Source organism: Tubulanus polymorphus, chromosome 3 (assembly GCF_964204645.1).
Source record: "Tubulanus polymorphus chromosome 3, tnTubPoly1.2, whole genome shotgun sequence".
In the NCBI taxonomy this organism is placed as follows: domain Eukaryota; kingdom Metazoa; phylum Nemertea; class Palaeonemertea; order Tubulaniformes; family Tubulanidae; genus Tubulanus; species Tubulanus polymorphus.
This window is the reverse complement of record NC_134027.1, coordinates 16,532,419-16,820,776: the sequence shown is the minus strand read 5'-3', so window position 1 is coordinate 16,820,776 and position 288,358 is coordinate 16,532,419. Positions and strand designations below refer to the sequence as shown.

General features: G+C 36.9%; 4 protein-coding genes across 8 annotated transcripts; 3 read left to right on the top strand and 1 right to left on the bottom strand.

The window, feature by feature from the left end:
- The first annotated feature begins 60,893 nt into the window (after positions 1–60,893).
- On the top strand, positions 60,894–216,684 carry LOC141901467 (heat shock 70 kDa protein 14-like). 5 transcript variants are annotated; one of them, XM_074788713.1, is made up of 13 exons: positions 60,894–61,037; positions 86,032–86,112; positions 113,838–113,969; positions 128,310–128,415; positions 130,993–131,083; positions 144,359–144,463; positions 154,741–154,902; positions 179,111–179,266; positions 186,897–186,999; positions 201,147–201,365; positions 209,250–209,411; positions 213,769–213,827; positions 216,504–216,684. In XM_074788713.1, the coding sequence occupies exons 1-13, from the start codon at positions 60,978–60,980 to the stop codon at positions 216,595–216,597; spliced, it is 1,530 nt and encodes a 509-aa protein (XP_074644814.1). In that variant the 5' UTR covers positions 60,894–60,977; the 3' UTR covers positions 216,598–216,684. The 5 variants fall into 5 exon arrangements, with proteins under 5 accessions (XP_074644814.1, XP_074644815.1, XP_074644816.1 ...); XM_074788714.1 differs by lacking the exon at positions 86,032–86,112; XM_074788715.1 differs by lacking the exon at positions 201,147–201,365.
- On the top strand, positions 91,322–92,260 carry LOC141901085 (uncharacterized). Its single transcript, XM_074788164.1, has one exon. It carries the CDS (start codon positions 91,322–91,324, stop codon positions 92,258–92,260), a length of 939 nt encoding a protein of 312 aa, XP_074644265.1.
- Positions 216,685–248,496: 31,812 nt separating the features above from the next.
- LOC141902131 (uncharacterized) lies at positions 248,497–249,936 on the top strand. Its single transcript, XM_074789770.1, has one exon. It carries the CDS (start codon positions 248,497–248,499, stop codon positions 249,934–249,936), a length of 1,440 nt encoding a protein of 479 aa, XP_074645871.1.
- Positions 249,937–267,833: 17,897 nt separating this feature from the next.
- LOC141902130 (uncharacterized) lies at positions 267,834–273,269 on the bottom strand. The gene has a single exon (XM_074789769.1). It carries the CDS (start codon positions 273,267–273,269, stop codon positions 267,834–267,836), a length of 5,436 nt encoding a protein of 1,811 aa, XP_074645870.1.
- Between the last annotated feature and the right edge of the window lie 15,089 nt (positions 273,270–288,358).

Sequence of the window (288,358 nt, the reverse complement as noted above, 5' to 3'; positions counted from 1 at the left end):
CGTAAAAGCGCTCAAATCGTCAGGAAAAGCACTTTTCGACCCGAAAACGTCGTTCAGCGCGAGAAAAGACGTTTTCCGTATCAAATATTCCCCCTATCGGAAAAACGACAATGTCGATGCGTAAAAGCGCTCAAATCGTCAGGAAAAGCACTTTTCGACCCGAAAACGTCGTTCAGCGCGAGAAAAGACGTTTTCGTATCAAATATTCCCCCTATCGGAAAAACGACAATGTCGATGCGTAAAAGCGCTCAAATCGTCAGGAAAAGCACTTTTCGCTCCGAAAACGTCGTTCAGCGCGAGAAAAGACGTTTTCGTATCAAATATTTCCCCTATCGGAAAAACGACAATGTCGATGCGTAAAAGCGCTCAAATCGTCAGGAAAAGCACTTTTCGACCCGAAAACGTCGTTCAGCGCGAGAAAAGACGTTTACGTATCAAATATTCCCCCTATCAGAAAAACGACAATGTAGATGCGTAAAAGCGCTCAAATCGTCAGGAAAAGCACTTTTCGACCCGAAAACGTCGTTCAGCGCGAGAAAAGACGTTTTCGTATCGAATATTCCCTCTATCGGAAAAACGACAATGTCGATGCGTAAAAGCGCTCAAATCGTCAGGAAAAGCACTTTTCGACCCGAAAACGTCGTTCAGCGCGAGAAAAGACGTTTTCGTATCAAATATTCCCCCTATCGGAAAAACGACAATGTCGATGCGTAAAAGCGCTCAAATCGTCAGGAAAAGCACTTTTCGACCCGAAAACGTCGTTCAGCGCGAGAAAAGACGTTTTCGTATCAAATATTCCCCCTATCGGAAAAACGACAATGTCGATGCGTAAAAGCGCTCAAATCGTCAGGAAAAGCACTTTTCGTCGCGAAAACGTCGTTCAGCGCGAGAAAAGACGTTTTCGTATCAAATATTCCCCGTATCGGAAAAACGACAATGTCGATGCGTAAAAGCGCTCAAATCGTCAGGAAAAGCACTTTTCGACCCGAAAACGTCGTTCAGCGCGAGAAAAGGCGTTTTCTCATCACATTTTCCCCCTATCGGAAAAACGACAATGTCGATGCGTAAAAGCGCTCAAATCGTCAGGAAAAGCACTTTTCGACCCGAAAACGTCGTTCAGCGCGAGAAAAGACGTTTTCGTATCAAATATTCCCCCTATCGGAAAAACGACAATGTCGATGCGTAAAAGCGCTCAAATCGTCAGGAAAAGCACTTTTCGCTCCGAAAACGTCGTACAGCGCGAGAAAAGACGTTTCGTATCAAATATTCCCCCTATCGGAAAAACGACAATGTCGATGCGTAAAAGCGCTCAAATCGTCAGGAAAAGCACTTTTCGACCCGAAAACGTCGTTCAGCGCGAGAAAAGACGTTTTCGTATCAAATATTCCCCCTATCGGAAAAACGACAATGTCGATGCGTAAAAGCGCTCAAATCGTCAGGAAAAGCACATTTCGACCCGAAAACGTCGTTCAGCGCGAGAAAAGACGTTTTCGTATCAAATATTCCCCGTATCGGAAAAACGACAATGTCGATGCGTAAAAGCGCTCAAATCGTCAGGAAAAGCACTTTTCGACCCGATAACTTCGTTCAGCGCGAGAAAAGACGTTTTCGTATCAAATATTCCCCCTATCGGAAAAACGACAATGTCGATGCGTAAAAGCGCTCAAATCGTCAGGAAAAGCACTTTTCGATCCGAAAACGTCGTTCAGCGCGAGAAAAGACGTTTTCTCATCACATTTTCCCCGTATCGTAAAAACGACAATGTCGATGCGTAAAAGCGGTCAAATCGTCAGGAAAAGCACATTTCGACCCGAAAACGTCGTTCAGCGCGAGAAAAGACGTTTTCTCATCACATTTTCCCCCTATCGAAAAAACGACAATGTCGATGCGTAAAAGCGCTCAAATCGTCAGGAAAAGCACTTTTCGACCCGAAAACGTCGTTCAGCGCGAGAAAAGACGTTTTCGTATCAAATATTCCCCCTATCGGAAAAACGACAATGTCGATGCGTAAAAGCGCTCAAATCGTCAGGAAAAGCACTTTTCGTCGCGAAAACGTCGTTCAGCGCGAGAAAAGACGTTTTCGTATCAAATATTCCCCCTATCGGAAAAACGACAATGTCGATGCGTAAAAGCGCTCAAATCGTCAGGAAATGCACTTTTCGCTCCGAAAACGTCGTTCAGCGCGAGAAAAGACGTTTTCGTATCAAATATTCCCCCTATCGGAAAAACGACAATGTCGATGCGTAAAAGCGCTCAAATCGTCAGGAAAAGCACTTTTCGACCCGAAAACGTCGTTCAGCGCGAGAAAAGACGTTTTCGTATCAAATATTCCCCCTATCGGAAAAACGACAATGTCGATGCGTAAAAGCGCTCAAATCGTCAGGAAAAGCACATTTCGACCCGAAAACGTCGTTCAGCGCGAGAAAAGACGTTTTCGTATCAAATATTCCCCGTATCGGAAAAACGACAATGTCGATGCGTAAAAGCGCTCAAATCGTCAGGAAAAGCACTTTTCGACCCGAAAACTTCGTTCAGCGCGAGAAAAGACGTTTTCGTATCAAATATTCCCCCTATCGGAAAAACGACAATGTCGATGCGTAAAAGCGCTCAAATCGTCAGGAAAAGCACTTTTCGATCCGAAAACGTCGTTCAGCGCGAGAAAAGACGTTTTCTCATCACATTTTCCCCGTATCGGAAAAACGACAATGTCGATGCGTAAAAAGCGGTCAAATCGTCAGGAAAAGCACATTTCGACCCGAAAACGTCGTTCAGCGCGAGAAAAGACGTTTTCTCATCACATTTTCCCCCTATCGGAAAAACGACAATGTCGATGCGTAAAAGCGCTCAAATCGTCAGGAAAAGCACTTTTCGACCCGAAAACGTCGTTCAGCGCGAGAAAAGACGTTTTCGTATCAAATATTCCCCCTATCGGAAAAACGACAATGTCGATGCGTAAAAGCGCTCAAATCGTCAGGAAAAGCACTTTTCGTCGCGAAAACGTCGTTCAGCGCGAGAAAAGACGTTTTCTCATCACATTCTCCCCGTATCGGATAAACGACAATGTCGATGCGTAAAAGCGCTCAAATCGTCAGGAAAAGCACTTTTCGACCCGAAAACGTCGTTCAGCGCGAGAAAAGACGTTTTCGTATCAAATATTCCCCCTATCGGAAAAACGACAATGTCGATGCGTAAAAGCGCTCAAATCGTCAGGAAAAGCACTTTTCGACCCGAAAACGTCGTTCAGCGCGAGAAAAGAAGTTTTCGTATCAAATATTCCCCCTATCGGAAAAACGACAATGTCGATGCGTAAAAGCGCTCAAATCGTCAGGAAAAGCACTTTTCGACCCGAAAACGTCGTTCAGCGCGAGAAAAGACGTTTTCGTATCAAATATTCCCCCTATCGGAAAAACGACAATGTCGATGCTTAAAAGCGCTCAAATCGTATGGAAAAGCACTTTTCGACCCGAAAACGTCGTTCAGCGCGAGAAAAGACGTTTTCTCATCACATTTTCCCCCTATCGGAAAAACGACAATGTCGATGCGTAAAAGCGCTCAAATCGTCAGGAAAAGCACTTTTCGACCCGAAAACGTCGTTCAGCGCGAGAAAAGACGTTTTCGTATCAAATATTCCCCCTATCGGAAAAACGACAATGTCGATGCGTAAAAGCGCTCAAATCGTCAGGAAAAGCACTTTTCGACCCGAAAACGTCGTTCAGCGCGAGAAAAGACGTTTTCTCATCACATTTTCCCCATATCGGAAAAACGACAATGTCGATGCGTAAAAGCGCTCAAATCGTCAGGAAAAGCACATTTCGACCCGAAAACGTCGTTCAGCGCGAGAAAAGACGTTTTCTCATCACATTTTCCCCGTATCGGAAAAACGACAATGTCGATGCGTAAAAGCGCTCAAATCGTCAGGAAAAGCACTTTTCGACCAGAAAACGTCGTTCAGCGCGAGAAAAGACGTTTTCGTATCAAATATTCCCCGTATCGGAAAAACGACAATGTCGATGCGTAAAAGCGCTCAAATCGTCAGGAAAAGCACTTTTCGACCCGAAAACGTCGTTCAGCGCGAGAAAAGACGTTTTCGTATCAAATATTCCCCCTATCGGAAAAACGACAATGTCGATGCGTAAAAGCGCTCAAATCGTCAGGAAAAGCACTTTTCGACCCGAAAACGTCGTTCAGCGCGAGAAAAGACGTTTTCTCATCACATTTTCCCCGTATCGGAAAAACGACAATGTCGATGCGTAAAAGCGCTCAAATCGCCAGGAAAAGCACATTTCGACCCGAAAACGTCGTTCAGCGCGAGAAAAGACGTTTTCTCATCACATTTTCCCCCTATCGGAAAAACGACAATGTCGATGCGTAAAAGCGCTCAAATCGTCAGGAAAAGCACTTTTCGACCCGAAAACGTCGTTCAGCGCGAGAAAAGACGTTTTCGTATCGAATATTCCCTCTATCGGAAAAACGACAATGTCGATGCGTAAAAGCGCTCAAATCGTCAGGAAAAGCACTTTTCGACCCGAAAACGTCGTTCAGCGCGAGAAATGACGTTTTCGTATGAAATATTCCCCCTATCTGAAAAACGACAATGTCGATGCGTAAAAACTCTCAAATCGTCAGGAAAAGCACTTTTCGGCGCGAAAACGTCGTTCAGCGCGAGAAAAGACGTTTTCGTATCGAATATCCCCCCTATCGGAAAAACGACAATGTCGATGCGTAAAAACTCTCAAATCGTCAGGAAAAGCACTTTTCGACGCGAAAACGTCGTTCAGCGCGAGAAAAGACGTTTTCGTATCAAATATTCCCCCAATCGGAAAAACAACAATGTCGATGCGTAAAAGCGCTCAAATCGTCAGGAAAAGCACTTTTCGACGCGAAAACGTCGTTCAGCGCGAGAAAAGACGTTTTCGTATCGAATATTCCCCCTATCGGAAAAACGACAATGTCGATGTGTAAAAGCGCTCAAATCGTCAGGAAAAACACTTTTCGACGCGAAAACGTCGTTCAGCGCGAGAAAAGACGTTTTCGTATGAAATATAACTCCTATCGGAAAAACGACAATGTCGATGCGTAAAAGCGCTCAAATCGTCAGGAAAAGCACTTTTCGACCCGAAAACGTCGTTCAGCGCGAGAAAAGACGTTTCGTATCAAATATTCCCCCTATCGGAAAAACGACAATGTCGATGCGTAAAAGCGCTCAAATCGTCAGGAAAAGCACTTTTCGTCGCGAAAACGTCGTTCAGCGCGAGAAAAGACGTTTTCTCATCACATTCTCCCCGTATCGGATAAACGACAATGTCGATGCGTAAAAGCGCTCAAATCGTCAGGAAAAGCACTTTTCGACCCGAAAACGTCGTTCAGCGCGAGAAAAGACGTTTTCGTATCAAATATTCCCCCTATCGGAAAAACGACAATGTCGATGCGTAAAAGCGCTCAAATCGTCAGGAAAAGCACTTTTCGACCCGAAAACGTCGTTCAGCGCGAGAAAAGAAGTTTTCGTATCAAATATTCCCCCTATCGGAAAAACGACAATGTCGATGCGTAAAAGCGCTCAAATCGTCAGGAAAAGCACTTTTCGACCCGAAAACGTCGTTCAGCGCGAGAAAAGACGTTTTCGTATCAAATATTCCCCGTATCGGAAAAACGACAATGTCGATGCTTAAAAGCGCTCAAATCGTATGGAAAAGCACTTTTCGACCCGAAAACGTCGTTCAGCGCGAGAAAAGACGTTTTCTCATCACATTTTCCCCCTATCGGAAAAACGACAATGTCGATGCGTAAAAGCGCTCAAATCGTCAGGAAAAGCACTTTTCGACCCGAAAACGTCGTTCAGCGCGAGAAAAGACGTTTTCGTATCAAATATTCCCCCTATCGGAAAAACGACAATGTCGATGCGTAAAAGCGCTCAAATCGTCAGGAAAAGCACTTTTCGACCCGAAAACGTCGTTCAGCGCGAGAAAAGACGTTTTCTCATGACATTTTCCCCCTATCGGAAAAACGACAATGTCGATGCGTAAAAGCGCTCAAATCGTCAGGAAAAGCACTTTTCGACCCGAAAACGTCGTTCAGCGCGAGTAAAGACGTTTTCGTATCAAATATTCCCCCTATCGGAAAAACGACAATGTCGATGCGTAAAAGCGCTCAAATCGTCAGGAAAAGCACTTTTCGCTCCGAAAACGTCGTTCAGCGCGAGAAAAGACGTTTTCGTATCAAATATTCCCCCTATCGGATAAACGACAATGTCGATGCGTAAAAGCGCTCAAATCGTCAGGAAAAGCACTTTTCGCTCCGAAAACGTCGTTCAGCGCGAGAAAAGACGGTTTCGTATGAAATATTCCCCCTATCGGAAAAACGACAATGTCGATGCGTAAAAGCGCTCAAATCGTCAGGAAAAGCTCTTTTCGACCCGAAAACGTCGTTCAGCGCGTGAAAAGACGTTTTCGTATCAAATATTCCCCCTATCGGAAAAACGACAATGTCGATGCGTAAAAGCGCTCAAATCGTCAGGAAAAGCACTTTTCGACCCGAAAACGTCGTTCAGCGCGAGAAAAGACGTTTTCTCATCACATTTTCCCCGTATCGGAAAAACGACAATGTCGATGCGTAAAAGCGCTCAAATCGTCAGGAAAAGCACTTTTCGACCCGAAAACGTCGTTCAGCGCGAGAAAAGACGGTTTCGTATGAAATATTCCCCCTATCGGAAAAACGACAATGTCGATGCGTAAAAGCGCAAGCACTTTTCGACCCGAAAACGTCGTTCAGCGCGAGAAAAGACGTTTTCGTATCAAATATTCCCCCTATCGGAAAAACGACAATGTAGATGCGTAAAAGCGCTCAAATCGTCAGGAAAAGCACTTTTCGACCCGAAAACGTCGTTCAGCGCGAGAAAAGACGTTTTCCGTATCAAATATTCCCCCTATCGGAAAAACGACAATGTCGATGCGTAAAAGCGCTCAAATCGTCAGGAAAAGCACTTTTCGACCCGAAAACGTCGTTCAGCGCGAGAAAAGACGTTTTCGTATCAAATATTCCCCCTATCGGAAAAACGACAATGTCGATGCGTAAAAGCGCTCAAATCGTCAGGAAAAGCACTTTTCGCTCCGAAAACGTCGTTCAGCGCGAGAAAAGACGTTTTCGTATCAAATATTTCCCCTATCGGAAAAACGACAATGTCGATGCGTAAAAGCGCTCAAATCGTCAGGAAAAGCACTTTTCGACCCGAAAACGTCGTTCAGCGCGAGAAAAGACGTTTACGTATCAAATATTCCCCCTATCAGAAAAACGACAATGTAGATGCGTAAAAGCGCTCAAATCGTCAGGAAAAGCACTTTTCGACCCGAAAACGTCGTTCAGCGCGAGAAAAGACGTTTTCGTATCGAATATTCCCTCTATCGGAAAAACGACAATGTCGATGCGTAAAAGCGCTCAAATCGTCAGGAAAAGCACTTTTCGACCCGAAAACGTCGTTCAGCGCGAGAAAAGACGTTTTCGTATCAAATATTCCCCCTATCGGAAAAACGACAATGTCGATGCGTAAAAGCGCTCAAATCGTCAGGAAAAGCACTTTTCGACCCGAAAACGTCGTTCAGCGCGAGAAAAGACGTTTTCGTATCAAATATTCCCCCTATCGGAAAAACGACAATGTCGATGCGTAAAAGCGCTCAAATCGTCAGGAAAAGCACTTTTCGTCGCGAAAACGTCGTTCAGCGCGAGAAAAGACGTTTTCGTATCAAATATTCCCCGTATCGGAAAAACGACAATGTCGATGCGTAAAAGCGCTCAAATCGTCAGGAAAAGCACTTTTCGACCCGAAAACGTCGTTCAGCGCGAGAAAAGGCGTTTTCTCATCACATTTTCCCCCTATCGGAAAAACGACAATGTCGATGCGTAAAAGCGCTCAAATCGTCAGGAAAAGCACTTTTCGACCCGAAAACGTCGTTCAGCGCGAGAAAAGACGTTTTCGTATCAAATATTCCCCCTATCGGAAAAACGACAATGTCGATGCGTAAAAGCGCTCAAATCGTCAGGAAAAGCACTTTTCGCTCCGAAAACGTCGTACAGCGCGAGAAAAGACGTTTTCGTATCAAATATTCCCCCTATCGGAAAAACGACAATGTCGATGCGTAAAAGCGCTCAAATCGTCAGGAAAAGCACTTTTCGACCCGAAAACGTCGTTCAGCGCGAGAAAAGACGTTTTCGTATCAAATATTCCCCCTATCGGAAAAACGACAATGTCGATGCGTAAAAGCGCTCAAATCGTCAGGAAAAGCACATTTCGACCCGAAAACGTCGTTCAGCGCGAGAAAAGACGTTTTCGTATCAAATATTCCCCGTATCGGAAAAACGACAATGTCGATGCGTAAAAGCGCTCAAATCGTCAGGAAAAGCACTTTTCGACCCGATAACTTCGTTCAGCGCGAGAAAAGACGTTTTCGTATCAAATATTCCCCCTATCGGAAAAACGACAATGTCGATGCGTAAAAGCGCTCAAATCGTCAGGAAAAGCACTTTTCGATCCGAAAACGTCGTTCAGCGCGAGAAAAGACGTTTTCTCATCACATTTTCCCCGTATCGTAAAAACGACAATGTCGATGCGTAAAAGCGGTCAAATCGTCAGGAAAAGCACATTTCGACCCGAAAACGTCGTTCAGCGCGAGAAAAGACGTTTTCTCATCACATTTTCCCCCTATCGAAAAAACGACAATGTCGATGCGTAAAAGCGCTCAAATCGTCAGGAAAAGCACTTTTCGACCCGAAAACGTCGTTCAGCGCGAGAAAAGACGTTTTCGTATCAAATATTCCCCCTATCGGAAAAACGACAATGTCGATGCGTAAAAGCGCTCAAATCGTCAGGAAAAGCACTTTTCGTCGCGAAAACGTCGTTCAGCGCGAGAAAAGACGTTTTCGTATCAAATATTCCCCCTATCGGAAAAACGACAATGTCGATGCGTAAAAGCGCTCAAATCGTCAGGAAATGCACTTTTCGCTCCGAAAACGTCGTTCAGCGCGAGAAAAGACGTTTTCGTATCAAATATTCCCCCTATCGGAAAAACGACAATGTCGATGCGTAAAAGCGCTCAAATCGTCAGGAAAAGCACTTTTCGACCCGAAAACGTCGTTCAGCGCGAGAAAAGACGTTTTCGTATCAAATATTCCCCCTATCGGAAAAACGACAATGTCGATGCGTAAAAGCGCTCAAATCGTCAGGAAAAGCACATTTCGACCCGAAAACGTCGTTCAGCGCGAGAAAAGACGTTTTCGTATCAAATATTCCCCGTATCGGAAAAACGACAATGTCGATGCGTAAAAGCGCTCAAATCGTCAGGAAAAGCACTTTTCGACCCGAAAACTTCGTTCAGCGCGAGAAAAGACGTTTTCGTATCAAATATTCCCCCTATCGGAAAAACGACAATGTCGATGCGTAAAAGCGCTCAAATCGTCAGGAAAAGCACTTTTCGATCCGAAAACGTCGTTCAGCGCGAGAAAAGACGTTTTCTCATCACATTTTCCCCGTATCGGAAAAACGACAATGTCGATGCGTAAAAGCGGTCAAATCGTCAGGAAAAGCACATTTCGACCCGAAAACGTCGTTCAGCGCGAGAAAAGACGTTTTCTCATCACATTTTCCCCCTATCGGAAAAACGACAATGTCGATGCGTAAAAGCGCTCAAATCGTCAGGAAAAGCACTTTTCGACCCGAAAACGTCGTTCAGCGCGAGAAAAGACGTTTTCGTATCAAATATTCCCCCTATCGGAAAAACGACAATGTCGATGCGTAAAAGCGCTCAAATCGTCAGGAAAAGCACTTTTCGTCGCGAAAACGTCGTTCAGCGCGAGAAAAGACGTTTTCTCATCACATTCTCCCCGTATCGGATAAACGACAATGTCGATGCGTAAAAGCGCTCAAATCGTCAGGAAAAGCACTTTTCGACCCGAAAACGTCGTTCAGCGCGAGAAAAGACGTTTTCGTATCAAATATTCCCCCTATCGGAAAAACGACAATGTCGATGCGTAAAAGCGCTCAAATCGTCAGGAAAAGCACTTTTCGACCCGAAAACGTCGTTCAGCGCGAGAAAAGAAGTTTTCGTATCAAATATTCCCCCTATCGGAAAAACGACAATGTCGATGCGTAAAAGCGCTCAAATCGTCAGGAAAAGCACTTTTCGACCCGAAAACGTCGTTCAGCGCGAGAAAAGACGTTTTCGTATCAAATATTCCCCCTATCGGAAAAACGACAATGTCGATGCTTAAAAGCGCTCAAATCGTATGGAAAAGCACTTTTCGACCCGAAAACGTCGTTCAGCGCGAGAAAAGACGTTTTCTCATCACATTTTCCCCCTATCGGAAAAACGACAATGTCGATGCGTAAAAGCGCTCAAATCGTCAGGAAAAGCACTTTTCGACCCGAAAACGTCGTTCAGCGCGAGAAAAGACGTTTTCGTATCAAATATTCCCCCTATCGGAAAAACGACAATGTCGATGCGTAAAAGCGCTCAAATCGTCAGGAAAAGCACTTTTCGACCCGAAAACGTCGTTCAGCGCGAGAAAAGACGTTTTCTCATCACATTTTCCCCATATCGGAAAAACGACAATGTCGATGCGTAAAAGCGCTCAAATCGTCAGGAAAAGCACATTTCGACCCGAAAACGTCGTTCAGCGCGAGAAAAGACGTTTTCTCATCACATTTTCCCCGTATCGGAAAAACGACAATGTCGATGCGTAAAAGCGCTCAAATCGTCAGGAAAAGCACTTTTCGACCAGAAAACGTCGTTCAGCGCGAGAAAAGACGTTTTCGTATCAAATATTCCCCGTATCGGAAAAACGACAATGTCGATGCGTAAAAGCGCTCAAATCGTCAGGAAAAGCACTTTTCGACCCGAAAACGTCGTTCAGCGCGAGAAAAGACGTTTTCGTATCAAATATTCCCCCTATCGGAAAAACGACAATGTCGATGCGTAAAAGCGCTCAAATCGTCAGGAAAAGCACTTTTCGACCCGAAAACGTCGTTCAGCGCGAGAAAAGACGTTTTCTCATCACATTTTCCCCGTATCGGAAAAACGACAATGTCGATGCGTAAAAGCGCTCAAATCGCCAGGAAAAGCACATTTCGACCCGAAAACGTCGTTCAGCGCGAGAAAAGACGTTTTCTCATCACATTTTCCCCCTATCGGAAAAACGACAATGTCGATGCGTAAAAGCGCTCAAATCGTCAGGAAAAGCACTTTTCGACCCGAAAACGTCGTTCAGCGCGAGAAAAGACGTTTTCGTATCGAATATTCCCTCTATCGGAAAAACGACAATGTCGATGCGTAAAAGCGCTCAAATCGTCAGGAAAAGCACTTTTCGACCCGAAAACGTCGTTCAGCGCGAGAAATGACGTTTTCGTATGAAATATTCCCCCTATCTGAAAAACGACAATGTCGATGCGTAAAAACTCTCAAATCGTCAGGAAAAGCACTTTTCGGCGCGAAAACGTCGTTCAGCGCGAGAAAAGACGTTTTCGTATCGAATATCCCCCCTATCGGAAAAACGACAATGTCGATGCGTAAAAACTCTCAAATCGTCAGGAAAAGCACTTTTCGACGCGAAAACGTCGTTCAGCGCGAGAAAAGACGTTTTCGTATCAAATATTCCCCCAATCGGAAAAACAACAATGTCGATGCGTAAAAGCGCTCAAATCGTCAGGAAAAGCACTTTTCGACGCGAAAACGTCGTTCAGCGCGAGAAAAGACGTTTTCGTATCGAATATTCCCCCTATCGGAAAAACGACAATGTCGATGTGTAAAAGCGCTCAAATCGTCAGGAAAAACACTTTTCGACGCGAAAACGTCGTTCAGCGCGAGAAAAGACGTTTTCGTATGAAATATAACTCCTATCGGAAAAACGACAATGTCGATGCGTAAAAGCGCTCAAATCGTCAGGAAAAGCACTTTTCGACCCGAAAACGTCGTTCAGCGCGAGAAAAGACGTTTTCGTATCAAATATTCCCCCTATCGGAAAAACGACAATGTCGATGCGTAAAAGCGCTCAAATCGTCAGGAAAAGCACTTTTCGTCGCGAAAACGTCGTTCAGCGCGAGAAAAGACGTTTTCTCATCACATTCTCCCCGTATCGGATAAACGACAATGTCGATGCGTAAAAGCGCTCAAATCGTCAGGAAAAGCACTTTTCGACCCGAAAACGTCGTTCAGCGCGAGAAAAGACGTTTTCGTATCAAATATTCCCCCTATCGGAAAAACGACAATGTCGATGCGTAAAAGCGCTCAAATCGTCAGGAAAAGCACTTTTCGACCCGAAAACGTCGTTCAGCGCGAGAAAAGAAGTTTTCGTATCAAATATTCCCCCTATCGGAAAAACGACAATGTCGATGCGTAAAAGCGCTCAAATCGTCAGGAAAAGCACTTTTCGACCCGAAAACGTCGTTCAGCGCGAGAAAAGACGTTTTCGTATCAAATATTCCCCCTATCGGAAAAACGACAATGTCGATGCTTAAAAGCGCTCAAATCGTATGGAAAAGCACTTTTCGACCCGAAAACGTCGTTCAGCGCGAGAAAAGACGTTTTCTCATCACATTTTCCCCCTATCGGAAAAACGACAATGTCGATGCGTAAAAGCGCTCAAATCGTCAGGAAAAGCACTTTTCGACCCGAAAACGTCGTTCAGCGCGAGAAAAGACGTTTTCGTATCAAATATTCCCCCTATCGGAAAAACGACAATGTCGATGCGTAAAAGCGCTCAAATCGTCAGGAAAAGCACTTTTCGACCCGAAAACGTCGTTCAGCGCGAGAAAAGACGTTTTCTCATCACATTTTCCCCATATCGGAAAAACGACAATGTCGATGCGTAAAAGCGCTCAAATCGTCAGGAAAAGCACATTTCGACCCGAAAACGTCGTTCAGCGCGAGAAAAGACGTTTTCTCATCACATTTTCCCCGTATCGGAAAAACGACAATGTCGATGCGTAAAAGCGCTCAAATCGTCAGGAAAAGCACTTTTCGACCCGAAAACGTCGTTCAGCGCGAGAAAAGACGTTTTCGTATCAAATATTCCCCGTATCGGAAAAACGACAATGTCGATGCGTAAAAGCGCTCAAATCGTCAGGAAAAGCACTTTTCGACCCGAAAACGTCGTTCAGCGCGAGGAAAGACGTTTTCGTATCAAATATTCCCCCTATCGGAAAAACGACAATGTCGATGCGTAAAAGCGCTCAAATCGTCAGGAAAAGCACTTTTCGACCCGAAAACGTCGTTCAGCGCGAGAAAAGACGTTTTCTCATCACATTTTCCCCGTATCGGAAAAACGACAATGTCGATGCGTAAAAGCGCTCAAATCGCCAGGAAAAGCACATTTCGACCCGAAAACGTCGTTCAGCGCGAGAAAAGACGTTTTCTCATCACATTTTCCCCCTATCGGAAAAACGACAATGTCGATGCGTAAAAGCGCTCAAATCGTCAGGAAAAGCACTTTTCGACCCGAAAACGTCGTTCAGCGCGAGAAAAGACGTTTTCGTATCGAATATTCCCTCTATCGGAAAAACGACAATGTCGATGCGTAAAAGCGCTCAAATCGTCAGGAAAAGCACTTTTCGACCCGAAAACGTCGTTCAGCGCGAGAAATGACGTTTTCGTATGAAATATTCCCCCTATCTGAAAAACGACAATGTCGATGCGTAAAAACTCTCAAATCGTCAGGAAAAGCACTTTTCGGCGCGAAAACGTCGTTCAGCGCGAGAAAAGACGTTTTCGTATCGAATATCCCCCCTATCGGAAAAACGACAATGTCGATGCGTAAAAACTCTCAAATCGTCAGGAAAAGCACTTTTCGACGCGAAAACGTCGTTCAGCGCGAGAAAAGACGTTTTCGTATCAAATATTCCCCCAATCGGAAAAACAACAATGTCGATGCGTAAAAGCGCTCAAATCGTCAGGAAAAGCACTTTTCGACGCGAAAACGTCGTTCAGCGCGAGAAAAGACGTTTTCGTATCGAATATTCCCCCTATCGGAAAAACGACAATGTCGATGTGTAAAAGCGCTCAAATCGTCAGGAAAAACACTTTTCGACGCGAAAACGTCGTTCAGCGCGAGAAAAGACGTTTTCGTATGAAATATAACTCCTATCGGAAAAACGACAATGTCGATGCGTAAAAGCGCTCAAATCGTCAGGAAAAGCACTTTTCGACCCGAAAACGTCGTTCAGCGCGAGAAAAGACGTTTTCGTATCAAATATTCCCCCTATCGGAAAAACGACGATGTCGATGCGTAAAAGCGCTCAAATCGTCAGGAAAAGCTCTTTTCGACCCGAAAACGTCGTTCAGCGCGAGAAAAGACGTTTTCGTATCAAATATTCCCCCTATCGGAAAAACGACAATGTCGATGCGTAAAAGCGCTCAAATCGTCAGGAAAAGCACTTTTCGACCCGAAAACGTCGTTCAGCGCGAGAAAAGACGTTTTCTCATCACATTTTCCCCGTATCGGAAAAACGACAATGTCGATGCGTAAAAGCGCTCAAATCGTCAGGAAAAGCACATTTCGACCCGAAAACGTCGTTCAGCGCGAGAAAAGACGTTTTCTCATCACATTTTCCCGTATCGGAAAAACGACAATGTCGATGCGTAAAAAGCGCTCAAATCGTCAGGAAAAGCACTTTTCGACCCGAAAACGTCGTTCAGCGCGAGAAAAGACGTTTTCGTATCAAATATTCCCCGTATCGGAAAAACGACAATGTCGATGCGTAAAAGCGCTCAAATCGTCAGGAAAAGCACTTTTCGACCCGAAATCGTCGTTCAGCGCGAGAAAAGACGTTTTCGTATCAAATATTCCCCCTATCGGAAAAACGACAATGTCGATGCGTAAAAGCGCTCAAATCGTCAGGAAAAGCACATTTCGACCCGAAAACGTCGTTCAGCGCGAGAAAAGACGTTTTCTCATCACATTTTCCCCCTATCGGAAAAACGACAATGTCGATGCGTAAAAGCGCTCAAATCGTCAGGAAAAGCACTTTTCGACCCGAAAACGTCGTTCAGCGCGAGAAAAGACGTTTTCGTTATCAAATATTCCCCCTATCGGAAAAACGACAATGTCGATGCTTAAAAGCGCTCAAATCGTCAGGAAAAGCACTTTTCGACCCGAAAACGTCGTTCAGCGCGAGAAAAGACGTTTTCTCATCACATTTTCCCCGTATCGGAAAAACGACAATGTCGATGCGTAAAAACTCTCAAATCGTCAGGAAAAGCACTTTTCGGCGCGAAAACGTCGTTCAGCGCGAGAAGAGACGTTTTCGTATCGAATATCCCCCCTATCGGAAAAACGACAATGTCGATGCGTAAAAGCGCTCAAATCGTCAGGAAAAACACTTTTCGACGCGAAAACGTCGTTCAGCGCGAGAAAAGACGTTTTCGTATGAAATATTCCCCCTATCTGAAAAACGACAATGTCGATGCGTAAAAACTCTCAAATCGTCAGGAAAAGCACTTTTCGACGCGAAAACGTCGTTCAGCGCGAGAAAAGACGTTTTCGTATCAAATATTCCCCCAATCGGAAAAACAACAATGTCGATGCGTAAAAGCGCTCAAATCGTCAGGAAAAGCACTTTTCGACGCGAAAACGTCGTTCAGCGCGAGAAAAGACGTTTTCGTATCGAATATTCCCCCTATCGGAAAAACGACAATGTCGATGTGTAAAAGCGCTCAAATCGTCAGGAAAAACACTTTTCGACGCGAAAACGTCGTTCAGCGCGAGAAAAGACGTTTTCGTATGAAATATAACTCCTATCGGAAAAACGACAATGTCGATGCGTAAAAGCGCTCAAATCGTCAGGAAAAGCACTTTTCGACCCGAAAACGTCGTTCAGCGCGAGAAAAGACGTTTTCGTAACAAATATTCCCCCTATCGGAAAAACGACAATGTCGATGCGTAAAAGCGCTCAAATCGTCAGGAAAAACACTTTTCGACGCGAAAACGTCGTTCAGCGCGAGAAAAGACGTTTTCGTATGAAATATTCCCCCTATCTGAAAAACGACAATGTCGATGCGTAAAAACTCTCAAATCGTCAGGAAAAGCACTTTTCGACGCGAAAACGTCGTTCAGCGCGAGAAAAGACGTTTTCGTATGAAATATTCCCCCAATCGGAAAAACAACAATGTCGATGCGTAAAAGCGCTCAAATCGTCAGGAAAAGCACTTTTCGACGCGAAAACGTCGTTCAGCGCGAGAAAAGACGTTTTCGTATCAAATATTCCCCCTATCGGAAAAACGACAATGTCGATGCGTAAAAGCGCTCAAATCGTCAGGAAAAGCACTTTACGACCCGAAAACGTCGTTCAGCGCGAGAAAAGACGTTTTCGTATCAAATATTCCCCCTATCGGAAAAACGACAATGTCGATGCGTAAAAGCGCTCAAATCGTCAGGAAAAGCACATTTCGACCCGAAAACGTCGTTCAGCGCGAGAAAAGACGTTTTCGTATCAAATATTCCCCGTATCGGAAAAACGACAATGTCGATGCGTAAAAGCGCTCAAATCGTCAGGAAAAGCACTTTTCGACCCGAAAACTTCGTTCAGCGCGAGAAAAGACGTTTTCGTATCAAATATTCCCCCTATCGGAAAAACGACAATGTCGATGCGTAAAAGCGCTCAAATTGTCGGGAAAAGCACTTTTCGATCCGAAAACGTCGTTCAGCGCGAGAAAAGACGTTTTCTCATCACATTTTCCCCGTATCGGAAAAACGACAATGTCGATGCGTAAAAGCGGTCAAATCGTCAGGAAAAGCACATTTCGACCCGAAAACGTCGTTCAGCGCGAGAAAAGACGTTTTCTCATCACATTTTCCCCCTATCGGAAAAACGACAATGTCGATGCGTAAAAGCGCTCAAATCGTCAGGAAAAGCACTTTTCGACCCGAAAACGTCGTTCAGCGCGAGAAAAGACGTTTTCGTATCAAATATTCCCCCTATCGGAAAAACGACAATGTCGATGCGTAAAAGCGCTCAAATCGTCAGGAAAAGCACTTTTCGTCGCGAAAACGTCGTTCAGCGCGAGAAAAGACGTTTTCTCATCACATTCTCCCCGTATCGGATAAACGACAATGTCGATGCGTAAAAGCGCTCAAATCGTCAGGAAAAGCACTTTTCGACCCGAAAACGTCGTTCAGCGCGAGAAAAGACGTTTTCGTATCAAATATTCCCCCTATCGGAAAAACGACAATGTCGATGCGTAAAAGCGCTCAAATCGTCAGGAAAAGCACTTTTCGACCCGAAAACGTCGTTCAGCGCGAGAAAAGAAGTTTTCGTATCAAATATTCCCCCTATCGGAAAAACGACAATGTCGATGCGTAAAAGCGCTCAAATCGTCAGGAAAAGCACTTTTCGACCCGAAAACGTCGTTCAGCGCGAGAAAAGACGTTTTCGTATCAAATATTCCCCCTATCGGAAAAACGACAATGTCGATGCTTAAAAGCGCTCAAATCGTCAGGAAAAGCACTTTTCGACCCGAAAACGTCGTTCAGCGCGAGAAAAGACGTTTTCTCATCACATTTTCCCCCTATCGGAAAAACGACAATGTCGATGCGTAAAAGCGCTCAAATCGTCAGGAAAAGCACTTTTCGACCCGAAAACGTCGTTCAGCGCGAGAAAAGACGTTTTCGTATCAAATATTCCCCCTATCGGAAAAACGACAATGTCGATGCGTAAAAGCGCTCAAATCGTCAGGAAAAGCACTTTTCGACCCGAAAACGTCGTTCAGCGCGAGAAAAGACGTTTTCTCATCACATTTTCCCCCTATCGGAAAAACGACAATGTCGATGCGTAAAAGCGCTCAAATCGTCAGGAAAAGCACTTTTCGACCCGAAAACGTCGTTCAGCGCGAGAAAAGACGTTTTCGTATCGAATATTCCCTCTATCGGAAAAACGACAATGTCGATGCGTAAAAGCGCTCAAATCGTCAGGAAAAGCACTTTTCGACCCGAAAACGTCGTTCAGCGCGAGAAATGACGTTTTCGTATGAAATATTCCCCCTATCTGAAAAACGACAATGTCGATGCGTAAAAACTCTCAAATCGTCAGGAAAAGCACTTTTCGGCGCGAAAACGTCGTTCAGCGCGAGAAAAGACGTTTTCGTATCGAATATCCCCCCTATCGGAAAAACGACAATGTCGATGCGTAAAAGCGCTCAAATCGTCAGGAAAAACACTTTTCGACGCGAAAACGTCGTTCAGCGCGAGAAAAGACGTTTTCGTATGAAATATTCCCCCTATCTGAAAAACGACAATGTCGATGCGTAAAAACTCTCAAATCGTCAGGAAAAGCACTTTTCGACGCGAAAACGTCGTTCAGCGCGAGAAAAGACGTTTTCGTATCAAATATTCCCCCAATCGGAAAAACAACAATGTCGATGCGTAAAAGCGCTCAAATCGTCAGGAAAAACACTTTTCGATGCGAAAACGTCGTTCAGCGCGAGAAAAGACGTTTTCGTATGAAATATTCCCCCTATCTGAAAAACGACAATGTCGATGCGTAAAAACTCTCAAATCGTCAGGAAAAGCACTTTTCGACGCGAAAACGTCGTTCAGCGCGAGAAAAGACGTTTTCGTATGAAATATTCCCCCAATCGGAAAAACAACAATGTCGATGCGTAAAAGCGCTCAAATCGTCAGGAAAAGCACTTTTCGACGCGAAAACGTCGTTCAGCGCGAGAAAAGACGTTTTCGTATCGAATATTCCCCCTATCGGAAAAACGACAATGTCGATGTGTAAAAGCGCTCAAATCGTCAGGAAAAACACTTTTCGACGCGAAAACGTCGTTCAGCGCGAGAAAAGACGTTTTCGTATGAAATATAACTCCTATCGGAAAAACGACAATGTCGATGCGTAAAAGGGCTCAAATCGTCAGGAAAAGCACTTTTCGACCCGAAAACGTCGTTCAGCGCGAGAAAAGACGTTTTCGTATCAAATATTCCCCCTATCGGAAAAACGACAATGTCGATGCGTAAAAGCGCTCAAATCGTCAGGAAAAACACTTTTCGACGCGAAAACGTCGTTCAGCGCGAGAAAAGACGTTTTCGTATGAAATATTCCCCCTATCTGAAAAACGACAATGTCGATGCGTAAAAACTCTCAAATCGTCAGGAAAAGCACTTTTCGACGCGAAAACGTCGTTCAGCGCGAGAAAAGACGTTTTCGTATGAAATATTCCCCCTATCTGAAAAACGACAATGTCGATGCGTAAAAGCGCTCAAATCGTCAGGAAAAGCACTTTTCGACGCGAAAACGTCGTTCAGCGCGAGAAAAGACGTTTTCGTATCGAATATTCCCCCTATCGGAAAAACGACAATGTCGATGTGTAAAAGCGCTCAAATCGTCAGGAAAAACACTTTTCGACGCGAAAACGTCGTTCAGCGCGAGAAAAGACGTTTTCGTATGAAATATAACCCCTATCGGAAAAACGACAATGTCGATGCGTAAAAGCGCTCAAATCGTCAGGAAAAGCACTTTTCGACCCGAAAACGTCGTTCAGCGCGAGAAAAGACGTTTTCGTATCAAATATTCCCCCTATCGGAAAAACGACAATGTCGATGCGTAAAAGCGCTCAAATCGTCAGGAAAAGCTCTTTTCGGCCCGAAAACGTCGTTCAGCGCGAGAAAAGACGTTTTCGTATCGAATATTCCCCCTATCGGAAAAACGACAATGTCGATGCGTAAAAGCGCTCAAATCGTCAGGAAAAGCACTTTTCGACCCGAAAACGTCGTTGAGCCCGAGAAAAGACGTTTTCTCATCACATTCTCCCCGTATCGGAAAAACGACAATGTCGATGCGTAAAAGCGCTCAAATCGTCAGGAAAAGCACTTTTCGTCGCGAAAACGTCGTTCAGCGCGAGAAAAGACGTTTTCGTATCAAATATTCCCCTATCGGAAAAACGACAATGTCGATGCGTAAAAATGCTCAAATCGTCAGGAAAAGCACTTTTCGGCGCGAAAACGTCTGATCCGTAGCAAGATTTCGTAGTAGCTAAAAAATGTTTGTAATGTTGATTTCCTGAATGCGTTGGTGGTTATTAATGGTTTCAGACAACAAACGTAGTAAGATGTAGTAAGCAGGTTGTTGTTTGATGCTTTGATCTATCAGCGCTGACCATAAATCAGCCTGGTGTAAAAATAATTCTTTCTCGGTTCTTCTGCTGCGTTATCTGGCAAACATTCAGAAATCTTTTTATAAACTTAAGAATAGACGGAACCGTATTTGGTCGGAACAATGGGTTGCATTTATTATGCGGCTGGTGAAAGAATCACGCTGTTACTTTATGATACTCCCGACTACTTTCTATAAAAAGAAAAACGGAAGTATGGGGAGATATTGTTGTTTTGCTTTATCCCGCATTGTAATCAAATTTATTTAGTATAACAGTTATAGAATGATCTTTAGGGAGATAGGGGATCATAATGAAGTTCCGAATCAAAAGTATTTATAATAATTCAAAAAGAAATAATCAGTGGTACCGTAATCTGAGACAAATACTATAGTTTCAAAAATATATTTAATTTGAATATCCTAGATGTTAAATGAGAACAAAGTCTCTATAATCGCTAAAGTTTTAAGAAAATTAATTTGTGTTAAATGATAATACTAGCTCTCTAAAGTTTCTCTTGTTGTATACGTCTGTTGGTAACTCGCTGAGAGTAGCTGTTTTCTCAACGATGATAAGCAAGGAGTGAGTAAATCATTCCGCGTCATGACAGGAGGGTTGGAAGGAAAAAGTTAGTTTAGCAAATCACTTTCTCAAATAATTTTAGATCAGCGAATCATTAAGGCCAAATGCTATATGACCAAAACAGTCATGACAGTAAGGTTGCTGCTCCTTGCCAAAAGTCGAGTGGGAGAGTCGGTATTTTAAGAATGCCGATTCTTTCTATAAAAGGGATCCGCGTCTTGAGAGAGCAGTCACTCGGGAGACACTCGTAGATACTTGTTAAAAGCTGGTCTGGGACTTGATTCAGGACGGGTTACCAACAGGAGAGTGCAATAGGAATTTAGAGCTAGGATTTGGATTGTGTAGAACTGGAGAACTGTGTTGAATATCAAGGTAAATAAATTCATCTTGTATTGTTATATCCATTCAAAATTTCCGGTATTCTAGTTTTACTTGGGTTTGTGTGCGGACACGTTCTCTCGCCAGGGACCGATTATTGCTTTTATTAATTAACGACTAAGGAGAGGATTGTGACCGGCGTATCACTGGTGCCGAAACCCGGGATATTGGCGTATCACTGGTGCCGAAACCCATACTGTTTAGTTCAGTTGTGCCGGAAACTTTTGCATTAGTAATTAATTGTTGTTCAAATGGTACACATTTTTATATGCTCACATTGTGGTGCGAAGAACGCATTTTCTAAGAAGCGCCGCGCTACAACCAGCCCGACATTCGAAAAGCTATTGTGGGAGTCCACCTCAAACGAAACCATTTGAAATTCCGGTGGAGTTTCGGGAACCATTGCGGGATTCGAACCCGCGAAGTGCACGACGATTTGAGATTCCGGAGGAACTTCGAGAGCCGTCGTGGGATTCGAACCCACCACTGCACGCTCATGTGTAATACCGGAGGAGTGTCGGGGACCTCTGTGGGATTCTAACCAACTCGCCATGCAGGTCGACACCGATGGGGCTGCACTACAGCCATTGAGGGGTTCGAACCCTCCACCTTGTGAATTGCCAAAACCGTCCAGCCAGGATGGGGAATCGAACCTACATCTGTTTTTTTGGGTTGGAAATTTTTTAAAATGTTATTTTAGATTAGTATTCGTTTAAAGATATACAATGTCGACTGGAGGGGAGACGACGTACGGTGCGGGTGGCTCACGGGAACGATCCGCTGTAGGCAACGACACTGTTCTGCAGGCCCTCTCTGGCCTTCGCGAACAGGTGGACACAGCCACGGCGTTCATGAATTTCTCTTTGCTCCCTAAATTTACGGGACGAGACGACCATCATCATCATCATCATCATCATCATCATCATCATCATCATCATCATCATCATCATCATCATCATCATCATCATCATCATCATCATCATCATCATCATCATCATCATCATCATCATCATCAAATTCACGGACGGAAGGAGGCCTGGTGGCGGCCTATTGGTGTCCGGCTCGTTTGTTGATTAGTATTGGTTAGGTGACAGGGTTTCCATAAAAAGCTCTCTCACTTAGTAATCTTTCATTAAAAATAATTGGTATATTTATTCATTACTAAAAGATTAAATTATTTATAGAGTTGATTGGTTGAATTTTATTAAAAAAATCTGATCAGTCATGATTTTGGCGTAGTTCATTTGATAAGCCATACACGCTTGATTTCTAGCCATTTTGTAGAATTTGCTACAAGGAGAAGGTTTTATTCGGTCCATAAATACGAGTGTTGTTAGTGTTATTCTGAAAAAGGTAAAGGAAGTGCGTGTGGCCCAAGGTGAACGTATCGGCAACCTCTATGGAGGTACCAGGATGATTCCCGCCGACATTGTAACACCAGGAGCTCCATTCCGCAGATTTACCAAAGAACAATCAATATGATGTTAGTTCAGTTAGTTGTTAAGTTAGTTTTAAAGATTAGATTAAGATTAACAAAAATTAAAATACAGGTAAATTTTAATAATAAACAATTGATTATTATAATTTGTGACATATCATTTGAATTGACAAAAATTTATTTTACGAGGTAAGATATTTCTGGTCTTCCCAGAATTTATCGAGTCTACTTTTAAAGCAGTTTATTGATGGAGCAGTGACTATGTTTTCGGTCAGGCTGTTCCATTTATTTACAACTCGGTTTGAGAAAAAGTTGCTGTAAAGCTCCTTCTTACACCTTTGTTTTAAAAGTTTCTGACTGTGACCTCTCAACTGACGTGTCCGCTTGTCTGCCTCAAGTATGGTGTTTCCATCAATATTATAGTTTTCGTGCATAATGTTGAAAACCATAATCATGTCTCCCCTGGTCCTCCGGTAATACAGGGTAGGTAAATTAAGCTTCTTTAGTCTATCCTTGTATTCTAGATCTCGATATTTTTGGACCATCTTTGTGGCGCGTCGCTGGACTCTTTCAAGTGCATCGATATGTTTTCTAAGGTACGGATTCCAAATTGTTGCAGCATATTCAAGTATAGGGCGGACAAGACCTTTGTAAAGTAGGCAAAAAGTCTTGGCATCTAAGTTCTTGAAAGTTCTTTTGATGATCCCAAGCATGGTGTTGGCCTTTTTAATTGAGGTGTGTATATGGTCCTCAAAAGTTAGCTTATTATCAGTCAGCACCCCAAGATCTTTTTCAACTTGTTTTACGAAGAGCTGGAATCTCTGACCGCCTTTGTCAGGCATCCAGAATTCAGAAGGAAATTGCTCATTTCCCAGATGGAGAACTATACACTTTTCGGGATGAAACTCCATCTGCCACGTTTTTGACCATTTATCAAGAAGTAATAAGTCATTTTGTAATAATTTAACATCTTCGTTTGACTCAATTTTACGGTAAATCTTTGCGTCATCGGCGTACATCTTGATATTGCTGTTTACAACCGGGGGAAGATCATTTATGAATATTACAAATAATATCGGCCCCAGGATACTTCCTTGTGGCACACCGCTGGAGACACTTTTCCATGCAGAGGTAACACCGTCAACCAGGACTGACTGTTTGCGGTTAGATAGAAAATCTCGTATCCAGAGAAGCAGATTACTGGTGATACCACAGCCATGTACTTTTGCTATTAATCTCTCATGGGCTACTTTGTCGAAGGCTTTCTTGAAGTCCAAGAATATGACATCAGTTGAAACACCCTCATCACGGTGAGACATCCATTCTTTTAGTGATTGGAGCAATTGAGTGCTAGTCGACCGCCCTGGAATAAAACCATGCTGTTCATTGGACAGGATGTTGTTGTAGATAAGATGTTCCATTACTTTATCACGAATGATTGACTCTGTTGTGGGGTTGCTTTCGGTTCTCCAACAATGTTGTGGGGGCCACGTTGCGTTCTCCCCTCGTGTTGTCGTTGTTGGTTCCGATTAATCCGATAAGTGATATCCCTCTGACTCCGGAATAATAACTCTTCTCGTGGGTCTACGTTCTTTCTTTATTTTCCCGCACAATTCTTATTCCTTCCTACAGCTCGTATTTTTAGGCTTCTCCGCCACTCTAGCATCTCTCTCTCCCTTACTGTGCTGACCCTCCCTTTTTATCTTATTTCATGTTACTCGTGACGTATACTTCTACATATGTTATACGTCACGAGTTTATTACTTGTTTACTTCCTAGCCATACCAGAGCTCAAGGCTGCCGCTATAACCAGCAACCCTACGCAGATACTCACGTCACTTTCACCTATCTTCTATTCAGTGTCTTATGTGCGACGTAAGCATCTACGTAGGTTATTTACTAACTTCAGCCACTGCCCTGAACTCTGGCTTCCCTCCCTCTATGCAAACTACTAATTTATCACCCCAATACTATCCTCCTCCCCAGACGATTGGTCCCCAATCGCCAAAAATCCACAAGACCCTATTGTAGTTTCCCAAAAAATCTTTTCAAAAGTGTACAGGCTTCAGAACATCATTTATAAGCAACATCTCTTACAACTTAAAGCCAGCCGCAGGGTAATGAAAATTACATAAAACCTTCAGAACATCAAGACTAATGAAACACAACCACCATTCCGTACATCAATTTACAACACCTGTAAAGTAGACATAAATCACAATTTCTGACCCTTTCCCCTATTATCCAATCCTACATCAAACTTCTACCTAAACTAAGCAACACACCCCACTCATCATCAGTTCACTTATTCATCAACGAGACCTACATGGACCCCATAGAATTTTACGGTAAGCCAAAAAAATTTCTAAATACTTATAAACTTAACACACGAACTTTATCTAAGGGAAAGCAATCATCTACAAATATCAAATATGAGACTCTTTTCATCAGTAATATATAACAATTATGAGGCATGTACATCTGTATATTGATCTTACATTTAATGAGAACAAGCCTATACAATTGTAGTCATGCAAAAAAAAACATATCAAACACAACTTCCCAAATAGCTTTCATAGACAATCACCCATTTCTCTATATCCACATTTATGTAGTCTAATAATTTAACAATATATGACCAACCACTTCAACTTTCTGACTCTTCTCGTTCTCGTTATCTTTACCAAAAAAAAATAATCAGTGTGTGCAGCCTAATTTGTCTTTAAAATTACCATTGCAAACATGTCAATTTCCCACTGTCCAAACTATCAGCCGTTACCTTAACCGATATCAGATGATTTGTCAAACCTGTCCCGACCCCAATCAACGACGTAAATTAATACAGATGCCAGATACATCATTTAGTTGATTATTATGTGCCCAGCACACGTTGGCAAAAGACATGCTCAACAATGAATTCACAAACAATTTCATAATAATTTTTCTATGTGTACGTAACATAAAGGTAAGCCAAAACATAGCAAAAATGAATATACCGCATGCGTACATTCGCATTATTGAGATGTCAGCTGCTAGTCCCCACCCATTGCCTCAGAAAGCACATTTATCCGTAGTCTAGGCAGGGATAACATGAACTGCTATTTGCGGCTTGGAACCGTTGAAATAGACAGGCAGGCCGCCATATATTTATGGAAGGATGTCATAAAGTGACCACAAAACTCATTAAGATGCATCACCCAAAAGTTAGGGAAAATTCCTCTGGACACTACTCATTCAGTGCCATTCAAACAGCCGATTCTCAAAAATTAACTTTAACTCCTGGGCCTATGGTCTTCCAAACCACCCACATCTGATATTCGAATTGTTCTAATTCCTTCCCGCAAATCAGGGGATATAACCCCACATGTAAAACGGCCGACGCCTCATCCTGTATATAAACCGGTCAAGACGGACTGAAAGTTCGGAAAAAAAACATAGCGCTCACACATCCCTGCAATCTACGACCATTCAGTTAAGATACCCAATCTACCGAATAATACTTATCATACTTATTGTATTACGCAATGAGCAACCCTTTACTTCTAAAAAACCAATCCCCTGAATGGCCATTTCAGCATACCTAACAAATAGCTGTATCGTGACATTTCTCATTTCCGTATCATCCCCCATGTCACGCCTTACCGGAGTAAAATAAAATCAATGGATAAATAGGGAACCGGCCGACGAATCACCCATTTGGTATTTCTTGATATTCGACCCTAATAATGTCCAACATATATATCCAATCTTTCCCAGAGGCTAGCCACTAAACATTATACTGTTTCAAAGGATCTTCAGAATTAATCCTTCGGGCTATAATCCCCCGTTTTATTCCGGACCATCCCTAGAGCTTCCCTTACTCTTCATCCAGGTCCCTGGTCCACCTTAATTCATCTCATATAAACTACTCTATTCAAACCCCCTCCGGTAAGATTCACCACTGAGCGCCCAATCTAACCTTTGCACAATAAACATATTCTATACTAACTCGCGATACTCATTATATTTCTTAAAACCACATAAACACCACAGTTATTTGTTAGGTATATACAGGCAGTGAGCGCTTTCAACTATCGTTACACTGATAACCGAGTGGCTCACCTAGACTAATAAATCATTCTTTCGCGAAATACCATCCAGCAAATTTAGCAAACTATAAAAGATTTACGTAGTGCATATTTATATCTACGTAGATACAATAACCCAGCACACAAGCAACTTAAAAACGCTGAGTATCATTCTACAAAAGCAATCAAAACATGCAGAAATACATATCATATTATTTACAATTACTATAAGCCGCAATCGTAGTCCGTTGAACGTCTCCAAGGTCGATTTCCCGTAGCAGATCTATGAACTGTCCGATGATGAAATGCGTTTGTATAATGCCTCTAATACTCTACTGTTTTTCATTTATCGCGCTATGATCGCAGAATCACTTCGTTTCCGAACGCCATTATGTCCGTTAATTCACACGAATCTAAATTCGGAGTCGTAAATTCAATTTGCTGCCATGTAAAACGTAGTGTCCAAAATACGATCTTACGAAAACGCCACACCAAATCGGATAATTCAATTAATTTAAATATGGAAAGAAACAACTACTTTCCGCACTGGAAGCTCTATAATTCATTTCAACTGAATCTGACGATATGAAGATTACATATTTCTCGAATAAGACAAACAAACAGGTATTAAATCCAGACGGCAATGATTTTTATACACAGATCGAGTTATCCGCAATATTTCAACTTAACCCGCGGTAGCGGTCCGTATTTCATGTAATTATAACGGTTACGGAATGTAACGTTCATCTTACACTTTTACTTCACCCCTGCTCACTCACCAAATATACACGATCGCTTGGCAGCGAGAGGTGCAGGATACACCACTGTTCTCCACCAATGTTGTGGGGTTGAGTTTCTCAACCAATTGTTGTGGGGGCCACGTTGCGTTCTCCCCTCGTGTTGTCGTTGTTGGTTCCGATTAATCCGATAAGTGATATCCCTCTGACTCCGGAATAATAACTCTTCTCGTGGGTCTACGTTCTTTCTTTATTTTCCCGCACAATTCTTATTCCTTCCTACAGCTCGTATTTTTAGGCTTCTCCGCCACTCTAGCATCTCTCTCTCCCTTACTGTGCTGACCCTCCCTTTTTATCTTATTTCATGTTACTCGTGACGTATACTTCTACATATGTTATACGTCACGAGTTTATTACTTGTTTACTTCCTAGCCATACCAGAGCTCAAGGCTGCCGCTATAACCAGCAACCCTACGCAGATACTCACGTCACTTTCACCTATCTTCTATTCAGTGTCTTATGTGCGACGTAAGCATCTACGTAGGTTATTTACTAACTTCAGCCACTGCCCTGAACTCTGGCTTCCCTCCCTCTATGCAAACTACTAATTTATCACCCCAATAACTCCATCAGTTTGCATATGCAGCTTGTAAGGCTGATTGGTCTGTAATTTTCTGCCATCATTTTTGAGCCACTTTTATGTATTGGTTTTATATGTGCTGTTTTCCAGATTACAGGCAATCGAGATTCTTGCATGGATTTTCGAAATAGAATTGTCAGTGGTTCAGCAATAACATCAGCTGATTCTATGAGTAACCTTGGATGGATATTATCTGGGCCTTTGGTCTTGTTCGGGTTTAGGTTCTTAGGCCTTTTTTTATATCTGCTGGATCAAAGATCATGGTTTCGAGCAGGGGAACTTCATGGGTTTCCGCTGCAGGTAAAAATGCTGTGTCCTCTTGTGTGAAGGTGCTGGCAAAAAACTCATTAAATACTTTGGCCTTTTCTTCTCCTGAATCTGCCGACTTGGTAGTTCCATTGATATCTTGGTACCTGAGGTCCGGAATTTCGCTTGACATTTTGGTTTTTGATTTGGTATATTTCCAGAAAGCTTTGGGGTTGGACTGAGTCTCTTTGGCCAGGTTTTTCTCAAACTTTTTTTGGGCAGTTCGGGTGGCTTGTCTCGCAATATTATTCAACCTCTGATAATTCTGGTAGTCTGATGTGTCTTTTGTATGTAGATATTGTTTCCAGGCTTTACGCTTTTCTCTGACCATTTTTAGGGTTTCTCTATTCATCCACATAGGAGATCTTGCCTTCCATCGTTGTTTGATACTGTTGGGTACATATTTTTTCTCAGTTTCTAACAGTTTCGAGTGGATGACTCTCCAACAGTTTTCTACATCTAGGTTACTAAGGCAATCTACATCGAGGTCCTCAGCCAATTGCAATCTCACTTGTTCATAATCGCCTTTGTTGTAATTCTTGAATGCTTGTCTAATCTGGTGCTTAGGACGGACGTTGCAATTTAGGACGAATTCTAGGATGACATGGTCACTATTTCCTAGAGGAGCTTTGTATTCTATCTGCTGAATATCGTTTCCATCACTGGTGAATATGAGATCCAACGTATTACTTCTCTCATTGTTTCGGTGCCTAGTTGGACTGGTGATGTGTTCATATAAATAAGAGTCGAGGCATGATTCCAGGAAGTCAGAGGATTGCCGTGATGTACTTTTCATTTTTTTCCAGATAATATCTGGATAATTAAAATCTCCCAGGAAACTGTTGACGTAAGCGAGGTTCTGTACAAGGTTATTGAGTAATCGGTTATTATTCGGAGTACTGTTTGGACTTCTGTACAGACATCCCAGTAGTATAGGCCTCAGGGGTTTAGTCTGAGAGATTTCGATCCATTTCATTTCGGAAAATTCCGAGTTTACCAGCTGTGGGAGACATGCTTCATTGCTTCTGAGGGTTTTTTTAGTATAGATTGCAATGCCCCTACCTTCAGATTCTATGTTGCTATATATGTCATATTTCTCGGCTCCGTGAAATAATAAATTTTCCTGGCTTAGTGGAAATCTGGGGTTTTTTGGTTTAACCTCTGTGAGACAGATGATGTCTGGGTCTTTGTCATATATGATTGTCTCAAACTCAGTTATCTTATTCATCAGGGAGTCTACATTAGCATACATACACCTCAACTGTTCCTTATTCCGTGTGCGAGTCTGGTTATTATTTGTGTTTAATTCAGGATCGTTGTAGCGGATTTTACTATTTTTATCAGGATGATTTTCGTCGTTTCCGACGTTTTTACTTACGAAAGGGCTGACGGGCTTGAATTATTTTCTTCCCTCTTATGGTCAAGCCCTTTTCTCCTTTTGCTCGTCTCTCTTCCATTTCTTGTCGCAACTTGCTGTACTCCTTACGCTGACTGATTGTTCTGTCACTGGCCATACTGATGTTTAACAGAATTTCCGGGTTTTCCCTCTTCAAATCCGTATACTTGTTGACAATCTCTTCTTTATCGTATTCTGTCCCTAAGATCACTCGGAGGGGTCTAGTCTTATCTTTGTCGAAGGTGCCTATCCTGTTAATAAGTCTTGGGGCCCCAACAGAATGCATACTTAGGGTCTGCAGTAAAAATTGTTTGACTGCGTGCCTGTCATTTGCGCTACGTTTATTGCCTTCGGCCTCTGTTGACTCGGGTATATTATACAATATAATATTTCTTTTTCTAGATTCAGTCTCCCAGATCTCTTCTCTTAATTTACCTAGACCATCATTTAACACTTCCGATATTCTTGTATCAATCTCAGAATTTTGACTGGCTTGTTGTAGTTCGGAGTGGGCTTTCTGTAATTCAGCTTCTGAGATTTTTAGAACCTCCATTTGGTTTTCAATATTTTTCATTCTCTCATCTACTGTCGTAAACTTCTCATCTACATATACTTTGTCGGCTTTTTTGGCCATCTCAATTAACAGAGTATCTTGTTTGGCCACAATCTGCTCGAGTTTGGCTAGCATTTGATTATTGAAGGAGCTATTGTTATCAGTTTTACAATTTTCACAGGCTATGATTAAGCAGGAATCTGTGTCGCTGTCTCGTTGTAGATTCAGTTCCGTTGGGACTTTAGCGCACCTCTTACATATGGCCTTTTTGCAATAGTGACAGTAATGAGTCCCCTCACTAGCCGGTATATTCAGTGTACATTTGGAACATGCAAGGGCAAAATTGTTGTTAACGGGGTTATCTTCCCCTCTTTTGTGCCTTGAGTTTCTAGGCATGACACTCTCTTCCATTGGGTGTTCAGGCTGCTTACGTTTTCTATTTTCAGGACCGCACTGTATAAGTGGGTCTTTAGAGACAATTGATTGTGACCAGTACGTCACTGATTGGTTCAAAGGATTTGACCGTTTGGCCGATCTAAGGGGTTGGAACGATGACGCTAAAAAGAAACAGTTGTATTGGTTTTTGGCTGGCCCGGCCCTAATCTTATTTAATGATCTTCGAATTGATCAGGGTATCGATGCGACCGGTAGAAATATTGCCACTCCCTGGGAGCATATTGTTCATGCATTTTGTTTACAATTTACCCCCACCTCGTGGGCCTTGGTCAAGGAGTCAGCCTTGACGACAATGCGACAGGGGGAAACGCAATCGGTCGATTGGTTTGCGGAGGAGATTGATCGTGTGGCCTCAAGTCTGAAATTTTCTGACCATCTGAAGAAGATGTTATTAATTAATAACTCCCGCCCTGATATTTCTGTCTATTTGTTGTCACAGCGTCCTACGACGTTTAGGGATGCTTGGGAGGCAGCCAGAATTGGCGGAACATATCGAACAACGTAAGGCTCTGTCGTCTCCCAAGGTATCGCAAATTGGGACCGAACCAAATAAGGCGATAGGAGATGTCATGGCTGAGCTACGGGACATGTTTCGCCAGATCATGGACACTCAAAAATCTACCCGTACTCAGCAAAATGATAGAGGTACCTACTATAGTGAGAACCGTCCATCACAAAGGTCGCAAGATGGACAGGTGGTGTGCTATCAATGTCACGCCCCTGGTCATTACGCCAAGAATTGTCCGTCTTGGCGTTACGACCAACAAAGGTCACGGGTCTCGCCAAACCGGGACGCATTTCAGCGTGATAATCGCCGTCCCCAAAATTCTGGTAGGGGTCAGTTTCGGTCACAGAATCTTGGGCGTGATTCCCAACGGGTTAATCGAACATTTGGTCAGGGAAACGACCGGAGACCTCATCCTATGGGTGGGGTCGCGCAATGATTGGTCAACAGAGCCCTCGCCCGTTTCGGCGATAATGAGTGATTTTTGGTGGGATGACAAATATTCGGGGTATCATAGATATGACAACGACTGTCCGGAAATTGACAATTATATTTTTGATTATGATGATTATTTTGAGGACGATGGGGATGGTATATTTGACGTGTCATTTAATCAGGGCGACATGCTAGCAGATTCAGTTGACAGTTATTTTGAGACTGAGGACAATTATAATTCGTATTACTTTGATGACGATGAGTCATTGGATTTAGATAGGTTTATCGGCTATCACACTCCTTCATGGGGGGCCGATGACGATTATGGCATTCAGGATCGTAACTTAGGGGACAGCTGGAGGGACAATTCCCAATTGTCATTAGGTGAATATTTTTATATGGATCAGGGATCCAATTTTGAGGACATCTGGAGGGACAATTCCCAGTTGTCGACTACTTACGAGCATATAAAAAGACACAGGAGGGTTACGTTTATCGATCCGGTTAAATTGCAGGAAGTACGTGCTGATATGGCGTGCTCGGGTGACAATATTAGTATTGATAGGTCACACCCTAGAGGGGTTAATGGTCCGACGGATTCGGCAGAAGATGACCTTTTTAGAGATAGGAAGTCTCATTTAGATTGTCACGAAGGCGCTTTTGATCAGTGTAGGTACCCAGCAACCTCCGAATCAGCAATACAATGTGATCTTGTGTCATCAGATTCAAGTAGTAGTAATAATTCACGATCGGAATGTCTTAATGATGAGTAATATGGAAACTATTTTGTCAAAGATATCTAGTCAGGAGTCAATGTCGGAGAATTTGTGTCACTCGTTTGAAAGAGGACAGAACTTTCCTGTCACCTCAAATGCCAGCAGTTTCCACCATCCAGTTGGGGATGGAATGTCCCATGAACAGGACAGAGGTCAAGTTGTCCTCACGTCTAAACCGAATATGCCAATCAACGAAAAGGTTGCGATAGGAGATTCGAACTCCGATTGTCAACCAACTGTTCACTGTCAGGAACAACTTCCACCTGTTACGATGACTTTAGGTAACACGTCAACCAACGACATAGGGTCCCTTTCCAGTCAGAACAACACTATTGGACAGGAGGCTTATTCCCCGTCAATCATGGCAACTGCCGCCAACCGAGTGACTGGTAGTCATTCAGGGACACCGTTAAACATTTTGATTGATACGGGTGCCGATATTTCTGTACTCTCAAACAATTACTTCATCAATCATCCTCAGATATCGAATGGCCCTTTGCAGGAGGGACAATTTCAGTCCGCCCGTGGGGTAGATGGTACTAAGTTTGATTTGAAAGGTGTTATTTCCGTAGATTTTGTATTAGGAAATTTGGACGTGTCACATTCTATGTACGTGGTGGATGGAGTCACCTCGGACTTCATTCTCGGAGTTGATTTCCTGGAACGAAACCAGGCAGTTATCGATTATGCTAAAAAGGCTCTCTTGTTTCCAGGCGCCGACATAATTTACTTTAGTAATGATGTCATCTTGGGGAAGTCTTCGTCGGTTAAAGTCACGCGTAGGACTGTTATTCCCCCTTCATGCGATGTCACCGTAGACCGTAAGTGGCTAATTGACAAGTCTCAGTCATCGATTGCAGCCTTTGAGCCTGTACATTATTTGAGAATGCGTGATCTCATGAGCGCAAGGTCAGTTGTTAGCGTCATGCCATCAAGGCATAGGCTTCGGGTCACGAACCCTACGTCACGACACGTCACCCTCTCTGAAGATACGTGTCGTAGTGATTCGTGGACAGATGGGTGGTCACTTGACCGATCACTCAAAACAGAGGGGAAGTCAGGACAGCTTCCTCGGCCACCGGAGGTGTCTATCACACATGTGGAAGACCCTCAGACGTCAGACGAAATTTGTAAGTATAATCGAATTATTTGGAGTTTGGATCAAGATGCATACGTCCTATTGAAAATTATGAATTGTATACGGTAAGCGCCTCTTCAGTAAGTTATCGAAATATAATTACATAAGTGTTGCGAAACTGAAGTATATATAACGCATTGTTGCCAATGAGTTAACTCCTGATCTGGGTTTAATCTAATACAGGAGATAAAGACAACCATAAATAAAAGTGAATAATAGCTTGATTGTCGTGATATTTGTTTTTTTTTTTGCTCAAATATAGTCACTAGTCTCTAGGGTTTATTATCTGTAGTCTGAATGGATGTCATTAATTGTCAGTTAGAAAAGAAAGAGTTATGGAATTTTTATATAATCTCTGTGTTTTATTTGATTGTAAGGTACCCTTATCGGATGTGTGAAGATGAGACCGTCGAGATATGACAGCACTACGATGGAAGAATGCCTTCTTCTGTCAACCGCAATAGATGTTGACGGGTACCCCCTGATAGTGACCATATGGAGATGGGGACTTGTTGGGAGGTATCCTGAAACTCTATTTGACGCAACTGATAGTATGATAAACCAGCAACTGGTATGCTCTGGTCGAGATGAGTGATATTGATTTGCCGATTCGTCAAATAACGAGGGAACGGAGCGAATATACGACAAACAACAGCGAACTTTGGGCGTTGGTTTTAACGGGATAGATTCATGCTCGATGTTAGTCATGCGATTATGGCCATGGTTAGCGGTGCTTGTCACTCTCGAAGACTTGCTATATACTCACAAACTTAAGTGATGAAGGGTGGACAAAGACACCTGGCCAACGCGATACGAAAGAAGCAGAAAAAAGAGAAATTCCGTAGACATTTTAGCGGGATGAAGTCGAGTGTGTTCAAGATGGCTCCCGTGTATTCTCATTTACGTTCAATGGAATGTTGTTCGCGCAAGCAGTATATGATGCAGTTACATTACTGTTCCGTTTCTATATTAACTGTGGAGAAATGACTCCGATATAGTAACCGTAGTACTATAGCGTCTATGAATAGCGAGCAAATATCAGCGGAACATGAATGCGTTTTGCCGTACTATCGACGTAGCAGTTCGCGCTGCGAGGAACTGCGGTGGATGACGTCATTCGTCCGTCCATGACGTACCTTGTTGTGGCTGGTAGCTATTGCGTCACTTCGCGGTGAATTTCAAACTCAAACTGTGTACTGTTTTGTGCTTGACTTTTTCATTGTTTAGTGTGCGGAGACAGCGGTCTCAATGTACTTTTTTCCGATTGGGTATCGTGAACTTTAATACGCGTTGTTGTTATGAACTTTAAACATTTACTCGTATAGCATGAATTGTGTTTTTATTGAGGTTCTTTTTCAGGATCTGTCTAGGGAGGTTTCAGCGTGATTTACATGGGTTAGTCTAAATTCAAAATTTCTGGACGAAAATTAAGCTGGATGGGGAGTGATGATCCGCAGCAAGATTTCGTAGTAGCTAAAAAATGTTTGTAATGTTGATTTCCTGAATGCGTTGGTGGTTATTAATGGTTTCAGACAACAAACGTAGTAAGATGTAGTAAGCAGGTTGTTGTTTGATGCTTTGATCTATCAGCGCTGACCATAAATCAGCCTGGTGTAAAAATAATTCTTTCTCGGTTCTTCTGCTGCGTTATCTGGCAAACATTCAGAAATCTTTTTATAAACTTAAGAATAGACGGAACCGTATTTGGTCGGAACAATGGGTTGCATTTATTATGCGGCTGGTGAAAGAATCACGCTGTTACTTCATGATACTCCCGACTACTTTCTATAAAAAGAAAAACGGAAGTATGGGGAGATATTGTTGTTTTGCTTTATCTCGCATTGTAATCAAATTTATATAGTATAACAGTTATAGAATGATCTTAAGGGAGATAGGGGATCATAATGAAGTTCCGAATCAAAAGTATTTATAATAATTCAAAAAGAAATAATCAGTGGTACCGTAATCTGAGACAAATATTATAGTTTCAAAAATATATTTAATTTGAATATCCTAGATGTTAAATGAGAACAAAGTCTCTATAATCGCTAAAGTTTTAAGAAAATTAATTTGTGTTAAATGATAATACTAGCTCTCTAAAGTTTCTCTTGTTGTATACGTCTGTTGGTAACTCGCTGAGAGTAGCTGTTTTCTCAACGATGATAAGCAAGGAGTGAGTAAATCATTCCGCGTCATGACAGGAGGGTTGGAAGGAAAAAGTTAGCTTAGCAAATCAGTTTCTCAAATAATTTTAGATCAGCGAATCATTAAGGCCAAATTCTATATGACCAAAACAGTCATGACAGTAAGGTTGCTGCTCCTTGCCAAAAGTCGAGTGGGAGAGTCGGTATTTTAAGAATGCCGATTCTTTCTATAAAAGGGATCCGCATCTTGAGAGAGCAGTCACTCGGGAGACACTCGTAGATACTTGTTAAAAGCTGGTCTGGGACTTGATTCAGGACGGGTTACCAACAGGAGAGTGCAATAGGAATTTAGAGCTAGGATTTGGATTGTGTAGAACTGGAGAACTGTGTTGAATATCGAGGTAAATAAATTCATCTTGTATTGTTATATCCATTCAAACTTTCCGGTATTCTAGTTTTACTTGGGTTTGTGCGCGGACACGTTCTCTCGCCAGGGACCGATTATTGCTTTTATTAATTAACGACTAAGGAGAGGATTGTGACCGGCGTATCACGTCGTTCAGCGCGAGAAAAGACGTTTTCGTATGAAATATTCCCCCTATCGGAAAAAACGACAATGTCGATGCGTAAAAGCGCTCAAATCGTCAGGAAAAACACTTTTCGACCCGAAAACGTCGTTCAGCGCGAGAAAAGACGTTTTCGTATGAAATATTCCCCCTATCGGAAAAACGACAATGTCGATGGGTAAAAGCGCTCAAATCGTCAGGAAAAGCACTTTTCGACGCGAAAACGTCGTTCAGCGCGAGAAAAGACGTTTTCGTATGAAATATTCCCCCTATCGGAAACACGACAATGTCGATGCGTAAAAGCACTCAAATCGTCAGGAAAAGCACTTTTCGACCCGAAAACGTCGTTTAGCGCGAGAAAAGACGTTTTCGTATGAAATATTCCCCCTATCGGAAAAACGACAATGGCGATGCGTAAAAGCGTTCAAATCGTCAGGAAAAACACTTTTCGACGCGAAAACGTCGTTCAGCGCGAGAAAAGACGTTTTCGTATGAAATATTCCCCCTATCGGAAAAACGACAATGGCGATGCGTAAAAGCGTTCAAATCGTCAGGAAAAACACTTTTCGACCCGAAAACGTCGTTCAGCGCGAGAAAAGACGTTTTCGTATGAAATATTCCCCCTATCGGAAAAACGACAATGTCGATGGGTAAAAGCGCTCAAATCGTCAGGAAAAGCACTTTTCGACGCGAAAACGTCGTTCAGCGCGAGAAAAGACGTTTTCGTATGAAATATTCCCCCTATCGGAAACACGACAATGTCGATGCGTAAAAGCACTCAAATCGTCAGGAAAAGCACTTTTCGACCCGAAAACGTCGTTCAGCGCGAGAAAAGACGTTTTCGTATGAAATATTCCCCCTATCGGAAAAACGACAATGGCGATGCGTAAAAGCGTTCAAATCGTCAGGAAAAACACTTTTCGACGCGAAAACGTCGTTCAGCGCGAGAAAAGACGTTTTCGTATGAAATATAACTCCTATCGGAAAAACGACAATGTCGATGCGTAAAAGCGCTCAAATCGTCAGGAAAAGCTCTTTTCGACGCGAAAACGTCGTTCAGCGCGAGAAAAGACGTTTTCGTATGAAATATTCCCCCTATCGGAAAAACGACAATTTCGATGCTTAAAAGCACTCAAATCGTCAAGAAAAGCACTTTTCGACGCGAAAACGTCGTTCAGCGCGAGAAAAGACGTTTTCGTATCAAATATTCCCCCTATCGGAAAAACGACAATGTCGATGCGTAAAAGCACTCAAATCGTCAGGAAAAACACTTTTCGACCCGAAAACGTCGTTCAGCGCGAGAAAAGACGTTTTCGTATGAAATATTCCCCCTATCGGAAAAACGACAATGTCGATGCGTAAAAGCGCTCAAATCGTCAGGAAAAGCACTTTTTGACCCGAAAACGTCGTTCAGCGCGAGAAAAGACGTTTTCGTATGAAATATTCCCCCTATCGGAAAAACGACAATTTCGATGCGTAAAAACTCTCAAATCGTCAGGAAAAGCACTTTTCGACGCGAAAACGTAGTTCAGCGCGAGAAAAGACGTTTTCGTATGAAATATTCCCCCTATCGGAAACACGACAATGTCGATGCGTAAAAGCGCTCGAATCGTCAGGAAAAGCACTTTTCGACGCGAAAACGTCGTTCAGCGCGAGAAAAGACGTTTTCGTATGAAATATAACCCCTATCGGAAAAACGACAATGTCGATGCGTAAAAGCGCTCAAATCGTCAGGAAAAGCACTTTTCGACCCGAAAACGTCGTTCAGCGCGAGCAAAGACGTTTTCGTATCAAATATTCCCCCTATCGGAAAAAACCACAATGTAAGTGCGTAAAAGCGCTCAAATCGTCAGGAAAAACACTTTTCGACCGCAAAACGTCGTTCAGCGCGAGAAAAGACCTTTTCGTATCAAATATTCCCCCTATCGGAAAAACGAAAATATCGATGCTTAAAAGAACAATTTAACATTTCAACTGTCAAACAATTTAACATTTCAACTGTCAAACAATTTATCATTTCAACTGTCAAACAATTTATCATTTCAACTGTCAAACAATTTATCATTTCAACTGTCAAACAATTTATCATTTCAGCTGTCTTATCATTTCAACTGTCAAACAATTTATCATTTCAACTGTCAAACAATTTATCATTTCAACTGTCAAACAATTTATCATTTCTACTGTCAAACAATTTATCATTTCAACTGTCAAACAATTTATCATTTCAGCTGTCAAACAATTTATCATTTCAACTGTCAAACAATTTATCATTTCAACTGTCAAACAATTTATCGTTTCAGCTGTCTTATCATTTCAACTGCCACACAATTTATCATTTCAACTGTCAAACAATTTATCATTTCAACTGTCAAACAATTTATCATTTCAACTGTCAAACAATTTAACATTTCAACTGTTAAACAATTTATCATTTCAACTGTCAAACAATTTATCATTTCAACTCTTAAACAATTTAACATTTCAACTGTCAAACAATTTATCATTTCAACTGTCTTATCATTTCAACAGTCGAACAATTTATCATTTCAACTGTCAAACAATTTATCATTTCAACTGCCAAACAGTTTATCATTTCAACTTTCAAACAATTTAACATTTCAACTGCCAAACAGTTTATCATTTCAACTGTCAAACAATTTAACATTTCAACTGTCAAACAGTTTAACATTTCAACTGTCAAACAATTTATCATTTCAACTGTCAAACAATTTATCATTTCAACTGTCAAACAATTTATCATTTCAACTGTCTTATCATTTCAACAGTCGAACAATTTATCATTTGCACTGTCAAACAATTTATCATTTTAACTGTCAAACAATTTATCATTTCAACTGTCAAACAATTTATCATTTTAACTGTCAAACAATTTATCATTTTAACAGTCTATTAGATATTTAAATCATTTAACTCAATTCAATAATTATAATGTAGAATTGTTACTCTTTACGCCATTTTTTATGTTTAATTGTTTCATAATGCTTTGATTTATGTGCTTTTAAGTATTTACCTCCGCAATAACAATGCACTTTTTCATTAGGATTGAATTTTCTAAATTCATCATCTAAATTACATTGAACTGCAATATCTTTAAATGATTTTTCATTATCTAATTCACATTGAATTCCAATATTTGATGAATTTTCATTATAGATAATTTGTTTATTATCAAAATTGAAATAATATAATTGTCTTTTTTCAATTCTTAAGTTAATCAAATCATTGTAATCTTTTGAAAGTATTATATCATCATTTCTTTCATTGAAAGGAGTTTTAAGAATATTAATTATGTTTTCATCTACAGTTCCTTTAAAATTTAAAACTGTATTGAACAATTTAGGATTTTTAACACCATTATCAAAAGTATCAATTAGTTTAGTAATTAAATATGTTTCATTTGATAATATTTGATTAATTACAGTAATATTTTCAATTTTATAATGTCTTGCGGACACTAAATTTGTTGCTGAAATATAATTTTTAATGTTAAACTGTGAAAATGATTTATTGGTTTCATTGATTTCGATTTTAAAGTTGGGTTCTTCTTCTTCTTTCTTCATTTTTATAACAAAATTTTTATTAAAACTCATTCAAATATAAATATTCAATGTTTTAAATATGAGTTATTTCACTCAAACTTTTATATTGAATAATCTATCAATTTATATGTTATTCATATATATTTTATTCATGTATATGAATATTTTAAGAGTAATAGGGGTAATGGGCTTTCAGGTTAAAGGTTGAATGGTCGAGTTCATTGAAAAATGAAAAATATGAAAATAATAACAATTTCTACTTGAATTAGGAGTGAAACTCATAAAAAATGAAAAATAATTCTCACACGCTCGAATTTATTTCACTCACACTTTACTCACACTTTTTTCTAGCGAGTAAAAATGAAAAATAAATTCGAGTGTGTGAGAATTATTTTTCATTTTTTATGAGTTTCGCGACTAATTCAAGTAGAAATTGTTATTATTTTCGTATTTTTCATTTTTTATGAGCTCGACCGTTCGACCTTTGGCTTGAAAGCCCATTACCCCTATTACTGCTATCGAGTTTAAATTTCATAAAGGAATAACATTAGAAGAAAATAAAAAACATTTAGAAAATATGAAAGAAATAGTAAAAATAATAACTGATGTTGAATACCCTAAAATTAGTATATCAGTTAGAGTAAAGTTTGTAAAATCTGAAGATAAACCAATATATAATATAAATTCTCATTCACAACATATTATATATAAACAACATATAGATGATAAATTAGATAAATGTTATAATGAAGTAAAAACTAAAATAGAAGAGAAATATTTTGAAGGATCTGGTTTAATATTTGACGAAACATATTTATGACTTTACATGTGTATAACACAAAATATAATAAGTTAACTAAATCAAAAGCAATTGATGAAAATAATGTATCATATTATAAAGAACCAGATATTGAAGCATCGAGTTATATCAAATTACCATTTAAAACTAATGCTGTAATAAATGTACAAAATAAAGATGATAAATGTTTTCTATGGGCTATAATTAGTTGCTTACATCCTGCAACTGATAATATTTGTAGATTAACTCATTATAAACCATTTGAAAATAATTATAAGATAGATAAGTATCCTGTTATAATTAAAAACATCCCAAAAATAGAAAGATATAATAATATAAAGATAAATGTATTTGATTTAATCAAATTGCCAAATACAAAAGGTAACAATATAAAACATTATACATTAGAACCTTTATATCTATCAAAAGATTATGATTCAAACGATGTTATAGATATATTATATTATGAGAATCATTATATGTGGATTAAACAAATAGATTTATTCTTTAGAACAGAGTGATCACCATAATAAAATATATCTATGTAGAAAATGTTTACATAAATTCAGTAATGAAAGTACATTATTAAATCATAAACAATTATGTGAAAATCATGATTATTGTAAATTAGTTTTACCAAATGAAAAGGATAAAATATTAGAATTCAAAAAATATGATTACAAAAATAAAGTTCCATTTGTTATATATGGAGATTTTGAATCATTAAATAAAGAATTAACCGATCAAGATAGAAAAGAAATATATTATAAAAGAAAGAAATTAAATTCTAATGAAAATGATTTTTCAGATGAACCACCAATAACAAATACAATTAAAAAGATTCATCAATCAGCTGCTGCTTTCGGGTTATATATTAAATCTGATTATCCAGAACTAATTAAAAGTGAATATTATCAAAATAGAAATGAAAATGTTATCAATCATTTTTGTGACTTATTAATTGAATATGAAATAAGATGCAGTAAATTATTGAATACAAATATAGAAATTATAATGACAGAAGAAGATAAAGAAGCATTTGAGTTTGCAGATAAATATTTTTATTGTGAAAAGATATTCAATTTTAGAGATAAAAAAGTAAGAGACCATGATCATTTGAATGGAAAGTTTAGAGGCGCTGCACATGAGAATTGTAACTTACAAGCTAAGAAAATTAACTTTGTACCAGTTATATTTCATAATCTATCAGGATATGATGCACATTTATTCATCAAACAGTTATGTCATAAAATAGAAGAAATTAATAATGAAATAGAAAGATTAAATTCAAATAGATCAAAAGATAAAATACCAACTTATAAATTTTGAATGTTAGCTAAAACATCTGAGAATTATATATCATTCCAATTTGGTTGCCTAAGATTTATAGATTCATATAGATTTTTGAATAGTTCATTAGATAACTTATCAAAATCATTAGTTGATGATGAATTAAAAATATTAAAGCAACATTACCCAAATAATGATGATTTCCAATTAATGAGATATAAAGGCGCAATTCCATATTCTTTCTATAAAAATCATAATGATTTCAATATAACTGAATTATTAAAAGAACAATTCTATGATGAATTAAAAAATGAATATGTTAAAGATGAAGTCTATAATAGAACATTGAATATTTGGAATCATTTTAAAATAACAAATCATGGACAATTAGTAGATTTATATCTAAAATCAGATTGATTATTATTAACCGATATATTCGAAAGGTTTAGAGATGTAAACCTAAAATATTTTAATATTGATCCTTGTCATTGTTATTCTAGCCCAGGTTTAACATGGGATTGTGGATTAAAATTTACAGATATAAAAATGGATTTGTTAACAAATATAGATCAATTACTATTATTTGAAAAATCTATAAGAGGAGGTGTTTCAGGTGTATTAGGGGATAGATATTTCAATGTAAATAATAACCCTGGATATAAGTTATTATATATAACTGCAAATAATTTGTATGGTTGGGCAATGATGGAACCACAACCTTATGGAGTATTTGAAATAAGTGAAGTTTTAGAACGTTAAAATAATGATAAATTTGATTGGAAGAAAAGAATTCTAGATATTGCAGATGATTCAGATACCGGTTACTTCTTTGTTGTAGATTATGAATATCCTGAACATATTAAATTTAAATCTAGAAATCTAGCTTACTGTCCCGAACATAAAACTGTAACTCATGAAGAATTATCAAATTACCAAAAAAGAATTAAACCCGAAAATCATATTCATACAGAAAAGTTAATGGTAACTCAGGAAGATAAATCTAATTATGTAGTACATTATAGAATGTTGAAGTTTTATTTGAATCAGGGAATGATTCTAAAAAAGTACATAGATATATTTCATTTAGTCAATCTAAGTGGTTAGAATAATATATAGATTTTAACACCAAACAGAGAACTGAAGCTAAAACTGATTTCGAGAAAGATTTCTTCAAGTTAATGAATAATGCATTCTATGGAAAAACTTGTGAAAATATTAGAAATAGAAGTGATATTGAGTTAGTTAGTAATGGTAAAAGGATAAGGCATTTACAAACATATCCTAAGTTTTTAGGTAACAGAATATTTGATGAAAATTTAGCCGCAGTTAAAATGAGAACTTCTATGAAATTTCATAAACCAATCTATGTTGGTGCTTCAGTTTTAGAATTATCAAAATTACTAATGTATGAATTCTATTATAATGTATTACAACCACTTTTTGGAGAAAAACATATAGAAATACTATATTTTGATACAGATTCTTACATATTAAAGATAAAAACTAATAACATAACTGATGATTTAAAAACATTAAAACATCATTTTGATTTCAGTAACTATCCTAAAAATCATGAATTGTTTAGCAATGATAATAAAAAAGTTCCTGGTAAATTCAAAGATGAATTAGGTGGTGAAGAAATGATTGAATTCATTGGTATTATATCTAAAATGTATTCATATAAAACTAAAGAACATGAAGCTAAAAAGTTAAAAGGAATAACAAAAAGTGTAGTAGAAAAGAATATTCATTTCAAAGATAACATCAATTGTATATTCAATGAAGAAGTTAGAAAACATAAGATGAAATGTTTAAGATCTGAAGATCATGAAATGTTTATTGAAGAAATTGAAAAGATAAGTCTAAACCCATTTGATGATAAAAGATATATTTTAGATGATGGAATTCATACAGTTGCTTATGGTTGTAATTTAGATGAATACTTAAAATTTAAAAGAGAAGAAACAAAAGAGAACGAGATAATGAAAAGAATTCTAACGTGTTAATCAAATTTTAATAAACATATGTATTATAAATGGAGAGTAAACAAGCGCACAGTGAGAACAACAAATCATTTCTAGATAGAATAAAAGTTACTTCAAATGTCAAATCAGTAGATTATAAATTTAAGTTAAAAGAATTAACAATCCATAAGAAATATCTAATTACAGATATTGTTACAGATACTAACAAATATGGAGATAAATTAGTTATACACTTAGAATATGAAGGATTAAAAGGAAATACATATAAATTCAGAACATATTTACCAGATAGATTTCATAGATTATCAAGTGAAGATCTAGAAGAATTATGTTCTGGTGATTTCTATTTCGTATACAAAGGTTAGAATGAAAAAGGGCATCATGAAATAGATTTCGAATAAGAAAATATGTAAAATAAACGGCGGAATTAAAAGAATACAGAATATTTGTTGATTCTAGAAGGCTTAAAAATTATAAATCTCATAATTTACTAGTACAATTAGATAGAGAATTTAAGAATTGTGTTGATTTAAAATTAGTTAATATAAGTTTATGTTATTCTTTTTACAATGTATCGGATAAAACTATTGAACATAGAGTCTTTTTAATTCATGATAGAAATAAAAGTAAATGGTTTCATCTTTATCTTAAACCAGGATTATATAATTTAGATACATTAGTGCAGGAAATTAATAGAAGAGCTCGGTTGAAAATGGGTGCATCTGCTGGATTTGGATTAAGACTGATTAAAAGTGATAGCTCCGATAAAATAAGAATAAAATTAGGTAATGAAGATCAACATCAATTTCTAGTTAAAAAACCTTTAGCTAAAATTTTAGGAATAACCCCAGATGTAAGGATACGCAATGCTGATGCTACACCAAACTTAATACCTTTTACACACTTTTATATTTATTGCAATTTAATCGATCCTACAAAAACATTCAAAGCAACTAAAGATATAACTTGTAATTCTGGTTTACTAAACATTTTACCATTGAAGAATGTTAAAGAATTTGGAACGCAAATAAATTATAATTTAACAGAATGTGATTTCAAACCATGCATTCCTCGTTTTAATAATTTTAGATTAGAAATTAGAAATCACATTGGATACTTAATTGATTTGAATAATTTCCCTGTAATTTATGAATTAGTTATAAGATGTAGAGAGTAATTTTTTTCACTATATAAATGAATATAACTGTTGGCCCGAGTATATGTTTTGGGTTTGATTTTAAACATGGTATAGAAATGAGAATTAAACTAAATGATGTAATTACTGATATAAAAAGTAAATCATTTAACAATGCATCAATGATTAATAAAGAAAATTATAATATAGAAAAAGTAATTGATTTAATTAAATCACCTTTAGAATATTATGAATTAAATGAAGATGGAATTATTGATGATATTAAAAACATATTCACCAAAATATATGATAATCATAAAAGTAGTAATGAAATAAATGTTGAAATAATCATAAATAAGTTAACAAAATATTTTGATGATAGTAATTTTTTTGATAAATAAATGAGTGATAATAAGTAGATAATAACTGGATTATATAATGGAGCATCACTATCAGTTGGAACTGTTGGTTATTCAATGGTATTAAAAAAAGTATTCAAAATGGGAAGTGTTAATGTTGATAGATTTGATATAAATGATATTTTGAAATTAACATTAGCAGTTACTTTATCTAATTTAACTATTGATTATTTGGAAAAACAAAAATATATTCCTCCCATATAAATGCATAATTTTTTTGCTAAATAAATGGCTTCTGCAATTATAACTATTATAGGATCGGCAATTGTTAACGCTTTAGCATTTACTGGTGGTGGTTATTTATTCAAGCACATTGATAAAAATAGTTCATTAGGAGAACAAAGAAGACATAACTTAGCATTAGAGAAATACAATAAAGCAGCAGAAGAATATAGAGAAAAGAGGCAAAACTATATGGATTATATTAACAAAGAATTATATGATCAGAAGATTTCACATAGAGATTTTCAATCAGTTGATGATGCAATGAGTTTATATAACGCGGTAAGCAATAAAAAAAAATTACATCTATACAAACCTAAATTATCAGATTATTATACCCCAAGTAAAGAACAACAGAAATATGAAATAATTTGGATTTTAGGTGGAACAGTTATTGTTATATTTGTTGCTTATAAGTTAACTAATTAGTATTTTTTTTTCTAAATAAATGGAAGATAAAGTTGATAATATTGATATTATTCCTCATGATATAAATAAAACTAAATTAAAAATATATTTAGAAAAACAAATATTAGAATTTGAAAGTGACTTAAAGATATAAAAGAAAAAATATTTAAAATCTAAAATTATATATTATCTTATTATTAGTGGTTCGGTTACAATTAGTTCTGTAATAACATTTTTAGCAATATTCAGTCCATCAACACCTTTAGCTATATCAATTGGTGTATTAGGATTAAGTTCAAGTGTTTTAACTGGTATAAGTTCAAAATTAAATATAAAAAGTAATAAAGACAAAATTAAAACTAATATAAAAGAAATTAATAAATTAAAGAATACACTAGATTATATAATAAGTTTAAATGGTCATATAACAGTTGAAGAACAAGATAGATTATTAAAAGTATTAATAAATTATTAATTTTTTAATTATATAAATGGTAGATAGTTTTCCAAAAGCTTTCCAATATAATAAATCAATTAAATATAATAATAAATCATTAACTAATTTAGAAATTTATGTTACTGAAACTAATAATTTTAATGCAAAGATGGAAAATATATTTCATGTATATTTAATTAACTTTAAAAAATTGAAAGATGAAATGATAATTATTAAAAGAATTAATAAATTATTAATTTTTTAATTATATAAATGGTAGATAGTTTTCCAAAAGCTTTCCAATATAATAAATCAATTAAATATAATATTCCAGCAATAGATTTTAATAAAGATATTACATATAGAAATGAAGTTTTAGATTGATTAACTAATTTAGAAATTTATGTTACTAAAACTAATAATTTTAATGCAAAGATGGAAAATATATTTCATGTATATTTAATTAATTTTAAAGAATTGAAAGATGAAAAACAATGGTTATTAAAATCTAATATGAAGTATTGGCAGAACCAATTAAATTTTTGCTGTTTATTGTGCAACAACAGGTTGTGGAATTAGTTGGAATGATCATTTGAATAATTCTAAATATAAATTAATTCAAAGTTTATTTAGATTTCATACATACTTTCAAATCAGAACAATATTAAATGAATTAGAGTGCGCTTTACCAGGATCTAGATATTTTAAAGAATTAGATAATAATATTAATTTATCAAAGATTTATAAAATTTGTAATGAATTTAATATAGATATAAATAATTCTGATTTTAGAACAAAAATTGGAACAATAAGATCACTTCCTTCCCTAAAAAGATTGCAGAATATTGTGCACTTCCCATACCATCTAATAGTTTTTATAATATCTATAATAATAAATTAGGTTATGGTAAAATAGAAATTAAGGATTTAGAAACATTAGATTTCAATAAATTACCGAAATTTTATGATCATTTAAAACAAGAAAACAATAATGGTTGGGTTTATTTTATTTTAGAAAATAGTGAAGGTTTTACTAAATCAGGTATAGAAAGAATAAATCAATCTATTAGAACTTATTTGATATGTATTTTAGGTGCACAAGTTGAAACAAGATCCAATAATTGGAAATTTAAATACATCATTTGATACACAGAAACAATTCAAAGTATTATTTGAAGATTCAATTCATAATGATAAAAATAGATCGATTCCAGAAAACATTGTAAAATATCAAAATTATTTAGATAAATCACATATTACATTAAATTATTGTATAGGCCCTAATCTATTCATTATTTCTAATGATTTAGTATTAAAGCTGGGAAACATAATTGGTTACAATAATCTAATTAAAACTGCAACAATAAATAATTCATTTGGATTAAATGATATAAATAAAAAGATTATTACTGCTCCAAAATTAATGGAAGGTGAAAAAAATAAAAAACATATTCAATCAACAGAAACTAAAACTAAGAATATTAAATTAAATAATGATTCTAAAATAAAAGATTACAATACATCAGAAAATATTAGAACTGATAATATTCAACATGAAATAATTATCACTAAATGATGATAATAAATCCCATGAAAATACTAAATTAGCTATAACTTGTATAGGAATTGTAATCGGAGGAATATTATATTTCAAATTTTAATTTTTTATTATGTAAATGGATGTAGAAGGTGGAGAAGATTATGAAATGGGAGAAATGGGAAATAATAATGAGGGATATATTGATGATGATTATAATGATGCAGAAACTAATATTGATAATGATGATGAATCAGCATATAATTCTAATTTAGCAGATAGTGGTTCTAAAGGTCCATCAACAGATGAATTTGATAGAAGAACTAGATCGAGAATAAATCCTGAAAATGAAAATCAAGGTTTATCAAGACAAGATTTAGAATATAAAGAATCTATGTTTAAATTCCAACCTGTATTTAAAGATTCTGGATATAATATAAATGCCAGAGGCGCTAGACTTTTAATACAAGAATTAAAGTTTTTAGATGGTGAATATTATTATCGTTTGAAAGATGATTATTATATTGATATCTCTTATAAAAAAAAAGACAAAATATTAGCAGAATCAACTTTGCTTAAGTTAGACCTATCTAGAATTAAAAGAATAAGAAATAGTAATGAACCAGAAGATGTAACACAAGAAGAAATTATCAAAAATGAAAGAGTATTTAAACAAAGAATTAATAAATTATTTGAAACAATCGATAATAATTTAGAACCAGAAAGAAACTCTGAACAGAATATAAATTCCAAAACTAGTAAACTTAAATCAAATAAAGTTCCAATTGAAGAACTTTTACCGAATGGATTAATTGATGCAACGGATCAACAATTAGAAGATTTAAATAATATATTTTCTGATGAAGCAATTAGAGAAATTAAAAGTATAAGACTTGCATCTGATAAAATTGCGCATGATAAAGTATAAGAGATTTTAAAATTAGAACTTTAGAAAAAGAATTAACTGGTAAAAATAAAGAAATAGAACAATTAAAGTCTGATTTAGACCATCAAGTAATTGATAAAATAGAATATTGGCAAAAAGAATTACGTTTAGAAAAAGAAAAAGATGATTTAGAATATAACATAGAATTACAAAAAGAAGAAATTAAATTATTATTAAAATCATATGATTATAATATAAATAGATTAAAAGTTATTTTTAAAGATTTGTTGATGAAACCAGATTCTGAAATATCATTGAAAGATAGAATAAAATTGTTATTTAAATTAGAAGGAATAACAATTCTTTCAATTCTAACATCTGTAACTATGTTATTTACAACAATTGGTTTAGCAATATCAAATGTTTTAAAATCTACTCCTACTCCAAATAAACCGGATAAGCCCCCAGGTAATAATTCTATACAAGATAAAGTTAAAGATGGTTTAAAGAAATTAGCAAAATATTTATGGGAACTATCTAAAAAATCTGCTGCAGCATTGCCAGGAGTTATTGCATCAATTGTTGGTTTTATATTGAAATCTGCAGGAAACATTATTAACTTTGCTGCTGACCATATTATTTTATTTTTAATTACAGTTGTAAGTGCAATTATTTTTGGATTAGTAAACATGATAAAAAATAAATAATTAATTTTTTTGTTGAATTAATGAGTGGGAGTTATATCAATCCTTCTGAGAATCATAGAATATCTAATGCTATTAAAGCAGAAAGATCACATCATATTATTACTCATAACCCTTCTAATATTAATCCCGATGAAACTTTATATGTTAGAATCCCTCGATTAACACAAAATACTTTTTATGTTCCAAATAGTATTTATTTATCAGCCGATATAAAAGTAACCGGTAATAATAATAATTATGTTGTTGATAATGTTGGAAGATATTTGATTAAAAAATTAACAATAAAGATTGGTCCGGAAACAGTTTGCTCATTAGATGATTATAATTTATTTATGCATTATAAAGATTTATGGTTAACTAAAGAAAACAGAAATAATATGATATTTCAAGGCATCCAATCAGAAAACCAAAATAAATTAAGATCAGAAGCACATAATGCAATATTAACTAATGCTATAGATAAATTGATAAAAAGTATATATGGAAGCAAATATAAAATTCCATTAGACTTTGAATTGATAAATAATAATGCACCTTTATATAAATACGCAATTCAAGAAGACGTTATATTCGAAATAACATTTGCTCCTGTTAATGAAATTGTAATATCTAGCGTTAATAAAGATATGAGTTATAAATTATCGAATATATGTTTAGAATATGATACAGTAACTGATGAAAATATTTCAAGTATAATTCAAACTAAATACAATCAAGGATTTTCATTATTATATGATTATATTGATAAATTTAAAACTGTAACTATTAATGCAAATGATGAAATAATTAATGAGAATATTAACTTCCCAAGAAGATCTATTAAAGGTATATTAATATTTTTTACCATTGCAACATATACTAATGGCGCAATAAATGTTGATAATTATTATAATCCTGAAATAACAAAAGTAGAAATAACTATCGAAGGAATAGCAAATAAAATATTTTGTCAAGGAATGAGAATGATAGATCAATGGCCAGAAATTAGAAAACATTTTATGAATGAAAAAGTGAAATCATCTGAAAATTGTAATATTAATCAAATTGATTATTATACCGGTAATACATATGCATTATGGTTAGATTTTAGAACAACAGAGGATAATTCATTACATTACTTGAAAAAACTACAAAACACTAAAGATGGAATACAATTATTCATGACAAAGAATAAAGGAATCAAAAATTTTAAAATGCACATTTATATTATATCTGACGCGCAATTAAATATTGTAAATTCTCAATTAAATAGTGTTATGTATTAAAATTTTAACTTTAATAAAAATTTATATAATAAATGGAAGGAGGTAAAGTATATAAACATATTCCATACATCGATACACATGAAAATAATGATGGTTTATATTATGTAATACCTTGTAATATAGCTTTGATATTTGATCCTATTTTCAAAATTTATAAAACTAAACTAATAGAAATCGATAATAATAAAAGTGAAGTTGTTGATAATTTAAGTAATGTAATACCTTCTACATCTAATAATGTAATACCTTCTACATCTAATAATGTAATACCTTCTACATCTAATAATGCAATAATATTAAATGTTAGTGAAAATAGAAATTATTGTGATTATTGTAAAGGTGAATTTTCAAACGCTCCATCAAATTGGAATAATCATATGAATACAAATTCACATATTATTAATGTAATAGATCGTGTTGGTTTAAGAGAATTTATAGAACACCCATTTAATTATGTTACAAAGTTTGTTTCAAATAAAAAAGTAGATGGTAAAGATTTATATGAAGATTTATTAGGTGAAGTTTTATCTAAGGAACCTAGTAATGATGAATAAGATTTATCTGCTGCTAAAAAAAATATTAGAATCAAGCATTGTAAATACAATATTAAGGTCAAACACTAAGAAAGATGATAATGAAAATATAGTTACAGATAAGCATATTGATAATAAAGATTCTATGAAACATAAAGTAGAAAATAATGATAAATTTGATTGGATGAATAAGCATAACTATAAAACAACCAATTATGTAGATTCGGTAGAGCATTTGAATAAATTGATGGGGTATGATAGTGAATTGGAGAGTGACGATGAAAGTGATTAAGATATTAATTATATTTGACTCAAATAATAATATTGGTTGAAAATTGTATAAAATAATTGTAAATAAAAAAGGGGGTTTTAAGTATTAAGGTATCTAATACATATCTAATACATATCTAATACATATCTAATACGTATTTAATACGTATTATTTGAAAATACTTTAAATTATTTTTTTTAAAATTTATATTGAAACCTCAGTAATAATAAATAACCTTTAATATTTTCAAACTTATTCATATATTAGTTGAAAAAATAAATTGGTTGAAAATTGTATAAATAATATTTATTTTAAAAAGGGGGTTTTAAGTATTTAAGGTATCTAATACGTATCTAATACGTATTTAATACGTATTAGATACATAGATATATAAATAGTTATTTTATAAATTTATATTCATATGGAAATTGTAGTCTCAGTAATAATTTTGAACCTTTATTATTCTTTAATTTATTCATATATTCATCATGTAATTCAGTAGGTATAATTTGATTTTCTTCCAATGATTGTTGCATAGATTTTTTATCTTTGTTATAAAATAAAACTAGAAATCTTATATTCTCCCTAAAGTCTTTAACAATTGAATTATATTTTTGATTTAAAACACATATTGTTATCCCAAAATGTCTCCCAGAGAAAGCTAAATAACATAACTCACATTCTCTCACTTTTGAATCATGTAAATTTGCGCAATCATCTATAATGAATAATGAATTTGATCCTTTATAAGTATCAATTGCTATTTTTATACAATTATCTAAATTTTCTTTTACTGTTTTAGGATTTAATATAATAAACTTTTTTATCTTAACTATATCTCTATTATATGTTTTATTCAATTCATAAGTAGGACAGAATAATATTATATTATCAAAATGATTCTTATAAATAGTTTCTAACAAATCTAATATGAAATGTGTTTTACCACAATTGGTTACCCCTGTTATTAACATATTATGCGGTTCAAATATAAATAAATCTTTATTCATTTATTCTTTTAATTTTACTAGATAAAATCCATTCATTAAATTTATCATCATATCCTTTATATTTCACCAAAGAATACTTTTTTCCTTTAAGAGTTTTTGTTTTCAATACTTTTTCTATTTTGTATTCTATTTCATCTGGATTTGGTACAAGTGATAATTCTTGTTCATAGAAATAACCTAATATTTCTTCATCTTTTAAATCTTCTAGTTTATAAACAAATGGTTTAGTTAATATTATCTTTTTAATCTTGAATATTTCTTCTGTAAAATTTGGGGTATAACCTTTATAAAATGTTTTTCGATATTTAGATATTCTAACGTGTTGTCCTATTTTAAATTTAGGTTCACCGAAATCATGTGTTACAAACGCTCCATATAAATTATTCCAAACTATTTCTGAATTATCTTCTTTTCTAGCTTGTATAGGTTTCATATTTATAGAACTATGTTTAGAATTATTATAACCTTTCACTAAATCATCTAATACATCGATATATTTATATGTTTTTATTAGCAGTAAAATATCTCCACATTCTAGTTTTCAATGTTTTATCAAATCTTTCTATAATAGATGCTTTTTTATCTGAGTGTGTTGAAAAATAGTCTACATCGTTATCAGATAATAGTTTTTTAAAATGTTTGTTATAAAGTTCTTTACCTTCATCAAATTGTATCTTATCTGGAATAGCTTCTTTAAATATAGATTTAAAAGCATTTGTTACTTCTATACCAGCTTTATTTTTGATTGGAATTGACCATGCGTATCTACTGAATATGTCTATAACATTTAATATCCAGAAATATCCTTTGTTGTGTTCTTCTAAGTTCTTCATGTCAATTAAATCTGCTTGCCATTGTTGATCGATATATGAAACCATAACTTTTCTTGTTAAATAAGTTTTATCCATTTTCTTGTGGATTTGATATGTTGGTTGATTTTGTAACCATGATTTTAATTCGCTATATTTTATATTACCATTTTCCTTATCAGATTTAATTTTATCCCATAATTCTGAAACATTAGAATATGATACTTCACTTTCTGGTTCATAATATAAATCTCTTAAATATTGTTCTTTTTTCATCTTACTTTAATCCATTAATAATAATTTAGATTTAGTTTCAATGACTTTATGATTTGATTTATTTTCTGGTATGATAGGTTTATTATCATTGGAATCATCTTTTTCATCAGATTCATACTTATATTTATATATTACACCTGAGAATATAATAACTGTTACTAATCCAATTGTAATATATAAGTAATTATTACTTCCAGCATTTGAAGAATTAGATGGATTGTTATTTGAATCAATATCAGATAAAGTCTGTGATTCATTTATATCAGTTAATTTCTTTTTGTTAGCTTTTTTTAATTCTGAAGGTCCTTTACCTAATTTTCTTGCCCATTTAATTTGTTTCTCGGATCTAGCCTTTTTCTTAACGCTATCACTCATTTATTTTAGTTAATTTTTGTTCTGATTCATTTTCTGTTTCGCCGTTTGGTTGTAGTACATCTGTTTCGTTCTTACCTGATTTATATTCCATAGGCTTGATATTCGAAAATGTTATGACGCCAGTAGAAATTAATGTCATAACCGATCCTAATTAAAATGAAGCATAACCAACCCATTTTTGTAATTCAGTCATAACTAAGTAGTCAGTTTTCAAATCACTATATAATTTATTTTCATCATCAATTGACATTAGCCGGTTACATAACTTAGAATAACATTTTATAATACCATCTGAAATAGAATCATTTATTCTAGCTAATCTAGCTTCTTCATAAATCTTAAAATATTTTATTACTTTATCTGGTTTCATAGAGTCTAATTCTTGAAAAGTAATAATTCTATTTAAAAACTCTTTAGATTTTCCACCGGCAATTAATAATTCAAGATGGTGTTTACAATATAAATAGTATTCATAATCAATATTACAATTAACTTGAGCACAATTAGTTACAACTGTATCTTTATTATCACTTATACCCAAATCATCTAATGTTTTTTCAATATCAATACTATTCTTATTAGATTTCTTTGACATTTATATAGGAGAAAAAAAGGCGAAAAAAATATTATAAGTATTCTTCAAATTATACCAGCATCTCTTTAGATTAATACTAGCTTAGTTAAAGGTAAAGAATTTTAGTATTAGTTATTGTTTTTTAGTATTTTTTATTTGTGATATAAAGTATTCTTTTTTGAAAAGATAGTATTAAAAATTAAAATAGAAATAATGGCTAGTTGGAGTTATTGTTTTTTTAATATATTTTATTTGAATTCTATTTGATATCACACTATTTTTGTTTATCTATTAGGAGCAGTAATTATAACTGTCCAGATAAGTCATTTCGGATCCTTGATATGAAATTCCTCAACGTATTGTTCATTATTTGGATCATTGTTCCATTGATCAATAAATTTCTTTGCCTTTGTTAACTGTTCTAAATATAACTGTAAATCTAGTTTATAAGATTTTATTTTATTTTCTTTCTTTTCAAGAGGTCTTAAATTTTTCCAATTCCAAATAAGTTTTTTATTGTATTCATCATTCCTTTCCATTTATAAATCAAATTTTTATTAAAATTGATTAACATTTTAGAATCCTCTTCCAATTCTTCGACTAACGTCATCCTTTTTCATTCCTCGCTGCTTTTGATAAGTCATTTCGGATTCTCGATAATAAATCCTCAACTGAAAATCAATTCAACGAAACGACTGGTGGAAATATTATTTCATAAACACATATATTTATTATGTAAATTTTAGCGATCAATAATAGAACAATGGAGAACAATAGAAAAGCGGTCCAATCGGACCGGTTATTGCGCAATACTTAGTTAACAGTAAACAATACAATATTAAAACAGATATATACAATCGAGATTACATTTTTTGATATCTAAGACCTTCAGTGTTATAATTTATAATTTTGTCCAGAATTCTTTAATTACTGGATTGTTTCCAATCATTTCTTCAATTTCTGGTAAATATCTGACTACTTCACTAAATGCTAATCCTAATATTTTGAATTTTTCATATTTTATTAATCTACCTACTCTTCTCAGTTTTCTTTAAAAGCCGGCACTGATATCTCCACTCATTTTCTTAGTTTTCGATTCTTTGAGTCCCAACAGCAATTTAAGTCGCGTTGCTGGTAATTTTGGTAATTGTAGTTCGCGCGGTAATTGTTTATTATGTATTACATCACTCAGAATTTTCACCATTTCTTGATGATAGTCCAAATGTTCTTGTAATTTTTGTGAAGTTTGTTCGTCAATTACGAGAGTTTTATCCTCCATTTCTGTTGATTCCTGTGTTTCACTATCCATCGTTTCTGGTTCCTCTTCCGATGGTTGACTTGGAATTTCTGGTCGATCTCTGTATTCCATTTTAATCTAAAAGATGTCGAGACAATGAATTACTGTACTTAAATATGTTTAAAGGTTTCCCTACTTCATAATAACTACAAAAAACGGTACTTACATTTAGATTTAGAACTGTAAACTGTGTTTTGAGAGAGAATATCCAATACGTACTATGTATGTGAAAGTTGATTTCTAACTACCGACGTGGCGCACGTTCGACCAAACTAATTATTTCTGCATGTTTGCCTGGATTGTAACAGATGTTCCTTTGTGATGTAATTGATTAATCCTTTTCAACTGAAATAGCACATTCGATCAATATTCAAATGAGGTACACCCCATTCAACTGAATATAACTGCCGCAGATGTTTTTGTAAACAACCTACAGCTAACCTAATACAATTGCATATAGGCAGTTTGACATAGATCGAAAGTAACCGGTTTTCTAAGCGTTTAAGAGTCAACGTATTTTTCATTATGTGTTGAGTTCCATAATTCAACAAATGTCTTTGCTTTATCCAGTTGATCTAAATATAATATCATATCTAGTTTGTTAGATTTAATTATATTTTCTTTCTTTTCTAAAGGTCTTAAATTTCTCCAGTTCCAGATTAGCTTCTTATTATAATCATCACTCATGTCAAATTTAGAAATCGGCAACACGTGATCAATATGGTAATAATCCCCATAATTATCTATATTCATTTTATCATCGAATTGAAATATATTCCATGATTTTAAGAATTCATCTGAACAACCCAATAAATTAGATAGTGTTTCTGGATGTGTTTCTTTGTTGAATAATTGTGTTAATCTAGATCTTAAGCATTGTTTCAATCTAAAATTAAGATCTGTTTGATATCTTTCTCTCATATATTCTGCCATATAATAATTATAATGTTCTATATTATCTTCTCGGTATTGTTTGGTATATAGTTTAAAACAAGTTTTACAGCAATATTGAAAACCATCTTTGCTAATCTTACGCTTACTAAATTCTGTTAAAGCTAATTTATCTAATTCACACTTAGAACACTTCTTGTAGTATATATTTATGACGCCAGTGTTATTTGTAATATTGATAGTTTGTGGTTGTTCTGATTCCATTTATTATACATATTTTTTTACTAAATTGATTTTAGAAGTTCAATGATTTATATATGAATCATTTCAATCACACTTTACTAACACTTTTAATGTTTAAAAATCTAACTCATACAAATATAAATATTGAAATAATGTTGTAAATATATCTATATATCTATTCCATAAGAGCTCACACTTTTATATTGAATAATCTATCAATTTAAATGCTATTCATATATATTTTATTCATGCATATGAATATTTTAAGAGTAATAGGGGTTTAGTTGTTCTAGGTTAAAGGTTGAATGGTTGAGAAATTTTCCAAATGTGAAATGATAATAATTTCTACTTGAATTAGGAGTGTGCGCGACTAATTCAAGTAGAAATTATTGTTATTTTCACATTTGGAAAATTTCTCGACCGTTCGACCTTTGATCTAGAACAACTAAACCCCTATTACTAAAGTGGTTTCCCGTCGATTTGAGCGCTTTCGCGCATAGGCGTCTTCTTTTTTCCGATACGGGGAATATTTGATGAGAAAATGTCTTTTCTCGCGCTGAACGACGTTTTCCGGTCGAAAAGTGCTTTGCCGTCGATTTGAGCGCTTTCGCGCGTGTCTTCGTTTTTCCGATACAGGGAATATTTGATGAGAAAACTTCTTTTCTCGCGCTGAACGACGTTTTTCTGTCGAAAAGTGCTTTTCCCGTCGATTTGAGCGCTTTCGCGCATAGGCGTCTTCGTTTTTCCGATGCGGGGAATATTTGATGAGAAAACTTCTTTTCTCGCGCTGAAAGACGTTTTTGTGTCGAAAAGTGCTTTTCCCGTCGATTTGAGCGCTTTCGCGCATAGGTGTCTTCGTTTTTCCGATACGAGGATTATTTTATGAGAAAACGTCTTTTCTCGCGTTTAACGGCGTTTTCCGGTCGAAAAATCCTTTTCCCGTCGATTTGAGCGCTTTCGCGCATAGGCGTCTTCGATTTTCCGATACGAGGAATATTTGATGAGAAAACGTCTTTTCTCGCGCTGAACGACGTTTTCCGGTCGAAAAATCCCTTTCCCGTCGATTTGAGCGCTTTCGCGCATAGGCGTCTTCATTTTTCCGATACGAGGAATAATTGATGAGAAAACGTCTTTTCTCGCGCGAACGACGTTTTCTGGTCGAAAAAGCTTTTCCCGTCGATTTGAGCGCTTTCGCGCATCGACATTTTCATTTTTCCAATACGGGGAATATTGGATGAGAAAACGTCTTTTCTCGCGCTGAACGACGTTTTCCGGTCGAAAAGTGCTTTTCCTGTCGATTTGAGTGCTTTCGCGCATAGGCGTCTTCGTTTTTCCGATACGAGGAATATTTGATGAGAAAACGTCTTTTCTCGCGCTGAACGACGTTTTCCGATCGAAAAGTGCTTTTCCCGTCGATTTGAGCGCTTTCGCGCATCGACGTCTTCGTCTTCCGATACGGGAAATATTTGATGAGAAATCGTTTTTTCTCGCGCTAAACGACGTTTTCCGGTCGAAAAAAGCTTTTCCCGTCGATTTGAGCGCTCTCGCGCATAAGCGTCTTCGTTTTTCCGATACGAGGAATATTTGATGAGAAAACGTCTTTTTTCGCGCTGAACGCCGTTTTCGGGTCGAAAAAAGCTTTTCCGTCGATTTGAGCATGAGTGGCTTAGAATGGGACCACTAAATGCTTAGCTTTTTGTTGAGTTACATGTAACTTGTAACATGATGGGCAGTCAGTAGTGTAGCCCCCGATATTACATATAACCTTTCATCTCAATCTGGCAAAAGTGAAATAAATATCTGTAACGCTATGTAACACCCTGTAACATGGGTGTAACAAGATTTTGTACCAGAAGTGAACAATGAATATTGAATTCAGTGAAAAAGAATTTGTCGTGATGAATTCTATAATCGATTTCTAGCTAAGTCAACATTGACATTGTGTGGTCCATGAGGAGAGAGAATATTGCATATTCCAGTGTGATCTGAATAACTAGTCTTGACCAAGTCTCTTAATTTGACTGTCCCAACTTGCTGTCTGTATCGGCAGGAAATCAGTAGGCTGAGGTGGATCCAAATATCTGATCTCACAAAGCACTAAGGAGTTCTACAATTGTAAACATTATTCAGATACTAATTTAAAATATAGTCATTTTACAACACTGTATTAAAACATCACTTCACTAAATACATCTCACGATCGGTAGATAGAAAGGATGTCCTCTGTTCCTTCAGAATGTTCTGTATTCAGTGACTGTCGCGGCTGATATCACCTCGCATTAGATTTCGATCCTTGTTAGTTTGTATTCCGAGCACCAGGTAAATTATAAGTGGTTTTATCTGATACTTACAGCAATTAACGTCTTTCCGTCCATTGTAAAGGGCAATTTTGATATCGCTCGATCGAAGCCAAGCAGATTTGAAGAGACGCATGAAGTAACCAGGAGGTAACTTGCTACTTCACATGTTTGACCTTATTTGACATGCACCGAGACTGTAAAATGGATGATGGGCATAACCGGTCTCTAATTGAAGATGGAGACCGGTAACCAGTCTAGATTCATTTCAGGACTTCAGTCCAGAGCGTGGCGCGCTCCGTAATGCATGCGTGTCTCACAGGGACTTGTCACAATTGATAGTGAATGAATATAGCCTAACCAGTATCAATGACCAACCCCAGTATCCCTGTATAATAAAAAAACAAGGGTGGCAATTATTAATCATCAATCTGAAAATGACCTCTCCACTTCAATCGACTGTAATTCCAAAAATCCTCAACCGATTCACATGAAATTAGCTTTAATACAAACTATAAGACCGTCTGCTTCCAACGAGCCTTAACGATCACTCTACGACAAATATCTCACAACGAAATCGGCGTTTATTTACGGGAGATAGCTCAAAATGGAGGTGTACAGATTCTATGGTGGACAGCAAAAATGGCAGTCCCTGTGCGTGTACTAAGGAGCCGGATCACGTGTGTCCGACAGCGACATATACCACTGTCACTGACACTCGCAGGTTCTCACTCACTTAGTGCATTCCTTATAGGCCTAGACTGAACAATTTAAAGAATGGGATTAAACAAATTAAGGCGTTTTTTTAAGCAACTCGTATAAAATCGCTTTGCCCCGTCGATTACTGTCACGTGGTACGAATCGAATCGCCTGATGACCCTACTCTCCACAACCGGACGCTGAATTTTCTGCGATTGAAAAAGCCGCCATTTTGTTTTTGACCTATCACCGAACGCTCCACTGTCGTAGCAAATGGAATCAAAGCGCTTCGTTCGATGAGCGATTTGGTCGCGAATGGAACATGTTATTTATAAAAAAAAAAACATTAACATCATTTAGGCTATGCACGTGATGTATCATTACCACTATACGTGGCATTCACTTCAAATAAAGATACATTGCATTTTAAACATGGAGTGTAGGCCTACAACAACTCAACTGTCTTTAAATCTGTTTTGGAATAAATGAAATATAAAGTTGTCAACGTTTTTGCGCTCGATCCACTTTAAAGTAATCTTCGATACGGTATCAGCTAAAATCCGGTCTGGATTCTATATTTCAGCCGAAACGAAAAAACCAAAGGGCGGTAAGAGGTATGTTCTTTAGACGGACCGCGAAAAAATATTGCGGCTAGGACTCGAACCTAATGTAGGCGATTTTACAGTTTAACATAAATTGAGAACTAAGATTACCGAAACGAAATTGCTAAAAGTGTCCTGAGCCTTTTTTTAGTCCGGCGTACGATCGACGCGAGGGAAGAGTCTGGACGACAAAAACGTGGATCAAATCATGACATCAGCGTTCGGTCTGCACTTTGGATCGACATCAGCCTGTTTGGCGCTTTATAAGGTACTTAGGTAGTCTGTGATAAGTTCGGATTGTGTTTCTGGCTCGCCTTGCCCTTGAGCTAATGTCTATTTATTAATTGATGAGACCTGTTTTTCTGGGATATTTTGCTTACTTTTTGGGGTACATACCTCATTTATGTCTTAACAGAATGCCAAAAATCGCGGACAACAACTGAATATCCGATATATTTCCAGTTCTGTACCAATTAGATGCATTGGCAAAAAGACTCCTTAAGTCCAATTGAATGAGAGAGAAAATCCTCCATTTTGTCAAATTTCTTGAATTTTTACATTGTCACCATGCCTACGAAATGAAGTTATTTTTCTTGTGGGGTCTCAACAACTAAATCAGGGTGGCGTAGGCATGGTAACAATGTTCAAATCCAAGAAATTTGACAAAATGGAGGATTTTCTCTCTCATTCAACTGGACTTAAGGAGTCTTTTTGCCAATCCATCTAATTGGTACAGAACTGGAAATATATCGGATATTCAGTTGATGTCCGCGATTTTTGGCATTCTGTTAAGACATAAATGAGGTATGTACCCCAAAAAGTAAGCAAAATATCCAAGAAAAACAGGTCTCATCAATTAATAAATAGACATTAGTCAGTAACCTGACTAATGTCTATTTCAACCTGACTTGTGTCTTGTTGTGAGAGCATTCCGGGTGGCCTAACTCGCTCATTTTTGGTAGTACATAGGCTACCTGATAAAGGTCTTAGTAGGACCAGAAAGGACTGGCAGTTGACCTAAATCATCATTTTTTAATCCATTAGAAACTGTATTGAAGGGTCATCCTTATTACCGAGATGATGTATTTTACCGAGATGAACCGAGATCAACCGAGATGAAGTTAAATATAACATATTTATTTATTCCTTATCGATTTTAACACTTGAAATCATGTTATATCAGTAATAAATACCTCCTAGAGTCATATTTTACATTTTTTTATTTAAAAAAATTTTGACTCAAAAAACGTAAACTCGGTTAGGAATAAAATTTCATTGAATTTGATTGATCGACGATCTCATCTTGGTAAAGTTAAAAGTTATTTTTCCAAAAATATCCGACAAAATATGTAAAATATGAACCCAGCAGGCATTTATTACTGATATAATATGATTTCAATGGTTAAAATCGATATGGAATAAATAAATATGTTATATTTAATATCATCTCGGTTCATCTCGGTTCATCTCGGTAAAATACATCATCTCGGTAATAAGGATGACCGGTATTGAAGGATATCCAAAAAGTCTTCACTGAGAGGGGTTAGGCCTAAATGAAGAGAAGTGACTTCATGATTTGAAAGTTTAACAATATGTTTCCATGCCTACGTATCAAACTTCAGTTGGTAGGCATGGAGACATATTGTTAAACTTTCAAATCATGGAGTCTCTTTTCTCTCATGAACCCCTCTCAATGCAGACTTTTAAGATATCCTTCTATACAGTTTAAAGTGGATTAAGAAATGAAGATTTAGGTCGACTGCCAATGCATTCTGGCACTAATAAGACTTTTATCAAGTAGGCCTATGTACCACCAAAACTGACTGAGCTAGGCCACCCGGAATGCTCTCAAGTCAGGTTGAAATAGATATTAGACTGTGGTTTAGTTTCACGATCGGATATTTTCACTAACCACAAAGGTGTTAAGCCCATCTGATTATAAAAAGCTAACCACCAACGATTAGGTAACTAACTAGCCTTGAGCCTGTCAACCGTCTGGCCGATTGATAATCATTCGTATGCTGATTAATGAGCTCAGACCACTATTCCAAAATCTTCTATATCCTAGGCCTAGTAAAAACAAGAAATTCGCGAGTTTAGTTCATATGTAAGCGCATAAATTCAGGAGAAATCCTGCTTATGGCTCATAGTAGTTAGTAACCTAATCGTTGGTGGTAAGCTTTTTATAATCGGATGAGCTTAGGCCTATTCCAACGTTAGGGATGACAAGGGCCAAAACACGGTTGAAAAAAGTAACACTTCAAAAATATATTTTTTATTCACTTCAGTCCACAATTAATGGCTTAAATCACAAACTCACACAGGTACCTTTTGAAATAATCCAATTCTATGTAGGCCTATGTTTCGAGCGATTAATCAACATTATTTTGAGAAATTAATTAATTTCTCCACCAATTACGCTATTGGCCACCATTTCTCTGTATTGCATACATGTGGCATGATAGACTAGGTGACCTACAAGGATTTACATAAAACTTTCAAAACGAAACGACAATTTTTATTTTTGATGGTTTTCCAACTTATATTTCAAATCTTCGTGTTTCCGTAATAAATAATGAAGAAATAAATTCTGGTTGAAGATAAATGTAAATAAGTGTTGATTTCTTAATTTTTTTAAATTTCTTCATTTCGTTTCGTTAGTTTGTGTTGTGGTCCTGGCCTCAGTCCACAGGTGCCAGCACCCTCTACACGTTTTCAAAATGGCCGCCGTCGAAGCGACGGAGATTTTCTCTCAACTTTACGGCCGATTTGCACATGGATTAAGATTGTCAGGTGAGGTGTTATAGGTATCAAACAAACTACGAATCTGTTGTGCGTTGATTACAACAAAAATTAGACGGACATCTTAAGAGACAATGAAATGCCAGGCAAATTACTTGTGAGTCAAAGTGACTCACGAAGATTTCATTGAAAAATGACCTTCCCATTCCTGACTGGTTTGTGAAAATATCCGATGGTGAAACTAAACCACAGTCCGGTTACTGACTAGGCTCATAGGCCAGCATCTTAGCTACGCATTGAAGTGGTTTTCGCCCCACATAGGCCTACCCAACCTAACTTTTGAAATAATCAAACCTTTAGAAAGGAGGGGTATCCCAGTACAGGTATGCCAGTACATCCGAGCCCAATATCTAGGGGAATCCCCCACCGTGTTTGGTACCCTTCATCTTCACCCGTTACGCTACCCCTACCCCCACTACGCTAAAGCTGTTCGCCGAACCCCTTGGCCTCACGAGTCGTTGGAGTCGTTAACTAGCCGACCAGAATCCAGTCGTACCAATCACAGCGCTTGTAACAAACGACTTCAGGCTTCTATTGGTTTTCCCGTTAAATGGACCAATCAGCGAACGTTTTACTGAACTAGGAAGTATTTCGGAAATTGATAGGCTTATAGGCCTATGACGTCATGCGCAACAGCGCCAGTAATGAAATCACGCTTCGTGAGGCCAGGGGGCTGGTGGAAGCGAGAATGGCGCTAAATTTAAACTGCAAAGAAATTAAAAATATCACAGAAATATATTGTGTTGATGTTGTTTATTTATCCACTATAGAGTTCCGATAAACAATTGGCTGTTAAGGATCAGTATCAGCGGGCGCGATGCCTTAAATAACAAGGGATGAAACGGCTTCGCTTTAGCCTGTGGCCGTATTGATGAGGCGGAAACCACTGCGCATGCGCGGCAACTTCCGAGTGCTAGTGAGCTGTCAATCAAACTATAGTATATATTGCTCCTCCTTATTACCAAGATGACGTATTTTACCGAAATGAACCGAGTTCAACCGAGATGACATGAAATAGGCCTATAACATATTTATTTATTCCTTATCGATTTTAACACTTGAAATCATATTATATCAGTAATAAATGCCTGCTGGAGTCACATTTTACATATTTTGTCGGATATTTTGTAGAAAAATAACTTTTAACTTCACCGAGATGTGATCGTCGATCAATGAAATTCAATGAAATTTTATTGCTCATCGAGATTACGTATTTGAAGTCAAAATTTTTTTTACAAAATATCTGGAAAAATATGTAAAATATGACTAGAAGTTATTTATTAGTGATATAACATGAGTATACATAACATATAACATGATATAACATTTCAAGTGTTAAAATCGATAAGGAATAAAACCTAAATATGCTATATTTCATGTCATCTCGGTACGTCATCTCGGTAATAAGAAGGACCCGTATATATTGCTGTCCACCATAGAATCAGTACACCTCCATTTTGAGCTATCTCCCGTAAATAAACGCTGATTTCGTTGTGAGATATTTGTCGTAGAGTGATCGTTATAGGCTCGTTGGAAGAAGAAAGTCTTCTAGTTTGTATTTAAGCTAATTTCATGTGAATCGGTTGAGGATTTTTGGAATTACAGTCGATTGAAGTGGAGAGGTCATTTTCAGATTGATGATTAATAATTGCCACCCTTGTTTTTTTATTATACAGGGATACTGGGGTTGGTCATTGATACTGGTTATATTCATTCACTATCAATTGTGACAAGTCCGTGTGATTTCAGTAGCCTGTAATTTCACTACTACTGGGCGAAATTAACGGATTAAGCAAAAATATATTTCGTGATTGGTTTTTCTTTAGGCCTATGTTGCGCAAAGTTGAAAGCCACGGGTTTCATATTTTTTTAGAAATTTAGGCCTACCAAAAAGTTTCAAAAATTCGATTTATTTGAGTGCGTTTTTTTATGCAGCATCTATAACTGTCAAAAATAACACATGTGAAAATTCAATGCTATTTGCCTCGGAAGAACTTTAGGCTATATTGCCAAGATCCGACGCTTGGTTCGGTATTTATGGGCTTTCAAAGACAAAACCCCTCAAAATCTTGCTTCTATAAAATTTGTGTTGACCCGGTTTCGACTTCCATCATGACGTCATCATATCGAATTAGGTGATCAGCTGGTGCGCGTTATTTCACAAACAAAATGACGGCACGATTGAATAGGTTGATAGGCCACACAGCTGATTTACTGATATAGTGATAGCATCAGATTTTTTGAGATGAGTCTGATATATACACGACTGGAATACTTGTTTTATCATCATTAATTGAAGCATTAGTGATCCATTTTGGAGCCTGATTATTAGTATTAGTTTGTTAACTGCGGCACAGTGATGAGCGTTCGCTTTGAAAACAGTCGTGTACAGTCACTGATTGACTGATACAGTGATATCAGATTTTTAGAGATGTGTCTGATATACACACGACTGGAGTAGGCCTACTTGTTTTAATATCATCATTAATTGAAGCATCAGCAATCCATTTTGGAGCCTCATTATTAGTATTAGTTTGTTAACTGTGACACAGTGATGAGCGTTCGTGTTGAAAACAGTCGTGTGCAGTCGCGTAGGCAATATCGACTTATACTCTCGTTTTCACTGCATGTATGTATCAGTTATAGAGTACGCGCACCAAGGTGTAGGTCGCGCGTAACAACGATTTGTCTGAGTGAAGATGTTAAACCAGGTCAGTCGATAAACTTTGTTTCATCAGTAACCGGCACTGGCCTCAAATTTGAAGAACTTGGGAGCTTCTGTCCTGATTGGTCCGTATATGATAATGAAAAACCTCTGATGAAACCCAATTTTTCGAAGATTTCATTCTCATTAAAAGTTCACACTGACCAAAATTGAGTCCTTTATATATTTTAAGCCCACTTGGGACTTAAATCCCAGCGGGCTATTGCGTTGACTTTTCATCCGTCCGTTCGTACGTCCGTCTGTCCGTCCGTAGATGGAATCCATTTATTTTGGGAAGTTTTGAAGACACTCCAATGTAATGTCTTGATACTTGGTTTTAAGTTAATCGCGTGTATGAGGCAAATTCAAATGTTCTATATTTCTCCATACCGTCCTTCTCAAAAAGTGTAGTTTACATCCGGGATACATGGGCATTGGCTAAATCGCGGCAACGAAAATGACGGTCACGGACGACTTTCGTCGAAACTTGCGGGCCGCGTCGCGCGGGTAGTTTAAATACGTGAATGAAGGATAACAAAATGATTTTGTGTAATTTTCAGAATATTTACAAAGAATATTCACAAAATATTGTCAAAAAATGTTATTTTAAGTTCGTATTCTCCGTAGAAACCGATTGGAAGACTGGATTCGAATCCCACAAAAAGCACAGTCCCTTAGCAACGGGTTGAATTTTTTAGAATAACAAGCGCGCCGGTTTCACAGTATCACTAAGGGTCGAGTCCCAGAGAATAATGCGCACACGTGGTCCGCGTGTTACAAAATGACCGTCCTGCTCCACACAAGTAAGCTTACTGAATAATTAACCCAAAATTTTGCCAATCCCTGGGAGTAAAATGCCGTGCGTTTTTTAACATATCTTTTTGTGTTTTTTACTCCCGTTTTTCAAACGCTATTCCCCTTTTCCGTTTCGAGTAAAATTCTTATACGCTATAATCCGTATTTAAAATACCCTTGTTCCATTAATTCCGTACCCATGCAACCCGTTGTAATACCTAGGAACAAATCTTTAGTGTAAAACATATAAAACTATTGAAGCCATGAGATATAATGTAGAAATTTGACGTTTTTAACTACAGAAAAATTTATTTTCGTGTAATCGATAAAACAATTGGCTCTCAATATGTAATCAACATTCCCAAACTCCCACGTTGTTTTTCGCAGAAAATGATTTTTAGCCCACTTGGGACTTTAGTTCCAACGGGCTATTGCGTTCACTTTTCGTCCGTCGTAGCGTCCGTCGTAGCGTCCGTCCGTCCGTAGACGGAATCCAGTTATTTTGGGAAGTTTTGAAGACGCTTCAAGGTAACGTCTTGATATTTGGGTTACACATGTATCTACTCTAGACACATCTTCAGCCCAAAAACTGGCCCTGTCAGAATCAAGATGGCCGACTGGCAGCCATTGTTGTTCGCCAAAATCAACACTTTTTATACATTTTTGAACTTTTTGAGGGAAATTTTGAAGACGCTTTGATCAATTACCTTGATCTTTTGGATGTATGAGAATCCCCCCAGGGCCCATGAGCATAACAAAAATTGGGTTGATCAGACTCAAGATGACCGTCCTATGACCTTTTTTAGTGCCCAAAAATGTCAATTTTGGCCCGAATTCTGAGTCCTGTAGCTCCCTACTGGTTTTGCCATTTCTCATTGCAATTTGTGATGGGTATTTATGGAAAGGGATGTTTTACCTTAGACAGGTATTTTTCATCATCAGCCAATTATGACGCAATTGGCGGCCATCTTGGTGTCACCAGTACTCATTCGTAAGTGGGAAAAAGTTTTTCCACATTATATTGATACCTCAGCATATTTTGCTAACACAATCAATTAGAAAGTTGTAGCTCATAATGTGTTCTATGATTGTGGTGAGTTTCAAGGTAATTGGATTTCGTATATGGCCACCAGGGGGCGTTGAATAATACAATATCTTCGCATTTCATTATTATATTCGTACCTATGCATATTTTTTAACCACAATCAATTGGAAAGTTGTAGCTCATGACATCATCTATGATTGTTGCGAGTTTTAAGGACATTAGTTTTTCTATATGGTCACCAGGGGGCGTTGAATAATAGAATAACTTAGTATTTCCTTATTATATTGGTTCCTAGGCATATTTTGTTACCATGATCAAAGTTGTAGTTCATGACATGTTCTACGATTGTTGTGAGTTTCGAGGTCATTGGGTTTTCAATATGGTCACCAGGGGGCATTGAATAGTAGAATAACTTAGTATTTCCATATTAAATTGGTAACGAGGCATATTTTGTTATCACAATCAATTACAAAATCGTAGCTGCTGACATGCTATGATTGTGGTGAGTTTCAAGGTCATTGGTTTTTGTATATGGTCACCAGGGGGCGTTGAATATTGAAATTGTTAGATTGTTGAGCATTTGGAACCACTTCCCAAGTGGGCATGGTGTCCCTGGACCCCTAGTTTTTTGCTCTTTGTACAAAGCCATGCCAATGACACCAACCAACCATACACTTGTTACAGACTGGGCACAATTCGGTAGGCTAGATGGGGAACTAGCAATCACGCAAGTATTTGAGAGTTCCATCCATCAGGAACAAGGCAGTTTAACCTTATTAAGGAATAATTCTATAGTTTATTCTATGTTTACTTCATCTTATTGAGTGACACAAATTAATTACTGATAAGTACTTACTAGAGCTAAACTGTTATATTAATCAAATACTCAAACATGTTGATTATGATTAGGCACATATTTACATATTTGATAATATTCTATCCCATTTGATACAGTAAAACAGTATTTCATCTATTAAGCAAGACAGTAATAGATTGATGAAAATTTCGATGTCAAATGAAATGTGTTAACAGTTCTTATATAGAATTTTGATGAGATGATAGCCATATACCCTATCAGTCACTAAAATTCCTTAAAAGCGCATACTAAGCATCAATGTATATAAACATTATTGTTATTGTATGAGTTTAACGGCATCAAAAATAACTGAAAATCTGATTAGGTCAGCAAATAAATGTGCACCAATGACATATGACAGGGTATCATACTTTGACAGGATTCAAACTTGAATAGTTGAATAGTTTGGATGAATACAGTCAACCTCGGTTAATCCGTCTGCGGTTAAACCGTATAATTGCTTATTCCGTATAAATAAATTGGTCCCGTTTTTCAGTAAACTCAAGTTAATCCATCAATGTCATTGTCGCAAGCTTCATTTAATACTCCATTGACTTCAGAAGTGAGGTCGAGTTAATTTTTGTCCAGATGCTATTATTTGTCAATGAGCAAAAATCTCGCCCTCGAGTATATAGGGCTATGTATACACTATATGCGAATTATCTGTACTAGACGCACGATGGCTACAGTGACAAATAAACGTAAGGCTGGTCATTCCTCAAAAACTTAGGAAAAATATGAGATTCTGAAATTTATGGAAAAGAATCCAGGGATAAAGAAGAAAGATGTCGCGTTGAAGTTTGACATGAAACCTCAAACTTTCAATGATGTGGTGAAGAGTAAGGAAAAAATCTTATCAAATGATAGAAAATTCTCATAGCCGAAAGGGTGTGATAAAACGTGCAAGAAAGCCTACATTCAGAGATGTCGATACTGCGCTAATCTTGTGGTTTCGTCAAAAGTCTTCGCATCCCGATTTAAGGATTGATGGTGATATGCTACTAGAGAAGGCCCGTTATTTTGCTCAAGAGTTCTCGTATGTTGAAGTAATCACGGCCAGTTGGATCGACAGGTTCAACAAACGCCACAGAATTGTGCAAGAACAGAAATCGGGAGAGTCCGGTGGTGTCGATTCAGCTATTGTTGACGAATGGAAAAATGGCAAACTGAAGGAATACGAACCGAACGATATCTATAATGCGGATGAAACCGGACTCTTTTGGCAGATGCTCCCAGAAAAAACTTCACTGGGCTTCATGGGTCAAAAGAATCATGGGAATAAGCAAGCTAAAACAAGAATTACTGTTTTGGTCGCATCCAATATGACCGGTATGGACAAATTGCCGCGGGCATTTAAAAATGTTCGACACCTGCCAAACGAATATGATGCCAATAATGAAGCATGGATGACAGCTTCATTATTTGAAAAATGGCTGCGAAAATTAGATAGACGAATGATGCTTGAGAGAAGGAAGATTGCCATGGTTGTTGACAACTGTAGCGCACATCCAACCAAATATTGAATTGGACAATATAGAACTTGTTTTTCTGCCACTAAATACTACCAGTGTCACCCAGCCAATGGATGCCGGTATAATAAAAAATTTGAAACTCCATTATCGTCACATCCTAGCAGCTAGACGTCTCAATGCGCCCGAGATAAACGCTGATGTCCCTTTTAAGTGGAATATATTGAATGCTATGTTTGCAATTCGATCAGCATGGCGAAAGGTGGAGAGAGAAACTGTGGTAAGTTGTTATCAAAATGCTGGATTTAAACTAGTTTCAACATTGACATCATCTGACACCGAAAACGCTGGTGCAGATCACTCACTTGCTGTGATTCCCGGTGAAACTGAGACTAATTTCCGTAATATTTGGAGCCAAATGTCAAATATTTATCGCAACTAAAGGTGACAATACCGCCGACGTCAGTGATGATGATTTAACTATCGAAGAGATGCATCTGTCTCCACCAAATAGAAGCGTAATGGTGCTCTAGATGTCATAAGAAGATTTGCGGTGACGTGTGAAAGCAAATTTGCCACACATTCTATGTTGGAAACTGCTTCTAAACTAGAAAACCTATTAGTTGCCGAGGTTCCAACACTAATTCGAAAGACAATGCCTGATTTCTTCCTTGTAGAGTTTGACGATAATTAAACATTAAGTTTATAAACGCTGCAGTGATGATGAATGAAACGTGTACACGCGCAGTCAAGGAATAAATTCAGTTTGAAATAAATCTACCGAGAAATTGGAATGTTCTGTTTGTAACTAAATTATTGGACTTTCGTTAAACAGCAGAGATTCTTGTTGCAGAGATGGTCACTTTTAAATCATCCTTCTGGAGCTAAACATTTCTATACAGCCATAAATTTACAACACATGCACTTTCTGGTATGTTAATGTGTTTACAACAAACGCATCGATATCAATGAAAATGATGAAATGACAAGTCTAATACAGTGGAACCTCGTTCCAACGTCCTCGGAACTAACGAACCATCGCTTGTTACGTCCCCGGCCAAATCCTTCTCATTTACAGTTATAGGCCTATTTCATTGGAAACAACGACCCCTTTACTAACGAACTTTCGGTTATAATAACCTTAGTTTTGGAGTCCTATTTCATATTTTCATCGGTTCAAACGATTGCTAAGCCACGATCAATCACACTTGTTTATTTATTGTCAGTTTTAAACCGAGAGACAGTGTTGCTTTATTTATCTTAGATTAGTGATACAGATTAACGATGTGTTGCTGGCTTAAACAATTTGTAGTACGGTAGTTGGTAATTTTTTCAGCCTGTTTACAGTGATATGCTCACGTGCTTAATGTAAACGTACTTCGCAAAACAATTGAGACCATCTTTTCAAAATGTTATCAGACTCAGATATTGGATAATTTGAAAATGTTTGGTTTTTTAACTGTGTGATTACTTGAGAAATTTTCATACTGGTACTCGCCGGCAGATGTAACTGACTGTTTCAAGTGAATTTGATAGAAGAATCCTCTGCAGTGAAATTGTTTAATCCAATTAATGCAGCAATTAATGCGAAGATAAATGCTAAACAAAATACATGTACTTTTATTCTAGAAAGTTATAAGGAAATTCTATGGACTTCAGATTTCGGAATAATATCTTTGATAAGTCCTGCAATAATTTCTCAATCACTGAAATTATATTCCAACGTATATTCTGCTGCAAGTTCAACCCCTCCTCCTTCTCTATCCTTCATCCAGTGGTTGACTTCTTGTATGATGTAAATTTCTTCTCCTTATTTGCAAAAACATCTCCCATGTATATGCTGAAATGAATAACCAGGTAAATATTAATTACATGATATTTTAAGCCAGCTCATCTCGCTACTCATTCTCATCAATCCATCGATGTCGATGAACACAAGGAATTAACTTTCAATTGGAGAACATTTGCAAATTGAAAGGTCCCTGCTTTTTCAACCTGACATATATATATATAAATATATTATATATATATATATAAAAGTTAGTAGTTTTACCTACCATGCCACCTCAGCAGTCAAGCCATCGTCGATCAACTTTGAGAAGAGCTTACACAGATTAGCAGGTGTGATGTTGGAAACCATGCACTCATTGACTGACGAATCAAATTCCAAGTTTGAACACATTTCCTCAATTTTATTAATTTACACCACACTTAAAAACTGAAACTAAACAATAGCAAATATCTTACATTTATATCTTGATTTTCTCATTTCTATTTAATAGCAAAAATGTACATTACTTACGGCTCACAAGCCTTTTTCCTAACCAGTTTGACTAACAGGAACACAAGGTGTCACTCCAAATTCTCAAACACACACTGAACTCTATACTGAAAATCATACCACACACACACACACACACACACACACACACACAAATCCTCACATTTCACGCACCATAAACTATATCATACATACTATACACAAATCATTGATAACCCTTATACCCAGTATTCATGTCTATAATATGAGGTATTTACACGTTTAAAAACCATGACCACGTCACAGCAGGCACACACCCAACTGTCCTTCCATCTGACATTTTAACCAGCATAGCGTAGCTGTCATAGTCATTTTCTTGTTCTCCCTCAGTCTTTAGTAGCATCCCCGGGGAGGGACGCAAACGAAAAATGTGATACCCTTTGGTCGACCAGTTAGCTCGTAATGTTGACATCGCAGTAATGGCAGTGCTACTGCGATTTATCCATACACACGTACCTTATACATGTACGTGTATTACACATGTGTTCAACCCATGAATTTGCCACTCAAAGTTACCAGCGTGCATATCTGAATTTTTACAGGGTTTGCATAAATTTATATTTTATTTCATGATTAATCCAGTTGTCAATTAGCTATTCATGGCCTGACAGTATTTATGTTTAAATGGTCCTACTCTACTGAAACCAGTTGGTTTGTGTTTCAACATACCAGGGGAGGGGATGTTTTCCTCTCATGTATAAATGATGTCAAACGGATTGGATACTATGAACTTTATTTGGCCCCCAACGGTTCATTTGAATGTGGTTCTACTATAGCAGTGGTCCGCGGTTTGAGACATAACTGATAAACCGGCTATTATACGGATTGTGCACTGAAATCATAGTTTATACGGATAATAGTTAATTCGTATCAAATACGGATTATCTGTTATCCATACATCACTTAATCTGTACTAAAAAGCTCAGTCCCTAGTGATATGGATTAACCGAGGTTGACTGTATAAGGGCTTTAAGATAACACTGAAAAAAATCTATCAAATGGAAAAATACACTTACCATTAAAATCAGAAAATATCCATATTCCACTTGTAAGCCAGCTTTTCTAAAAGTTTTCTGTGAAACAACAAAGTTGTATAGTGTTTGTCATGACTAGTTATATTAGATAAAACACATTTGCGAAGGTCTTTTTGAATTTGATGATATGTCGAGTGAACTAAAGATTGCACTGCATGTTCCGACCGGCGTAATTTATCCGCATTTAATGTCATGAAAGTTTTACTAAGTTTACCTCGATGACGAAGCTCATCATATCTGGCGGCGCATTCGGCAGGCCCAAGTACCTCAATCAACAACTTCCCCCATGATTGTAAACAAAAATTCAAAACTTTAGTTTCATTTTTATAAGATATGAAAATATGTTAGGCCTAGAAGCTAATTACCTGATGTACTTCTGATGGGGAAGGTATCCGTTTTATTTGTCAAACTGGGTCTCCTGGTTCCAACTTACTACTGCTAACCAACTGTCTACTAAATTTTTTGAATTTCCCACAAAAAAATAATGATTCGGATTTTGATCAGAAGAGGGTGCAATGACCCAACCAGTCAGCTATTAGCTATTTTGATCATCAGGGGGAGGCACTTTCTATTAATCAAACTCAATTTTAGATGACATACCTGATTTGATATATTTATTTCCTCCTCTTGTTCTTTTTCGGTGTCGGGTTGTGCACTTTGTTCTATTGTACTTGCCGGTAATGTTTCATGATCCTGAAAAACCAAAGTTTCAATAGAGCTTTTATCGCTACAGTTTGAAAGTTTTTTGAATAATCTTTCAAGAAAGATAACTTAAATTCGGGGTTTGTGCTTCTAATTGAACATTTTGAGTTTGTTCATTTTCGTCATAACCGATCTCCGCCTGAAACAAATAGCATTTCACGTAAATATAGGTTCAATTCAAAAAAGCTTGAACAACTTTATTTCTTGAAATGCAGCAAACCTACGTCATTTTCTAAGCCTGAATCATGAAAATGAATCTCTCCGGATCCACAAAGCTGGGATATCAAATACGCCCTCTGCAAGTATAAAAGAAAGAAAGGATTATTCAACAAATTAATTTTTAGTTTTGATAAGATAAATCTAAGTATATCTACATGTACATGTATATGATATTTGGGCTCTTCACACACCTAGACTCTTCTCAACACAATTATGCCAGTATTTGTTGATTATATCAGATTCTTGATGGTCTGGCACCTACGGAATGACATCAATGACGGTCCTTCCGGTTTAAAATCATCGTGATCGTCACCATCAAAGAAAATAATATCGTCGCCATTCCAACTCCACCAGACACCTTCACCACAGTTAAGAAAATCAGAAAGTCGTTTTATATGGTGCATTGATTTCGTGACAAGAAAATCTAGAGTTCAACGATTCAATATCTCTGGCTACTTTCGATATATTTCCAAAAGTATGTTGTAGGCTTTGCAAGCCTCTTTTGCGGAGAATATCTTTCGCTCCAAGTCTAATAAAAACAACCATGGCTAAATGATCACTTTGATAATTTTTACTGTTCGTTGTATTTCCAATTTGATGAAACATTGCTTCCTGTTGTTCCGTGTTGCGCAAAATAAGTGATATGATTCACAGTTGACGCAGTGCTTCGACTGTCACATTATGGAAATATATACCATTTAATTTGCGGACTGTGTGTTTCTGAGGTATTCCCATAACTTTCTACATTGATAAAGCATTTTCATTAATTAGATTATAGAACTGTAGAATAAGTCTTGGCGAATGATTGTTTTCGGATATATATATACAACGGTTAATTAAAACAAGCGTTTTAAGTAATTGTTCCATATCTGTGCTAACAAGATCCTGTGAATATAAACGATTCATAACGCGATAAAGAGAAATAACGGCTTCTCTACAGTCACATCCACAATGACATTTTTGCTCGAAAATAATGCATTGTACGCAGCACAATATAATTTCTTAGGCAAGTGAAGTTGAAGCTCGAGTAAAACATTCTTAGAATGTTCTTTACACGTATGAAGAGGTTCACAACCAAGACCGTACGTATCCAAATTCATAGAACATAGTGTTTCGCGATGATTAAAAAATAATACAGATGGCACACGCTGAATAACTGAAAGTTCATCACGTAATAAATCGGTTAGATTGCTCTTGGTTGAGTTTTCATCATATTGAATATAACGGCGGTCTAGCTCAAGTTTTAAATTTTCCTTAGAAACATTCGAAAATGGATTTGTTATTCTGTTCGCTTGAAGTGAACTAAGTGTAGATATAATTACAGTGCGTATCCGTTCATCGGCCGATATATATTTAGCATTCAATGCAGCAGGTAAAAAGCTAAATAATTTCGCATTCAATTTACAATTAACCCTTTCAGTGTGTCTACACTGCAGTGCGGTGTACAAATCAGTGATGGATTTTGCTAGTGCACCACAGTGCGGTGTATTGATTTAATTATTAATTACTAATTATCTCTCTTGAAAGATGGCAGCACCAGTCAAACATAGTGAAATATTAGTAACTAACGATATACAGCGCCAGGGTGTAGACACACTATAGTGCTATTCCCGTTATTCAACACACTGGGGTGGAATTTTTCAGAATTCTCAAATTATCTTCAGCACTATAGGGTATTAATTAGCCAGCACTGAAAGGGTTAACACACGGAAAATGTCCACCTTTTTGATGTCCAAATTCAAACTGTTGAGCCCGTGAATCTCCATGGAAAAAGTGTATGATATCACGAACTGTAGTCCCATCGGGAAGATTTCTTTTAAACATTCCTGTCAAGCAGTGGTAAAAGCAAGCTGATCTTTCTCATTGGCACGACAACAACCAAATATATATAACATTGGCTTTTCTACAACAGCTTGCACATCAATAGATTTTCCGGTTTTAAGTAAATATTCCTCATCAGTTAGAAAAAATACAGGGTCATAAATGGAAGAAACAGTATGTAATATATGTTAACGCTCGCATTCGTACTTTCATCATGCCATATTATCAGGTGGCCAATCCTGACCAAATCAACGAGGAGTTGTTTAAGAGCATCACGGCTCTGCGCAATATCCACTTCACACTTCAAAAGTAACAGTTTAGGAATAATTTCATCACGCGAAAGAGAGTCAACATAAGCATATGAATGATCTCGGATAAGTCCTAGTTCCAAAAAATAAGCTAATGAATCTTTCCGAAGATTAACAAGCGGAATTCGCCGACCGGTCAAAGTTAAAGTCTCTTCCACAAGCTTGCCTTCTTGAGAAACTGTCGTTTTCGTAAAATCCCGTTCCGCAATTTTGTCACCAACAATCAGTTCTACGCTGAGAATAGGTGCATTGTAGAAATGCTTCTTTTGGTAGGCCTTCAGATAGCAGAAATTCTTTTACAATCTCACCCTTATTCGAACTGGAAATAGGTGAATTGGTTTTCTTTGATGTTATCAGATACTGACGAGATAAAGCTGAACAGTTGATTTTTTTCTGTCTTTGCTAACTGAATGGCTTGTCTCGGCATACTTTCACGATTAAATTTTAAGTTCACTATAGTTGGTATGTGTTTTTTAGAAGGAATACCTTCATAAACCTCGAGCTTTCTTCGTTTTTCATACCGTGCATTAGCTTCAGCAGCTTCAGCAGGAGTTTAAAAAATGTAGCTTTTCTCTTTCTGTCGTAAGCGAGGAAGCTTTCATTTGATGCTAAATGAGTTACAGTATCATTCTCTCGCATTTTCTGCTCTGAAGCTCTTTTACATTTCGAAAATATCTCACATCGTTTTTTCCTTTTTAGCTAATACCGTCACTTTTTTAGATTTTAGTTTAATTGCGGAATGCGTACAAAATAATCACTAATCTCCTCTTCATATTTCTTCGACACACTTCGACAAAACAGTTTGGCTTATACAAGTCATACGTAGCTTTAGTCTTTTCGGTAATGCTTGCTTTCAGAGCTTTACGTCCACGGGTTGAAATGTTGAGTGACTTTGTTAACTCAAATACAAATCTTCTGAAACCAGGGAAAAGCTGAAGCAATGAAGAATCTTCCGCACATGCAGCACATTTTTCGATTGAGTGTTTAGACTTGTCCTCAAAGTTTGCGAAAGTTTTCAGAGGAATAAAACAGCACAAACTTCCTTTTCAAATCCCGGTCGCTCCGCTTTGCATTAAAATTATCGATTACGGTTTGCAAATCGGCTTTGAAATTTATGAAATCAATTCGAAACGAAACAGCAACATGAGTTTCAGAAAACATTTCCGGTATGATGTCATTGTATGTGTGTTACTATGTTACTATTATTTAAGGGGTCACACAGTCAGAGTGTCTTAGAGTAGGTCTGCAACCGCAGTTTGCATTAAAGTTCCGGTGAACTATCCTTTCACCTAAAAGGAAATGCTTGCAGGACTCAGTGATCCATCATTTTCATTTGACACTTTCCTAGAAAATTCAAAACTTTACGTGGGCTGTATGGGGGTAAACTTGAGTGATCAGCAGTGAATTGGAATAATTTGATCGTTTCATTTAATTTTTCGAGTTAAGTCTTTTGAGTTATTTCATGGGAATCTTTCTAAAATTCTGATTATAATTTATACCATAACTTTGAGCCATTTTTCACTGCTGAGACATCTCAAGTTAGGTTTAACTTTTTATTTTGTGGTTAGTCATGTGACATCCTGCTAGGGATCCCTGTAGGAGTGCATGGGTGCAACAGAACTTGGGTGCGACAGGACTTGCTTTAGAGATTTTGAGGGAGAAGGATCTTAGCTAAAGACCTTCTGGAATCCCTTTCTATAATTTTTGTCTAAGCTCCACGACTTGTGGACCAAAATGGACAGTATAAATTTTCAAAATCATTACGCATAAGTTATTCTTTTACCGACCTGGTAATAGAACCTATTAGCTGGATGAAGAATATTTGGATTTGAGTCGGCGAGTTAAGTCAGCCGATCGAATGGTTACCGTTGATCGAATCGTGGATATATTTTTGTACCAATAGCAGATTCGAGTAGAACGTTCATCCGAAGGTGATTTATATCGATAGCGATCTGTATCGTTTGGAATGACATTTTCCTGGGGGTTGACTTAACACCCATTGTATTTTTATCTAATCAAATCACATCAGATCACTAATCCGTGGATTTTTGATAGCTGTACAGTTACCCGAATTAGCATGAAGATTGGGTCTGGCGAGATGTCCACCCCTATTGTAAAAAAATGTCATTGGTGATCAAATATGGCTGCCATTGGGGTGGCCATCTTGAATTTCTTGTTTGCACGATGCAGCCCGCAATTCTTGATGGATTTCCACAAAATTTGGTGTGAGGTTCAGGGTCAAGCTGTCCATGCCTTTTGTATATGGAGGTCATCGGCCTTCAAATATGGCCGCCAGGTCAGCCATCTTGAATTTCTAGCACAAAATGGCCTGCAATTCTTGATGCATTTTCAAGATACTAGGTGTAAGAATTTTGGTAGATGTCTACCCCTTATTGAAAATTGAGTTCAAGTATGGCCACCAGGGTTGCCATCCATCTTGGATTTCTTTTCAGCACGATGCCTACACCAATTCTTGATGCATTTTTTCATGTAGTGTGATCTTTGGGGCAGCTAAAATGGGCTTGTCTTTTCATGTAAGGATATATTAACAGTAAATGAACATTATGGCCACATAGCCTATACCTCTTAACTATTTTAAAACTTGTTACATCGTTACAATGTAGATCATTCTGTAAAACTTTGAATACTGAACCATTCTTCTTCTACTGCGTCATGAAGGTACAAGGCCCGTGGGCCTCTTGTTTATTAAGTTATGATTCTGTCAGTGCAAAAATAGCCCATTTCGAGGCTAAAGTACGGAATTAATCAGTCCAACCTACATAATTTTCCCATCCTCCCCGGCAGGGATTCGAACCTGATGGCATCGAGATTGCCACGGCACGAAACCCTGACATAATCGACCGTGTGCGCAGATACATGCGCAGTTCAGATGATGTGATTTTTAGCCAATCAGAAATCCCGTTTTATTTTAGCCCGGGTTTTCCCATTTATAGTTCTTCCTTGAAATTTGCCTCAACGATTATACAACGAGCAATCTGATTGGTGCCACCAGTTTTCGTTCGGAAAGCTGCGCATGTTCCTGCGCACCCGGTCGACTGATGCAGGGGTTCGTGCCGTGGCTGAGTGTAGCGATGCCATCAGGTTCGAGTCCCTGCAGAGGGAGGATGAATTTTCCAGGATCTTTCATAATAGTGCATAATAGTGGAGGGAAGAGCATTAAAAATGTAAATCAACACGCGACCTCGAATAGGAAAATCCCGCTCATTTTTTTCTATGTGACAGAAGTTTCTGAGTTAGATGTTTGTAGCGTAAAAGAGGTTTCATCTAAAAACTAATTACATATTGAAATGGCATTGAATCTTCTTGTTTAAATGAATCAATGAATTAATCGAATGAATAATAACGAAGTTATGAGCATTTGAAATAGACAAGACGCGCTCTGAAGCGCGCTATACATTGATCCGCGCCGTACTATCACTGAGAGTGCACAATAAAAGCTTTTATAGGCTGCGTAATCGGCATTCACTATAGGTTTCACTTGTCTTTGTATTTTTGCAATTGTGGCCAGGTTAAGCGTCCATTGCCTGTTTTATGCGTCGACGATTCATACTGCTTTTCATTTCCAATTTACTGTCGACCTCTTTCCACATGGCCGACTTATGACTTACTTTTGACACAGGAACTGTCCGTGTACACGAAAAATCAAAAACCGTTTGACATGATTTCATGAAATTTTTATGGTATGTGCATGTATGGTATGGCTTGGGGAATCTACGATTCAAGATGGCCGAATTATGACCTATTTTTGATACATACATATGATAACTCAAAAATCGTGTGAGAATTTATATTAGATATATATGATAGTATGATGTGAAACCTTATTGTTTTAGGACTTCACCAATTCAAGATGGCCGACACCGTCTACTTGTGACACTTTTCCAACTTTCCGTTTACACGATAACTCATAACCTGTTTTGGATAAATTAATGAAATTTTTATGGTATGTGTATGATAATATGAAAGGAACTGTCTTGTTCTCGGAACTTCTCCAATTCGCCGACTTATGAACTACTTTCTGGCCAAAATGGCATGTTTTGAACTTAATATTGTTCCGCTGTCTTCTCTACTTATTGCAGATGCTTCAAAAGTTTCTTCACTACCCTGGGATTTTGTGATTAAAGCTGTGTGTATGAGCGTGCATTTTGACACAACTATGTTTATTTTCTACTTGGGTCAATAGTACAGAAATCAGGAAGTTGTATGTGTGAACCGACCATAGCAAATAACTTTACTGCCATGTTGCCTACAGTGATGTGTATGCAACTACTTATTTACACTGTTCCTATATCATCTGCAGCCGCTAACTGGCAGCCAGTGAACGGTATCATCAAATAATGTCGGATTAAATTGCGATTCGATACCGGGTATCCCGGCGGGAAAATCCAGTTACTATTTATAGTGATAGGGAAGAAATTCCGTTTTTGAAAAATTCCGCAATTCCCTCATTCCGCGATATGACAACACCGTCCCAATGGTCCCATATCTGATAAGTTCAACGTCCAAATGGTCCACAATTTTGTCATTTGAATTATTGCACCCAAGATATAAAGATCCGTGGATCTCTTGTAGCTAAAGATATGTTTTCGGGACGCTTTTATCAATTACCTTGATCGTTCGTATGTATTTGTATCCCCCAAGGGCCCATCAGCATGCGAAAAATTGGGTTGATCGGACTCAAGATGGCTGTCCCGTGACCTTTTTTGTATCCATAAATGTCAATTTTGCCCTGAATTCTGAGACCTGTAGCTTCCTAATGGTTTGCCATTTTCATTGCAATTTGATGGGTATTCTTTGGAAAGGGATCTCTTATACGCAAGACAGGTATGTTTGATCAGGCAATCATGACACAATTGGCGGCCATCTTAGTTTAATCAGAACTCATTCGTAGGTGGAAAAAAGTTTTTCCACATTATATTGATACTTTTCTTAAGCAGATTTTGTTACTTAAAACCCTCACCCTAAACCTAAGCCTGCTCTTATCCTAACCTCTCTGGCCCTTTGGACTCTGTAAACATAACCTTACGCTCTGGACTCTCCATAGAACGACTATTTAAAAAGCCGCCATTTTCTATCGACAATCTAGATTGGGATCATCCAATAGCTGCGGGTTTAATTACTGTGCATGCGCGGGTCACCTTGTGAAAAATAAATTTGCGTCCGTCCGTCTGTCCGTACACAGAATCCAGTTATTTTGGGAATTTTTGAAGACGCTTCAAGGTAATGTCTTGATATTTGGTGTATACATGTATCTACCCTAGACACATCTTCAGCCCAAAAACTGGCCCTGTCAGATTCAAGATGGCCGACAAGCAGCCATCGGCACTTTTTACACATATTTATGGACTTTTGCTAAAGCGAAGTCCATTTTGTTATCGCATATGAAACTTTCTTCCCATGGTACAAAATAACTTCCAAACGAGGCTTAGTTTCTCTTTGGAACTTTTAAAACATTCAATGCTGTAATAAAAGCTCTAACCCTATTGAATTTCATCGGAATCCGTTGCTTATTTATCAATTTCGTTATATATTTGTTGTTGGAACTACATTTCGTTTCAGAAGAAAACAATCCCTTTTACGTACAATCATGCTTTACACACGTGCCTGACACATACACTCGCTGCTATATGTGGTGTATTGATCTGTGCATGTATATGATAAGTGCGCCTCGTGCCTGGTCTACGTAGTTAAAGTTTTCTTGGAAACTGCAAATGATTCAACTGCCAGGGGTCGTCACGGCCGGCTGTGGAAAGCAGTGAATTTTATAGATGGGCTGTTAAATTGGGAAAGAGGGAAGTGAATCTAGGAAATTGTTCAATTTACGAAAATAAGTTGTCTATTAAACTTCGCACACTTCGCGTATAGAAATCGTCACACCATGTATATTCATGATGAATCATCATGCAGTTGTGTGTGATGGAGATCATATCAATAGGCAGAATTTCATGCAAACTCCTGGATTCAATCAAGGGGGAAATCTTAGCCTTTATCGATTACTTGGAGCACGGATTCTCTGAAATTCTGCTAAAAACTTCCTGCCGAAGATAGGTATGCGATGCGTTTCCATTCATAATTTGAAAAAAGACATCTTTTCATGATATTTTCCTGCGTCCTGGCCTTATTTTCGATCTATTGTCTGTAAAAAGTCAGTCTTCCATCATTTGAAGTCAATCCAATAGTTTTCACTATTTTTCATCGGCCGGTTGCTTATAATCTCTAATTAAGACTACCAATGTTAAATTTTGGTGCTGATTAAACATACACTCATACATACATGTAAATTTAGGAAATTCCATAATAAGAATTTCGTTTCTTGTTGAAGTTTTTGAGGAAAATTTTGAAGATGCTTTTATCAATTACCTTGATCATTCGTGTATATTTGTATCCCCTAGGGGCCCATCAGCATTAGAAAATTGGGTTGATTGGACTCAAGATGGCTGTGACCTTTTTTGTGCCCAAAAATGTCAATTTTGGCCTGAATTCCGAGTCCTGTTGCTTCATAATGGTTTGCCATTTTTCATTGCAATTTGTGATGGGTATTCTTTGGAAAGGGATCTCTTATACACGAGACAGTTATATTTGATCAGGTAATTGGCGGCCATCTTGTTGTCATCAGTACTCATTTGTAGGTGGAAAAAAGTTTTTCCACATTATATTGATACTTAAGCGTATTTTGTTACCACAATCAATCGGAAAGTTGTAGCTCATGACATGGTCTATGATCAGGGCGAGTTTCAGGGTCATTGGTTTTTGCTTATGGCCCCCCAGGGGGCGTTGAACAATGCAATAACTTAGTATTTCTATATTATATTCATACGTATGCATATTTTCTTACCACAATCATTCGGAAGGTTGTAGCTCATGACATGGTCTATGATTGTGGTGAGTTTCAAGGCCATTAGTTATTCTATATGGTCACTAGGGGGCGTTGAATAGTAGAATAACTTAGTATTTCAATATCATATTGGTAACTAGGCATATGTTGTTGCCACAATCAATTACAAAATTGTAACTGCTGACATGTTCTATGATTGTGGTGAGTTTCAAGGTCATTGGATGGGGCGTTGAACATTGAAATTGTTAGATTGTTAAGCATCTGAAACCACTTCCCAAGTGGGCATGGTGTCCCTGGACCCCTAGTTCAAGTTTTCGATGGAAATTTTGAACACGCTTTGATCAATTGTCTTCATCTTTTGTATGTATTTGTATCCCGCAAGGGCCCATCAACATGAGAAAAATTGGGTCGATCGGGTACAGGTAAAGCAGATACTGAGACAGAGCTGGCGTTATGAAATAAATCTATATACAGCTCATAAGGATGGCACTCTATGAGTATGGTGATGTATTCAATGGTATAGGTAAAATGCCGGGCAAAGTTCAGCTTAAATGCAACCCTGATGTGCAGCCAGTAGTACATCCCTGCAAACCAATCCCTGGGCCTCTGTATGAGCCAGCTAAAAGAAAACTAGATCAATTAGTGCGTGAGGATATTTTGGAACAAATTCCTCCAGGTGTACCAACACCTTGGTGCGGTTCATTATTAGTCGTGCCTAAATTGTAACTGGATGTTAGGCTAAAAATAGATCCCAGAGATCTTAATAGAGCCCTTTTGCTGGAATATTTTCCTATCAATACCATAGATAACATTATCAGTACTGGTAAGATGAGCGACTGTGAATATTCCACAACCCTAGATGCAAACGCTGGTTATATCCAGATAGAACTGCATGAGGAGTCAAGTTTGCTCACTGTCTTTAATACACCTTTTGGAAGCTATAAAGCGACTCCCAATGGGAATTTCTACAACACCAGAAATCTTCAAAAGGAAGATGATGGAGATCTTGCCTCCCAAAGGTTGAAGTAATTTTGGATGATTTATTGTGTGGTTCAGTCTAAGCGATTCTCCATGTGTTGTACAGGACACTTATTAGGACACATTTTCAGCTAAAAGAACTAGGCCTACAAGGCATGTAAATTTCTGTTAAGTTTGGTTAGGCAATTAAGTTTGTGCAGATACCGTGAGTTTTAGAGCAATTCTGTAATACGAATTGGATCTGGGACTAATTAAATGATGTTACCCATTGTGTCGTACAGGACAGTGTTGTGTACAGTACACAATTTCTATTGTCTAAAAATTCACTTGTTTCAGCTTATTAAGTGTCATGTAAGCTATATATTACTTTCACCTCTTCCAAACATCCAGTTTTCAACCTTTAAAATGAAAATCTCCAGTAAATAAGTACCCTTTGTGAGCTTTGTTCATCACTGTCCTGTACAACTATTTTTGAATGATAACATGTTCTTCAGGCATGAAGGGTAACAATCTGTTTGCTGCCTGAGGGTCTTTTTGCAGCCTGATGATAGAATACATCTTTAAAGTACAAAAGTGCAAAAACTAACTGAAATGTAACTATGCCTATTAAAAGTTAGTATAAGTCCTGTACAAAACAGGGAGAATCTCATTGAATAAATGATATAAACTGATTCACTGGTGCTTAGACATTAGTTATTAGGTGACCAGGAAACATTCAAGAAATGATTATTGGCAAGATTATTACTTTTACTTTATGAAATTAATCAATACCACTGATGAATAGGTCGTTTTTATCAATTAACTTCGAACTGAGAAACATCGAATAGTACTAAATAGTATGAATTAGTCCTAAAAAGTAGTAATAAGTAAGGTAAAAGAAATTTCAATGTGAAACTCCTGAAAAGCAATCTGAGACGATTTGAAAAATCCACAGACCCCTAGTTTGTTTTAGAAGACAATATAACATATTCATGAAACAATTTATGATTGCTGACCCTGAAAAAAGAATTCCTTCATCAAAAATTTTGACTTCGTAGGTACCCATTATTGTGAAATACTCTATCCTTTTACAAGGACATATTCTAAGATTGTGGTGAGTTTCAAGGCCATTGGTTTCTAGTATATGGTCTCCAGCGGGCAGTGAATAGTAGAATAACTTTGTATTCCTGTATTATATTGGTACATAGGCATATTTTCTTACCACAATAAATAGCAAAATTCTAACTCCTGACATATTCTATGATTGTGGTGAGTTTCAGGGTCATTGGTTTCATTATATGGTCAGCAGGGAGCATTTAATATTGAAAGTGTTAGAATATTGATAGAAGTTTCTATACCTCTTGACAATTTCAGGATGGTAAAGTTGATGTTGTGGCTAATGATGCTGGCGAAAGGGTGACACCTGCTGTTGTAGCGTTCACTGATCATGATGAGGTTTGTTGCTTAAATGTTGTTATATAATAATAATAATAAATATAGCTGCAAAGCAACGACCATGGTTTTCTGCCTTGCTGGTTTAAATGTTGCACTTGGAAGCACACAAAGATTTCACTGAATAATTCTTATCAGTTTATAAAGTACAACTATTTTGAAGGAGCGCGACACATCTGGGATATGCGGATCCACACTACCACGTAAAAAGTACTACCATATTTTCCGGCCAATAAGCCGACTCGGCCAATAAGCCGAGGGCAGTTTTTTAGCCTAAAATACATGGATTTCATAAAGCTTCGCCCAATTAGCCGAGGCCCTTCATCAGAGATTTTAATTCACTGATTTGTCAATTAGTTCGTCTTAATTGACGATTTAAGATGCTGACAGTAGTGCCCGCCGATGTGTGAGAGTGCTGTGTATACTATCATCGCCGAGTGACTGTGCTATATATAGACTCACTCAGCTGATTACTATACACACAGCCATACACGCAGTACGCGGCTCACTGCTGATTTGCATATATACTAATGTATGAACTGACACGTGGTAGTACGATGAACTCGCGCGTTATATAAATGTATCCCATTGCCGCTGTGCGGTGATGGAACAATCAAAGTAAAAATAAAATAGTTCAAAATAGATTATAATTGGTAGTAAATAATGACCTCAAATAAATATCGACCACTTTTCTTGATTTTGACGATCATTGAGAGCATTAGAGTGACATAGATCGGGAAGTGATTTTTTATGTCAGATCGTATCCGCCCAATAAGCCGATCATGATATTTTGGGTAAAAATCTGAGGCTAGAAAATCGGCTTATTGGCCGGAAAATACGGTATTACCTATTTTGGTGCTTTCATAGTTCCATTGGGAGTTGCATGAACTAATCGTACCCGTTGGCATGTGGAACTTATGTGTATATGTACTTATAAGTTATACCATGTTTTTGATGTGATCCAGCTTTGAAACTGAACTAAACCGCTTGTACTGAATAAATGTTTAGTGATTTCAACATGCATTCGTGAAGCATTTTGATCGTATCACATCACTAAAGACCTTGATTTGTTCTATCAAGAACTCAATCTTAATTTGATAAGTTGACGTGCTGAACAAAAAATAACAGAGATAAGAACATATCACTGTTAATTCGATAAAAGTCATAAAATCTTTTATTGAAATATTTCAATACATGCATATGTAAGTTGAAGATCCAGGGATGATCATTTTCCAACCTCAGTCGGATTTCCGACCTTTTTGATTGATATGAAAAATCAAAATTTTCTGGGGGAGGGCCCCCAGACCCCGGTCATTACTGTGCGCCTTCGGCGCTCGTAGCTAGCAGCTAAAGCTGCCAATAACTTCACGCCTACGGCATTCTTATTTCTAAGTTATTACGAGATTTAAAATTTTCCGCCGTTTTAATGATGGCCTGATCGCTGATAAAGCATTATTATCAATATAATTAAAAATTAAATTTATTCTGGTCCTGGGCGGCTGTTGATACTTAGATTTTAAGGACTTCTAAATCCATATTGAAAAAAAAAGATGAACAACAAACCTAGTGAAAGTTTATGTAGCAGTCACTTGGTTATTAGAATCAAACGCAATTTGTGTTCTTTCCACTAGTATTTGCAGAACCTGGTTTACATTGTACGATCAAGCTTAAATCCACTTATGGTCACAAATCAATCAATCAATCAATCAATCAATCAATCAATCAATCACATAAACATTTATATAGCGCCTGTTCCACTGATGCAGTCTTCACAGGCGCTGTAGTGGGTGGTTGCTGATACGCCTTTCGATATAAGAATGTCTTTAAAGTGCTTTAGAATATCTCGATGTCTGAATGTTTTGAATGTCTCGACAAACAAATTGTCAATAGGTGTTAAGATTTGTAGATTGACCGATGATAACAATAAACCTCTGGCCGAAGTTATTATGCATTTATGGATTACGAAACCATTCACGAAACTCAGCAGCTGAAGAAGGGATAGACATACAGACACATTCAATTGACTCAAACAGTGTATGATATTGCACGGCTGGGCTGTTTGGTGAATAGAACGTTGTGACGATATCTACCATATCTACCATTACAATCAAAATCCTGGCTGTAATAAAATCCATATTTGATACGACCAAACATTATTGAAAATTAAGAATAAATGTCCATAAGCCTAAACAAATCAAACAGAAACCCATTAGAAAAAAAGAAATGTTAAAAAGGCGAGCGGAGGACGGTATCTAACACGCGAACCACTGCTCGTCAGACCAGAACGTTACCCTCTGCACTATCGGGTCTACTGACAAAGCCCTCTTGTGAAGGTATTATATGATAATAACTCAAGGTAGCCTAGATATTAGATTCACGCCTACGTACATTCTTGTTTGCTCTTCCTGACATGGTAAAATTCTTTTACGCTATATTAATTCATAATTAATTACTATACACAAATTCGAAATGGTCAGACGCTAAGTTATATTTCTGTCAGAATTGAAAATTATGTTTTTTAGCTGTTAGTAGTCGAATCTGAGAGGAGTTAAATTTTATGAACAAAATTTGTCTGGAAAGTGGAAAAGGTAATAATCATGAGAATTACAAGAGAATTCCTGCAAAGCAGCAGAAACCCTATTGAAAAATCCTTGGACTTAACTCAAAATTGTGTAAGCCAGTTGTGTCTTCTGTCACCCTGATATAAGTCACACATATTATAATCATATATATCTCATATAATGAGATGTTCGTAATATTGTATATCTCTTACTACTTGAAATACTTAATAATAATCAAAATAATAATAATAGTAATATGATACTACTAAATATAGTATTAATATGTGCTTTAATCGTAATCTACATGACAGACTACTCTATATGTATTCATAGTAATTAACTCTGGTCAGTGCTCATCAATAATTAGTTAATGTCTCTCAAACATGTCACTAGGTGTTAGTTTGTGAGTCCAGATGTCTACGACTTGTCTGACACCGAGTTTTCACATCATACTCGTGATTCTGTATATAAAGACTGTATATATTAAGTTATGATTATCATGCTCATTCCCGAATGCAATGAATATTGTACATATAAGGTTAAACTGCCTCGTTGTTCCTGATGGATGGAATCCTGTTCCGCTGGTGTAAATGCTAGTTCCCCAGCTAGCCTGCCGATACAAGAACCAGCGGCTTACACTTATGATGGGGATAACAATAAGTGGTTTATTGATGATGAAAATATCATCTCAGATGTAGCCACTACTATGGGGGGTCCCATCATTTTAGTTGGAACATCCTGTAGTCGGTTTTATATATATTTCCTTAAAGTCCTTGCGTTATATCTAATTTTTTTTATCATTCAATGTTTGATCTTAAAGTTAAATGTAAAATCTGTTGGTTCGTGTTGTCTAGTTTTCATAACAGGCATTTGCTGAATTTAGTTCACTAGTTTAAACATATTAAAGTTTTATGAGGTCGCTAGCTCATGTAGCCTTGGTGTTAATTATTATGAGATGTGAATTTTGACACATATTTGCTGATGCAATTTTTACCTGAAGCTATGGGGTTCACAAGAATTTCAATTATTTTAATCTCATAAAATATTCATTTTTCTTCTATAAAGAGGAATATTAGGATTTCACAATTATGTGGCGGGAGTTAAATACATTAGTATTATTTTGGGTAAGTTCCTTTTCACCATTTTAGGGGATAAACTATCTAATTTTTTGACTTGAATGGATCTTTGAGAGATTATTTTTAAGGGAGCCCCTGCAGGAAGTTGGGCGTGTATAGTTTGGAGAGAGGGGAGACGCTTTTGAGATTTCGAGATAGGAGGAAGCTCAACTCGAGTTCTCCTGCAATTTTTGAGTTTTTACAACTAGTAAAACTTGATACGTAATTTATATAAGAAATCTTTTGTGGCAGTTGTCATAATCGTCACAAACTTTTTTACTGTTGGAGAACTTCTAACAGGATTGAATTTTAATCATTACGGAGTTGTGTTCGTGATTCGAAAGTGATTCGGAAGGATACTTGTTATTAGTGGTAGTTAAAGTTTTACGGCCACAGAAGTTTAGCCAGCTTGGTGATAAAAAAACATTGTTAAGTAAAACAGTTTTTTCCGCGTACCAAACTCCGCGTACCACCAGTGGACTTTCATCAACAGTGATATTTGCGTGACATGCAAATTATAAATTCGACAGATACTACGCATTCAGCAAACTTTTAAATATTTTGAAACCACAGATCAACAATTACTACAGATTTTTGACAGCAACAGGAACCACAGCGAACTATTTCGGGAGCAGCGCAGCGAACAATTTCGAGGAGCGGCAGAGTGATCTTTTTGGAGCAACGCTAAGTTAAAATTTATGAACTTTTGGAGAAAAAGAACTTAAATTGATCATTGACTTACATTTAAGCCAATTTTATTTGATTTTATTTTTTCTGATCTAAGTTTCGTAAAAAGGGCCCTGTTTATTTTCATTTTTTTTTCTAAGTACCTTAGTTATTTTGTTTTTGAATTATTATCTTAATAAATTACTTATCTTCCATATATATATATATATGATCTACGAATTACTGGTTTTTTTATTTGCTGTTCTGGACGCACAGTGGCATAGTTTTTATTTTAGGCAAGTGCGGTTACATTTTGGCGCCCAAGGTGGGGCATTTATTTAATGCTCCAACAAATTATAGTAAACTGATAGAAGTATTCGTCGGGTCAAGCAAGTTGTTACCCCTGGCTTCTTGTGGCGCGAATACTGTACAGGGAGAATGAGAAGTACGAATAAGGCAGAAATTCGTAGAAACGGTACATTGATATTGTGTTTTATTACAGCTCTGTAAACAAGCTGGTTAGATGTTTATTTTGAAGTACGTACTGTTGAGTCAGAATATCACTCCTAAATTATGGGTCACTAGGCAATCTTCAATTTAGCAAAACTTCCTGCACGGGTTGGGAATTTATCGCGTCAGCATTCGTTGATTGCATCAGCTGTTGCGTGTCGTTTCAGTAGTATTATCTATATTTCGATTACAACCGTTTATCATTAGTTCATTTTTGATTGGATGAGTGCAGCCATCAGTTGTACTGATTTTTGGTTTAAATATTAATTGATCAAATTAGCTAGTTTAATCGTATAGCATGTTTTTAATATCTTAGTATATCGACGAGAAATTTCTAGGTCAGAATCTAGGGAGCTTTAGATGTTTTGTTTGGGGTCACCGTATCGAGTGTGCGCTGAACTCCAGGCGGAAGCTGGGGACGACAGAGATAAAAAGAGGCTTGTCCTCCAGAGCTTAGGACAACCTGCTCTGGGCACAGCTCGGAGTGTAGGTACCGATGCTGAGCTTCAGGAGATCTTAGACGTGTTGCAGGCTGTTTACGAGCCAACAGGAGATGGTCATAGCGTCTTAATGAAATTTTATGATGCAATTCAAGCCCCTGATGAAGAATGCAGTCGTTTCTTACAGCGTTTACAAACTTTGTATCACCGGGCTGTGTCTCTCAATGCTGTCCCGAATGAGGATCCCCTTGCAGCCGTTATCAAACAATTTAGCCGTGGTAGTCATGATGAGAAAATGATTCTCGTTATGGAGGTTGAATCAAATCCAGATCGCTTTCAGCGATATAGTGAATTCCTCTCCGCGGTTAAGAGGGAAGAAATAAAGAGGAGTGAGAAAGAACAACGATTCAAGGTTAAGACAAGGGACGAAAAGAAGGCGGTGATTAGGAATGTCACTAGTACTACAAATGACGAATGCCCATCTCATTTAGTCGCGGCCCTCAAGGCGCAGACAGATACGTTCAAACGACAAACTGACGCTTTAGTAGATAGTATAAAGTCTGTCACACTGGACCCAGCTTCCCAGCAGCAACTCCAGAGGATTCGAGGCCCCTGTTACAAGTGTGGCCGGACTGGCCACTTTGCACGTGACTGCAGGGACATGAGACGACAATACTTTTTCTGTTTATATTGTGGGGGAGAGGGCCATATGGCACGTGATTGCAAACGTGCGGCGGATCCAGTTTTGGTGCTCACTTGCCTGAACCGCGTTAACTCGTCAAATCAGGGAAATTCAGCGCATACTCGCTTTAACCGCCCTAATTCTATGAGCCAAGGAAATAAGAGCTCGGGAAACTAACAAGGGTCTGTACACCAGGGCGACTACAGGCCTGTTCCAACAAAGCCCAAGATTATCGTAGGGGTACTGCGTCCCAGCTATTGGGGGAAGTTTGTGATTTATCTTGTGTTATAGAGGGAGTTTACACAGGTTGTCTTATAGACACGGGATCGCAAGTGAGTATCATTAGTGACACATTTTATAATCGTCATTTGCGTGCTAGCCATCCTATTAGAACATTAGAATCAGTGTTGAAGTTAGAAAGCGCTAGTGGGTCTTCGGTTCCTTATTTGGGGTACATTGAAGCTACGATTCAGATTCACAGTTTAAGTGGATCAGGTTACGAGATTAACGCTTCATTCTTAGTGTGCCCAGACACCCAATTAGCGGCGGAACTTCCGATTCTGATTGGTACGAATATCATAAGACGGGTATTCTCCGAAGAGAAGAATACTGCATTATATCAGATTGGCACGGAACGATTTTCAAAAGGTTCTAGCATGGAAAGTAAAATACATAACGTACGTAGGATAGTTCAGTCGGTTTCCGACATTGATAAATTTGTAGACCCATGTAATGGGAAGGTGGGCAGGCTAGTTACTATTAACAATCGACCTTTTGAGGTTAAGCCGGGTAGAGTAGTTGAAATTGACTGTATGGCTAGCTCGTTCCCAGTCAAATCAAGTTACCCTGCCCTTATAGATACAGCTGACGAAAGCTGTGGTCTTCCTGGAGGGGTGCAGGTTCACAGTAAATTAGTAACGGCCTGCGGCCATAATAAGTGTAGAATGAAAGTTCCAGTGGAGAACTATTCTGAGAAATCAGTCTTTGTATCACCAAAGGCACATATCGCGGACCTATTTTTACCCCAGTGGATACGACCAATCGGTCGTGAAGGACGTAGCATGGGCTCGACACCAGTTCAATCAGTGACCGCGCAAAATGACGAAAGTGAGAAATTTGAGAACGACCCTTTGTTTTCAGGTTTTGAATTTGATACATCGCTCACAGGAGACCAGAAAGCGAGATGCAAGGCCCTTCTGATGAGAAATAAAGACATCTTCTCTAAAGATGATCTTGATTTTGGATTGACGGATGCAGTAGAACACAAGATTGAATTAAAATCTGACCGACCTTTTCGTGACCGTAGTCGTCCGGTACCCTATTCTGATTTAGAAGACTTACGCCAACACCTACAACAATTAATTGACGCTAAAATAATTGAAGAATCCTGTAATCCTTACGCTAGTGCAATCGTTTTGATAAGAAAGAAGAATGGCGAGTTGCGACTTACTGGTGATTTTCGGAAACTAAACAAACTGACCATTAGAGACCAGTATCAGTTGCCCCGGATAGAGGAAGCATTCACCCGTCTTTCTGGCTGTCAGTGGTATTCAACGATGGACTTAAAGAGCGGGTTTTACCAAATCGGCCTTAAGGAAGAAGATCGGGACAAGACCAGTTTCGTGTGTCCTTTTGGTTCATATCGATACATCCGTATGGCCCAAGGACTCACGAACGCTTCAGCAACTTTCCAGCGGCTGATAGAAAAGTGCCTGGGCAATACAAATCTACGACATGCGCTTGCATTCCTTGATGATTTAATAGTATATTCACAAACATTTGATGAGCATTTAGTACACTTGCAAGGAATGTTCGACCGTTTATGACAGTTCGCCTTAAATTGAGTTTGGAGAAGTGTCAGTTATTTAGGCGGTCGGTGTCATACTTAGGCCACGTGATTGGTTCTGAGGGTATACGCACTTGCCCGAAAAAGATCGAAGGAGTAAAGACATGGCCGACCCCCACGTGTCAAAAAGATGTGAAGAAATGGTTAGGTTTTGCATCATACTATAGACGTTTCATCAAGAACTATTCCAGCATTGCCGTCCCATTGCAGGCCCTATTAAAGGGGTATCCAGTAAGAATTCTAAAGGAAAAGTTTCAATCAACCGCCAGGTAGCAACTGCACCTTTTGGGGAGAAATGGGATGCCGATTGTGATAGGGCGTTCAGGAGCCTCAAGGAAAAACGGATTGACGCACCAGTGCTTAAGATAGCTGATCCTAGGCGTCCATACCACCTCCACACTGATGCCAGTACCAAGGGGCTGGGTGCAGCTTTGTATCAGGAAGAAGATGGTTTGCTACGTCCAGTAGCCTATGCTAGTAGATCCCCATCTACTAGTGAACGAAATTATCCTGCTCATAAGCTAGAGTTCTTAGCCCTTCATTGGGCGATGTCGGATAAATTTCATGATTATTTGTATGGTGCTAAGGGCATCAAAGTGTCCACCGATAACAACCCTTTGACTTACGTCCAAACCACAGCTAAATTGGATGCCACTGGACACCGATGGCTCGCAGATCTTTCTATCTATGACTTCTCGATCACGTACCGACCCGGCAGTCAGAATGTAGACGCTATCTAGACGCCCGCACCCGGGTGAGGCTATTGCAGACAGTGAAACTGACCCTGCAGACAGAATAAACTCGATGCTGAAAAGAGTAAGGCCTTTGCCAGAGAATGAAACTGATGGCACCATAGTGGTCAATGTGCCCCTACTCAATGATTATTCACCTGGGGCCGGTTTCACAAAGCGTAATTAACCCTTAATTATGATTAAATCACTAATCATGATTAAATTATCATGATTTAATCAAGTTAGGTGTTTCACAAAACGTAATTAACTTTAATTATAATTAAGTTAATTACAAAATTTAATTCTCCTCTAGAGTGTAATTAAACCATTTAATCATCATTATTTTATTATTAAAAACAAAAAGCTGCAGATATTATTCATGGAATTTGGTGTTTATTAGGCCTAATTGATGACGGCAATTCCTACACTTATTCAGTTTTTCAGATTGTTTGGCTCAAATAATTTGGATTTTTTGCCTTTTGTAAAATGTCAATACTCTAAATTCTATTGATTTATTTTCGAACGTCCTATGTTTTTGTCAGCACGACCACCACATACCTAGAAGTATTGAATTAATTGATTTTGTCCATACATATGATAGATTTCTGTCAGTAGAGTACATATCTATGGAGTAAGTGTTAAAAAGTGCTAATCACTGCTCGGAAATAAACCCCATTTACGAGGATTTTATTTTGCTGACTGGAGGTGAGTTTCTATTTAAAAACTTATGAGACATCTTGCTAAGTTTTTCCACTGGTTCCTGAGACCTTTCAGAGCAATAATTAACTCCCAAAGGAGTGAATTTCTCTTTTCCTCTAAACAAGGAAGGTTGTTCCTGTTGTTGATGCTTGGACAGCAAATGGCTGTCTAAAGTTCCGCCATTTTGATACAGTTAAATTGTAATTAAGTTGCCTAATAATGTAATTAGTTAATTTTGTAATTAAACCCTTTCGTGAAACCGAATTTTAATCGTAATTAACTAATCATGATTAAGGAAATTTAATCATAATTTAGGTCCTAATTATAATTGAAGTTAATTATGCTTTGTGAAACCGGCCCCTGGCATTCAGTGCCTGCCAGTAACTGGTAAATCTCTCCAGACCGTGGTCAGTACGAACAGAGTATTTGGTTGTATTTCGCGGGACACTTGGGCTATGATCGCACTTTAGACCTGGCTAAACAACGATTCTATTGGCCAAATATGGCCGAGAGTATTAGCCAGCATTGTAAGCAATGTAAACCATGCGTGTTGAGAAAAACTAAAGACAAGAAAGCAGTACCCATGCTCAGCTTGCAGTCTAGCGGTCCTATGGACTTAGTGTGTATCGATTTTCTCTCGATTGAACCAGATGATACTGGAAAAGAAAACGTCTTAGTCATAACTGACCACTATACAAGATTCTCTAGAGCTATAGTGACTAGGAATCGGACTACAAAACAAGTGGCAGAGGTGCTGTGGAAAAACTTCTTCCTAGATTTCGGGTTCCCTCGTAGACTCCATAGCGACAGAGGATCCAGTTTTACTAGCAAGATATGTAGAGATCTAAAGAAGATTGCGGGAATTAGGAACTCTCTCTACAGTCCATACCATCCACCTAGTAATGGTCAGTGTGAGAGGTTCAATCGCACGCTCCTTGGTATGTTGGGAACTTTGAGCGAGGATAAGCGTAGCCATTGGTCACAGCATGTGAGGTATCTCACATACGCCTACAACTGTACCAAAAATGATGCCACCGGTTATTCACCATTTCAGTTGATGTTTGGGCGACAACCCCGCCTCGCAGTGGATTGGCTCTTCAATCTCAGAGACACACCTTCAGATCAGAACAAAAGTTATTCTAAATACGCTAGTGATCTAAGATCTAAGCTAGATACTGCATACAGGCTGGCTCAAGAAAGTGCTATGAAGAACAGCGGATATAATCAAGCTCGCTACAACCAGAAAGTGAAGAAAAGTTTCTTAGAACTAGGGGACCGAGTACTGATTCGGAATGTTGGCATCAAAGGTAAACACAAATTGGCTCCTAGGTGGCAGCCTGATGTCTACATCGTCAAGGAGAAATTAGGAGAGGTAGTCTACAGAGTACAGAGGGAAGATGGATTAGGGGACAAACGTATTTTTCATCGAAACTTACTTCTTCCATGTGGATTCCTGCCTTTACCAACCCCAAATCTCGTAGATAAAGGCAAGACAAGAAGTAAAAGCAATCAGGCTGTGCCTGTAGAAAGACCCCTTTCTGAGGACAGTTCCGACTCTGACAGTTCAGATTCCGAGGGGAATCGTCTAGTTTTGCCTCCCCCGAATAAAGTCGTTATTAGTGATGCTGTCAGTGATCACTCAGTTTCGGAGTCAGATGACTCTGATATCGTCATACGAGAACGACTGGTCAGATCACGGCGTGAGAGAAGGAGACCTGCGCGACTGGAATATTTTGATCGTGGAAAGACAATAGCCAATAGAGTTTCAGTATTACACGACATGCTTGACTTACTCACGAAATAATTGGGGTGATTGATTAGAGTGAAATACAGAATTCTGGAAGGCTATGCATTGATTAGAAGGATGCATTTACATTTTTATTGCAACTTTTGTAGTTTGATGATATGACCAATTTAATCGGATTCATTAATTTTAAGGTGTAATTATTTCATTGAGGTAGATAGAATTTCATAATAATTGCATGGCCCGGGTTATTTGATCAAATCGATCGAATTGTGTTCATTTAGTCTTTGTTCTAATTTTGTGTGGTGTTGGGTTCAATTACATTAATTATACATGTTAGTCTTGGATTTATAGTTTAAATTAGATTTTTTTTTTGTATTCGGTATCTTGGTCTTTGGAAATCTGCGGGAGCAGATTCTCTAGGCGGGGGTGCAATGTAGCCACTACTATGGGGGGTCCCATCATTTTAGTTGGAACAGCCTGTAGTCGGTTTTATATATATTTCCTTAAAGTCCTTACGTTATATCTAATTTTTTTTTCATAACAGGCACTTGCTGAATTTAGTTCACAAGTTTAAACATATTCAAGTTTTATGAGGTCGCTGGCTCATGTAGCCTTGGTGTTAATTATTATGAGATGTGAATTTTGACACGTATTTGCTGATGCAATTTTTACCGGAAGCTATGGGGTTCACAAGAATTTCAATTATTTTAATCTCATAAAGTATTCATTTTTCTTCTATAAAGAGGAATATTAGGATTTCACAATTATGTGGCGGGAGTTAAATACATTAGTATTATTTTGGGTAAGTTCCTTTTCACCATTTTAGGGGATAAACTATCTAATTTTTTGACTTGAATGGATCTTTGAGAGATTATTTTTAAGGGAGCCCCTGCAGGAAGTTGGGCGTGTATAGTTTGGAAAGAGGGGAGACGCTTTTGAGATTTCGAGATAGGAGGAAGCTCAACTCGAGTTCTCCTGCAATTTTTGAGTTTTTACAACTAGTAAAACTTGATACGTAATTTATATAAGAAATCTTTTGTGGCAGTTGTCATAACCGTCACAAATTTTTTTTACTGTTGGAGAACTTCTAACGGGATTGAATTTTAAACATTACGGAGTTGTGTTCGTGATTCGAAAGTGATTCGGAAGGACACTTGTTATTAGTGGTAGTTAAAGTTTTACGGCCACAGAAGTTTAGCCAGCTTGGTGATAAAAAAACATTGTTAAGTAAAACTGTTTTTTCCGCGTACCAAACTCCGCGTACCACCAGTGGACTTTCATCAACAGTGATATTTGCGTGACGTGCAAATTATAAATTCGACAGATACGACGCATTCAGCAAACGTTTAAATATTTTGGAACCACAGATCAACAATTACTACAGATTTTTGACAGCAACAGGAACCGCAGCGAACAATTTCGAGGAGCGGCAGAGCGATCTTTTTGGAGCAACGCTAAGTTAAAATTTATGAACTTTTGGAGAAAAAGAACTTTAATTGATCATTGACTTACATTTAAGCTAATTTAATTTGATTTGATTTTTATTTTTTCTGATCTAAGTTTCGTAAAAAGGGCCCTGTTTATTTTCATTTTTTTCTAAGTACCTTAGTTATTTTGTTTTTGAATTATTATCTTAATAAATTACTTATCTTCCATATATATATATATATAATCTACGAATTACTGGTTTTTTTATTTGCTGTTCTGGACTCATGCCCGCACGGTGGCATAGTTTTTATTTTAGGCAAGTGCGGTTACACAGATACTAAATCACAATCCCAGCAGGATAAGGGTGACACAATTGAGTTGTAAGAAGATTTGGCTTTATTATAAGTTATAAGAAGACTACTAAAAACGGGTCTCAAGTTATTTCACATTTTTAGGCCAGCCATAGGCCAAATCATTCATTAGAACATTATCCATTCTCCGACCCCTATGAAGCTGAATTTTGAAAGAGGGCCTCATAAAAATTTATAAGAGCTTTTTCGCGAAATTCTGATCGCAAAAATATCTGTTTTACAAAGCAAAGCAAAGACTCCTCTATGATTGGCTTAGCCCCAGAGATCAGCAGGTTTTCACGTGAACCTGCGGTATCAGGCCAATGGCCATAATGAATCTGATCTGGGAGTTATCCGCGCTGAAACACTATTCCTTGTGGAGCTCAGTTTTCCTGGAGTAAAAATACTGTAAAATGATGAGATTCATAGTTTTTGGTTTACCTTTGTCAGCGATATGAGGTTGGCATTGAGCCAATAATTCATGTAAAATCGCGGTACGTTTTTTTATGTGAGCATTTGTTTCATTGGTTCTTGGCTTAAACGACGTATAATCGATGCGATTGAAGACATGGCAAACCTCCGTCGATGTACATGGTCAACTGAGTTAAAATTCTTCGAAAATCTGTTTTTGGCGGGAAAATTCTTAGCTCTCGCGTATAAAATTGCAATGACCTCGATTGGGGGGCGTCGTCTCTACGAGCGAATGGGATTGGCTGTTTTTGGGATATACGGGGAATTCCGGCGCAACAAAAATAATTATGGGAAAGCCATATAGAATGGCGTACGTTTCATTGGACTAGGTGCCGTATATGTGCGAATTTTAAATGCTCATTGCTGGTGAGGATGTAATTATTTCACACATCCGCCTTAGGTATTGTTTCATTTTAATACCCGGTGATTGTTTTGTTTGACATTGAAGTGTAAGCGAACATTCACTTACACGAAGCCTCCACCTGTGCGCGCAGAGTGCTACATGACACACACACACACAAGCTTGTACAGTACACTACTCAAGGTGATGCTGTAACGCGTGCGCGTTTGACATGAAAATAGGCTGAATAATCGTAGCAGAAGATGAGCGCTGTGTTTTCTGTTTGATAGAATTTGTAATAAATTGTAATTTCTTGTGACCTGAAAATATTAAGCAGCAAACTAAAAGTATAGGTCGAGGTCTGAATATTGTAGTCGTAAATTCCAGGATTTAATGATATGTGACATCATAATGAATTTTAGGCCATCCCATATTAATGGTCTGTTTGATGAACCCGACCGACCCGACTTCAAAGGTACCGAGTGAAAACTTTTTTTCTGGGATTCATTGAAATAAATTTTATTTTTGATAAAAACGGCCGACCGACCCACTGCCTATGTATGAGCTACGTATTATGTATGTTTCAATCCAAGTGTGCATCGTGTGAAAACATGCCTTGTCAATGTGGCCTAATTTAAGTTTTCCAGGAAACTGGCAGTGTTCCAATAAGCTGCCATTCATTCTCCAAGTGGCTATATCAAAGCTGGTAACGTAAAACCGCGCACATATTCAATGTACTGTTTCATTTTTAACTCAGAGATGACGCTCTGGACGAAGTTATAATTTTAGAATAATTCTCGAAATCTACGCTATTAGACAAATTTCCGGCGCACAACGTAGATGATTTTTGCGACATTGTTTCCATGTAAAAAGGTGATAAATTTTTTTTTTTTGCCCAAAAATTAAGCAAAAAAAAATTTTTCTTACCTACCGACTCATCCTGAAAAGTTGAGTCGGTGTTACGGCAAACAGACAATTATTTTGGGATGGCCGTATTTGAGTAATTTTTTCATATTGTGAAACATTTTTTTTGGAAAATATAAAATAATTTCCCTGCCACGCCTACCTGTACCCTACAAACTTTTGGACGTGGACTGTAACCAAATGTATATCTTTGGTCTTATTTGACTACAAAATGATTCTTTAAGAAACATAAAATACAATATAAACTTGTGGAACTTTGAAGTCACAAATTAAAAAGATTTTTCAAGCCATGCCCTTACTCCAAACAACCTCTAGCTTTCAAGGTAAACCACACTTTGCCCATGGGCAATTTATTTTAAATAAAGTTTATGTAAGAAATTTTGTTTAGTATTTTGTTCAAAAAAGGTAAATATTATGTTAATGACATATTAAACGAAGTAGGATTGGCCAATTTACTGGTTACTGAAAAATACTGAAAAAAAAACCAGAAATATAGCTGCAAAGCAGCAATAACGGGTTTTCTGCACATCCTTGTTCGTATTCTTGATCTTGTCTGGATAATGTGTCGACCACGATCGCGTTTACGTGATACAGCCAAACCATGCCATGAAAATGAAGGGAATTCAGAATCCTGTTCAACCGTCAACATGGTTTTATAAAAGGACAGTCGACAAACAGTCAATTAGGCCTACTTTGAGACCATGGATGACTGGACCAGATAGTTATTTGACTCTGGAAAATCAACTGTTATGCCCAAATGGGAACGTTTCTGTCTGATCGAACAATTGTACGAACGAAAAACCTTTCGTTTGGACAAAATAAGTTTGTTCGAACAATGAAAACAACTTTGTTCTAACGATTCTTTCAAATTGGTTCAATCGAACAAAATATTGATTCGATCTAAAAAAACTGTATAATTTCGGAAGAGTATTCAGATAGTTAAATAATAATAAGAACGCAACTATCACAATCTTCATGATGATAATGAGTTTATTTACATGTTCAAACGTTTCGATCGATTTCGACTCATCGCTTCGAGTCCTTTTCAAGAAATGACATGAAAAGATTCAAACTATGTATAGTATACTGTTACTAATTACAGAGAATATAATGCAGGCGTGAAGTGGCCTAGTTTACAAAATACAAATGGATTATAAACATATCAAAATACGTTCAGTAAAAATGAGACACCATGTGTAGAAAGTTGTTTGTTAATACTTGGTTTTTTGGATTTTATGTATAATGCCTCTTTGATGGTGATTTCAAAGTCATTTTTTCCAGAATCAACGATTGAAAAGTTGTTTTTTAAAGAAAAATTTGATGCACAATTTTTACATGATGTTAAATGTTCCTTAATTGCTGAAGGCGAAGTTCCATGCTCCTTTACAATGTCGCATTGTTTTACCAATGTATGTGTTATTTGCATCACGCAAACATTTGAATTTATAAATTACATTGGCCAACAAGGGTGAAGGAGTATGGGACTTGAGTGAAATGTAGTTCCTAATTCTGAAAGAAGTAAAGACAATACGAATATCCACGTTGTAATATTGTTTGAATAGACTCTTGAGTTTTCTGCCAAATATAATCGAAGGGAGGCCTATGTAAGGAACGAAAAAAAGTGTTTCGACATTATCTTCCCTGACCATACTAGCGGGAGTATCATCACTACATTTGCTATTCAAAAATTTGTTCGAAAGGTCTTTTGAACGAAAAAAACATCTTTCTAAGGCTCCGCAGTAACTTAAGTCATTAGGAATTAATGAAATACCAGTTTCATTCATGATGAAAGAACTCAAATGAGAAGTCTGGTTTATAAAGCTGTCTGCTCATACGAAATTTTCAAAAGATGTTAATTTTTGCCGTTAAAAATCGTTGATAATTGTGATTGATCATTGCAAGTCAGAACCAGTTAATCACTCATACTTGCATTTTAATAAATCTGATTCCTCCTTTACAGTGAACTTAGCTTTAACCTAGTAGAGGCTACTAGTATAGCCTATGTAGGCCTATGTATATGCATAGGCCTAACAACCGGACAGATTGGTCTTAGGCCTATTGAATTTCAACCCTCCTAAACATCGTATTCCTACACCTTATTTAACAGGGATAGGTCCATGGGGTATTCCATTCGTAAAATCGACTTCATTTTCGGATTAAGAAGAAATTGTTTGTAGGCCTACTTCGCATTGCAGCAATTTTGCCGAATTTTTTATTGCAAATTTTGTTTGATGTTCAGTCCGTAAATTATCACAACTATTATACTATGCTTGCTTGAATCAGTTAAGCTCAGTAGGCCTAGAGGTCGCGTACACCTCAATAAACACTTCAAGCGACCTACTAGTAGCTATTAGTAGGAGCGACCTATTAGTAGGAACGATCTCCTATCCACCGCTGCATCCGAGACGCTCACTCCGAATATCAAGCTTGAATCCAGCTTACGGATAAGAAGGTGTAATATACAGACATTTAGTAAATATCCCGTGGATTTGGTAAAGATCAGTATGTACTGTAGGAAAAATAGAATATTGATGAATGTTTGAAATCCGCGGCCAAATCACTGATAGTAATAAATCCATTTATTGATACCTCGTCACCACAACAGCTTTTCTCCGCTGCATCAGTTCGGCATGTTTAGTTTAGGCCTATACGACTCGGTGCTCTAGTGATTTATCATAGTAAATATCTGATAAAGAAACTAACTGTTTGAAGCCCGCAGCCAAATCACTGGGAGAAATCAATTTATTTGTACTTGGTTTGATTTTCTTGGCGAGGAGAACCCGTAGCGGATCCGCAGAACGATGAAGTAAAGACACAAGTTGATTCATCGGTCTTTACAGCTCGACAGTGTTTATAATATTTAGAGTAGTAAATTATATCCTGTGGGTCGGTAAAGTGTACTGATGAAGCAAATGGGTAATTGTTAAAATTGCGGCAATTGCATCTTGCGGCAATAAATTTGTTTATTTACACTTGAATGGATAATCAAAGTGACGAGCAGCCTCCAGTGGATTTCGGGATGTCGCCTCATTGAATGGGGCCCCAATTTTCGATGTTTACGGCCCGACAGTGCTTTTGTAACATTGATTCATGATACTACACACGGAGTATTTGTAGATCGAAGTGAGCTGAAGGATATCATACGGATTGTATCGGCAACAGTGGCAAGGTAACAAAGCCTATGCTCTTTTAGTGAAAAAATGTGACATAAAATGATAATAATAAGAAACACGCGAATCTCAATAGGGCTTTCTGTGAAGTAACAGAAAACCCTAAATAATACTGAATAAGATAAACTTGGCAGGTCTGCTCTTATCGAATTTACAACATACTACAAATGGATTGTTTGTTTTGAGAACAATACCATCTTTAAAATTTAGGATTGAAAATAAACGATATAACTGGGTTTGTAAGTGGGATCTGACCATGGCCTTAATTTAGAAAATGATACGGGATAGTAATATCATCCAACGAATCCAAATGAGTTTCACTTAAGCTAATACAGACAAATTTAATATGTTGTTTGCAAGCGATGAATGTTTGTGTTAAAGGGCAGGTGCTGTCAAAATTGAACTTTCCGCTATTTCTTAATCAGAAGCAATTTAAGTATATATATAACCACCTGAGGTCTGAACTATCGAAAAAAGTAACTCGAATTAGCCGTAAATTAGTCATTTATTTATCCTTCACTCGTATAGTTCACATACAAACTGCAGTGGCGCTATTTATAATGTTAACTATGACAATCAACACAAGCACGTGTGAGTGCTACTATGCGTAGCCTATGTATAATCGATAAAATAAACATCATATGTTCATTGTATTCATAGACCTACAGTGTTACTCACATTAATACCATTATCATATACAACGGTGGCAACTGTATATAATGGTAAGAGTTAATTAATTCAAATCACTCCCAAAACAATAAAATATTGCATGAAATGTCTAGTGAAATGACTGGAAGCCGCAAGCGTTTGTCACAGATGACATCAGAAACATGCACCTGCCAACATAAACAATAACAGTGAGCACATGCTGAAATTGCCGATTTAAAAGTCATATGCCGATTTAAAAGTCATATTTCCCAGTAATGGTGGAACTTAAATTCAAACCAGTGGCATATTTGATATTTGTGAATACATCACATTTGAAAATTAGGAAATTAAACGAACTTACCTGTAAGTGAAGTTTGATTGAGATTCTATTGAATCAGTAATAGGGAACGAAGGAATCACATGAGATAGCACATGTGGTATCGCCAGTCAGTGTGCATTTGGCTTCACTGGAGATCAGTCGTTTTTTCTCACAGTGTGCTGGAACTGTTCTTGTGTGTTTGTGTGTTACTGGATTTTTAATAGCTATTGGATTTAATTTCTTCGACTGTTGTTGGATTACTGTTATTAACTGTTGTACTTGGATATATATTTACTGATCTACGAATAATGGCTGAAAAAAGGCTATTATCTGATGACGAGGATGCCCTTTTGGGCCCTCGCAATAAAAATACCCACTCCACTGCAGGGGATTCATGCCCTGTGAACCCCACTGGGGACAGGGATGAAGACAAGATGCACCCCACTGGGGACAAACTTGCCACCATAGAAAAATCTATGGAGTCAATTGCGACAGCAATGACAAAGATGGGGGACGCTTGGCAACAGATGACCAAGACTGTCAATCAAACCCCAAAGAAAAGGCAAAAGACATGCCATGACATGTCAGATTCTCACCATGGTGAGAGTGAGGCCGAGGTTGAAATGTCGTCCGATAACGGGGACGACGATGTCGACTTATTATTGTCATCTCAAAAAGATGAAAATGGAGGGGACGAAGAGGAAAACCCCTCGGACTCAGAGTCTAAACTTAAACTCCTCGATATGGAGTTAAACGATGAAACCCCAGAAATGGACAAAGGGTTAACAGAAATTATAGAGAAAAGGTTCTCTAAAGCACTGAACATTGAAATGATGAGGGCCAAGGAAAAGACCTACCCGGTACCCAAAAATTGCGAGGCATTAACCGCGCCTCGGGTTAATACGGAAATTTGGCCCACAATAGGAGCCGCTGCAAAAACACGTGACTTAAAACTCGCCAATACTCAGTCTGCAGTAAGGAAAGGGGCCACGGCAGTGGCTTTGACAACTGAAAAGTTACTAGCCAAACGAAATGGCGGGAAATTCTCGAAAGACGAAGTCGATATAATGTTGAGAACATCAATTAATGCTCTTGCATTACTGGGCCATGCATCACATGAGTTGTCAATGCGCAGGCGGGAATCGGTCAAGCCAGGATTAAAACCCAAATATTGGGGTCCGTGCAAAGACAATGTCCCGGTTTCTAAATGGCGGTTTGGTGACGACGTATAAAAAGCAATACGAGAAGCTAAACAAACCGATGACGTCGGCTATGAGGCCTTTAATGATAGAAAAAAGTACAAACACCAGCCAAAAAACGGCTGGAAACGGAACCGCAACTTCAGCTACCAGCGGAACGGATTCAATCCAAACAAGAAAAAATTCATAAAGAAATCAGAAAATTAGAACCATCAGACAGCTTACCACAGGTAAGTTGTTCTGCTGATATTTTTGCTTATGGTAGTTAAAAATAATGACTATTTTAGCTTTGATTTTTGGGAATATACCCGATTTATTAAAAGTACAATTGATTCAGCCATATGGCAGGTGGAAAATTTTATTGGAGGACAAGTCCGATTTAAATTCGAAAGATGGGAGCAAATAACCAGTGATCAGGAAATACTGGGAACCATCAGAGGCTACAGAATTGATTTTATAGAAAAGCCTGTTCAGAATTTTGTTCCCAAAGAAATAAAGTTTTCCACAGCAGAAAATATAGCTATTGAAGCTGAAATTTTGAAATTAACAAAGAAACAGGTCATTTCGAAATGTACTCATGAAGAGGGCGAATTTATATCGTCAATTTTTGTGAGACCTAAGAAGGATGGGTCATATAGAGTTATTTTGAACCTCTCAAAACTTAATAAGTATATTCGGTACCATCACTTCAAGATGGATACACTTAAAACTGTTACTGACATGATGACCCCAGGGTGTTTCATGGCAACAATGGATTTAAAAGATGCTTATTATAGCATCCCTATAGCCATGGAGCACCAAAAATGTTTGAAATTTTATTTTAATGGTCAACTTTATACCTGCTTCCCTACTGGGTTAAGTCCATGCCCTAGGGCATTTACAAAATGCTTGAAGCCTGCTCTCTCTTTGTTGAGGGCGGAAGGGAAGCAATCTGTTGCATATTTAGATGATATATATATGCAGGGAAATAATCTTCCTGATTGTGCTAGTAATGTTAAAACATTGGCACCGCTAATGACGGACCTGGGATTTGTAATACATCCAGACCCTGAAAAATCTGCACTGCTGCCAGCCCGGCAGCGTGAATTTATTGGATTCATGCTTGATTCTGTCTATAGGTCAGTTTCACTGACAGTGAAGAAAGCAGATAGGGTTAAATTATCTTGCCAACAACTAATTGACTAGAAAACTGATTTCACACGGAAAACCGGATCTGATTGTTTATTCTGATGCCTCGAATACAGGGTTCGGTTACTCATCACCTGACCTGAATCTGTCGGGCGGTGGTATCTGGAAATTAGCAGAGCAGCTGCTGCATATTAACGCTTTAGAGATGAAAGCTGCTGAATTGGCGCGAATGGCCCTGTGTCGAAATAAAAAAGGCAAGCACATTAGGCTTATGGTCGACAATACCACTGCTGTGTCCTATATTAGAGAGATGGGTGGCTCACATTCTTTAAAATGTAATGAGGTAGCTAAGAGAATATGGTCATGGGCCATAGCTAATAATGTATGGTTGTGTGCATCGCATGTACCTGGAATTTAAAATATATGTGCTGACAGAGAATCCAGGGTATTTAAATTAGAGATAGAATGGGCTCTTAACCACAAAGTGTTTGAACAGATATTAGAAAAACTGCCAGAAATTAAATTAGAGATTGATTTATTTGCAACGAGACTGAATCGTAAATTGCCCAGCTACGTTGCCTGGAAGCCTGACCCGGAGGCAGTGGCTATTGATACTTTTATGCTGGACTGGTCACTGTATAAATATACGTATATTTTCCCTCCTTTCAGCCTAATCCCCAGAGTACTACAGAAAGTTTCAGAGGATCAAGCAACCTCGATGTTAATTGTACCGGACTAGCCGACGCAGGCTTGGTACCCTACTCTCTTGAGACTGTTATGTGCGGAACCGGTGATTCTTCGGGCCAACAGGAGACTATTAATAATGCCGCAAGATTCGGAAATGGTCCATCCTCTAGCAACAAAATTGAGCCTTCTGGTATGCATTGTGTCAGGAATGCATTGCAAGCGAAAAATATTTCTGGAAAATCAGCTGAAATTATGGCGGGCAGGTACAAAGAAACAATACGAGACCTATTTTAAGAAGTGGGAGAAATATTGTGCTAGACGGAGTGTCGATACGTTTCAACCCGATATCAGTGATGTATTAGAATTTTTGACTGAGTTATATGAAAGTAACATTGGTTATAGTGCTATTAATACTGCGAGGAGTGCACTCTCGTCAATTATAATTCTAGAGGGGCACTGTACAATCGGTAATCATCCTCTCGTTTCTCGGTTTCTGAAGGGTGTATTTAATTTGCGACCTTCGTTGCCAAGATATGTAACTACGTGGGACATTAGACCTGTTTTGGTGTATTTAAAATCACTGGATTTAGACTCACTGACTCTGGAGCCACTTACTTTGAAACTAACATTTTTGTTGGCGATTTTATCAGGGCAGAGAGTTAGTACTATTCAATCTTTGAAGATCAAAGACTTAACTTTTTGCGAAAACAGATGTGTTTTTTATATAAGTTCACTACAAAAGACGTCAAAACCAGGACGTCATAAATCGCATCTTACATTCAATACGTACGCTGATAAGAATTTGTGTTTGTGTTCTCATTTAAAACGATACATAAATCTGACCAGAGACTTCCGGGATTGCTCTGGACAGCTGTTGATTAGCTTCATAAAACCGCATGGATCTGTTACTACTCAAACCGTTTCCAGATGGATCAGGATGCAAATATTGATGTGTCGGTTTTTGGCGCACACTCGACTAGAGCTGCGGTTGGCTCTGGCCTTAAATGGGCGGGAATTCCCGTTGATAGCATACTTAATAGTATTGGTTGGCAGAATGAAAAAACTTTCGCTAGATTCTATGATAAAGACGTTGAAAGCAAATTTGTATTAAGTGATTCCCTACTGTCAATTATGTTGTTATTATAGGCTAAATATATCTGCTGCATATTATAAACATATATATACATCAAAATTAAGGTGGCTGTCTTCTTTGTGACACGAAGTCTCATATCTGGCTTCTCGTGATCAAGGCTTTCAAATCTCATGGGATTCTGTAGTGACCTAATTACTGGTGAGACAGAATTAGGAAATTAAACAAACTTACCTGTAAGTGAAGTTTGATTGAGATTCTATCGAATCAGTAATAGGGAACGAAGGAATCACATGCCCACCGCTTACAACAAATTTGACAATTACTGTACAGTTTTAAGTGTTTCCCGGCCCAATGTTTCTTGACCACTCAAAGCTATTTAAAGACTGACTGGCGATACCACATGTGCCAATTTCCATATTAACCCGAGGCGTGGTTAATGCCTCGCAATTTTTGGGTACCGGGTAGGTCTTTTCATTGGCCCTCATCATTTCAATGTTCAGGGCTTTAGAAAACCTTTACTCTATAATTTCTGTTAACCCTTTGTCCATTTCTGGCCCAGGGGTTTCATCGTTTAACTCCATATCAAGGAGTTTAAGTTGAGACTCTGAGTCCGAGGGGTTTTCCTCTTCGTCCCCTCCATTTTCATCTTTTTGAGATGACAATAATATGTCGACATCGTCGTCCCCGTTATCGGACGACATTTCAACCTCGGCCTCACTCTCATCATGGTGAGAATCTGACATGTCATGGCATGTCTTTTGCCTTTTCTTTGGGGTTTGATTGACAGTCTTGGTCATCTGTTGCCAAGCGTCCCCCATCTTTGTCATTGCTGTCGCAATTGACTCCATAGATTTTTCTATGGTGGCAAGCTTGTCCCCAGTGGGGTGCATCTTGTCTTCATCCCTGTCCCCAGTGGGGTTCACAGGGCATGAATCCCCTGCAGTGGAGTGGGTATTTTTATTGCGAAGGGCCCAAAAGGGCATCCTCGTCATCAGATAATATAGCCTTTTTTCAGCCATTATTCGTAGATCAGTAAATATATATCCAAGTACAACAGTTAATAACAGTAATCCAACAACAGTCGGAAGAAATTAAATGCAACAGCTATTACAAATCCAGTAACACACAAACACACAAGAACAGTTCAAGCACACTGTGAGAAAAAACGACTGATCTCCAGCGAAGCCAAATGCACACTGACTGGCGATACCACATGTGCTCATGGGATTCTGTAGTGACCTAATTACTGATGAGATAGAATGACTTTTACACAATATTCTATTTTGACAGCATTTGCTCTTTAAAGCCCACACGCGTAATGAGTGGAAATTTTTACCAGAGACTTTTGAGTTTTGGAAGAGTTTGATTTGAATTTAAGACAGTCAACTATAGAACAGATGTTATTTCTTGAAAGCACTGGGAGTGAGGGATTTTTTCATGAAAATTACCAGTAATGCCAGCCGGTATCAATATATATTGCTTATTTATCAATTTAGTTTTTTTATTTGTTGTTAGAACTACATTTCGTTTTGGAAAAACACATGCCTTTTTACGTATATTCTTGCTTTACACACGTGCCTGAAACGTAACACTTGCTGGTTTGTGGTGTATTGATCCGTGCATGTATATAAAAAGTGCGTCTCGTGTGTTGCCTAGTTAAAGTTTTCTTGAAACTGCAAATTATTCAACTGCCAGGGTTCGTCGTGGCCGCCGTGAAAAGGAGTGCATTTTATAGAAGGGCAGTAAAATTGGGAAAGAGGGGAGTGAATCTTGGAAATTGTTCAATTTAAGAAAATAAATTGTATAACAAACTTTGTACATAGTGTATAGAAATCGTCACACGATGAACGTGTCTATTTGAGTCAGTGGGGAAACCCAGTACCATGTTTGATGAATCGGCATGCTGTTGTGTGTGATGGAGATCGTATCAATTGACAGATTTTCATGAAACTTTCTGTATTCAATCAAGGGGGACATCTTAGGCTTTTTTGATTACTTGGAGCACGGAAATTCTGCCAAAAACTTCATTCCGAAGATAGGTATGCGTTTCCATTCATAATTTGAAAAAAAGCCATTTTTTTCTTGATATTTTTCGTCCTTTTTTTCGATCTAATTGTCTGTAAAAAGTCACTCGTCTCCCATCATTTGTATTAAATTAAATAGTTTTCACTATTTTTAGCGAACCTATGGTTCGCTTTTGCTATCACTAGCTGATGACGTCATGCTTCCAATGCATTTGCCTATCGCGAAAAATTTCAGTAAAACGGGTGGCACACTTTTTATCTAGATGGTCCTGAGATCTGATTTTTTTATTGAAGGTGTCATATAGTATCTATTTTACAATCTGAAAATTTCATAGAATTCTGAACTCTTATTTTTGTGAAATAATCAAAAATATACCAAAATCGAAGCAAATTACCGTTCTTTTTGTATACATGCGTTTCTGTGAAATAAAAATAGACCCGGACTGCTGGTACTATAAAGTTTTGTGTGTTGTTCAAACATTTTAAACAAATAATTTTAGCTGGAAAAACGTCTAGATTTACTTCCAGCCGGTCTAAACGTAGAGGTCTGACTCTTGCCTAACTCTCTAATAACGTGGCTCGACCTATGAACTATCGTTTCTTGGATAGATCCAAGAAATATGGTAGCCTATTAGGAACATTTTTAAAATTCAAGTGTGGACAGAATTCACCGAATGGTGGATTTTTATTTTAAATTCGAATCAATCGAGATCAAGGTTAAATTTTATTTAATAATATTTCAGTCGCAATGTTGACATTTTATTTCAACAGATCAAAGTTTTGGTTTCCTTGATTATATTTGTGAATGACCCTGATGCGTCATGCTGATTAAACATACTCATGTAAATTTAGGAAAGTCCATATTAAGAATTTCGTTTCTTGTTATCCTTCCGATCCTCAGATTTTGGTTCTCATTGACCTGAGGTACAATGAAAAATTTAAAGGTGAAGGATAATCAATTTTATTTTTTTGATTTACTCTGTTTTCTGATGCTATTGATACTCTAAAGGAAACTACTGATTTTATGATATAAACTACTGATGCCACGGAAATTCTGCCAAAAACTTCATTCCGAAGATAGGTATGCGTTTCCATTCATAAGTTGAAAAATGTTTCCGTGATTGTTAAAAAAATTTCCGTTACTCACTTTTCATTTCAATTATTATTAAAAAGTCTTTGAAAGTGATACACATTGGTCATAAAAGTCTCGGGAAGGCCGTTTTATCTGTCTATCTTTTTGAACTATCACCGACTCTCATATCGCGCTCAAATTTTAAATAAAACAAATTAATCTAACGTATTAGTTCCTGCCTACCACTGTCTGAGGCATCCAGTCTCATTGTAGTGTCCGGGCAGTTGTTTTAGTGAATAGGTTAATAATAAAAAGAGTAGTAGAATGAACAATGTGATATGTTTTCATTGATATTATGAAAACTGGACCTTTGTCCTCGAGTATTATTGATCGTTCACTTTAAAATATGATAAAATACTTTAATATTCTTATCTTGAAAAACTTTATCAGTTTTTAAAAACTTCAGATTTTCTGTGGTGTTTTTCACAATATTCACCTTGGATGATCTGTGACTTTTGCCAAGCTACGTGCATGAAAATGACATTATTCTGTGACTTTAACCCATTAGCACTCTCAGGAATTGCACTTTGTAGTGTCAATTACTCCTTGGAAAATTCAAGGTAAAATCTAAGTTCATCACGATACCCAATAGCTCATTTGCTGTTTATTTTCATGCATTACAAGTCAGTATTATTTTGTAGTAAATAGTCAAGGCTTTCATATGATGTATGATTCTATGAGGTGGGCCACAAAACTTGGTAATTTTAAATAGTTGGTGTACTGAATTTTACTTCATATTTTATTTCAATTATAATTACCAACTAAGTCACACACCCATTAAGTAAGCTGGTGTGTAATCACTTTATACGAAGTGGAAAACGACACTATAACTTCCTGGTTGCAATGGTGCTTTCCTTGCTGGATATATCCTTTGAATCCCTATTTCCACTACAAACAGACTTCTTTGTCCTTGGGGAATCTGTGACATTTGTCTAAAAACATCCCACACAATTTTTAGCATTGTTGACAAAGAAATCTTCACTGGCTAGCATAACAAAAGCTGCTATTAAAATCACCTCTAAAGGCTGCTTATGTCGACATGCAACGCGACGCCTACCGATGCAACTGGGTTTATCACCGATTAGCGACAACTAGCGGCCTATGAGAGGCCGCCAGTTGCCGCGCAATCGGTTCCACAAATGCCGGCTTGCAACGGCAACCCAACGCCTACCAACTCGTCGCAAGCCGTATCCGGCTAGTTCCCCATGTTCTACTCCGGCCTACGGTAGGCGGACAGTTGCTTTCGATCGCAACCGACATAAGCTCATCTGCAACGCGACGGAACTGAGCGCAGGTGTTCCAGCCAATAAGAGACCGCATATAAATAGTACAAATTAATAGTTAGCGTCATTCGTAATTAGTCAAATTTTCCAATTCAAGTAGTTCAAAACGTAAACGATACCTTCTGCACGGCAGATGACTTGGCTGAAGATCTAGAAACGAAATTGGTAGAATTATGGTGTGAGTGGCCATCTTTATATAATGTCGCTAGCACATTGTAGTCAAAACAGAATCAGAAAGATAAAGATCTTAAAGAAATAGCTTTTCTAATAGAAATATATTTCCCAATAATTCAAATTTATTCTCAAAATGCTTATCACGTGACCATTTGAGCCGTTGTAGTTGCTAGTAATCGTAACTGACATAAGCAGTGAAGCAACTGGGAGGATCTCATATCCGCTAGTCGTCCTCAGTTGCTGCGAATCGGAGCACAGTCGACATAAGGGATAATACATCCCGATGTTGATTTTCTTCACACAATGATGTATACAATGCAGTTAGATTCGCTTATAAGTTTTTATGTTAATATTTTTACAGGCAGTTGGTTTATCCGCTAAACAAGGTATAATTCGCAATGCAGCTAACACAGTCCAAAATGTCAAGCAATTGCTTGGTTGCAATTTTTCAGACCCAGCAGTGAAGAAAATGCGACAATCAAGTACAGCTGTGGTAAGTAATGAAGTTATGTTTTGGATCGATATGCATTCTTATTTGGAAAAAGGTCCTGAGTACCGATCTTTCAATTTCAAAAATCGAACCTGACAATTTAGCTCAAACTCTTCTCTACCACTGATAATGAAACACCCCCTCACCAGAGCATTTTCCCAAATTTTAACATAATTTCGTATTTCATTTAGTGCTCAGAAAATACTAGAAATTACCCCTACAAACCATGTATGTTCATTAAACTTCATCAGCTATCATTTGTTTATAATGAAATAGATGAAATCAGAAAATGATCACCAATAATTATTAATCCATTTTTAGCCCATTTGGGACTTAAGTTTCACTTATCGTCCGTTCGTCATAGCGTTCGTTCTAGCGTCCGTCCGTCTGCCGTCGACGGAATCCAGTTATTTCGGGAAGTTTTAAAGATGCTTCGATGCAATGTTTTTATATTTTGGTTACACATATATCTTCCCTAGACACATCTTCAGCCCAAAAATGGGCCCTGTCAGATTCAAGATGACCGACTGGCAGCCATTGTTGTTCGCCAAAATCCGCACTTTTTACACATTTTTCAAGTTTTCGAGGGGAATTTTGAAAATGCTTTGATCAATTGTCATGATCTTACGTATGTATTTGTATCCTGTAAAAAAGGGTACCTAGTGTCTGACATTCTACTGAAAAATTCTGGATTGATCACCGCATAGTTTTTTCATAGTGAGAATTTTAGTATATGAATCAATTAAGATGATTGACAGACGCTGGTGCGGTTGTATCAGCTGTTGAAGAGGTTGAGATGTAAACAATAATTTTAACCATGTGTGCGATGAAAACAGGGACATCAAACTAAGAAGCGCTGAATTTTTTAATTACATATGATTTGAATAGGCTGGTTTTTCTCTGCTGGTTTTTCAAAAAGCCGAATCTTAATTGATTCCTCCTATTGCATAGGCCTAAGCCAAGACCTCTGGAATTGAATTGAATTCGACACAATAATTCGCCTGTAATTTGTGATGAATCTTTTTGATTATTAGCTTGAAGATTGGGTCTGGCGAGATGTCCACCCCTATTGTAAAAAAAATTTCATTGGTGATCGAATATGGCTGCCATTGGGGTGGCCATCTTGAATTTCTTGTTTGCCGATGCAGCCCGCAATTCTTGATGGATTTCCACAAAATTTGGTGTGAGGATCAGGGTAGGTAAGCTGTCCATGCCTTTTGTATATGGAGGTCATTGGCTTTCAAATATGGCAGCCAGGTCAGCCATCTTGATTTCTAGCACGAAACGGCCTGCAATTCTTGATGCATTTTCATGAAACTAGGTGTAAGAATTTTGGTAGGTGAAATGTCTACCCCTTATTGAAAATTGAGTTTGAGTATGGCCACCAGGGTTGCCATCCATCTTAGATTTCTTTTCAGCACGATACCGACACCAATTCTTGATGCATTTTTAGCCCATTTGGGACTTAATTCCCAGCGGGCTATTGTGTTCACTTTTCGTCCGCTGTCATGATGTCTTGATATTTGGGTTACACATGTATCTACCCTAGACACATCTTCAGCCCAATAACTGGCCCTGTCAGAATCAAGATGGCCGACTGGCATCCATTGTTGTTCGCCAAAATCAACACTTTTTATACATTTTTGAACTTTTTGAGGGAAATTTTGAAAACGCTTTGATCAATTACCTGATCTTTTAGATGTATGAGAATCCCCCAGGGCCCATCAGCATAAATTGGGTTGATCAGACTCAAGATGACCGTCCTATGACCTTTTTTAGTGTCCAAAAATGTCAAATTTGGCCCGAATTCTGAGTCCTGTAGCTCCCTACTGGTTTTGCCCTTTCTCATTGCAATTTGTGATGGGTATTCTTTGAAAAGGGATGTTTTATACCTGAGACAGGTATTTTTGATCAGCCAATTATGACGCAATTGGCAGCCATCTTGGTGTCATCAGTACTCATTCGTAGGTGGGAAAAAGTTTTTCCACATTATATAGATACCTAAGCGTATTTTGTTACCACAATCAATTAGAAACTTGTAGCTCATAACGTGTTCTATGATTGTGGTGAGTTTCAAGGTCATTGGTTTTTGTATATGGCCACCAGGGGGCGTTGAAAAATACAATATCTTAGTATTTCTATATTATATTCGTATCAATGCCTATTTTGTAACCACAATCAATTGCAAAGTTGAAGCTCATGACATCATCATTGATTGTGGCAAGTTTTAAGGCCATTAGTTATTCTATATGGTCACCAGGGGGCGTTAAATAGTAGAATAACTTAGTATTTCCTTATTATATTGGTACCTAGGCATATTTTGTTACCATGATCAATTACAAAGTTATAGGTCATGACATGTTCTATGATTTTGGTGAGTTTCAAGGTCATTGAGTTTTGAATATGGTCACTAGGGGGCGTAGAATAGTAGAATAACTTGGTATTTCCATATTAAATTGGTTACAAAGCATATTTTGTTATCACAATCAATTAATAAGCATAGTTTCTGACATGTTCTATGATTGTGGTTAGTTTCAAGGTCATTGGTTTTTGTATATGGTCACCAGGGGGCGTTGAATATTGAAATTGTTAGATTGTGAAGCATTTGGAACCACTTCCCATGTGGGCATGGTGTCCCTGGACCCCTGGTTTCATGTAGTGTGATCTTTGGGGCATCTAAAATGGGCTTGTCTTTTCATGTAAAGATATATTAACAGAAAATGAACATTATCCCCGCATAGCCTATACCATCTAAACTATTTTAAAACTTGTTACATTGTTACAGTGTAAATCTTTCTGTTAAACTTTGAATACTAAATCATTCTACTACTACTGCGTCATGAAGGTACAAGGCCCATGGGCCTCTTGTTTCATCGGTTAAATAGGCAATTTATGTCGAATTTTGAAGAATTTTCAAAGAGCAGTTTGTTTTTGCAGGAGCGGGTAAAATTTTTACCACGCTCCATAAAGCTCTGTCGGCTTATCATTGCTCTTCAGCAGTTCAGGTTCTGGCCTACTTAATCATGCTTCTGACGTCATTACGGAAAAGACACGCTCTGTTGGTATTTCCCAAACAACCAGCTGAGATTGGGATCACACGCGATTCGTAAATTCAATTCGTCTTTTTCATCTGCTGAATATGATAGAATTATCTCATTTAGTATACGAACACAGTTAATCCAATGATGCTGGGTTCACTGTTGATATAATTCTGACAAAGATTTGTGTTGGCGATATCTTAAACTGTAGATTACATTCTTTGAAAAATGTAAACAATGATGCTGCCCGACTCGATGTAGTATTGAGTAGGCCTACAGTACGTTTAGACTATACCGATCTGTACAATCGTCAAGTAGGCCTACGACAGATTTCACTATAATCTGTACCATTCCGTCCTCCATGAAAAATTGATTTCATTAAAGATTTCAGGAAACTTAATACTATTTCAAAACTTGATAAGATCAAAACCCACTATTAACAAATTCAAAGAAATCTAAAATCGAGAATTTATTAATTGAAACAATCTAAAATAAAAGAACACGGTGTTTCGATCTCACACTAGAGATCATCGTCAGGTGTGAGATATTGACTAAAAACAGGGGTATATATACTGAGGAGAACAGGTTAATTGAGTAAATTGGTGAGTGAGTAACTAATTAGTGTTTGGCAAGGCATGAAGTAATATACTTAGAAAGAAGGGAATTGTGAGGAGAAAAGCCATTGTTTAAATTGGTACTAATATCTGAGTGACGAGTAATTAGGGCAGACTCAACTATGTGGCGTTTAGTGTAATTGCTTGAAGTATAAATAATTTCGGCTTTATCAAAATTAAAACGATGACGAGTGTTCCAAACGTGATTGGCTACGCCACTAGCTGGTTTTTGATTTATTATATCTCTAGTGTGAGATCGAAACGTCGTGTTCTTATATTTTAGATTGTTTCAATTAATAAATTCTCGATTTTAGATTTCTTTTAATTTGTAAATAGTGGGTTTTTATCTTATCATCTGTTCACCACGTTTGAGTGTGGTTATCGTACCATTTTCAAAACTTGTTAAGTTGAATATGTATATGGTGAAATAAATGTATAAATTCAAACAAATCTGTGTAGTTTTACTGGTATGAATGACATTTCAAATTTAGTTCACACGTTTCTTACTGACGTAATGTTATACCATTGACGGGAGTGTCGATTTATCACCTCGAAAGATTCATTTTGTCATGTACAATTAACGAAATAAATATATGCACACTCTAAAATACATATTCATACCTCAATTTTGCATCCAAAAATTTCATTGTAAATAACACGAAACTCATTTGAAATAGTGATTTAAGTGCTACATCGTACTACTCTCCACTCCGTCAGCATGAAGTAGTAAACTTAGATATTGATCAATAGCAGCAGCGAGTACATAGTTCAATGCGATCTGTCCTAGATTGATTCACGCAGTACACACCTGCACATTCCAGCTTTTTAACCCATTACCCCCAACAACAATATCGTAATCGCGTTTTGAAAATTGACCACGCTACAGGATTGACCTTACGTCAGGGTATGTAGCATACGAACCAGAGCAATATTACGTCATCCGACCATCAAAACTTAGTCAATAGTTCACTCTCCCAAGGACAAATGATATAATCATCCTTGTTTTCCAGGTAATTAGCTTCTTTTTTCTTTATGAGCAATCTTATTTTTCCGCCAGTAGAAATGACGTAGTTCCATAGTGACGTAAGATCTGGTTAAGATTACGTAAAATAATAGAAATTCATCATAAGCGTCAGATGAATCGATTTAACAACTCCCCTGACTTAGATTTTCAGATGCACTCGCCGTGCGCTACTGTAATCGATAATTATAACGCATGCATGAATCTGTTTGTTTCCCGCGATACAATGAGACGGAAAAAGTGTAACATACATCACATCTCTTGATTGAGAAATGGTGACTCGCGCTACATCCGTAACGGAAACGCTACATCCTTGATGCATGCCACAGCGTAACAGCCATTCCTATGATAAACCCTTCATAATATACCCTCTTTTATAGGATGTCTTCCTGGGCTGCTAAATATCGGCAGAATTTGAAAAATGAAAACACCAAAGACTTTGAAGAATATTGCATTAGGCAAATGATAAAGAGTCCGAGATAGGATGAGTGAGTTTAACACGGAATGAAGTAAAAAAACCATCTAAAACGCCTATTGAAACTCATGAGAAGATAAAATCCCAGACCCGTGAACGTAATAGAAAACTGCACGATAATCCACATGAAGCTATCGCTGCTGCTGAGACCCCAGCCCGTAAACAATTGCGAATAAAACTTAAAACCCCAAATAATAATCGAACGAGGAATGCGGTTGAAAAACGTAATGAATGGTGCAAACATAAGAGGGACAAAAAGGTCACGGTGGTCAGGTCAAAAACGCTGGCGAGTTCGCGAGTATGATCAAAAACGAAAACAAGCTTAAAAGCCCTGACCAGTTCCGGAACCAAATCAACCTAGCGCATCTTCATCTTATGGCTGCAAATGTTCTTTATATGATGCAACTCATAAGGCCGGTAAATCGTTACCGATAAACAAAAAGCAAGCATTGGAGGTAGTTGCGCAACTAGTACATCGTTACCCCACTGACGTTTTAAACCCATTGTCATCGCAAGCAGCGGAAGATATTATCGGACAAAAAATTTGGCAAATGAAGCGGAGCCATGGCATTGTCATGGCGGAACCATTGGCACTTACATATATTCAGAGAAAAAAGTAGCAGTATTCGTCAGCTCTCGCATAGCTTGAATGGGCCACCATTGAAAGAATCATTCAGTATCGTGATGTATTACCAACAAAAAAAGAGTTGGTTTGTTGGTTGCCACAAAAAAATCAGTGAACGCATTCTATATTCGCAAAGATGTTTTGCGAATAATGCCTGAAAAGTGACATGCCACCAAAGAGGGTGCGGGGATTTCATGACATGTTCCCTGTAGGCTGCATTTAAAATGTATAAAAAAGAAAACCCCCATGTAAAGCTGGGCTTTACAAAATTTACATTATTACGACCACGAAATGAAAGACTAATGAAGACAACCCGAAACACATGCACATGTGTATACTGTGAGAAAATTCGTGCCGTGCTATCATTCAACTCAGTGGCTCACAAGGTCCGAAGCAAAAATGAGCTTACAGAGTCTCTTTTATGTCAGAAATCTGACGCAGACAGGTTTCACAAAGGAGCCGATGTGCTTGGCATTTGTGTGAACTGTAGAGACCATGACTCTACAGTCGATAAACTTTTCCTAGATGTTCCCAGTCAGACCCAGTGACCAGCTCATTACATGGAACCACAGGGAAAACCAAAAAAATACATGAGAACTCTCAGCCGAAATATGTTCTTGAAACGAAATGACAAACGACTGCTGAATGTAAAACGGAGTTAAAAGATGAGCTGAAGAAATGTGGTTGTGTAACTTTTGTTCGCATTTACGTCAGGGTGACAGAGGAAGCAATATTTAGAAATCAAATCTAAATTACCTGAGAATTGGGTTCTTATAATCTGTGATTTTGCCAAAATTCGAGAGATCCAGTACCAAGACGAAGTGAAGAGCGCTTTCTTCAGAAAGCCACAAGTAACCTTGCACCCTTCTGTGGCTTATTATAATCCTCCCAACAAGCCAGGCATTCGCCACGCTTTTATTGTCATATCAGATGATAACAGCCATGACGAAACAGGCCTCATTAACCAATACCTAAATTGGGCCATTGCAGCCAAAAAGGTTATTATTCGAAACTGCAAAGATATGTATGACTATTGCTGCAAGGAACTCGTATCGGACGAATACCTTACCAACATGTAGCTACATATATGTCAGTGACACGGAGATTGAACGTAATCACCCCGAAGTTAACAGCGCTCAAACACTGAATGGCTCACGCAGATTACATTCATTCAGAAATCGTTCAGATCAAAGAGGTGGAAACAATCTATGAAACACTGAAAGCTGCTGTTGTTGAATAATGAAATATAGAGTTGTTCTGTTAGGTTTTAGTTCTGTTTGAGTTACAAAGCTTTATCCGGAATTTCGGTTATTCTGTTAAAATTTAAAGTCCCTATCGCATTTGGTGCATTTTGTGTTGAATAAAAGTACTAAAATACTTATGTATTACGGACCGTTGTTTTATTACATCTGCATAAAATCTGAATTTGGGGTATGCTTTTGGCGGATTTTAATGCCTAAACAGTGTAATGATTTGAATATGAGATGATTCACACGATGTGTTTGAATTGGGCAATACAATGCCACTTGGACATTGTGATTGGATGATTTGAAGAAATGATTGATGATTGATACTACCGCTTTATGAAATGTCGTTCGTTAAAATGATTAAAATTTTGTCTTCATGAAGACTTGAAATATGTTTGTTTTTGTTCACCTTTGTGTCTGATTTTCAAATGGTGTGCTGTATGCAACAGGTCCCGCTATCTACGTCAACTGCCGAAGCTGTACAGTGAAGAGTATACTAAAGTATATCATATCCACGTAACTACGACTCAGCCACTATGTATAGCGCCGGGATTTCCCCATTTCCTAGTATGGAATACTGCGCGCATGTCACCGGGAAATAATTATGTACGTACGCTATACTTCTGTCAGTTTTAGTGTGCGAACACTTTTCGCAGAATGTCGGTTCATTTATATTTGAGTCATGGATTGATGTAAAAACGGTAGGTATCACGTTGAAGAACATTATACTAGGTATAAAAGATAATTGATTTTCAAATGTTTTACCAATATCAAATACGGGAAATAAGATTTTACCGATGATATTTCCGTCCACACAATTCATATTTTCAGCACATATTTTACAGCTTTTAATGTAGAGCTCAGCTATCGTAGTATTCACTTACCTTAGAACATTCCTTCCTTTGATTATTGATGAATGATTTAACCTTGTAAGACGCTGATCCTGCCACCATGATAAGATATCACCAATAAAGATTGATAATTTTTTTCAATTTTACCAGAGTTGTTAATTGGAGGAAAATATCATCGTTAAGTACGCTGAGAACAACCATGTTGCGCTGTCAATCAGTTGACTGACAGTTAATTGTAAAATTCCATTGGTTCGGCTATGTTTTAAGATAAGTTTTCACTTTAAGATGCTCTGCCCACCTCCTGCCCGCCCTCACGAGGCGGTAGCAGCCCCTTACGCACTCGGTAGATAGATTGGCTTTGTAATGCGCGCCGGGAAAAATAACTTATCTTTTCCATGCGTTAAACACCACAACACGTTGTTTGCAACATTGCGATGGTTATTTGCCGCTGCTGTAGTTTTTTGGAATTGAATCGAGCGGCCTCGGTAACTCAGTGAGATAAGGCGTGATGGTGTTGAATCTATCTGTGCTGAGTGACGACAAGTCGGTTCGAGTCTGGCTGGCTGCGAACATTGTGCAGGCAACCCTTCAAGGGCCGTTCTGTCGTGAGGTTGAATGAACAATCCAATAGAGTAAGTCTTGGGAAACCAAGATCCAAACGATGTTAAGCCAAACAAACAAAAAGACAAACAAACAAACAATCCTCAGCCAGCCTCAGTGACACCAACTGTGCGACGTTTTGCATGGGTACTATTGACCGGTTGATCTAAGTACCTATTATGCATCAGAGGATCTTGCAATTGCATTCAGAAAAATTGTTCTGTTTTTGTAGTCATTTTTCAGTAGGGCCTCACAGTTCATGCGAAAAAAATGGGTTTTTGTATCCATATCTTGATTGATATAAAAACCTTGGTTGGGACAATCCCTGTCTACAATTGACACTGATAATTGCTTCTCATCTATCCTAAAGTACTGTAAAAACTGGTTTTGTAAGGGGTTTCATTGGGGTATAATTTCAGGCCTCAGAAAATTGTTACCTATGTATTTGACACTGATACATTGTATACTATGGTGTTGATAACCCTTTGGGCTTACAAATAAGACATATTATTTGGATCTATGTGACCTCGAGGATGGACAGTTTCTGGTTCTTCATTATTGTTATTGTGTCGGTTGCCATGACAACCGTATCAACAAGGTCTAAAAAAATTTCCACTGATTTCATTTTCATCATCAAAATCATTGCCGGCACTATAAACCTATTTTCTGACTCAGTGACATCATCAGAACTGCTTCTGTCATATTCGTTGTCACTCAATTTGATCACTATCAAATTCCAAGTCACCAGCATCACTGTCAGCATCATATATGAGCTGCTGAACCGTTTCATCCAGCCAAATTGTTTTTTCCTCGCTGTTGCCATCTTGGATCTTATGTAGATGGCAGCACCAGCTGATACTGATAGATATACCCTTCTAGAAGAAGGGTTAAGCGACTCCGTATTACATACGGTACGGGTATGCTAGCTTGCCAATTTGTACCGTATGCCATACGGTAGTGGTATTGTAAGGGTTAAATCTTATAGTGAAACTGGACACAGCAAATGATATTTCGTGCCTTGATGCGTTCTTGCATAGAAATTTCCACTTTCTCTCGAATTTTTGTGTAGACGTGGCTACATTCTTATACCTCAAAAAGTCGTTCAAAAACAAGTTAAATCTATAAATGCCGCTTGAGTGCATTAAAGTCACCCATTAAGGTATTCAATCACATGTGTTTCATTCAGCTATGGCATTGAAATTCAGTCCAAACCCAAAAATAGTTCAATAATATTTTAGAATTATCTGTAAAAGCTAATAATTTTATTTGTGATGACAAAATACAAGGCCTTTATGTAATTTTTATTTCCGTTTTGTAAATATAATATGTCATTTAAAAAAAATTTATTTTCAATAAACTCTAATAAGTTATACAACCATTTACTTCATCTTCGAGTTTTTTTTGCTTTAACTGGTATTCATCAGAAGCATTGTTATGTGAAGTTTGAAACCTGATTGATTGAATAGAGCATCAAACACAGACCCATAGAAATATCCCAAAGTAAACAGCCAAAAGTTTTAGCTGGTGATGATCTTGAAATTGGCCTGAAAAAGAATAATTAACCGTAGGCAAAAAAAATGATACCTTGTTACTCATTTCTAATGAGCTTGAAGTTGACCTGGTCAGTTGTCTATCTACCCTGTACATTACATCAGGGTATCTGGGTAGGCTCGTTGGAAGGACTCCAAAATTTTCAAAAATTAGCAAATACAATTAATAAAAACAGACGAGTAGATTTGAGACATTCAGAACACAGGCGCTCGTATTTGAAGTTTTGGGGTGAACTGTAGCTTAAATCATCCAGTATCCCTGGTACTGTATATATTAATAAGAAAAGGGTGGAAACTTGTATGCAGACACTTATTAGAGATTTAAATTCTCTGTAACTCCTAAAATATCCAAAGGATTTTGATGAAATCTGTTAAAAAATATCCCAAAATATCCTGTACGGCAAATGCTATGGCGGCAAAAATTCTCTACCTTTCAACTTCGAGTGAAGAGCTCATGCTGATTTCAGCGTCTAAATCCAAAAAACGATACATCAATCGAAGCACAAACTTTATATTTTGTTCATAACCAGAATTTATTCATCAAATCAACATTCTGAGCTTAGGAGAGCAAAATTTGCAGAAAAACGGAAAACTAATCGGTAAGATACAAATGCAAATTCAAATTCAATTTTATCGCGCAAACTTTCTGAGGAATATATTAGCGACGGTTTTAGTAGTTTAAAATACAATCCCTGTGATAAAATCCATGTAGAATACAATTTCAATGCTCTAACAGGATTAATTAGTGATTTCAAAGTATTTTTCTGAAAGTTTGCACAATAAGATTGAATTTGAATTTGCAACGCCGCAAACTAATGATCCGATGGCAAAACATTTCAACACTTTAAACCATTCTGTATCCAATCTATCAATCATGGGCATTGAAAAACTTTATGAAAATGATTCCTATAGAATGACCATTGAAAAATTGTGGATCAAAAAATTAAGAACACAAAAACAATTTTGTATCAATAGCAAAACTAAACTAGTTGTAATACAATTAAGATTAATATGTGAAAGTCGAAACTTGGTGAAGCGCCCAGCCAGTCTTAAGTTTTAATGAATAAATAAGAGGCGAGTGCCCTTCCCAACTAACATAGAATTCTACTACATTGTAAAAAAACATAGGTTTTGCGGGGGCACCTGTGTTCGGCGTGGTCTGTGGCCAAAGAAAATGACCCAAAATATCGAAGGTCTATGAGCGATGATTCGCCGTGATCAAATATAGGAAAGGAATTCTTTGCGAAAAAACATGCTTTGGGAGTGTTGATTACTAATTGAAAGCCTTGTTTGTTTTATCTTTCATACGACAATAAATCTCTATGTATCGTCATATATGTTCTACTAACAGCTTTAACAGTTTTATATGTTTTACACAAGAAATTTGTTCCCACTAGTTCTACATTGTAAAAAATGTAGGTTTTGCTGAAGGAAGGCACCCGGTGGCTTGGCCAAAGAAAATTGCCCCAAATTATGATAGATCTTCGAGCGAATTAAGGGACCCGTGATTAGATTTAAAAAAATCATTTTCTGCGAAAAACAACGTGGGAGTTTGGGAATGTTGATTACATATTGAGAGCCTATTGTTTTATCGATTACACCAGAATAAATTTTTCTGTAGTCAAAAAATGTCAGATTTCTACATTAAATCTCATGGCTTCAATAGTTTTATATGTTTTTACACTAAAGATTTCTTCCTAAGTATTACAACTGGTTGCATGGGTACGGAATTAATGGAACAACAGTATTTTAAATACGGATTATAGCGTAAACGAATCATTACCAACTTTGTTGATCACACAACAATGCGCATGCTCATGAACAACGATCAACAAAACTAAAAAGTGCCTGTTAAAATATGAAAGGACCGTATTTCAAAACGAATTGTATCGGAATGTGATGCATGGCAATATAGATTGAAAGAAGATTCCATTATTTTAAATTGCGAACATTCGATCTGTGTAATTTCCAAATTTGAAGAAAATACTTTTTATATTGACATTTTATTTTGCATTTGAAAATTAAGCCATTTTCCCGTTCAGAATGCGAGTTCAACTGTCAAGTCCTCACTACGCCCGAATTCACAAAATTTTCATCGCACTTTAAGTTGGCTTTACGATGGCCTGGTGACTAGTTGAAAGTGATTTTAAAATATTTTGAATGTTCAGGGGCTGTAAGTCGGCGGGCAATTCGAAATTTACGCAAAGACAGGAGATTTTTGTTTATCATATTTTATATGAATGAAAACTTCAGAACATTTCCAACAAGTTTCTCGCAGGTTGTGATGGTCTATCTTGAAAATAAAAAGGTTTTATGCTGGTGAACGTTTTTTAGTCATGTTTTCTAAAAAGAACAATCACTCCATTTTGAAAAAAAACGGATCACTGTCGCTACGCTACCAGGTCCGCAACAATTGAAAACTAATCAACGGCAGTGAGTGCAGCAGCCAGATATTGCACTATTATGACCGAAATAGTTGGTAATGTTTACTCGAAATGGCAAAGGGGAATAACGTTTGAAGGGAGTAAAAGACATATAAAGATGAGATATCTCAAAAAATGCAGCATTTTACTCCCAGGGATTGGCAAAATTTTGAGTTAATTATTCAGTACTTGTGTGGGGCGGGACGGTCATTTTGTAACACGCAGACCGCGCGCGCGCCTTATTTTCAGGGACTCGACCCTTAGTGATGCTGTGAAAGCGGCGTGCTTGTTATTCTAAAAAATTTGACCCGTTGCTAAGGGACTGTGCTTTTTGTGGGATTCGAATCCAGTCTTCCTATCGGTTTCTACGCAGAAATACGACCTAAAAATAACATTTTTTGACATAATATTGTGAATATTCTTTGTAAATATTCTGAAAAATACACAAAATCATTTTGTAATCCTTCATTCACGTATTCAAACTACCCGCGTGACGCGGCCCTCAAGTTTCGACGAAAGTCCGTCCTTGACCGTCATTTTCGTTGCAGCGATTTAGCCAATGCCCATGTGTCCCGGATGTAAACTACACTTTTTGAGATGGACGGTATGGAGAAATATAGCAAAATTTGAATTTGCCTCACACGCGCGACTAACTTAAGGAGCTTCCAGCTCGCGCCTTCGGCGCTTGCTGTGCGCTTATTATTGCCACTCAGCATCATTGGTATCATATCTGTATCATATCTGACAATACTATCATTGTATCTTAGTAACCAAACTGTGATGTACAGTTCCAACCAAACAAATTCTGATGAAGGACACGCGTCGGAAAGCTTAGAAAGCTTAGAATGTGATGTCTTCACAAATATCAAATATGCTACTGGTTTAAATTTTAGTTCAGCCATTACTGAGAAATATGACTTTAAATCGGTAATTTTAGCATGTGCTCACTGTTATTATTTATGTTAGCAGGTGCGTGTTTCTGACGTAATCCCTGATTAACACTCGTGGCTTCCAGTCATTTCGCTTGACATTTTATGCAGTATTTCATTGTTTTTGGAGTGATTTGATTTAATAAACTCTTACCATTGTATACAGTTGCTACTGTTGTATTTGACATGATAATGGAATGTACGATACAGCCTATGAGAAACTTAACTCCGTTTTCATTTGCGTTTAGTTTTATATCGTGCAAACCGCGTGCTGTAATATGTTTTCATTTAGTTCCGACCGCGTTTGACACTCGTCAGGGACGAACATCCGTTTCAGAATTTCGCGTTTCGCTGCACGCTTATGGGTGCAACAAAACTTCGAATGCTCCTATTTGGCATTTATAATGTCACTGCGTGTATTTTACCATGTAGTCATTCAAATACAAGAAGTTGCACTCGAAAAGAAGGGAGCTGCAATTAATACATTTGTGCATTCGATGTACACGCGCTAGACGCGTTGAATTTGAACCGCAGTAGTAACTAGTTTGTTTCTAAAACGAAGAACAAAAATGCAATGGTCTGCGACGTTCGCCGGACGCGTTATGAGTTATGTTACTTCTAGGCTATAACATAAGTGTCTAGCGCTGTAGGTCTGTGAATACCGTGAACATTTAGGGTCCGTTGCATAGTCATGGCTTAGACTTAAGACAAATCTAAGACCAACTTAGTTCTATAGCCAATCTAACAACTTAAGACCAGTCTTAAGATTTAAGACCACTTTTGGACTTAAGTCACGACTGTGCAACTGGGTCATGATGTTTATTTCATCGATTTCTTGGGGAAGAACCCCTGAAGCCCCCACCATGGCATCGCACCTTAGACGCTCGCTTCGCTGTTACAAAATAATTTTTCCCACAGTAGTGGCAAGTCTGCATAACGGTTAGAATAGAGTTATCAATTTTTTTTTCAGATAATTGATAAAAATGATCAGCCTATGTATGACATAAATTTCCAGGGAAAGCAAATGTTATATTCCCCTCTCCAGATTGTTCATCTCATCTTCAAGAAATTAATGGGTAAGCACTTAGCTATGTAATTTTGATGAGAGAATTTCTAATGAGGTAAAAATATTTCATTGTATGACTATGATTGCATCCTCTATGTGGTGAATTGATTGGAAGCCATGATTCCTTGTTTTGCATTAGGGAATATTGTTGGTTCGATATTCTTGATCCTTAGCCATGATGTCATTTCAAACCCACTTGAGACCACTTTATTCCTGGCAGGCTAGCACGTTCAGTTTTCACCTGGTTAAAAGCTGAAAATACCTTTATATTGTACTGTCCCATCGTGTCATTTGAGGACCAATGTGCATGAATTTCTAAAAGACATATATTAAGTCTCAAAAAGAGGGTTGCCATCTTTAAATCTTCAAAATCTTTAAATCGCTACTTGTCCCATAATTATTATCCAATCTTGATGAAATTTGGTATTTCAATATTTTTGGCCAAGTGCTAAAATGTTATTGAGCCATTTTCCCAATCTGACATCTAGGGGGCACTCTACATGTCACACTTGTAAAATCTTTCAATTGCTACTAGTTCTACAATCATTACAAAGCTTGGTATGTAAATACTGGGCCAAGGGCTAAAAAGTTATTGAGCCATTTTCTGGATTTGAACTCTTGAGAGTGCTGTATAGATGGTCCTTGTAAAATCTTAACAGCTGAGCTGTATGAGCCTATAGGCTGCTTTTTTCGTACATGATATTCATCTATCAGATTTGACAACTCACAGTTTCTAAACAAAATGTTTAATTCTGATGGAAATATCATGCTCTGAAACTGCAGGCAGATTCTGTGTATATACTGTATATCCTATTTTAAACTTGAAATTGCTTACTGTCAGACAACACCGATGGAAATCTACCATAGGTGATCGGCAATCGGTATTCCCGCACAACCGGGAGAAAACGTATTTGGATTAGCAACTTATTCACGAAATAATGTATTCGGTCTAAAATACGGAAGGCCAGTTAATAAGAATTGTACGTATGTATGTACGTATGCAACAGTGAAAAACGCTAGATATAAGCATTTCAAATAATTTTAGTTCCCTGTTTTCTTTGCGGATATTAATACTACGCAAATTTAATAGGGTTCATTTACAGGCATGCAAACGGCCATAAAATTCCTATTTTTTTAGTGCATCCCTAAAATTTTAGGGATATCAGCTTAAGGTGTCTCACCTACTTTGTATCTCAAGGGGTAACCAGTAACTGGATATAGTAAAGGATGTCTCGTGAAATGTGATACCAAATGCTTTCAGATTAATTATTCATTAGTTATAATTGAAATTGATCTTTTTGGGTGTAAAGTTGGTAGATCTGGATGTTTGCTTCAGAATGCATTGATACGCCATGCATGGCTGAGCCTGGAAACTGTTGGATTATTTCAGACATACACTGCTTATTTCACCACGGATTGTTTTAAAATTTATCTAATAAAGCTAAGTTCATTGTTTTCAATCAAATCTATTAGTTTGCCATAGCTTCGATTTCATAAAGCGCACCAAAAGTTAGTTATTCTTCAGTGGTACAACGCACGTGGAAATGTGTGTTTGACTACAATGACGTCAGCAATCATGGGTTTTTCACAACAAATGCGCACCTGCTGTGTATGGTAAACTGGTGAAAATAGCCGACTTTAAAGTCTTATTTCTCAGTTATGGCTTTACTAAAAACAAAATTAGTAACACACTTATCATTTATACACATATCACATTTAGAAAATAGGTTTTACACAATATTCTAGTTAGAGGGCACTTGACCTTTAAACTAAAGCCATAGATATGACTATATTACATGTTTACACTCACTCATCCTTGACAAAAAGGAGGGTCCAAATCGGTTAACTGACAGATATTAGGGAAATACCAGTTTCAACACGCTGGAGCTCTTGACAGCCCCATGAGATACTGCCTTGTCTGACAGATGATTAGCCTTTCATACTCAAAGTCAGCCTTTAATCTTGAATATCGTTTAATTTACAAAAATCAATTGTCTAAAAACATCATACACAATATATGTAATATATTGTTCAGCATACACGTTCACGCAGTAAAAGGTATATAAAATTGTGATGATTCATTTTAAATCCAGGTAGGCCTATGTTGTGGGGGAGGTGTCTAACATAGTTCATACACAATATATATAATATTATGTTCACCATACAAGTTCACACAATGTATGGTATTTAAAATTGATAATGATTTCTTTTCAATCCGAGGTAAGCCTATGTTTTATGGTAGGTGTGTATTTGAGTCACCACGTAGGCCTATATGTATGATGAATCATCTTGCAGTTGTTTGATTACTTCGTGTATTCTGCTTCCTTGAGATCATATCTTCTTTCAATTGCATGATGCAGGAAACCCCCTCTGAAATTGTGCCAAAAACATCATGTTGAACAATGTTTTCATCTTATTTGATTAAAAAAGATCAATTTGGCATTTTCTGTGTCTTCATCCCAAACCCCCCAATAATTGCTATACCGTCTGCTGGTTTGGGTTTAATTTATGGATAACCGTTGGCATTCTTCATATCTGCCTTAAGACTCTGGTTGATTAGATTCGATTCATTGATCTATTTCACCAGGTACTGCACAAGCCCATGGTGATGGAGATGGAGATGATGCAGTATTGGCTGTTCCATTGAATTTTAGCCACAGACAGATGAAGGAACTCAGGTGAAGTAATGCTATATACTCTAATAAGACGAGGAAACTAAGCAGCAAATGGCATAGAACATTTACTTGAAAGCAATATAGTTTTAGTGGTATGAAATGTTGGTTTTCATCCACTTAGGACTTAGGTTACAGTGGGCTATTGCGGTTGCTTTTCATTCATTGACATAATCATTCATCTATTGACATAATCTAGTCATTTTGAGAAGTCTTGTAGAGGCTTCTATTGATGGTCTCCATATTTGGTTAATACATACAAAAATGTGTGAAAGAGTGCTGGATGGTATAGAAACTTCAAAGCAATTCCTGGATGCTATCAAATTTGAAGATATCGATCATTATGTGATATGCAAGGCTACGGTATTGGTCTTTAAATCTTATGTCTTAAACTTCGGTGATGAATGAATCATATCTCCTTAAATTGGGTACTGCTATTGGTACAAAACTAAAACCATTGTTTACACATATTTTCATGCATATATATTTGAAAATAGATATAATAGCGTTCAAATAAAATCAAGGCTATGGAAACACCTAATTGCTATTTTTGCAATGTGCTTTCACAGAAAAGAGACTGTTAGAATTCATAGACCATTTTAATTCCTTTCATCCGTTTATCAAAGTTACTGCTAGGTCATATTCTTCTGTAGAAAGTTTAGATATGAATATATCTAACTCAGAAACCGGTGATTTGATAACAGACCTATGTTCTTACCCCACAGATAAGCATTTATGTTTTGATTATTGATCATGCCATCCTAGAAACTGTAAGAATAGCTCACCATATAGCAAAGCCCTATGTATGAAAGGAAAATGTTCAAATGAAGAACAGATATAAAGTCGTTAAATATCAATTCCTTGAAAGAGGTTATAAAGAATCCGAAATTGACAGATAAATGAATAGGGCTAGGATTCCTAATAGAAATTATCTATTGAATGTTGAAACTACAACAAAATGTCCATGTACCTCTTTTGTCATGGATTATCATCCCCCAACCATACTCAGCCACGGCACGAACCCCTGCCTCACTTGACCAGGTGTGCAGGTACATGCGCAGCTTTGGCGCACAAAAACTAGCGACACCTATCAGATTGCTCGTTGTATAATCGCTGAGGTAAATTTCATGGAAGCAATATAAATGAAAAAACCCAGGCTAAAATGAAACAGGATATCTGATTGGCTAATAACAGGGATGTGATTTTTCCGGCTTAAACCGGATTTCCGGCCTTTGGGACCAAAATATTGACCCCCTGGGATTTGCACAGATCCGTTGAGAGAAGTGGGGGGGGGGGGGTGAGGTACTCTGCTGACTGACGATTGGTACCGATGAGCCATAAAAGTGTTCAAGACCGGACAATCAGAAGTCTTTTTTGCGCTGGATGGTTGCACTGCTGTCAGAATTCGACGACGATTGACGACCCTCGAGCTATTAATAGACAGTGTTCGCTCGCGTAATGCTGAAAAACGGCATTTATGGCCCGTCACGTGGCGCCACCTGTATTTTCATACGCTAATGAGCAGGTGATGACGTCACTGTAACGTTTCCGAGCGTCCACGGAGCGGATTTTTCAGCATAATGCGAGCGTATGCCGAGTAAACTATCGCTCATAAATGAAAACAATAACAACTTTAGTGAAAATTGTTGTTTATTTCTGAATGCGAATTCCTCACTGAACAAATTGATGCGTAATAAAGGTAGATAAACCAATTATTAACGAAATTACGGACCAAAACGTCGCACGGAGAGTAGGTGTGACAGACAGTAGTTGTCTATTTCCTGGTTAGAATTAGGAACATTGTTTTTATCCGAAATGCTCTAAAATCGCTCTCAGGGCAATGAAAATTCAAAATTTTCCTGGGGGAGGGCCCCCAGACCCCCACCCAATGCTTCACGCCTACGGCGCTCGCTTCATTGGAGCTTCGCTGCAATAAGAGGTGAGTTCCGGATTTTTAATAAAAATGAAATCACATCCCTGTAATAATGACATCATGCAAGCTGCGCATGTAGCTGAGCACTCGTTCTAATGTGGCAGGCAGGGATGAAAATCCACCGCGGATCTGCGGATTTCGGGTCCATTTGGAGGTCTATTTTTATCATTCTTGGATTGATGTAGATCCGTTAAGAAAATGATAGGGGGGGGGGGTTAGGGACAATTTATGTCGTATTTTAAAGAATTTTCAAAATTTTAAAAAGTTCTGTCGGCCAACTACTGCTCAACAGTTCAGGTCCTGGCCTACATAATCGTGCTTCCAGCCAACTGACCTGACCTGCGACTAATAGATTTTTTTCTTTTTCAATAATCATTCCCAGTAAACACGTCTATATCATTTCCATGTTGATAACATGTTGTTTTTCGACGTCGACATCTAGTATATTAAAGGTTGTATTTGAAAATTGTTTCTACATCACATCACAATGTGGAAACTATGTTAAAGATCAGATGTCGAATCACCATTGAATCCTTGTTAAAACAATGATAAATACAACGTTGTAACCACATAGATTCAGCAAACTTGCAAATAATCGATGAGAATTTAACCAAGAAAGGAATTTCAACAAATCGTGAATAATTATAAAAGCTTTTTTATTCTGTCATTTGTGTCTGCATGATGATACATGACAGACTCATCAACGAATAACCACACTCAAACGTGGATGATAGATAAAATGTTTAAAACCCACTATATACAAATTACTAGTTTAAAAATCAAGAAGTTAATAAGTCAAAGATTTAAAAAGATACGACGTTTCGATCAAACTCTAGAGATCATCATCAGGTGTCAAACCTGACACATGACACCTGACGATGATTTCTAGAGTGTGACCGAAACGTCGTGTCCCTTAAAATCTTTGACTTAATAATTTCGTGATTTTTAAACTACATGTAGTAATTTGTATATAGTGGGTTTTTAACATTTATCATCAACTTAACATTCAACTCAAAAGCTACAAACAATGAAACAATGAATACCTCCAACAACTAAAGGGATTCAGAATCCTTTTAGTTGTTGCAGGTATCATTGTACCTTACTGATGCCTTGTACATGTACCTACATTCATTAAAATGTTTGTGATATGTTATCAGAAAACCTCTTCTCTACGGTATACATTGAGAACCCAAACGATTCATCGAGTTACAATGAGAACCCAAACGATTCATCGAGTTACAATGAAAACCCAAACGATTCATCGAGTTACAATGAGAACCCAAATGATTCATCGAGTTACAATAGGAACCCAAACGATTCATCGAGTTATAATGAGAACCCAAACGATTCATCGAGTTACAATGAGAACCCAAACGATTCATCGAGTTACAATGAGAACCCAAACGATTCATCGAGTTACAATGAGAACCCAAACGATTCATCGAGTTACAATGAGAACCCAAACGATTCATCGAGTTACAATGAGAATCCAAACGATCCATCGAGTTACAATGAGAACCCAAAATAATCTCAGGTTGATCCAAGTTCTAGTGCACTCATACAATCAGCAGTGCTTTCAGAATGGTCACCATGGAGCAATTATGAACTAATAAAACTTAAGCCACTATGTGTTTATCCAGAACTAAATACAATGGTTAAATTATCGTAAAAATTATAAAACATAAAGGGCGATTCTCCAGAAAGATCCCTAGATTTTCAAAAAATGAAATTTGCTTTGGAGCACCCTATATTTCAGCATCATTGGACACTATTAAGTTAGGGGCCTCTATGATATCGCCATAAACAGCACTATTTAAATGCAATTACATGTTGCCCTGAAAAAATATAACAAGTGAACAAAACAAAGCAATACTTAACATTGCTGAAATATTAACAAGGTTGTTACAGATCAGAAATTGGAAAATTCCCTGATACATCCCCAATTTTCCCTGACCCATGGCAAAAAAATTCCCTGATGAAATTAGGCCTATATGATATCTGGTGTTACCTTTATCACCACTATGGCATTTTCAGGAATTTTGCTCGTATAGTACATTCATTCATTTAATTGACAAGACTAAATTTAAAAATTTATCGAAACATCGCAAATAAAGTTATCATCCATTGCATTAATAAATGGAATGGAGCAAACTTATATTCACCTTTGTTTCAGAGTCTAATTGTAAACTTATCAAAGGCGACCAACTATTACTGATAATTGGTTTTTTTGCAATAAAGACGAGTCTTTATACCATAATAACAACTATAATATGACTATGCCAAATATGACTCCCCTGGTTGAGCAAACATCGAAGGGGAATTAAAGACAGGTAACGAAAATATTGCATACTTCATAAACAGCAGTTTTCTTAAATGTTTATTTAGTTTGTAAGAATTATTGGTTTCAGTCGAACACCGATAAACCGGTCTATAATCTCACATCGAGATATCATCACATTATTGCAGGCTGTATCGTGCTAAAAAAGAAATTCAAAATCTAGAATTCCCTGATCTGTAAAAACCCTGAATTAAATAAATATAAAGTCTTTGAAAAAATAAATTGAATCCTTTTCAATTCTTCCAAAAAGGATGTCATTGAAATACAGTAGAACTCACCATATTCAGATAACTACGGATTGCCCTTCTCCGCATTTATAAAAATTTGACGCAATTCTTCATCCAAATTAATTGAATCTGAATTTAAAAATCCGAATTAAGCAAGCTTTACTGTATTTAACTTTATTATCAGAAAACCTGGTTATCTGAATTATAAAATTAATAATTTAGGTTGCCTGATCAGAATCATCTGTGTCACCAGCACGTGTTCTGCCACCACCTCCTCGACGGTCTGGCGCATAGCGGAGATGACTAGCAATAGTTTCATCAACTTTTAATTCAGTCAGTCCATAATTTTGTATGCTGCATTCTATGAAAAAAAACAACAATGTAAGATTGATGTAATCAATAGGAACCTCTCGGGGGAACATATTATCCAAAACCCCTCATGCACTAAATTTAACTCGCTGTCTCTCATTCTCATTCCATTGACCTAGCTTGGCCCTGCAACGTACGCAACTTGAACTAGAACCTGAAAGTAGGGGTCCAGAGACACCATCCCCATTTTAATATTGGTCGGCAATGCTCAATGATCATTTTTTTCAAAAACTTCAATATTTAATGCCGCATTTCCAACAACTTAAAGATCATATGCTAAAAACCAGTATATTCCCAATTATGTAAATTGTAATTCATGTTTTCCCCTATTTTCGCGGAGATTAAATTCGGCCATGACAGCATTTGTAAGCAATCAGAAATCAAATCAAAGAAAATGTCCATCAAAACGTAAAGATTAATCCATTTCATACGCACCGTTGCATACACCATCTAAGATAATCCTGATAATCGGCACCACCGACAGAGTTCAGATGGTCTATCTGAATGACAAATGAAGAAATAATCTAATTAAGAAAATTATGTTTAACCACTGGAAGCATAAAATATGCCATTCCTAACAATTTTTCTATTGTATTTGATTGTAAACCATGACGTAAGAAGTAAGCTGATGGATTTTTACTTAATTAATGCCGACTGTTGAAACTATGATGACATTTTGATAGCATCTTCCATGCCTTTCAATTTATACCAGTAACTGCCTCTGCAACATGCATGAAATCAATATTCTACCTATAAGTATTATCAAAATGTAAGAATTCCTGAATACATACCAACTGGTTTTTATATTTGATATCTTTTAAATTCGACTCCATTTCTTTCAGAGACTCCAAACTACTAACTGGCTCCAGATAAAAACTACTCTTCAAACGATTTAACGCACACGAATTCAGGTCTCTTATATCCTTTAACAGATATAACACCTTTCTCTGAAACGCTAAGAAAAAGAAAAGTCTAGCAGTAAAAGTAGTATTAATTGTCACCAAAATAAAAAAATCGACAATCATTCACTTACTAGCATCAGTTAATGGGAATCTGTCGTCGGAATCAGCAGCCGGGCTCGGAACAGCAACAGGGCTCGTTGAGGGCGATCTAAATGTTGTGCACGAGCTACCAACATGAACAGGGCTCCTAACCTGAAGAGGGCGCTTTGCTGGCGGCGGAAGTTTAAGGGGTTTTGGTAGCTTAAAAAAGCTGATCTTTTCATTAGTAGGAACTGTAAAAAAGAAGTGATTAAGATGCAGCAAATTGAAAAATACAGTAAAAGGTAGTTAGACTAAACCCATCCTATTTTAGCCAGAAATCAGAGTAGTTAGATGGATTGGCATCTTATATAATGATACCGAATTGTTGTACCGACTGCCGCCGTCACTGGATGTATCGCCCTGAAAATTTGCCCAGTGGCAGATCTCGACGTCTTTTAACGCTTGGTCGAGGTTTCCGATGAAAATGTATTCCGGAACTTATGTGGTGGGCCATTTACCCAGTTTTGTTTGTAATTGATCAATCTTTTCATAGATGGTGCATGGGTTGGGTCTGGGCCATTTACCAAATTTTTTAAATTGATCATTCTTTTCATAGTTGGCGCATCGGTTGGGTCTGCTGGCAAGGCCACTGACTTGAGCCACTGTTGTCAGTTACAACTGCAGGTCACAAAACAGTTATTAGATAACTCATAATAGTAAATAAAACCTACTTACTGTAGCCTCGGAGGTACCTCTGAGATACATAGTCCTACATATTTTGTCATTCATATTCCTACTAAAATCTCTGTGCTACGTTTATGGCAATCATTATATATGACTGTTGGTCCCGTGATTTATCACGGGTTATCCACAAGTATTAGATTAGTTTAGTTGCAAAATAAATTCATACATCATAACATTCAAGTATGATGAATATCATTCAGTAAGCTTACCAAAATAGGAATTTTCTTCGGAGTCAGTGTCTGAATTTTTACGTTTCCATGCAGGGAGTTTGAGGAGTTTAGGCTGTGGTTGTGCTGCAATAAATATTTAAATCTTCACTTAAATATAGCCAGAATACTGGTAGTAAAACATCACCAAATACCCATGAATTGTGGAATATATGGTGACATGAAAAAGGTTACATGGCAATCAAGTTTCTCTTTTAAATAGACTTTTATTAATTTCATCATCCCCACCAGTGCTCGACTTGTTGGGCAGTTGCTCAATGAGTTTCGTGATTTCAGTTTTATCAGTTGAAAATAGAAATACATGTTGTGTGTTTTCATTCATTTTTGGTAGATATTCATGGAATTGTTTACTGATCTGGTCACCGCAAACGTTTTACCAATTGAAGTGAAGTATTTGTTGAGTTAGTCACCAATGATATTCGGATTGTATTACAGTTTACCATTTATGTTGAAGCAGTCTGTAATAGTGGTCTTATCATTGCTCTTGCCTACAATTTCTCTTAGGGTCAACCATAACTTGGTATTTTTTGTCAGATCTGGCGAGAGTTAAACCTTTCCTATACATTCGATCACATTTGTTTGATGCCTTAATTATTGATTCAGTGATCCATGGATTTTGCACGGTACGTTCCCAAACTCTTTGGGAGCGACTTGATCGATAAAAGTGCTTATGGTTTTGTTCAGGTAAATATAACTGTCATTTGCATTAAGGTTTGCCAAATGAGTCAAATCAGTAATAGATAACTTTAAGTTGATTCGAGTTATTTTCTCACTGTTTAAATGGCGGGTTCTAGCTGCATTTACTATAAGGTAAAGATTGAGTTTGCGCATGTAAGGAAATAAACACAGCAAGTGGTCGGAAATATGATTGGTTAGAATACATCTGTCACAAGTTTCACAAAGATTCAAACTTATACCCCGGTAAATAAATTATCAATGAGAGCCGCGCTTTGATTTGTAATTACCGATGGTTTCAAGATTGTTGCAGGTGTTAGGTTATTGTCGAGGTTGATACAAAATGTATAGAGAAACCAGACCATGTTTACGTATAATATTATTGCCTGGGATATTATATAGGTCTATGTTTCGGTCATTTATAAATGTCTCACACAACATGATTATATGTAGTTCAATTTTTTTTGTAAAAAACTTTTTAATATTGACTTTAAGTAGATCGATTTTGGCTACGAGGCTATGAATGTAAAGTTGTAATATAATAAATCGATTGGTTTACTAACAAAACATTTTCCCAGATTATTCGGCTGGATATAGGTCAAAGTCAAAAGTTGAAAAATCTTTGTCATTTAGATCATTTAAACTAGGTTGATGGTCTACACAGTTGTTAGATTGAGATTGCCTTTAATTAAATTTGAATACGCAGACAACTTACGCTAAAAAGGATGAAGAAAATCACAAAAGCTATTCAAAGCTTTAAGGGATTTTAATTATTTTAAGGAATTAATTATGCATACGCCAGGTATTATCTTGAAGAAAAAAACATTTGTATCAATATGCAGATGAATTTTAAACAATTCTAATTCGCATTAAAAACACCACACAGGTCGACCAATATTGTGTGGTGTATAGTTGAATTCGAACGCAGCGTTAGCTGCGACTTACTTGTTACGATCCTGCCTCTGCGTCGGATTCGTCTTGTTGACCTCTGTGTCTCTTTTGCGCTACTGCTTGACGCTAAGGTTTATGATGAGACGGGTACGTAGCAGGGTGGTCGGTTCTGTGCGCTTTCTCATATGGCGTGGTTTAAACTGAATTGCCATTAGAATGATACTACGAGGGAACATGGACTGTCGCTTTTGTCCGGCGAATAAATATCGCTCACACGTACATATTGTTCATGTCGAACTGATCTACTGTAGTTTGAGAATAGTTAGAAAATTCATTAGAACGTCGAAGTAACTTCAAATTGTAACTCCGTTCTCGTAAAACATTAGACACAGCTGAAAATGACTCAAAATAATGTTTCAATTATTCCCTACAAGATAGTGTCGCCGGGTTTTCTTTAATTGGCCCAAAAAGTTATTCTATCGTATTTTTTCGTTAGTTTTGTGGTAAATGAGAGGGGGTTAAGCAATCACGTAGTGATATGTCCGTATTGACATTGGCAGTAAAGAATGGGGAATGGCCTCTTTTGAATAGAAAAACGTAAATCTATGTAACCCCGGTATATAAATATCATAGTCTATAAATATCACTGTTATTCCTCTTATTAGAAGCAATGAGATTAATTGGGATTAATTCTTAGTGGCAGAATACATATATCTACGGCAGTAGAACGGTTTGCCTACTCTTGACTGCAACCCCGTATAGGTAAGTTATGTGATCGCGCAGGAATGCCTTTACTAAAATTGAAAAAATTGAAACCATGATGACACGAAACATCAAACGGTAAACTACAACCCAACCCTGATACGACATCACCAATAAACATTATTTTATTCAAATTTACCAGAATTGTTAATTGGAGGAAAATATCATTGTAAAGTATGCTGAGAATAACCATGTTGTATCATCAATCAGCTGACTGACAGTTTATTGTAAAATTCCATCGGTTCGGCTAGATTCTAAGATAAGTTTTTACTTAAAGATGCCTTGCCCGCTGACTGCGCACTCATGAGGTGGTAGCAGCCCCTGCTGCACTCGGCAGATAGATTCACTTTGTAATGCGCTTCGGGAAAAATAACTCTTTATTATCTTTTCCATGCGTTGAACACCACAACAATGATCAAATTTACACATTATTTGTCTTAAATTGCAATATCGCGATGGTTATTTGCCGCTACTGTATATTTTTGGAATTGAATCGAGCGGCCTTGGTTGCTCAGTGAGATAAGGCGTGATGCTGTTGCATCCACTATCAGTGCTGAATGACTTATTTTTAAAGAAAACGGCTGGACCACCTCCTTTGTCTTGTCTACTAGAAAATACTGAATTGTAAGGTATTCTGTATAGAGAGCTATTATCATGACAGGCTGAAGTCCATGTTTCAGTAAATGCAAAAAATCAAAATCCCAGTTCAAAGGTATGTAGCCCAAAAGTTATCAAATTTTTTATTCATACTCCAAATATATAGAAGATATACTCCGGAGATTGTTTCGTTTAACGAAATTTCCAAATAAGTTGTTATATTGTTTTTATAGGGTTGCGTTCTCAGCCCTCTCCTTTTCAACTTCTTATACTTACCCTCTGCCCTCTCCAACTGTGATCCTGTCTCTCTTGCCGATACTGAACTCAAATGCTTATTAGCCCACTTGGGACTTTAGTCCCAGCGGGCTTTTGCGTTCACTTTTCGTCCGTCGTCTGTCCGTCTGTCCTTAGACGGAATCCAGTTATTTTGGGAAGTTTTGAAGATGCTTCAAGGTAATGTCTTGATATTTGGCAAAAACTGGCCTTGTCAGAATCAAGATGGCCGACTGGCAGCCATTGTTGTTCGCCAAAATCAGCAGTTTTTACACGTTTTTGAACTTTTTGAGGGAAATTTTGAAGATGCCTTGATCAATTATCTAGATCGTTCGTATATACTTGAAATATAAATATATATATATAAAAATTGGGTTGATCAGACTCAAGATGGTCGTCCTATGACCTTTTAAGTGCCCAAAAATGTTATTTTTGGCCAAAATTCTGAGTCCTGTAGCTTCCTACTGGACGTATCGGCCCCACTCCGCGCGGTGGCGCCACCCTGCGGGATTTACGCATAGCAGCAGAACACAAACACGGCCACTCTCTCAATTTTCAACGATAGAAATCGTGTGTGCATTTTAATTATTTCGGCTGTTAGGGTTTTAAGGCACAATATAAGTTGATGATGTGATATGGCGAACAATAATGAGGGGTGGTAGGTAGTCATGCAATTCAAGTCATCATTTATTACACGTTACTTCCGTGTTGTTGAAAATCTCGCGAGTCCTGGACTAAACCCCAATGAACAATGTGATCTGTGTGCTGGCCACAAATGCACACAGATCACACTACACTACCCATTACACACTCCAGTACCCACAGCTTTCATATATCCATCCAAATATTAAGTGGCTTTCTTCCTGGTTTGCCATTTCTCATTGCAATTGCTGATGGGTATTCTTTGGAAAGGATTGTTTTATACCTGAGACAGGTATTTTTGATTAGCCAATTATGATGCAATTGGCGGCCGTCTTGGTGTCATTAGTACTCATTCGTAGGTGGGAAAAAGTTTTTCGACAATATATTGATACCTTAAAGCATATATATTAAAGCATATTTTTTTACAACAATGAATTAGAAAGTTGTAGCTTATAACGTGTTCTATGATTGTGGTGAGTTTCAAGTTCATTGGTTTTTGTATATGGCCACCAGGCGGCGTTGAATAATACAATATCTTAGTATTTCTATATTATATTTGTACCAATTCATATTTTGTTACCACAATCAATTAGTTATTCTATATGGTCACCAGGGGGCGATGAATAGTATAATAACCTAGTATTTCCTTATTATATTGGTACCTAGGCATATTTTGTTACCATGATCAATTGCAAAGTTGGAGTTCATGACATGTTCTATGATTGTGGGGAGTTACATGGTTATTGGGTTTTGAATATGGTCACCAGGGAGCGTTGAATAGTAGAATAACTTAGTATTTCCATATTAAATTGGTAACGTAGCATATTTTGCTATCACAATGAATTAAAAAATCATAGCTGCTGACATATTCTATATTTTGTTGTGAGTTTCAAGGTCATTGGTTTTTGTACATTGTCACCAGGGGGCGTTGAATAATGAAAGTGTTAGATTGTTGAGCATTTGAAACCACTTCCTAGTTATACGCTGACGATTTAGTCATCATCTCAAAATCAGCTTCTGGCCTCAAACTGGCTATCTCTAAACTCAGTTCCTACTGCCAGCTGTGGGGACTCACTGTTAACGTCAACAAGACTAAGATTATCATTTTCGCCAAAAACGGCCACCTTCTCCAAAAAGATAAATTTTTCTTCAATGATAAACCCATCGAAATTGTAAGGTCTTATTGCTATCTCAGAATTGTTTTTAGTATTGCTGGTCAATTCAAAAATGCCTGTTCCAGATTAGTTGACCTAGCCAATAGTGCCCTTTTTAGTCTTAAATCTCTCGACACCCGTGACAACATCTCCCGTTTCCTTGACCTTCCCATCTTCTCCTACGGTTCCGAAGTTTGGGGATCCTTTTTCTTTTCTAAAATTGATCCTATCAACTTGTTTGATTGTTGTCACACCGTACCTGCTGAAAATATCCTCCTTAAATATGCTAACTTTCTTCTTGGTGTTAACCGAAGAACCTCCAATGCTGCTACTCGCGGCGAACTTGGTTTGTTTCCTATTGTCTACACCATTATCCCTTCTATTATCAAATATTGGTTTCGTCTCTGTAATCTCAATGTCTCTTCTTTATCATAAAAAAACTGGTCATCTGGTGTCCAGTCTATCTTAAACCTTTTCCAATATTCTAAAGTCTGGTATAATCAAGGTTTTGGCAAACCTTCTGTAATCCAAGCAATTAAACTTCGATTTAAGCATCTATTAGACTAAATGGCTTGATTTCATTAATGACCCGTCAAACTCTAAATTAAAGACATACAAAACTTTCAAGAAAAGATTTCATCTATAAAATTGCTTATTATCTCTCTCATTTGAGAAAAGGCGTCAGCTTTCCAAATTAAGACTCTACAAGCAGACACTCAATATTGAAACTGGTCGCCACTGTCGCCCCATCACCCCCATTTCTGAAAGGACTTGCCCCCTCTGCAATTCAAACTTAATTGAAGACGAAAAATACTTCCTCCTCTCATGTTCACTCTTTCTGTTACAAGCAATAAATTTCTCGGCCACATCTCTGAAAAATTTCCATCCTTAATGTCCCGTGACTCCGATAGCAAATTTCTACTTATTATTTCATGTTTTGACAATGATTTCAAACTATATGTGTCCACTTAATATTCTCTAGTTTGCTGTCCTGTACTTTATTACTGTAAACCAATGATATGCTTTGTAATTATATTAAGCTGTGGTAATGTTATTTTGAATTGAATTGAATTAAATTGAATTGAATTGATACGTACAATTTCTGTTAGAGAATAGCTCTTCTTGCATAGCCATGAGGTATTAAACAGCTAACAATACATACAGGAATTAACCATTGGAACAACGTACCATGTCACAATAGAGTTATATGTACATGTCAGCATATTATAGAGTGAAGCATAGATGTTTGAATCTAAGTATTTGAAAATATGAAATACGAAAAATATCAAGAAATTATCCATAAAGCATAATGAAAAATAAGTTGCAAAGAAAAAGCTCACTACACTACAGTTGTATCAATCCAATAATAGCAGTGCAAAAAAATAATACCTGATATTATTTGCCGATACTTATATTTTAGTATATTTTTACTAAGTGCTTAGAATTCTCATTTGTTTGATTTCCAGCTCTGGAGCAGAATTGGCCGGGTTCAACATTTTACGTGTCATTAATGAGCCATCTGCAGCACTTCTTGCATATGATATTGGTCAAACAGATATTCATGAATTCGGGTAAGTGTCAATTACAACTATCACAATTAATATTCTGTTGTTAGCATAACTGCCTGAGGCTGGAACTTTGCACATTTCACCAAAAACTATTGAATGATTTCTGTATTTATGGTGCCAGTCTATGGTATTCATCTTTTTCCAGACCAGTTACCATAACTTAATTGAGCGTAAAACTTAAAAGGAAGGTCCCATTGGGCACTACTATTATAACCATCTTGATGATAAATTCACGAATGACAGAATAACCTCTGACTAAACACCGTAGCATCCTAAAACTTGTTCAGGTTTCCTGCAAAATTGGTCATATGTGTGGAATTGGAATTAGAAATATTGTGCAGTCAAATGATTAAATGTTATGGTTTTTACACATGTTTTTTGGTTTTTGTTGTTTCTGAACCTAATCTGGATAGAAATTACTTCTGCTATTGTCACAATTATAATTTTACAGTTTTGTCATATTGGTTTCTATCGATGAGATGTGTTAAGTATTTACAAATATTTTCATTTCATTTGATGTTTAAGAGAGATATAGTGATATAGATTTTGATGTTGTTTCTCTTAGATATTTTGTATATCTTTTAATACATAGTTCAAAATGAAACATTCAAGTTTTATATCGGCCGAATATAGGTGTGTATAGAAAATAATGAAAATGACTAACAACCTGATTCGACCTTAGTGCATTATCCGTACAGCAAATCCTAACTACGGCGATATCATGGCAACTCAGTGCATAGTCCACAGCATATGGTGCATTGATAACCTAATCACTTCCACAGTTTTCTTCATTGTAAAAAAATTCTCAGGTGCGGTATGTACACGAGCACTTATCAGGGGTCCGGGACCCACCCACATTCAATCAACTTTAGCGTGGACGCGCACAGAACAGGCAGTGAGTACACGCGTGTGAGATTGTCTAGAGCTATTTCATTTCACCTCTGAACTACAGATGGCGCCTGTGGCTGGTAGTTGGCACCGTTAGTCGGCTAAGCACATTGTCAAACAAAGAAAAAATTTGATAAAATTCCAGATTCCTGTTTATTGCAAGGACTATTTTAATGAATAGTTTAATTATAGATTTTAGGTCTAAGCGTAGCTTAGACTCATTAATATGACTCGAAACGTAAGAGTAACCTTTTGAACATCTCCGTGATAACAACTGCGATTTGAACGCTGAAATTTCAGATTTTTGATTGATGCCCTCATTTTCGTGGGCTGGGGCATGGGAAATTTTGTATTGCACGTATCACTGAATGAGTCACTAGCACTAGTGGCGCCACGTAACGTGTACTATCGGAGATGTCTAAAACTAAAGAGACAATAAATATTAATTAAATTTGTCAGTGTTATGGATAATCTATTAAAATATAAATCTATTTCAACGTATTTGAAATTTTTATGCTCATTTTTTGCAAGCCACTGGTTATATTGATGAAAAAACTTTACTTTTGATGTGCAGACGATTGCTGCGCTGTACTGATTTGCATAATTGAACACCGATCAAACAAACCAGATTTCTTAAGCATATAAACATAAAACGTATGGCTTCAAAAACGCCTTTAGCGCTGCAGGCTTTGCGGTTTTTGACCGCGTCTGCTCTCCGGATGTTCATCCGGCGACCAGGGACGGCTGGCTGATTGGACCTCAAATTTGATGCTGTGAGGTGGACAAACTTGAGACGCTTGCCTATACGGCAGTGTGTCATGAACACAACAACGGGGTGGATATTGTGACAAATTCGATACGAGAAATGAAAAGAACTTTTGCACTTGGTAAATCACAAAGTTGAAGAACTGTTGAAGAGTTACCCGATTGTAAGTCAAGCCGGACACTAAATGTTTTTCTGATGAAAACATGAAGGACTAAAAGAATTTTTTTGAATTTAATGAATTTTGCAGAAATGGGGATTGAGAATCCGTGCTCAAAGTCATTTTAAAATGTCTTGGCTATGCAAAGTACTTTACCCGATGCTCAGACTTCACAAGGCCCGTGGGCGTATAGTTTGATAATAGTTTAAATCAGTGTTTAACCCTTATTGCCCATGTTGGACTTTAGTCAAATCCAATTGTTGTCAGTTTAATTTCCATGTTCGACTAATGTCGAATCATGACCACCCGCTACATTGCCTCGAGATTCTCTGGCATGCGGCGCCGGATCCGCGTTTTAGACAGTGCCTAGTATAGACGGCGTCCCAGTCGATTAGCCGCCGTAAAAATTTTACGAAGTTGCAATTCAAAGTTTTGGAGTATTTTTACGTGAAAAATCATAATGTTAGCCAGGTATTAGATGAAATTTTCGAAGATGATGACTCTGGAGATGACGATTTGCCGTCTGATTCTGAATATAGCGACGAACATGATGAATCCCAGTCAAATGTTTCTGATAATGACGACAATTATGCATCAGATGAGGACAATCCACTGCCTCCCCCGTCTCCCCCACCTGCCCCTGCCCCTGATTCTGGTAGTGATCATGACAGTGACAATCAATCTGATAATCAAGATGATCGTGGCAGGCCTAGAGGTAGAATTATTCCCCCTAATAGACAGAGAAGCAGATCCAGATCTCCTGTTAGGGTTCCTGCTAGGCCTAGAGGCAGGGGAAAGGCTGCTCCAGCTAGAGGAAGAGGAAGAGGCAGGGGTCGAGGCAGGGGTCGCGGCCATGCAGTTCCAAATGCGCCATTGCTAGATAACTGGCAGGACCACGACGGGACTATGCCAGATTGGTTGCAGAATTTGAATACACCAAATCAAGGAAAGCCTGTAGTTGATACTACAGGGTACACTAAAAAGGATTTTTTTAACCTAACATTATTGCCACATATAGTTGACAAATTAGTAACAGAAACAAATCGTTACTTCAACCAGTATGCCGCTGGACAAAATGCAAAAGCATCTGTGGTGAATTCATGGCAGCCCGTTACTCATCAGGAAATGAATACTTTTTTAGCAATTATTATAGTTGCAGCAACATGCAGAAAAGATCCTTTCAAACATGTGGAGTACCAACTGGATGATAGAAATGCCTGGTATAAGGTCGGTTATATCAAGAAATAGGTTTCAGGATATATTGAGGTTTCTACACACTGTGGACAATACACAGGCTGTACCACAAGGTCAGCCTGGATATGATAGGTGTTTTAAAATCAAATCTTTTAGTCAAGATTTAGCTACCGCTTGGCAGCAAGCGTATAATCTCGAGAAAAACATATCAATAGATGAATGTATGGTGGCCTTCAAGGGACGTATTCATTTTATGCTATATATGCCCAAAAAACCCAAGAAATGGGGAATGAAAGCTTGGGTGCTTGCAGTCAGTGGAACTGGATATGTATATGACTGGAAGCTATATTCTGGGAAAGATGGTGACCTTGTAGAGAAAGACTTGAGTTCGAAAGTGGTCAAAAATCTTCTGGACGGACTTCAACATGGTCATGTACTGTACACGGACAACTTTTATTCAAATGTAGCATTATGTGAGGATCTAAAAACAATGGGGATAGGTGCATGTGGAACGGTCCAACAGAAAGATTCAACAGAAAGACTACTGAGCGAATTCTTCGCGAAATTTCCCCTATCTATAAATATAATGAAAAGGTTTTAGCCATCGGATGGATGGACAAACGCCCAGTTTGTCTGCTTTCAACTATTCATTCATCAGATACTGTAAGAAATCTATTCGTGACAGACGCCAACAAAATGGATATAGATAAGTTGATAAACCCACCGCGGTAAAGGATTACAACTTTTTTATGGGAGGAAGGAGTTGATCGATCAGATCAAATGAATTCGTATTTCAGTGTTACTCAACGTACGGTCAAGTGGTGGAAAAAGGTATTATTTCACCTCATTGTCACTACGATTACAAATGCTTATCTGCTGTATAAGTCAGTGACAACTAACCCCAGTGAACATCATGACTTTTTGTTGGATTTAGCGAAAGAACTTTGGAGGGATACTCGAGGACCCGTCCGACAGTTGTCCCAGCAGGTGATAATGAGATGCGTCTGACTGAAAGACATTTCCTCGAAAAAGTTGACCAGAAACCTAACTGCGCTGTATGTACAAAGAGAGATCCAGTGAACCCAAGAAATTACCTTAGACAAAAACAAACAGTATACAGGTGCAAAAATTGTGTTCCTAAAGTTGGACTATGCGCTGTGCCGTGTTTGAAATTTTTCATACGCAGAAGCACTATGTACGGTACTATGAACGCCATTTCCTCCAAAAAGAAAAGTAATGATATTAATATTTCTCTATTTTTATTGTCATATATGTAATTAAGATCACATTTTGTAGTGCAGTTAGCATTTATTTCTGATTTTACAGACATTATAAACTTTTCCCACAAAATTCGGCAGATTTCATACATTTTTATACAAAAAACTTCAAATTTTACCAAATTTTCTTTTGTCAAATCTAAAAACATCATATACCATAAGAATCTGCAGAATGTGCTCTAGAAAGTTTTTACAGCTAAAGGCTAGGAGCAAAAGTTTTGGCACTAGAGGAATTTGAAGTTAGAAATTTTAAGTTACTAATTTTGGTTTATTGTTGCAATGTACAGCCGGGATCCCTGGTAACCAGTGTCAACTGGTACAACTGGGTGCGAAAGGGTTAATGACCAATTGACATGAAAATGTTGTTTTATCCCCACAACAGCAATTATACCTAAATGATAGGTATGTACTCGAGGAAGTGCCTCAGTCATTTACAAAAACGTGACCTGTATTTCAAAAAAGTTTCCAATATAAAAACATCAAAACCGGAGATAAAACTTCAAATTAAAACTGGAAAGCTTAAGATTAACTTAACAGTATTTGATTTAATTTTCATTAACATTAATTTACAAGATAACTAGAGTTTTGCCACCTTTGCCTTGTCTTTAAAGGCCGAGGAGCAGTATAAAAGCCCGATCAATGTCAAAGATGGCAGTACCCATGAAGCAATAGTGCAGTGGAGAGCTCCAACGGTTGAAACTGGAAATCTCCTATTTTCTCTGTCAGTTATCCGATTTGGACCCTCCTTTTTGTCAGACATATGTATTAATGTGTAATATATTCATTTCTGCAGTCAAAAATGTGTTTTAGGCCCTCCTCTACGAGAAATTAAGCTTTTTAGTTGGTATTTCCTTCAAAATTTGAATCTTTGAATGACATAGAGGGAGGAGTTATCCAGTGAATTAGTGTAGCTCACAGAGCACATTAACAGTAATTTGATACCTATAGTCATCAGTATACATAAACAAAACATAGCCTCATTCATAGTACCAAAATTTGGCAACATCAAAACTTTTTCTATGGTTAATGGATCAGTCTGAAATTTCGTACACTTGTTCAGCTATCTACCATCAATGTTGTGTCCAAATTTCATCGAAATCGGATAAAAATTGATGATTTTCAAAAAATTTGAAATGTCTCTAAAATTTTTAATCTTGGCCCTATCTCTACAAAAAAGATCGCTAGCATCAGATTTTCATTCCCACTATGACTAGATTATTTAAAATTAGTTTAGAACTTGATATGAAAACTTTTATGAATTTGTCAAATTTTACTGTGTGTGACCTGCTTTTCTGTTGTGAGCCAACCTCGCTCACTCTAAACATTTTAAACAAGATACTGTAAAAGTGGGACGACTGATCTCAAGTGTTTGCCACCCGGTTAACTAGCATCCATACTCCTCGGCCTTTAAGAGGTTTTTTCAGACATTGGTTATTTTGACGGGTTAGTTTGAAGACTGCGGCTGAATGTGAAGTCTCGCGGTAATTAATTTGTTTATTTATACTTGAATTGATAATTCAAGTGACGCGCAGTCTGCGGTGAATTTTGGGATGACGACTCAAAAAAACATGTCGCCTCATTGAATGGGGCCCAATTTTCGATGTTTACAGCCCGATAGTGCTTTTATAACGTCGATTCATCGAAATACCGACGGAGCATTTGTAGATCGAAGAGAGCTAAACGATACTATACGAATTGTATTGGAAACAGCGGTAATGTAAAAAGCCTTTGTTCTTTCGACGAAAATAGTGTGGTAAAGGGAAAAAAAGAATAAATCACATGAATATCAATAGGGTTTTCTGTGGAGAAACCGAAAACCCTGATTAATATGTAGATTGCCGTTAAACGTTTGGATTGCAATGTTTATCACCTGAAACTCAGGGATTATTATCAGAATGTGACTGCCTTGTGAGCTAACTTATTTTGACAGCTGAGCTACCACTAGCGCCTTCTATTCACTATAAATTGAAGCTTTTGCCAAATTTTACTACAAGTGCTGCCAGAAATCATTGGAATTGTCAGTCTAGGTCTCTGTTGAATTCTAATAGCCTATTTTTTTTTCTTTTGTTCAAGTCTCTGATTCAACAGGCATTATAAATAATATATGTTGATAAGATAATTTTTTTTTTGGAGGGGGGTTAAAACTGGAGAACTAGGTACGGGATATAATACCACCTAGTACTAGAGGAGAGGCCTAGCAGTTTCACACATTTCTTCAGCGTCAACATTTTCTCTGATAAGAGGAATTCACAGGTGATCTATAATTAACATATTTGTAAAACCTCTCGAATGAATATGGTAGATGGAACAAAATACACGTCTCTTGTTGTTAAAGTTCTTTTTTGGTGTTGCTGATTATTTTGTGACTAAAATAATGAATGATGATAAACTCTCATCAACTTTTGAGGTGAGGGTAAACTGATACATTACTTCCATTAGCTACCCTTGATCAGTGATATTGAAAATAATTTTTTTAAATGAATTTTTTCCGTACCTACCTACCCAATCAAATTTTGGACATGAACCGTAAACCAAGGTATTTTTACCTTACCGGGCACATACAGGTGTTTAAATGGCCACTTTCGGTGTAATCTGCACTAGCTGAAGCTTCTACAGGATTGCACTTATTTTGGGTTTTGAAATGGCGCTAATAAGTGCTTATTCAAACCTTCCCATGAAGCACCATCCCATCTCAGACATTGCATTTTGGAAGCTAAAGAAACTACCAACTTTACTTTCTATAAAATGCGACAAGCAGAACGTTTTCTCAGACACCATATACCTGATGGCTTCCTTTGGCACTCTCTTCATTCAGGCATTAAGAATCTTTGCGCGGTACACCAGCTTAAGAAACGATTTCTCTCCAGGAACTAAAATCCATCAAAACCATCCGCATCTCCAAGGCTGGTAAAGGCGTTAAAATTGTTATTCAAGATTTGATCAATTAGAATTCTAACGTGTCTGCTTTTTCGGTGATTCCAATTTCTACAAATCCATCAAAAACAACCCTTTGAAAAAGATGCAATCTGCTTTTAATTTAGGTTTGAAAAACATCTCAGAAATTTCCCAATCATTCAGATTTCATCTCCGAATTCAACTCTCAGCTCCAAAACCTTCCTTATGCTTATGGTCTTCCTAAAATTCATAAACGCAATTCACCTTTAAGACCTATCTATCATTCAGGATTCCTGTCGGTATTTATTTGTATATTAAAAAAATAATCATAGCCAGTATTTGTTTTGATTTCTATGAAATAAACAAAAAGTCAGTATGTTTGTATGTTTTGACATTTTGCGGAATATACTCAATGAAGGAAGCTACATTCCCTTCCATTTTATAAGATCTGTAATCTGAAAAGTTATATATTTCAAATAAGATTATACATTCTTTATTTTATATAAGAATATATATTCTATTTTCAACCTTTCATTTTTGGTGCTAAAATCAATAGGCCCACTCCAACCAATTCAAAATTCATTTGGTCATTGGCTCAAAAAAATTTGCAAATTTTTTTGTGAAGCTGCTGCAGTTTGGCATATGCATTTTGCACATGAGATTGAATGGTAGTGAAATTCATAATTTCTATCCTGATTTTCCAGTCAAAAGTGCTTACTTTGCTTTGAAAAAAGTGCTTATTTTACCATAGTCTTACAACTATGAACCCTGTTTTGGCCTTCAGTCATTGGTTGAGACCCTGGGGCCGGTTGTACTGTCATGGCTTAGACTTAAGGCCAGTCTAAGACCAACTTCTGACCACTTTTGGACTTGAAAGTCACGACTGTGCAACTGGCCCCTGCTGTTTTAGAGACCCTGCTATTAACTCTGCCTGCCTGCCTATTTATTTAGGAAATGCTGTGTTTTGCCAGGATTTTCGTGTTTTCCACAGGTTCATAAAACAAAAACTAGAAGGGACATTTTCATCAAATTTGTTTAATTTTGTTCATCTGGTCTTGTTTTGTTTCATGTAAAATGAAACAGCATTTCTTCTAAGAGTGATACAATCTATTGCAATCACCATTACAGAGGGAGTATTTTGCAGAATATAGGCCCATTCATGGTGTTCAGTTCCCAGTTCAATAGATGATATAACTGACACACTGCATAGAATGATTGATGATATAGCTCCTGACTCCTATAGACTCCTGACTGATGATAATCTGTTTTAGTAGTAAAAGGCATTTAACTAACTGGTTTTGTGCTATGAATTCGCAGTATGTCAGCAGTATGAGGTTGGCATCAAGCCAATTCATGTAAAATCACGGTACGTTTTTTCATGTGAGCATTTTTTCATTGGTTTTCGGGTTAAGCGACGTATAATCGATGCGATTGAAGACATGACGAACCTCCGTCGATGACATGGTCAACTTTGTTTATATTCGACGAAAAGCTGTTTTTGGCGGGAAAATTCTTAGCTCTCGTGTGTAAAATTGCAATGACCTCGATTGGGAGGCGTCGTCGTCTCTACGAGCGAATGAGATTGGCTGTTTTTGGAATAAACGGGGAATTCCGGCGCTACTAAAATAATTATGGGAAAGCCATTAATGGCGCTTTAGTTCATTGGATTAGGTGCCATATATGTGCGAATTTTAAATGCTCATCGCTGGTGGTAATATAATTATTTCACATATTACCATAGGTATTGTTTCATTTTAAGAAAGATAAAATACAATATAAACTTCTAGAACTTCGAAGTCACAAATTAAAAAGATTTTTCAAGCAATGCCCTTCCTCCAAACAACCTCTAGCTTTCAAGGTAAACCACACTATGCCCATGGGCAATTTATTATGTCTGTACTTAATCTATTCCAAAATTGGGGGCCTAGAACCTTTAACGAATGCTTTTTTAACTGTCCCTGGAAATAATGAACGTTTAGGTCATTGCGGTTTCTAGTAAAACGGCTGTGAAATTGATTTCTTAGAGGGAAATAATTTTCTAAACTCTGAGGAATATTATTATGGGAGTAGTTATACATGAAACAACCATATACCATACATCTATTATGAAACAACCAGTTTGGAATTTATTAATATCTTGGATTTTCAAAATGTTAAGTCAAGTGGATTAGAATGTTCTAGATAGTAGGAGTTAGTGATGATTCTATCGGCACGATTTTGTAATAGGAGTAAAGGGTTTTTAGAGATTTGAATGATTTGACGACCATACAATATTACAGTAGCTTAGGAGTGGGTGGATAAGAGCAAAATATAAATTGGTGAGAATACGTTGTGGTAGAATATGCTTTAGTCGATTCGGTGTACCTACACCGCTAACTCTTATTCTAGTATTATTAATATGTTCTTTCCACTATAATTTTTCATCAATTGGTATGTTTTACGCGGTCTATTGGTTTACCATTTATACGAATAAATATGTTGTTAGGTAAATTAGGACCGAATACTATATAATTGGTTTTTTTCAAGTCCAATGATAATTTGTTTGCTTGAAACCATATTGATAATTTAGATAATTCAGCATTTATGTTTAGGATAATGCGACAGTGGTCGGTATCACTGATAAAGGCGTTCATGTCATCGGCGAACAAGATTAATGCGATTACTCACATTGGTGCTGTCATTAATATATAATAAAAACAGTAAGGGCCCTAGAATGGACACTTGCAGAACTCGTATACTGATTTCAAGGGGTCCGATATATAATTTTCTATTTGCACGACTTGGCGTCTATTTTCTAGGTAATTTTTAAACCAAAGTAGGGGCAATCCCTTGATACCATAGAATTTAAGTTTTTTTGGATTTGATGGTTTACAGTATCAAAAGCTTTAGAAAGGTCCACAAATATTCCAATTGTTGTCTTTTTATTATCTATGTTATTTGCAATTTCGTTAGTCAGTTTGATCAAAGTCATTGCAGGAGAGTGGTTCATTGTGTGCATTTGTTGTCTGAGCACAGGACCTTCGGACCTCTAGTTAAATGTGGTCTGCCGAATGTAATTTAATCCAACTGCTGTTTTGTAAAAGATGATTCTTATTTATTTCAGAAATGTTATAGTGTACAAAATGGGTGGTTCATCTCTTCATTTGACAATCGTTAATGTCAGTAATGGCTTGTATAGAATAATCTCCTCAATTGAAAATGATTACATTGGCGGTTCATTGTTTGACCAAGTATTGGTTGATCATTTTGTTGGAGAATTCAAAAAGTAAGTACATGTATTGTGATTCTTTTTGCATACTTGCTTTTGGTGGTGATGGATTCTATAGTGCTAGTAGGTCGTGTCTGAAGATGCGGTACATCTCTCTATAAAATGTATCCCCTATTCACTGTTGCTCTACTCGCTTAACTGCCTTACCTCGTAGATTTTATGCTCAAATCCATCTTCTGCCCATGACACTTGGCCTTTGAGTTAGCTGGAGATGACCTTGTGTTGATAGAAGTGGAGTGTTTCATTCTCGTTGGAGGCTAGTCTCCATGGGGAGCTTGGAGTAATCATTTGATTGGAGTTAGAGCCTATTTAGTATATACGATAATACTTCTTTGCTTCCCCGTGACCCAATATAATCACAACTATAGATATCTAACTGCGTAAGGTAAATGGTCCAATTCCCATGATCAGAAAATGAAGTAAAAGTTTTTTTTTCATTCAAAGGAGATTAATTATTCCCCTTTCATACAGAAAGTTTCCTCAATGTTCCCCTGTTCTTTATTAATACATCTACTCTCTGGAAAAAAAACTGACGGTAGAACACTAATGTCCATGGATAGCCTAATGTTATCTGCCTATCTATTTTTTTTGCCTTTTGTGTGTACAATCCCCCGAGCCCCTCTTGCAGCTTACTTTCCCAAAAACCCCAAACCATTTTCCTATAAACTATTAAATGGACCTAATAATGCCTATAATGGACACACAAATTAATTGTCATATATCTAATGTTACATGAAGTTTATCGATGAAGTCAATATTCAGCTAACTCGGTAAACTTGCAATTAGAACCGAGTTAGGCGGAGTCTACTCTAGCAAACATGGCTCAAGAATATCGGGTGGCAATGGCCACAGTCTTGGAGTTAGTTCACCAGTTAGGGTTTTGCGTAAACAAGGAAATGTCTCAGTTTGCCCCGGTCCAACAATTCACATATCTGGGTATAGTGTTTGCATGTATGGCCCGAGTAACAAAACTTCAGTAGACTGTAGCAGGAATTTCCAATAAGCTGGACAGATCGTTACTTGTCACACCTAGGCTCCATCAGCTCCATGGGTCAGGTATTGCCCTTAGGGAGCATCTCAAAACTTTGATAGTTAACTTCAGTTAGAATCACTCTTGGAAGGGAGTGGGGGTGAAGGCCTCCCGCGGATTCATCAAACTGCCAAACTATCGATTCATCGTGGTGCAATTAAGATAACATTGAATTGAATTGCAGTTTAAAATATCTTCATAATACAAGCAGTAGATTTAACCCTTTCAAGTTCATACTCGACCCATGGTTGAGACGGAAAAACATAGGTTTCACGTTCACGCTCGCAGTGGCATATCATTAGTCGGTAGGTGCTGTTTCTGTTGATTATTAGCTGTTAAAAATTTTGATTGTTGCAATTCATTGTTTTTGTGCAATTTTGAGTCAAAATTTGTCATTCTTTTCGAAATAAATGAGGTAAAATCATGAAAAATAGACAAGTGAATCTAGTGACTTTATAAAACAATTCAGATAATATTTATGATATTGTAATGTGGGGATCGTCCTTTCCCAAAAACAAAATCCTCATAACACGAAACTAAGTGGTTGTACTTCATATGCTAGTTTATTCGACACGTCTTATCGTCTTGGTGTCCACGAACAGAAGACAGATCCTGTTGCGGCTAAGCATCATGTGACTTCGGATCACATGATAATCAGGGATGAAAATCTTCCGCGGATCCGCGGATTTCCGTGGACAAGGGCCCATTTTTATCATTCTTGAGATCAGTGCAAATCCGTGGAGAAATGGGGGGAGGGTGGACTCTGTGACATTCTCTCTGAATCAGACATCGTTAGCGATAACATAGGCCTACCAAACCGAACCGTAAAACCGTATATCGCTAGGATGTACGATCAAATTGTGTGTGTAAAAAAAATCAATAATCTTACGTGAAAACTATGAGAATCGTTATCCTATTAGCAATGGACCGCGCCGGCGTTGAAATAAGAATTCCCAAGTACCGACTGCTACCGCCACTGTGTTCGCTTGCCTTAACATATCATGCCTCAGTACCGACTGCTAGCGCCACTGTGTTCACATGCCTTATCATAATGATGCCTCAGTACCGACTGCTAGCGCCACTGCGTTCCGTATGGCGATCGCTTTTTAATTAGGAATAATAAATCGTCAATGAATTATTAAATGTTTTCCAGTAGGTTATACAGGGTGTCCCATTAATTACTATACATAAAGAACTGCCTGTATCCTCCACATTTCTCAATGAAATGTTTCGATTTTCCACCAAAGGATAGAATGTAACGGTACTTTTTGATTATTATCATGGTTGCTATGGTAATTTGCTTAGTGATTTCCTAGCAACTGATTACATTGTTGTAGGGATTTTGTGTAATTTCGATTTAGAATAGATCACTTTTAAATCATGTGTATGTCAATGAAACAAAAAGCCTAGACTGTATGCTGTTTTTTTAGGAAACCAAATCTTTCTGTCAGTCTGAATCACAGATTTTGGAGTTTAAAATCCCTATCTGATTGCAGAGAAGCCACTTAATGTCATCAAGTGAGCTGTCTGTTGTCTACTAGGTGTGATCTTTTGATTTGCCATACAGTAGGTCATCCAATGGGCCTATAATCGGGCCACACTTTTTGACAAAAAAGGAAATGGTGACTATGAATAGAGCCGGCTATCATACGATGCCGATTCAGTACTCCATTACAAAACTGTGTAGATGTCTAGAGGAAGTCTCAATCCAGTGTGGTTCCAACAGAATGGTGTGCAATGTTTTACAGCACGCAAAACAATTGATGTTCTGCATAGGCATTTTGGTCACAGTATCTCAGCGCTGCAAACTGTGCTACTGGGCCCCATACTCGCCTGACCTAAATCCACTGGACTTTTAATTGTGGGGCTACTGCTGAAGGACACAGTGTACTAAAACAAACCAAAAACTATTGATGATTTAAAGAGAAACGTCTGCAATAACACAGATGATTGGCAACGTACAGAGAAATTTCAACAATAGACTGAATCATGTGATAAAATTGACAGCTTCTCTCATCTAGTATATTTTGTAAACTAATTGGATTTTAGTAAAGTAATTTTTTGTGGTGAAAAGTATTATAGTAATCCATCTATCCTGGAGATTTGGCTGATATATCTCAAGCTGTTTGAAAATGACGGGCAGTTCTTTATGTATAGTAATTAATGGGACACCCTGTATATAGTGTAAAGGTAAATTCATAATGTTTCAAAATTTCCGATACCAATACCTCCTGTTTTCATCCCTGGATAATTATCCTGAACCCTTCACCCTTGTACTGGGATTAACCCTTTTGTACATTACATCCCTTTTCTCTATTTAGAAAAATTTCTAATCGACAATTGAAATTTATGACATATGATTTAATGAACTTGTGGTTGTTTACATTAGACCACTTCAAAACATAATTATAAAACTTGTGAGATCCATTTTGACCTCTGATTTATACAAATAGTTAGAAATTTAATAGAAAAACATCAGTGAAGTGTTTACAAGAAGAATATCTAATTACGAATTACTACATAAAATTAATACATAAAAGTTACTTTCACCTAAGTTATATTGACAGTCACTCTAAAACATTGTATTAAAATATTGAAACTTATAAAAATTCAATATTACTGTGTACAAGTGTTGTAGAGTAGAATAAGTGCTTGAACGCTTGAAGTGGTATATAATAAACTAGTTGACCGTGTAGACTGGACTTCTTCACGTGTTATTATTCTTCTTTATTTTCTTATTTTGGACATGAATAACGCTTACAACGAAAATTGGCTGTTAATACATGACTGTTTATACAAAGAAATGAAAAACCCTTCAGCTTATAGGTACAGATGAAAAATGAATTTGAAAAACAAATACCATCAAATCTATAATACGTAATAGCAACTTAAAACCAAACCGCCAGGATGGGACAGACCATACCGTCATAAGACGAGAAGATACACAATATGCGTGTATGATGATAACGAGAGAAATCCCACAATAACGAAGCCAAGATTGAAAAATCAGAATGATTATATTTGAGGAGCGACGTTTCGGCAAACAACTGTTAGCCATCATCAGGCGTATTGAGAACAAAATATAATACCAGGATATTTATACAAGAACTCTCTATATTAGACCATCAAGGTGTGAATAAATGCCACCGGAAACCGGAGAATGTTAATTGAGTAGATAATAATAGCAGCGGTAAGCATGGAGAAATATGATTGAAGAAATCCCACTATTCGAACTTTATATGATAGAATTTATCATCTGAACCATACTGTAAGTTGGGATCGTCCTTTATGCCGGGTATCAAAATCCTCATAACGCGAAACTACTAGTGGTTGTACTTTATATGCTAGTTAATTCGACAGGGCTTATCGTATTGGGGTCCACGAACAGAAGACAGATCGTGTTGCGGCTAAGCATCACGTGACTTCAGATCACGTGACACTTATCCTGACCCCTTCACCTTTGTACTGGGGTTAACCTTTTTTTTACATTAAATCCCTTTTTTCTATTTTAGAAAAATTTCTAATCAACAATTGAAATTTATCAACACATGATTAAACTTGTGGTTATTTACATTAGACCACTTCGAAACATAGTTATAAAACTTGTGAGATCCATTTTTGACCTCTGATTTATACCAATAGTTAGAAATAGGAAAACATCAGTGATATGAAGTGTTTAAAAAAACAACATCTACTTACGTAAGATACAACAGATACTGGAACTGTCACCATCACACCATTTGTTGAAAAAGCTAAAACGTTTGCTTGTAGTGCAGCTTCCACTAGATACTGGGTTGTCGGTACATGCTTGATTATACCACTAGCACTGAAAAACAAGTCATGTGGTCACCTGTCATCTTGAAAAGATTATTAAAACTAGAAACTAAATAATACTCTCCTCTGAGCGTTATACACGAGGTGCATATTCACTTTGTCATACATTCTACGTACATTATTTAAATGGTTTGACACTGAGCAGTCAAATTCTGGCCTCAGTTAAAAAAATAAAAGGTCATTATCCATGTTTATCATACACATATCAAACTATCATACAAGAATATAATAATACAATTAAGAATCATTAAATATAATTGTTTCTGCCATTTACTCAATGAACCCACTTTCCTAATCTTAGGATTGTCCAGTACCTTCTGAACGATGTACACACAATTCACATCTGTTGTCGGGTCAAACCAGAAGCTAAATTTCTTTTGATTGACCATAACTGACAGTAAAATCTTCAATTGCCCTGCCCGAAGCTTGGCTCTCTCTATTACATACTCAGCATCTGGTCTGAGAGCTTCTTGAATTTTCTGTAGTAGTCGACTCTGTTGAACATCAGCTAAGATTTTGGGAGAGGCTATGCCATTATTATTAGTAATATTTGAGTAACAAGACTCTATGTCTGGGGACTGAAATGGCCCTGTAAACGAACTCATCATCTCCAGTGGGTACTACGTCATCATTCTCATCCATGAAATCAAATTGAAAATCAGCAGTTAAATTGCATTCTTCTTGAGATTTGTTTTGGTTGAGAGCCTGTTTCAGCTTTTGCAAGTTGGTTAGGTTCTGTCCACTGTTACTGCGAATGAATGCTGGTTTCATGCGGTTGACATTAAACACATCTCTGAGTATCCTGCCCCTAAGATCACATAATATCACATGGGTAGGATCTAATATATCTTGAATTACGAAGGGTCCTATAAATTTAGCCGTGAATTTCTTAGAGTTAGCTGTAACAGAAGAGCTACTTGGTTTACTTGGTACACGAGTTGTCCCTTTTCAAAGATAGGGAATTTGGTTAACTTCTCTTAAATCTTCTCACTTTGTGTAACTTGCTGCTCCCTCTGTAAGTCAAGCATAAACTTTGATACATTGGCAAATTTTGACTTCAGCTGATCTACATATTCTTTCTGCTTTCTAGTCAGACCTAATATGGGTTCAAATTTCAGACCACTGACATTAGTTGGTTCCCTGTAAAATAATAGGAAATACGATGAATATCCACCAAGTTGGTTGGAACTAAACGTGTTGTATGCGTATTGGGCTGTACTACTGTATCCCACCCAATCATCACCTTATTGATCCAAATCAACTTTAATCAGGTTACCAATTGATTTAATCTGTCGTTCAACCTGTAAAAAGCCATTATTTTCAACTGAAATTGTCTTTTGACTGATACCTAAGGCTGTACATACTATTTCCATTAATTTTCCTACTAATGATGATTGTTGATCATGCACAATAACCTCTGGAATTCTATAATTACACAATATACGTTGAATCAAAGCTCCTGCAACAACAGGTGCATCCACAGTCTTTAGTGGGACGCAAATAGTGTACCTAGTTATAGCGCAAGATGTAACCATAAGCCATTGGTATCCCGCTTTGGATTTTACCATCTGCTTGAAGTCTAGAGAAACAGCATGGAATGGTAAATACATATCAGGTATCCTCTCGTGGTAAGCACGAAGTTTATCTGTCTTATCCTTGTGCTCTTGACATTTCCTGCATGACTGCAAGTAAGATGCAATTCGTTAGAACATATTAGGGAAATAGAATAATTTTCGTATAGTCAAGAATGTTCTAATGCAGCCTTGGTGACTGCTAATTACTGCATCATTGTTTCTGCCAATTAGTGAATCAATAAACTTCTCTGGAATGACAAGCTGTAAACAAAAATCACCTGATTTAAGGAATAACAACCTGAAAAGAATATGGTTACAGAGTATGTACTGTTCAGCCTACAGCTTCATGATTCTAGCTGCTTTCCTGTCAGATGGAGATATGTTGTGAGCTAAGGGATCATAAATGGATTTGATCTGAGGATCACTTTGTTGGGCTAACTTAAATTGTTGAGCATCGTAAGGTAAGTTATAGTCTCTAATCACTTTGCGTTCTATTATCCTCAGCACTTAATTGACTTCCGCCTGGTTCGGTATGTGTTTGGTTTCCAAGTCTGACATTTTAGAAATTAATGGTACTGGTTTATTGAGGTATTGTGGGACTTCTTGAATTGATTTTTCACATTGCATTGGATTGCTGAGTATTTTGTCGACCAATGTAGGATCTTCACATGTAGTCCATTGTTTCGCTAGATGGATTACAGGAGGTTTGTTATTGCTGATATCACCTGAAGTAAATTTGGATTTGTTAACACCTGAGATGCATGTTGATACTTTCGTACTAAAACTGTCTCCTTTTTCTTGAGTGAATGTCGTTCGATCATTGTTGTCCCCCGCGTAGGCCGCGAGCGGGGTACTTCGTATCCGCATCCGTCCGTCGGCATGAGCTTGTGAACGTGATTCAAGAAGAACCATTGGTCACAGGACTATGATATTACACAGTATGATAACCCCTAGGGAGAGGATGTGCCCTATTGATTTTGGGGTCCAAGGACCAAAGGTCAAGGTCACTACAGGTCATTCATGTGAAAGCTTGTGAACGTCATTCAAGACGAACCGTTGATAGCAGGACCATGGTATTACGTAGTATGATTACCTCTAGGTATGTGCCCTATTGATTCTGGGGTCCAAGGATCAAAGGTCAAGGTCACTACAGGTCATTTATGTAAACTTTGTGAACGTGATTCAAGAAGAACCGTCGGTAGCAGGACCATGATATTACGTAGTATGATTACCCCTAGGGAGAGGATGTGGCCTATTGATTTTGGGGTCCAAGGACCAAAGGTCAAGGTCACTACAGGTCATTCATGTGAAACCTTGTGAACGTCATTCAAGAAGAACCGTTGATAGCAGGACCATGATATTACGCAGTATGATTACCCCTAGGGAGATGATGTGCCCTATTGATTGTGGGCTCCAAGGATCTAAGGTCAAGGTCACTTCAGGTCATTCATGTGAAACCTTGTGTCATAAATGTGATTCAGAAAGAACTGTTGATACAATACAATGATATTACATCGCATGATTACCCTTAGGGAGAGGATGTGCCCTATTGATTTTGGGGAAAAAGGTCAAGGTCACATTTATATGAAACCTTGTAAATACGATTCAAGAAGAACCATTGATAACAGAACAATGCTATTTCATAGTATGATTACCCCTGGGGAGAGGATGTGCATTAGTGATTTTGGATTTCTTGGGTCAAAGTTCAAGGTTGGTAGACGTCTTTTGCCTAAAACCCTGTAAACTCAATTCTTAAATAACCATTCATAGCAGGAAAATGATATTTCATAGTATGGTTATCCCTGGATACACTCATAATTTTTCTATACCAAAGATCAGTGTCTTCAGGGGTCGTTCATTCCCTACTGGCTATCGCGGGGGACATAGATACGTAGTATCGATTTGCCTTGTTATCAGTCGGTTCACTGTTGGAAGGTGTTGTACAGTCGACTTCTTGCTGTTGACTCGGGACTGATTTGTCTGGAAACAAAGGCTTTATGTTAATACTCATCTGTTTTGCATGGCGTCTGGTGATTGGCCTTTATACTTAGCTAGCAACAGGATATGCATTATCTGTGCCTTGTGCGAAGAAGGCTATTGGTTTGATTTTATCAAACTCTCTGTCATCATTCCTTGGTGATCTGCTAAGAAAATCAGCGATGACTAAATCCGCACCCTTGCAATATGAAATATCAAATGACTAATAAGACAATCTCTCAACTTATTTCTGAATCCTCAGTGTCGGAGGTCGAGACTTGGAGGCATAAATCTGAACGAGTGACGAGTGGTCTACAAAGCAATGAAATTTACGATCCTGTAATACATGTTTGAAAGCAGTAACGTTAATCCATAATCCAAAGAGTTCTAACTCACTAACAGAATAGGATTTAGCTGCAGCTGGTAAGGTCTTTGAATGCTAGGCTATGAGTCGTTCTTCTCCCTTGATTTCTTGGTAAAGTGCTGCACCCCTCATCTGCCTAGAAGTGTCAGAATACAAATAGAATTTGCCATTACCTTGCGGCGCGCATAACACAGGTGGGTTTATCAACAATTTCTTGACTTCCTGAAAATTATGAAGATGTTCATCAGTCCATACGAATGGTTTGTTTTTCTTGGTGAGAGCATATAAAGGTTTGAGTAGAGGTTGCAGACGTGGCAAATAAGATGATAAATAATTAACTGCACCTATGAACCTGCGCACAACTTGGGTGAATCGCGTATTTTCATATTACGTATAGCTTGTCGTTTGTCTCCCATAGCTTCTACTTGTACAATACCCTCAGCTGTAATTCTAATAATATGACCTAAAAATGTAACACAATTTCTCAATAACTTGCATTTACGAGGGGTCACCTTCAACTTGTACTTCTCTAATACTGATAAAACCTTTTTGAGATGTTACTTGTATTCTTTAGTTGTTTTGCTGAAAATAATGATATGATCATGAATTGCGATACAAAAGGAATCCTTATTTAGAATATCAGCTAAAATCTCATTGATTTTCTGTTGCCATTGAGCTGGAGAACATGATAAACCTTGTGGTAATCTCCTATACCGATACATGGTACCTCCACTATATGGTAATATTCCGCAATATCTCTGTGACCTTGGAGAAATAGATAAAGTATGAAAAGCGCTTTTCATGTCAATGACACTAATCACATTGGTTTCTGATGAACCTAGTCTGGATAATACATCCTGTAAAGATAAGTAGTTTTGTTGTGAGGTTAGTATATGTGAATTATGATGCCTGAAATCTGTAACACATCGTAATTCGTTGGTGTTAGGTTTTTTGATTAAGAAACAGGGGCTACAGTATGGACTGCATCCCTTCTTTAAGACACCTAGTTTCTCTAACTTCTGGAACTCCTTGTCAATATACTTCTTATCATCCTCCGATACCGGGTAGGGCCGTATATAGAATGGTATAGTATTATTTAGCCTTATATCAATCTCAAAATCTGGACACTCCTATTTCACTGTATAAACTGAAAGCGTCCCGTCGTTTTAAGGAGTAAATCATAAATGTCATTCTTTTCTTCTGGCTGTAAAACAGAAGATAAATCAATTGAATCCCTAATAATCTGCTCTGGTGTTTTGCTAGCTAGTGGGTCCGATGGGTCCAAGTGAGGATACTTCTTAAGGTTATCTCCTACAGTCTCAGACGTAGTATCTGCCTGAAAGAGTGATCCTGGAATCTGTTCAATGGTGTGAACGAAATCACCTAGGTCTGAAAAGAAAAGAGGTTTATTACATGATAAGCGTAGAGGTGTAGAATTCACATTAGTAATCTGGATATCACATGAACCTTTGCTCAATTGAACACATATCGATGAAGGTAAGTACTTCTGCATATACAAAATTGGCTGTAAAAGAACTACAGAATTCTTTAGTGGTTTTAGTACCTTAGATTTTTAGCATTGGTTGACGTCTATGACATCATGCCAATGCTAGTAAAATGGATCGAAAATAGTAGTACGAAAAAATAGCGCTGACTCTTCTCATTTTCATAGTAACTTCAAATTGTCACTCCGTTCACGTAAAACATTAGAAACAGCTAAAAATGACCCAAAAAAAATGTTACAATTATTCCCCACAACATAGCGTCGCCAGATTTAATGGTCCAAAAAGTTATTCGATCGCATTTTTCTCGTTCATTATCTGGTAGATGAGAGCGGGTTAGACAATCGCGTAGCGATATGTCCGCATTGACATTGGCAGTAAAGAATGGGGAACAGCCTCTTCTGAATAGAAAAACATAAAATTATGTACCTTCGGTTTATAAATATCACAGTGTTTGGATATCACTGTTATTCCAACTATCAGTATCCATGGGATTATTTGGAATTAATTCTCAGCGTCAGAATACGTATTTCTAGAGCAGTGGAACGGCAGCCTACTCGTGACTGAAACCCGTATGTGATCGTGCGGGAACGCCTTTACTAAAGTTAAAACCGTTTCATGATGACACAAACGGTAATCGGTAGGCTACCATCATGATCAATTTTACCAGCATTGTTTTTCGGAGGAAAATATCATTGTTAAGTACGCCGAGAACAACCATGTTATATTATCAATCAGTTGACTGACATTGTAAAATTCGATTCGGCTATATTCTAATATAAGTTTTCTTTTTAGGACACCCTACCTGCCTGCTGGGCTCTCATAAGGTGGTAGCACCCTCTTACGCACTCGCACTTTTCCATGCGTTAAACAACAGTCATTGAATTTACGCGTTGTTTGTCGTAAATTGCAATATTGCGATGGTTATTTGCTGCTGCTGTATTTTTTTTTAATTGAATCGAGCGGCCTCGGTAGCTCAGTGAGATAAGGCGTGATGCTGTTGAATCCACTATCAATGCTGAGTTACAAGTGGGTTTAGTCCTGCTGGCTGCAAACAGTGTGCGGGCAACACTTCAAAGGCCGTACCGTCGTGAGGTTAAATGAACAATCCAATAGGAATGGTCTTGGGAAACCAAGATCCAAACGATGTACGAAAAGCCAAACAAACAAAAAGACAAACAAACGATCATCAGCTGGCCTCAGTGACACCAACGCCGGCATCGCTCTGCGACGTTTTGCATGCGTACATGCATCAGAGCTTGGGGCTCTAAGATCAGAGGGTCTTGCAATTGCATTCAGAAAAAATCGTTCTGTTTTTGTTTTCATTATTCGGTGGGGCCTAACAGTTCATGCGTAAAAATGGGTTTTTGTATCCAAATCTTGATTAATATAAATATCTTAGCTGGGACATGATGGAAAACATCAGAATAAACTAGTTTCGTCTTTTCAACAGAATCGCATTTATGAGGTTTAACAGTACAAATAGCCTAGGCTAAATCGTTCGGCATAAAATAAATTCATTTTCAGGAATAAAATCGTACTAGACGAATAGACCTTTAAGTCTGTGCTCCTCCCAATCAACATCGTCATAGAAGATTTGCCAGCAGATGTAAAACATTATAACCACTTAATACCACAGTATAATCTACCAATGCTTCAAGGCCCATGGGCCTCTTGTTTTTTTTTCATATAGGGATTGTCCCAGTTGTTTATTTGGTTGGAAAATTTCGTTAGATTTTTTACCTTAGATAGGTACCTTAGGTACCTTAGATTTTAATGATAGTGTTCTTGTAGTGCCTGGTTGTACAATAACATCTTGACGTATGGTGAACCACAGTTTTCTTTGTTGTCAGGGTAAACTTGTCTGTCCAGAAATCTAGAGTTCCACCTAGTTCCTTCATCGCAGAGGAACCTATTAGTACATCTGGTCCCGTAAGATTTTCACAAATGACCGCATAAAGTTCTACTTTGTGACCCTGAATGGTAATTCTAAGTGTGATAGCCTTGTTGGCAAACAAAAATTGACCATTTCCTATTCTGAAATGTAAAGGTTCAATCACAAATTGTTCAAGCGATGAAAGGTATTTGGAATTTCTAATACATGACAATGAAATAAAAGTACGGGATGCACCCGAATCAAATAATAATAACAAACTTTTAAGATCTGGCGGGTATCCTTTAGCATAATTCTTCGATGATAATTGAAGGTCAACGGGCTCTTCACCTAAAAATTGGGAAGATGGGGGTAAATCATTTGCCGGTCTTGACCTACCCTCACCTAAAAATCCTGATTGTTAGTGTTATAGCTTTGACTTGTTGATCGTTGTGGTGTGAAGTAACTTTGTTGGAACATAGGAGTGTTGTATTGTTCCTGCTGTTGCACTAGCCTGAGATATCCTATAACCAAAAGTAACAGACTTGTCCGTATGACAGTCTAGATAGCCTTGAGCTGCTTCTGCAAGTTGCCTTGAACTTGCGTTTCCATCTGTAGCCATGACTACAGCAGTCCGGCAATCGTTCGAGAGGGACTGTAAAAATCTATGCTTAATTTGAGTCTCTGAGTACTCTATCTTCTCTGCCGCTCGCGTTATTCGTTCTAGGTGTTGCATGACGTTATCTCCCTTATCATATGAGATTCCTTGAAATTGGCCTACTAGCGCTAAATTAGAGTGGTTGGGGGAAAACCTGTTGATAAACGTTGTTTTTTAGATTATCCGTGTCCGTGAAGGTTTTTCTCTCAATCCACAGTCTAGCTTCACCTGAAAGTGTTAACTTAAATCGCTGTAATATAGTAGATATTGGAACATCAGCTTTTATCAATTCGTGAGCCTCTAAATAATCATAAAAACTCAGCCATTGAGCTAACTCAATTTCGTACGTGGATGCTTGCCCATGAAATTTTGAGGTTGGCAAGAAATCCATAAGATGAAGTTTTTTATTTGCTTCCTTGGGAGGCATCCTGAAATAAAGTACTACTAATTGAAATAGAAAACAAAAAGTGAAGGCTCTGCACTGCAAGGAACTAAACCGTAAAAAATGGTGTAAAAATAAAATTCACAAACCCAGAACCACTGATGGATTCGTGGGGCATGCCAATGTTCAGTTGCTGATATGAAGCTAGCACACCTGCCAACCGTTACGTTTTTGCCGTATTCCGTTCCGGTGCTACCCGCGGTAATACGGCGTTACTGGCACAGGCAATGGAATACGCTTTTTTCCGATATCGTTCCGATGTTACGCGAATGAGCAAATAAATACGGCCTCAATAAAAATCTCCTTATATTATGTCAATAAAGGTAATTTTGCAGTACATAATCGGTATTTTAATGGTTTATTAACATTTATTACGGGGAAATTTGGTTTTTATTTGAGTAATTGTCACGAAGTTTCCTTACAGCCGGGAACCAGTCTAGCGAATTTTCGGTTTCAACGAGTAATTTTCATCGCTCAAATTGTCATGAATGTTGCAAATGGCGGATGAAGTTCACGACGTTTTGTCAAATCTGGAAAATTCGGAGGGTTCTCCGTCTTCTTCGGAGTCGGAATCTGAAACTGATACTGCGGTAACAGGCAGTAGAAAACGTACGATTAAGAAATATCGGAAACAGAAGTATAAAAAATCGTACAGCGCACAATATCCATGTTTCATAGCATCGAAATTAAGTAAATATCATGCAAGATGTACGATATGTCAAGTCGATATAGTGATCTCACATGGCGGATTAAATGATATTTCACGTCATTGTGAAAGAAAAGGACATAAGGATAAAGCGAAACTCTCTGAAATTTCACATTTTTTTAGAACTGATAACACAACAAACCCTGGCCTATCTGTTATAAAATCTGAAGATCTGATGTCACAAAATTGTTTATATTTTATGGAAACTGCAGTTTCAAGTTTAATTTCATAATAAATGCATTTTTTAGAATTAATTTCTTTAGTAGTTTTAATATTCTATATTCTGATTTTAATCCGAAAATTCGTTACTGGCCATATTGAAAATGTTACTGGCAAAGGTCACATCAAGTCTAGTGGGTCACTGGCAAAATCTAAAAAAAACTGGCAAATTTGAAAAATGTTACTATCTTGAAAAATTCAATGTTGGCAGGTCTGAGCTAGAATGAAAGCGAAGACATGTTCATGTTACTTCCAGTCACTATTTCTTTTTATACCTACCACCAAAAGGAACTAGCCTAAAGTACAAAAACACTACCGCAATAAATTTTCCAAGTGAGAGTCTTGCAAAACGTGTTCCATGCAACTAGTCCATGTACTCATGCTATACGTACAACACACAGCAACAGTTCACTCGATCGAGTAAAAGGTTTCGAGTAGAAAATAGGTTCGCAAGTCCAAAACATCTAAATATAGCCTAGTTCACCATCCCATACGAATACGATCATTCACGGTTCGAGTTGGTCGAAACTCAGTACGCAGAATACTACTTAATAAACAAAGTAGTCGATCTTCCATGAATAGTCCCCAATTATCACCAACAACGCCGTTCTGCTGATACTGCATCCATCCATTAATATATAATGTATACCGACAAAAGATAAGCCGATTATGGCCCAAAAGGTAAACCGATCGAAGAAAGAAAGTCTATCTTTCCTGGTTTTCCAATTAGCGGTGCATTCTGGGAATATTCGGTATCCCCGACCTGAGGATGACGTTAGGGTACTTGCCAAACGGTGATTGGCCAGCGGCTGCGATTGGTTCTTTAGCGAAGCCTGCAAAAACACGACTCCTAAACTCAATTTCAACTACAAAAGCTGGTTTATTAATAGCTGAAAGTTCATGTCTGGGTGAAATCTTAGCGCGCAAAAGCCGATTAACAGTCTAATCGTTCGCACAAAATCCAGACAAACGGCAAAATCAATCCGATGCCGGCCCGTAAAAAATCACTGGGTTAATAGCTAACAGCATGTTACACGAATAAGCCTTTTGGGTCTTGCGCGGGAATCCAAATGTAAAGAATTAAGTCAATGTCCGCAATTAGGTCTGTTTCATCTATCTCATCATATCGCCATTAATCAAATCGGATGAAATGATTAATAATCGTCACGATTAACGCGCGGTTTCATAGAATGTACGGTACGCGAAAAGTCAGAAAAGGTTATAGACATACTACGACGTTGTTGTCAGACGGTTGTTGACGTTATAAATCCAATTCCTTTTTGCCATCAATTGTGCAATTTCCACCAAGAGTCAACCACTTTCCGAAAGTGAATCTATATAATTACATAAAAAGTGTTCGAAACACTCTTAAGAAGTCCGGGTTCTCCACCATATAATGTGGGGATCATCCTTTATGCTGGGGAACAGAATCCTCATAACACGAAACTAAGTGGTTGTACTTTATATGCTAGTTTATTCGACACGTCTCATCGTCTTGGTGTCCAGGAACAGAAGACAGATCCTGTTGCGGCTAAGCATCACGTGACTTCAGATCACGTTATACCTATCCTGAACCCTTCACCTTGTACTGGGATTAACCCTTTTGTACATTACAATATAGACAACGAAAATCAAACCCTTCTCAAGGCCAAGTCCTGGTCCGCGTCTGATGAATCTGACAAAAACTGACCAATGCTATGTAACTAAAATACTCAAACCTGGTATGATATGAAAGTTCATAATATTGTCCACGAACTTTCATTTAGCTGCTAAGCCATAGGACTGATAGTTTTTGAACTATATGGCTTCAAATTATCGAAAAGCGCAACAATGGCCGAAAATAATTGAATTTCTAGGGTAGTCGCAGCGTAAAAAACTTGAACCAGAAAGCAAAGACTCCTCTATAATTGGCTTAGCTGCGATCAGCAAGTGTTCACAGGAGCCCGTTGTATCGTCTACCCTTTTACTTCCGGGTTTTATTTTAAGATCTAAATCTAATTTTAAGATCTAAAATTCTATTCGATTTCTGTGAAATCATTAGTTGATTTAGTTTTTTGGAGGAATATTTTTATTTGCACTACAGAAAATATCATTGACAATTATCTAAAGTCCGAGAAATATAGCTTTTGCTCAAATCGGATGATGGACCTTGATATGCTAATTAACCATGTGCTCAAACTACAAATTCAATCAAATTTCCGAAAATTCAATTCTATTCTGCATTCAAATCAATAAGACCCAGTGGCGTTTTTTTCTCTACTGTGTTTTTGACGAAATTGAAGTAAATTTTCCGCGGCATTCAAAAATTGCTTCCAACGCGCCTGAGACCAAGGGAAAAGATTTATCTGACGTATTTGTTCCTGCCAGCTCCAGTCTACCACTACTCTCTGTGTTGTCTGTGCTACCTATAAAAACACGATTGTATTGTGTAATCTATTATTGAATCTGAGCTGGGAGCGTATTTTGACAAATATTACCCACAGAATGCATCATTTGCCATTTTTGTTTCGAAGAAAGAGAACCTAAGCTATCGTCAAGTTGCAGTCATGAAGTCACGTGACAGGATCGGAAGATTTTTTTTCAGATTGGGTGATACGCCTCAATGAAATAGGTCCACAGACGTAATTGGCTTGTCTTAAGAATATTAGAATTATCATGATGAATATTTAAATACTCAGAATAATATCGTTTTTAAAAATCATGGGTGATGAAAGCTGATTTAGCGGGAAAAACAAATCATTGCATCTACTTGCGCATAAATACACCATCAATGCTGCGCCTGTTGTAGGCGACAATATTACCCACACGTACAGCCTTACACGCGTTGATGCTGACACCGGCCTCCACTTCAAAAGTTATGAACAAAATATTAGAAATATTTGTGATCCGGTTTACACCAAATAAACATTTTAAGTAAGGTACTTAGCATCGGATATCGCCTCAATTTATCCGTGACATCAGATGTAAACAATAACATTACCATGTGCGCAATGCAAACGGAAAACAAATTGAATTTTTGTAAGCAAACATCTCTAATGGAATATTAATTTGTTTTCCATAATTTGCCTTTCTTTTATGTTATCTATAATTTATACATCTGACTTTAGCTCTTCGAACCTCAGGACTTTGAAGTCATCTTGTATGAAAAGCTGACAGGCTGGCCATAGTGCCTCTTGGGGCTCTTGTTCAGTTGTTATTTTGCTATTTTATTTTGCTTATCTTTTTCTGTGGTCTCTGATTAGAAAATCAATAGTTCCAAGTTTGGCATGTGTCTTATCAAAGGGGTTGGGGGTAAGAAAGAATTAGACAGTTATTCTTATTGACACAAATATTGAAATTTCGAGATGCTCCCTTTGGCCTCCTCAGAATATCATACTAAATTTGACTTAATTTATGATAATCAATACGGATTAAGAAAAGGTCATTCAACATATATAGCTCATATGGATTTCTCAGCAAACTTTCTCAAGGCAATGGATGAAAAACATCTTACTATAGGAATTTATTTAGACCAAAAGCATTCAATTTGCTAGACATTAGTATCCTTCTCAGTAAATTATCATACTATGGAATACGCTCAAAGCTATATTTAGCACACTCAAACGTTATTATAAAACGTTATTATATTTCATAATTTGTTTTTCATTATGGTGCGCAAAGTTTAAAGTCGTGGGTTTCATATTTGTTGAGAGATTTACCAAAAAGGGTAAAAAATGTGATTTATTTGAGCATGTTTTTTTATAAAGCATTTTTAACCGTCGAAATCCAACGCTTTGAAACTTAAAAATGCTTAAATTTGCGTGTAAATCTCTCTTAGGGCTACTCATAAAGCACTCATAAATAATAATTCTTTCCTTTGAAAATTACCCTTACTTTGGCAGAGTATCCCAAATCTTATTCGCACATCACCGTCAATACATACCCTAATGCATAGATATAAATCACTTGCCAAGAAAATTGTTAGAATAACATCATGAATTGTGTGACTCGGAACCTCTAAACTGACGACACTGTAAATGTTTATTTTGTATAATAATTGCACTACCATTCCATTTTTTTCATTATCACTTGCCCTCCTATTTAGCCCACTTGGGACTTCAGTCCCAGTGGGCTATTGCGTTCACTTTTCGTCCGTCTGTAGGTTCATCTGTAGACAGAATAGATGTTTCAATGTAATGTATTTATTTTTGGGTTACACGTGTATCTACCCTAGACACATCTTCAGCCCAAAAACTGGCCCTGTCAGATTCAAGATGGTTGACTGGCAGCCATTGTTGTTTGCCAAAATTAGCACTTTTTACACAAGTTTTCAAGGGTAATTGAGAAGACGCTTTGATCAAGGTTGCAGGAAGCCATTTTGTGAATTTCATATCCAGGCTCTAACTCATAATCGCTTGTAGATAACTTATTGAAATTCTATGGATGGATTATCCTAGGGACTAAGATTTTGGGTCCTGTTGGTCAAAGGTCAAGGTTACTAGAAACTGTTATGTATTTTTTACATTTCCTGGCTTTATCTCATAGACGGTTTAAGATAATTCTGTGACATTTTTTGGATGGGGTATACTCGAGAGGTTGAGTGACTGATTAGATTTTTAGTCCTGTAAGTCAAAGGTCAAGGTCACCAGAAGCCGTTTTGTATTTTTCTTTTTCATTTCCTGCCTTCATGAATAGGTCGACATACACTCAGGGTGTATATTTTGCACTCAGGCATTTCACCTGATGTGGGGGCATCTGTCGTCTTCAGCGACATTCTAGTTTGTTTACCCATGTTATGGCTGTTGGTTGACAGTCTGCCAAGAGTATGTCAAATCGCGGTACAAATTTTAGTGGTAATACTTACGGGGTTGTCTTTTATCGTGAAGCAAGTAGAACTGATGCGCGGAGGTCAGGCCGGTAAGCTTCAAATGGATGATGCAATATTTTTCTGGAAAAACGTGAAAAACATCTAAAATTCTTCGCTTTCTATAAGTTACTCGTGTTGACCTATATTTGTGTATCCGATGTGAATACGGAAAATTCTCAAATTTCCGGGAATTTTGGCAACTAGGACGTAATTATGGGACAGTCGCAAAATCAAAAATGCAGAGCAACGCATTTGACATTCGTGCCGTGCTTAGTTCGCTTATAGTTTGTTCGTTTGTGAGGATTATAATAGAGTTGGCCATCTAATTTAGTATCTCAAACTTAGTAAGTACATGTGTGGCAATTTCTGAAGTCCTAGCTTGGCTTTGTCTTGTCACTTTGACTACCTTTGAAAATGTAATAGACAATGGCGCCAGCCCGAGCGGTGACAACGCCGTTTTTTTGGAGAGAGGCAGTCGACAAATATTAGGCATAATTTTTAGCCCACTTGGGACTTTAGTCCCCGCGGGCTATTGCGCTCACTTTTCGTCTGTCCGCCCGTTGACAGAATCCAGTTATTTTGGGAAGTTTTGAAAACACTTCAAGATAATATCTTGATATTTGGTTCGTACATGTATCTACCCTAGGCCCATCTTCAGCCCAAAAACTGGCCCTGTGAGGATCAAGATGGTTGACTGGCAGCCATTGTTGTTCGCCAAAATCAGCACTTTTTACACGTTTTGAACTTTTTGAGGGAAATTTTGAAGATGCTTTGATCAATTACCTTGATCTTTCGGATATATGTGAATCCCCCCAGGGCCCATCAGCATAACAAAAATTGGGTCGATCCGACTCAAGATAGCCGTCCTATGACCTTTTTTAGTGCCCAAAAATGTCAATTTTGGCCCGAATTCTGAGTCCTGTAGCTCCCTACTGTTTTGCCATTTCTCATTGCAATTTGTGATGGGTATTTTTTTAAAAGGGATGTTTCATATGTGAGACAGGTATTTTTGATCAATTATGACGCAATTGGCGGCCTTCTTGGTGTCATCAGTACTCATTTGTAGGTGGGAAAAAGTTTTTCCACATTATATTGATACCTAAGCTTATTTTGTTACCACAATCAATTAGAAACTTGTAGCTCATAACGTTTTCAATGATTGTGGTGAGTTTCAAGGTCATTGGTTTTTGTATATGGCCACCAGACGGCGTTGAATAATACAATATCTTAGTATTTCTATATTATATTCGTATCAATGCATATTTTGTAACCACAATCAATTGCAAAGTTGTAGCTCATGACATCATCTATGATTGTGGCAAGTTTTAAGGCCATTAGTTATTCTATATAGTCACCAGGGGGCATTGAATAGTAGAATAACTTAGTATTTCCTTATTATATTGGTACCTAGGCATATTTTGTTACCATGATCAATTACAAAGTTATAGTTCGTGACATGTTCTATGATTGTGGTGAGTTTCAAGGTCATTGGGTTTTGAATATGGTCACCAGGGGGCGTTGAATAGTAGAATAACTTAGTATTTCCATATTAAATTGGTAACGAGGCATATTTTGTTATCACAATCAATTACAAAATCGTAGCTGCTGACATGTTCTATGATTGTGGTGAGTTTCAAGGTCATTGGTTTTTGTATATGGTCACGTAGGGGGCGTTGAATATTGAAATTGTTAGATTGTTGAGCATTTGGAACCACTTCCCAAGTGGGCATGGCGTCCCTGGACCCCTAGTTGTTGAAATGAAGAGTTAATTGGTTCCACACAGTTGTGTGCGCTTTAACATTTGTTATTTACATAATTAGTGTGTTTGACAATGTTTTTGCAGTATATTGGCACTCTTTGCGTAGCAGCGCATACACGTTAAAATCCGCTGTAATCCATCTAATGTATGTACATGCACACTGCAGTGCATGACAAAGTGTATACTCTGTATTCACGTGTATACACACACGCTGCACTACTGCGCTCTCCTAGCCATTCTATAGAGACAGTGTCTGCTCCTAAGAAAGAAGTTTTTAATTGGAATAAGCTTTATTAGGAACGCACACCTGCCAACCGTTACGTTTTTGCCGTATTCCGTTCCGGTGCTACCCGCGGTAATACGGCGTTACTGGCACAGGCAATGGAATACGCTTTTACCGATATCGTTCCGATGTTACGCGAATGAGCAAATAAATACGGCTTCAATAAAAATCTCCTTATATTATGTCAATAAAGGTAATTTTTCAGTACATAATCGGTATTTTAATGGTTTATAAACATTTATTACGGGGAAATTTCGTTTTTATTTGAGTAATTGTCACGAAGTTTCCATACAGCCGGGAACCAGTCTAGCGAATTTTCGGTTACAACGAGTAATACCGGGAACCAGTCTAGCGAATTTTCGGTTACAACGAGTAATTTTCATCGCTCAAATTGTCATGAATGTTGCAAATGGCGGACGAAGTTCACGACGTTCTGTCAAATCTGGAAAATTCGGAGGGTTCTCCGTCTTCTTCGGAGTCGGAATCTGAAACTGATACTGAGGTAACAGGCAGTAGAAAACGTATGATTAAGAAATATCGGAAACAGAAGTATAAAAAATCGTACAGCGCACAATATCCATGTTTCATAGCATCGAAATTAAGTAAATATCATGCAAGATGTACGATATGTCAAATCGTTATTTTGTTTTCTAGTTGAGTTAACTGGTAATTATAATCTTTAATTGATGGTAGATTGTTTACCTGTGATAGTGCGAGTAGGTGATGGGGTGTGTCTGATGTCTCAAAATTGTTTATATTTTATGGAAACTGCAGTTTCAAGTTTAATTTCATAATAAATGCATTTTTAAAAATTAATTTCTTTAGTAGTTTTAATATTCTATATTCTGATTTAATCCGAAAATTCGTTACTGGCCATATTGAAAATGTTACTGGCAAAGGTCACATCAAGTCTAGTGGGTCACTGGCAAAATCTAAAAAATACTGGCAAATTTGAAAAATGTTACTATCTTGAAAAATGCAATGTTGGCAGGTCTGGGAACGCTTTATTGTCGTGAATATCCATTTGAACTATTTCTGGGGCAACTATAAGTAAGTGTGCTCCTCTTTTAATTCCGTTACATACTTCGTCGATGGATACTTACCTTACCTTTAAATATTATATAATTTAGTCGAGGTCTGGTAAAATCTAATTCTATGGCCGTTTCTTGACGTAAAACCATAACAATAATGTATATTCATGTACTATACTATATGTTACGGTATCTGGGTAAGCAAAGGAGTGGAAGGTGTCCACTTAGCTCCACATACTCAAAAGGTTTTTAGATCTTCTAGAATGGAAATTTACCGTTTTAAAAACAGCTGATTGCCAATAAACTTTTGTTATTTTCTGTTTCTTAACCTAAATTTCGATCTATTTTCAGAAAATATTCAGTTCGGAATGTTTGAGCTTGAAATTTTTCAGAGACCTCAAAAATTGTTGGGGACCCCTGTATGATAAAAGTTATAGTCAATAATTATAGTTTCATTCAAGATGCCGTTTGAAACTACTGGAATGATTGGATAGAGCATTGAACAAAATCTAAACCTATAGGAAAATATTGCCACATTGATCAGGAAGAAAATGAGCTGGTAGGCCTAAAATGAGAATTTTGGAACTTTTTAATTGGCTTCCTGGATTGTAATGCTTAATACAAAAAATTGGCAATATAAAATTTTGTGTCATGCTTCTCAGAGCCCTTATAGTTTTCTGGACATATTTAAACCAAAACTCACAGCACGCAAGGGAAAGCTTTTAAAATGAATACATGTGTAATTGTACGTTCTTCTAGATACTAGAAAGGTTGAAGGGCGTAGGCCGCGAGCGGGGGACTTGGTATCCGCCTCCGTCCGGAGAGGATGTGCCCTATTGATTTTGGGGTCCTAGGACCAAAGGTCAAGGTAACTACAGGTCATTCATGTGAAAGCTAGTGAACATGATTCAAGAAGAACCGTCGATAGCAGTACCATATAATTACGTAGTATAGTTACCCCTAGGGAGAGGATGTGCCCTATTGATTTTGGGGTCCTAGGACCAAAGGTCAAGGTCACTACAGGTCATTCATGTAAAACCTTGTGATCGTGATTCAAGAAGAACCGTCGATAGCAGGACCATGATATTACGTAGTATGATAACCCCTAGGGAGAGGATGTGCCCTATTGATTTTGGGGTCCTAGGACCAAAGGTCAAGGTCACTACAGGTCATTCATGTGAAAGCTTGTGAACATGATTCTAGAAGAACCGTCAATAGCAGTACCATAAGATTACGTAGTATAGTTACCCCTAGGGAGAGGATGTGCCCTATTGATTTTGGGGTCCAAGGACCAAAGTTCAAGGTCACTACAGGTCATTCATGTGAAACCTCGTGAACGTCATTCAAGAAGAACCGTTGATAGCAGGACCATGATATTACGTATGATTACCCCTCCAAGGATCAAAGGTCAAGGTCACTTCAGGTCATTCACGTGAAACCTTGTGTCGTGAATGTGATTCAGAAAGAACTGTTGATAGCAATACAATGATATTATATTGCATGATTACCCCTAGGGAGAGGATGTGCCCTATTGGTTTTGGGGGAAAAGGTCAAGGTCACTAGATATCATTCATATGAAACCTTGTTAACACGATTCAAGAAGAACCATTGATAACGGAACAATGCTATTTCATAGTATGATTACCCCTGGGAGGAGGATGTGCATTAGTGATTTTGGAGTTCTAGGGTCAAAGGTCAAGGTTGGTAGACATACCCTGTTAACTCAATTCTTAAATAACCATTCATTGCTGGAAAATGATATTTCATAGTATGGTTATCCCTGGATACACTCATCATTTTTCTATACCAAAGATCAGTGTCTTCAGGGGTCATTCATTCCCTACTGGCTGGCTATCGCAGGGGACATAGATACATAGTATCGAATTGCCTTGTTTTTTTTTGCTTTTGCCACTTACATCTCTGCCTTTGTATTCAAGAGAATTTGAGAATCTGTCAAGGAAACCTGTAGTTATAGATATTCTGGGGAAATAAACGTGGATCGTTTATTGTTCATTTCCTCATTGCTCTGGAAGTCCTCCTTTTCTCAATGAAGTCTCTATAGGCAAATTGACTTCTTGTGCACTTATTTTTCCATTTTATTTTACAGAAAGTGGGGAATTGAAATAAAGAACAGTAACAGGGCACGATACAAATTGCTCAATGCTGCAGAAAACTGTAAACATATACTCTCGAAAATGCATGAGGCGCACTCATTTATCGAATCCCTTCATGAAGGAATCGATTTTCAATGCCAGATCAGCAGGTATAGTTCTGTAGAGTGCTTTAATTACTCAATCAATATGAATATGGCGTGCAATCCTGCTTGTGAGCTCACTTGGGACTTAAGTCGCAATAGGCAATTGCATTTACTTTTCGTCCATTCATCCATCCATTTGACAGAATCCATTTTTGTAGACACTTTATTGGAATGGCTTGTTATTTGGGTGATATATGAATCTACCCTATAAACTTCTTCAGCCCAATAGAATGGCCCAGTCAAAATCAAGAGGGCCTTTTTGTTAGCTGAAATTAGCACTTTTTACATGTTTTTATAGTTTTAAAGGTAAATTTCGATGACACTTTTATCAATTATCTTGATCACATATGTTTGTATACATAGCGCATCAGCATAAGAAGAGAAATAGGATCTATTGGCACAAGATGGCCATCCCTTTAGTTCCTATTAGTGAAATACTATTTTAATAACTTTTAATTTACTCTTAATGCTTAGTTTAGCCTATGCATTTTGTATTAATTGAAACAGAATATGATTTACTCTATCCCTGCAACCATTTCACTTACCAGCTGATGTCTCCTTAACATTAAGTAACTTACCTATTATAAACTTTAATTGTGGAATAATACTAGTGCAGACATTTGAAAAGTACCCACTTTCTCTCAATTTTAAAGTAATATTTTATACTCTAGTTTAAAGTATATAATATAAAGTATGCTCCTTGATCTAAACCACAAGGAACAGTGATCAGGGTGGCCACTCATAATGAATTAAGGAAAATCAGGGAATTTTCACCTAAAAAGTCAGGGAATTTCATGAAAAGGTCAAAATAATGGAAAAGTCAGGGAAAACTGTTTTAATGCACGTCAAATAAGCATGCCTTTTTCATAGCTGTCAAAAAATTTGAAATAAAATATACCGTAGTTGAAACAACATTGGTCATGGAAATTTGGTAAATGTTCAGGGAAAATTCAGGGAAAAACAAAATCCCATATAAGTGGCCACCCTGGTCATGCCTTAATAGGTTAAGGGTGCGCCTGTTCCTTAGAGCCGCATTATATGACCATATTTTTGTCATTTCTCAGATCGATGCAAATCTGTTGAGAAAATGGGGGGTGGTGAGGATGATGACTGGTTTACCAGCATGTTAAGGATTGGTATGACCATAAAAGTGTTTCCTGATCTATTTTCAAATTTGATCATTTTCGTTAGCGGCATGTGTATACTAACGAAGTTTTTTTTTGTGTGGTATTCAATGATCGTATAAACTAATGCAACGGGTATAAGCGGGTGTGAAAATATTTAAAGGGGGGCCAAACGGACGCAGACAAAATTTCAACCAATCAGTAAGCAGGAATTCTAATAATAGACTCTTACTGCATCAAAACAATTCTACAGCACAGTATCACTGTGCAGTCACAATGGCTTTGCACCTGATGGGTCAGGAGTTCGAGTTCCGCGTAGCTCCGTACATATTGCACTTGACGGGTCAGGAGTTCGAGTCCCGCGTAGCTCCGTACATATTTTGTTTACCTCTGATAGTTCCTGTCTCCATGTCTCTTACCTATAAGCAAATAATGGGTACAGGTCATCAAAGCTCATAGGGTCTCCACGGGCATGGACACATAGATTTTAAATGGCCCGACTTAATTCCATTGCGAATAAATTGAACAGTTTTGGGCCAAGTTCTGGGCCAAAGGAAATAACCTGTGGTTTCCACGGGTATTATAACTCTAGTCTACATTATTGATTTTTATGCCCCAGGCTCAACTTTAGTTGAAAGGGGCATATAGATTTACCCCTGTCTGTATACGCCGCCGCCGCCGCTGCCGCAAGTGACGTTAACAGTCTAGAGGCAGTAATTGTTGACCGATTGTTTTCAAATTTGGTACATAAGTAGGATATCACTTGGGCTAGAACCCTATTTAAAATTGGGTTGATTCGATTTAAATTATGGCCACCAGGGGCCGACATGAAAAACGACGTTTACAGCCTAGAGGCCGCAATTGTTGACCGATTGTTTTAGAACTTGGTGCACAAGTAGGATATCACTTGGGGTAGAACTCTATTTAGAATTGGGTCGATTCGATTTAAATTATGGCCACCAGGAGGCCGACATGAAAAATGACGTTAACAGCCTAGAGGCCGCAATTGTTGACCGATTGTTTTCAAACTATGTACACAAGTAGGATCACACTTGGGCCAGAACCCTATCTAAAATTGGGTCAATTTGATCCAAATTATGGCTACCGGGGGGCCGACCTGAAAAACAACGTTAACAGGCTAGAGACCACATTGTTGACCGATTCAAATAATGGCCATCAGGGAAAAACAGCCTAGAGGCTGCAACTGTTGATCAATATTTTACACTTTGTACACATGTTCTTTAATGTCATTCTTATAGAGATTATTGTGGCCATGATATTTCTTACGCATTTACCACAAACCCTGTAACTTCACGTGGCAGTGAATTTCAGGCCGGGGGCATTCGAGGCTTGCCTCATTCTAGTTCACTGAGTGTTGCTCGCGTAGTACTGAAAAACCCCTTTTGCGCCGCCTACATTGTTTTCTTATGCAAATGAATAGGTGATGAGCATCTCGACTTGCCTTGGAACTAGCACCGTGGTGACGGTAAAACATAGATGATGTTGTTTGATTTTCTGAGTGAAATTTCAATGTGAAAACTGCTGAAAAACGATCTGAGACGATGTGAAAAATCACGATTTTCTGGGGCCCTGCCCCAGTCATTACTTTGCGTCTTCGCGCTCGTAGCCGGCAGCTGGCGCTGCCAATTACTTCACACCCACTACGGCGTTTGTTATTTCTAAGTTATTATATTTAAAATTTTCCGCCTTTTTAAAGGGGTCATGAAGAGGTTTTTGAGATATGGCTAAAAGTATTTTTATCATCAATTATAACTTATTTATTGATTTAGTGGTCAAGAAATTAATTTCTAATTCTTCAATTATTGTTAAAACGAGACTTTTGATTGACCGCGCTGATTCTTTCCCAACCTGGAAGTGTGACGTCATTCTGAGAACCCAAACCAAAACAACGTGGTGTAGTGTATAGAAACAAACAGCGATTAAAGTACAAAATAGTGACTCAAATACATCAGATTCCAATCGAACGTCTGAAGTTTAGGAAGCCAACGGTTGTTATTAATAGACAGTCAAAATCATTCCATTAAATTTGGACCTTGTGCCTCAGAACAAAGCAATTTGTGATTATAGTACAGCATATTTCTACGTCTTGTAGCAGCGAGCATTCATCATCATTTAGGTCATTCCCTCTTTGTAAATACCACGCGGAGGGGATGACTGATATAGACCTCGCAGATATATCTGTGGGTAGAGATATTTTTATCCAGTACTGGACCATAAAAGCGTCCTGAAACCGTAAACTTGTTCGTGAATCCCAGCACAGCCTGTGCCATCCCGGCCGTGTAATAGTAATGTGTGCTGCATACACACAGTCAGTATGTTGTACATACTACAGCGATGTTGGTCACTGGAGAAAGCCAGTACTATATGCAGTGGAAAGCAAGTATCTCTTTAGTCTTACTAGGTATTGAATTGCAGTTCGCAGAAATAGCGTCACTTTGCAGAATAAAAGGCTCTCAGAATGTCGTCATCAACATCACCGGGCAAATGTGAGCGTCCTGTTGCTAGGGCCGTTTTTAACGAAATTTTTCACGAGACTACTATCGATGCATACGGTGCATGTTTTATACAAAAAAGAATTAGATTTAAAATTTTTTTCAAAACCTCTTCATGACCCCTTTAATGATGGCCTGTTATCATCCCTGAGATACTCGTTTCTGCTGTTACTGTAATCCAAAAGTCGACTGTAAGCATTTCCTGATACCGTGCAAGCATAACTTTCATAAAACTAATATGAAAACCTCATGAAACTTGACGAAATCGCTTCAGTCACATATAATTATGAGTCAAAATGGAACTTCCAAATGTCAAATTTTGCTGTTTGAAAAACAACAGTTTTACTTATTTAGTGAAAAGAAATACTATTTTTAGATACTGCTAAATTCATGGAAGTGAACCTGTATTCTATAAAATCTTTGCTAACTTTGATAATATTCTAATAATAATATTCACTTTGGATATAAGTGCCAATATTTCTCTGTGTGTCTGTAATTGCCTATCGTAATGTGTTATGAATTAATCTCACTCAAAGATAAAATTAGTGAGTTCATACAGCGAACAAGAATATCGCTAGGAATCATCATCTGTTGAATTAATCCCTAACCCAAAATTCCTACATATTTATGCGACAACCTCGAGACAGATTGTTAGAAATTGACTTTTCATGCAAGATTTCTTAAGTTGACTGTCCCATGAAAGATGTATATGTGCCGCGGCAGGCTCGACAAATCTCTTGCGGTGTCGCTACAGTTCAACCCTTTCAATACCACATAGTGTCTCCGCTGCTGTACCGGAGGGGGGGTGGAATTTAGGGGTTTATAGGAGTATATTCATAGAATAGTTACCAAGGTATCTGACACAGAAAAATTATATAGCATGTTGTTGATAACTTTTGGGCCAACGAATAGACATAAATAATTTGGATATAAGTGAATTTGAGGTCAAGGTCACATGCTCCAAGATGGCCATCAAGAAAAAAATTCACGAAAAAGTTTCAGATAAACTGCTCTTTCTCCCAGGATGCACTTATCTATTAAATTTCAACTGAAATTGTATGCCATATATCCTTACTTTACCAGTAAGTAGTAAAGATTTCAAGGCAATAGAACAACTACATTTCTCCACTCATTTACCCACTTTTCCACCAATATGTTGGAAGGCCGGATATAAGGGGTTTCATTGGTCTAACACTGTAAAATACTTAGCATTGGACATATTAGCTACCACCTGTTCGATTGTTTTCATTGGATAGTGTGGCCTCTTTATTGCATGATTCAAATCACCAGGGTCGATATAAACCCTTAGCTCGTCCGTGTCTTTCTTAGTCGTCACTACCAATATTGATACCCAATCGGTTGGTTCTGTTAGCTCCGCTATGATACCTTGTGCAACCATCGAATCTAACTTGGCCTTGAGTTTATCCCTGATTGCATGTGGAACATTTCGCACTGGATGCACAACAGGAGGTACGCTTGGGCCCAGTGTTATACGATATTGGACAGGTATCTTGCTTAGTTTCCCATCGAATAACTGCAGGTAGTCTTTTAATACACCAGGTAACTCAGGCATACTTTGTACTTCCAGTACTTCTGGACATAGTACTAATACATCCAAACGCAAACAGTCAGTTAGACCAAGTAGTGTTTGAACGTCTTTATCCACAACATGGAAGTCTAACGTTAATTTTTGGTTCCGGCGCGTGCAGCTTAATCTAGCTGTTCTAACAGATTTTGTAGGATGTCCTCCTAAACCCATCAATGTCACTGTTGATGATTTATCTAGTGTACTTGGGAGACACCGTATTTTCGACAGACTCTGGCTTGTCTCTATATTCAGCGCTAAACAAAAATGTCGTACTCATGCTCGAACACTATCCAGTTTTCAGCGATGTTCCCTTTGAACGATGGCGAGTTCGGTTTACGTAGTCCAGCTACTGCCATTGTAACTGCACTAGTTATTTGTTGTATCAAATTGTATTGGCTGGAGGGAATTTTCAATAGTTCAATTATATGCATTTAAATTTTGTGGTAATTTACATCAAACTAATTTACTTGTGAACTTAATTCAGTATACTAAGGGTGCAATGTCTGATAACATCAAGGTGAGATATGATCATGGTAAATTTAACCAAGCCAATTCGGGAATTGATCCAATAATATCAAGTAGTGACGTGTCAAAAGATCTATGCTTTAATTTTGTGGTAGTTGATGGAATGATAGTAAATTTAAAATCTGATTTTCCCTGGCCTTTTTTCTGTTCACTGTTTTGAAAAATCATTCATTAGGAAACAATGTATGTTTTTTCATGATTTTTGTCCCCAACCATTCACTCCTCCCCGTGGTAAAATCCCTCTAGGTAGAAAATCTTCCTCAGGTGAATTTGAACAGAATCTTTATTTTCCATTATGAAAAACATTGATAGATTTCACAATTCAATTGCACTACGGTACCTTTACTGACTCGTTAGACGATCATAATTTGTCGACACCGAATAAGGAATTACATCATAACATAAGCATGCACAATCTAGGGGTATGATTTGATAAAAATCCACTAATCCATTTAAACTAGCTAAATTTTTACCGCTAACTGATTTAATTTTATCATTTAAACTCAGTCTGTAGACTGTTCTATTCTCTAATTCGGTTCACTCAAAAATGAATTAGAGGAAGAGGCGAGGAATCGTCTCGTCTGAAGGCCACTTCCTGTTTTTGTGACATTTAGACAGTCAAGCCCCTCGAAACAGACAACCTACTTGGCTTAATTATTATTATTCCGTTGGACACTGTGGCTGATTGTCTAGAAACAATGATAGGCCTATTAAGAGAAGAGAAGAAAATGCACAACATGGAAAATGATGGAATTCTATTATTTGACTTGTTGTGCATTTTCCATTTAGCTTTTTCTGCTATTTTCTGGCACTGGATTTTTCTTTCAAATTCATGTAGGTTATTTTCCATGTTGTATATTTTCATATAATGCCTTTTCCATCGATTTCCAATAATGGATTTTTCTACCAAATTCCGACTGATCTTTTCCATCATTTTCAATGCCGCACAATTTCCTACCATGTCTTATCTATCATATTCCAGAAGTGGTTAATTCTATATGATTCTTGTTGGTCAACCACCATGTTGTGCAATTTCAGCTTCCCCTACTACGCTACATGGTCAGCCACGCAATTTATTATTAAGACAGAGATTTAAATAAACTGAAATAAGGAACACTTTAGAGTCTTTAGGGAACGAATTATCAATTTCTTTTCGCAATTCCTCAGGAATATTTCGGGATCTGGGGAAGATATGACCACTTTTGGCTGGGGGAAAATGTCTGTTGAACAGTGAAAAGAAAACAGCCTCATGGAAACCCTAATAGTTTTTCAGGGTGTGGTCCCATAGGTTGATTTTAACTCTTTGCCTGCCAGGCCTAATTTTCAGGATTTGCTGCGCTTTGCCAGGATTTCCGTGTTTTTCAGAGATTCATAAAACAAAAACTAAAAGAGATATATCATCATCAAGTTTGTTTTATTTTGTTCATCTGGTCTTGCTTTGTCATGTAAAATAAGCGGCATTTCTTCTAGAAGTGATAAAATCTGCAGCAATTACCATTGCAGAGGGGGTATTTTGCATAAAATGTGCCCATTCATGCGTGTTCAGCCCCCATTTCAATAGATGTCGTCACTAACACACTGCATAGAACAACTAATGATAGTTTTAGTAGTAAAAGCCATTAAACTAACTGGTGTTTTGCGATGAATTCGCCATCTATTGTTAAAATCAAGAAACAAGTCACCCATACCAGTACGGTATTGGCAGGCAAGTGATGGGAAATATCGAACATACCAGTACGTTTTTGGCAGGCAATGAGTTAAAGGAAATAGTGATGTTGATTTGTCAGGCATTGCCACCATAATGATTATCATAATAGCTATGGCCTCTGGCTTGCGGCTCATTGGGGATTTGGCCTAATGCTTTCTTGATATTTGATCAATTTCAGAGCCAGATTTGATGGTTTGTGTTCATCCCTAGTTCAACGTTGCATGGAACCACTAGTTGATATTCTAAATCAATCTGAAATGCGTAGGGATGATATCTCAAAGGTAAGCTTAGACATTGTAAGGTGTAGGTCGTATAGGTGTGTGATCCTGATTCATATCTGTTTTACAATGGAGCATATATACTATTCGCTCACTTGTTTCCTGTCAAAACTTATCTGGGAGGTGTTTACTTTTTAAAGGTTCAGACCAAGAGCTTGTCTGGGACATTTTGTGTTATCCTTCAAACTTTTTCGAACAATGCTGATATATTATGTAACAAAACTATGGTCCATTTAACCTCCCATATTAAACATGAAATTAAGAATTTTTCCTGAAGTCTTACAAACATCTAATTCTAGCATTTAACTACTATCCAAAAGAATCAAAAATGCTTCAATCATATCATAACTAATAACAAGAGAACGAAAGTAAGAAATTCTTTTGTAAAGGGCCATTCCAATAACTCCCTCACTGTGCATCTCCACACGGTTCCTGAACTTCGCTGAAACACTGAAACGTTGAATCGCTGAAATAAAAACGCTGAAATTTCAGGGAATTTCCGAAAAACGCCGAAATTTCAGGGAATTCCCGAAAAACGCTGAAATCGTGCTAGGTACCGACAATACATGTTTTGAAATATTTTCCGGGCCGGTGTCCGCTGCCGAGTCCTGAACCGTGTTTTAGTCTCCACCTTCGATTACAGAGACATGCCTTGAGGTCGTTGTCATGTTTGACTTGATCGATTGCGGATTGCGTGGATTGTTAGATGTGTTTTTTGTTTGATGCGCATATACCGGTATGATCTAACGATGAAATTATCACTTCATTTGAACTATCTAATTTAGTATCTCGAACTTAGTAAGTGTGGCAATTTCTATAGTCCTAGCCCGGCTTTGTCTTGTCATTGTCTTATTTTGACCGACTCGTACAAAATACATTCTTTCTTTGAAAGGTTTTTGGAGAGAGGCAGTCGACAAATGTTTGGCATCATTTTTGTTGAAATGAGAGTTAATTGGTTCCACACGTGTGCGCTTTATGCGTGTGCGTGTGTTTGCCGATGTTTTTGCGGTATATTGGCATTCTTCGCGTAACAGCTTAACACGTTAAAATCCGCGCGCTACGTAAATCAGCTGGTATGTAATCCATATATCTAATATACGTACATACACACCGCAGTGCCCGGCAAAGTGTATGCATACTCTGTTTTCACGTATAACCACGCGTTGCACTACTGCTCTCTCCTAGCGCGTATTATAAATACTGTCATACTCTGTCTGTTCCTAATTTAGAAGTTTTTAATTGAAATAAGCTTTATTATAGGAACGCTTTATTGTCGTGGATAATCATTTGAACTATTTCTGTGGCAACTATAAATACCTGTGCCCCACTTTTAACTTCGTTAGATACTTCGTCGATGGATACTTACATTAATATTTTAAGGTAACCTTAAAATATTATATAACTTAGTCAAGGTCTGGTAAAATTGCTGTTTCTTGATGTAAAACCATAACAATAATGTACGAATAGGTACTATACGTTACGGTATCTGTCTCATCATCTAGGCCTCTCTGCATTCAAGGCTGGAATGATTCGATAGAGCATTGAACAAAATCTAGACCTAAAGGAAAATATTGCCACATTCATCAGGAAGAAAATTAGCTGGTAGGCCTAAAATGAGAATTTTGGAACTGTTTAATTGGCTTCATGGATTTTTATGCTAAATACAAAGAATTGCTAAATCACAGCCAATATCAAATTTTGTGTCATGCTTCCCAGAGCCCTTATAGTTTTCTGGACATATCTAAACCAAAACTAGTAGCCACGACGCTAGTCGAAAGCAAAATTAAATCATGTATAATTGTACGTTCTTCTAGATAGTAGAAAGTTAAACCAATTTGCCTATGGCAAATTATTTTTTTATACGTTTTTGAGAGAAATTTTGAAGACGCTTTGATCAATTACCTTGATCTTTTGCATATATTTGAATCGCTTTTGGCCGATGTGCCCACTGACGTCTCTAATTCGATTTCAAATCGTATAGCAGAGCAGTCGCCGGTTGTACTTGCACGGTCGGCTTCCCTACTCGAGGAGAGGAACGCTAGTTCTCCGGTCAATCACCAGTTGCTGGTCGATCACCAGTAGAGATGTAAGTTGAGATCAGGTAGTTGAAATACCGACACAAGCAGGCCGGCACCGGTCTGGTCGATATCTGTCTGGTCTAGGCCAGACATCACCCGGTTCTGAATTTCCGGTTCGTCCGATTCTGACGTTCGTCGCTCCGGGATAGAGCTCACTCTCCCATCAGGTCCAGACGCCGTGAACGTAATAAACGCGCAAGGTCTCCTTCTCGCAGATCAAGGATAGATCGTCAGTTTCGTCGAAGTTTCGCAGTCAGTCGCCTCATCTTTCGTTGACGTCAGTTAGCGAAGAAGGCGATTCTTCTAGCAGGTCTCAATCCGGTTCGAGGGACGTCACCGAAGTCGTCATGATCGTCGGGATACAGGAGAATTCCTGACTCAGAAGGATTTTTGTGTATTCGATGAAAAAATTTTGTCGCAACAAGTTGTTACTGCAACTTCTACAACAGGTAAGCCTATTCCTGATTGTCCGATTAGAAGTTCGCCAGCCCACTCAGTTATTTGGAATTCTGACCCTGAATTCCTGGATGCTGGGTAAGGGTCTGATTTCAATGAGGATCCGGTCCCAGAAGCGGCAATTCCTTCTGGTGTCGTCCCTGCCGCAAGCAATGTTGGGTTGCCCCATTCAATGAGGACATCCCTGGCTCGCAATGTATCTCCATCCCGTTCAGTTTTATCCGAACCTGCATGGGACATACCATTCGGAGCAATGATTATTGAGTTTTTTGTCAAACACGGGGCAACTCGTGCTAAGCCCACAGCAGCTCCTCTGGTGGGTGAGTAAATGGAAGCTTATCGCCCTCTGGACTCTGATCTTAATGTTTTACGTGAATGGTCAGCAGTTTCAAGAGATTGGGCTCAATTAGATAGGCAATTATGGGGTGAATGTCGCCGTTTTCGTTTCCCATTCCCCCTCCAGAATGGGGTATGAAATCTGGAAAATATATTAGTTCAACCGATCCGCCTAGAGGCGCATTTGCTCGGCGTATTATGCAACTCCAGGTGCTTTGGATCAGCCCGGTTCAGCTTTGGATACTGGTTCAGCACAGTCGGGTATTTGTTTGCCGAAGTCCGGTTTGGTGGCCATGATGTCAATCCTGGACAATCTTACCAGGGTTGGTTTGTTTCAGGATATGGCTCTCAAGGTGTCGACAGACGAGCTTTGCGAAACTCTCGAGTCAATTGCCCTAAAACTAGACGTTAGGCTTCCGTCATCCCATCTCTTCTCCGGTTGGTGCGCTCCTGTTTCCCCCGAGCTGAGGAAGATTTGGGAGGTCCAGACCAAGTCCACTGTCCGAACTCCGTGGAAAAAGCGCTCTGGTTCAGCGCCGGCGGCGCAAGGCTCGGCATGGACTCCAACAGGACCAACTCAAACTTCAGCGCTTTCTCGGGCGGCTAGAGATGCCGGTAGGAGGACCAGCTCCAACAATTATTTTCAGGTTGAAATTCACCCAAAATCTCAGCGATTTCTCGGGATAAAGTGGGAAGGCCCCCTGTTCCAGTTCAGAGTTTAGGTCTCTTCCATTTGGCCTCGGTACGGCCCGTGGGTTTTCACCAAGTTGGTCAAGGCCGTTCAGAGGGTACTTCAGTTCAGGGGTGTTTGACTGTTCGTTTACCTCAACGACTGGTTATTAGTCGCAAACTCAGCTCAACAATGTCGGGAGGCAATGACCTTAGTCTTGGACTTAGTCCATCAGCTAGGGTTCCGCGTAAACAGGGAAAAATCTCGGTTGACGCCGGCCCAACAGTTCACTTATCTCGGCACGGCCTTCGATCTCCGAATCGGCAAAGTCTTTCCGCCCATGGCTCCAGTAGCAAAACTTAAAAAAGCTGTAGCGGGAGTGTCCACAACCCCGAGAACAGCTCGTTACTGGTCACGGCTCCATCCATCAGCTCCATGGGTTTGGTGGTGCCCTTAGGCTGCCTCAGAATCAGGCGCTTGCAACAATAAGAGCTTCTGGTCTCGGTCAAAGGGCAACTGGGAGACCTTGATTCCTGTACCGCCAACCGATCTAAGTCCAGATCTTCATTGGTGGGCGACAACTATGAATCTTCGTCGCCGAGTGTCATGGCCCCATTAGAGGCTCCACTTCATGTATTCACGGATGCCAGTCACCAAGGGTGGGGGGCTCATCTGGAGAACCGAGTCAAAGCCAGGAGGTGGTCTCGCTACGAGGCCACCAACCACAATAAATTTCCTGGAACAGCTGGCCGTGTGGAAGGCTCTGAAGTTCTTTCACAGGAGAGTGGAGGGCCACCACGTTTGGTTAGCCGAGGACAATTCAACAGTGGGGGCTTACCTTCAGAATTAAGGGGGCACTCACTCGACAACCCTCACGGATCTGTCGGCAAAATTCATCTTTGGTGCCAGACAAAGGGCGTTTCCCTGTGTGACTGTTGCACATTTAGCAGGGATAAGGAACGTGACGGCCAATGTTCTTTCTTGGTCAGGCTATTCCGACAGAATGTGTACTCCAAAAAGTAGCAAATCAGGTTCAAGACATGTTCGGCAATCCGCTGCTGGATCTTTTTGCCACCTGGTTTAATCGGAGGTGTCCACTATTTGTTTCCCCGTTTCCAGACGCGAAAGCTTGGGGGTTAAGGCCTTCTCTCTGAACTGGTCGGGGATGCATGCGTATGCGTTCCTAGCTGCCCACACCAGTCCTCCTGCACTTGCTGGATCAAGTAGAGCGATCAGTCAATTGCAACATAGTTCTGGTAGCTTCATGTTGGCTGGCTCAGAAATAGGCTCTCAACCTACTGTGCGACAACCCCAGGATTCTTCCGAATTTCTAATTGCTTCTGTCTCAGAGGAATTTTCAGCATCATCCGAACAGCCATTGGCTAAATCTGCTCGCCTGGCCATTGTCCAGCGATTCTTGTCAGCTTCAGCTTTTCAGAACAGGCTGTTTATCTCGTTTATCTCTCTTTTATCGCAGGATCTAAGCGGACATCGACGAGTACCATTTACGACACCAAATGGGGTTATTTTGCAGATTGGTGTGCTACCGGGGAAATTGATCCATGCTCACCCTCTGTTGCTCAATTGGCAGATTTTTTACTGCATCTATTAACCCTTTCGCTACGTGTGACGTTTTGGAAACGTCATATGGAGTGACACGTGCTGTGCGTATGACGTTGTAGAAACGTCATGCACCTATTGATTTATAACTCGAACGCGTACACAGCAAACAGTATGTAAACGCATGTAAGACAAGATAGTTAGCTTTCTAAACAACAGATGGCGAAAATGCGTCAGTAGTTGGTGCTGTCAGCCTGTTGAGCACATGGTAATTTGCACGGGATTGAGATGGCTGCTCGAAAGAAAGTTTTCAGTGCTAATCAAGTTTTAGGCAAGATTTACGCCGACGACGACAGTGAAGATGACGATTTAGATGACGGGGGTGATTTCGGACTGGGCGGAGACGACTCTTGGGACGAAGATGACTATGCCCTTGACCTCGATGCCGATTTCGACTTTGATGAATTCGAGGAGTTGGATCAGCCTCAACCAGGTATATGCCTTTAGGCAATCACAAAACTCTATTACATAAAGCTATAATGACGATGATAAGATGACCCGGTTGTTTTATCTATTTATTTTTATTTCAGAAGTGTGCAGCACTGATGATAACGTATTGGATTTAGAAGAGGAAGGAGACCAGGATATTATACAAAGACAAGAGTGCACTTTCGGTGAGTCATACATATAATTGCTCAAAAGTGGTACAGCAACTTTAGAGATGAATGAATATATAGATATATAAATGAATACATAAATACACGAATAACAGTTTTATTGTCTTTCAGGCGATGCCCAACAATCGACATCGGCCCCTCCAGTCTTCAATCTTTTTTCGCCCGACCAACGCAGAGTTCCCGCTGTGCCAGATTCTCCAGAAACTCCAACACCACGTCCAGTTCAAAAAAGTACTTTTCTTACTCCATGTGGTGCAATTGTTCTGCAAAAAAATAATCATTTTGAAAACAAATAAAAATATTGTGTGTTGAACAGTTTATTTTTCTTTTCAGAAAAACGTAAAGTCACAACACCACCAGCACCAAGGCCAGAACCTCTGGTGAAGATACGCTGCACAGATACAACACCTTTGGCCACCGTTTCAGCACTGAGGCAACATCCTCCACCAGTTGCACCACAACCTGTTCCAAGACAGCCCACACATGCTCCACCTGTGGTACAACCAGTTGCCCAACAGCGAGCGCCAATACAACAAGCTCCCCCTGTGGTACAACAAGTTGCCCAACAGCGAGCGCCAAGACAACAAGCTCCCCCTGTGGTACAACCAGTTGCCCAACAGCGAGCGCCAAGACAACAAGCTCCCCCTGTGGTACAACCAGTTGCCCAACAGCGAGCGCCAAGACAACAAGCTCCCCCTGTGGTACAACCAGTTGCCCAACAGCGAGCGCCAAGACAACAAGCTCCCCCTGTGGTACAACCAGTTGCCCAACAGCCAGCTCCAAGACAACGTGCTCCTGCCGGCCGTCGGATGCGAGCTGATGATGCTCCCTGGTTTTGGGAACGAACTGAAAACTTTCGTCCAAAAGCCATCCCATTCACTGGGAAAGAGAAACTTCTCGTTGATATGCCACAGGGAGCTAAACCGATTGATTATATTTCCCTATACCTTACTGAAGAAATAATAGCACACGTGGTCACCGAAACAAACAGATATGCCCAACAATTCCTGACAGCTAACGAAGACACCCTGAAGCGGCGATCCAGAGCCAGGTTATGGGAGCCAGTCGAGCAGGCTGAGATGAAGACATTCCTGGCTCTTCTCGTATTACAAGGAATTGTATATAAACCGAGAATCAACATGTACTGGACACAAGAAAAGCTTGTGGCTACTCCAATTTTTGGTGAATGTATGAGTCGTGATCGGTTCCTGAACATTTTAAAATTCTTACATTTCGCAGATAATGAAGCAGACGGCTATGACCCGAGAGATCGTGATAGAGACCGACTTTATAAGGTTCGCCCATTGGTTGAAATGTTTCAAACACGATTCCGAGAGGTATATAGCCCGGGTGAAAACCTTAGTATCGACGAGTCGCTGTTGCTGTGGAAGGGTCGCTTGAGTTTCAAACAGTTCATTGCCACAAAACGTACACGTTTTGGCATAAAATTTTTTGAATTATGCACAACAAAGGGAGTCACCCTTGACCTACTAGTTTACGTAGGGGCAAACACACTCCCTGTACAGCCTCCAGAGATTGCGGCTCTGAACGTTTCCGAGCAAATAGTCATGCATCTGATGAGAAATTACCTCCAAAAAGGTTACACTCTGTTCATTGATAATTACTACTCATCGCCATCTTTAGCGGCATTCCTGCTGAAGAAAGGAACGTACGTTGATGGCACGGTTAGAGCGAATCGTCGCAACTTTCCAAAGGAATTGGCAGACCTCCAAATTCAGAAAAATTCATCAGTATTTTTCAAGGCTCCGGATGAGAACGTTTTGGCCGTAAAATTTCGGGCACATGTTGATAAAGCTAGTGGGAAACCAAAGGTAGTCCATCTCCTCACAACTAGGTTTCCAGCGAGAGTGGAAGATACAAGGAAGAAAACGACGAACGATGTTGCAATTTGCAAACCCACTTGTGTATTGGCCTACAACAAGCATATGGGTGGAGTCGATATGGTGGACCAGCAACTTCACTACTACCAAGTCATCCGCCGAACGATGAAATGGTATAAAAAAGTAGCAGTCAGGCTGGTGATGCAGGCCCTCCTAAACTCCCATCGGATGTTCGAACTACAGGGTAACAAGAAGGATTTCCTTGGGTTTATACATGATGTGCTCGACGTGATGGTTATCACAAGACCAATGATTGCTCGTAATGTTACCCGTGATGAAGCACTGACCCGTCTCACTGGCCGTCACTTTCCAATGAAGCTTCGACCACTTGGAAGGAAGACCCAACAAAAACGATGCCGCGTATGCTATGCACGAAATGATCTTGGGCGAACTGGGCGGCCAAAGGACACTATCTGGGTTTGTAAGACTTGCCCTTCTAGACCGGGTCTACACATCGATCAGGATTGCTTCGAAGTGTACCACACAAGATTGGACTATTCAACATTTGATGCTGAATGAATAATTTCTAACTGTCGACTTCGCTAGAAATGATTTGCATGTAGAAAACACTATATTTGTTTGACTTACCATTATGTTTTGCGGACTGCATGCAAGATGTTTTGTTTTTTTTTGTCATTGTAATTACTGTTGCGTTGCTTTTACTGAAAAATAAAAGATAATTAGTTTGCAAAATCTCAATTTGATTTTTAGCCTCCCCACTTACGTACCTCTACCAGCGGAAAAGGATATCCCATATCAATTGAATTTCTTTCATCCACACCGTAGCATCAATCACCAAAGACTGAGATAGGCACTTGGGTGAAAAACTGAAAAAAAAAATTTCTAACCCATCCTGACCCCCCCCCAACACGCCCCCCCCCCTACAGAAAAGGCTGTTGGTATGATTTTTTACTGATTTTCACTAAATAACATCATAATCTTCGATAAAAACGCGAAAAATCGGGGTTAAAAACAATTTGAAGAAAATAGAATTTTTCGGAAAATACCTTACGTACGGGGCGGTGCAAGCGTGTACGCAGCGAAAGGGTTAACTCATTGCCTGCCATTAACGTATTGGTACGTTTGATATCTCCCACCACTTGCCTGCCAAAACTGTACTGGTACGGTTGACTTGTTTCTTAACTTAAACGATAGATGGCGAATTCATCGCCAAACACCAGTTAGTTTATTGCCCTTTACTACTAAAATAAACTATCATCAGTCATTTTATGTAGTGTGTTAGTGACGTCATCTATTGAAATGGGTGCTGAACATGCATGAATGGCCATATTTTATGCAAAATACCCTCTCTGCAATCTCTGAAAAACATGGAAATCCTGGCAAAGTATTTCCTGAAAAATAGGCCTGGCAGGAAAAGAGTTAATAGTAAAAGGCCTGCAGGTTGTAACTATTAAAGGTTACCGCTCCACTACTTTTCCATACATTGCGTGCTTCTGGATGGCCAAATGTAACAGCTGATCATCCGATATCCCAGCTTGTTGCAGGGTTTTTGTTTCCAGGCCTGGGGTACTGATAAAAGTTCCACCATGGGATCTGTCATTAATTTTGAAGAAGTCAATGGAGGCTCCATTTGAACATCTTTCCGAAGCGTCATTTCTTAATTTGTATTCTGCTGTTCTTGGCTTGTTCAGCCCGTCATTCTGAAAAACATGCACTTTGAGTTCGACAAGGTCATATTGTCTTCGTGCCAGCGAAGGAATTCGTTCCACTGCAGCCTGCTTTTGAGTAACCAACAACCAGGCTTGGTCGGTCATCAATGGCGAATAGAAACTATAAAACATCGAGTTGAACCGGTTCTACCGGACAAGACGTTATGTCCTGTATGGGCGTTATGTTTTTATTGAGATCGCTCTGCACCATGAAGGGGTCCGCGCATGTGGAATTTATTCTGCTGCTGGATCACCTGAAGGGTTATATTTCCCGGGATGCAGTGGCCCGCTGGGTCTCTGCACTAATCGAGTACATTTTTATTGAATTTTTATGTTTGCATTGTCAGGATGACAAGTGGTGTATCCGTGTACTTAGTTTGAGCTCATGTTCGCAAGCATTAATTTTGCAAAATTCGGCGGGGGCCCTGAGCTGTGGCCAACTGGTCTTCCTTGTGCTACAGTGCTCCATTCTGTGCTTGGGACAGTGCTCTCTTTTTTCCCTCTTACCTTGGGATTGTGCAGTGGTTTTTCTATCAACCTTTCTCACCATCCTTGTGCTAGGCTAGTCCAGCAAAAACCATAGTAAAGGATACAGTATTTGACAGAAATATTACTATTTTTTAAACTAAAATTTGTATTTACAAGTAGTACTTACCCTTTCCAATGGTGGGAGTCCTGCCCACCTGCCCGGCCTACCTGCATTCTTGGGTCTGCTTTGGCATAAAAAGATGGGAGATTTCACCGGAAGCTAAATGCAATACTGCAAGGCCGGGTTGTATCGAAAAACCATAGGCGATCAATCCAAATTTAGAAAATATTGTCAAAAACCATAGGAAAGGGTAAGTACTACTCAGAAATACAAATTTTAGTTTTAAAAATTGTAATTTTGAAATGTTGCTACTCAATGTGTCCGTTCAATTTCGTGAGGTTCAGTATAACCCTATATCTTCTTTCTTTGGCCTAATGAAAATGTGCAAAATAAACTCCCATCCTACATGATCAACCTCTTCGATAATCCCTTTTTTCTCAAATATTTCTAACTCTTCCTCAATGGCCTTAATTTCGTTCATGTTAAATTTAATCTGATTTGGTACATAATATTGATGGGAAGGTATGTTCCCCACAAATTCTAGCTTGTAACCGGAGATAGCTTGCAGTACACTCCTATAGATGATTTTGGTCTAATTGTGGTAGAAGTTCTTGAGATTCCCAACAATTTAATTTTGGTTAATATTTTCATAATCTCCTGTCCAAAATGGCGGGTGATCGGGTGGCTAGAAGACCCTGTTGCCCTTTGCTGTGCTGGGAGAACCATTTTTGAAATTGGGTTGATTCAAGTTGTTTTTGTTTTCATTGCTGAGTGATAGGTTACTCAGCATACGGCTCCCATAATGCCGACGCTCAGAGATGTTTCTCTGATATCTTCACCTATTAATAAGCATAACATAGCAATGTAGGTGGCACCGTTTTTCAGCATTACATGAGCATATGCTAGGTAAACTGTCGCTGATAGATGAAAAAACAAGCAAATTTTTGCCTTTTCATTATTAATTTCTGAATGCAATTTGCTTACTGAACAAATTGATGCATAACATATTCACAGATAGATTGATTATTAACGAAATTACGGACCAAAACGTCGTACAGAGAGCATGTGTGACAGACAGTAGTAATTTTTTTAAATTTTCTTGCCAGTTACTTAGCATTCCGAGCTAAAGCAAGCTATGCACATTGGAAGGGCCAATGGTACAGGGAATGAACTTGAGTTCCGGAAATACTATAGCTAGGTGCTGGTGTAAACGGCTGGTTGTTGTATTGGCTGGCTGGCTGGCTGGTTGTTGTATTGGCTGGCTGGCTGGCTGGCTGGCTGGCTGGCTGGCTGGCTGGCTGGCTGGGGAACTAGCATTTACGCCAGCGGTACAGGATTCCATCCATCAGGAACAACGAGGCAGTTAAACCTTATATGTACAATCTTTATTGCATCCCGCAATGAGAATCATTATCATAGCTTTACATAGTCTTTATATACAGAATCATGAGTATAATGTGAGAACTAGGTGTCAGACAAGTTGTAGACATCAGGACTCACAAACAAACACCTAGTGACATGTTTGAGAGACATTGATTAATTATCGATGAGCACTGACTATAGCTAATTATCGTGAAAACATGTTGAGTAATGTCACATGTTGATTACGACCTTAAAGCACATATTGACACTATAGTCATAAGTTATATTATATTATTATTATTATTATTATTATTATTTTTAATATGTAGTAGAGCTATGAAATGTTATGAACTGTTCGATATGACATTGTAGATCTATATGATTACGAAATATGCAAATTATATCAGGGTGACACTGGCAACACTGAATTTTGTTATGTCTTAAAAAGTATATCGCAGGATGTTATCCAAACTGGACACTTATCCCAATAACCTATAGATTTAATCATAATAGCTAATAGCAAGATATTGTATAAAATATGGGGTATGCCTATTAACTACCCTGTATTTTGTCCCAAGGGTGTATTCAGGGTTCAATTTTGGCTGCCTCACCAAAGAAAAGGGCACATTATTGGAATAAACCACAATGGACAGTAACTGTTATTTTCAACGATTTTTGAGGTTTTTCGTTTACAAGCGACCGACTACACCATGATGCCGTTAACTTTTTACTATTTTCTGGGACTTTTTAAGCACGCCCATAGCCATGATTTTCACAGGATAGGCACAAACTTTTCTAGAAAAGGGGACATCGCTGTGCAAAAAAGTTAAGCTAAACACAGATGCCCTATTTTGCCCATTTACACTAAAAATAAGATTCAATTTTACTTTTTCTTGCTGCGAATTGCCTTCTTATTTGAAAATCTACCTAATTCGGCATAATCTTAGCATGTCCTTCAAGGCAAGAAAGTTCTAAAGGTTGTTGAAATATTCTTACTATGCTTCAAGTCTAATGTCTTTAATTCAACATTTCATATTCAGTACCTATAAATTCTATTCTTATATGCGATCTTCACACTTTTAGGCTGCCCTTTCCAGAAAATACTCAATGCGTGTGATTGAATAATTGAAACACTATTCAGGATCCTAAAGCCTGCTGCACACAGCATAACATATATTTCGCCAAAGCAGAAAACATGCTCAAAACGTTTTTTGTAAAACATTTTGACCGCAAGCGATAAAACGTTCAATGGACATAACGAAAATGCACAGAAATCATTTCTTGCACCATGAAATTCATGGTGACAACAATAAACTTGGTTTTTGGTTTACCTTTGTCAGCGATATGAAGTTGGCAGTGAGCCAATTCATGTAAAATTGCGGTACGTTTTTTTTATGTGAGCATTTGTTTCATTAGTTCTCGGCTTAAACGTCGTATAATCGATGCGATTGAAGACATGGCGAACCTCCATCGATGACATGGTCAACATTGTTAAAATTCTACGAAAACTGTTTTTGGCGGGAAAATTCTTAGCTCTCGTGTATAAAATTGCAATTACCTCGGTTGGGGGGTGTTGTCTCTATGAGCGAATGTGATTGGCTGTTTTTTGGGATTTAGGGGAATTCCGGCGCTACTAAAATAATTATGGAAAAGCCATAGAATGGCGAACGTTTCATCCGACTAGGTGCCGTATACGTGCGAATTTCAAATGCTCATTTCCAGTGAGAAAGTAATTATCATCCGCCATAGGTATTGTTTCATTTTGATACCCAGTGATTGATTTGATTGACATTGAAGTGTAAGCGAACATTCACTTACACAAGGCCTCCACGTGTGCGCGGAAATCATTACATTAGATTGTTGCACACACACACGCGCGCGCACAGTATACACTACTATAGTGATACCGTAACGCTGCTTGCAGGCTCGTTTGACATTTCATCAGCAGAAGATGAGCGTGTGTTTTCTGTTTGATAGAATTTGTGATAAATTGCAATTTCTTGTGATCTGAAAATACTAAGCAGCAAACTATAGGTATAGGTCGAGGTGTGAATATTGTAGTGGTAAATTCCAGGATTAAAAACGATCTAATACGCTGATTTCTTACTGCACCGATATTTTAGCTTCCGCGGCCATACATTCAGCCACCCTCTGATATGTGACATTATATGAATTTTATTTGAATATTTTTTCATTTTATGAAAAACATGAAAATATAAAATCTGAATGTGAAGCCATAAACAAATGTATATCTTTGGTCTTATTTGCCTACAAAATAATCCTTTAAGAAAGATAAAATACAATATTTAAACTTGTAGAACTTTGAAGTCACAAATTAAAAAGATTTTTCAAGCAATGCCCTTACCCCAAACAACCTCTAGCTTTCAAGGTAAACCACACTTTGCCCATGGGCAATTTATTCATATCAATTTTTGTAATGCCATGTGATACATTGCCGATTGGTTATTCAGCCGTGGATGTTTTGCAAGACACAATGTTTTTCGCCAATCAAGCAGTGCTTGTTTCGTGAAAAACGTTTTTCTGTTCGGCGTTTTGTTTTTTTACTCCCCCCACATGGCATAACAAGACACAGCGAAAACGTTCTTAATGAGGAAACAACATTTTTTCGGTAATGTGTGCGGTGGGCCTAAAGAAACAATTGTCTTAGGCACATCCTAAGGAAATTGTGCCTGAAAAAAACATTTGAAGAGTTTTCAAATTGTCCTGACCCTTGATCTAATGTTAAGTGTTTACTGGGTTAAATTATTCCTACTTGACAACTAATACAGTCGAACTGTTCACTTGAACAGAGATAATACACATTCCAATCCTTTCTTTTTTCATACTGTAGGTCATATTGTGTGGTGGCTCAACTAAAATTCCTTATCTACAGCAGCAGATTCAGAATTATTTTCCACATGCTGAAATGCTTTTTAGTATTCCGCCAGATGAAGTGGTTGCAGTAGGTGCTGCTAAGGAGGCTTCCATTCTTACTGGCAATGAAGAGGAAGCTAAACTGTTGGAAAAGTGTACCGATATGCCTTGCATACAAAAAAGCATTAGAATTAAGGTAAACACAAGCCTTGTATGGTAAAACACAGGTAATCTTTTAGAACTAAAACTTTCTCACTAATGCTTTGGCTAAAAAATGATGTCCGGTAGCAGGGTCATGAACGTTTTCTGAAAATGGGTCATCCAAGATGGTTGCCACAGCTAAATTTGTTTGAAAATGAATAATTTTGGAAGCTGAAGAAGCATTTCCAGATCACTATTTTACCTTTTATCAAATCGTTGTAGTGGAGAAGATTATATATTACAGATGAGTTCGTTTTGGATAACATGCACGATGGCTGCTATAGCCATATTTTACAAATTCAGCCTTACGTACCGTATTTTCTCGGGTACAAGTCAACCCGGTGTATAAGTGGAGGTCAAGTTTTCAGTTTAAAAAGTTGCACTTAGGCTATTGTCGGTTTTTAAGCAAGGTGCTTCTTCATGTTTTTACATAAGTCACTTTTAACACAGTACTATGGTCATTCTCACAGTAGTTGATAGTCTTTACCACTGTATGTAATTAAGCATTGTGATCTGCTGTTTCTAACTTTAAATAGCAGGATAAGCGCTCATTGTTTGATTGCATGTATTAAATGTATTGTGTCTACGTTGAATACTGCACGCCTGTAATCTTTAACATTAGACTGCTGTGTAATGATCATCGGCGCACTGGCGCTATAGTGCGGTATATATAAATACTGTACAATGAATACATGTGGTTTGCCAAACAAACATACACGTGTGTGAACTCAGTACTCGTAGCCTATGTATAAAATCTATGAAACAACATTCACTATATTCACAGCTCTACTGCTGGCTATCCATAGTATGTTTATTTATTGAAACAATCTAAATTGTAAAAACATGACGTTTCGATCTCACCCTAGAGATCATCGTGATGATAGTGATTTTGAGACAGAAGATGAGAGTTTTGAAGAAGGTACGTTGACGTTAGTTGATAATTCATCACAAAATGACAATAATTATGAATCAGGTAGTGATAGAAATGGACCGGACATTGACCCTGCAGCTTCTCATACGAACAATATTATGGACAATGTTGCACTGAGTACAAGTACTGGATGTAGAGCTGGGAACAGACCTACTCATGATGTCAGCAGCAGTGATGATGAACTGTCTAATTCTAATAAACAACTACATTAATCTACTCCTTCCCATATTCATCCAAGAAGCCGTCCTTTAGGAAGGGGAGTCGGTGCTCAAGTTTGGTCACAATCACCGATAAATTACCACGTGTCAAGTGACACTGACAGTGAACCCGTAGGCCTACGTGTACCTCCTATCAACCAACAGCAGCGTGGACGTGGTCGAGCAGTTAGAGGTCAGTGTGGCAATCAATGTGGTGGTCAGATAGGTAGAGCTGGAAATCGAGGGGCACGTTGGGGCTGTGCCCGCAGGGGTCGTCGAGCTGGTGGCAATATTGGTAATTGTCAACCAATAATTGATAATTTGATAGAAAATGTTGCTGCTCATAATGAACTTCCTTTTACACCTTTGGAAATCCCTAGTGTGAAAAGTATCCCTGACACCATCACTGCTGAAGGTTCACCAGCTGAATATTTAGATTTAGTATGGGACAATGAATTGTGGCACCTCCTCAAAGCCGAAAAAAATCGTCAAGCCAGACGTAGTCTGGCGTAGTGTGACCATAAATGAACTAAAAGCATTCTTTGGCCTGCGAATAACCATGGAGTGCCTGATTTATAAATATCGCTATTCTGATTATTGGAGTCAAAACAGTTGGCTTTTATCAACCCCGGGCTTCAAAAAAGTTATGAGCAGGGATCGATTCCTAGCAATATGGACTTTTCTACACTGTGTAAATGAGGAAGACCCCACCCTCAACAAAGATGATAAAATCTATAAAACTAGACCAGTGCTGGATCATTTGTTGACAAAGTTCAAGAATTTTTATGTGCCTGGTGAAAATGTGTCCTTAGACGAGGGCATGATCCCGACGAAAAATTAACTCTCAATAAAACAATACCTCAAAGACAAGCCCGTAAAATGGGGTATAAAAACTTTTTTATTGTGTGACAGTGACAATCGATATATTATAAATGCAGAAGTATATACAGGTGCACAAAATGATCCTGAGGATGTGGAAGTTCTCGGTGCAACCGGAAATTTAGTTCGACGTCTTTGTAAACCCCTTGCGAACCATGGTTACTGCGTATATGTGGACCGTTTTTACAGTAGTGTTTTCCTTAGTGAATATCTTCTGGACAATATGAACACTTGTATTGTTGGAACTATAATGACAAACAGGAAGAGATTTCCTGTAAGTATCAAAACAGTGAACGAGTTAGCACGTGGTGAATATAAGCGCCGTTTCAACGGAAAGGTAGCCGCTCTTGTGTGGATGGAAAAAAAGCCAATCCACTTCCTCTCTACTGCTCATGTAAAATCTCCTGACACTGAAGTAAGGAGATACATAGCTGCAGAAGGGGCAGGGTTCAAGTCCCTGCTCCTAGTATAGTAAAAAATGTAATATGCACATTGGAGGAGTTGATCTCAATGACCAACATACAAAGAAGGTCAAGTGCAGACGTCATTTCAGATGGCCGCGTAGACTTATTGTCAAATTTATGATGTGGGCCATTTATAATGCATACATACTCAAAAGAAAGACCAATCCATCACCAGTAGCATCCTATTGCTTCCATGATTTTGTTGATAAACTCTTCATGATCTTGTGGATGATCATGTTGCAAATAGGGACGAACCTGTTCTCGGTCAACGTCGCGAGCATGAACATGATCTACAAAGACTGAATGCTGGACAACATTTTCCAGAAAGGGGAGCAGAGGCTACTTCTAACAATCGTTGTGTTGTTTGTGATGAACGATATAAGCGTGCAAAAAGGAATGGGGATGTAAATCTCCCTAAAAGACGCAAAACTGTATATAGGTGTATGTTATGTAACGTTTTTCTCTGTATCGGCACTGAAGCTGAAAACTGCTTCCGAAAGTGGCATTCACTTCAAAGATACTGGGAGTAGGGTGAGTGTTTGATATGTTTTTTGAGAAGCTTACTTCCTGTACTGTCTAATAAACTTTATTTCATGTAGATATTTTTATAAGTTAAAATTTTACAGCTATTTGAATACAGGGTATTTTTGCCCCCCGAAGCCAGGTATATAGTAAAAGGTAATATTAAACGTCAGGGTTTAAAGGGTTAAGATGAGTTCTTAATAGGACAGATCCATTTTTAGCGTTGTGATAATACAGGATCATGATGTTTGAATGCCGAAATAAATGCCTGGTCGAATACATTCATATTTTTTTATTCTATGTCTGCGTATGTTCAGTTTCAAAGCTGAATCACATTTGACGTTTGCACAGTGGGTGCAAATGAGGTTTGAATCTGTCAACGCATTTTATTCTATGTATCAGTATTTCAATTTACTACAATTCCCATCATCCTGAATGGCTTTGCAGAAAACCCGTCATCGCTGCTTTGTTATTATTATGCTATATTTATGAATATATGTTTTCATTATTTTTACATTTGGCATCCATAGCGGCCATTTTGATACATTTGGCTGACCATACTCCAAACCATAATTTTCCCAAAAAAATCACTAGAAATCGAAAATGAAAACCAATGAAATGATTATGGAGAGATGGCAGCACTATACGGTAACGGGAGTGATATTATGGAACGAACGACAGAATTTTAAAAATTTAAATTTTATTTATTATTTCAATTTTCCAACTGACACGCATGCACAATCTATGTGGTAGACACAAGAAATTAACGAGAACAACAGCGGTTCACATGAACCTGACACATTTTAATTAGGACGCCATTACAACAAGTTTCTCAACTAACACGCATTGCCCTGTCGTCAGTGCGCCTGCGCAAACATTGGGACCGGAGTATCACGCCATCCAAGTGTAACGGGAATTGGAGGAATTAAATTATAAATGTTTAATCCCCGACAATCTACAAGATTTTGATGATTTGTAAAACAATTTTTATAAGGTTTTTTGGTTTACCTTTGTCAGCAGTATGAGGTTGGCATTGAGCCAATTCATGTGAAACCGCGGTACGTTTTTTTTATTAGCATTTTTTTCATTGGTTCTCGGGTTAAACGACGTATAATCGATGCGATTGAAGACAGGACGAACCTCCGTCGATGACATTTTCAACTTTGTTTAAATTCGACGTAAAACTGTTTATGGCGGGAAAATTCTTAGCTCTTGCGTATAAGATTGCAATGACCTCGATTGGGGGGGCGTCGTCTCTACGAGGGAATGTGATTGGCTGTTTTTGGGATATGTCACCCTGATATAATTTGCATATTTCGTAATCATATAGATCTACAATGTCATATCGAACAGTTCATAACATTTCATAGCTCTACTACATATTAATAATAATAATAATATAATATAACTTATGACTATAGTGTCATTATGTGCTTTAATGTCGTAATCAACATGTGAAATTACTCAATATGTTTTCACGATAATTAGCTATAGTCAGTGCTCATCGATAATTAATTAATGTCTCTCAAACATGTCACTAGGTGTTTGTTTGTGAGTCCTGATGTCTACAACTTGTCTGACACCTAGTTCTCACATTATACTCATGATTCTGTATATAAAGACTATGTAAAGCTATGATAATGATTCTCATTCCGGGATGCAATAAAGATTGTACATATAAGGTTTAACTGCCTTGTTGTTCCTGATGGATGGAATCCTGTACCGCTGGTGTAAATGCTAGTTCCCCAGCCAGCCTGCCGATACAACAACCAGCCGGTTACAGATGGCGGAGAACCGGGTTTACCTTCACAGATCAACGGTTACAGATGGTGGAGAACCCAAATTTAAGTCCTCTTGACTTACACAAGTACAGATGAAGCTGTTAAACTATTGGTTGTGACTGGAACGTTGACCTCACGAGAAGATCGTATTCAACTACACCTGTGACGAGATGGCCGTACTGATCGTGAACATTGCTGCTGTTTCAGTGGGTACAATGCATTACGGTAACTTTTTGTCAGCCGAAGGTAATACAGTTGCTTCTTTGTCTCGAATTAGTGGTCAGATGAACATGATAGAAAATTATAGGAATTTGGATATAAGATACTACCGTACGATCAAAAAAGTTATCGCCGGTTTAAATAGTATGATTCACAATTCTTTTTTTCTAGGCATCTAGTTCCAATCAGCATAAATCAATTTTAGTTTCATTTCGTACTATAAGTATTAGAATATGGAACACTTCTCAGGGGATATGTCTAAGGTTAATAAGTCAAATTCATCTACTTACAGTACAGTGCGTATCTATACTTTTTTCGCAACAAACTATTTCGACTATACTAAAGGTTTAATCGGCAATTTTCATTTTCATAGGTTCATATTTTTTGTTTGTTAGTATAATTAAAACATGAAGATGAATTGGTTGAACTTTTATGTGAACAAATATATAATCTCAGTTACACCTGGCCACTTATTTTGGATGATGATAATTTTTTCCTTTTGGTTGACAAGGGTAACTGTATTTGTGTTGTGTTATTGCCTGAACTCTGCTGTGATGTCAGATGTTGCATGTTACTATCATTGTGTCACGAAGTTATTTCCAGTCAGTAATCGAAAGATCTTCAAAACAGAGAAATGCGTACTACTTGCAACTTGCATCAACAACTGATCTTTGGGATGCTATAACTACACAACACGTCGCTACTTCTGTTCGTCGCAGAACCGGCCAGAATTCGGGGATACTTTGCAGATAATTACAGTTAACGTATAATTGCATCGTCCGTATATAACGACAACATGTGACTCTTTCGTGAATGACTGAGCATCCGGATGTTACTGTCCAACGTTTGCACATTTTCGCACGGTGGAACTCAATTTTACACATTCTCGCAGTGGAAGGAGTTTTAATGAAGTTATAGCATCTGCGTTTTCCGCAAATTTGGAGGACCAAATTTAATTGGACAAGGGGGCATCTGTCACCCTGATATAATTTGCATATTTCGTAATCATATAGATCTACAATGTCATATCGAACAGTTCATAACATTTCATAGCTCTACTACATATTAATAATAATAATAATATAATATAACTTATGACTATAGTGTCAATATGTGCTTTAAGGTCGTAATCAACATGTGACATTACTCAATATGTTTTCACGATAATTAGCTATAGTCAGTGCTCATCGATAATTAATTAATGTCTCTCAAACATGTCACTAGGTGTTTGTTTGTGAGTCCTGATGTCTACAACTTGTCTGACACCTAGTTCTCACATTATACTCATGATTCTGTATATAAAGACTATGTAAAGCTATGATAATGATTCTCATTCCGGGATGCAATAAAGATTGTACATATAAGGTTTAACTGCCTTGTTGTTCCTGATGGATGGAATCCTGTACCGCCGGTGTAAATGCTAGTTCCCCAGCCAGCCTGCCGATACGACAACCAGCCGGTTACAGATATACGGGGAATTCCGGCGCTACTAAAATAATTATGGGAAAGCCATTAATGGCGAAAGTTTCATTGGACTAGGTGCCGTATATGTGCGAATTTTGAATACTCATTGCTGTTGAGAATATAATCATTTCACGTATCGCCATAGGTGTTGTTTCATTTTAATACCCGGTGAATGTGTTGATTGAGATTGAAGTGAAGCGAACGTACGCTTTATGTCAAGGCCTCCACGTGCGCGGGAGTGCTAACATTAGATTGTTGCGCACACAAACACACGCTCATACAGACTTCTATATGGTGATGCTGTAACGCTGCTTGGCGCGTGCACATTTGGTATGATAACAGGCTGAATAATCGTCGTAGCAGATGAGCGCTGTGTTTTCTGTTTGATAGAATTTGTAGTAAATTGTAATTTCTTGTGACCTGAAAATACTAAGCAGCACACTATAGGTATAGGACGAGGTCTGAATATTGTAGTGGTAAATTCCAGGATTTAAAACGATCTAATACTAGCCCCGGTTTTAGATTCCGCGGCCATTCATTGGAAAAGGTTTCGTTTCCAAGACTCAATATTCAGCCTTCCTCTGACATGTGACATCATATGAATTCTATTGAATATTTTTTCATATTGTGAAAAATATTTCTTTGAAAATATAAAATAGTTTCCAATGCCTCGCCTACCTGTACCCTACGAAATTATGGACGTAGACCATAAACAAATGTTTATCTTTGGTCTAATTTGACTACAAAATAATTCTTTAAGAAAGATAAAATACAATATAAACTTCTAGAACTTTGAAGTCACAAATTGAAAAGATTTTTCAAGCAATGCCCTTACTCCAAACAACCTCTAGCTTTCAAGGTAAACCGCACTTTGCCCATGGGTTATTTATTTTTGTAAGGTGCTGACTATTCAAACTGAAACGATCGCTGTTGTGCTACAGTCAATTTGAAAAGAATAGCTGATATGCATGCTCTGCACATCAGCCGCTCACAAAGTGACGCAGTAGAAGCATGCATAGCACATCCGTAGTACTGAAAGGGTTAAGTCTGGAAAAGTTTTGCCCTTTAACTTTCCGTTTAGACCAGTCATTTCTATGATTGGTACTGCTGAATATAATCTTGCCAAATATTTAGACAAACTCATCAAACCCCTTATAACATCTATGTACATGTTAAATAGTACCTGGGATTTCCTCAAATGACTTAAAACATTTGTATTTCAGCTTTTGGATACTCTCATAAATTTTGTTATTGAATCTCTATTTACTAACATACCACTAATAGAAACTATAGATATGGTTTCAGAAAAATTTGTTTAAATTGAGCAAATGATTAATTACGTGTAATTGTATAACTACAGTTTTAACATCTTTTTAGACACCCTGTATGTGGAAAAAATGTAATGGAAAATATCTTTTTCAGTTTATTGAAGGATGTACCGACCTTGCTCAACCTGATATAGTATTTCATAGCTTCACGCCATTTCCAGTCAAACGCATTATTCACGCAAAATTGGATGAAGCAGCCACAAGATGTGATATACATGTATTAGAAGGAAAATATGAGAATACACCATTAGCTCATGTATGTAAATTATTGATGATAGAAAAATCCATGAACGATAGACATTTTATTTTACAGAATGTCATTTTGTCTCTCAAAATCGGTATATTGAAAGTTGGCCTTCTATACTTTTTGAGCTGAGCAATATATAGTCAGTAACCTGACTGTGGTTTAGTTTCACGATCGGATATTTTCACAAACCACAGTCAGGAATCGGAAGGTCATTTTTCAATGAAATCTTCGTGAGTCAATTTGACTCACGAGTAATTTGCCTGGCATTTTCTGGTCTTTTGAGATAATTTTTGTTGTAATCAACGCACAACAGATTCGTAGTTTGTTTGATACCTATAAGACCTCTCCTGACGATCTTGATCCATGTGCAAATCGGCCGTAATGTGAGAGTAAATTTCCGTCAATTCAACGGCGGCCATTTTGAATACTTGTGGAGGGTGCTGGCACCTGTGGACTGAGGCCAGGACCAATTCAAAATACTTTATTGACACTAATACCACAAACACAAACTAAAGAAACGAAACGACGAAATTGAAAAAAATTAAGAAATCAACACTTATTTACATTTTTCTTCAACCAGAATTTATTTTATTTATTATTTATTATGGAAAACACGATGATTTGAAATATAAGTTGGAAAACTATCAAAAATAAAAATTATCGTTTCGTTTTGAAAGTTTTATATAAATCCTTGTAGGTCCCCTTGTCTATCATGCCACATGTATGCAATACACAGAAATGGCGGCTAATGGCGAAATTTGTGGATAAATTAATTGATTTCTCACAATAATGTTGATTAATTGCTCGAAACATACATAAAATTGGATTATTTCAAAAGGTACCTGTGTTAGTTTGGGATTTAAGCCATTAATTGTGGACTGAAGTGAATAAAAAGTATATTTTTGAAGTATTACTTTTTTCAACCGTGTTTTGGCCCTTGTCATCCCTAACGTTGGTATAAGCCCATCCGTTATAAAAAGCTTACCACCAACGATTAGGTAACTAACTAAGCAATATAGTGGCATGTGCAGTTTAAAGTAATACTCTCTTGATATTTTCCGTCCTTATTTTTGATCTGACTATCTGCAAAAAGTCAGTTTTCCCCCGTTATTTGAATTCAATCCAATAGAGTTTTCAAATTATGTAACTCACAGAAAAAAATTAGGCATGGTCTCTCCCCATTTTAAAAACTTCTGTGAGAGTAAAGATTAGTATTGTATTTTTCCCCTTCGCCTTTGCAGTTTTGAAAGTACAGTATATCTCTAACGATCTCAGGACTGTTAGTATCTCATCAGACGCTATGTCCCACCTCAACGGCCCTTGGCTATCAAGACATGATGTTGATGAGTATAACTCCTTTAATTTGGATCAGTTTTATTTGGATTTTCACTTATTGCGGATTAAGATATCAGGAAATTATTTCGATTCAAATGAGAGCACATAATTCAGATTTCATAAAATATCAGACAAAATTAATGAGTCTTACAAATATGATCATAATTATATACAACAGTTTATAGGATACAAATAAATGATTCTAAACTGACGATGGGATTTCTCTTAAAGGGCAAATGCTATCAAAGTTGTACTTTCCCCGATTTCTTGACGAGATGAAATTGAAGTATATATATATATAATGACCTGAGATCGAAAAAAGTATCGTGCGTATAATTCATATACAACCCGCAGTGGCATTATCTATGATGTTATCTATGAGAAGCAGGGATGAAAATCTTCCGTGGAAATGCAGATTTCTGCGGTTGGAGGCGGTAGGGACTTGCGGAAAAGTTGAGAGTAAAATTGTTGCATACTTAAAGAACACACCCTAAAAGTGTCTCGTAAAACTGGTGCTACGATCTCTGAAATCTTTTTTACAACATAATTGTGAAACACCGTGCCAAAAACTCCTTGAAATTTCAAAATTTCGGTGCCTATTTAAATTTCGATACTCGCGACGGCTGGCTTGGCCAGCAGTAGTTAGCCTAATATTTGTATTTCAAATTTTTCCGCATTTCTTAACGCTTCTGTTTTCATCCCTGGACAATCAACACAAGCACGTGCGGGTGCTAATACGCGTAACCGATGGATATTTGATAAAATAAACATCATTTGCTCACTGAATTCACAGACCGACAGCACCATTCACTAATATACGTTTATCATGTCATTTACAACAGTAGCAACAGTATACAATGATAAGAGTTCAAAATTCCAAAACACTTCAAAATGATGAAATACCCTATCAAATGTCTAGTGAAATGACTGGAAGCTGTGAGCACTTGTCAGAGATGATGCCAGAAACACGAACATGCTAACATCTGCTTACATCAACGTAACAGTGAGCGTGTGCTGAAATTGCTGACTTGAGTCGTATTTCTCAGTAATAGCTGAACTAAAATTCAAACCAGTAGCATATCTGATATTTGTGAATACATCACATTTGAAAATGACTTTTACACAATATTCTATTTTGGCATTTGCTCTCTAAGGTCATTCTCATAGTAGTTGAGAATCTTTACCACTGTTTGCAATTAATAATTCAGATCTGTTGTCTCTACATTAGATTACCTGATTAGTGCTCTTTGTTAGTTACTAAGCGTTCCAAACCCAAGCGCGACTTTAACAACCTAGAGGCCGCTATTGGTGACTGATTTATTTCAAAGTTGGTACACAAGTAGGATATCAATTAGGCCAGAACCGTATTAAAAATTTGGTCGATTCGATTCAAATTATGGCCACCAGGGGGTTGACATGATAAACGACGTTGACATACTAGAGGCTGCAATTGTTTACTGATTTATTTCAAACTTTGTACACAAGTAGGATATCACTTGGGCCGAGAAGCCTATTTAAAATTGGGTTGATTCAATTCAAATTATTGCCATAGGGGCCCGACATGAAGAACGACGTTAACACCCTAGAAGCTGCAATTTTGATCGATTGTTTTCAAACTTGGTACATATAAAGGGCATCACTTTGGCCAGAACCCTATTTAAAATTGGGTTGATTCAATTAAAATAATGGCCACCAGAGGGCCAACATGAAAAATGAAGTTAACAGCCTGGAGGCCGCAATTGAAAGGCTGATTCCAAGAACATGTCTATCGCACTTTTGAGCCCAAACGTCTACTGTTACTTAGTAGCCACTTGAGAACAATAAACAATTACCGTATTTTCCGGTGTACAAGTCGACCCGGTGTATAAGTCGAGGTCAAATTTTCATAAAAAGTTGTGCTAGGGCTATTGTCGGTGTATAAGTCGAGTCGCTTCTTCATGTGTTTACATATGTCACATTGAAAACAGTGCCGATGTCATTCTCATAGTAGTTGAGAGACTTTACCACTGTTTGCATTATTAAATCATTGGGATCTGTTGTTTCTAATGTTAAATTACCGGATTAGTGCTCATTGTTTGTATCCACGTGTTGAATGTATAGTGTATACGTTGAATGCCGCGCGCGAGTAGTCTAGTATTAGACTCACTGTGTATTGATTATTGGCACGCTGCCACAGCATCGCGGCTTATATAAACACTGTACAATGAATATACGCGGGTTTTCTTTCTCTTTTGATTTTTAACATTAGTTAATTTTGAAATATTTCCAAACTATAAGAAACTATTTTTATCAACATCCTAAATTCTAATTGGTATATGAGTGTAGCCTTACATAAATTAATATTCCATTTCATCATGGCGACCTTGAACTCTAAACATCGTCAGTTTAAAACGATATCGAAAGTGTAGCTGGTGTATAAGTCTACCTACGTTTTTTGGACATGATTTTTGGTCTCAAAAACTCGACTTATACACTGGAAAATACGGTAACAATATCAGCCACTTTTCCAGTAGTATGCATTTCAAAACAGTCACTCTGAAATAGTATTCCTTTCAATTCGGTTGGTTTTCTATGGTGGCTGTTTCAAAGAGTCTTCTATTGAAAAGTGACTTTTTTTAAAACATCTGGTTTCGATAGTGGGCACTAGCAGTAGAGGTGACTAAAACCACCTGCCTGTAAACAATGACTTTGTGATAGTAACTCCTACCATCGCAGCTACTCTTAAAACACATCGTTTCTATAAGTCAACTATTGAAAAATGACAATTTTGTATTTTTCATTTCCTGCCTTCATAAATAAGTCGACATGCGCTCGGGGTGTATTTTAAACTCAGGCGTTTCACCTGATGTGGGGGCATCAGTCGTCTTCAGCGATATTCTAGTCACTTCTGAAGGTGCCACAACACAACAAGTCGGAATCCTGCAAATGAGATATTTTTATTTTCTATGATTCCATTAATTTTGGCTGCATAGCTTGCCAGAAAACCTGTTATCGCTGCTTTGAAGCTATATTTATCATTTTGTTTTTTTAGTTGATGCTTGATGAGCTTCCACCACAAGCACTAATTAGCATTGTTTTTCATATACGAAGGTATGTTTGTATTTATTAAATAATTCCTTAGATTTCAACTGGCTGAATTATATATGTAAAGTTTTAATGCTACCGGCTATCCACCTGTCATTTTGGATGGGAGATTTATATCCGAATATATTCAAAAAAGATTGAAGGTTATTCACATAAAAAAGTCAGCCTTGATGGAATTGCTTGGTTGTGTGGGTTACCCATCAAAAAAGACCATCAAACAAATCGATGTTTGCGTTCAAAAATATAAATAATTGAATTATTTACAATTTGTCTATCTTTATTGGTATGCATATCATTGATCCTACAGGACCTATGCTCCTTTTTAGCCCACTTGGGACTTAAGTCCCAGCGGGCTATTGCTTTTTCGCCCGTCTGCCCGTCCGTTTGTCTGTAGACGGAATCCAGTTATTGTGGGAAGTTTTGAAGACACTTCAATGTAATGTTTTGATACTTGGGTTACACATGTATCTACCGTAGACACATCTTCAGTCCAAAAACTGGCCCTGTCAGATTCAAGATGGCCGACTGGCAGCCATTGTTGTTGGCTAAAATCAGCACTTTATACACATATTTGAAGTTTTCGAGGGAAATTTTGAAGACGCTTTGATCAATTACCTTGATCTTTCGTAGGTATTTGTATCCCCAAAGGGCCCATCAGCATAAGAAAATTTGGGTCGATCGGACTCAAGATGGCCGTCCTGTGACCTTTTTTGTGCCCAAAAATGTCAATTTTGGCCTGAATTCTGAGTCCTGTAGCTTCCTACTGGTTTGCCATTTTTCATTGAAATTTGTGTTGGCTATTCTATGGAAAAGGATCTTCAATACTTGAGACAAGTATTTTTGATCAGCCTATGATCACGCAATTGGCGGCCATCTTGGTGTCATCAGCACTCATTCGTAGGTGGAAAAAAGTTTTCCCACATAATATTGAAACCTATGCATATTTTGTTACCACAATCATTTGGAAAGTTGTAACTCATGACATGTTCTATGATTGTGGTGAGTTTCAAGGTCATTAATTTTTCTTTATGATCACCAGGGGCGTTGAATAGTAGAATAACTTAGTATTTCCATATCATATTGGTACCGAGGCATATATTGCAGGGTTCGTCGCGGTGCTTGAAAAGCTTGAAATGGCTTGAATTTGAGAAATACTACTCAAGCGCTTGAAAACATCTTGAAAATAGATCGAAAGCTTGAAATAATTATTTTTGACTTGAAATAAAAAGATATGGCTTGAAATGCTTGATTATCACAAATTTTCTTCTTCGCGAATTTTTTTCGATGAAATCGCAGACAGAATATGTTCTTGAGTCGTTTCTACGCGTGCATCATGTTTCAGGCATCCATAAAGAAATTAATTGAATTGTATTGAATCGCGAGACTTGCTTGCACTGCGACTTGTAGTTAAACTCTCCGGTGTCTGGAGACTTGAACATATGGGGAAATTTCAGTCATGCATGTTATCGAGCATTGATGTAAAATGGCATTGAAATCCCACACCAGGTGTGAGAGCCATGTTGAAGGCACCGCGACCTAGTCAAAGTCATTGAACATTACAAATTTCGTATTAGGCCATCCAAAAATAATGGTCTGTTTGCCGTCACCCGACCGACCCGACTTCAAAGGTACTGAGTGGAAACTTTTTTCTTGGATTCATTGAAATAAATTTTATTTTTGATACAAATGGCCGACCCACTGCAGATGTATGAACTACGTATGTTTGAAGTTAAGTGTGCATCGTGTGAAAACATGCCTCGACTATAGTTGAAGTTTTCCAGGAAACTGGCAGTGTTCCAATAAGCTGCCATTCATTCTTAGTGACTATAGGCCTATTAAAGCTGGTAATGTTATAGCGTGCATATATTCAATCCACTGTTTCATTTTGAACGCAGATTTGGGATATTGTTTCAACTAAAAGAGGTGATGATAAATTTGTTGTTTTTTTTGCCCCATAATTTTGCAAAAAAAAATGATTCTACCTTCCTACTGACTTATCCCAAAAATTTTAGAAGGTGTAATGGCAAAACAGACAATTAATTTGGGATGGCCTAATATCCAAATCTTGATTGATATGAATATTTAAGCTAGGAAATGCTTAAAATCATTGTGATAAAGGGGCTTCATCTCTAACAGAATCGTATCGACTCAGAGGTTCCATTGGAATCAAAATTTTACCTCTTTTTTGACATTTTTATACGAACCTGTTAAAAATAGGCAAATTGGCTGCGACTATCGAAAATTGCTTCCAAAATTGCTTAAAAAATAGCTTGAAAATGGTATAAATCTAGCTTGAAATGGCTTGAATTTCACCTGAGCTTGAGACAATGAACCCTGTATTGTTATCACAACTAATTGCAAAATTGTAGCTGCTGACATGTTCTATGAATGTGGTGAGTTTCAAGGTCATTGGGTTTTGCACATGGTCACCAGGGGCGTTGAATAGTAGAATAACTTAGGGTTTCCATATTATATTGGTACCGAGGCATACATTGTTAACACAACTAATTGCAAAATTGTAGCTGCTGACATGTTCTATGAATGTGGTGAGTTTCAAGGTCATTGGTTTTTCTGTATGGTTACCAGGGGGCAGGGGGATTGAGCATTTGAAACCACTTTCCAAGTGGGCATACTGTCCCTGGACCCCTAGTTCATTTTATTGTGTTTCTTTTTCAATTGTAGAGAGGGATCCCTCCACGTGACCTGTTCCGAGAAATCCTCTGGCAAATCATGTGACGTCCACATAGAATTTGATGTCATGGAACCCGAAAATTGAAATAGTATGTTATGTACAATTCTTCTGAAAGGATATTTCCTCATTTCTATGTCCTAGTAAAGAACTATCGAAATACAATATACTGGGTTAAGGTAAAAACCTTAAATTTGTCTTTTAATTTGTATATAGTGGGTTTTTTATCTTCTTATCATCTGTTCACCACGTTTGAGTGTGGTTATCGTACTAATATAATGGGTTGTTATTTTTAGCTTGCTCGGAACTTAAGTCCCTGCAGGCTATTGCATTCACTTTTCGTCCGTTACTGTCTGTTCATCCATTGACAGAATCCAGTTATATTTGGGAAGTTATGAAAACTTCTGGCAGGTACTTTTGATCCAATTATCACGAAATTGGCGGTCGTCTTGGTGTCATCAGTACTCATTAAGTGGAAAAAGGTTTTTAGGCTCGAACTATGTGCCGTAGTGTAGGGAGCGACTAGTATTATTCGCACAATCAACCGTTCAGTTTGACAAGTTGAGTCGCTTTATCGCTTTTCTAGCAATCAAAAAATGCTCCCTATTGTGCGTACTGATCACGCCGCTTAAAGCGTATGTATGTTTCAATGCGCAAAATTAAATAGTTCCGATTGTCACCTGATTTTACTTTGCTGTCCGGAAGAAATTCAGATGTGTCGCGTTTCTTTTACGCGAAGAGTGTAAACAAATTAATTATTGGAAACAATACGATAGTTTTGTGCTTGAAGATAAGATACTGCCCGCGCGCATCAATCGACCGCGCTTTACTACAAGTATTCAAGTACAACTGCTGTGTCGAATCGATGATGAGTGTTGCATTATATTTATCTCTCTCTAAAATCGCAAATTTTTCTCTGGCTTTGCGCATAGGTTATTTCAAGTAGTGAGAAAAAATGGTACGGTTAGCTTTGGTGCTACTGATGTCGATTTCTATTCGTCATCTCATCATTCCAGAGAGCAGTGGCAATATGTAGAGATTTAGCGGGGATGAGGGTTATTGAGGCTTGGGTCTCATAATTTTTCTGAGATCGGTAGATCACATTTTGCGGCCATAAAAGCGCTGCGAAGGGTAAAAGCGTTCATTGTTTGTGTTTTCCCGATCTCCGTTTACTTTACGTTGTACATGTACATGTACATATAAGTGTAACACGGAAAAACCCAATGCCAGGTATTGATGTGCAGTCGCGGCCATGGCCATGTTTCAGAAGGTACCGGTATAATACCACGGAATATAAATGTTCTAAACTCGAAAGGGGGACACCTTTGAATTTCTGATATTTTTCGAGCCTCAGGACCTTTGGTCCTCTAGTTTCAGGAAAATGTCAACATATATCATCAAATCTTTGTTCATGCCACCAGGGGAAGTGAATTATTGAATTATATACAATTTGTCTGATTTGAAAACATTGAAACATCATTTTGATTTCAGTAATTATCCAAAAGATCATGAATTGTTTAGTAATGATAATAAAAAGGTGCCTGGTAAATTCAATGAAGAATTAGGAGGTGAAGAAATGATTGAATTCATAGGGATTCGATCTAAAATGTATAGTTATAGAACCAAAACTCATGAATCAAAGGGTAGTATGAAAGAATACTCATTTCAAAGATTACATCAATTGTATATTCAATGAAGAAGTTAGAAAACATAAGACGAAATGTTTAAGATGTGAGTACCACGAGATGTTTATTGAAGTAATTGAAAAGGTTAGGCTAAATCCATTTGACGATAAAAGATATATTCTGGATGATGGTATACACACAGTTGCTTATGGTTGCAATTTAGAAGAATATCTAAAATTTAAAAGAGAAGAAGAGAAAGAAAAGGAAATAATGAACAGGATTATTACATGTTAATCAAATTTTGATAAAAATATGTATCATAAATGGAAAGTACACAAGCACAAACTATAAATATAAACAATAATGGTGTTATAAATATTTACTACAAGAAATGTTCAAAATGTGAATTGAAGAAACAATTTTCAGCATATTATAAACATAAGTTTTACAAAGTGGTTTACGAAATATTTGTAAAACATGTTGGAAACAGAATAATAAACAATATCGGTCAAATAATCCAGAAAAATGTAAAGAAAAAGGTAAACGATGGAGAAAAAATAATCGAGAACATATTGAAGTGTACGATAAGAATTATCGAAAAGAAAGATATCAAACAGATTTTGATTTTAAAATGAAACAATGTTTAAGTTCTAGATTATCACAATTATTCAGTAAAGACAAACACTCATACACATTATCTAATTTATTGGGGTGTTCAGATGAATTTCTCAAATCATGTATTATATATCAATTGGACGATAAAATGAATGAAAAAAACTATGGTGAATACTTTCATATTGATCATGTGTTACCAATATCTAAATAGTAGTACCTCATTTGAATATTGATCGAACGCGCTCTTTCAGTTGAAAAGAATTAATTAATTTCATCATAAAAGAACACCTGTTACCATCGCGGCAGACAGTGTTTGGCTGGTGAATAACTGGCAGTTATAAGCGCGCAGTGCATAAGCATAGGAACGCATAGGATTTCTCTCTAGAAACACAATTTTAGGAGTTTACAGTTCTAAATGTAAGTACCGTTTGTGTTGTTATTAAGGCGTCGGGAAACGTAAAACATGTTTAAATGCTGTAATTCATATTTGAAAACTACAACTTCAAGTTAGTTTTATTCTACATTCTAGATATTTGGTAAAGAAAATGTCACAAATGTTCAAGAAGCTCACTATCTACTTCAAGTAAAACGCAAGAAAGTAAGGAACCAGAACCGATGGAAATTAATACACCTTCTCAAGAGACCGTAATAGAGATAGAAGACAAAAATATCGAAAAACTCAAGAAACATTTGGATTATTATGAACAATTAGTAACAATTTTGGACGAAGTAATTACAACCAATCAATCAACGATACAAGAATTTCCGAAAATACCAACTCCGAGTTTAAAAACATTATTAGGACTTAATGAAAATAGAAGCAAATTGAGCGGTTATGAACTACATGAGTACTTGAAATCAAAATTAACTGATTATAGAGATTTATCAAATTTCCATGAAATAGACGCACATTTATTTTCAGAAATTGGTGACTTACTGATAAGCGAGTATGAAAAATTGTTAACAAAACAAACAAATCATCTTTGGGATTTTATAATTTTTGGGAATTCTTTGAATACAGGGTTTGTTCTTTTTCATTCGACTCAAACTGTAAATATTTCATGGGCTAATTGGGTTAAAGAAAATATACATATTAGTGTGGGTTATGAAAGAAAACTTAGAGGGATTGGAAAATTATATTCGTTTAAAAAATTTCAATTATTGGGTTTGCCATTTGATACGTTATTAATCATTTGACAGAAATAGAAAAAATGTTTGAAAATTACCCCGAAATCAAAGAATTCTGGTCGAAATTAGAAAATCCCAATGATGATTTGTAACAGCAGTTGTTTTTCATACTATATAGATTTTTTAATGTATTATATTTACCTTAATTGCATTTTCTATTATTCTATGTTCAGCTGTTGTTAATGGCAACAGTGACAGTTGTTGTATTATACTTTATTGATTCCTGCATTCCATGCATACCTTACCGCTTGGCTGCCGAGCGGCTTGGAATGTGGAAATCGATACTGACTGTAGAATAAAATACATATGTTTATGAAATAGTAATTCCACCAGTCGTTTCGTTAAATTACTTTTCAGCTTCAGCAATTTATTATCGAGGATCCGAAATGACTTATCAGTTATAGTTATCGCTCCTATAGATAGATAATAGTAAGGAGATATTGAATCCTAATTTAAATAAAAAGTTTTAAAAAACAATAACTTCAACTATATAGTGAATTCTATTATATTTTTAATATTTTCTTTTGCAATTCTAATTGACACTAGATTGAATTGATTCACATAAAAAAACAATAACTTATAATACATATATTACAATAACAAATAGCTAGTATTACTTATCAAACACTAGTGTCACACAAGGTATTATTCTAGTATCATTTTATAATATTTTTTTTCGCTTTTTTGCTAAAATAAATGTCAAAGAAATCTGATATTGTAAAGACAATTGAGGATTTGGGCATTACTGGCAATAATGATACAGTTGTTTCTAATTGTATTCAAAATGATGATATTGATTATGAATACTATTTAACATGTAAGCACCATCTAGAACTATTGATTGCTGGTGGAAAATCTAAGGAATTCTTAAATAGAATTATAACTTTTCAAGAATTAGATAACATGAAACCAGATAAAGTAATAAAACGTTTCAAAATATATGAAGAAGCTAGATTAGTTAGAATAAACGACTCTATAAGTGATGGTATTATAAAATGTTATTCTAAATTATGTAACCGGATTATACCTACTGATGATGAAAATAAATTATATAGCGATTTAAAAAATGATTATTTAGTTATGACAGAATTACAAAAATGGGTTGGATACGCTTCATTCCAATTAGGAGGAATAATGACATTGATTTCTACTGGAGTTAAAACATTTTCTAACATCAAACCTATAGAATACAAAGTTAAAAATAAATCAGAAGATATTGAATCAGAACAAAAATTAACTAAAATAAATGAGTGATGATGTTAAGAAGAAGCATAGATCCGAAAAACAAATTAAATGGGCTAGGGAATTGGGTAAAAGATCTTCTGAGTTAAAAAAGCAAAGAAAAAGAAATTAACTTATATAAATGAACCACAGAAATTATCTGTTATAAATTCGAATGATAATCCATCTGATTCTTCTAATGCTGGAAGTAATAATAAATTATATATTACAATTGGGTTAATCGCAGTAATTGTATTCTCTGGTGTAATATATAAATATAAATCTAAATCTAATGATAATGATGCCGATGATAAATCTATTACACCAGAAAATAAGTCAAATGATAAAGTCATTGAAAATAAACCAAGATTATTATTAATGGATTAAAAGAAGATGAAAAAATAACAATATTTAAGAGATTTATATTATAACCCAGAGAGTGAAGTATCATATTCTAGCGTTTCAGATTTATGGGATAAAATAAAATTTGATAAAGAAAATATAAAAAAATATAGTGAATTAAGATTATGGTTACAAAATCAACCCACATATCAAATCCATAAGAAAATGGATAAAAATAATTTAACGAGAAAAGTAATGGTTTCATATATTGATCAACAATGGCAAGCAGATTTGATTGATATGAAGAACTTAGAAGAACAAAACAAAGGATATTTCTGGATATTAAATGTTATAGATATATTCAGTAGATACGCATGGAGTATTCCAATCAAAAATAGAACTGGTATAGAAGTAACAAATGCTTTTAAATCAATATTTAAAGAAGCTATTCCAGGTAAGATACAATTTGATGAATTCTATAAATTGAAGGAATTCTATAATAAACATTTTTAAAGATTATTATCTGATAAGGATGTAGAATATTTTTCAACACACTCAAATAAAAAAGCATCTATTATAGAAAGATTAAATAAAACATTGAAAACTAGAATGTGGAAATATTTTACTGCAAATGAAACGTATAAATATATCGATGTGTTAGATGATTTGGTGAAAGGTTATGATAATTCTAAACATTCAAGTATTGGTATGAAACCAATAAAAGCTAGAAAAGAAGATAATTCAGAAATAGTTTGGAATAATTTATATGGAGCATTTGTTACACATGATTTTGGAGAACCTAAATTTAAAATAGGACAACACGTTAGAATATCTAAATATAGAAAAACCTTTTGTAAAGGTTATACTCCAATTTTACTGAAGAAATTTTCAAAATTAAAAAGAAAATATTAGTGTGGTATTATGGAAAATACCCATTAACCAATACAGTTTATATTTCAGATTTCCCCTTTCAGTCTTTCATAATGCATGTACGTGTTGCTAGCATTTCTGTAACCTTATAACCATGTTTTTCACACTTCATGCACCAGCAATTCCAATTGATACCAAAACCTATACATCTAACCCGCACATACCAGTGTGGTGCATTCATTCATAGACTCTAGCAAGGCAGGAACAAGTGTCTGTGCATTTACTGGTGAGTTTTATGTTATACTTCGAATTTGTCAATTTTGCTCTGTCTCTCGAGTTTATTTTCCTGTGGCATAGGTGGCAAAGCTTTACATGTTCTTCGTGGGTATAGCTAAATAATATAGCATTTCCATGTTGAATGATATATGTTTTTTGACTTAATATAGATTCAATAGATTTTTCTTAACAGTTATTGATATTGTTTTGAGAGTTAATTAATTATAGTGTACTTATTATTCAATTCAGTTTGAGATAGTTGCATTAATGAATTAATATACTTTATGTTTTATGCAAATGCTAAGATATATTTTTTATATTTTGTAGACCTTGCTAGTTGATAACTACTGAAGTTGCCAGTCACATTTCCGATACGTAGGTCCGGTTTTATTGAAATTCGCTAAATGTAAACTCATCATTGGCTCCTTCAGTCTTTCGACCATGGATAAACAGCACCGCAGAGAGTTCAGTTTAAATCCTAGCGTGTCTCTGAGCTCGCCTCAGAGTGGCTTTAGCGCAAAAGTCCTGTTCAAAGTTTTTAAGTCCCAGCGTGACTTGACGTCTCCACTGTGACCTATCCGCCGCTGAAGCCTCCCACGTTTCCTGATTTATGGAGCATGCCTTCATGTCTCTCTTGCATGTATCCTTGAAGCGTAGATGTGGGCGGCCTTTTGACCTCTTTCCACTTGCGAGTTCCCCATATAGAAGATCCTTGGGGATCCGCCCATCCTGCATTCTGTGTACGTGGCCAAGCCAGCGCAACCGCCTTTGCCGAAGCAGGGAGTACATTATAAACTAACTGGTACTTAAATAAACCAATAGTCTGTTTTGCTGATGTGCCTGGGACAGGTTTTCTTCCCCTCCAGACCTTAACCCCTGCATACCACATTAACTAAACCTTTTGTTTATAAATTAGAAGATCTAAAAGATGAAGAAATATTACGTTATTTCTATGAACAAGAATTATCACTTGTACCAAACCCAGATGAAGTAGAATACAAAATAGAAAAAGTATTGAAAACAAAAACTCTTAAAGGAAAAAAGTATTCTTTGGTGAAATATAGAGGGTATGATGATAAATGTAATGAATGGATTTTATCTAGTAAAATTAAAAGAATAAATGAATAAAAATTTATTTATATTTGAACCACATAATATGTTAGTTACTGGAGTAACAAATTGTGATAAACACATTTTATATTAGATTTATTAGAAACTATTTATAAGAATCATTTTGATAATATAATATTCTGTCCAACTTATGAAATGAATAAAACGTATAATAGATATATAGTTAAGATAAAAAAGTTTATTATATTAGATCCTAAAACAGTAAAAAAAATTTAGATAATTGTATTAAAATAGCAATTGATATTTATAAAGGTTCAAATACATTATTCATTATAGATGATTGTGCTAATTTACATGATTCAAAAGTTAGAGAAAGTGAACTATGCTATTTAGCTTTCTCTGGGAGACATTTTGGGATAACAACATGGGTTTTAAATCAAAAATATAATTCAATTGTTAAAGATTTTAGGGAGAATATAAGATTTTTAGTTTTATTCTACAATAAAGATAGAAAATCTATGCAACAATCATTGGAAGAAAATCAAATTATACCTACTGAATTACATGATGAATATATGAATAAATTAAAGAATAATAAAGGTTCAAAATTACTTCTGAGACTACAATTTCCTGAATTTTATGAATATAAATTTATAAAATAAGGCATTTTAAGTATTTATGTATTAGATACGTATTAGATACGTATTAGGTACGTATTAGATACCTTAATACGTATTAGGTACGTATTAGATACGTATTAGATACCTTAATACCTAAAACCCCCTTTTTAAAAAATAAATATTATATAATCTCAACTATTTATATATCTATGTACGAGACATACGAGTAAGAATCCAAGATTCTTGCCAAGAAAGTGTGAAAGTAAGAATTCTTGGATTCTTACTCGTACTTCTAGTACATAGATAAATAAATAGTTTTATAATAATTAAAAATATAAATTATTAAATGAAATATATAAAAATGAATAAATTATATGTTTTCACTCAATAAAAATAAAAATAGATTATGTTATAACTATTTCTATACTTCAATTAATACTTTATATTTTTAATTTTTATAAAAACTAATTTATATATGTATGTACTAGACGTATGAGTAAGAAAGTAAGAATTCTTGGATTCTTGGATTCTTGGATTCTTACTCGTACGTCTAGTACATAAATATCATAAATCGTTTTACCATAATTATTCTAATTTTGTTTCTAATAAATTTATAAAGTCATCTTTGTTTATATCTAATTCACTGATATCTGTAGGTATATTTATTAATTTCAGTTGAACCATCAGATTATGATAATTAGTATATATCTTACCCTCTTTTCTTAATTTTTCAAAGTATTCATCAAAATAGAAATCAAAATGATATCCAAAATTTTTTGTTAGATAACTTAAATCTATTTTTCTCGAATATAATAATTCATATATTTGTTTAGGATTATCTTCTGCATAAGCTAATAATTTATCAAATAACAACTTATAGAATATATAATATTGTTTAGTTTAAGAATCAAAATATTTGATATATTTCTTTGGGTTATTTAACAATGGTATCATACTCACATTTTTATAAACATTAATTAGATGTAATTTTGAAATTTAGACTTCCTTTTTCATGAATAATTGTATCCCATCTTTAGTGTTCTGTAATTTTTTCCCAGAACCATGTAATAAATTATCCTCTGTTGTTCTAAAATCTAACCATAGTGCATATTTATTGCCAGTATAATAATCAATTTGATTAATATAACAATCTTCAGATGATTTTACTTTTTCATTCATAAAATGTTTTCTAATTTCTGGCCATTGATCTATCATTCTCATTCCCTGACAAAATACTTTATTAGCTATGCCTTCGATAGTTATTTCTACTTTTGATATTTTCGGATTATAATAATTATCATTTATTGCGCCATTTGAATATGTAGCAATGGTAAAAAATATTAATATACCTTTAATAGATCTTCTTGGGAAGTTGATATTCTCATTAATTATTTCATCACTTGCATTAATAGTTACAGTTTTAAATCAATATAGTCATATAATAATGATAATCCTTGATTGTATTGAGTTTGAATTATGCTAGCAATATTTTCATCAGTGACTGTGTCATATTCTAATCATATATTCGATAATTTATAACCCATGACCCGGTTCCATAGTTGTGGGTTAAATTTTAACCCTAGGGTCAAATTCCTTAACCCCCCGTCAAATTTTAACCCTAGGGTCAAATCCATTCCGTAGTTGTCGGTTAGATTTGACCATAGGGTTAATATTTGAAAAAAGAGTTAAATTTTAACCCATGGTCAGACTAGAGTTAGATCCTTAACTCAGAGTTAAAAATGGCTGCTTTCTACTGGATGGCTGGGCGACAAGCTAAGGAAAAGTCATATTCCTCGAGGATAGACCGTATTTTAACAGATGATGAATGCTACCATCGATATAGATTTAGTTTAGCAGGCATTGAGCGACTTTACGGTCTGTTATCACACCATCTCGTTGACAGAGATTCGAAAGGTGGTTTACCTTTAACCAAAAAAAACAAACTGATAGCATTGCGCTTTTACGCAAGTGGATCCTTCTTAGAAATGATTGCTGATAGTAATGGGGTGAGCAAATCGACGGTGTCAAGATGTGTAAGCGAAGTGACCAATGCTCTATGCTCGTTGAAGAATGATTTTATAAAATTTCCTACGACAAATATTGAAATCGCGAAAACGAAAGCGGACTTTGATCTGATATCGCAATTTCCTGGTATAATTGGGTGCATCGATGGAACGCACATACGAATACAGGGACCAAATGAGAATGAAGCCGACTATGTTAATAGAAAGGGATACCATAGTATCAATGTGCAGGCTGTTTGCAATGCCGATGGTAAGTTTAATATCTATAGTAAGATATGTAAGCATATACATTTACACACCGCAAATTTATTGGTACAAAAAATAGATATTTAATTGACTCGCAAATAACAAGATTCGAAAGATATACTTTAGAAGATTTTTGAATAGTGGTCTGAGCTCAGGCTAAGGGATTTCGGTAAGATATTCATACTTTTTAGCTTATGCTTTAAGAATATTCATTTCATTTTCAGGATTATTTACGAATATCGTTGCACAATGGCCAGGAAGTTGTCACGATAGCTTCATCTACAGAGCCTCTTCGCTTGCCAGGTAACATATTGAGGAATTAAAAGCCGCGTAGTAAATGTAAAAGCAATATAGGCCTACAAGGAGTTGAATTTAACTAAAGTGCTTAATGTTGCTTCAGCCGTTGTTGGCATAGCCCCGATTGGTTATTTAAGCGTAATAAACTTCGCAAAATGCGATAGGTTACTAAATAGAAAATGTCTACTCTAACTTCAATATAAAAAATCCAAGTATTTTAATTAATCAATTACAATCTTATATTTTAGATACTTGAATGGAACCCCTTACAAAGGTCACTTGCTTGGGGATAGTGGATATGCCTTAAAACAACACCTCATTACACCATACTTGAATTGTAATGGACTGCAACAACATAACTTTAATGGATCTCATAAACAAACCAGGTCAACTTACTATAGAGAGAACATTTGGATGGCTAAAGAGAAGATTTCACTGTTTACATGGTGAATTACGATTAGCTCCTACAAAAGCATGCAAGGTTATAACAGCATGTGCAGTATTGCATAATTTCGCAACAATGAATAAAGAGGTTTTCAGGGATGAAGATGCAGTGAATTATGAACTAGTAGTAGATGAAAACCATGTTGCACATGCCGCTGATGAACAAGGGCTACATATGAGAACATATGTCACAAACACTTACTTTTAAATAAGAATTAAAAAAAAAAGATCTTTTCCATAGACTTGAATACAACATTTTTTCCAACAGGGATATTTTCCACATTTTTCCCTCAGCGACTGACACTCCAACATCCTCCACATAATGCTGCTAACACGAGAGATCATGTAACAATTATTTCAAAGAATGGAACTTTGGCGGCAATTTATTTGATAACAGAATTAACAAATATATGAAATATATAAAACTTTTGAAAAATAAACAAACAAATTCACTATTTTATACACAATTATTCCTCTTTTTCTAAGTGTTTTATCTTCAATTCTAACAGGCGAACACGCAATGCTGATTCTTTTTCAAAGACGGACATTTCCATTTCAATTTTCTTTGTTTTGGCCTTCATGAACATAACTTGCTCATTAAGGAGATCCTGCTGGGTAAATCTTCTTTTCTTCGCTTTGTTTTCTGGAACGAGAAATGAATTTATTATCGTGCGTGGTTTGGATTAAGTTGACATTTAATGAAACATCCGACAAGGTTTAGATTCAATCAACGAGCATACAATAGATTTGTAATACAAAAATAAATCAGATTACATTTAGAATGCGATTATTTGATAACTTTGATCAATACATAATTTGTGACACTTATCGCATGAAATATTTTCGGTCGATTCTTTTAAAGAATTTTGCGTAACCGTATCTTGCAGCTCCGTATCTTGCAGCAGGATTTTGTTGGCGAGTACGATGTAATCTGTGTGAAAAAATATAATATTTGAGTCCAGCGGGATTCGAGCCCTGCCTGCTCTGCAAAAAAGGCGGCGCTCGTGGCACGATGCCAGCCATTGCTGCATGTATTTTTGCGTCTAGCAGTAGACACAGTAAATTTAGGATTATGTATCAATCACAAAGCACTTAGAGGGATTATAGGCTCGGAATGCTTGGAAGGCCAGACGTGTTCAGTGTACTATCCAGTAGGTAACATGGCATAAGCTTAGATAAACAGGGTAAGTAAGAATTTAAATCTTCTAGTCACGAGGTCATGATCTATTTTCCGACCCTGGAATTCCAGGATACTTCCTGGATAGGTTTTAAGGTCATCAATGACGTCATCACGCAGCCGAAAATGTAAACAAATGCTCAACTCATTAGATTCACACCCTCGGGTCCAAAACCAAATGATTTCTTACCCTGTTCTTCATTTAATGCATCCAATTAAGATATTCCTTGACCTTCTTGTTGCCTAGTCTTTTCAAATACGGGAAAACTGTCGAGATAATCGGTGTCTGGAATGCCGCTCCATGCCACCCGGTTTTCATTCGCCGCTACGATCTTTTCAATGACTGGATCTTCCTAAGTGAGGCAAGTATCTGGTGGCCCACCCCCCGTTTTCTGGAGACTGACTTTCCACTCCATATTTTTCGCTTTTGAGGACATGTTTTTCCATTCATACTTAATGTCCTCAGGCTTGCGGACAGCGTTTCCCAGGCTATTGACAGCCGCCATAATATCTTTCCAAAGCGCCTGCTTCCTTCTATTGGAGATATTTGTCATCAGTTATGAAAACAAGACGTCCTTATTCTTGAGCACCATATCTGATAAAACCGCCATTTCGTCTTTGCTGAAATTGCATCCTCTTGTCCTTTTTTGTTTTAAATCAGAGGAGGCAACGTCGCTGATGGAATTCGAAAACGACACCATTTTTAACTCTGATGATGAATTGTGGGATACTAACTCAAGAGTTAGTTAACTCAGAGCTAACCATGAACTGTGGAACACAATTTTAACCCTCGGTTTACTAACTCTGAGTTAAAAATTTGACCCTGGGGGCAAAAGCTAACTCAGAGTTAACTTTAACTCACAACTGTGGAACCGGGTCCATATCTTTAACAACGCTAGATAATACAATTTCATTAACAGGAGCAAATGTTATTTCAAATATAATATCTTCTTTTATAGCATATTTATATAAAGGCGCATTATTATTTATCAATTCAAAGGATTTATGTAACTCCCACTCATTTATTTAAGAGAAAAATTAATTAGTTATTTTTGATCATATTCACTAATCCAAAAATAATAGCACTTACAACTGTTATTAAAAATAAAATTATATGTTCAGCAGCAAAGTTAAGAATATTTCCAGCACATTTTAAAATAAAACCAACAATTGATGCTATAACTCCGGGCAAAGCTGCAGCAGATTTTTTAGATAGTTCCCATAGATATTTTGCTAATTTCTTTAATCCATCTTTCACTTTATCTTGTATAGAATTATTATCAATTGGGGGTTTATCTAGTTTGTTGGGTGTAGGCGTAGATTTTAATGAATTTGATATGGCTAAACCAATTGTTGTGAATACCATACTTACAGCTGTTAGAATTGAAAGAATTGTGATACCTTCTAACTTAAATAATAATTTTATTTCTATCTTTCAATGATATATTAGAATCCGGTTTTATCAACAAATCTTTAAAAATAACTTTTAATTTTTTAATATGATTAAGATCATATGATTTCAATAATATATCTCTTTCTTTTTCCTGTAATTCTTTGTTATATTTTGATTCATCAATTTCTTTTTCTAGAGCTAACTTTCTGCATTCATATTCAACTTCATCAATTACTTGAAGATCTTTATTTAATTCTAATTGTTTTAATTCTTCATTTGCATTAGTTAATTCTCTTTCTAACATTTAGAATCTAGCAATTTCACGAGCTGATTCTTGCATACCTTTAATTTCTCTACGTGCTTGTTCAGGAAATATTTGTAATTGTTCTTCATTTAAATCAAGTAATCCTTTTTTAGCCCACTTGGGACTTTAGTCCCAGCGGGCTATTGCGTTCACTTTTCGTCCATCGTCCGTCCGTTCGTCCGTTTGTCGACGGAATCCAGTTATTTTGGGAAGTTTTGAAGACGCTTCAAGTTAATGTCTTGATATTTGGTTTATACATGTTTCTACCCTAGACACATCTTCAGCCCAAAAACTGGCCCTATCAGAATCAAGATGGCCGACTGGCAGCCATTGTTGTTCGCCATAATCAGCACTTTTTACACATTTTCGAAGTTTACGAGGGAAATTTTGAAGACGATATGATCAATTACCTTGATCTTTCGAATATATTTGAATCTACCAAGGGCCAATCAGCATAAGAAAAATTGGGTCCATCTGACTCAAGATGGTCGTCCTATGACCATTTTAGTGCCCTAAAATGTAAATTTTGGCCAGAATTCTAGGTCCTGTAGCTTCCTACTGGTTTGCCATTTCTCATTGCAATTTGTGATGGGTATTCTTTGTAAAGGGTTGTTTTATACCTGAGATAGGTATTTTTGATCCGCCAATTATGACGCAATTGGCGGCCATCTTGGTGTCATTAGTACTCATTCGTAGGTGGGAAAAAGTTTTTTGACATTATATTGTTACCTAAGCATATTTTGTTACGACAATGAATTAGAAAGTTGTAGCGTATAACGTGTTCTATGATTGGGGTGAGTTTCAAGTTCATTGTTTTTTGTTTATGGCCACAAGAGGGCGTTGAATAATACAATATCTTAGTATTTCTATATTATATTTGTACCAATACATATTTTGTTACAGCAATCAATTGCAAAGTTGTAGCGCATGACATCATCTATGATTGTGGTGAGTTTTAAGGAAAATAGTTTTTCTATATGGTCACCAGGGGGCGTTGAATAGTAGAGTAAACTGGTATTTCCTTATTATATTGGTACCTAGGCATATTTTGTTACCATCATCAATTGCAAAGTTGTAGTTCATGACATGTTCTATGAATATGGTGAGTTACAAGGTAATTGGGTTTTGAATATGGTCACCAGGGGGCTTTGAATAGTAGATTAACTTAGTATTTCCATATTAAATTAGTAACGAGGCATTTTTTGTTATCACAATCAATTACAAAATCGTAGCTGCTGACATGTTTTATGATTGTATTGAGTTTCAAGGTCATTGTTTTTTGTATATGGTCACCAGAGGGCGTTGAATATTGAAATTGTTAGATTGTTGAGCATTTGAAACCACTTCCCAAGTGGGCATGGTGTCCCTGGACCCCTAGTCTAATAAATGTTGCATTTGATTTGTTCCAGTTTCAGTACCAGGTGTATCTAAAACACTATTCATCTCTTCTTCAAATGAATGAACTGTATCTAACATGCTATCAAAATGTTTTACTAATTGTAATTGACTCCAATCATTATCAATTTGTTGAATATCTCTTCTCGATGTTTCTGGTGTTGAAGTTCTTAATTTATCTAATCGATCTCCATACTCTTCCATTTCTGGATCACCATAAGTAGGATTTGAATTTGGATTTTTAAATGGTGAATATTGGTTAATATCAATATTCTTAATTGGTTCTTTTTCGTTTACTCTATAGATTGCATTCCATATAATTCTGAGAAATTCTGTACCACCTTTCGAATGTTCAATTGAAGATCTTGCCAACATTTCAGGATGGTACAGATCTTTTTGTCCCATTTTAGATAATTGAATTGATACAGTTTTGTTATTTAATTCAACATTATAATACCATGAAGCATTTTTGAATTCTAAAATATTCATGAAATGTGGATCACCTTCTCTAATTTGTACTGAAATATCTTCTGGTTCAATGTTATCTGTTACATTTTTTTGCTAATAATTCTTCAATAACTGTAATTGTTACACTAACTGTATTTGTTATATGATTATTAATTGCTCTTTCAATTCAGGGTTTTTTGTTCTTTCTAATCTATTAAATAACTCTTTTCTTTCTGGTCTAGTTTTGATTATTTTCTCATCGAGGGATTCTAAATAATCTATTAATTTTTCATTTGTTTCAGTATCATCTTTAAATTCATCATAATCATATAATATAGGCCCACTAGAATCATCTTCATCATTATTTAAATTATTGTTATATTCTGATCCATCCTCATTACTGATACTAGTATCAGGAAAATCAAGTCGTGGTTCATCACTTATACCTGGGGCGTCACCAAAAGTATCCATTGGAATATCCTCTTCCATTTAATAATAGAAAATTAAAATTTAAAATATAATATTCCTCCAATTACAATTCCTAAACAAGTTATAGCTAATTTAGTATTTTCATGTGACTTATTATAATTATTAGTTTTAATTATATCATGTTGAATGATATCAGTTTTTAGGCCAGCCGTAGGCTGAGCCTATTACTATACAAATGGAGCGAATTTAAATGACATGGTTTCCACACAATAGGCTCTCTTGCTTGCCAAGTGAGGGCATATTCGAACAAATCACGTATTTAAGCGTAATCCATTCTCGGAATCGTAGCGAGCAGAATTTTGAAATAGGGTCTCATAAAAATGTTTTCTGCATTTTTCACGAAAGTTAAATCGGGAAAATTTCAATTTTTATCAGCCAATCAGGAAGTTGTATCTTCCCTGTGATTGGTTTATCTGAAAATATCAGCAGCTGTTCACGTGAATTATCGCGATTTCATTACTGGCGCTTTTGCGCATGACTTCATGTATCAACACGCGACAATACTTCCGCGTTCGCTACGTGTTCGCTGATTGGCCCATTTACTGGGAAATTCCACAGAAGCCTAATGTGGTTTGTTACAAGCGCTGTGATTGGCCCGACCCGATTCTGGCATGGCTTTAGCTTAGTGGTTTCGAATCCCTTGACGGGTGAAGATGATGGATCCTATCAATATCTATTGAAACTAATAAGTTTCCCGGTTGGGCAGCCGCGGATATCTACCGGAAGTATTCCGGTTCGATATTTCAAGGTTTCTTTGAATTTTGGAGTGATATTGAAATCCGGTAAATACCAGCGGTCGATTGTGAAAACCCATTGCATGATATTTGTATTACTTAATCAACGAAAAGCGTCGGGGCCGCGCCAGGAGTTTTCGTGATTCAAGTAGCGCAATAGCCTACTTCTTCGTGTTCGTCCACCTCAATTTTCACTCCGCTGATCTCTGACACGGCTCTGTCCCCGTCGGCGCTGTGATTGCACTTTCGTACCACCAAAATCTTTTATTTCTATATCAGGGAGGTCTGGAGAATAAAAAAGTCAAAATTTGGATATCACATAGGCCTGATTTCATCGAATAAGTCGACCATGGTCGTTACGTTTCCGTACTTATTACCACCTCAAACCGTCTGAACAATTTTGTCACAACCAACATTTCGTTTACAGAAATCAGGTGTTCACGTGAACCCGCGGTATCGTCTACTGTTTTACTTCCTGGTTTTATTTTAAGATTTAAAATTGTATTTCAAGATCGATTTCTATGAAATCTTTAGTTGATTTGGTGTTTGGGAGGAATTTTTATTTGCTCTACAGAAAATTCATCCTTGACAATTGCGCAAGGTTCACGAAAAAAAAAGGTTTTACCAAATCGGGTGTATGACCTTGATATGCTAATTAGCCATGTGCCCGAATTGCAAATTCAATCAAATTTTATTCTGCCAAAAAAATTTTAAATAAAATTCGCTTTCCGAGAGTTAATGGTATGCTGCATGGAACAAAGTTTTTTTGAGATGGGTCTTGAAGCTATTTAGGTCGAGAGATAACCATCTAGATAGTTCGTGAGAGTTCCAAAGTTTTGAAGACGCTTCAAGGTAATGTCTTGATATTTGGTTTATACGTGTATCTACCCTAGACACATCTTCAGGCCAAAAACTGGCCCTGTCAGATTCAAGATGGCCGACTGGCAGCCATTGTTGTTCGCCAAAATCAGCACTTTTTGAAGTTTTCGAGGGAAATTTTGAAGACACTTTTATCAATAACCTTGATCATTCGTATATATTTGTATCCGGCCTTTGTATCCCCCGAGGGCCCATCGGCATGAGAAAAATTGGGTCGATCGGACTCAAGATGGCCGTACTGTAACCTTTTTTGTTCCCAAAAAAATGTCAATATTGGCCTGAATTCTGAGTACTGTAGCTTTCTAATGGTGTGCCATGTTTCATTGCAATTTGTGATGGGTATTCTTTGGAAAGGGATCTTTTATATCCGAGAGGGTATTTTTGACCAGGCAATTATGACGCACTTGGCAGCCATCTTGGGGTCATCAGTACTCATTCGTAGGTGGAAAAAAAGTTTTTCCACATCATAATTGATACTTAAGCATATTTTGCTACTATAATCAATTGGAAAGTTGTAGCTCATGACATGTTCTACGATCGAGATGAGTTTCAAGCTCATTGGTTTTTGTTTATGGCCACCAGGGGGCGTTGAACAATACAATAACTTAGTATTTCTATATTACATTCGTACCTATGCATATTTTGCTACCACAATCAATTGGAAAGTTGTAGCTCATGACATGGTCTATGATCTTGGTGAGTTTCAAGCTCATTGGTTTTTGTATATGGCCACCAGGGACGTTGAACAATACAATAACCTAGTATTTCTATATTACATTCGTTCCTGCTGTCTGTGTTAACACACGATTTTACTATGTTAATGATATTGAGCAGGGAGTGTATATTGATAAATATAACCCACAGATTACATCATTTATAAAAAGCAAATCTGACAGGCTGGCCATTGTGCCCCTTGGGGCTCTTGTTATATTTTCTGATGTATTGTAATTTTTTATTTAAGAATCATTATCCAATTTGATATTCTTAGTTTTAGTTTCAAGTGATTGAATATATTTTTTAATTTTTAGCCCACTTGGGACTTGAGTCCCAGCGGGCTATTGCGTTCAATTTTCGTCCGTCGTCCGTCCGTTCGTCTGTCCGTCCGTAGATGGAATCCAGTTATTTTGGGAAGTTTTGAAGACGCTTCAAGGTAATGTCTTGATATTTGGGTTACACATGTATCTACCCTAGACACATCTTCAGCCCAAAAACTGGCCCTGTCAGATTCAAGATGGCCGACTGGCAGCCATTGTTGTTCGCCAAAATCAGCACTTTTTACACATTTTTGAACTTTTTGAGGGAAATTTTGAAGACACTTTGATCAATTACCTTGATCTTTCGGATATATGTGAATTCCCCCAGGGCCAATCAGCATAACAAAGATTGGGTCGTATACTCAAGATGGCCGTCCTATGACCTTTTTAGTGCCCAAAAATGTTAATTTTGGCCCAAATTCTGAGTCCTGTAGCTTCCTACTGAGTTATCATTTCTCATTGCAATTTGTGATGGGTATTCTTTGGAAAGGGATGTTTTATACCAGACAGGTATTTTTCATCAGCCAATTATGACGCAAATGGCGGCCATCTTGGTGTCAGCAGTACTCATTCGTAAGTGGGAAAAAGTTTTTCCACATTATATTGATACCTAAGTGTATTTTTTTACCACAATCATTTAGAAAGTTGTAGCTCATAACGTGTTCTATGATTGTGGTGAATTTCAAGGTCATTGATTTTTGTATATCGCAACCAGGGGGCGTTGAATAATGCACTATCTTAGTATTTCTATATTATATTCGTATCAATGCATATTTTGTAACCACAATCAATTGCAAAGTTGTAGCTCATGACATCATCTATGATTGTGGCAAGTTTTTAGGCCATTAGTTATTCTATATGGTCACCAGGGGGCGTTGAATATTAGAATAACTTAGTATTTCCTTATTATATTGGTACCTAGGCATATTTTGTTACCATGATCAATTACAAAGTTATAGTTCGTGACATGTTCTATGATTGTGGTGAGTTTCAAGGTCAATGGGTTTTGAATATGGTCACCAGGGGGCGTTGAATAGTAGAATAACTTAGTATTTCCATATTAAAGTGGTAACGAGGCAAATTTTGTTATCACAATCAATTACAAAATCGTAACTGCTGACATGTTCTATGATTGTGGTGAGTTTCAAGGTCATTGGATTCTGTATATGGTCACCAGGGGGCGTTGAATATTGAAATTGTTAGATTGTTGAGCATTTGGAACCACTTCCCAAGTGGGCATGGTGTCCCTGGACCCCTAGTTTCACCTTCCATTAGTTTTTGAGCAGTGATAATTTTTTTATTTATATCATTAAACCCAAACTTATTGTTTATTGTTGCAGTTTTAATCAAATTATTATAACCAATTATATTTCCCATTTTTTATATTAAATGATCAGAAATAATTAATAAATTAGGACCAATACAATAATTTAATCTTACATGTGATTTAGCTAAATAATGTTGGTACCTGACTATATTTTCTGGAATTGATCTATTTTTATCATTATGAATGGAATCTTCAAATAAAACTTTAAATTTTTTTTGTGGATCAAATGATGTATTTAAATTTCCAATTATTGGGGATCTTGTTTCAACTTGTGATCCTAGAATACATATCAAATAAGTTCTAATTGATTGATTTATTCTTTGTATACCAGCTTTAGTAAAACCTTCACTATTTTCTAAAATAAAATAAACCCAACCATTATTATTTTCTTGTTTAAATTATTATAAAATTTCGGTAATTTAATGAAATTTAATGTTTCTAAATCCAAAGTTTATATTTTACCAAAACCTAATTTATTATTATAGATATTATAAAAACTATTAGATGGTATGGGAAGTGCACAATATTTTTACAATTTTTTTAGGGCAAGGAAGTGATCTTATTGTTCCAATTTTTGTTCTTAAATCAGAATTATTTATGTCTATATTAAATTCATTACAAATTTTATAAAACTTTGATAAATTAATATTATTATCTAATTCTTTAAAATACCTAGATCCTGGTAAAGGTGTCTCTAATTCATTTAATATTAACCTTATTTGAAAGTATTTATGGAATCTAAATGAACTTTGAATTAATTTATATTTAGAATTATTCAAATGATCATTTAAACCAATTCCACATCCTGTTGTTACACAATAAACTGCAAAATTTAATTGGTTCTGCCAATACTTCATATTAGATTTTAATAACCATTGTTTTTCATCTTTCATTTTTTTTAAATTAATTAAATATACCTGAAATATATTTTCCATCTTTGCATTAAAATTATTAGTTTCAGTAACATAAATATCGAAATTAATTAATGAATTTAAAACTACATTTCTATATGAAATATCTTTATTAAAATCTATTGCAGGAATATTATATTTAATTGATTTATTATATTGGAAAGCTTTTGGAAAACTATCTACCATTTATATAATAAAAAAATTAATAATTAATTAATTCTTTTAATAATTTATCTTGTTCTTCAACTGTTATATTACCATTTAAACTTATTATATAATCAAATGTATTCTTTAATTTATTTTATTTTATATTAGATTTTATTTATTCTTTATTACTTTTTATATCTAATTTTGAACTTATTCCGGTTAAAACACTTGAACTTTAACCTACACACCAATTGAGATAGCTTAAGGTGTTAATGGTGAGCATAATGCTAGAAATGTTATTACAGAACTAATTGTAACTGATCCACTAATAATAAAATAATATATAATTTTAGATTTTAAATATTTTTTCTTTTTTATCTTTAAGTCACTTTCAAATTCTAATATTTGTTTTTCCAAATATAATTTTCATTTAGTTTTATTTATATCATGAGGAATAATATCAATATTATCAACTTTATCATCCATTTATTTAGAAAAGAAATTACTAATTAGTAAATTTATTAGCAACAAAAATACAATAACTGTTCCACCTAAAATCCAAATTATTTCATATTTCTTCTGTTCACTACTTGGGGTATAATAATCTGATAATTTAGGTTTATATAGATGTAATTTTTTTTCATTTGTTACTGCATTATATAAACTCATAGCATCATCGACTGATTGAAAATCTCTATGTGAAATTTTCTGATTATATAATTCTTTGTTAATGTAATCCATATAGGTTTGCCTCTTTTCTCTATATTCTTCTGCAGCTTTATTATATTTCTCTGATGCTAAGTTATGTCTTCTTTGTTCTCCAAATGAACTATTTTTATCAATATGCTTAAACAAATATCCGCCACCTGTAAATGCTAAAGCGTTAACTATTGCTGACCCTATAATAGCAATAATTGCAGATGCCATTTATTTAACAAAAACATTACGCATTTATATAGAAGGAATATATCTTTGTTTTTCCAAATAATCAATAGTTAAATTAGATAAAGTAACTGCTAACGTTAATTTTAAGATATCATTTATATCAAATCTATCAACATTAATACTTCCCATTTTGAATACTTTTTTTAATACCATTGTATAACCAACAGTTCCAACTGATAGTAATGCTCCATTATATAAACCAGTTATTATCCACTTATTATCACTCATTTATTTATCAAAAAAATTACAATCTTCAAAATATTTAGTTAACTTAGTTATGATTATTTCAACATTTATTTCATTACTACTTTTATGATTATCATATATTTTAGAAAATATGTTTTTAATGTCATCGCTAATTCCATCTTCATTTAATTCATAATATTCTAAAAATGTTTTAATTAAATCAATTACTTTTTCTATATTATAATTTTTTTTATTAATCATTGATGCATTATTAAATGATTTACTTTTAAAAGCATTAATTACATCATCTAGTTTAATTCTCATTTCTTTGCCATGTTTAAAATCAAACCCAAAACATATACTCGGTCCAACAGTTTTATTCATTTATATAGTGAAAAAAATTTCTTAACTAATTCATAAATTACAGGAAAGTTATTCAAATCAATTAACTATCCATTGTGATTTCTAATTACTAATCTAAAATTATTAAATTGAGGAATACAAGGTTTGAAATCACACTCGGCTAAATTATAATTTATTTGAGTTCCAAATTCTTTAACATTCTTCAATGGTAAAATATTCAATAAACCAGAATTACAAATTGTATCTTTAGTTGCTTCAAATGTCTTTGTAGGGTCAATTAAATTGCAATAAATGTAAAAGTGTGTAAAGGGTATTGAGTTTGGTGTAGCATCAGCATTACGTATTCTTACATCTGGGGTTATTCCTAAAATTTTAGCTAAAGGTTTTTTAACTAGAAATTGATGTTGATCTTCATTTCCTAATTTTATTGTTACTTTATCAGAGCTTTCACTTTAAATCGGTCTTAATCCAAATCCTGATGCGCCCATTTTTGAGCGTGCTCTTTTATTAATTTCTTGAGCTAATGTTTCTAAATTATATAATCCTGGTTTAAGATAAAGATGAAACCATCTATTCTTATTTCTGTCATGAATTAAAAAGTCTCTATGTTCAATAGATTTATCCAATATTCTAAAAAGAGTTACATAAACTTACATTTACTAATTTCAAATCTACACAATTTTTAAATTCTCTATCTAATTGTACTAGTAAATTATGTGATTTATAATTTGTAAGTCTTCTTGAATCAACAAATATTCTATATTTTAATTCTACCGTTTATTTTACATATTTTATTCGAAATCTTTTTCATGGTGCCCTTTTTCATTCTTACCTTTATATATGAAATAGAAATCACCTGAACATAATTCTTCTAAATCTTCACTTGATAATCTATGAAATCTATCTGGTAAATATGTTCTGAATTTATATTCATTTCCCTTTAATCCTTCATATTCTAAAAGGATAACTAATTTATCTCCATATTTGTTAGAAACTGTATCAATATTTGTAATTAAATATTTCTTATGAATTGTTAATTCTGTTAACTTCTTAAAGTTATAATCTACAGATTTAGCATTTGTAGTATCTTTAATTCTATCTAAGAATTCACTGTGTATTTGTTAACTCTCCATTTTAATATCAAATTTTTTACTAAAATTGATTTTAGAAGTTATTAGATTAATGTTTTAAGAGTAAATGGGAATAAGCTGTTTCAAGCTAAAGGTCGAAAGGTCGAAAAATAAATTGAGTGTGCGAGAATTTATTTTTCGACCTTTCGACCTTTGGCTTGAAACAACTTATTCCCATTTACTGATTGTTGGAAATATCGTTCGATAAACTGTGTATAAACCTCGTTGTAAAACTGATAATCCTTATCATAAGCTGAATTTAAAGTGTGTATTAACTCTATTGTTAAGTCAGAATGCTCTCCGTACTGGTCAAAATCATTGTTACTGTTTGTTATTGTGTCAGGGTATAAATACGTGTTAAGGAATAAATCTGTGTGCATTTCATATCATACGCTGGTCGTTGCTGGTTCCGTTGTTGGTATTTGGGTATCGAATCTTCGCTAGTCTGTACTTTCTACGACATAAATTGGTGCCGTGACCAGGATGACGAAAACACCTGAGGAGCTGTCTAGGCTGGTGAAGAGTAGAGGTGGTCACCGCGGCCAGGTGACGAAAATGGTGTCGCAATTGGACAAATTGTTTGCTGTGGCAGATGTCGACCTTCAAACATCGGACGAAATAGAATCGCTCATCGGAGGATTGAAGCGTCAACTACGAAATATTCGCGAGGTCGACGAAAAGATTTTAAAGCTAACAACCCTAAACGATTTGGAAGAGGAAGTCAGTAACGCGGTTGAGTACACCGAAGACCTTGAACGCATAATTCACTGCCTTGGTAAGTCACACTTACGCTTATCATCGAAATTGAACCCGGATGCCAACGAATTTCGAAGAACTAGTTTTCACAGCAGATTACCTAAACTGACTTTGCATAAATTCTATGGCGATATTAAAGACCTCCCTGAATTCTGGGACAGCTATAATGCTGCTGTACATCAAGTATCGGATTTGAGTTACGTTGAGAAATTTAACTATTTGCGGAGTCTGTTAGAAGGGGAACCGGCTAGGGCAATTTCTGGTTTAACTCTTACAACTGCTAACTATGGTATCGCTATAGATATTCTACTTGAAAGATATGGCCTGGAGCATAAGATTGTTAACGCCTATATGAACGCCATGTTAGAGTTAAAACCACCCAGTTATAATCAGATTTCATTACGCGAGTACTGTGATTCAATTGAAAAATGCGTACGTGGTCTACAAGCTCTTGCACAGGGACCGGAAACTTATGCTAAGTTGTTAGTGCCTCTTATTGTAAAAAAGTTGCTTAAATGTGTGATAGAGAATATAGCTCGTCAGAATAGCGGTAATTTAGATATTTCTCTCTTCGATTTGCGTTGCTTATTGCAGATGGAAATTAATGTTCTCGATTCTCTTGTTCTCGGAGAGGAGTCCGCGCGCTCTAATCATAAACCTAGTTTAACATCCTCAACAGCAGAATCATTTTTTAATGCTACTGACATCAAGCAACGTTCTTGCGTTTTTTGCAAAGAAACACATAATCCGACAAATTGTAGCAAAATAGTTGATGTAGAAAAACGACTTGGCATTGTTAAATCTAAACTATTATGTTTTAATTGTTTAGGCCCACATTTGTCTAACAAGTGTCAGTCGAAGTTTCGGTGCAAACGGTGTAAAGGCAATCACCATTCTAGTTTATGTGGCTCGAAATTCTTTTCCCGACATACTGATAAGAAGCAGTCGCCCTCTTCTGGTGAGAATGAGACACATAAATCAGAATTTGAACCTCCAAATGAAGTACATCAATCGCATGTATCAAGCAAAAACCGTAAAGTTTCCAAAGTCTCTGTTTATAACGCATGCGCATTAGAAAGTGTTGGGGGAAATCCTCTAAGTCCAGAAATTGGTCGCGTGCGCATGCGTCGCTACATGTGTATTTTTTCCTAAACTGAGTCATGTCAGAACGCTGAAACGTAGAACTATAACGGAATGAACCTGCGTGAACTTTTGCGCAGCGGAAAAGCGCAGTTTGTTTGGTCACTTAAGACTCTTAATGATCCTCTTATAGGATCATTTGTATTTTTGGGAATGACAGGTGTTCAAGTGGTCTTGCCATAAGCTAAAAATCTAAGATATATATCGGTATATTAAAAATGATGAATGTTTTTTTCTGCTACACGTTCGGGATTCGAACCTAATAGCACTTAAAAGTAATTCCTGGGGCTATCAAAGTTCATTATTTCATATTCGGGATGCTATCACTTTTTTACTGGGCAAACAATAACCCAGCGACACTTTAATCATCAAAGTTCATGTCGTAACGCTTGAAATACGATCAGTAATTTTCGGGTTTCGAATCTGATAGCGCCGCTTATAAGATGAACAGCGTAAATAAGATCAATATTTTTACGGGATTCGAACCTAATGGAAACTACAGCGACTATTAGTCATTAAAGTTCACATGTAGCTCACATGTAGTGCCGCATGCGCAATGTGCCGTTTTCTCGACTTAGAGCAATTCCAGCTCTGACTAATGCGCATGCGTTAGGTAGAAACGGAGACTTGGGAAACTTTTTTGCATGTATCAATAAATAAATCAGTTCTATTGAAAACTGCAGTTACAAATGTGTACGGTCAGAAATGTACGCCATATTCAGCCAATTTATTATTCGATGAAGGTTCGACTCGATCATTTGTGACTGAAGAAATGGTTGAACAATTAGGTCTTAAACCCATAAGATCAGAAAAAGTCAATGTTTCTACTTTTGGTGCAATTAAACAAAGTGAAAGAAACCTAGAAGTAGTGCGTATTTTTGTTGAAACCATGATTGGTGAAAGAATTGCCGTCGATGCTATTGTTTATCCAGCTTTGGCATCTCCGTTAACAACAAAGGTTGAATCGGCCGTTAATAGATACCCTTACCTTTAAGGTCTCAAACTAGCCAACACAACTGTCGATTCGGACTGCTTTGAAATTTCTGTACTGATTGGTGTTATTGGTCGTTTGTGGGGGACCGGGTAATTCGTGGTACAGGTCCTACCGCTGTTTGGAAGCTAGGGTACTTATTATCAGGTCCTTATATGAATGAGTGTGATTCTAACGCCCAAATAATGTGTGTCATTACTTCACATGACCAAGAAAATATTGATCTTGAGAATTATTGCTGATGAGAAAGACACGGATATTTGTTTTTATGATAACTATTGTCAAAATAACATCGAATTCCAAGATGGCCGGTATATAGCCCGTTTACCTTGGAAATCTGATCACTTGGAGTTACCTGATAATTACAGTATATGTAGATCTAGAACAAGATCGATGGCTCGCAGATTAACATCTGAATCACTTATCAAGTATAATGAGATAATTCAGAAACAAATCGAAAGAGGTGTTATTGAATTGGTCGACGAGGAGGAAGTTTTGAATAAAAAGCCATGTCATTGCATACCTCACCACGCAGTAGTTAAAGAGAGTGTTACAACACCGATTCGAATTGTCTATAATTGTAGTTGCAGAAAGAATGGTAAACCGAGTCTAAACGATTGTCTTCATAAAGGTCCTTGTTTGATTAATGGCCTTTGTTCCATTTTGATTCAATTTCGATTGCATAAATATTGATACACCGGTCACAATCCTCTCTTTAATCGTTATCTATAAAATACTTGAGTAAGGCCCTGGCGAGAGAACGTGTCCGTGCACAAATCCGAATGAATAAATTGAAATACCGGATGATAATATTGAAGATAATATATTTTATTTACCTTGAACAAAGAATGATTTTCCTAATCCCTATTGTATATGAATCCCTATCGTTCCGAAGGTTCTCCTGTCCTGCTGTCGACACTCGTCTTACTAAGGTACAGATTCTCTCGATTGACTGCTCTCTCAAGATGCGGGTCCCTTTTATAGAAAGAATCGGCATTCTTAAAATACCGATTCTCCCACTCGACTTTTGGCAAGGAGCAGCAACCTTACTGTAATGACTGTTTTGGTCATATAGAATTTGGCCTTGATGATTCGCTGATCTAAAATTATTTTCAATACTGATTTGCTAAACTTACTTTTTCCTTCCAACCCTCCTCAACTCACTCCTTGCTAGTCGTTGTTGAGAGAGCAGCTATTGTCTGTGAATTACCAACGAGCGCATACAGACAACAGAAACTTCAGACAGCTAGTTTTAACATTTAACACAAATTAATTTTTCTAAAACATTAGCGATTATTAACAATTTGTTCTTAAACAACATCTAGATTACTCAAATTAAATATCTTTTCAAAACATTGTTTTCTTTTCTAATTACAGTACAAATTCATTGTTTCTTTTTTTAATTATTATAATTAACTACGATTCGGAATACATTGTGATTGATTGTCAATTCTTAAATTATTTGAAATACTTATACTAATTATTTTATCTACAATTTAACTAATTCTATTTTAATACAGGATAAGCAAAACAACCACATCTTCCTAAACTTCCGGTTTTTCCTTTTACGGAAAGTAGCCGGGAATATCATCAAGTATCAGCGTGATCCCTTCACGAGCCTCATTACACTCCATTGTTCCGACCAAACCAAATATGGTTCCAACTATTTAAAAGTTTTATATAAAGATTTTCTGAATGTTTGCCAGATCTCACAGCAGAAGAACCGAGAAAGAATTGTTGTTTATAGACTGATTTATGGCTTGCGTTGGTAGATGAAAGCATCAAACAAAAACTTTCGTAATTCTTACTACTAGTACGTTCTTGTCTGACGGCTTTAACGTAACCCCCACGCATACGGAAACAACATTAAGAACATTTCTAAATACAACGAAACATTTTCAGTTACTACGAAAATCTACCTGTGGATCAACACTCCCTATCCAGTTTAAATTTCGTCCCGAAATTTTGAATTTAAACCAACTCGTGAATATCCCGCTGATACCTCTAGAACAAATCCTGAAAAAGAACATTAGTAAACAATTCATTATAACGAGTAACTATTTCTTAGAGTTCGACACTACAACGCATATTAAACTTCATGATATAGTTTATCATAAAACCGCATTTAAAGTTCTGGATACCCAATCGGAAAAAAGTTCATTCGAGACCGCTGTCCCCGCACACTAAACAGTCGAAAGTTAAGCACAAAACAGTTCACAGTTTGAGTTTAGAATTTACCGCGAAGTGACGCAACAGCTACCAGACACAACAAGGTACGTCATGGACGGACGAATGACGTCATCCACCGCAGTTCCTCGAAGCGCGTACTGCAACGTCGATAGTACGGCAAAACGCATTGATGTTCAGCTGATACTTGCTCGCTATTCATAGACGCTATAGTACTACGGTTACTATATCGGAGTCTTTTTTCCACAGTTAATATAGAAACGGAACAGTAATGTATTAGTAGTATACAAAATAGCGGTTCTGGCGCAGCCCGACCCCGGTTCTGGCGCAGCCCACCCTTACCCCGGTATACCGTGTACCCTCTCAAAGCTTTATCTCCACCTAAATACCCTAAGAAGACAACCCCTGTGGACCGCGGTTCTGGCGCAGCCCATCCTTACCCCGGTATACCGTGTACCCTCTCAAAGCTTTATCTCCACCTAAATACCCTAAGAAGACAACCCCTGTGGACCGCGGTTCTGGCGCAGCCCATCCTTACCCCGGTGTACTATGTACCCCCTCAAAGCTTTTTCTCCACCTAAATACCCTAAGAAGAACCCCTGTGGACCATGGAAAACACGCCAAGGGGCCGGCAAACCCCCTCCAGCCCCTATAAACCAACCGCTATAATGCACCTACAACAAAGTGTTATTTACATAGATATTTACGGTATATACAAGTATGTGAAACGCTCTGACCTGGAATTCACCTCTTAAGCTGACGCTATCAGCGGTGCGACCTGATTGTCACTGATTGCGAAATAGCCTAGAAAGTTCTATGCTGATGCAGAAGCCGGCAAACAACCGAGACATCGGCAGGCACCCAGAGTCATGTCCCTTGGACGTGGCCAGGCCCGGCCAACACTCGGCGTGTGCCGACTTCTGTCGAGGGGCCCCCCAAAAATTTCCATTTAGAGACATACATTTCTCATATATGCGAAAGCAAAATGGACAGCGCGGTAAAAAGTCTGACCGATTTACTTCGAGACGGGCAGATTACTGTCGCAACATATGCCGATGCCATCAACCAGTTGACCCGCAGGCCGACGCCTGCTCCGAGAAAGCCAAAACCCGCCCCCAGAAAACCCAAGTACAAGGTAGAAAACATTATACCGGACGATGATCCGATTTGGGATGAGATTCTACCGGAGCCAGAACCCGCGTTTCATAGGGCCCCGTTTGCTATCCAAAATTATCTGAGGGCCTGGGTTTTGAGACCAGCCACCGATGTGACTGATCCGTCGATATTCTTGCGCGAGCAGCGGAACAATGTAAGGGAGAAGTTAGTCGAGGAGATCATTGACCTTAAGGGTGTAAAATTCTCCATTGCTCTGCGGGTTTCGTTGAGGAAGGAGAAGAACGACGGCACCTATGCGCACGTCGAGCCGCCCTTCTGGTCAAAGCAATACGTTCTATCGAAGGCGGCTAACATAAATGAGGAGTTGGGTAAAGCTGAAGCTAGGGTTTTACAGAGTATTGAGAATTATATGAGAGAAGGTTCCGGATGGGCTGTAGAGAGGGTAGTCGAACTATTCCTGAATATCGCCAGATATCAACCGTTGAGAGGCGGTTCTTATATCGACCTCCCCGTCGCAGTCAAGAGAAGACACGCCGTCGTAAATGTCAAAAATAGAGATGATCACTGCCTTAAGTGGTCAATACTGGCCTCGAAATACCCCGTAGAGAGAGACCCCCAAAGGCCATCGAAGTATGCGAATCACTGGGACCAGCATGACTTTACAGGCATCGATTCACCAACACCATTGAGTCAGATTCCTATGGTCGAACGACAAAACGGACTGGCAATCAACGTGTTCGGGTATGACAAAGGCGTGTACCCACTGCATATCAGCGATGGCCCGGCCCCCATTCCTAGAATTAACTTGCTACTCGTAGAGAGCGGTGAGAAACAGCATTACACATGGATCAAAGACCTCAATCGCCTGTTGTTCACCCAGAGTAAGTTTGAAGGGAGGAAACACTTCTGCGAGCGGTGCCTTCATTGTTTCACCAGAGAAGATCTCCTGGAGAGGCACAGGTCAGATTGTCGAGGAGTCAACGGACGTCCGATGCGTACCAGTATGCCCTCGGAGGAGGACAAAGTGCTGCGGTTCACCAATCATCACAAGCAGCTCAAGATTCCGTTCGTCATCTATGCCGACTTCGAAGCCATTACAACCAAATTCGAGGGCCCCGGAAGGAACCCGAACCAGAAAGGTAGCGAAAAGACTCAACTTCACGAGGCGTGCGGGTTCTCGTACGTGGTAGTGAGAAGCGACGGTAAACACGAACCACCCGTCCTTTATAGAGGCCAAGACGCTGCGGCGGTATTCCTTCAGCACCTCCAAGGGGAAGAGGAGAAAATCAAGGGCGTGCTCGCCCATCCCGCGCCTATGGCAACTACTCGGGAGGAGCAAACGTCATTCGAGGAAGCGGAAAATTGCTACGTATGCGACAAACCACTCTATGAGGATCGGGTCAGGGATCACGATCACATAACGGGTGACTACCGGGGCCCGGCCCACAACGAGTGCAATCTCAAGTTGCGACTGTCCGCGAAATACACGCCTATACCGGTCGTGTTTCACAACCTCCGCGGTTACGACTCTCATCTCATCATGCAGGCAATCGGTCGGACTGAAGGAAAGATAACGTGCATCCCGAATAACATGGAGAAGTACATCTCATTCAGTCTCGGTAATTTGCGGTTCATCGATTCTGTGCAGTTCTTGCTGGCCCCACTTGACAGACTGGTTGCGTCAGCCGCTAAGGGGAGCTTTACGCTGACAGCCGCGGCCGAACCTGTACCCGAAAAACTAGAGCTGTTACTGAGAAAGGGCGTATACCCATACGAGTACATGGACAGTTGGGAGAAATTCCAGGATACCCAGCGTCCGTCAAAAGGAGCCTTCTACAGCAAGCTATCAGAGGCGGGAATCAGCGATCAAGACTGCCCACGCGCAAAAGGTATGGGCCACGTTTCACTGCCGTACTATGGGTGACTACCACGACCTCTATCTGAGGACCGATACGGTTCTTCTCGCCGATGTATTCGAGAATTTCAGGTCCATTTGCGTGAAGCAGTACGGCCTAGATCCCGCACAGTATTACACCAGCCCGGGTCTTAGCTGGGACGCTCTACTTAAGAAAACAGAGGTTAAACTAGAGCTCTTAATGGACTACGACCAGTTCTTATTCATCGAAAAGGGTCTGCGAGGTGGCATTTCCATGGTCAGCAAACGCCACTGCAGGGCCAACAATCCTTTGGTTCCCGGTCACGATCCAAAGAAGCCGACGACACACATAATGTACCTTGACGCGAATAACTTATATGGCTGGGCTATGTCGCAACACCTGCCAACGGGCGGATTCGAGTGGGTTGAAAGGCCGCAAGAACTCAATGTATCGGGACATCCGGATGACGCAGAGAAAGAATACATTCTAGAGGTAGACTTGGAATACCCCAGGGGGCTGCACGACTCGCACAACGAGTACCCACTGGCACCGGAAAGGCTTAAGGTTCAAGAAGCTTGGATGTCGCAGTACCAGCAAGATCTGTTAGGAAGACTGGGGGGTTCGACCGAAACGGAAAAACTGGTGCCTAATCTCCGCAACAAGGAGAGATACGTCGTTCATTACAGGAACCTTAAGTTGTACCTGGAGCTAGGACTGAAGCTCACAAAGATTCATCGCGCCCTCGAATTCGACCAATCGCCGTGGATGGAGCCGTATATAAGACTGAACACAAAACTAAGAAAGCTAGCAGCCAGCGACTTCGAGAAGGACCTGTACAAGCTGATGAATAACTCCGTATTCGGCAAGACCATGGAAAATCTTAGACGCAGTGTAGACGTGAAGCTTGTCAGATCAAACGAGGAAGACAGGTTGAGGAAGTTGATAGCCAAGCCGAACTTCGCCAGGTCCAAGGTGTTTGACGACGATCTTGCCGCGATGCACATGTACAAGACTAATCTGTACCTGAATAGGCCCGTTTACGTAGGGATGTCTGTGCTCGATCTCAGCAAGCTGCTGATGTACGACTTCTACTATAACCACATGAAACAGGTATACGGCGATCGTACTCGATTGCTGTACACTGACACCGACAGTCTTCTGCTAGAGATTGAGACGGAAGACATCTACGAAGACATGGAATCGAACAACGACCATTACGATACTAGCGATTACCAGGGAAATCACCCGCTGCATAGCAACGTCAACAAGAAGGTTCTAGGTAAGATGAAAGACGAGTGCGCAGGTACACCCATCCAAGAGTACGTCGGGCTCAGACCGAAGATGTACAGCATCTTAAAAGCCGATCAGACTAACATCAAGAAGGCCAAGGGTGTGAAAAAGAACGTGGTGAAGAAACAGATCCGCCACGAGCAATACAAGGAATGTCTGTTCCACAAGAAGGTCTTCCAGCACGGAATGAATATGCTGAGAAGCGAGGGTCACAAAATGTACGGCCTGCGTATGACAAAGCAGAGTCTCAGTCCCTTCGACAGTAAGAGGTGGATCGCCGATGATGGTATCGCTACGCTCGCTTACGGCCACAAAAATGCCAGGACTCCGTTGGACGAGTACGTCGAGGAATTGCTCAACGAGCTTTAGATCGCAGGCTGTACCTGCTATTCGAGGGCATTACCGCTTCGGGTGACAAACCCTCCTTGTGCTTGATAGTCTGCTCTGATCTTGTGCTCTTTGTCGGCTACGGACACAGCGTCTACCGTCGTCTTCTCTTCAGCTGGAGGTATCACTAGTTGCAGATCGTCCAACCTAGCTGATTCTCCATTATCGAGGACCCCTTTTAAGCCTTCCACAGACGCGAGGGAGTGGACTGTTTGGCCCCATATCTGTTTGTAACCCTTTTTGAACACGGGTCTTTTCAGCTTTTTCCTTACGCTGTCGCCTGGCTTGAACGGGCTCTTAGGGGGTTCGGATTTGCCGATATTTTCGAACAGTAACCTTTCTTCATTTCGGGATTCTCCGGCCTCTTCGGGAGTCATATCTGAAATACCCCCGTGAGGTGTAGCGTTGTAGCCATCAGTAATAGGGGTAATGGGCTTTCAGATCAAAGGTCGAACGGTCGAGCTCATTAAAAAACAAAACATTAAAAGTAATTAAAAACTATAATATATTTTCATAACCGTGCACATTTTATATTAAAAACTAAATATTTATTCTAAGATATCAATAATCTAAAAAGCATATTGTATTAAATCAATTGGTCGCTCCACTTCGCTACCGCTCCGCTCCGCGACCAATTGATTTATTTACAATACACAAATATTGTTCAACTGAAATACACACGGTTATGAAAATATATTATAGTTTTAAATTACTTTTAATATTTGTTTTTAATGAACTCGACCATTCAACCTTTAGCTTGAAAGCCCATTACCCCTATTACTCTTAAAATATTCATATAAATGAATAACATTTAAATCATTGAACTTCTAAAATCAATTTTAATAAAAAATTTAGTATTAAAATGGAAGCAAATAAGTACTACTGTCCAACGTGTAATATCAATTTAGATAAATCCCAAAAAGCAAGACACAATAAAACTAAAACACATTCAGAGAATAAATTGAAACTAGAATATTTACAGTTATATTCAGAACAGTTAACAAAGGGAAAGAAATTTATTGAATTATGGAATAATGATCCAAATAATGAACAATACGTTGAGGATCCGATGTTTATACTAGAACATGATTCTATTTGAGCCTATATACATTCCATGCAAAGAGCTATGGAATAAATCTATAAATTCACAGCTGTTACTATGACGCCGAGACTTATGACTCATTATTACAAACGTGCAGAGAGAGAACACTCTAGAACCGGAACCAGATGACGTGGCAAGAAATGAATATACGCTGTAATATTGTGCTCAGGATATTCTATCTCTCGAAACGAAATTAGGAGTTTATAGTTTACAATTATAAATCTAAATGTAAGTACTGTTTTTTGTAGTTATTAAGGCTATTAAATATGAAACCTTTAGATATATTTAAGTGTATTTAGTATATCTTTCAGATAGCTAGAGTTACCACTAAGATCTTTTAGATTAATAAAACATCATACGCTTCAAGAAGCGATAGAGAAACTCAAGATACTCTTTCTGACTGGGGAATCAACAGCAATGGATATCAAACCAATAGAATCGCCAAAAGATCGACGAAGAAACTATGTACGAATTTCAAAAACATTAAGACTCCAATGATTAAGTTTAACATTTGTTGATATAGTTAAATATTTACCAGCAATTGAAAAAATGTTTGTAATTATAAATTGTATTTATAGAAATCAAATGATGTATTGGAAGAAACGGCCGAACAACTTGTATAATGTATTGTGTAAATCTGTTTGGTGAATTTTTATGTTCAGTCGTTTCTATTATGATTAACGCATACGCATTAAGCAAAACCGGCCATAAATGGCCGCATGTGACGCGGGTATTGTAACTGGTATGATTTAGATATCAAGGAACCGAAACGACTTATCAAAAGCAACGAAGAATGAAAAAAGATGACGTTGGTCGAAGAAATGGAAGAGGATTCTAAAATTATTAACCAATTTAGTAAAAAAATATGTATAATAAATGGAATCAGAACAACCACAAACTATCAATATTACAAATAACACTGGTGTTATAAATATATATTACAAGAAGTGTTCTAAGTGTGAATTAGATAAATCATTAACAGAATTTAGTAAGCGTAAGATTAGCAAAGATGGTTTTCAATATTGCTGTAAAACTTGTACTAAACTATATACCAAACAATATCGAGAAGATAATATAGAACATTATAATTATTATATGGCAGAATATATGAGAGGAAGATATCAAACAGATCTTAATTTTAGATTGAAACAATGCTTAAGATCTAGATTAACACAATTATTCAACAAAGAAACACATTCAGAAACATTATCTAATTTGTTGGGTTGTTCAGATGAATTTCTCAAATCATGGATTATATTTCAATTCGATGATAAAATGAATATAGATAATTATGGGGATTATTACCATATCGATCACGTGTTACCAATATCTAAATTTGACATGAGTGATGATTATAATAAGAAGCTAATCTGGTGCTGGAAGAATTTAAGACCTCTTGAAAAGAAAGAAAACATAATTAAATCTAATAAACTAGATATACAGTTATATTTGAATCAATTAGATAAAGCAAAGAAATTCATTGAATTATGGAACAATGATCCAAATAATGAACAATATGTTGAGTCTTTAATGAGTGGTTGAAGAATAATAGATTTTAAATAAAATATAATAAAAATTACATAACTTCAACTAGCTATTATTTCTATTATATTTTTAATATTTTCTTTTCAAAAAAGAATACTTTATATCACAAATAAAAAATACTAAAAAAACAATAACTAATACTAAAATTCTTTACCTTTAACTAACTAGTATTAACCCAAAGAGATACTAGTATCATTTGAAGAATACTTATAATATTTTTTTTGCTTTTTTTCTCTAATATAAATGTCAAAGAAATCTAATAAGAATAGTATTGATATTGAAAAGACATTAGATGATTTAGGTATAAGTGATAATAAAGATACAGTTGTTTCTAATTCTATTCAAGTTAATAACAATATAGATTATGAATACTATTTATATTGTAAGCATCATCTTGAATTATTGATTGCTGGTGGGAAATCTAAGGAGTTTTTAAATAGAATCATTACTTTTCAAGAACTAGACTCTATGAAACCAGATAAAGTAATAAAATATTTTAAGATTTATGAAGAAGCTAGATTAGCTAAAATAAATGATTCTATTTCGAATGGTATTGTCAAATGTTATTCTAAGTTATGTAACCAGTTAATACCAATTGATGATGAAAATAAATTATATAGTGATTTGAAAAATGACTACTTAGTTATGACTGAATTACAAAAATGGGTCGGATATGCTTCATTTCAATTAGGATCGGTTATGACATTAATTTCTACTGGCGTCATAACATTTTCGAATATCAAGCCTATGGAATATAAATCAGGTAAGAACGAAACAGATGTACTACAACCAAACGTCGAAACAAAAAATGAATCAGAACAAAAATTAACTAAAATAAATGAGTGATGGAGTTAAGAAAAAGGCTAGATCCGAGAAACAAATTAAATGGGCAAGAGAATTAGGTAAAAGATCTTCAGAATTAAAAAAAGCTAAGAAAAAGAAATTAACTGATATAAATGAATCACAGACTTTATCTGATATTGATTCAAATAATAATCCATCTGATTCTTCTAATGCTGGAAGTAATTATAAATTATATATTACAATTGGATTAGTAACAGTTATTATATTATCCGGTGTAATATATAAATCAAAGTTCAAATCTGATGATAAATATGATTCCAATGACAATCGGAAACATATTATACCAGAAAATAAGTCAAATCATAAAGCCATTGAAACTAAATCTAAATTATTATTAATGGATTAAAATAGAATGAAAAAAGAACAATGTTTAAGAGATTTATATTATAACCCAGAGAGTGAAGTATCATATTCTAACGTTTCAGAATTATGGAATAAAATTAAATCTGATAATAGTGATGGTGCCGTACGGCACCCACATGGTGGTATAAAATATAGTGAATTGAAATCATGGTTACAAAATCAACCAACATATCAAATCCACAGGAAAATGGATGAAACTTATTTAACAAGGAATGTTATGGTTTCATATATCGATCAACAATGGCAAGCAGATTTAATTGATATGAAGAACTTAGAAGAATACAACAAAGGATATTTCTGGATACTGAATGTTATAGACATATTCGGTAGATACGCATGGTCAATTCCGATCAAAAATAAAACTGGTATAGAAGTGACAAATGCTTTTAAATCTATATTTAAAGAAGCTATTCCAGATAAGATACAATTTGATGAAGGTAAGGAATTTTATAACAAACATTTTAAAAAACTATTATCTGATAACGATGTAAAATATTTTTCAACACACTCAGACAAAAAAGCATCTATTATAGAAAGATTTAATAAAACATTGAAAACTAGAATGTGGAAATATTTTACTGCTAATGAAACATATAAATATATCGATGAGTCTATAAATATATTAGATGATTTAGTGAAAGGTTATAATAATTCTAAACATAGTTCTATAAATATGAAACCTATACAAGCTAGAAAAGAAGATAATTCGGAAATAGTTTGGAATAATTTATATGGTGCGTTTGTTACACACGATTTCGGTGAACCTAAATTTAAAATAGGACAACACGTAAGAATATCTAAATATAGAAAAACCTTTTATAAAGGTTATACTCCAAATTTTACAGAAGAAATATTTAAAATTAAAAAGATAATATTAACTAAACCTTTTGTTTATAAATTAGAAGATCTAAAAGATGAAGAAATATTAGGTTATTTCTATGAACAAGAATTATCACTTGTACCAAATCCAGATGAAATAGAATACAAAATAGAAAAAGTATTGAAAACAAAAACTCTTAAAGGAAAAAAGTATTCTTTGGTGAAATATAAAGGATATGATGATAAATTTAATGAATGGATTTTATCTAGTAAAATTAAAAGAATAAATGAATAAAGATTTATTTATATTTGAACCTCATAATATGTTAATAACTGGAGTAACCAATTGTGGTAAAACACATTTCATATTAGACTTGTTAGAAACTATTTATAAGAATCATTTTGATAATATAATATTATTCTGTCCTACTTATGAAATGAATAAAACATATAATAGAGATATAGTTAAGATGAAAAAGTTTATTATATTAGATCCTAAAACAGTAAAAGAAAATTTAGATAATTGTATAAAAATAGCAATTGATACTTATAAAGGGTCAAATACATTATTCATTATAGATGATTGCGCAAATTTACATGATTCAAAAGTGAGAGAAAGTGAGTTATGTTATCTAGCTTTCTCTGGGAGACATTTCGGGATAACAACATGGGTTTTAAATCAAAAATATAATTCAATTGTTAAAGACTTTAGGGAGAATATAAGATTTCTAGTTTTATTTTATAACAAAGATAAAAAATCTATGCAACAATCATTGGAAGAAAATCAAATTATACCTACTGAATTACACGATGAATATATGAATAAATTAAAGAATAATAAAGGTTCAAAATTATTACTGAGACTACAATTTCCGTATGAATATAAATTTATAAAATAACTATTTATAATTTGGAATATTATAGAAACTAATTTATATATCTATGTACTAGACGTACGAGTAAGAAAGTAAGATTCTTGCCAAGAAAGTAAGAAAGTAAGAATCTTGGTAAGAATTCTTACTTTCTTACTCGTACGTCTAGTATATAGATATATAAATTAGTTTTATAATAATTATTCTAAATTTAAATTATAAAAATGAATAAATTATATGTTTTCTCTTTATAAAAATAAAAATAGATTATATTATAACTATTTCTATACTTAGATTAATAATTTTATGTTTTTAATTTTTATGAAAACTAAATTATATATCTATGTACTAGACGTACGAGTAAGAAAGTAAGATTCTTACCAAGAAAGTAAGATTTCTTGGATTCTTGGATTCTTACCAAGATTTTTACGTACGTCTTGTATATAGATATATAAATTAGTTTTATAATAATTATTCTAATTTTGTTTCTATTATATTTATAAAATCATCTCTGTTTATATATAATTCATCAAAAGTCTTAGGTAGATTTATTAATTTTAATTGAGTCATCTTAACATAATAATTAGTAGGTATATTAGCTTTTTCTCTTAATTTTTCTAAGTATTCATCAAAATCATCATAATCAAAATCAAAATGATTTCCAAAATTTTGTATTAGATAACTTAAATCTATTTTTCTAAAATATAATAATTTATATATTTGTTTAGGATTATCTTCTGCATAAGCTAATAATTTATCAAATAACAACTTATAGAATATATAATATTGGTTAGTTTTAGGATTAAAATATTTGATATATTTCTCTGCGTTATTTAACAATGGTAACATACTCACCATTTTATAAACATTAATTAGATGTAACTTTGATTTATAATGAGTATTTTCATCAACAAGTTCAATTTTCTTATTACAATATTGGCACATTTTATTTCTTCTAATTTCTTTTCATTTTCGATATGCGCTTGAGATTTTTTATGTTTAGAAAAATTACTTTTAGAAATATCTAAATTACAAATGTTACAATGTTTTTTAGAATCATCAATTGTTTCATTATCATTAGTTTCAATTGTATCAACATTATCTGTTATATTATCTATGGTATCATTTGTTTCAATTGTATTAACATTATCTGTTATATTATCTATGGTATCATTTGTTTCAATTGTATTAACATTATCTATGATATTATCTATTATATTATTATCAGATATATTATTATCATTATTATTCTTTTCTTTTTCTATATGTTTATTTGATTTCTTATGTGATGCCCAATTTTTATATGATATATATTTCTTACATACATCACAATATTTTTCATTTGTCTTTTTGGTTTTGATATCAGGTTCAATCTTATCATTATTAGATGTAGTAGGTATTACTGTAGTAGGTATTACTGTAGTAGGTATTACATTATTATCAATTACATTATTTAAATTATCAACAACTTCACTTTTATTATTATCGATTTCTATTAGTTTAGTTTGATAAATTTTGAAAATACGATCAAATATCAAAGCTATATTACAAGGTATTACATAATATAAACCATCATTATTTTCATGTGTATCGATGTATGGAATATGTTTATATACTTTACCTCCTTCCATTTATTATATATATTTTTATTAAAGTTAAAATTTTAATACATAACACTATCTAATTGTGAATTTATAATATTTAATTGCGCGTCAGATATAATATAAATGTGCATTTTAAAATTTTTGATTCCTTTATTCTTTGTCATGAATAATTGTATTCCATCTTTAGTGTTCTGTAGTTTTTTTCCAGAACCATGAAATGAATTATCCTCTGTTGTTCTAAAATCTAACCATAATGCATATTTATTACCGGTATAATAATCAATTTGATTAATGTTACAATTTTCAAATGATTTTACTTTTTCATTCATAAAATGTTTTCTAATTTCTGGCCATTGATCAATCATTCTCATTCCTTGACAAAATATTTTATTTGCTATTCCTTCGATAGTTATTTCTACTTTTGTTATTTCAGGATTATAATAATTATCAACATTTATTGCGCCATTAGTATATGTTGCAATGGTAAAAAATTTTAATATGCCTTTAATAGATCTTCTTGGGAAGTTAATATTCTCATTAATAATTTCATCATTTGCATTAATAGTTACGGTTTTAAATTTATCAATATAATCATATAATAATGAAAATCCTTGATTGTATTTAGTTTGAATTATACTTGAAATATTTTCATCAGTTACTGTATCATATTCTAAACATATCTTCGATAATTTATAACTCATATCTTTAACAACGCTAGATAATACAATTTCATTTACAGGAGCAAATGTTATCTCAAATATAATATCTTCTTGGATTGCGTATTTATATAAAGGTGCATTATTATTTATCAATTCAAAATCTAATGGAATTTTATATTTGCTTCCATATATACTTTTTATCAATTTATCTACAGCATTAGTTAATATTGCGCTATTAGCTTCTGATCTTAATTTATTTTGGTTTTCTGATTGGATGCCTTGAAATATCATATTATTTCTATTTTCTTTAGTTAACCATAAATCTTTATAATGCATAAATAAATTATAATCATCTAATGAGAAAACTGTTTCCGGACCAATCTTTATTGTTAACTTTTTAATCAAATATCTTCCAACATTATCAACAACATAATTATTATTATTACCGATTACTTTTATATCGGCTGATAAATAAATACTATTTGGAACATAAAAAGTATTTTGTGTTAATCTAGGAATTCTAACATATAAAGTTTCATCGGGATTAATATTTGAAGGATTATGAGTAATTATATGATGTGATCTTTCTGCTTTAATAGCATTAGATATTCTATGATTCTTAGAAGGATTGATATAACTCCCACTCATTTATTTAACAAAAAAATTAATTATTTATTTTTTGATATCATGTTTACTAATCCAAAAATAATAGCATTTACAACAGTTATTAATAATAAAATAATATGTTCAGCAGCAAAGTTAATAATGTTTCCTGCAGATTTCAATATAAAACCAACAATTGATGCAATAACTCCAGGTAAAGCTGCAGCAGATTTTTTGGATAGTTCCCATAAATATTTTGCTAATTTCTTTAAACCATCTTTAACTTTATCTTGTATAGAATTATTACTCGGTGGTTTATCCGGTTTGTTAGGAGTAGGAGTTGATTTTAAAGCATTTGATATAGCTAAACCAATTGTTGTAAATAATATAGTTACAGCTGTTAGAATTGAAAGAATTGTTATTCCTTCTAATTTAAATAACAATTTTATTCTGTCTTTTAATGATATTTCAGAATCTGGTTTAATCAACAAATCTTTAAAAATAACTTTTAATTTTTTAATATGATTGAGATCATATGATTTTAATAATATATCTCTCTTCTTTTTGTAATTTTATGTTATATTCTAAATCATCGATTTCTTTTTCTAAAGCTAACTTTCTGCTTTCATAACCAACTTCATAAATTACATTAAGATCTCTAATTAATTCTAATTGTTTTAATTCTTCATCTGTATTAGTTAATTCTTTTTCTAACATGGTTATTTTAGAAAATCTCATCTTAATATTAGCAATTTCATCAGCTGATACTTGTATACCTTTAATTTCTCTACGTATTTGTTCAGGAAATGCTTCTAATTCTTCATCAGTTAAATTAAGAAATCCTTTTTCTAGTAAATATTGCAGTCGATTTATTCCAGCACTATTCATCAGTTCTTCTGAATCTCTTAATCTATCAATTTGTTTTTCTAATTGTAATTGAATAATTATCAATTGGTTGAGTGTCTCTTCTCGATGTTTCGGGTGTTGAAGATCTTAATCTATCTAGTCGATCTCTATTCTCTTCCATTTCTGGATCAAAATCAGTAGGATTTGGATTTTTAAATGGATTTTTAAATGGTGAATATTTGTTTATATCAATTTTAGGAATTGGTTCTTCTTCATTTATTCTATCGAGTGCATTCCATATAATTCTTAGAAATTCTGCGCCTCCTTTTGAACGTTCAATTGTAGATCTTGCTAGCATTTCAGGTTCATAAATATTTTCTTGATCCTTTCTAGATAATTGAATTGTTACAATATTCCTATTTAAATCAAGATTATAATACCATCTATCATTTTTAAATTCTAAATTATTCGTGAAATGTGGGTCATCTTTAAAAATTTGTTCTACAACATCTTCTGTATCAATTTCATGTAATACAACTATTGGTAATAATTCGTTAACAATTGTATCTGTTACTCTAGATTTCATTTTATATAATTCCATAGGTTCATCAGGATATTTTTTTTGTTGTTCTACTAATACTTTCATAAATTCTTCTCTTTCTCTTCTAGTTGAAATTCTACCCCTTTCAGGAGCTTCTAAATATTTATTTAATTTTTCACGTAATTCGGGATCATCATCATAATCATCTTCGCCTAAATTAGTATTATATTCTGTTTTATTATCATCATTAAAACATGTTTCACTAAAATCAGGTGGTTGTTCATCACTTATACCAGGTTCATCTAAAGGATCCATTGGAATATCTTCTCCACCTTCTACATCCATTTACATAATAAGAAATTAAAATCTAAAATATAATATTCCTCCGATTACAATTCCTATACAAGTTATAGCTAATTTAGTATTTTCATGGGATTTATTATTATCATTTAGTTTAATTATATCATGTTGAATAACACCGTGTGGGTGCCGTACGGCACCATTATCAGTTCTATTATTTTCTGATGTATTATAATCTTTTATTTTAGAATCATTATTTAATTAGGGTTTTCTGTTATTTCACAGAAAACCCTATTGATATCCGCGTGATTATTATTAGGGTTTTCTGTTATTTCACAGAAAACCCTATTGATATCCGCGTGATTATTATTATTATTATTTTCTTCCACACTATTTTTACCAAAAGAACATAGGCTTTGTTACCTTACCGCTGTTTCATATACAATCCATATAATATCGTTCAGCTCACTGAGATCTACAAATAGCCCGCGTGTTTTTTCACGAATCATCGTTACAAAAGCGCTGTCGGGCCGTAAACATCGAAAATTTAGCCCCATTCAATGGGGCGACATGTTTTTCGAGTCGTCATCCCGAAATCAACCCGCAGGCCGACTGTCACTTCGATTATCAATTCAAGTATAAATGAACTAATTTATTGCCGGAGACTTCAAATTCAGTCGAGGTCTTCAAACAGTGATTTTAACAATAGCCCATTTTCCTCATCAAATCATATTACCGATACACTGGAAATTTACTACTTTATATTTTAAAAGCACTGTCGAGCCGTAAACATCGACGAATCGACGTGTGTTACTACATCGTCGTTCCGGGGATCAGCTGCGAGTTTCTCCTCGTCATGAGAATCAAATCGAGTACAAATTAATTTATTACTACCAGTAATTTGGCTGCGGGTTTCAAGGAGTTAGTATAACAATACCTATTTTTCTTTACCGAATTAACCGAGTATTTACTAAGATAAATCTTTAGTGTACCGAGGCATCGTTGGCCTAAACTAAACACGCCGAAGAGATATAGCGGAGAAAAGCTGTTATGTCGACGAGGTATCAAAATAAAAGAATATATTACTTTATTCGGCCGCGGGCTTCAACCTCTATATCAATACCATCAATACTCTATATTTCCTACCGTACATACCGAGCTATCGTGAAGCTATCACTTTATTCAGATCTACCAGATTCAGATTACTCATTTCCGATTATCCGTACGTGTCTCACTGCCGGCAATACTTAAAATGCAAACTTGTGTCATTACCCTGCTGAAATGGCGAATACCATTACACCAGGGAAAAATCTATGATTGTATATTCCACAGAATATGTATGCATATTAATGTATTCTCGATTTGAACTCATTGCAGCACGGGATTGTTTTAAAGACAATTATTCAATAACAATTTTTCATAACTTTTGAAGGAAGACTTGGCCGCACAGAAAACAGCAACGATATAATTCAAAACCAGGGTAACCCTTATGCACGGGTTTGGATCACTTAAATAGCACGTCAATAGGGTTATTCTCTGGAATAATAAATATTTTCAACCGGAAACAAGGCTTTATCGAACAAACAAATCATGAATATGCACATTATAAACAATTAAACTACGGATGGCGCTGAAACCAAAACTCCCAGCAGGTTCTTTATTATTCTATCATTGACAATAATAGTTCACACAACATAAGTTTAGAATACGTATCGCGAACGACGACGTTTCCATTCAATTCTGATCTTAATTATTAAGATAAGAATAAATTACATCTAATATAAAATTTGATAACGAGCAATTAAAGAATCTGGCACCGCGTGTCAAGACTTATTGACGTGGACCTTATAAAATGGATTAACACTTTGGTGAACTAATATTTTCATTTGAAACAAGGCTTTATCGAACAAACAAATCACGACATACGCACATAATTATGGTCATAATTATGAACAATTAAACTATTGATACGATGCGGCTGGTGCTGAAACCGAAACTGCCAGCAGGTTCTTTGTTACACATCATTAACAATAGTTCACACAACATCAGTCTAAAATAAGTGTCGTGAACGACGACGTTTTCTTTCAATTCTAATCTTAATTACATCTAAATGTAAAATTTGATAATGAGCAATTAAAGAATGTGGCTCGATCCGAGTGTCAGGCTTATCGACGTGGACCTAGAATACCCCTTATAAAATCGAGTAACACTGGTTCGACCTTACACAAACCTTTTTGATTCCATACGATCAACAACAGCGTTTTATATATTATATATATATTACATTTTAATTGAAAAAGTTTTACCTCCGTTCGATTTTGAGATTACTTCATTGTCGTACAAACATTTGAGGATATTCGAAATTTATGTGAACTAACGTATATGTTTTTCATCTTATGAAATATCTTCCGTGCGATTGTGATTTAACATCATTTTCGAACAAACTTTGCGAGGATAAATGATTAATTCGTCAACGAAATCATGGGACGTAATAGAATAACAAATCTGAATAACGCAGTTCATCAGACATTAGATGCTGACGTTGTTACCGAAAAAATAAGGAAAGCGAAACTATCTCCCACGTGGATCCGACAAAACCAGTTTTGGGATGAACTATGCTTTGCAGTATTTTGTAAAAACTCTGATCGGTTGAGGCAAAAACTTTACCGCTTTTGCCAGTACCGGAATATGGATTTCGACACCATCTGCAGTGAGAAACACGAATTTTCACCAGTTTCGGTTATGCGAGATTCACCAACAAGAAGTTATGCGGATGTCTTGAAGAGTCCTTTGCACAAAGTTGTAGAGCATGATTTGGTAAATATAATTGTCATATTCATTATAATTAATTTTCTATTTCAGTGAAATATGAATAATTCCAAATTCAAAACATTTTCTGGTGGGTTCTGTAATACATTGTAGCTGCTCTTTTTCAATGTATAAAGGCCCCCCGCACACGAGCAATTACTAGCAACGTATTAGTGAGTTATGTCAATCGAAAGATCATAAGATGATGATAATGTATAAAAAATGGGAAGAAAAATGGAAGATCGAATCTGGAATATGGGCATTTTTAACATATTTATAGTTTTTGGCGGTATTAGAGAATTATACAATTTGAGAGGTCATGAAGATATCTAGAGAATATAAAAAATCCAGAGAACTCTCAGTTCCCGTTTTTGAATAAATCGACTTTGAACATCTTAATTGCGGTCGCTTGTCTCTGACACGTCTCCGACAACAGAATTAGATAAGTCGAATCTGGAAAATGGGCTCTTTAAGCATATTTATATTTTTTGGCGGTATTAGAAAGTTATATCATTTGAAAGGTCATGAAGATTTCTAGAACATATCAAAAATACAGAAACCTCTCAGTTCCCATTTTTTAATAAATTAACTTTGAATATCTAAATTGCGGTCGCTTGTCTGTGACACGTCTCTGACAATAGAATTAGATAAGTCGAATCTGGAAGATGGGCTTTTTAAACGCATTTATAGGTTTTGGCGGTATTAGAGAGTTATATCGTATGAAAGATCATAAAGATTTCTATAATATATAAAAAATGCAGAAACCTCTCAGTTCCCGCTTTTTAATAAATTGACTTTGAACATCTTAATTGCGGTCGCTTGTCTCTGACACGTCTCTGACAATAGAATTAGATAAGTCGAATCTGGAATATGGGCTTTTTAAACATATTTATAGTTTTTGGCGGTATTAGAAAGTTATATCGTATGAAAGATCATACAGATTTCTAGAACATATAAAAAATGCAGAAAACTCTCAGTTCCCGTTTTTTAATAAATTAACTTTGAACATCTTAATTGCGGTCGCTTGTCTCTGACACGTCTCTGACAACAGAATTAGATAAGTCGAATCTGGAATATGGGCTTTTTAATCATATTTATAGTTTTTGGCGGTATTAGAAAGTTATATCATTTGAAAGATCATGAAGATTTCTATAATATATAAAAAATGCAGAAACCTCTCAGTTCCCGTTTTTTAATAAATTAACTTTGAACATCTTAATTGCGGTCGCTTGTCTCTGACACGTCTCTGACAATAGAATTAGATAAGTCGAATCTGGAATATGGGTTTCTTAAACATATTTATAGTTTTTGGCGGTATTAGCGAGTTATATCGTATGAAAGATCATACAGATTTCTATAACATATAAAAAATGCAGAAACCTCTCAGTTCCCGTTTTTTAATAAATTAACTTTGAACATCTTAATTGCGGTCGCGTGTCTGTGACACGTCTCTGACAATAGAATTAGATAAGTCGAATCTGGAATATGGGCTCTTTAATCATATTTATAGTTTTTGGCGGTATTAGCGAGTTATATCATTTGAAAGATCATGAAGATATCTAGAACATATAAAAAATGCAGAAAACTCTCAGTTCCCGTTTTTTAATAAATTAACTTTGAACATCTTAATTGCGGTCGCTTGTCTCTGACACGTCTCTGACAATAGAATTAGATAAGTCGAATCTGGAATATGGGCTTTTTAAACATATTTATAGTTTTTGGCGGTATTAGAGAGTTATATCGTTTGAAAGATCATAAAGATTTCTATAATATATAAAAAATGCAGAAAACTCTCAGTTCCCGTTTTTTAATAAATTAACTTTGAACATCTTAATTGCGGTCGCTTGTCTCTGACACGTCTCTGACAATAGAATTAGATAAGTCGAATCTGGAATATGGGCTTTTTAAACATATTTATAGTTTTTGGCGGTATTAGCGAGTTATATCGTATGAAAGATCATACAGATTTCTATAATATATAAAAAATGCAGAAACCTCTCAGTTCCTGTTTTTTAATAAATTAACTTTGAACATCTTAATTGCGGTCGCGTGTCTGTGACACGTCTCTGACAATAGAATTAGATAAGTCGAATCTGGAATATGGGCTTTTTAAACATATTTATAGTTTTTGGCGGTATTAGCGAGTTATATCGTATGAAAGATCATACAGATTTCTATAATATATAAAAAATGCAGAAAACTCTCAGTTCCCGTTTTTTAATAAATTAACTTTGAACATCTTAATTGCGGTCGCTTGTCTCTGACACGTCTCTGACAATAGAATAAGATAAGTCGAATCTGGAATATGGGCTTTTTAAACATATTTATAGTTTTTGGCGGTATTAGAGAGTTATATCGTATGAAAGATCATAAAGATTTCTATAATATATAAAAAATGCAGAAAACTCTCAGTTCCCGTTTTTTAATAAATTAACTTTGAACATCTTAATTGCGGTCGCGTGTCTGTGACACGTCTCTGACAATAGAATTAGATAAGTCGAATCTGGAATATGGGCTTTTTAAACATATTTATAGTTTTTGGCGGTATTAGCGAGTTATATCGTATGAAAGATCATACAGATTTCTATAATATATAAAAAATGCAGAAACCTCTCAGTTCCCGTTTTTTAATAAATTAACTTTGAACATCTTAATTGCGGTCGCGTGTCTGTGACACGTCTCTGACAATAGAATTAGATAAGTCGAATCTGGAATATGGGCTTTTTAAACATATTTATAGTTTTTGGCGGTATTAGCGAGTTATATCGTATGAAAGATCATACAGATTTCTATAATATATAAAAAATGCAGAAACCTCTCAGTTCCTGTTTTTTAATAAATTAACTTTGAACATCTTAATTGCGGTCGCGTGTCTGTGACACGTCTCTGACAATAGAATTAGATAAGTCGAATCTGGAATATGGGCTTTTTAAACATATTTATAGTTTTTGGCGGTATTAGCGAGTTATATCGTATGAAAGATCATACAGATTTCTATAATATATAAAAAATGCAGAAACCTCTCAGTTCCCGTTTTTTAATAAATTAACTTTGAACATCTTAATTGCGGTCGCGTGTCTGTGACACGTCTCTGACAATAGAATTAGATAAGTCGAATCTGGAAGATGGGCTCTTTAATCATATTTATAGTTTTTGGCGGTATTAGAGAGTTATATCGTATGAAAGATCATACAGATTTCTATAATATATAAAAAATGCAGAAACCTCTCAGTTCCCGTTTTTTAATAAATCGACTTTGAACATCTTAATTGCGGTCGCGTGTCTCAACCTGTCTCTGACCATAGATTTAGTAAAGTCGAATCTGGAATATGGGCTTTTTAAGCATATTTATAGTTTTTGGCGGTATTAGAGAGTTATATCGTATGAAAGATCATAAAGATATCTAAAGATAACATATCAAAAATGCATCATTTGAAAGCAAAGTCGAAAAGTAAGATAATCAATAAAAATGACATCTCTTTTCACAAAATTTAAAGAATCGTTACTTTATACTTTTTAGGTTGAACCACCGAGTCGAGCTGCAGAATTGGTTGAACAAGGACCACCATTAAGGAAAGCCGACAATATTCGTCTGCCTCGTCAAAAAAGGCGACGTTTTACTGACTTCCAAACTCAAATCATGCCGCGTTTGAACAGTGGGAGTGTGAAGTACTGTTACTGTAAACAACCGGATGATGGAAATATTATGGTTCAATGCGCATACTGCGACGATTGGTTCCATCATAAATGTATCGAAAGTCCACCGGATACAGATACGATAAACAATGAGAGCTTCATATTTTGTTGCAATTACTGTGTTACTGGTTTAAGCAAGCGTGGAATGGTTAACAGGCGCAATACATGCTGGTTAATTGCATCGATTCAAGCATTTCTGTCAACACCATTGGCAGGTGACCTCCGCACTTTACAAAGCCAAAAAATCATTTCAAGATCAAATGCTGTAGAGGAGCTTGCAAACAACCTGTCGAGAATTTGTCATAAACTGTGCGATGATTCACCCGAACCATACATTCCAGAACAGTTTATGTACTCGCTTCTTAATAGTATGACCATACCGCAAGTAGCCAATGGACGAATGTTGGATTGCGATGATTTCATTCGTCACGTCTTGATTCCTATTTGTTCTGCATATGAAATCGATGACAAACTCATAACTAAAACTGAGACTTATTGTCCGGAACTGGGCCACGCGCACAGTTACTTAAACCAGAACCAGAACTTCAACGAGATCATAATCGGGCGAAAAGCTATCCCGGGAGATGACATCATTTATTCGGCCGCGGGCTTCAACCATTTATCAATACTGTATATTTCCTACAGTACATACCGATCATTGTCAAATGCACAAGGTATTCACTAAATACAAGTGTTGCTACTTAACCGAATAAACTGTTAACTGAAGACTGATTTTCTGATAATTCAACCATGTGTTCTCTTTTTATTACATCTGCTCTGTAACAATCTTTTTGCATAAACTTAATTACATCTCAGGCTCCATCTATTGGAATTTCTTAATATTACTATGTTATTTCTCAACTGTCATAGAGGACTGTATTTAATTCAAGACATTTCCCCCTCCTGTAAGGAGGTTCCTTACAAATAATTACTGTTAAACTAACTAAAATTCTCTAAGAACTGAATATCTCTTAAGGAGAACTTGATATCTCTCAAGGAGATACATATTCCTAAAATCTAAAACTACGATATTTACTCAAAAAATCTAAACTTATAATGCACGTTAAACTAAGTAGAATTACTTCATTTAAAATTAATACACTACTTGATAAAACTGTTTAACAACTAACTGAATTATATTTCACTTTGAACGCAAAATTATGAATAAAAGTTATTCTATGACGTATTAAAGTCACTTAAAGTCCTTTATATAAAAAACACGTTTAAGTCAATACACAATAATGCCATTAAATGTAATTATTCCAACACGTACAGTTTTGTTACTGGTCTTACATATTGTTTTGAACCGATTTTAACACGAACAACACGAACGTGACCGTCACTACCAGGAAAAATCTCAGTAACTCTCCCCAATGGCCATTGTCCGCGTGGAGTGTTCTTGTCTACACAAACGACTATATCACCGATCTTAAAGTCCTCTTTATTAATGTTCCATTTTTGACGCGCATTTAACGACGGCAAAAGTTCGCTTAAAAAACGTTTCCAAACTGCACTGATGAGCTGCTGTACTCTATACCAACGTCGCCGAGGGTGCAGCGGAGGCAAGTCTACTGAAGTCGGAACAATATCTCCACACGCTTGTCCGTAGAGAAAATGATTAGGAGTTAATGGTGATTCATCTTTAATATCTGACGTTTGATACGATAACGGACGAGAGTTTAACATCCATTCGGCAGCAGTTAAAGCGGTTAGCAACTCTTCATCACAAATGTCGCTCTTAACCAGTATAGCACTGACGGCACGTTTCGCACATTTTATCATGGCTTCGAAAATGCCCCCGAAGTGGGGCGCACCTGGTGGATTGAATTTCCACTGTATTCCTTTATCAGCCAATTTTGACGCAATTTTTTCTTGATCAAATGATCTTATCAGTTCTCGCAATTCACGTTCTGCTGATACAAAGTTAGTACCGTTGTCGCTAACAACAATTTTCGGTTTTCCACGACGATACGTCATACGAGAAAAGGCTTCTAAAAAGGAGTCAGTATCTAAAGACCAAGCCATTTCAATATGCACTGCTCGAGAAGCTAAGCATGTGAACAAACACATATAACGCTTCGTCTGAGTTTTTCCACGACCTTGTTTCGTGAAATACGGACCGCCATAATCGACACCACAATGTGTAAATGCACGTAGCGAAACAGCATCAACTCGAACTTTCGGAATCGGAGCCATGATTTGAATTGCTCCTTTAGCGCGTTTTAACTTGCAACGATTACAGTTCTTCTCGCATTCTTTAATAGCCTCGCGTCCATGAATGACCCAGAATCGTGAGGTTAAATTCGAAAGAACGTGGTTCACTCCTCCGTTATGTTCCAGTTCGCAATGATATGACGAGATAATGAGACGAGTTATCGGATGATGACGCGGAAGAATTATCGGTTCACGCTCATCACGAGACAAGTAAGTTGCATGCTGTAATCGTCCATTAACACGAAGTAAACCGTTTTCATCAATTTTCGGATTTAATTTCAATATCTTACTGTTATTCGATACTCGATTTAATTTCTGTAAGTCGCTGATTTCACTACTAAATTCATCGTTTTGAGCTTTTCGAATCCACAGATTTTCCGCAATGTTCAGTTCATCTACAAGCAAGTAACGTACTGGTAACCTACGCATGGAATTCTTTATGCTCGAACATTTTATACAATCATTGTCATTCGACGTCCAGACTGAATTGTTTCGGTTATCGTTACCATGACAACAAAGCGATACACGTGATTTCAATAATTTTACAAATCGGAGACACCAGGCAGTAATACGTTTTAATCGAATAAGTTCAGAATAACGTTCTGCGTCTAACCATGGTTCAGCCACCGCTGTGACATGTACGAATTTATCTTTACGAATTTCTAAATCTGTCGTTGACTGAGGTGATATTTTACTCTTCGGCCAATTAGTCGAATCAGTCAGCAGGAATTCCGGCCCATTTAACCACATATTTTCAGCTACAAGCTCCTTTACAGTCATTCCTCGAGTTGCCAGATCAGCTGGATTGACTTCAGTTGGCACGTATCGCCACTGATCGGGAGTAGTTGATTCTTGAATCTCACCAACACGATGTGCTACGAAAGGCTTATATTTACGACTTTCTCCTCGAATCCAGCACAATACATTCTGCGAATCAGACCAGAATGTGTGATTTGAAATCGGAATCTGTAACGATTTGCATACAGTATTTGCAAGTCGCAAACCGATAACTGCAGCTAGCAGTTCTAGTCTTGGAATTGACAGCGCATGAGTCGGTGATACTCGAGTTTTCGCGGCAATCATTACGACATTTACATTCTCTGCGATTTCACGACGGCAATAACTAATTGCAGCATAAGCCGACTCTGATGCGTCAACGAATGTGTGTAATGTCACGTTATTTGTGGAATCAAGTCCCAGCCATCTAGGAACACTAATGTTTTTGACATCAACGAGTTCACTGAACCATTTTTTCCATTCGTTGGCTAATTCTTCGGGCAATGGCTGATCCCAATCTAAACCCAATATCCACGATCGCTGTAACAGCATTTTCGCACGGACAGTGTACGGCGCAAGGATCTGCAATGGATCAAATATCGTAGCCACTTTTCTTAAGACATCTCGTTTAGTCATATTAATACTAGGCGGCTGTTCGAATTTGAATGTAAATGCGTCAGTACTAGCTTGCCACATAATTCCGAGGGTCTTCATTACAGGTAAGACGCCTTCTTCTATACATATGTCCACTGCGCGATCGGATTCTGGTATGTCAGCAAGTACATTCAAGTCATTGCTACAAAACTTACGCATTTTGAATCCCGCTGATTCAAATAGATCTGATAGTTCACGACGTAACTGAATACCGACTTCAGTTGATACAACCGATTCTAGTGTGTCATCCATGTACATAGCATTTTCAATCGTATCAGACGCGAGCGGATACATATCTTTGTGAGTTTTCGCCTGATATCGAACAACATCCTGCGCTAAGTACGGAGACGATGTGTTACCGAAGGTTAAACGTAAAAATTCATACACTTCTGGATCTTTCGAACTGTCCAGGTCTCGCCATAAGAAACGATGGAAACGACGATCTTCTTCTCGGATTCCAATTTGGAGGAACATTTCGCTTAGATCTCCAATTAATGCGACAGCATAACGACGAAAACGAATTAAAATGTTAATAAGATCATTTTGTAGATTCGGTCCGGCATAGATAGCATCATTTAAGCATTTTCCGTTATGCTTGGCGGCTGCGTCAAACACAATTCGGACTTTGGAAGTAGTACGCTGTAGTTTAACTACTGGAAAATGTGGTAGGTACCACTCTGAAGGCGAAGACGCAATTTCATTAGCAGGAACCTTTCGAATATATCCACGTTCTAAGTGGTTCTGTATAATTCTATTGTATTCAATCGCTACCTTCGGACGATTATTCAACGATTTTTCTAGATTTTTCAAACGATTGAATGCAGTCTCTCGATTGCTTTCAAAGCACGGTTCTTGATCTCTCCAGGGAATTCCGACTTCGTAGCGGCCATCTTTAAAGCATCTGGTTTTCTCTGTTTGCTCGATTGCTTTCTTTTCGTCGGAAGTGAATAATGCTACGTTGTCCTTATTTCTAATACCGATTGAGTCTAAGTCCCAGAACAAACGCAACTGTTCGTTGAGCTGGATATTTTCAGCACTGACAAAATAAGCGTATGCGTGTTTTGTAATAACCGTTTTATTACTAATTTTACCGACACATGTCCAGCCGAGGGGTGTTCGTCGGGCTATAGGCTCGTTGTCACCACCGAATCTCTCTTCTAAACATCTATGCAAGTCTGCCGCATCGAGTCCGATTAATAGTTCAATCCTGGCGTTTTTTGGTACATCTGGGAATCGTATATCATTTAAATGATTAAGTTTCTGTTTCAGATTGTTCCAGTTGACCGATGGTCGGTATCCTGAGACACGTTTCACGGTGTACGCATTCATGTTTTTACTGTACCGATTGTTAGGACTACCGACTGTAAAATTTACATGCATCGTACTGAATGTTTGTTTCGTTGATCCAATTGTATCGACGTTGAGATCAGTTATCTGACCTTGCAGTCCTAGTTTCAATGCGATATCTTCGGATATATAGCTAGCTGTACTGCAATCATCAAGGACGGCTACGATTTCAATTTTCTTTTCGCCATTTGAAACGATAACTGGTAATGTGCGTAAAGATACATTTGGAACAGGAGAATCGCTTGCAGAGTTGACGGTGTCTGGGGTATCCCCCTCCGTGACACAAAGAGTTTCAGGACGCACTGTAGTAGAAGACAATTCGTTTCCTCTATCGACTGATTTTGCATTTGTCTCAACATTTTTCGATGTAGACCTGTCATGTAATAGAGAGTTATGATTACTTTTGCATCCATCTACGTAACATCTTCGAGTGAATCGACATATTTTTCCAGAATGGCCCTGCTTTAAGCAGCGGAAACAAAGCTGATTTTCTTTCGCAAATTGCCACCGATTATCAACGCTCATTGCTTTAAACGCCGGGCATTCAAATAGTCGATGTGACTGTTCGCACTTAATACAATTGACTGATACAGTGTTCTTTGTGAAGGTTTTAACATAGCGATTTTTTTGACTAACAGACTGATTCTCATGTAGACCTAACTTGTTAATTCCTTCCACATCTTCTTGTACTTCTGACAGAATTCTGAATTCATCGATGAGCCAGTCTCTTAGGTTTGTTAATATATCATCTTTCGCCGCGTCGCGAATCCAACGTTTGTAATTGATCAACATCGATTTCGGTAGTTTGGTTTTTGCTGTCTGATGTAACATACCGTCTGTAAGTTCTTCATTGTGGCCGTTGTTCGTTAGTGCGACTATCGCCACTTCAATTAAATTTACAAATTTACGTAGCTCACGGGTGTTATTGGCTTGAATTGGTTTGGTTTCTCTGATCATTTCGAGGTGTTTCGCAATCATTCTTCGCTTTCCTCCATATTCTCGGTCTAAACGATCAAGTGCTGTGCGATACGCAGCCTCACTGTTGTCCAAACCTCTTATTATGTCTTTTGTTTCGCCTTCCAGGCAGCTCTTTAGACGTAACATTTTTCTTTTTGCTGACCACGGTTGTTCGTCTACGCAGGTGAGGAAACAATCTTTCCAATCTTCGTATTCTATTTTGTCGCCGTAGAACTTTGGTAGTGGCAGACGTTCTAAATCTCGAGTCATGTCATAGCTGCGAGCGGGCGGAGGCGGAGTGTAAGAACTTGACACTGGACACGGTACATCAACTGGATTCATCGGTACATCAACTGGATTAAACTGTTGGCTAACTGGATAATCAGATTGAACAGTTACTGGGGTTTTCATTTGACACAGGATTTTTGCTCCAGTACCTGACACATTTGAATAATCATTTTCAATTTGTTCGAACCACTCCTCTAATTTTTGAAATTTATTGTCATCGGATGTGCTGATATAGATGTCCGAGAGCTCCGTTGTAAGCTCCGAAATGGCCATAAAGGCTTCATCGAGTTCATCTAGTCTTTTCTTGAGTGAATTTGAATTTGACTTTGACTCACTTATACTTTCGATTTCATCCAACAGTCGGTTTTTGGATTTGTTGAAATTCAGTCTTACTGTCTTCTTCTTGTTGATGAGTGCTTTCTCTGAATCTAACAACTGTTTCTGTTCTTCTGACATTTTGAATATTATTTTAATTCGGCTTCTGAGGGACCAATTTGTTGCTACTTAACCGAATAAACTGTTAACTGAAGACTGATTTTCTGATAATTCAACCATGTGTTCTCTTTTTATTACATCTGCTCTGTAACAATCTTTTTGCATAAACTTAATTACATCTCAGGCTCCATCTATTGGAATTTCTTAATATTACTATGTTATTTCTCAACTGTCATAGAGGACTGTATTTAATTCAAGACAACAAGTATATAACACATAATCCTTTCCGTATGCTGGACTCACACTTGACATTCGGAGTAAGCGTTCGCTGTGGGGGAAAGGGATCGTTCGCTGTGTCGCTTGAAGTGTTTATCGAGTTTGACGCGGCTTTAGGCCTACCGGTACTGAGCTTTATTGTCTCAAACAAACACAGTACAATTGTTGCGTTTATTAACGGACTCATTGGATTGAACTTCAAAACAAAATTTACGATATTTAGGTGGGTTGTTGAATTCAATAGGCCTACGACCAATCTGTCCGGATGTTAGGCCTACGCATATACATAGGCCTACATAGGCTAGTAGCCTCTACTAGGTTAAGCGTTCGCTGTGGGGGAAAGATCGTTCGCTGTGTCGCTTGAAGTGTTTATCGAGTTTTACGCGACCTTAAGGCTTTAGTATGGTGGCTGATAAGGGCCATGCGTAAAAAAAACACGTATATGCAAATGAGGGCGACATTATGACAAAACGACAAAACTAAAATAACGCGACAAAACAATAATTTTGGTTTTGTTGCCCGCGGCAATTCATTATTTTGGTTTTATCGCCCGCGACAATTCATTATTTTGGTTTTATCGCCCGCGACAATTCATTGATTTGGTTTTGTCACCCGCGACAAAACAATATTTTGGTTTTGTCGCCCACGACAATTCAATATTTTGGTTTTATCGCCCGCGACAATTCATTATTTTGGTTTTATCGCCCACAACAATTCATTATTTTGGTTTTGTCGCACACGACAATGGCGACAATTCAATATTTTGGTTTTATTGCCCGCGACAATTCATTATTTTGGTTTTATCGCCCGCGACAATTTTTTTTCTCTTTTTGTCGCGGTTTTATCGCCTGCGACACTTCAATATTTTGGTTTTATCACCCGCGACAATTCATTATTTTGGTTTTGTCGCACGCGACAATGGCGACAATTCAAGATTTTGGTTTTATCGCCCGCGACAATTCATTTTTTTGGATTTGGCGCCTACGATAATTCAATATTTTGGTTTTATCGCCCGCGACAATTCATGATTTTGGTTTTATCGTCCGCGACAATTCATTTTTTTGGTTTTATCGCCTGCGACAATTTATTATTTTGGTTTTATCGCCCGCGACAATTCATTAGTTTGGTTTTGTCGCCCGCGACAATTGAATATTTTGGTTTTGTCGCCCGCAACAATTCAAGATTTTGGTTTTTCGGCCGCGACAATTTATTTTTTGGATTTTTCGCCCGCGACAATTCAATATTTTGGTTTTATCGCCCGCGACAATTCAGTATTTTGGTTTTATCGCTCGCGACAATTCATTAATTTGGTTTTGTCACCCGCGACAAAACAATATTTTGGTTTTGTCGCCCACGACAATTCAATATTTTGGTTTTATCGCCCGCGACAATTCATTATTTGGTTTTATCGCCCGCGACAATTCAATATTTTGATTTTGTCGCACACGACTATGGCGACAATTCAAGATTTTGGTTTTATCGCCCGCGACAATTTTTTTCTCTTTTTGTCGCGGTTTTATCGCCCGCGACACTTCAATATTTTGGTTTTATGGCCCGCGACAATTCATTATTTTGGCTTTATCGCCCGCGACAATTCATTAGTTTGGTTTTGTCGCCCGCGAAAATTGAATATTTTGGTTTTGTCGCCCGCGACAATTCATGATTTTGGTTTTATCGTCCGCGACAATTCATTTTTTTGGTTTCATCGCCTGCGACAATTTATTATTTTGGTTTTATCGCCCGCGACAATTCATTAGTTTGGTTTTGTCGCCCGCGACAATTGAATATTTTGGTTTTGTCGCCCGCAACAATTCAAGATTTTGGTTTTTCTGCCGCGACAATTCATTTTTTGGATTTATCGCCCGCGACAATTCATTATTTTGGCTTTATCGCCCGCGACAATTCATTAGTTTGGTTTTGTCGCCCGCGAAAATTGAATATTTTGGTTTTGTCGCCCGCGACAATTCAATATTTTGGTTTTATCGTCCGCAACAATTCATTTTTTTGGTTTCATCGCCTGCGACAATTTATTATTTTGGTTTTATCGCCCGCGACAATTCATTAGTTTGGTTTTGTCGCCCGCGACAATTGAATATTTTGGTTTTGTCGCCCGCAACAATTCAAGATTTTGGTTTTTCTGCCGCGACAATTCATTTTTTGGATTTGTCGCCCGCGACAATTCAATATTTTGGTTTTATCGCCCGCGACAATTCAGTATTTTGGTTTTATCGCCCGCGACAATTCATTAATTTGGTTTTGTCACCCGCGACAAAACAATATTTTGGTTTTGTCGCCCAAGACAATTCAATATTTTGGTTTTATCGCCCGCGACAATTCATTATTTTGGTTTTATCGCCCGCGACTTTTCATTATTTTGGTTTTGTCGCACACGACAATGGCGACAATTCAAGATTTTGGTTTTATCGCCCGCGACAATTCATTATTTTGGTTTTATCGCCCGTGACAATCTTTTTCTCTTTTTGTCGCGGTTTTATCACCCGCGACACTTCAATATTTTGGTTTTATCGCCCGCGACAATTCATTAGTTTGGTTTTGTCGCCCGTGACAATTGAATATTTTGGTTTTGTCGCCCGCGACAATTCATGATTTTGGTTTTATCATCCGCGACAATTCATTTTTTTGGTTTTATCGCCTGCGACAATTTATTATTTTCGTTTTATCGCCCGCGACAATTCATTAGTTTGGTTTTGTCGCCCGCGACAATTGAATATTTTGGTTTTGTCGCCCGCGACAATTCATTATTTTGGTTTTATCGCCCGCGACAATTCAGTATTTTGGTTTTATCGCCCGCGACAATTCAGTATTTTGGTTTTATCGCCCGCGACAATTCATTATTTTTGTTTTGTCGCACACGACAATGGCGACAATTGAATATTTTGGTTTTATCGCCCGCGACAATTCATTTTTTGGATTTGTCGCCCACGACAATTCAAGATTTTGGTTTTATCGCCCGCGACAATTCATTTTTTGGATTTGTTACCCACGACAATTCAATATTTTGGTTTTATCGCCCGCGACAATTCATTTTTTGGATTTGTCGCCCACGACAATTCAAGATTTTGGTTTTATCGCCCGCGACAATTCATTTTTTGGATTTGTTACCCACGACAATTCAATATTTTGGTTTTATCGCCCACGACAATTCATTATTTTGGTTTTGTCGCCCGAGACAATTCATTATTTTGGTTTTATCGCCCGCGACAATTCATTATTTTGGTTTTGTCGCACGCGACAATGGCGACAATTCAAGATTTTGGTTTTATCGCCCGCGACAATTCATTTTTTTTGATTTGGCGCCTACAACAATTCAATATTTTGGTTTTATCGCCCGCGACAATTCATTATTTTGGTTTTATCGCCCGCGACAATTCATTATTTTGGTTTTGTCGCACGCGACAATGGCGACAATTCAAGATTTTGGTTTTATCGCCCGCGACAATGGCGACAATTCAAGATTTTGGTTTTATCGCCCGCGAAAATTCATTATTTTGGTTTTGTCGCAAGCGACAATGGCGACAATTCAAGATTTTGGTTTTATCGCCCGCGACAATTCATTTTTTTGGATTTGGCGCCTACGATAATTCAATATTTTGGTTTTATCGCCCGCGACAATTCATTATTTTGGTTTTATCGCCCGCGACAATTCATTATTTTGGTTTTGTCGCACGCGACAATGGCGACAATTCAAGATTTTGGTTTTTACGCCCGCAACATTTCATTTTTTTGGATTTGGCGCCTACGATAATTCAATATTTTGGTTTTATCGCCCGCGACAATTCATTATTTTGGTTTTATCGCTCGTGACATTCTTTTTCTCTTTTTGTCACGGTTTTATCACCCGCGACACTTCAATATTTTGGTTTTATCGCCCGCGACAATTCATTTTTTGGATTTGGCGCCTACGACAATTCAATATTTTGGTTTTATCGCCCGCGACAATTCATTAGTTTGGTTTTGTCGCCCGCGACAATTTTTTTCTCTTTTTGTCACGGTTTTATCGCCCGCGACACTTCAATATTTTGGTTTTATCGCCCGCGACAATTCATTATTTTGGCTTTATCGCCCGCGACAATTCATTAGTTTGGTTTTGTCGCCCGCGACAATTGAATATTTTGGTTTTGTCGCCCGCGACAATTCATGATTTTGGATTTATCGTCCGCGACAATTCATTTTTATGGTTTTATCGCCTGCGACAATTTATTATTTTGGTTTTATCGCCCGCGACAATTCATTAGTTTGTTTTGTCACCCGCGACAATTGAATATTTTGGTTTTGTCGCCCGCAACAATTCAAGATTTTGGTTTTTCTGCCGCGACAATTCATTTTTTGGATTTGTCGCCCGCGACAATTCAATATTTTGGTTTTATCGCCCGCGACAATTCAGTATTTTGGTTTTATCGCCCGCGACAATTCATTAATTTGGTTTTGTCACCCGCGACAAAACAATATTTTGGTTTTGTCGCCCAAGACAATTCAATATTTTGGTTTTATCGCCCGCGACAATTCATTATTTTGGTTTTATCGCCCGCGACAATTCATTAGTTTGGTTTTGTCGCCCGCGACAATTGAATATTTTGCTTTTGTCGCCCGCGACAATTCATTATTTTGGTTTTATCGCCCGCGACAATTCAGTATTTTGGTTTTATCGCTCGCGACAATTCATTAATTTGGTTTTGTCACCCGCGACAAAACAATATTTTGGTTTTGTCGCCCACGACAATTCAATATTTTGGTTTTATCGCCCGCGACAATTCATTATTTGGTTTTATCGCCCGCGACAATTCAATATTTTGATTTTGTCGCACACGACTATGGCGACAATTCAAGATTTTGGTTTTATCGCCCGCGACAATTTTTTTCTCTTTTTGTCGCGGTTTTATCGCCCGCGACACTTCAATATTTTGGTTTTATGGCCCGCGACAATTCATTATTTTGGCTTTATCGCCCGCGACAATTCATTAGTTTGGTTTTGTCGCCCGCGAAAATTGAATATTTTGGTTTTGTCGCCCGCGACAATTCATGATTTTGGTTTTATCGTCCGCGACAATTCATTTTTTTGGTTTCATCGCCTGCGACAATTTATTATTTTGGTTTTATCGCCCGCGACAATTCATTAGTTTGGTTTTGTCGCCCGCGACAATTGAATATTTTGGTTTTGTCGCCCGCAACAATTCAAGATTTTGGTTTTTCTGCCGCGACAATTCATTTTTTGGATTTATCGCCCGCGACAATTCATTATTTTGGCTTTATCGCCCGCGACAATTCATTAGTTTGGTTTTGTCGCCCGCGAAAATTGAATATTTTGGTTTTGTCGCCCGCGACAATTCAATATTTTGGTTTTATCGTCCGCAACAATTCATTTTTTTGGTTTCATCGCCTGCGACAATTTATTATTTTGGTTTTATCGCCCGCGACAATTCATTAGTTTGGTTTTGTCGCCCGCGACAATTGAATATTTTGGTTTTGTCGCCCGCAACAATTCAAGATTTTGGTTTTTCTGCCGCGACAATTCATTTTTTGGATTTGTCGCCCGCGACAATTCAATATTTTGGTTTTATCGCCCGCGACAATTCAGTATTTTGGTTTTATCGCCCGCGACAATTCATTAATTTGGTTTTGTCACCCGCGACAAAACAATATTTTGGTTTTGTCGCCCAAGACAATTCAATATTTTGGTTTTATCGCCCGCGACAATTCATTATTTTGGTTTTATCGCCCGCGACTTTTCATTATTTTGGTTTTGTCGCACACGACAATGGCGACAATTCAAGATTTTGGTTTTATCGCCCGCGACAATTCATTATTTTGGTTTTATCGCCCGTGACAATCTTTTTCTCTTTTTGTCGCGGTTTTATCACCCGCGACACTTCAATATTTTGGTTTTATCGCCCGCGACAATTCATTAGTTTGGTTTTGTCGCCCGTGACAATTGAATATTTTGGTTTTGTCGCCCGCGACAATTCATGATTTTGGTTTTATCATCCGCGACAATTCATTTTTTTGGTTTTATCGCCTGCGACAATTTATTATTTTCGTTTTATCGCCCGCGACAATTCATTAGTTTGGTTTTGTCGCCCGCGACAATTGAATATTTTGGTTTTGTCGCCCGCGACAATTCATTATTTTGGTTTTATCGCCCGCGACAATTCAGTATTTTGGTTTTATCGCCCGCGACAATTCAGTATTTTGGTTTTATCGCCCGCGACAATTCATTATTTTTGTTTTGTCGCACACGACAATGGCGACAATTGAATATTTTGGTTTTATCGCCCGCGACAATTCATTTTTTGGATTTGTCGCCCACGACAATTCAAGATTTTGGTTTTATCGCCCGCGACAATTCATTTTTTGGATTTGTTACCCACGACAATTCAATATTTTGGTTTTATCGCCCGCGACAATTCATTTTTTGGATTTGTCGCCCACGACAATTCAAGATTTTGGTTTTATCGCCCGCGACAATTCATTTTTTGGATTTGTTACCCACGACAATTCAATATTTTGGTTTTATCGCCCACGACAATTCATTATTTTGGTTTTGTCGCCCGAGACAATTCATTATTTTGGTTTTATCGCCCGCGACAATTCATTATTTTGGTTTTGTCGCACGCGACAATGGCGACAATTCAAGATTTTGGTTTTATCGCCCGCGACAATTCATTTTTTTTGATTTGGCGCCTACAACAATTCAATATTTTGGTTTTATCGCCCGCGACAATTCATTATTTTGGTTTTATCGCCCGCGACAATTCATTATTTTGGTTTTGTCGCACGCGACAATGGCGACAATTCAAGATTTTGGTTTTATCGCCCGCGACAATTCATTATTTTGGTTTTATCGCCCGCGAAAATTCATTATTTTGGTTTTGTCGCAAGCGACAATGGCGACAATTCAAGATTTTGGTTTTATCGCCCGCGACAATTCATTTTTTTGGATTTGGCGCCTACGATAATTCAATATTTTGGTTTTATCGCCCGCGACAATTCATTATTTTGGTTTTATCGCCCGCGACAATTCATTATTTTGGTTTTGTCGCACGCGACAATGGCGACAATTCAAGATTTTGGTTTTTACGCCCGCAACATTTCATTTTTTTGGATTTGGCGCCTACGATAATTCAATATTTTGGTTTTATCGCCCGCGACAATTCATTATTTTGGTTTTATCGCTCGTGACATTCTTTTTCTCTTTTTGTCACGGTTTTATCACCCGCGACACTTCAATATTTTGGTTTTATCGCCCGCGACAATTCATTTTTTGGATTTGGCGCCTACGACAATTCAATATTTTGGTTTTATCGCCCGCGACAATTCATTAGTTTGGTTTTGTCGCCCGCGACAATTTTTTTCTCTTTTTGTCACGGTTTTATCGCCCGCGACACTTCAATATTTTGGTTTTATCGCCCGCGACAATTCATTATTTTGGCTTTATCGCCCGCGACAATTCATTAGTTTGGTTTTGTCGCCCGCGACAATTGAATATTTTGGTTTTGTCGCCCGCGACAATTCATGATTTTGGATTTATCGTCCGCGACAATTCATTTTTATGGTTTTATCGCCTGCGACAATTTATTATTTTGGTTTTATCGCCCGCGACAATTCATTAGTTTGGTTTGTCACCCGCGACAATTGAATATTTTGGTTTTGTCGCCCGCAACAATTCAAGATTTTGGTTTTTCTGCCGCGACAATTCATTTTTTGGATTTGTCGCCCGCGACAATTCAATATTTTGGTTTTATCGCCCGCGACAATTCAGTATTTTGGTTTTATCGCCCGCGACAATTCATTAATTTGGTTTTGTCACCCGCGACAAAACAATATTTTGGTTTTGTCGCCCAAGACAATTCAATATTTTGGTTTTATCGCCCGCGACAATTCATTATTTTGGTTTTATCGCCCGCGACAATTCATTAGTTTGGTTTTGTCGCCCGCGACAATTGAATATTTTGCTTTTGTCGCCCGCGACAATTCATTATTTTGGTTTTATCGCCCGCGACAATTCAGTATTTTGGTTTTATCGCCCGCGACAATTCATTATTTTTGTTTTGTCGCACACGACAATGGCGACAATTCAAGATTTTGGTTTTATCGCCCGCGACAATTCATTTTTTGGATTTGTCGCCCACGACAATTCAAGATTTTGGTTTTATCGCCCGCGACAATTCATTTTTTGGATTTGTTACCCACGACAATTCAATATTTTGGTTTTATCGCCCGCGACAATTCATTTTTTGGATTTGTCGCCCACGACAATTCAAGATTTTGGTTTTATCGCCCGCGACAATTCATTTTTTGGATTTGTTACCCACGACAATTCAATATTTTGGTTTTATCGCCCACGACAATTCATTATTTTGGTTTTGTCGCCCGAGACAATTCATTATTTTGGTTTTATCGCCCGCGACAATTCATTATTTTGGTTTTGTCGCACGCGACAATGGCGACAATTCAAGATTTTGGTTTTATCGCCCGCGACAATTCATTTTTTTTGATTTGGCGCCTACAACAATTCAATATTTTGGTTTTATCGCCCGCGACAATTCATTATTTTGGTTTTATCGCCCGCGACAATTCATTATTTTGGTTTTGTCGCACGCGACAATGGCGACAATTCAAGATTTTGGTTTTATCATCCGCGACAATTCATTTTTTTGGTTTTATCGCCTGCGACAATTTATTATTTTCGTTTTATCGCCCGCGACAATTCATTAGTTTGGTTTTGTCGCCCGCGACAATTGAATATTTTGGTTTTGTCGCCCGCGACAATTCATTATTTTGGTTTTATCGCCCGCGACAATTCAGTATTTTGGTTTTATCGCCCGCGACAATTCAGTATTTTGGTTTTATCGCCCGCGACAATTCATTATTTTTGTTTTGTCGCACACGACAATGGCGACAATTGAATATTTTGGTTTTATCGCCCGCGACAATTCATTTTTTGGATTTGTCGCCCACGACAATTCAAGATTTTGGTTTTATCGCCCGCGACAATTCATTTTTTGGATTTGTTACCCACGACAATTCAATATTTTGGTTTTATCGCCCGCGACAATTCATTTTTTGGATTTGTCGCCCACGACAATTCAAGATTTTGGTTTTATCGCCCGCGACAATTCATTTTTTGGATTTGTTACCCACGACAATTCAATATTTTGGTTTTATCGCCCACGACAATTCATTATTTTGGTTTTGTCGCCCGAGACAATTCATTATTTTGGTTTTATCGCCCGCGACAATTCATTATTTTGGTTTTGTCGCACGCGACAATGGCGACAATTCAAGATTTTGGTTTTATCGCCCGCGACAATTCATTTTTTTTGATTTGGCGCCTACAACAATTCAATATTTTGGTTTTATCGCCCGCGACAATTCATTATTTTGGTTTTATCGCCCGCGACAATTCATTATTTTGGTTTTGTCGCACGCGACAATGGCGACAATTCAAGATTTTGGTTTTATCGCCCGCGACAATTCATTATTTTGGTTTTATCGCCCGCGAAAATTCATTATTTTGGTTTTGTCGCAAGCGACAATGGCGACAATTCAAGATTTTGGTTTTATCGCCCGCGACAATTCATTTTTTTGGATTTGGCGCCTACGATAATTCAATATTTTGGTTTTATCGCCCGCGACAATTCATTATTTTGGTTTTATCGCCCGCGACAATTCATTATTTTGGTTTTGTCGCACGCGACAATGGCGACAATTCAAGATTTTGGTTTTTACGCCCGCAACATTTCATTTTTTTGGATTTGGCGCCTACGATAATTCAATATTTTGGTTTTATCGCCCGCGACAATTCATTATTTTGGTTTTATCGCTCGTGACATTCTTTTTCTCTTTTTGTCACGGTTTTATCACCCGCGACACTTCAATATTTTGGTTTTATCGCCCGCGACAATTCATTTTTTGGATTTGGCGCCTACGACAATTCAATATTTTGGTTTTATCGCCCGCGACAATTCATTAGTTTGGTTTTGTCGCCCGCGACAATTTTTTTCTCTTTTTGTCACGGTTTTATCGCCCGCGACACTTCAATATTTTGGTTTTATCGCCCGCGACAATTCATTATTTTGGCTTTATCGCCCGCGACAATTCATTAGTTTGGTTTTGTCGCCCGCGACAATTGAATATTTTGGTTTTGTCGCCCGCGACAATTCATGATTTTGGATTTATCGTCCGCGACAATTCATTTTTATGGTTTTATCGCCTGCGACAATTTATTATTTTGGTTTTATCGCCCGCGACAATTCATTAGTTTGGTTTGTCACCCGCGACAATTGAATATTTTGGTTTTGTCGCCCGCAACAATTCAAGATTTTGGTTTTTCTGCCGCGACAATTCATTTTTTGGATTTGTCGCCCGCGACAATTCAATATTTTGGTTTTATCGCCCGCGACAATTCAGTATTTTGGTTTTATCGCCCGCGACAATTCATTAATTTGGTTTTGTCACCCGCGACAAAACAATATTTTGGTTTTGTCGCCCAAGACAATTCAATATTTTGGTTTTATCGCCCGCGACAATTCATTATTTTGGTTTTATCGCCCGCGACTTTTCATTATTTTGGTTTTGTCGCACACGACAATGGCGACAATTCAAGATTTTGGTTTTATCGCCCGCGACAATTCATTATTTTGGTTTTATCGCCCGTGACAATCTTTTTCTCTTTTTGTCGCGGTTTTATCACCCGCGACACTTCAATATTTTGGTTTTATCGCCCGCGACAATTCATTAGTTTGGTTTTGTCGCCCGCGACAATTGAATATTTTGGTTTTGTCGCCCGCGACAATTCATGATTTTGGTTTTATCATCCGCGACAATTCATTTTTTTGGTTTTATCGCCTGCGACAATTTATTATTTTCGTTTTATCGCCCGCGACAATTCATTAGTTTGGTTTTGTCGCCCGCGACAATTGAATATTTTGCTTTTGTCGCCCGCGACAATTCATTATTTTGGTTTTATCGCCCGCGACAATTCAGTATTTTGGTTTTATCGCCCGCGACAATTCATTATTTTTGTTTTGTCGCACACGACAATGGCGACAATTCAAGATTTTGGTTTTATCGCCCGCGACAATTCATTTTTTGGATTTGTCGCCCACGACAATTCAAGATTTTGGTTTTATCGCCCGCGACAATTCATTTTTTGGATTTGTTACCCACGACAATTCAATATTTTGGTTTTATCGCCCGCGACAATTCATTTTTTGGATTTGTCGCCCACGACAATTCAAGATTTTGGTTTTATCGCCCGCGACAATTCATTTTTTGGATTTGTTACCCACGACAATTCAATATTTTGGTTTTATCGCCCACGACAATTCATTATTTTGGTTTTGTCGCCCGAGACAATTCATTATTTTGGTTTTATCGCCCGCGACAATTCATTATTTTGGTTTTGTCGCACGCGACAATGGCGACAATTCAAGATTTTGGTTTTATCGCCCGCAACATTTCATTTTTTTGGATTTGGCGCCTACGATAATTCAATATTTTGGTTTTATCGCCCGCGACAATTCATTATTTTGGTTTTATCGCCCGCGACAATTCATTATTTTGGTTTTGTCGCACGCGACAATGGCGACAATTCAAGATTTTGGTTTTTACGCCCGCAACATTTCATTTTTTTGGATTTGGCGCCTACGATAATTCAATATTTTGGTTTTATCGCCCGCGACAATTCATTATTTTGGTTTTATCGCCCGCGACAATTCATTATTTTGGTTTTGTCGCACGCGACAATGGCGACAATTCAAGATTTTGGTTTTATCGCCGGCGACAATTCATTTTTTTTGATTTGGCGCCTACGAAAATTCAATATTTTGGTTTTATCGCCCGCGACAACTCATTATTTTGGCTTTATCGCCCGCGACAATTCATTATTTTCGTTTTGTCGCACGCGACAATGGCGACAATTCAATATTTTGGTTTTATCGCCCGCGACAATTCATTTTTTTGGATTTGGCGACTACGATAATTCAATATTTTGGTTTTATCGCCCGCGACAATTCATTATTTTGGTTTTATCGCCCGCGACAATTCATTATTTTGGTTTTGTCGCACGCGACAATTCAAGATTTTGGTTTTTACGCCCGCGACATTTCATTTTTTTGGATTTGGCGCCTACGATAATTCAATATTTTGGTTTTATCGCCCGCGACAATTCATTATTTTGGTTTTTATCGCCCGCGACAATTTTTTTCTCTTTTTGTCACGGTTTTATCGCCCGCGACACTTCAATATTTTGGTTTTATCGCCCGCGACAATTCATTAGTTTGGTTTTGTCACCCGCGACAATTGAATATTTTGGTTTTGTCGCCCGCAACAATTCAAGATTTTGGTTTTTCTGCCGCGACAATTCATTTTTTGGATTTGTCGCCCGCGACAATTCAATATTTTGGTTTTATCGCCCGCGACAATTCAGTATTTTGGTTTTATCGCCCGCGACAATTCATTAATTTGGTTTTGTCACCCGCGACAAAACAATATTTTGGTTTTGTCGCCCACGACAATTCAATATTTTGGTTTTATCGCCCGCGACAATTCATTATTTTGGTTTTATCGCCCGCGACAATTCAATATTTTGGTTTTATCGCCCATGGCAATTCATTATTTTGTTTTTATCGCCCGCGACAATTGTTTTCTCTTTTTGTCGCGGTTTTAACGCCTGCGACACTTCAATATTTTGGTTTTATCGCCCGCGACAATTCATTATTCTGTTTTTATCGCCCGCGACAATTTTTTTCTCTTTTTGTCGCGGTTTTAACGCCTGCGACACTTCAATATTTTGGTTTTATCGCCCGCGACAATTCATTTTTTGGATTTGGCGCCTACGACAATTCAATATTTTGGTTTTATCGCCCGCGACAATTCATTATTTTGGTTTTATCGCTCGTGACATTCTTTTTCTCTTTTTGTCACGGTTTTATCACCCGCGACACTTCAATATTTTGGTTTTATCGCCCGCGACAATTCATTTTTTGGATTTGGCGCCTACGACAATTCAATATTTTGGTTTTATCGCCCGCGACAATTCATTAGTTTGGTTTTGTCGCCCGCGACAATTTTTTTCTCTTTTTGTCACGGTTTTATCGCCCGCGACACTTCAATATTTTGGTTTTATCGCCCGCGACAATTCATTATTTTGGCTTTATCGCCCGCGACAATTCATTAGTTTGGTTTTGTCGCCCGCGACAATTGAATATTTTGGTTTTGTCGCCCGCGACAATTCATGATTTTGGATTTATCGTCCGCGACAATTCATTTTTATGGTTTTATCGCCTGCGACAATTTATTATTTTGGTTTTATCGCCCGCGACAATTCATTAGTTTGGTTTGTCACCCGCGACAATTGAATATTTTGGTTTTGTCGCCCGCAACAATTCAAGATTTTGGTTTTTCTGCCGCGACAATTCATTTTTTGGATTTGTCGCCCGCGACAATTCAATATTTTGGTTTTATCGCCCGCGACAATTCAGTATTTTGGTTTTATCGCCCGCGACAATTCATTAATTTGGTTTTGTCACCCGCGACAAAACAATATTTTGGTTTTGTCGCCCACGACAATTCAATATTTTGGTTTTATCGCCCGCGACAATTCATTATTTTGGTTTTATCGCCCGCGACAATTCAATATTTTGGTTTTATCGCCCATGGCAATTCATTATTTTGTTTTTATCGCCCGCGACAATTTTTTTCTCTTTTTGTCGCGGTTTTAACGCCTGCGACACTTCAATATTTTGGTTTTATCGCCCGCGACAATTCATTATTTTGTTTTTATCGCCCGCGACAATTTTTTTCTCTTTTTGTCGCGGTTTTAACGCCTGCGACACTTCAATATTTTGGTTTTATCGCCCGCGACAATTCAAGATTTTGGTTTTATCGCCCGCGACAATTCATTTTTTGGATTTGGCGCCTACGACAATTCAATATTTTGGTTTTATCGCCCGCGACAATTCATTATTTTGGTTTTATCGCTCGTGACAATCTTTTTCTCTTTTTGTCGCGGTTTTATCACCCGCGACACTTCAATATTTTGGTTTTATCGCCCGCGACAATTCATTAGTTTGGTTTTGTCGCCCGCGACAATTGAATATTTTGGTTTTGTCGCCCGCGACAATTCATGATTTTGGTTTTATCATCCGCGACAATTCATTTTTTTGGTTTTATCGCCTGCGACAATTTATTATTTTCGTTTTATCGCCCGCGACAATTCATTAGTTTGGTTTTGTTGCCCGCGACAATTGAATATTTTGGTTTTGTCGCCCGCGACAATTCATTATTTGGTTTTATCGCCCGCGACAATTCATTCTTTTGGTTTTGTCGCCCGCGACAATTCAATATTTTGGTTTTATCGCCAGCGACAATTGATTATTTTGGTTTTATCGCCCGCGACAATTGATTATTTTGGTTTTATCGCCCGCGACAATTATTTTTTTTGGTTTTGTCGCCCACATTATTAGCTTTTGAATAATTAGGCCAATTAATAACGTAATAAAGACTTATGCTTTCGCCTATTTTGAAGTCGAATAATCTGATATAGTATGGAAGCGATAAAGGGCCTCGAGTTGTCATGTTCAAACTCGACAAGTCGCCTTATTTATGTCGATATATCGCGATATATCGTGTCAAGTCCACATGAATATGTCTACATATCGTGACGTTTTCACGACAAATTTCGCTTATTTGCTCATTTTCCACGGGACAAGCCGTCATTTGAAGACATGTCTAAATGTAAGATGAGGACGCCAGTAGTATGACGACTGAGTTTCAAGTCGTCGTGAATATGTCGACTTGTCGCGAGGAAAGTG

Bases quoted from the DNA above. Each gene is read 5' to 3' on its own strand.
- LOC141901467 (XM_074788713.1), top strand. From the start codon at position 60,978: ATGACATCAGCGTTCGGTCTGCACTTTGGATCGACATCAGCCTGTTTG. The intron at 201,366-209,249 runs GTAAACACAAGC...TATCTTTTTCAG, and splicing joins AAAAAAGCATTAGAATTAAG to TTTATTGAAGGATGTACCGA. The intron at 213,828-216,503 runs GTATGTTTGTAT...TTTCAATTGTAG, and splicing joins ATTGTTTTTCATATACGAAG to AGAGGGATCCCTCCACGTGA.
- LOC141901085 (XM_074788164.1), top strand. From the start codon at position 91,322: ATGTTTTGTTTGGGGTCACCGTATCGAGTGTGCGCTGAACTCCAGGCG.
- LOC141902131 (XM_074789770.1), top strand. From the start codon at position 248,497: ATGGACTACGACCAGTTCTTATTCATCGAAAAGGGTCTGCGAGGTGGC.
- LOC141902130 (XM_074789769.1), bottom strand. From the start codon at position 273,269: ATGTCAGAAGAACAGAAACAGTTGTTAGATTCAGAGAAAGCACTCATC.